The 288,358-nt window shown below is 39.8% G+C and overlaps 3 protein-coding genes and 1 pseudogene across 7 annotated transcripts; all 4 read left to right on the top strand.

The window, feature by feature from the left end:
• Nucleotides 26,623-27,084, top strand: LOC102186227 (annotated as a pseudogene). Its single transcript, XR_001296507.2, has one exon. The product of XR_001296507.2 is annotated as a 40S ribosomal protein S15a pseudogene (transcript).
• KIAA1429 (KIAA1429 ortholog) lies at nucleotides 89,561-150,010 on the top strand. Of its 3 annotated transcripts, XM_005689233.3 has the most exons (24): nucleotides 89,561-89,697; nucleotides 102,666-102,781; nucleotides 106,531-106,617; nucleotides 107,772-107,820; nucleotides 109,284-109,452; nucleotides 115,220-115,342; nucleotides 115,908-116,180; nucleotides 118,117-119,257; nucleotides 122,809-123,300; nucleotides 124,309-124,463; nucleotides 126,527-126,609; nucleotides 128,817-128,910; nucleotides 129,053-129,597; nucleotides 130,123-130,358; nucleotides 130,811-131,063; nucleotides 133,076-133,293; nucleotides 138,905-139,037; nucleotides 142,123-142,275; nucleotides 142,722-142,882; nucleotides 143,770-143,866; nucleotides 144,944-145,110; nucleotides 145,566-145,897; nucleotides 148,631-148,774; nucleotides 149,669-150,010. In XM_005689233.3, exons 1-24 carry the CDS (start codon nucleotides 89,635-89,637, stop codon nucleotides 149,821-149,823), a joined length of 5,439 nt encoding a protein of 1,812 aa, XP_005689290.1. In that variant the 5' UTR covers nucleotides 89,561-89,634; the 3' UTR covers nucleotides 149,824-150,010. The 3 variants fall into 3 exon arrangements, with proteins under 3 accessions (XP_005689290.1, XP_005689291.1, XP_017913721.1); XM_005689234.3 differs by lacking the exon at nucleotides 142,123-142,275; XM_018058232.1 differs by lacking the exons at nucleotides 89,561-89,697; nucleotides 102,666-102,781; nucleotides 106,531-106,617; nucleotides 107,772-107,820 and having other exon boundaries at nucleotides 109,344-109,452; nucleotides 115,991-116,180.
• RAD54B (RAD54 homolog B (S. cerevisiae)) lies at nucleotides 167,927-279,737 on the top strand. 2 transcript variants are annotated; one of them, XM_005689235.3, is made up of 15 exons: nucleotides 167,927-168,042; nucleotides 183,735-183,885; nucleotides 191,240-191,408; nucleotides 232,888-233,082; nucleotides 237,416-237,697; nucleotides 241,702-241,864; nucleotides 244,561-244,786; nucleotides 245,052-245,259; nucleotides 254,472-254,611; nucleotides 256,498-256,788; nucleotides 263,375-263,550; nucleotides 269,832-270,093; nucleotides 271,570-271,636; nucleotides 271,824-272,021; nucleotides 279,303-279,737. In XM_005689235.3, the coding sequence occupies exons 2-15, from the start codon at nucleotides 183,751-183,753 to the stop codon at nucleotides 279,518-279,520; spliced, it is 2,730 nt and encodes a 909-aa protein (XP_005689292.2). In that variant the 5' UTR covers nucleotides 167,927-168,042; nucleotides 183,735-183,750; the 3' UTR covers nucleotides 279,521-279,737. The 2 variants fall into 2 exon arrangements, with proteins under 2 accessions (XP_005689292.2, XP_005689293.2); XM_005689236.3 differs by lacking the exons at nucleotides 167,927-168,042; nucleotides 183,735-183,885; nucleotides 191,240-191,408 and adding an exon at nucleotides 212,476-212,928.
• FSBP (fibrinogen silencer binding protein) lies at nucleotides 212,525-218,841 on the top strand. The gene is made up of 2 exons (XM_005689237.3): nucleotides 212,525-212,928; nucleotides 216,775-218,841. The coding sequence occupies exons 1-2, from the start codon at nucleotides 212,555-212,557 to the stop codon at nucleotides 217,298-217,300; spliced, it is 900 nt and encodes a 299-aa protein (XP_005689294.1). The 5' UTR covers nucleotides 212,525-212,554; the 3' UTR covers nucleotides 217,301-218,841.

Here is a 288,358-nt window from a genome sequence, read left to right as displayed (position 1 = left end):
CTGCAATGCAGGAGACCTGGTTTGATTCCTAGGTCAGGAAGATCCCCTGGAGAAGGAAATGGCACCCTACTCCAGTATTCTTGCCTGGAGAATCCCATGGACAGAGGAGCCTGGCAGGCTACTCCATAGGGTCACAAGAGTCAGATGTGACTTAGCGACTAAACCACCACCAACACCCTTTTATGACCAACAGGCTCCTCTGTCCACGGAATTCTCCAGGCAAGAATACTTGAGTGGGTAGCCATTTCCTTCTTAAAGGGATCTTCCTGACTCAGATCAAACCTGGGTCTCCCACATCACAGGCAGATTCTTTACTGTCTGAGCCACCAGGGAAGCCCCTTTTATGATAAAAACATTCAACAAGCTAAGAACAGAAGGAAACTTCCTCAACTTGATAAAGAGCATCTATGAAAAACCCACAGCTAACCTCACACTTAATGGTGAAAAACAGGATGCTTTCTCCCTAAGATTAGGAACAAGACTGGAATGTCTGCTCTTGCCATTTCTATTCAACACTGTACTGAAAAGTTCTAGCCCAAGTAATTAGAAAAGAAAATAAAAGGCATCCAGATAGGAAAAGAAGAAATAAAACAATTCACAGATGACATGATATTATAATAGAAAATCAAAAGGAATCCACATGCAAAAATATTGAATTTAAAAACTGTCAAGGTTACAGGATATAAGATTAATATACAAAAATCAATTGTAGTGCCTACTTCAGCAGCACATATACTAAAATAATCAATTGTGTTTTTACACAGTAGCTATGAATGGCCCAAAAATGATACTAAAAAGCAATTTTATTCACAGTCTCATCGCCAGGAATAAAATCATTAGAAATGATCTTAACAAAAGCATAAGATGAATACACTGGAAACTACAAAGCATTGTTGGAAGAAACTAAAGAAGACCTAAACAGTAAGTCATCCCATGTTTATAGACTGGAAGACTTAATGTTGTTAAGATGATAGAACTTCTCAAATTGATACATGGATTAAGTCCCAATCAAAATCCCAGTGGCCTTTTTTCTTTTTTTCGCAGAAAATGACAGGCTGATCCTATAATTCATATTAAAGGCTGAAGGAACCAGAATAGTTAAAAGAATTTTGAAAAAGAAGATAGTCTGATACTCTCACTTCCTAATTTCAAAACTTACTACTAAGCTATAGTAACCAAGACAATGTAGTATATGGATAGACATATAGATCAATAGAATACAATTGAGAATCAAAACAGAAGCTCTTAGTTACCATATGATTCTGCAATCCTACTACTTGGGCAGATACCTGGAGAAAAGGATAATTTGAAAGGATACATGCACCCCTATGTTCATGGCAGCACTATTTACAATAGCCAAGACATGGAAGCAACCTAAATGTCCATCTACAGATGAAAGGATAAAGAAGACGTGGTGCAGGGATACAATGGAATGCTACTAAGCCAGGAAAAAGAATCATATCATGCCTTTTGCCATAGCTAATGACCTAGAGATTATCATACTAAGTGAAATAAACCAGAGAGAAAAAGACGAATATATAGTAACACTTATATGTGGAACCTAAAATACGGCACAAATGAACTTTTTATTGATGAAACAGAAACAGAGAACATAGAGAACTCTTATATAGAGAACAGATTTGTGGGTGACGAGGGGGAGGGCTGTGGGGGAGGAAAGGATTGAGAGTTTGGGATTAGCAGATGCAAGTGTTTACAGAATGGATAAACAATAAGATCCAACTATATTCAATTTCCTGTGATAAACCATAATGGAAAAGAATATGAAAAAGAATGTATAAATATGTATAACTAAATCACTTTGCTGAAAAAAGCTGTACAATCGAATTTAACACATTATAAATGAAAAGGAGTACATCAAGGCTGTATATTGTCATCCTGCTTATTTAACTTCTATGCAGAGTACCTCATGAGAAACGCGGGGCTGGAAGAAGCACAAGCTGGAATCAAGATTGCTGGGAGAAATATCATTAACCTCAGATATGCAGATGACACCACCCTTATGGCAGAAAGTGAAGAAGAACTAAAAAGCCTATTGATGAAAGTGAAAGAGGAGAGTGAAAAAGTTGGCTTAAAGCTCAACATTCAGAAAATAAGGATCATGGCATCTGGTCCCATCACTTCATGGCAAATAGATGGTGAAACAGTGTCAGGCTTTATTTTTGGGGGCTCCAAAATCACTGCAGATGGTGACTGCAGCCATGAAATTAAAAGACACTTACTCCTTGGAAGAAAAGTTATGACCAACCTAGATAGTATATTCAAAAGCAGAGACATTACTTTGCCAACAAAGGTCTAGTCAAGGCTATGGTTTTTCCAGTGGTCATGTATGGATGTGAGAGTTGGACTGTGAAGAAAGCTGAGCACTGAAGAATTGATGCTTTTGAACTGTGGTGTTGGAGAAGACTCTTGAGAGTCCCTTGGACTGCAAGGAGATCCAACCAGTCCATTCTAAAGGAGATCAGCTTTGACATCTGCAAGAACTGAAATTGGCTGAAATTGATGATTTGGGGGAATAAAGGCGAAAAGGTGTAAAAGATGGGTCTCATGTTCTAACATAATCAGTTGAAGTGGTGGTGGTAAAAATAAATAAATAAATAAATAAAGGAGATCAGTCCTGGGTGTTCATTGGAAGGACTGATGCTAAAGCTTAAATTCCAATACTTTGACAACCTCATGCGAAGAGTTGACTCATTGGAAAAGACCCTGATGCTGGGAGGGATTGAGGGCAGGAGGAAAAGGGGAAGACAGAGGATGAGATGGCTGGATTGCATCACGGACTCAATGGATGTGAGTCTGAGTGAACTCCAGGAGATGGTGATGGACAGGGAGGCCTGGCATGCTGTGATTCATGGGGTCGCAAAGAGTTGGACATGACTGAGCGACTGAACTGAACTGAACTGAAATGAAATATACGTCAATAAATATTTTTAAAGAGCTGTTAAACTTAGTTAATTGATCTTCTACAAGCGTGTCAAGACCACTTAATAGAGAAAAGATAGTATTTTCAAAATCGTTCTAAGACAATGGGATGGCCATATGCAAAAGAATGAAATTAGACTCTTACATTATGTTGTACCCAACGCTAACTCAAAAATCATAGACCTAACTGTAAGAAACATGGTATATTTCTGCCATGGAATATTATTCAGCTATAAAGAAGAGTGAAGTACTGATACATGCTTGTAAACCTGGGTGAAACTTGAAAACATTACAGTAAGTAAAAGAAGCCAGTCACAAAAGGCCATATAGTGTATATTTCCATTTGCCTGAAATGGCCAGAACAGACAAATCCATAGACACAGAAAGTGGTGGTTTAGTGGTTGCCAGGAACTGGGAGGGAGAGGGGAATCAGGGATTTCTGCTAATAGACATGGAGTTTCTTTTGGGGGTAATGTAATGTTCTAACTTTAGAGTGTGATGTGTACTTCACAACTCTGTGCTATACTGAAAACCACTGGAGTGTACCCTGTGAAAGCAAGAATTTTATGGTGTGTGAATTGTATGTCAATAAAGCTGTTGCATAAGAAGTTCTTATCATATAGCATTAAAACAATGTGTCCATATGTATTTTTTCCTCTACTAGAATTAGACTATGAACTCCCTTCATCCTTACTCATTTTACATAGTCAGTGAACACAATAAATACTTGTTGATCCAGTAAGTAATTCTTTGAAATCTTTGAAAGAAGTGTTAAGACTTGAGCAGGCAGTTGGGAAGAAAGATTATTGGTGTCAGAGCAGAGGTATGAGGAAGGGAGAGCACGAGGTTGGAGCAGGTAGCATTTCCCTAGGCCGGGAGACCCAAGAGAGGTAGCAGTCTAGATATGGGTGGCGAGGGCGGCGCTATTCCATTCTTAATTGTTGTTAAATATTGTTAACTGCTGGTGTTTCACTAATGATATTTTCAGGAAAAAAAAAAATGCTGATTCAACCCCTCTCCTTTATGCCTGTTCCTACCTCCTTAGATTAGTCAAAGGCACAGAGGAGATGGCTTCAATGGGAACAAAACAGAGAAAGGAAATAGATTCATCGTTGTCTGCCACAACGAGCTCTGGAAACACACAACGAGCTCATTCTGGAAATCCTGCCTAAAAAGCCTAAGGACACGACTGATGCGATTTAGCAGCAGCAGGAATTCCCTGGTGGTCCAGTGGTTAGGACTCTGCACTTTCTTTGCTGAGGGTGTGGTTCAATCCCTGGTCGGGAGCAAAGATCACCCAAGCAGAGCAATGTAGCAAAAAACAAACCCCTAAGGGGATCGGTCTGCTTCCTTCACACAGCTACTCTGCCTGCTTTCATGCAGTTTAAAGCCAGGAACCTACTCTCTGTACCTACTTGCCCAGCTTCACTCCTTCTGTCTTTCATTCAGTAAGTATTTATCAAACACTTTTTGCTGAATATCGTGCCGCACTGGATATGTCAGCCAGTTAGTAAACTGCTCTCAATGTATGTCGCAGCGTCCAGTGTTGAGCTGAAGCATTTTCACACCATTATTAGTAGCACCATTTTAGAAAGAGCTTACAAAACTGGGCTCTAGTGAATGTGTGATGCTCTGTCTTGCATTTAAATAAGAGAAGGAACCATGCAGTATTTAGGAGCTTCCCAGCGGCTCATCTGTAGAAGAATCTGCGTGCAAGGCAGGAGATCGCGGGAGACATGCTTCCGATCCCTGGGTGGGGAAGAACCCCTGGAGGAGAAAATGGCAATGCACTCCAGCATTCTTGCCTGGAAAATCAGATGGACAGCGGAGCCTAGTGGGCCTTGGGGTCGCATAGTCAGACACGACTGAGCGACTATGCATGTATGCAGTATTCAAGGATTTCACAGGCAATATTCCATGTGTTTTGTTGTTCAGTTGCTCAGTCGTGTCTGACTGTGACCCCATGAACCCCAGCACGCCAGGCTTCCCTGTCCTTCACCAACTCCCGGAGTTTACCCAAACTCATGTCCATTGAGTCGGTGATGCCATCCAACCATCTCATCCTCTGTCGTCCCCTTTTCCTCCTGCTCTCAATCTTTCCAAGCACTTAAATCTGTTAAAAAGAAAAAGGGTAGGACAAGTATTTATTTTCATTTTGCAGTTGAGACAAGTGAGATTTGGGTAGGTTCACTGATTCCTTCAATTCATACAGGTAGTAAGCAGCAAAGGCAGCTTGGGAACCCAGCTGTTACTTCTAACTGGTTGCTTTTTCTATTACCCTTTCCCCAGTCAGGAAGGTCTGACTTCATAGGGGGCAGCTATCTCTGCCTGTGTAAACAATAAGGCAGCAGAGGTTTGCTCTTTTTAAATTTTTAATAAATCACCACTGTGCTTATTATCAATTTTATAAAGAGGCAGCAAGAAGCCAAGTAATGAACATAGCAGATGGCAGCATTGTGAAAATATGTTTCTGTGAGACTTATAAGCGCACAGTTAATGAGAAGAGAAATCTAATCTGTAGACTGCTAGTCTCTAGCGAAGTGTGTTGTTCCTGACCCAAAGTTCCCTCCTGGAGATCTTTCTCCTTTATCTCAGTCATCTGCCTCTGTGGGAATGGTTTCCAAAATCAATTCAACAAATGCTATGGGCTGACAAAACGCCTGGCGCGCAGGGAACATAACCAAAATGAGGCCCACCCAAGCTTTCAGAGTCCCTGGTTTATATTAGGGAAGTAAATAATTAAAACACAGTGTGAATACATGTATAATGGGCAAGTGATATAATAATATGGACATTTCCTTAAGAAATAAAATTAGGAAACACTTATGTGTAGGAAACAATTACTTATACTTAAGAATAGTTCTGGGGACTTCCCTGGCAGTCCAGTGGTTAAACTTTGCTTCCGCTGCACAGGGTGTGGGTTTGATCCCTGGTCAGAGAACAAAGATCCCACATGCCACACACTGTGGTCAAAAAAAATAAAATAAAATAAAATAATAGTTCTGTATCTGAAATCTTAAACCTTAGACAACCCCCAAGCTTTCCAACTTTCTTAATGAAAATAACATTTTTATTGGTTAGCTACTATGGACATTATGCTAACTGCTTTATCGGGAGTACATTTCATTTAATCCTCATGACCACTCTATGATTATTTTTCACCTTACAGGTGAGAATTTGCCAGATGGCACTAGCGGTAAAGAACCAACCTGCCAATGCAGGAGACATAAGAGACACGGTTCAATCCCTAGGTCGAGAAGATCCCCTGGGGGAGGGCATGGCAACCCACTCCAGTATCCTTGCCTGGAGAATCCCATGGACAGAGGAGCCTGGTGGGCTACAGTCCATAGGGTTGCAAAGAGTCAGACACGACTGAAATGACGTAGCACGCATGCGTAGATGAGGAATATGAGACTCAGAGAGGCTGGATGACTTGTTCAAGATCCCACAGCTGCTATGTGAATCGAGCCAGTTTAGGTTCCCAGTGCATCCTCTTAAATCAAGACTGTACAAGGCCTCTTTTCCTCCCGAGTCCACTCTTCTTTGATCTTCCTGAGGCCTTGGCCTCCTTTTTCTCCTGATTCTCTTGGCCATCTCCCCTCCTTCCTTTACGCTTTATCCTCCAGCCCCTCCCCCAGAGTATGGTCTGGCACCTCGTTTCCTTAGCACGCATTGTTTCCACTGCCTGGATGGGCCAGATCACAAAGCCACCCAGCTCACTTGGAAATCTGCACTTCAGTTCAGTTCAGTTCAGTCGCTCAGTCGTGTCCGACTCTTTTCGACCCCATGAATCCCAGCACGTCAGGCCTCCCTGTCCATCACCATCTCCAGGAGTTCACTCAGACTCAAGTCCATTGAGTCAGTGATGCCATCCAGCCATCTCATCCTCTGTCGCCCCTTCTCCTCCTGTCCCCAATCCCTCCCAGCATCAGAGTCTTTTCCAATGAGTCAACTCTTCCCATGAGGTGGCCAAAGTATTGGAGTTTCAGCTTTAGCATCATTCCTTCCAAAGAAATCCAGGGCTGATCTCCTTCAGAATGGACTGGTTGGATCTCCTTGCAGCCCAAGGGACTCTCAAGAGTCTTCTCCAACACCACAGTTCAAACGCATCAATTCTTCGGCGCTTGGCTTTCTTCACAGTCCAACTGTCACATCCATACATGACTACTGGAAAAACCATAGCCTTGACTAGACGGACCTTAGTCGGCAAAGAGTAATGTCTCTGCTTTTGAATATACTATCTAGGTTGGTCATAACTTTTCTTCCAAGGAGTAAGCGTCTTTTCATTTCATGGCTGCAATCACCATCTGCAGTGATTTTGGAGCCCCCCAAAATAAAGTCAGACACTGTTTCCACTGTTTCTCCATCTATTTCCCATGAAGTGACGGGACCGGATGCCATGATCTTCATTTTCTGAATGTTGAGCTTTAAGCCAACTTTTTCACTCTCCTCTTTCACTTTTATCAAGAAGCTTTTGAGTTCCTCTTCACTTTCTGCCATAAGGGTGATGTCATCTGCATATCTGAGGTTATTGAGATTTCTCCCAGCAATCTTGATTCCAGCTTGTGTTTCTTCCAGTCCAGTGTTTCTCATGAGGTACTCCGCATATAAGTTAAATAAGCAGGGTGACAATATACAGCCTTGACGTACTCCTTTTCCTATTTGGAACCAGTCTGTTGTTCCATGTCCAGTTCTAATTGTTGCTTCCTGACCTGCATACAGATTTCTCAAAAGGCAGGTCAGGTGGTCTGGTATTTCCATCTCTCTCAGAATTTTCCACAGTTTATTGTGATCCACACAGTCAAAGGCTTTGGCATAGCCAATAAAACAGAAATAGATGTTTTTCTGGAATTGTCTTGCCTTTTCCATGATCCAGTGGATGCTGGCAATTTGATCTCTGGTTCCTCTGCCTTTTCTAAAACCAGCTTGAACATCTGGAAGTTCACGGATCACGTATTGCTGAAGCCTGGCTTGGAGAATTTTGAGCATTTCTTTACTAGCATGTGAGATGAGTGCAATTGTGTGGTAGTTTGAGCACTCTTTTGCATTCCCTTTCTTTGGGACTGGAATGAAAACTGACCTTTTCCAGTCTTGTGGCCACTGCTGAGTTTTCCAAATTTCTTGGCATATTGAGTGCAGCACTTTCACAACATCATCTTTCAGGATTTGAAATAGCTCAACTGGAATTCCATCACCTCCACTAGCTTTGTTTGTAATGATGCTTTCTAAGGCCCACTTGAGTTCATATTCCAGGATCTCTGGCTCTAGATGAGTGATCATACCATCATGATTATCCGGGCCGTGAAGATCTCTTTTGTACAGTTCTTCTGTGTATTCTTGCCACCTCTTCTTAATATCTCCTGCTTCTGTTAGGTCCATACCATTTCTGTCCTTTATCGAGCCCATCTTTTCATGAGATATTCCCTTGGTATCTCTAATTTTCTTGAAGAGATCTCTAGTCTTTCCCATTCTGTTGTTTTCCTCTATTTCTTTGCATTGATCACTGAAGAAGGCTTTCTTATCTCTTCTTGCTCTTCTCTGGAACTCTGCATTCAGATACTTATACCTTTCCTTTTCTCCTTTGCTTTTCGCTTTTCTTCTTTTCACAGCTATTTGTAAGGCCTCCCCAGACAGCCATTTTGCTTGTTTGCATTTCTTTTCCATGGGGATGGTCTTGATCTCTGTCTCCTGTACAATGTCACGAACCTCATTCCATAGTTCATCAGGCACTCTATCTATCAGATCTAGGCCCTTAAATCTATTTTTCACTTCCACTGTATAATCATAAGGAATTTGATTTAGGTCATACCTGAATGGTCTAGTGGTTTTCCCTACTTTCTTCAATTTAAGTCTGAATTTGGTAATAAGGAGTTCATGATCTGAGCCACAGTCAGCTCCCAGTCTTGTTTTTGCTGACTGTATAGAGCTTCTCCATCTTTGCTGCAAAGAATATAATCAATCTGATTTCGGTGTTGACCATCTGGTGATGTCCATGTGTAGAGTCTTCTCTTGTGTTGTTGGAAGAGGGTGTTTGCTATGACCAGTGCCTTTTCTTGGCAAAACTCTATTAAATAGTCTTTGTCCTCCTTCATTCTGCATTCCAAGGCCAAATTTGCCTGTTACTCCAGGTGTTTCTTGACTTCCTACTTTTGCATTCCAGTCCCGTATAATGAAAAGGACATCTTTTTTGGGTGTTAATTCTAAAAGTTCTTGTAGGTCTTCATAGAACCGTTCAACTTCAGCTTCTTCAGCGTTACTGGTTGGGGCATAGGCTTGGATTACTGTGATACTGAATGGTTTGCCTTAGAGATGGACAGAGATCATTCTGTTGTTTTTGAGATTGCATCCAAGTACTGCATTTCGGACTCTTTTGTTGACCATGATGGCTACTCCATTTCTTCTGAGGGATTCCTGCCCACAGTAGTAGATATAATGGTCATCTGAGTTAAATTCACCCATTCCAGTCCATTTTAGTTCGCTGATTCCTAGAATGTTGACATTCACTCTTGCCATCTCTTTTTTGACCAGTTCCAATTTCCCTTGATTCATGGACCTGACATTCCAGGTTCCTATGCAATATTGCTCTTTACAGCATCAGGCCTTGCTTCTATCACCAGTTACATACACATTGCTTTTGCTTTGGCTCCATCCCTTCATTCTTTCTAGAGTTATTTCTCCACTGATCTCCAGGAGCATATTGGGCACCTACTGACCTGGGGAGTTCCTCTTTCAGTTTCCTATCATTTTGCCTTTTCAAACTGATGAATTATCTGCTAAAGGTGATAAAAACAAAGTATCTGTTTCACTTACACTCCAGTTCAGCCATACCTTAACATTTTGCCATATTTTATATAAAATTAGGGACTTTAAAAATGAATTTTAACTTTTAAAGAACTATATTGGTTTGCCTATCAATTCTATTTTTTTGCCTTTATATAATTGATGGTTAACAGTATAGTTTGGAAAAAATTTTGAAACTACTAGCTCAGTTGATAAAAAGAAAATTCAAATTAACAAAATCATGGACAAGAAAAAGTGATATATGTTTCAAACTCAAACATATGTTTCAATGGAAGAAATATTATTTTAAGCTAGAAGTTTATAAAGTGTGCTAAAAAAAAAAAGGGTAGTTTTTCCAGTAGTCATGTATGGATGTGAGAGTTGTGCTATAAATAGGGTTGTGTGCTAAAGAATTGATGCTTTCTAATTGTGGTGCTGGAAAAGATTCTTGAGAGCCCCTTGGACTGGAGATCAACCAGTCCATCCTAAAGAAAATAAACCCTGAATATTCATTGGAAGGACTGATGCAGAAGCTAAAGTTCCAATACTTTGGCCACCTGATGCCAAGAGCTGACTCGTTGGAAAAGACCCTGATGCTGGGAAAGATTGAGGGCAGGAGGAGAAGGGGCAGCAGAGGAAGAGATGGCTGGATGGCATCATTGACTCAGTGGACATGAGTTTGAGCAAACTCTGGGACATAGTGGAGGACAGGGAAGCTTGGCATGCAGCAGTTCTTGGGGTTGCAAAGAGACATGATTTAGGAACTGAACAGCACCAACTACAAAAGAAGCAGAAGAGGATAACTGCTTATAATAGTGTAAGGTTAAATGGCAACCCACTCCAGTATCCTTGCCTGGAGAATTGCATGGATGGAAGAGCCTGGTGGGCTATAGTCCATGGGGTCGCAAAGAGTTGGACACGACTGAGCGAGCTCACTTCACTAAACTCAAGGTGGCCAAGGAGAATCCATGCAGATCTACACAGCAGAGAAAGCAGTAGGTACTTATGAAATGCTTAGCAGAAAACAGACAAGCCACCGTTCCATGTACTGTTCCTATGAGTGTAAGTAGTAGAGCTTTTCTGGAGTAACATTTTGAAATACTGAGTTTTTTGGGGGAGGGTGAAGAGGGTGAATATTTGATTAATCTTTAATCAATAATAATTGATTAAATAATAATTGATAATAATACTTTAATTATTTATTAAATGTTTATGAATGTTGCAAGAAGAGAAAGATTATTCATCATAAATATTTTTAATGATAATTCAAAAGATTAAAAAAATTGAAGTACTGTTGGTTTACAATATTATCATATATTGTTTTTAATAATAAAATTTTAGAAATTTGATATGGCATAGAAACAGGACAATTTTTTATGTATACAGGTCAGGAAGCAATAGTTAGAACTGGACATGGAACAACAGACTGGTTCCAAATAGGAAAAGGAGTACATCAAGGCTGTATACTGTCACCCTGCTTATTTAACTTATATGCAGAGTACATCATGAGAAATGCTGGGCTGGAAGAAACACAAGCTGGAATCAAGATTGCTGGGAGAAATATCAATAACCTCAGATATGCAGATGACACTACTCTTATGGCAAAAAGTAAAGAAGAACTAGAGTCTCTTGATAAAAGTGAAAGAGGAGAGTGAAAAAGTTGGCTTAAAGCTCAACATTCAGAAAATGAAGATCATGGCATCTGGTCCCATCACTTCATGGCAAATAGATGGAGAAACAGTGGAAACAGACTTTATTTTTGGGGGGTCCAAAATCATTGCAGATGGTGACTGCAGCCATGAAATTAAAAGACGCTTACTCCTTGGAAGGAATGTTATGACCAACCTAGATAGCATATTGAAAAGCAGAGACATTACTTTACCAACAAAGGTCTGTCTCATCAAGGTTATGGTTTTTCTGGTAGTCATGTATGGATGTGAGAGTTGGACTGTGAAGAAAGCTGAGCGCTGAAGAATTGATGCTTTTGAACTGTGGTGTTGGAGAAGACTCTTGAGAGTCCCTTGGACTGCAAGGAGATCCAACCAGTGTATCCTAAAGGAGATCAGTCCTGGATGCTCATTGGAAGGACTGATGCTGAAGCTGAAACTCCAATACTTTGGCCACCTGACATGAAGAAGTGACTCACTGGAAAAGACCCTGATGCTGGGAGGGATTAGGGGCAGGAGGAGAAGGGGACGACAGAGGATGAGATGGCTGGATGGCATCACCGACTCAATGGACATGAGTCTGGGTGAACTCTGAGAGTTGGTGATGGACAGGGAGGCCTGGCGTGCTGCGATTCATGGGGTCGCAAAGAGCTGGACAAGACTGAGCAACTGAACTGAACTGAACTGAGTGACATAAGGCAAAATTTATTGATAAAGAAGAAGAACACAGGTTACAAAAGGTATATGTGTATAACATAATTTTAAGATTTTCTAAAGATTAGGAGGATGAAGTATGTGAAACTGGTAATAGTGTTTATCTTTAATTTCTAAGATTTGAAAATTTCTCTTTTAGTTAAAATATTTCTGATCAATTTTTTTCTTACAGTGACTAAAAGTGAAGTTGCTCAGTCGCTCTTTGCGACTCCATGGATTGTAGCCCACCAGGCTCCTCTGTCCATGGAATTTTCCAGGCAAGAATACTGGAGTGGGTTGCCATTTCCTTCTCCAGGGGATCTTCCTGACCCAGGGATTGAACCCGGGTCTCCCACATTTGCAGGCGGATGATGCTTTACCATCTGAGTCACCAAGGAAACCCTCAGATGCTTCCCTGATAGCTCAGCTGGTAAAGAATCTGCCTGCAATGCAGGAGACCTGGGCTCAATCCCTGAGTTGGGAAGACCCGCTGGAGAAGGGATAGGCCACCCACTCCAGTATTCTAGCCTGGAGAATTTCATGGACTAGTCCATGGGTCACAAAGCGTTGGACACGACTTTCACTTACAGTTACTAAAATTGGTAAAAATCAATGAAGACTGGGGAAAAAATGGTTCTTTGACTCAAAAGATTCAGAGAAGACTTTTCTAAACTTTTAAAAACTGTACAGGGCTTCCCTGTTGGCTCAGTGTTAAAGACTCCACTCTCCAGTGCAGGAGACACTGGTTTGATCCCTGATTCTGGAAGATCCCACATGCCTCAGAGCAACTACGCCTACGCACCACAGCTACCGAGCCTGAGCTCTAGCGCTGGTGTTCCACCAAAGAGAAACTGCTGCAGTGAGAAGCCAGCGCACCGCAGCTGGACAGTAGCCCCCCTCACTGCAACCGGAGAAAAGTCCAGACAGAGATGGAGAACCAGCACAAACAAAAAAACTAATTAAAAAAGCTGGACTAACTCATATTCCATTACATATGTTACATTACATTATAATTTAAGAAAAGGTGGAGGCTGGGAGGTCATTGGTGGCCTAGTGGTTAGGATTCTAGGAGTTCACTGCCATGACCTGGGTTCAATCCCTGGTTGGGGAACTGAGATCCTGCAAGCCAAAAAGAAAAGATAGCATGTTTTACCTATTTTATGCAATTAATGTGTTATTTTTGTTTTTCCAGCTTTATTGAAGTATGGTTAATACATAAAATTGTATGTATTTAAGGTGTCTTCAAGACAACATGATGTCTTGAAATACAAATGCACCAGGCAGACCTCAAAGATATTGTGGGTTCAATTCCAGATCACCTCAATAAAGTGAATATTGTCATATTTGAGTAGACTTTTATTAGGGCAAACATTTCCACAACTATAAATATCTCATTCAAACAAACAGATAACCCAGTATCTTTGATAAATAGTAATCCAAACTGAGGCAAAAATTAGTAAAATTAATGGTAAATGAAGACACTGAAACATATAAACCAATGAGTCATCAATCATTTTTAATACCAGCACCTAATAACTGTTTTCCAAGTAAGTAATTACTAATGTGAAAGCCATTTTAGAAATAAAAAATTTATTTTTATTTCCCAGTGTAAAAATTATGTTTATATTCTATTGTGGTTTTCATTATGTATGCAACGTATGTCTAAAAAAACAAGATACATACCTTAATTGAAAAATACTTCATTGCTGGGGAATTCCCTGGCAGTCTAGTGGTTAGGACTCAGTGTTTTTACTGCCAAGGGCCCAGGTTTGATCCCTAATCGGGAAACTATGATCCTGCAAACAGCGCAAGAACAAAAAAACCTTTACTGCTAAACATGCTATCATCTAAGCCATCAGTAAGTCATAGAAATAGCATCAAAGATCACCATAACAAAAATAATAATAATGAAAAAGTCTGGGACTTCCCTGCTGGTCCAGTGGTTAAGAATCTGCCTGCCAATGCAGGGGCACTGTCCAAGCCCTGGTCTGGGAAGACCCCACATGCTGCAGGGCAACGAAGCCTGTGCACCACAACTCCTGAGCCCACGCACCGGGAGCCTGTGCTCCGCAGCAAGAGGAGCACCACCGTGAGACGCTCATGCGCAGCTGTAGATAAATAAACAAGAAACAGTTTGAAATGTGGTGATTAACAGAATGTGACGCAGAGACAAGAAGTGAGCAAATGCTGTTGGAAAAATGGTGCCAAAAGACTTGTTTGATGCAGTTTCCACAAACTTTCAGTCTGTAAAATATTAATACACGGTATCTGCCAATTACAATAAAATGAGCAAAGTGTACCTTTAAATTGTGAAATGATACCACAAGCAAATTAACGTAGCGATCACTTCACGTGGTTATCATGTGAGCTTGGGTGTGTGTGGAGGGGGTTGCTGGGGGTGGTAAGACAATTGGAGATCTACTTTCTTAGTAAATTTCAAGTATCGACTACTAACTATAGTCACCATGCTGTAAATTAGGTTTCCAGAACTTACACGTTTTATAACTGAAGGTTTGTACCTTCTGATTCAGTTCAGTTCAGTTCAGTTGCTCAGTCGTGTCTGACTCTTTGCGACCCCATGGACTCCAGCACGCCAGGCCTCCCTGTCCATCACCAGCTCCCGAACCTTGCTCAAACTCATATCCATTGAGTCGGTGATGCCATTCAACCATCTCATCCTCTGTCATCCCCTTCTTCTCCTACCTTTAATCTTTCCCAGCATCAGGGTCTTTTCTAATGAGTTGGCCCCTCACATCATGTGGCCAAAGTATTGGAGTGTCAGCTTCAGCATCAGTCCTTCCAATGAACTCCCAGGACTGATCTCCTTCAGAATGGACTGGTTGGATCTCCTTGCAGTCCAAGGGACTCTCAAGAGTCTTCTCCAGCACCACAGCTCAAAAGCATCAATTCTTCGGCACTCAGCTTTCTCTGTGATCCAACTCTCACTTTCATACATGACTACCAGAAAAGCCATAGCTTTGACTATATGGACCTTTGTTGGCAAAGTAATGTCTCTGCTTTTTAATATGCTGTCTAGGTTTGTCATAGCTTTTCTTTTTTCAAATTAATTCATTTATATTAACTGGAGGATAATTACTTTATAATATTGTGATGGTTTTTGCCATACATCAACGTGAATCAGGGACAGGTGTACATGTGTCCCCCATCCTGAACCTCCCTCCCACCTCCCTCCCCACCCCATCCCTCTGGGTTGTCCCAGAGCACTGGCTTTGGGTGTCCTGCTTCATGCATCGAAGTTGTACTGGCCGTCTGTTTTATATGTGGTAATGTACATGGTTCAATGCTGTTCTCTCAAGTCATCACATCCTCGCCTTCTCCCACTGAGTCCAAAAGTCTGTTCTTTACATCTGTGTCTCCTTTCCTGCCCTGCATGTAGGATTGTCGGTACCATCTCTCAAAATTCCATATGTATGTGTTAATATACAGTATTTATCTTTCTCTTTCTGACTTACTTCACTCTGTATAATAGGCTTTGGGTTCATCCACCTCATTAGAACTGACTCAAATGCATTCCTTTTTATAGCTGAGTAATAATCCTCTGTATATATGTATCACAACTTCCTTATCCATTCATCTGCTGATGGACATCAGGTCACCACCATGTCTTAACTACTGTAAATAGTGTTGCGATGAACATTGAGATATGTATGTCTTTCTCGATTGCAGTTTCCTCAGGGTGACTGCCCAGCAGTGGGATTGCTGGGTCATATGGCAGTTCTATTCCCAGTTTTTTTTTAAGGAATCTCTAACTGTTCTCATCACAGCTTTTCCAAGGAGCAAGCGTCTTTCAATTTCGTGGCTGCAGTCACCATCCACAGTGATTTTGGAGCCCAAGAAAATAAAATCTGTCTGGGTGAGGAGGTTCATTACATCATTACACTTTTTTGTATGTTTTAGCAACTTCATAATATAAAAGTTTAGGTAGTTACAAAGATAGATACATATTTTAAAACTGTTTGATAATACAGTTTGCCCTCTCATTATGAAAAACTTTTCTTGGACTCTCATCTTGATAGAGCCTTTGCTCTTTCCTCTTCAGTCACCCTGCCTCAAAAAAGAAAAGAGTATCTTTCTCCTCTTCCTTTCTTCTGTGTGCTTGCAACGCCGCAATAATCCTCTGGCTTTAGGTGCCCACAGGTTGATGAAACTTACCCGGGGGGAAGATCACCCATGGGAAGCTGCTAAGTCCCACCCCCGTGGCTCTGTCTTTTCTCCTATCTGGCACTTTGTCCTTCACTTGCTGCGTCACTTCCTTTTGCATGGCTTTTCAGAGAGCCATCTCTCCTGGTCTTCCTCCTACCTCTCGGCTTCTTGGTGGCCTTGGCAGATTTCTCTCTCTGAATGTGTATTTCCCACCTCCTTTCTCTCCTGTGTGGCCTTGGCTCCAGCTCCATTCCCAAGTCCCAGGCCCTCAGGGCAGCCCTCTTCTCCCAGTGCTGCTGCCGCTGCTAAGTCGCTTCAGTCGTGTCCGACTCTGCGACCCCATAGACGGCAGCCCACCAGGCTCCCCTGTCCCTGGGAATCTCCAGGCAAGAACACTGGAGTGGGTTGCCATTTCCTTCTCCAGTGCAGGAAAGTGAAAAGTGAAACTGGTCGCTCAGTGCTAATATCCTCAATTCTGTCACCCACCTTACACTATTTAGCTTATTGATGAATTCTTTGCCTCTCTGAAAGGGAAGCCTGTCTCCGAAAGACTCAAAAGACTTGAGAAATAAGGCTGGTGGAGCACTGATTGCAGTATCTATTTTTAAAATGCTTATTTATTTAATTTATTTGGCTGCATCCAGTCTTAGTTGCTTCATGCAGTATCTTTCATTGTGGCACTCAGCCTCTCTAGTTACGGTGCATGGGCTTAATTGCTCTGAGCCACATGGGATCTTAGTTCCCGGACCAGGGATTGAACCCATGTCCCCTGCATTGCAAGGCAGATTCTTATCCACTGGACTATCAGAGAAGTCCCCCCAGTATCTGTTTTGATCAATAACTCTTAACTACTTGATACTTTTACTCAGCTGTTCCAAACACATGAAAACAATTGCATGTCTTCCAAACCAAGTAATCTTTTCTCTACCTGTAAACCCATTCCTCTTTCTAAACTCCCATCTGGGAGTCAGAATCCTGCATCGTGTTAGACTTCTTCCCCATCAGCCTCTATACTCAGTGTATCACAAGGCCGGCAGATTCTTGTTCCTTAAAGTCACACGCCCAGTGCCTCTGCTCCCTGGCTGCCTCTTTTTGCCCCTTTCAAACCCTCTGAGCAGGTCTCACTTGCTCCAGGGTTGCCCTCTTAAATCCATCCTCCACCCTGTCCAGTGACCGCGCTAAAACTCTACTCAGACCGGGTCAGCCCATGTCTAGACCCTAGAGTGCTGTTAAATTAACAAGGAAACTGAACAGGGAGAAGGACCTGGAAAGTGGTAGCTCCATAGCTTCTAACTCAGCTGTCTTTCTCCCCACTGAAATTATTAGTTCTATCCTACAGATCAGCTTCTTTTAAATTGCAGATATTCCAGAGAGGGATAATGTGTTGTTGTGCAGGGTCTGAGAGCGAGAAAGCCGTGGTACTTGACTCCCTGAGTGGGGCCATGCAGGAACAGCTGTGCAGAGTGCAGGCAGTTTTGTCTAGCAAGGTGTAAAGAATTTGTGAGAATGTTTCCTTACCTAATGGGACTATCTGTACTCTTAGGTCTTAAGGCAAAGGTAGCTCTTCTGCTAAGTGTAAGATTAGATGTTGGCTGCCCACTCAGTGGCACAGATCCTAGGCATTTTTTAAATGAAAACTTGAAAATTAATTAGTTTTCAACTGCTCTGGATCTTCGATGATGCGCGCGGGCTTTCTCTAGTTGCGGTGAGTGGGGGCTCCTCCCTAGTTGCAGCCCCCGGCCTTTGCATTGCAGCAGCTTCTCTGGTTGTGGAGCACAGGCTCTGGGTTTGTGGGCTCTGTGACTGTGGGGCACGGGCATAGCTGCCCCACTGCATGTGGGATCTTCCTGGACCTGGGACCGAACCAGAAACCCGTGCTTTGACAGTTGGATTCTTCACCTCTGCACCCCCAGGGGGCCTGCCCAGGCACTTTTAACCACAGCTCCCAACAACTCTGAACAGTCTCCTTCAGCAGGTGAGGAACCCCAGGCTCGGACCCTGTTGCTGCTCTCGGAAGCAAATGGTTTGTGAATCTCTGGAGACTCGACCACAATTCCTGGGTGCAATATTTTAAAACAAGTGCTTTCCCATCTTTCAGTCTCCTCTCCACTTCTTCTAGGCCGGTGGTTCTCAGCGTGTGGTCCCCCAGACCAGCAGCATCACCATCTGCTTAGGATCTTGTTAGAAATACAGATCCTGAGGCTCCATCCTTGGTTGGGGAATGGAACGATGATGCCCGAGAGACTGGGAGAGACAGGAGGCCAAGACTTGTGGTTCTCAGTAAGACTGAAGAAAAGCTGCATTAGGAGGAAAAGGGGGCCTTTCGGGGTCTTGATTAAAAGGATGCAGGGACCTCCTGGTGGTCCAGGGGTGAAGAATCCACCCTGCCACTGTGTGGCCGTCTTTGCATGTGTGGCCTGATTCCCCTTTGCATCCAAGACAAATCCACTCCCAGATCACATTCCTTAGTGATACCATCAGTTGTGAAGGGCAGAGACAGAGGACAGAGCCTTACTTAACAACTAAGCACTTTCTCCTTTTTTTTTTTTAACTTTTGGCCATACAGCTTGTAGGGCAGTTTCCTGACCAGGGATTGAACTCAGGCCATGGCCGTGAAAGCAGCGAATCCTAGCCACTAGACCACCAGGGAACTCCGCCCTTCCTTTCTTTGTTCAGCTCTAGGATTCTCTTTGTCCCTGTCCTACTGCCTGATTGCTACAGTGGGTTGGATAATGTGGAAACAAGTACAAATGTAATGAAAAATAAACCCATATACTGAGCAACAACATCAAAAAAATCACAGATGAAGGTCTTCTCTGGTGGTATAGTGAACAGGAATCCATCTGCTACTTCAGGGGACATGGTCTTGATTCCAGGTCTCAGAAGATTCCGCAACTACAGAAAGTCCATGCGCAGTAACAAAGATCCAGAGCAGCCAAAAATAAATAAATTGTTTAAAAATATTAAGAAAAAAAAAAAAAGAACCTGCCCTGCAATGCAGGGGGGTGTCAGTTTGATCCTTGGTCAGGGAACCAAGATCCCACATGCCACGGGACGACTAAGCCCATGAACCACAACTATAGAGAGCCTGATGCCACAACGAAAGGTCCCGTGCGGTGAAACAAGGATCCCATGTGCTGCAACTAAAATAATGCAGCCAAATAAATAAATAGAATTATTTTTTAAAAAAGAGGATGCTCTCGAGAGTCCAAACTGGCTCTGTCCACCTAGCAGCTTGGGGTCTTGAATAAAGCACCCAACCCTCTCGAAGACTCAGAGACTCCGGTTCCTCATTTGCTTTTGTCTGTTTCGTGGACCTTCCTTGGCTGCTTGGTGCCATGTGGTATCTTATTTCCCTGACCAGGATGGAACCCCTGCCTCCACGGTGGAAGCGCAGAGTCTTAACCACGAGACCATCAGGGAAAGTCCCTCACATTCCTCATTTGTAAAATGAAAAATACTTACAGGATTGTTGTGAGGATTAAATAAGATACACTACCTGTAGTATAAAGTCTGCATAAAATACCTAATCAATAAAACCGCACAAAACAGCGAGTCAATAAAAATGTTATTTTCATTAAGGAAGCTGGAAAGCTTGGAGGTTGTCTAAAAGATTTAAGATTTCAGACATAGAAGCTGGGGATGGGGCCCAATCAACTGTGGTTCAACACGTCCTCCAGGTGATCTTAAAGCATGCTCTGATGTCTTGAGAACCACAGGAAAATCACCTGGTGAGTCTGTAAAACTCCCAACCCCAGACTACATCTTGCACCTATGAAACCAGAATCTCTAGAGGTGGAGCGATCCCAGGCCTCCGTGTTTCCAGAGCTCCCCAGGTGATTCTGATGTGTAGCCAAGCCCGAGAATCACAGTTTAGGCTCAGGCTAATGTAATTTAATAGCCATCATTTATTAAGCATTGACAGTGTGCCAAGCATTGAGCTTCTCATTACATGTACATAGAATTCTCAAAACAACTCTAGGACTTTAGTATCATTATTCCACTTTACAGAAATGAAAGTTGTGGCTTAATAAAGTTTAGCCCACAGGGCACCAAGTTAGCAGAGTCAGGATTCAAATTCAGGGTTTTCTGACTCAAAATCTGGGCCCCAGCTCCCTGCCCACTGTCAGATAACACAGCGTTCTTAGAGCTGTCATTAGTGTATGAGCAAGTATGGTCAGTCGAAGGCTGTGGCATAGTCAATAAAGCAGAAATAGATGTTTTTCTGGAACTCTCTTGCTTTTTCCATGATCCAGCGGATGTTGACAATTTGATCTCTGGTTTCTCTGCCTTTTCTAAAACCAGCTTGAACATCTGGAAGTTCATGGTTCATGTATTGCTAAAGCCTGGCTTAGAGAATTTTGAGCATTACTTTACTAGCATGTGAGATGAGTGCAATTGTGCGGTAGTTTGAGCATTCTTTGGCATTGCCTTTCTTTGGGATTGGAATAAAAACTGACCTTTTCCAGCCCTGTGGCCACTGCTGAGTTTTCCAAATTTGTTGGCATATTGAGTGCAGCACTTTCACAGCATCATCTTTTAGGATTTGAAATAGCTCAACTGGAATTCCATCACCTCCACTAGCTTTGTTGCTTTCTAGGCCCACTTGACTTCATATTCCAGGATGTCTGGCTCTAGATGAGTGATCACACCATCGTGATTATCCAGGTCATGAAGATCTTTTCTGTACAGTTCTTCTGTGTATTCTTGCCACCTTTCTTAATATCTTCTGATATTAAGTGGCTGGCAATATCAGTGGCTGACTTTATTTTTTGGGGCCCCAAAATCACTGCAGATGATTGCAGCCATGAAATTAAAAGATGCTTACTCCTTGGAAGAAAAGTTATGGCCAAACTAGATCGCATATTAAAAAGCAGAGACATTACTTTGCCAACAAAGGTCCGTCTAGTCAAGGCTATGGTTTTCCAGTAGTCATGTATGGATGTTAGAGTTGGACTATAAAGAAAGCTGAGTGCTGAAGAATTGATGCTTTTGAACTGTGGTGTTGGAGAAGACTCTTGAGAGTCCCTTGGACTGCAAGGAGATCCAACCAGTCCATCCTAAAGGAGATCAGTGCTAGGTGTTCATTGGAAGGACTGATGTTGAAGCTGAAATTCCAATACTTTGGCCACCTGATGCAAAGAGCTGACTCATTTGAAAAGACTGATGCTGGAGAAGATTGAAGGTGGGAGGAGAAGGGGATGACAGAGGATGAGTTGGTTGGATGGCATCACCGACTCAATAGACATGAGTTTGAGTAAACTCTGGGAGTTGGTGATGGACAGGGAGGCCTGGCGTGCTGCGGTTCATGGGGTCGCAAAGAGTCAGACACGACTGAGTGACTGAACTGAAGTATGGTCAGCGGCAGGGTGAGACGAGCAACTAGAGCAGTTGATGGTTCTGGAGGGGCTGAAAAGAACCTGAAAAAAAGCAGGCTCTTCCCTGGGGAAGAACTCAGACCTGGGACTCAGACCCAGCGTCAGTGCTGGCTCTGCCCAGGGTCCTAGTTTGTGACTTAACCTCCCCAAGTGTTAGTTTCTTCAGGTGTAAAATGGAGATACTATGACTTTGTGGAACTGCTGTGAAGATTAAATGAGGTAACACCCAAGAGAGCGCCTGGCACAGAGGCACAGCACAGTGAATGTTTGTGTATCCCGCCACAACGACTGATTTCCCCTCCACTTTGCTCCTAAGCTGTGAGAGCCGGGGCTTGAAGGTTACTGTTGCAGTGGGAATCAGCCTCGGGAAGAGCCGTTCCACCTTACTCGGCGTTTTCCACTAGTTGACTCTTTCTGTTTTCTGTTCTTCCCTCGGTCCCTAAGGAGAGCCAGTTCTTCCTTTCCCTGCCATTGTTTGCACCGCCCCACCCAAACTTATGCCTAGATGCATAAAATGAATCACCTCTTTCCTAGCTTGAGAGTCATTCTGCACAAGTCAGATCCCTCCTCCTCTCTCGATTAGTGGTCCAATGCCTACAGGTCTTCCCCGCCTACAGTGGCCCATTAGTGGTCCAAAGCCTACCGGTCTTGCCCGCCATTAAGGCCTAGGTGTAATTACAGCGTTGGCTTGCTCAGCCCTGGGTGCATGGCACATGGTTTGGTCCTAACTTCCTGGCCCATAGGAACACTCTGCCTCTGGGAAAGACTCCACATGAAGTGAACGTCTACCGCCCTATCCTCCACCTACGCCTGTCTTTTCTCAGCATTCCACCACTCCTAGTCAGCAAGGCTTGTTTCTTCAGACTCAGACAAAACTGAAAGGGACTTCAGAGAGGAAGTTTTGAGTGCATGCCTTTGTTTAGTAGGTGAGAAAACTGCTCTAGGGTGAGTGGCCAGTTCATGCTGTGGCCCAGACTAACTCAGATTTTCTTCCCCATGACCAAGCACACTTTTGTCAGGAAGCTGTTTCACGTGGGAACCACTCTGGACTAGAGCTGCAGTCCTGACCTCAGAACAAGAATGGTACCAGGCTTCAGTGACTCTCCTGTGATTTTTTTTTTTGAGGGGGGGAGGTTAATATTTTAAAATTGTGTGTTAATTAAAATGTGACCATAGTAGAAAAATGTAGCAAAAAAAAAAAAAAAAGAGAAAATCAGGAGAAAGAGACAGGCAAGAAGGTGGGGTGGGGAGAGGAGAGAGAAAAGAAGATAAATTCATGTAATGAGGAGAGAAGGAAAAGGGCAAATCAAGTCTGACACATGGAAACGGTGACCAACCTGTTCCAGCCTTTTTGGCCAGAGACCAACCCTCCGCTTCTGCTTGTCACACAAATAATCACTTAGAGAGCATCACTGTTCCCACCAGTTGTGTGTCCCCCCCACCACCCCCTGCCAAGAGCTAGGGCTCCATCCTGTTCTCCCCTTTCTATGCTTAACTCTGTCAACTATATGTTGCTGGGTCCCCAAAGTCAGGGAAAACTCAGGGTGCATGTGTTGGAATAGCTAACTCAGGAAAATTTAAATGTCGTAATGCTGAGTATAAGATCTAACTCCTGGTTTTCCATGTAGGAAACACCTTGAGAGTTAATTTTTTTCTATTAAATTACTATTTTTAATTGAAGCATGGTTGATTTACAAGTTTGTGCTTGTTTCAAGTGTACAGCAGATTTTGCTACACATGTGTATGTATGTATATAGCTATATTCTTTAAAAAATCCTTTTCCATTATAGTTTATTATAAGCTCCTGAATATAGTTCCCCATGCTATACAGTAAATCCTTGTTACTGAGTTTAACTATTTAGGGAAACCATTCCCTTGCCTGATTTAACAATAGTTTCCAGTTGGATATACCCCATCTCTAACTCAGCTGCTCAAAGGGCATTGAGTCAAACTGGGCTGGGGATTCCAAGAGTGAGGCCATATCTCACTTCACTACACTTGGGGAATGTAAAGAACACACAGGCTAGAGAGCCAGCAGCCAGGGAGACACCCTGACTCATTTCATTGTCTTTTACTTGACGTTTTTATTGCGATAATTAGAGATTCATATGTAGTTGTAAGAAATTAAGTAGGGATCTAGTGTGCCCTTTACCTAGTCTCTCCCAGTGGTGATATTTTGCAAAACCAAAGTACAGTATCATAACCAGGAGGCTGACATTGAGATAATCTATTATTCAGATTTCTCCAGTTTTACTTGTACTCAGGGGTGTGTGTGTGTGTGTGTGTGTGTGTGTGTGTGTGTGTGCGTGCGTGTCTGAATTTGGACCTATGCACTTGTATCACACGTGTAGGTTCAAGGAATCCACCATCTCGGTTTAGATACTGAACAGTTCCATCCCCACAAAGATCCCTTGTGTTGCTTTGTTACAAACACACCCTTCTTCTCCTGCCCCACCTCCATAGACCATACCCCAACTCTGGCAACCACTAGAGTGTTGCTAAACTTCCATCATTTCAAACATTTTTTGTAAATGAAATCACAGAGTACCCAACCTTCTGGGGTTGGCTTTTTTCACTCAGCGTCTTTCCCTGGAGAGTCATCCAAACTGTTGGATGTACCAATAGTTTGCTCCCTCTTTTTCAGTCACTTTTGCACTCTGTGATTCTGAACAAGTCACTTGGAAGTTTCTACTTTTCTACCTGAAGGACCCTGGGAACTGTATTAACCCTTTTAAGAAAGTGAAAGTGAAGTCGCTCAGTCATGTCCCACTCTTTGTGACCCCAAGGACTGTAGCTTACAGGCTCCTCCGTCCATGGAATTCTCCAGGCAAGAATACTGGAGTGAGTTGCCATTTCCTTCTCCAGGGGATCTTCCCGGGTCTCCTGCATTGGAGGCAGACGCTTTAACCTCTGAGGTACCAAGGCCCTTTTAAGCCTCTGTTTATTCATCTGCTTTTTTTTTTTTTTAATGGGAGGAAGTTGATAAGAGCATTGTTTCTCCCAGGATTGATATCACATCAAACGAAGTAACAGACATGGGGGTGCACTGAGAAATTGAAGTGATGCTCATAGACGTTGTTAATAAAGGCTTCTTTGAGGGAAGCTCCTAGGTTAAATGTTGTTTTTCCTGCTTCTTCCAGACATATCAAATTACTCCTGTTTGGGGATTTTCTTCCAGTCAACTGAATTCAAGGGGGACAGGAATTTAACTTTCAGGCCTTCCTCCCTTGAGGAAATTGCTTACCTGAGCAGAGAGAGAAAAAAAAAAAGTGGAGGAGAGAGGAGAGAGAAAAGGGGAGAGAGAGGAAACAGGAGAGAGAAAGATTTCAGGGCTCTTTTTAACAATTCTCAAACCCCTTCTGATGGCAATTTGTATAATGCTGTCAAACTGCTAATAAAAACAAGACTATTAAGTACAAAAAAAATTTTCAATGGCAGAAAAAAATACATCTAATTGTATGCAGTATAAAATCAGGAACAGACATATCCATAAAAAAGAGCAGGATGCCCAAGCATGGTTACCTGTTTCTGAGTTTTTCTGTGAATATTCATTTTGTGTTCTGACAAAGTTCATCAAAAGACATGTGACAGCAAACTCTAAAGGTAAAAGAACAACTTCAGCTCAGTTCAGTTCAGTTCAGTCACTCAGTCGTGTCCGACTCTTTGCGACCCCATGAATCGCAGCACGCCAGGCCTCCCTGTCCATCACCAACCCCCGGAGTTCACTCAGACTCACATCCATCGAGTCTGTGATGCCATCCAGCCATCTCATCCTCGGTCGTCCTCTTCTCTTCCTGCCCCCAATCTCTCCCAGCATCAGAGTCTTTTCCAATGAGTCAACTCTTCGCATGAGGTATCCAAAGTACTGGAGCTTCAGCTTTAGCATCATTCCTTCCAAAGAAATCCCAGGGTTGATTTCCTTCAGAATGGACTGGTTGGATCTCCTTGCAGTCCAAGGGACTCTCAAGAGTCTTCTCCAACACCACAGTTCAAAAGCATCAATTCTTCAGCACTCAGCCTTCTTCACAGTCCAACTCTCACATCCATACATGACCACTGGAAAAACCATAGCCTTGACTAGACGGACCTTAGTCGGCAAAGTAATGTCTCTGCTTTTGAATATACTATCTAGGTTGGTCATAACTTTTCTTCCAAGGAGTAAGTGTCTTTTAATTTCATGGCTGCAGTCACCATCTGCAGTGATTTTGGAGCCCCCAAAAATAAAGTCTGACACTATTTCTACTGTTTCCCCATCTATTTCCCATGAAGTGATGGGACCAGATGCCATGATCTTCATTTTCTGAATGTTGAGCTTTACGCCAACTTTTTCACTCTTCACTTTCACTTTCATCAGGAGGCTTTTTAGTTCCTCTTCACTTTCTGCCATAAGGGTGGTGTCATCTGCATATCTGAGGTTATTGATATTTCTCCCAGCAATCTTGATTCCAGCTTGTGTTTCTTCCAGTCCAGCGTTTCTCATGATGTACTCTGCATATAAGTTAAATAAGCAGGGTGACAATACTTAGGGGAGATAAAATTTGAAAGTTCTACTAAAAAGTTTATAGGTTAATAAACTTCTTTTTTCCTTTTTTTCAAACCAAGAGAAACATTCCTGCCTTGCTCACCTTCTGCTCTAATCAGCTAAACCAGAATTACCCAAGGAGCTTTTAAAATAGTTTAGATTCTAGTCTAAATGGAGACTCCCTGCCAATGCAGAGGACGCGGGTTTGATCCCTGGTGCGGGATGATTCCACATGCTGTGGAGCGACTGAACCTGAGCGCCACAACTACTGAACCTGCGTTCTGCAACTACTGAAGCCCATGCACCCAGAGCCTGTGCTCTGCGAAGAGAAAAGTCACCACAGGGAGAAGCCTATGCGAGAGGTCAGTGCACCACAGCTAGAAGAAGCCCCCGCGCAACAAAGACCCAGTGCAAGCAGAAGAATCAGACCAATTTTTTAAAAGCCGATCTAGATTCAATTAGAAAAAACCAACGGCTCTTTCCGCCATCTTTCCGTGCCGCCATAATGGTGCGCATGAATGTCCTGGCTGATGCTCTCAAGAGTATCAATAATGCCGAGAAGAGAGGCAAACGCCAGGTCCTTATTAGGCCGTGCTCCAAAGTCATCGTCAGGTTTCTAACAGTGATGATGAAGCATGGTTACATTGGCGAATTTGAATTCATTGATGATCACAGGGCTGGGAAAATTGTTGTGAACCTCACAGGCAGGCTAAATAAGTGTGGAGTGATCAGCCCCAGATTTGATGTACGACTCAAAGATCTAGAAAAATGGCAGAATAACCTGCTCCCATCCCGTCAGTTTGGTTTCATTGTACTGACAACCTCAGCTGGCATCATGGAACATGAAGAAGCAATTCGAAAACATACAGGAGGGAAAATCCTTGGATTCTTTTTCTAGGGATGTAATACATACAAATAAAATGCCTCAGGGGACAAAAAAGAAAAAAAAAAAAAAAAACCAACGGCTTCCCCGGTAGCTCAGTTGGTAAAGAATCCGCCTACCATGCAGGAGACCCAGGTTCCATCCCTGGGTCAGGAAGATCCCCTGGAGAAGGAAATGGCAACCCACTTCAGTATTCTTGCCTGGAAAATCCCATGGACAGAGGAGCCTTGCTGGCTACAGTCCATGGGGTCGCAAAGAGTCAGACACGACTTAGCGACTGAACCAGCCCCAGGAAAAACCAAGTTCAAAACTAATGAGGATAAAAATAATAATGTATAAATAAATTCCAATTTCCACTCCTAATTCAGTAGATCTGGGAGGGGACCAGGAAATGTATATATTCTTAAGCTCCTTGGATGATTCTGACATTCAGCCAGGATTGGAATCTCTTCTATTTGGGATTTGCCTTCAGCTCCCTCAATAGATTTTTTTCCTGACAGTTCTGGGTGTTCCTCTGTCCTCAAAATTTTTCTTTCTTTTTTTTTTAATCACAACCTGGTTTCCAGTGGGTTTTCAACCTCTTTCCTAGGTTGTAACTACCCTTGCCAAGGTCATCATCACTTTTTTCTAATCCTGCTCAACAGCTTGGCAGCATTGGACCAGGTGCCACTTGGCACACCCTCTTACTTGAAATATGTCCAACTGTTGATTACCACATGTGGGCTGTCCGACTCTCAGGTTCTTCCTTCTCAGCTCCTTTTCAGGCTCCACCTCCCTGTCCTCACTCCGGGGTCCCTTCCTGGAGCTCTGGCTGCATTCCCTTTTCTGACTGGTCTGCACTCTGTTGCTAGGTGATCCCACTTAAGCAGATGGCTTTAAATGCTATCCAAATACTAGCACCTCTACTATCCATATGCTAATGACATTTACTGTTCTGACCCCCGACCTTCCTCCAGAGGTGCCTACTTGACACCTCCATTAGATATCTGTTAAGCATCTCAAACCCAACGTGTCCAGAACAGAACCCTTGATCCCCTCAACCGACACCACCAACTGGTTCTGCCACCTTTCTCCTTTCATTTAACAACACCATCACCCATGCACTTGTTCAAGCTAAATATCTAGCTGTCTTCTGTGCTTCCGCTGGCCTCCATCCAGTTAGAAAACAGTCAAAACTCCTCCAGCCCTTTTCAGCCCTCTGCTTCTTCTCTGGTCCAGCCACCATCATCTCTTGTTGAAACTACTGCACTTGGTCCCTGATTGGTCTTTCGGCCTCCGTTCTGGCCTCCTTAGAGTTGAGGCCTCACTGAGCGCTATTAAAAATGTAAATGAGACCCAACCATTCTTCTGTTTATAACTCTCCAATAGCTTCATTACAAGTAGAATAAAATCCAACCCCTTATTTTGGAGCTAACAAAAGTCTGATCACTTGAACTGCTGCTGCCTCTTGCCTAGAAGGTTCTTCCTACAGATCTTTGCATTGTGAACCCCAGATGGTGATTGCAGCCATGAAGTTAAAAGATCCTTATTCCTTGGAATAAGGAAGGAAAGTTATGACCAACCTAGATAGCATATTCAAAAGCAGAGACATTACTTTGCCAACAAAGGTCCGTCTAGTACTTTGCCAACAAAGGTCCGTCTAGTCAAGGCGATGGTTTTTCCAGTGGTCATATATGGATGTGAGAGTTGGACTATAAAGAAAGCTGAGTGCTGAAGAATTGATGCTTTTGAACTGTGGTGTTGGAGAAGACTCTTGAGAGTCCCTTGGACTGCAAGGAGATCCAACCAGTCCATCCTAAAGGAGATCAGTCCTGGGTGTTCATTGGTAGGACTGACGTTGAAGCTGAAACTTCAATACTTTGGCCACCTGATGCGAAGAGCTGACTCATTTGAAAAGATCCTGATGCCGGGAGGGATTGGGGGCAGGAGGAGAAGGGGATGACAGAGGATGAGATGGTTGGATGGCATTACTGACTCTATGGACACAGGTTTGGGTGGACTCCGGGAGTTGGTGATGGACAGGGAGGCCTGGCGTGCAGCGATTCATGGGGTCGCAAAGAGTCGGACATGACTGAGTGTCTGAACTGAACTGAACACCTAGGTCTTGACTCGGACACTACCCTTGAGACTTTTCTGAGCATCTTAGCTGAAGATTCTCTCAGACTGCCTAGTTGTCCTCTTTCTCCATATCTGATTCATTTTCTCCTTCGCCCTTTTATGGTGTGAAATTTTCATTCACATATTTACTTGTTTATTACTGCTACAGCCCCACTAGAATGCAAGCTCTTAGTTCCACAAAACAGATGCTCAATTAACATTTGCTTAATTAATTACTCACTAATTCCAAGTGTTCCATTTTTTGGGGGGGTGGGTGGCAGCACAGGGCATTGAATTTTAACTGGGATAGAAGCTTTAAGATCAGGAAGAGGCAAGCTAGTGAGATTTCAGTCATCAGTTTACTAACAGAGGAGAATTTCTTCACTGCTGTCCTAAAAAAAATCCTCCCTCGATTTTCACAGAGGCCACCCCTTTTCTCTGCCTGTACTTGTTTCTGGATTCCTTCCAACTCTCCTGGGAGGTTCCCTCTGAAGACTGTTCCTCTCTAGTTGGGACCCCCAGCCCTCAACCCCACTTAATATATGTTTAAGTGTCCAGGCTTAGAGATTCTAGTGTGCAGCAGCTATACCTTGGGTCCCCTTATCAGAGGCACTGCCAGGCTCTGCAGGTGGGTTGGGCCCTTCTCACCCTGCCTCTCAGCAGTGCTCAGCAGCCCGCTGCCACCTCAGCGTTATGCTCCCGGTCCATCCACACCCTCGTATCCACCTACCAGCTCTGCTGAACCCATATTTCCTGTGCGTTTTCTGGCCTCTCCTTTCTCTTGCTTTTACGCTGGCGAGATGCCTAGTTCGTCCTCCAGCCTCTCCATTTCTGGAAACGGTCAGCCATTGCTGCTGCTCTAACTCTGCCCCCTAGTAGCTGAAACTTGCAAACACGCATCTCTGATGGCAGCGACAACACTCGAAATCTCCCTTCCTCGTTGGCTTCTGTTCCTAGAGGGAGCCACGCCCTGGCGACTCTCCCTGGGGCCGGGTTCAGGGGACCTGGCTTTCTCTGTGGGGTGGTGAAGCCAAGGTGTTTCTTTGTTCAGTTCTGCTCTCCCCTCACCGCTTTGAGGGCACGTGGCCTTTTTCCCCTCCATGTTCCTTATTCGTGATACAGAGGGCAGTTACTCCCAGAGCTGGGCTGAGAATTTGGTATCCTTTCAAATAACAGATATTTTGCAAATGTTCAACCTTTATTTAGTGAAGGTGGAGAGAAACTAGTTTTCTATTAATAAGAATGACTCAAACTAAAGAATTCATAATATGCGTGATTTTCCAAACTTCCGGGTGAGAAGAGTTTCTTTGCCCTTCTGAGATCACCACTCTTCTGACTTCTGTTATCATACATTAGATTTGACTGTTGTTGAACTTCATATAAACGGAATCAGACAATGTGTGCTTTATTTTGGGGAGGGGGGAGGGTCTGGCTTCTTTCACGCAGCATGTTTTTGAGATTTATCCATGCAGTAGCATGAAGTTCTCTTTACTGTTGAATGGTATTTCATTGTATGGATATACCACGTTTGTTTACCTCCACCCCACCTCGCTCTTTTTTTTGGCCATGCGACATGGCTAGCAGGATCTCAGTTCCCTTACGGGGATGGAAGCATGGAATTCTAACCACTGGACCACCAGGGAATTCCTCCATTCCCCATTGATGGACATTTAGACTGTTTCCAGATCTCTTCAGGCTATTATGAAGGAAGCTACTCTAAACACTTGTATACAGCTCTTCATGGAAGTATGTTTTAATTTCTTCTGGGGTGTTACTAAGAAGCAGAATTGCTGGGTCATAAGGCATATATGCGGAGAAGGCAATGGCACCCCACTCCAGTACTCTTGCCTGGAAAATCCCATGGACGGAGGAGCCTGGTGGGCTGTAGTCCATGGAGTCGCTAAGAGTCAGACACAACTGAGCGACCTCACTTTCACTTTTCCTTTCATGCATTGGAGAAGGAAATGGCAACCCACTCCAGTGTTCTTGCCTGGAGAATCCCAGGGACGGGGGAGCCTGGTGGGCTGCCGTCTATGGGGTCGCAGAGTCGGACACGACTGAAGCGACTTAGCAGCAGCAGCAGCAGGGCATATATGTAATTTTATTAGAAACTGCCCGTTTTCCAAAGTAGTTGTGTCATGTTAACATGTTGGGAGTCGTATGAAACCATTTAAACTTTAGATAATAAAATAACTTGTTCTCAGTGACTATCCCTACAATATGCTTTGTTCAGTATAAGAATTTTGTCAGTTGTGACTGCTAGACTCCAGGAAACTGTCTTGGAACGTCTTGGAACTGGAGGCTCCTCTTTCAGTTGCATCAAACAAATCATGCATTCAGGTCACAAAATTAACCACCCAAGATTAGTCAAGTAAATTGAAAAAAAAAAAAAGATTCGTCAGTTCTAACAAGGCTTGGCTTTTTGGTTCTCTTGAAAAGTACTGTTTATCTGTTATCAGTTCTGTAAGGATTCAAGTGGAAAAACCAAGTTAACTGATAATATTTCAGATTTACTCTAGTGAATAAATGCGTTTCGTGCTCCGTACAAATCACTGCTTGGAAAATTCAGGGCATATGGGTATCTTTCTGTTATTATTATTACTATTTTAGGAGAAGTAAATGGAACATCTTTACTGCACCATCTAAAACCTAAAATCTTAAGCAAACATAATTTTAAAACATTTTAAAAAGCAAAACATAATATGTATTTTAATAAATTTTAAACAGCAAAACATAATATGTATTTTAATATTTTAAAAAGCAAAAGCAAAACATAATATGTATTTTAATAAATTGTTGTAAGGCAAATGCCCTGTAACTGCCCTCCATGAGAGAAGACACCTGGCCAGTCACTCCAGAAGCCATTCCTATGCGCAAACAGCACACAAGTTCCCCCCGCTCCATAAGGAATGACCACCGCCTTCTGACTTTCATGTTCACTGTTACTTTCTCTTATTTGCAGTTTGATTATCCAACTCTGCATGCCTAAACACTGTAGTGTGTGTGGTAGGGTTTTTTTTTTTTGTAAAATATATGTCTTTTAAGTCTCGATTGGTTCCCTTTTTATCTTTTCCCTCCTGGCAACTTATTTGTTGAAGAAACTGGATCATTTGTCATATAGGTTTCCCAGAGTCACAATTTTGTTGACTGCAACCTTATAACATAGTTTATCATTATGCCCTGTCCTCTGTACTTCCTGCAAATTGATGGTTGAATCTAGAGACTTTATCAGATTCAGGTTTGACTGGCTGATAGTGGGGAGACTGCTTTGCCAATGGTGTTTTCTTCTTCCTCAAGAAGCACTTGGTGTCCAGGTGGCTCTTTCTGTGTTACTAGCAGCCACTGCAGCTCAGTTCATTACGGTTTGCAAAATGATGACATCCCGATTTGAACATTCATTCCATGTGTATCTTTGAAATGCTTCTGTAAGGAGAAATTCTTCATCAGTAATTTGGCTACCTTGTGGTATAGAATTGATGCTTTTGAACTGTGGTGTTGGAGAAGACTCTTGAGAGTCCCTTGGACTGCAAGGAGATCCAACCAGTCATTCCTAAAGGAAATCAGTCCTGAATATTCATTAGAAGGACTGATGCTGAAGCTGAAACTCCAATACTTTGGCCACTTGATGAGAAGAGCCAACTTACTAGGAAAGACTCATGCTAGGAAAGATTGAACACAAAAGGAGAAGGGGACAGCAGAGGATAAGACGGTTGGATGGTATCACCGACTCAATGCATATGAGTTTGAGTGAGCTCCAGGAGATGGTGAAGGACAGAGAAGCCTGGCGTGCTGCAGTCCATGGGGTCGCACAGAGTTGGACACGACTGAGCGACTGAACAACAGCAAATAGTAAGATTCATCTATTTCAGGTGTACAGTCTGATGTGTTTTGACAGATGTGTGTAGCTGTGTAGCTATGGCAACAGTCAAGGTACAGAGCTTGCCAACGCAGACTGGCTGCGAGCAAGGACTATAGGCGGGCGGGGATAATGGGAGGCGTCGCTCACTGCGGCCATCTTTGCAGACTTACTCTACATCAGACTTATGTTGGGGGCCCTCCTCACTCCACGTTCTCTCCCAGGCAATTTCATCCATTTCCATATCTTTAATTACTGGTTTGTGATGACTCCCACATTCATGCATCCTGAACTTTAGACCTGACATGCCGACTTAGCCTGGCGAAGGTGCCTCATCACCGCTGCCCCTGCTCCTCCCGCGCGCTTTATCTAACTTGTTGTTACCAGTTACCCAGGGATTTATCCTTTATCTTAGACCGGCCTACCTCACCCTCAGCTCTCAATTCCCACAGCCCATAGGTTTCAAGTCTGTCAATGTCTCGACTCATTCCTTCCCACTATAATTTTTAGACTTGGAGCCCTTGTCATCTCTCATCTAAATAACCTTTTTTAATTTCTGTAGGCTATTTTTCCTTCTAGGCTAATGCTTCCCTCCTCTCCAACCCAGCCCTTCTGCTCACACTGCACACTTCTTCCTTCTTCTCATTTCTTACCCCAATCTCAATGTTCTTCAGAGTTCTATCTGTAAATATAAATCAGGTCATTTAATTCTACTGTTTACAATTTCTTGAATGTCTTGTCCCTTTTTCTAGGATAAAATGCAAACGTTTTTTGCATCCTCTAAAATATACTTGTAGGGAAATCCCTGTAGTTCCCCCAAGGAAGCCATGATTCTTCCTTCCTGCGTAAGGTTCTCTTTTCTTGGTATGTCCTTCCACACTTCTCTATCCATAAATTCCTTCCTCTCCTTCAAGAGATGGAGGAGGAACTTCCTTTTCTGTGAGGTCAGCCTTGATTTTCCCAGATAGATGTAGGGTGGCTCTCCTATGCTCTCATGGTATCTTTTCTATAACTCAATTATGTTTGTTTATATAATCCTCACCAGAACCCCAACCCCATTCTGAATAACATGCTTCTTCAGAATAAGAACCATCAATATTTAGCTGTACATTGTCACTGCTAATACAGGGACTGGCTGTATCAGTTGAGTCTTCTGCTATTTAATCAGAGGATATTTCCTGAAGGGATATCACTCACAGAATCAATGGGAAGGATGGGGAGCCAGATTTGGAAGTAGGAATGGTCCAGGGCTGTTCTTGAGAAAGAGGAAACAGAAGTGGACAGAAGAGTCTTGTAGCTGGAGCAAACTAGATGAACATCAGCCATTCTCTGTCTCTTTGGCGGCAATATTCAAGAAAGGAATATCCAATTTTTCTAGCTATGCCCATCCCTAGTCACGAAAGCGGGGCCCCCGGTGAAGTACGATGGAACTGGTGAATGGGGAGACCTGGGTTCGATCCCTGGGTTGGGAAGATCTCCTGGAGAAGGAAATGGCAACCCACTCCGGTACTCTTACCGGGAAAATCCTATGGACACAGGAACCTGGTAGGCTACCGTCCATGGGGTCACAAAGAGTCGGACACGACTGAGTGACTTCACTCACTCACTCAAGCTATAGAAACGCATGGTATTGTAAATAGTGGCCTATCTGTTTATATATTTCAATAAATATTTATTGCACTGTGGTGGATCTATGAAAGAATAAAGCCTGGTTCCTGGATAGTTTTTATTCCTATCTTCAGAAAGTTACATGTAGAGTCTATTGGGAGAGACAGATATCTAAATAGCTGATGATGCCAGAAGGCAAAACATACATACACAAACACAGGGCACACAGCTCTTGGGAAATGTTAAAAAAAAGTCACTTCTAAGGACCAAGAATTATGCTTTACTACATTTCTGTCTCTCGTGATGTCTACTACTGTGGTGTACACAAAAGAGACTAATAAACTGTGTTTGATTGTTTCTCTGGTATACAGAAATTGAATGACAGTATAAAAAAGGAACCTCATCAGAGATTAAGACAAAGAAGATGAGTTGTGAATAAATATGTTCTTGAAATGACATATAGTAATAGATGAGAAAATACCTACTTGGTACCTTAAAATTTCAGCCTGAGATTCCTGTCTATGCCTTACATGTCATTTTTAAAAAATCTTAACATTAAAAATAATACTTTTTTAAAAATTAAAATTAAATTTAAAATTAAAAACAAAACAAAAACAATTCCTGTCTATGCCTTACATATCATTCTATGTATAAACAATTTTGTCCCAGTGCAGACTCAGGAGGAAATTTTGTTTACTGAATCACCTAATATTGTGTTCCTGAGCACATGAGGTTTACCCTGAAGGTCTCCAGTGGTGTCTAGTTAGTCCTTCCTAGAAATGAAATTAGTTGGGAAGAGTAGCATAATAGATAAGGATCCATTTAGAATTTTTCTGTTTTTCATTTATCGCTTTTTTTTCCCCTATGGCAAACATTTCAAGAGAATTAAAATATTTTTCAGGAAGAATATTTCTCGCAAGCATTGTTTTTAATTTTAAGATTTCTTTAAAAATATCTCTTTTCAGGTAAGAGATGGAGGAAATGAGTCATTAGGGATACAAGTCAATTATTGCAACCAAAAATACTTATACATGAAAATGTTTTATTGGAGGGTTATAAGCTCATTCTTTAGAGTTAAAATAGAAGGTTTCTCTTAAAATCTAACAATTCTAGCAAAAAAAAGATATAAATAATTTTAGAAATCTTTTAAAATATAAAGTATATTGTTGATCTTCAAAATGCTCTTGTGCGATAGGATGGTGAATGAGACATGCAAGCTTGGTAATTTACCTGACTGCACACACCCAGGCATCTATTTTTGAAAGCTGGTGAAAGGAGTTTCACTGCAGATGCTTGAATAATTTTTTAATTATGTCATGCCCAGGTTAATTTCAGAAAACACTTAAATCAGGGTGGCGATTAACAAAGTAACCCAAAAAGATAAAAATGTAGAAGGGTCATGTCCGGATATGTTTCTTAGCACGCAGTTCAGAAGCTTTGATTCTCGCCCTCTCTTTTCTCCAAGCTGCTAAACTGGCTTTTCTGGAAACAGGTTTGATCCAGATGAGTGGCAGTTGGTGATATTTCTGTTCTCGTAAAATCGCCTTTGAATTTTTGGTCTCTCACTGCCTCCCTTTAATTCTTTGGTCTTTCCTTTTCTTTTGTCTCTTTGTTGTGTGCCTCTGGCTTTGCTTGGTTTGCTGGGCTTCGGCTGCCTCTCCAGTATTCCCCTCAGACCCTCTCCTGTCCCCGATAGTCCTGGGCGGTTTCTGGGGGCAGTCTAGTCCTGTGCCTGTTTTCCGACACACTGAGGATGGAACAGTAAACAAAAAATTTTGCTTTTCAACTGTCCTGGGTCAATCATTAAGTACTGTGACAAATCTTGTTGTTTTTGTTCACTGGCTCAGTCGTGTCTGACTCTTTGCAACCCCACAGACTGCAGCACACCAAGCTTCCCTGTTCTTTTCTATCTCCCAGAGTTTTCTGAAACTCATGTCCATTGAGTCGCTGATGCCATCCAACCATCTCATACTCCGTTGTCCCCTTCTCCTCCCGCCTTCAATCTTTCCCAGCGTCAGGGTCTTTCTCAATGTGTTGGCTCTTCTTATCAGGTAGACAAAGTATTGGAGCTTCAGCCTCAGTCCTTTCAGTGAATATTTAGGGTTGATTTCCTTTAGGATGGACTGGTTTGATCTCCTTGCTGTCCAAGGGACTCTCAAGAGTCCTCCAACACCACAATTCGAAAACATCAATTATTTGACGCTCAGCCTTCTTTATGGTCCAACTCTCACATCTGTACATGGCTACTAGAAAAACCATAGCTTTGACTATATGGACCTTGTTGGCAAAGTGATGTCTCTGCTTTTTAATATGCTCTGTAAGTTTGTCATAGCTTTTCTTCCAAGTAGCAAGCATCTTTTAATTTCATGGCTGCAGTCACCATCTGCAGTGATTTTGGAGCCCAAGAAAAGAAAATCCACCACTGTTTCCACTTTTTCCCCATCCATTTGTCATGAAGTGATGGGATCAGATGCCATGATCTTAGGTTTTTGAATGTTGAGTTTTAAGCCACGTTTTTCATTCTCCTCTTTCATCCTCATTGAGAGGCTCTTTAGTTCCTCTTCACTTTCTGCTATAGGGTGGTTTTTTATCATAGTTTATCATGCATGTCCGAGGTTGTTGGTATTCCTCCTGGCAGTCTTGATTCCAGCTTGTGAGTCATCCAGCCCAGCATTTCACATAATTTACTCTGCATAAAAGTTAAATAAGCAGGGAGTCAATATATACAGCTTTGTCATACTCCTTTCCCAATTTTGAGCCAGTCCATTGTTCCACATCCGGTTCTAACTGTTGCTTTTGGACCTGCTTACAGGTTTCTCAGGAGACAGGTAAGGTCGTCTGGTATTCTCATCTTTTTAAGAATTTTCCAGAGTTTGTTTCAATCCACACAAGTCAAAAGCTTTCGTGTATTCAATGAAGCAGATGTTTTCCTGGAATTCTATTGCTTTTTCTATGATCCAGTAAATGTTGTCAATTTGATCTCTGGTTCCTCTGCCTTTTCTAAATCCAGCTTGCACATCTGAAAGTTCTCAGTTCATGTTGCTGAGGCCTGGCTTGAAGGATTTTGAGCATTACTGTGCTAGCATGTGAAATGAGAGCAACTGACAAATCTTAACAAACTGTAATTGTTTGTTAGTAGTGTGGTTACAAAGAATGCACAGGACATATAAAATGGGGTGACTTTTATACTAAGTAGGATGACTATGATAAAACAAAACAGGGACTTCCCTGGTGGTCCAGAAGCTAAGATTCAATCCCGGGGGCCCGGCTTTGATCCCTGATCAGGGAACTAGGTCCTGCATGCCACAACTAACAGTCTGTATGTCACAACTAAAGATCCTGCATGCTGCAGCTAAGACCTGGAGCAGCCAAATAAATAAATAATAATTTTTTACCAAAGAAGAAAGAAAGTAAAAACTGTTGCCATGGACTGGGGGTAAGGAGATGTGAAGATTTCGTGTTTAATGGGTGTTTGATTTCTGTTTGGGATGATGAAAAAGTTCTGGAAATAGATAGTGGTTTTGATTACTCAGCATTGCCAATGGACTTACCTGATGCCACTGAATTGTATAGTTAAAAAAGATTATAATGGTAAGTTTTATGTTATGTAAAAAACTAGTACTTTTTCCCAATGAGACCCATATTTCGGCTTTCTGACTCAGCTCTGTAGCTGCTCTGACTAGACAGACCTAGAGGAAATTTAATCTGTCTTCCCTAACTTTTGCCTGTAGTGAAATTACTGTCATTAAGTGGAACATTTCTTAGAAAGCACTATTTAATAAGAATTAGAACTTTGGAAAAAGCCCAGAGCCGTGCATTACAACTGGCCATGATAAGGCACCTCTCTAGAGTTATAATGGAGAATATTAATTTGGAAAAAAAAAAAAAAAACTCTTTCATTACTAAAATAACACCTATTTATTACAGAAAATTTTGAAAATAAAGGTGACCAGGGAATAAAAACCGCTTATAATCCCATCTTCTGAAGAGAGATAACTGTAGCATTTACTGTATGTGTATCTTTTTGCTTACTTATATGTCATTTATATTATACATATAGAACTGTTTTAAGTCTCCTTTTTTAAAAAATTTGACAATTAAAAAAATTTTTTTTGGTGGAAATGTTTCAAGTGTTTTATGGCTATTTAATTTAACTTGTTCTATTAAGCTTTTTTACTTTAAAATAAACTTTTATTCAGGAATTACTTTATTTCATTTTAGTTTTAAATTTTAATTAATTTATCTATTTTTGGCCATGCTGGGTCTTCATTTCTTTGAGTGGGCTTTCTTCAGCTGTGGCAAGCAGGGGCCTTGTCTTCGTTAGGGTGCTCAAGCTTCTGATTAGTGGTGAGAAGAACCACCTCTCATTTGTGGTGGCTTCTGTTGGTGTGGAGCAAGGCTCCAGGGTGCTCAGGTTCAGTTGTTGTGGCCTTGACAGGGCTTAGCTGCTCCTTGGCATGTGGAATCTTCCCAGACGAGGGATCGAACCTGTGTCCTCTGCAATGGCAGATGGATTCTTATCCACTGTGTCACCAGGGAAGTCCTGGAGTAATTTTAGATTTACAGAAAAGTTACAAAGTACAGAGAGCTCCTGTATACCCTTCACCCAGCTTCCATGTTCCCTAACCTTGATACATTTGTCAGAAATAATGAATTCACCTTGACATGTTACTAAGTTTCAGACTTAATTTGAATTTCACTGGCTTGTCAGTTAATCTTTCTATTCCAGAATCTGATCTGGGATACCATATTGCCTTTAGAACAAGTGCCATCTATCACATTCAAAACATTGTAGAGGATGCAAGTAAGTTGAAGGCTTGCCTCCAAAGAGTTTTTTGTCAACTGGGAGGGATTGGAGGCAGGAGGAGAAGGGGACGACAGAGGACGAGATGGCTGGATGGCATCACGGACCTCGATGGACGTGAGTCTGAGTGAACTCCGGGAGTTGGTGCTGGACAGGGAGGCCTGGTGTGCTGCGATTCATAGGGTCTCAAAGAGTCAGACACGACTGAGCAACTGAACTGAGCTGAACTGAAGAGGTAATGTGTGTGCAGGTTCAGGCCCATCCGACTCTGCGACTCCATGGGCTGTAGCCCACCAGGATCCTCTGCCCATGGAATTTCTCAGGCAAGAATACTGGAGTGGGTTGCCATTTCCTCCTCCAGAGGATCTTTCTGACCCAGGGCTCGAACCCATGTCTCTTTCGTCCCCTGGGTCTCCTGCATCAGCAGGCACATCCTTTTCCACTAGCACCACCTGGGGAGCCCACTGGAGGTGATACAGGCACACTAGTTCAGGGCAGCTCACAGTAGTTGTATAAGAGGATAGCAAAGGGCTATAATGAGTCCATTTGGGAGGTCAGAAATGTTGAGTGAAAGAAGTGGGCTAGGCTTGGACCAGGCCATGGACGTGGGAGTTGGAAGGTTTGTAGAGACTGTGTCTTTGTGTAGAGCAGGCCATTGTGTCAGCCCCCTGTCATCTTTGCCCAGGTCTGATCACAAATCAAACTCATCTCTACTGCTTTTTAAAAATGCAGATATCTGAGCCCAGTTCCCCCATCTATTGAACCTAAAATTAAGAAGGCAGTGCCAAACCATGTTTTTTAAGAGTTCACGAGTGGGACTTCCGAGGTGGTCCAGCGGCTAAGACTCTGAGCTCTCAATGAAGGGAGCCTGGGTTCAATTTCTGGGGAATAAGATCCCGCATGCTGGAACTAAAGTTTCCACAGACTGCAAGGAACATCACAGATCCCGTGTGCTGCAACTAAGACTCCTCGCAGTCAAATAAATAGATTAAAAAAAAATAAATATTTTTTGAAAAGAGTCCACTAATGATTGGGGCATTAAGAGAGAATCCAGAAGACATGGCGAAAACAATTCATTGATTCACTAAAGTTGAATTGATTCTATCAGTTTTTTGATAAATTTGAGCACATCCCTTTTATTTATTTATTTATTTTTCTTTTTGAGAGTGCTTTATTCAAAAAGATCTAAGTCAGGTGCTTTAAAACATATCAAAATGTTACAGAAATTCACAGTTCCCTACTGAGGACTTGTCATGTTACATTAAGATATCTAAACACATCAGTTTACAAATTCAGAACCAAACATTGAACCAGGTCATGTACCATTGCTTGAAAAGCAAGTTATGATTAAGATAAAAGATACTTCACAAAGCTAAATCAAATGGGGAAACCCTTAAGAAACACTAGCAGTTATATACCAGAAACCAGCAGCTTGGAAAACAGGTCTGCGATCCGCTGAGGAGGCTCCACGGGTAAACTGAGTTTCTCCCTTTACAGCTGGTCCATGTCTAGCGCTCGGCTATAACACAGCGGGAGCTGTAACCTCCCACGACAGGGTTGCTGCTGCTGCTGCTAAGCCGCTTCAGTCGTGTCCGACTGTGGGACCCCAGAGACGGCAGCCCACTAGGCTCCCCTGTCCCTGGGATTCTCCAGGCAAGAACACTGGAGTGGGTTGCCATTTCCTTATCCAAGCACATCCCTTTTAATAAATTCATCAACAGAGATATAAATAGAGGCACTTCGCGATGAAATCGGTTAGCCGATCATTATAAAATGACCTGTCAGCCTTACTTCTACCTGCTGGAATGAGTCCCGCTGCCTGTCAGGGGTCATCGAGGGCAATACTATCTGGAACTTCAGTACTTGAGACTGTATGCCCAAACGCCTCCCCTGTGAAGTGGCGGGGAGCACTCAGAAGACGTTGGACTTGTCATTTTATGATTTAGTGTTGATGTTAGCATGGCTGAGGCATTATTACCTTCTCAGTATCCAGAGTCCCTAATTTTTTTTTTTTCCCAGCCGCTTTTGAGAGCGCTATCTGAAGTATAAAAGATGCACACATCGGTGTGGAAAGCTGAGTTCACGTTGATTCTCTGCCACAGGATCTACTGGGGTACGCGTGCACACCGCAGTGGTTAGGAGTTGGATCCTCAGGACCTTGCTTGCGTTTAGAAAACTCACTTTGTCACATGGGCCCCTTAACCGTTTTGGTGGAGCAGTATGTACACTGATAAGGCTCTCAGGCAGTATATAAATAGATAAGGCTCTCCTTAAACTATATGAGGAAAGCAGGACTGGGCTGCCGTATGCAATCTGGATACATGTTTGCTTTGAAACAAGTCAGAGGCAGATTACAGCTCAAGAAAAACACCATGTAAACTCTGGAGATAAAATAACGCTTCCATAGTTTTGTCTCCCCCTGGTGGCCATATGGAGTCAGAACACCAATTTGAAGAATTCAACTGCCTTCCCTCCCTGTCCTCTGCTCAGTTCAGTTCAGTTCAGTCGCTCAGTCATGACTGAGTCTTTGCGACCTCATGAATCGCAGCACGCCAGGCCTCCCTGTCCATCACCAACTCCCGGAGTTCACTCAGACTCGCGTCCATCGAGTCAGTGATGCCATCCAGCCATCTCATCCTCTGTCGTCCCCTTCTTCTCCTGCCCCCAATCCCTCCCAGCAGTAGAGTCTTTTCCAATGAGTCAACTCTTCCCGTGAGGTGGCCAAAGTACTGGAGTTTCAGCTCTAGCATCATTCCTTCCAAAGTAATCCCAGAGCTGATCTCCTTCAGAATGGACTGGTTGGATCTCCTTGCAGTCCAAGGGACTCTCAAGAGTCTTCTCCAACAGCACAGTTCAAAAGTTGCTTAAAACAGACATTCCTACCAAAGAGTTCTCCATAACCGGAGACAATAGAGCTCCTTAAAGCTTTTGTTTTTGAGTTCAAGAATTCTGTCCTGAAGGTGGGAATAATGTCAGCTACAAGGATACACAGGGACTATTTTGTGATAACTGTAAACAGTACACAAGCTTTAAAAATTGTGGACGGCTATATTGTACATCAGTAATGTACATGATATTGTACACCAACTGTATTTTATTTAAAATTGAAAAAAGGGAATACCTTAATTTGAAAACAGGACAATAACAATAGACAAATTATAGGTTCTAGTGAGTAAAATGTAGTTAACAGTTACAGCATTTAGGGACAATGACTATTAATCAAATATGAAATATAGAGCAAAACAGAAACAGCAGTTCTGAAAGAGAAAAAAAAACTACTACTACATTTTCAAATATTCAGCAGATAGGTAAAACTACCTTCTTTTATTTAGGTAAAGCGCATCTGTTTAGGTGTTAATGTGTGTAACAGATTCATGGGGAGAGAACATAGTTGCTCTTTTTTCTAATATTTATTTATCTGTCTGTGTTGGCTCATGGGATCTCCGTTCATTGTGTCACGTGGGATCTTTTGTTGCAGCACATGGAGGCTAGTTGTGGCACGGTGGCTTAGTTGTTCCATAGCATACGGGAATCTTAGTTCCCTGACCAGGGATCAAACCGGCGACCCCTGCACTGCAAGCCGGATTCTTAACCACTGGACCACCAGGGAAGTCCTTAATTGCTCTTTTAAAATAATAATAATAATAAAAAATCTACTTCTCTAGAATGTTGTATACCCCTGAAGTAACATGCAAGTCCAGTTTTTCCCTCCTACGTAGAAAAATAGACTGTGGAAAAACTCTGACCAAACTTGAGTGTTGCAGTCTGGCAACCTGGACAGGGGACGACTGAGAGCAAAGTTTCCCTTCTAATAGCCTTCCGCACTAGATGGATCTCTTCGAAGGGTGTGGCCTGGGTCATGGCCAAGTTGGAACAGGGGTTGGCCGTAGGTAAATACAGTCCCCGCGGCAAGTCCTTTGTGGGAAAGGGAGCTTTATTCAGAGACTCAGTGGACCTCCAGGAAGCAGTCTGGGGTTGCCACAGCCTTCTCTCTCAGCGCTAGTCAATGCTGGCTCCACGTACGCTCTTAGTCTGGCCTTGGAGCCTGCTCACACAGAGGCCCCTGGCTGGTAACATCTTCCCCACCCCATCACAGCACCGGTTCCCACTTCCTCAAGTCTCAGCTTCAGTGTTGCCTTCTTTTAAAAAAACCAGTTAATTAATTTACTTTTGACTGTGCTAGGTCTTTTTGTCTGCATGCAGGCTTTCTCTAGGCAAGTCGGGTTCCGCTTGAACCGCGGTACTCGGGCTTACATGGTCCGAAGCACGTGGGATCTAAGTTCCTGGACCAGGAATTAAACCCATGCCTGCTACACTGGCGGGTGAATTCTTAACCACTGTATCACAAGGGAAGTTTTCAGTGTTATTTTCTTACCCATGGCTTCCCTGACCATCACACTTCTTCTCTATCAGGACGCTGTTAGTTTCCTTCCTAGCCTCCTTCTCATTTTTAAAAAATTGCATTTATTGGTTTCCTTACTCGGCCAGTATCTCTCTTCCTCCATAGACTCTGACGTCCACTAGCACAGGGTCTGCATCCATTTTCATCAACATTTGTCTAGCACGACACATAGCTCATAGGAAAAATTTTATAAATATACCTTGAATAATTGCATAAATGTAGCATTGACTGAGCTACTTCACTTTCACTTTTCACTTTCATGCATTGGAGAAGGAAATGGCAACCCACTCCAGTGTTCTTGCCTGGAGAATCCCAGGGACGGGGGAGCCTGGTGGGCTGCCATCTATGGGGTCGCACAGAGTCAGACAGGACTGAAGCGACTTAGCAGCAGCAGCATTGGCTAAGAGGGGAATGGGCTTCCTTGGTGGCTCAACGGTACTGAATCTGCCTGCAGTGTGGGAGATGCAGGAGACTTGGGTTACATCCCTGGGTCGGGAATAGCCCCTGAAGGAGGGCATGGCAACCCATTCCAGTATTCTTGCATGGAAAATCTCCTAGACAGAGGAACACGGTGGGCTACGGTCCATGGGGTTGCAGAGAATCGGACATGACTGAAATGACTGAGTCCACACTCATGCAAAGATAGGAATATAGGTTTTATCTTCTGCTGACTTAGCCCTCTTGCTGTGAAGTGCTTGTGTTAGGGACCTGACACCAAGTAAGACACTCAGTAAGAACTGAAAGATTGGCTGAACAGCAGCCTGAAAACAAATTATTTCTGGTATCTTCTGAATCTTGAGATGGAGAAAAATAGTATTTTTCAGGTCAGCAAATGTATTCCTAGATAGCATATTAAAAAGCAGAGGCATTACTTTGCCAACAAAGGTCTGTCTAGTCAAAGCTATGGTTTTTCCAGTAGTCAGGTATGGATGTGAGAGTTGGACTATAAAGAAAGCTGAGCACCAAAGAACTGATGCTTTTGAACTGTGGTGTTGGAGAAGACTCTTCAGAATCCCTTGGACTGTAAGGAGATCCAAACAGTCCATCCTAAAGGAGATCAGTCCTGAATATTCAGAAGGACTGATGCTGAAGCTGAAACTCCAATACTTTGGCCACCTGATGCGAAGAACTGACTCATTAGAAAAGACCCTGATGCTGGGAAAGATTGAAGTTGGGGGGACAAGGGAATGACAGAGGATGAGATGGTTGGATGGCATCAGTGACTCAATGGACATGAGTCTGAGTAAACTCTGGGAGTTGGTGATGGACAGGGAGGCCTGGTGTGCTGCCGTCCATGGGGGTCGCAAAGAGTTGGACACAACTGAGCAACTGAACTGAAATATATACCAGGTGCTGAGATCTGTATAGATTTGCTCCAGTAAGTACACCACGTCTCAATGCCAGCTGTTAATGGGGTCAAAACCTTATTGACTGGGAGTTCCCTGGCGGTCCAGGGGTTAGGACTCAGTGATTTTCCTGCGGTAGCCCCGGGCTCAATCCCTGGCTGGGGAACTAAGATCCACAAACTGCTCAGCAAACCTTATCGATTTTATGACAATTCACAGGTATTCTTCAAAATCAGTCCCTTTTCTGCACCTGCCACCCTGAAGTTTTAGTGGGAATGAGCTAAGTCTCTCCACTTCTTACCAGTTATTGACAATGTCATTGATTCTTCAGGAGATATGTTTGTTTGTTGTTAATTTGGAAACATTTTAAAATAGATAACACACTCATAAATACAAAGATTTAAAAGGTCCAAGAGGCAATACATCACAGCCCTTCCCTCATCACCCAGTTTCTCTCCTCAGAGGATACCAGTGTTTTCAATCCATTGGATATTCTCCCCCCAAATGTCTAATGTTTCAACCTCTATATATTCTTTTTTTCCTTAACTTTTTAGAAGATCAGCTTTGTTGAGACATAATTTACATACAATAAAATGGACCCATGTTTGGTTTGATGAGTTTGACAAATGTAGACATGCATGTAAGTGTCACCCCAATCAAGATGGATAACATCTGCACGGCCTCCAAAAGTGTCCTCACGTCTCCCTCATCTCCAGCTTCTGTCTGATTTCTGTCTCTGTAGGTGCGTTCTGCTTAGTTTAGTTCTTTGCATCAGTGGAATAATACAGTATGCACTCTTTTGTTCTGATTTTTTTCATCTAGCTTATGTTTTTGAGATTCGTCTGTATTGTTTGAAGAGCAGTTTGTACCTTTTTATTGTCAAGGACCTACTCTATTGAGGTGGCTCACGGAATACACTGGAATGCTGCTGCAGAGCCAGGCTCAGGGTAATACCAAGGCGGAGGAAGCATAGCTCAGTTCCTACTATAGGAATGGTCTTTTGGAGTTACTGCTGCTATCACACAGCTACAGGACTCTCGCCACTAGACTGGTGGAGTCCACCTCCGTGGACAACCTCCCTGAGCCCCTGGATTCCTGGCTCTGCAGGAGCTACCTTGAATATCTATCTCTATGTGACCCAGAGACTTTGGGTCATTCCCTCAAGAGTCAGAGCCCAAGCACTTAATCACATGCCCATGCTTTCATGGCCAGGAGACAACAGCAGGGCCCTCTTTAGGTTCCATATTTGGCAGTGAAGCCCTGCTTCTCATTGGTCTTCAGATTGTTTCCAAGTAGGAAGGGTATTTAGAAGCTGGGCAACCAAAACGAATGAATGTCCATTACAGAATCTGTCCATCTTTCCTTCGAAATAGCGATTGTATTATGTTAGATTTATGTGTGTCTGTTTCCCCGCTAAACTGTCAGTTCCTTGCGGACGGTGAACTTGTGTTTCCACTTCTATATTCATACCACCTAGCACTTTGGTTGGCACAAGTCTCTATAAAAGAATATTTATTCAATTTCATAATTGTGGAAAATGGAATATTTTGTTCTTTGTATGCCCTTCATAATTTCTTCCCTAGTGGTTAGTTTAATTAAATCGAGTCAGACCTAAACCTCTGCCACTTTCCTTTTAAGATCCTGTAGGTGTCTATCCCTTGAATAAAACTTTAATATTACTAAAGAAAGAATATTTGTTCAACAGGTCACTTAATGGATATGAACTATACTCTTATCTGACAATATGTTACATTACCTGCTTAGTGGAGTGTTGGATGTAGCCTTTCCTCTAAGCTGAAATATACATATATTTTAAAATATGCATATACTTTTAACCACTTTGACTCATTAGAATTTGCAGCAATTGGGTGAATGCATATGAGTTCCTATATGCATTCAAACAACTTCTCCCAATGATGATAAATGTAATAACTTTTTGAAAACCAGTTTTATTTGTTTACTTCTTTTCGGCTGGGCTGGGTCTTTGTCGCGGTGCGGGCTTTTCTCTAGCTGCGGGGTGAGGGCTCTTCATTGCGGTGGCTCCTCTTGTCGCGGAGCACGGTCTCTAGGACACTCCGGCTTTAGTGGTTGTGACTCCCGGGCTCTCGAGCACAGACTCAGTGGTTGTGGCCCACGGGCTTAGTTGCTCTGCGGCACGTCGGATCTTGCTGGATCAGGGCTCAAACCCATGTCCCCCGCATTGGCAGGTGGATTCTTTACCGCTGAGGCACCAGGGAAGCCCTGGAGTAACTACTTTTAAAAATTTATTTCTTGACCCTGCTGACTCTTTAGTCACTTCTCATGTTGCGAGCTGATGTGAGTGCAGGGAACTCCCGCCGTGAATCAGTGTTTCCTCCACCATTTAGTCCTATCTTCTGATTTCCTCCTTTTTCTTTCTCGATGCTTCTTTCTCTGTTTGCTATTTATGGTTGTTGTCTTTAATCCTTCCCTTTTTTTTCTTCTCTTACTTTAATCTATAAAAATCTTGATTCCAGAGATACTTGGAATCATAATAAAGATATGCATGAGCATGTGTATGTTCACACACAGCTGAGCTGGTCATTGCTTGGGGGTGAAAGGAAAAGTGGTGTCAAAGCACAGGAGTTGGCCTCACGTGTCTCTCTTCTCCCTGGAGTCCCTTTACCAAGTCCACAGCCTCTCCAGTCTGGGCGTTCTAAGGCCCTAAAAGTTCTTCATCTGCTTGCCACGGCTTAAATATCCTCCTTGATTACAGACACATCTTCAGCAACTCCTGCTGGAGCAAGGTGCAGTTCACTACAAAGAGCAGTGTATTGTCTGGTTGAGTGTCATAACAAAGTACCCTAGTTGGGTGTCTTAAGCAACAGAAGTTCATTTCTCACAGAGAACTTACTCTTGAAGTGAGTGCATAGAGCTGAGTCCCTGTGTGACTGGAGACAACTATTTAACTGGGGATTCTCCCAATTCACTGCTAGCTGGAAAGCCCCATTGAGGTACCCCCAGTTTGGTCTTGGTGAGAGCGCTGTTGCTGGCTTGCAGATGGCTGTCTTGGCATGTCATCCCATGGTCCTTTCTCAGCTTGTGAATGCAGAGAGGGAGAATGTGTCTTCCTCTTACTTCCCTTTTTTGGCCATGCCACTTGGGATCTCAGCTTCCCAACCAGGGATTGAACCTGGGCTCTGGCAGTGAAAGCACAGAGTCCTGACCTCTAAACCACCAGGGAATTTCCCATGTCTTCAGTTCAGTTCAGTTCACTCAGTCATGGCCGACTCTTTGTGATCCCATGGACTGCAGCACGCCAGGCCTCCCTGTCCATCACCAACTCCTGGAGTTTACTCAAACTCATGTCCATTGAGTCACTGATGCCATCCAACCATCTCATCCTCTGTCATCCCCTTCTCCTCCTGACTTGAATCTTTCCCAGCATCAGGGTCTTTTCCAATGAGCCAGCTCTTCGCATCAGGTGGCCAAAGTATTGGAGTTTCAGCATCAGTTCTTTCAATGAATATTCAGTACTGATTTCCTTTAGCATGGACTGCTTGGATCTCTTTGGTGTCCAAGAGATTCTGAAGAATCTTCTCCAACACCACAGTTCAAAAGCATCAATTCTTCAGTGCTCAGCTTTCTTTATAGTCCAACTCTCACATCCGTACACGACTACTGGAAAAACTATAGCCTTGACTAGACAGACCTTTGTTGGCAAAGTAATGTCTCTGCTTTTTAATATGCTGTCTAGGTTGGTCATAACTTTCCTTCCAAGGAGCAAGCGTCTTTTAATTTCATGGCTGCAGTCACCATCTGCAATGATTTTGGAGTCCAAAAAAATAACGTCTGTCACTGTTTCCACTGTTTCCTCATCTATTTGCCATGAAGTGATGGGACTGGATGCCATGATCTTAGTCTTCTGAATGTTGAGTTTTAAGCCAACTTTTTCACTCTTCTCTTTCACTTTCATCAAGAGGCTATTTAGTTCTTCACATTCTGCCATAAGGGACTCTAATAAGGCCACCAATCCTATTAAATTGGGACGCCAACCCATATGACCTCATTTAATCTTAATTACCTCCTAAAAGCCCTAGCTCCAGATACAATTACATTGGGAGTTGGGGCTTTAACATATGAATTTAGTGGGGTGAGGGTCACACAGTTCAGGTCATAGCAGGCAGAGTATGAGCTGGATAGTCGTATGCTGTGCACTTCAGAGATTGTTTAACATCACATTCTCTAGCTGTATTTTTGTTTATTTTCCCAATTGTTTTCTTGAATCTTTGGTAAAGACTTTGTCGTGCATAGCAAGCTCAACAACAGAGCAAAGAAGTTGAAATCGTATTGTTAATAATTCTTTGCAATAAGGGGGTGGGGTCCATTGCCTGTGTTTTTAAAACCAAAAATGAAATTTGATTGGAGTTTTGTTATCCCTGCTGCTGCTAAGTCACTTCAGTCATATCTGACTCTGTGCGACCCCATAGATGGCAGCCCACGAAGCTCCTCCGTCCATGGGATTTTCCAGGCAAGAGTACTGGAGTGGGGTGCCATTGCCTTCTCCTTGTTATCCCTATGTGCTAGTAATTTTAAACAGTGTAAGCCATAACATACTCTTCTAAAAAATCTCTTGCTGCTCTAAATTTTAGTCTTGCTGCAGTTAATGTCAGGAGTTTTAACAGCTTCAAACTGACACATTACTATTAGTTATATTTTAATAGACATGGTATTCTACAAGGAAGTGAATTGGGAGAACTCCCAGTGAAATAGTTGGCTTCTGTAAAGCATACACTCAGCTCTGCCAGTTAATTTCAAGAGTAAGTTCATAGGAGTTTCCTGGAGGTTCAGTGGTTGGGACTCGGCGTTTTCCCTGCTGGAACTCTGGTCAGGGAACTAGGACCCCAGGAGCCATGTGATGTGGCCGACAAAACAAAACAAAAACAGAGCAAGTTCCTAAAGGATCAGAATGATCTGAGCTCACTCTGAGCTCAGTTCATGTTTCCAGGCCTTGTGTTATTACATCTTTTTGTGTTTAACCAATATATTTAAAATAAATAATGATAGTACAGTAATTATACAAAGAATTTGAATTACTTCATTTCTGCCATTCCCTGTGACCCCTTGAACTTATTATTTGTGTTTAATATTTAAAACAGTAAAATAGAGTGTAACCAAAGGATCAAAATGAAAACTGATAGGTAGATATAATCTTTGAATAAGCAGTTCTGCTTTTCCCCTTTTTTACTATAACATTAACGTTTTATTTGGCTTCCTTGGTGGCTCAGACAGGAAGGAATATGCCTGCAACTTGGGAGACCCTGGTTCGATCCCTGGGTTGGGAAGATCCCCTGGAGAAGGGAATGACAACCCACTCCAGTATTCCTGCCTGGAGAATTCCATGGACAGAGGAGACTGGTGGGCTACAGTCCGTCAGGTTACCAACAGTCGGATAGGACTGAACAACTAATACACTGGGCTAGAACAAGGACTTTAGAGTTCTGTCCCGTCTTGGCTTCCCAAAGACATCCCTAAGTACCTGATGTGGAACGTGAAGAGAGGCTGGGGATTTAGCAAGTCCTCTGCTGGCGTGGGCTTCCCTGGTGGCTCAGCTGGTAAAGAATCCGCTCGCAATGCGGGAGACCTGGGTTCGATCCCTGGGTTGGAAAGATCCCCTGGAGAAGGGAAAGGCTGCCCACTCCAGTATTCTGGCCTGGAGAATTCCATGGACTATATAGTCCATGGGGTTGCAAAGAGTCGGACACGACTGAGGAACTTTCACCCACTCACTCACTGCTAGCGTGAGGCAGTCCTGGGGACCTTCAGTGCCCGTCATTCCCTGTCCTCAGGAACAGGCGTTATGATTCGAGGTAGACTTCTCTGGTGGCTCAGACGGTAAAGCATCTGCCTACAATGTGGTGACTCAGGTTTGATCCCTGGGTCTGGAGAAGGAAATAGCAACCCACTCTGGTACTCTTGCCTGGAAAATCCCATGGACAGAGGAGCCAGGTGGGCAGAGGCCATGGGGCTGCAAAGAGTTGGACACACAGAGGAGCCTGATGGCTACAGTCCATGGGGCTGCAGAGTCGGACACGACTGAGCCACTTCACTTTCTTTCCTTCTGTGGTGCTGGGTCTTCACTGGTGGCTCAGCTGGTGAAGAGCCTGCCTGCAATGTGGGAGATCAGGGTTCAACCCCTGGGTTGGGAAGATTCCCCTGGAGAAGGAAATGGCAACCCACTCCAGTATTTTTGCCTGGAGAATTCCACGAACAGAGAAGCCTGATGGCTACAGTCCCTGGGGATGGAAAGAGTCGCATGTGACTGAGTGGCACTCTCCACTTTCTGTGGTGCCGCCAGCAGTGGCACAAGGATTAAACTGCTGGTTGTGTCATGGGTGGGTTTGGGGATAAGCCTGGAGGGACCAAACTAACATGACTAACGAAGGAGAAAAGAAATAAGACTGATGGGAGGTGGGGGATAATACGGACTGGTCAGTAGGGATAAAGCGCATGCCTACTTATAGGGACGTAGAAAAGGCACCGTAATCAGTGGATCAAGCCGAAGGCTCACCCTGGGAAGGGAGACAAAACCCCTCCCTCTTGCTTGCCTTCTCTTCACTTCCCTTCTTTGGTCTACACTCTCTTGAGATAGCGCTCCAGTTGCTCAGTTAGTTCCCCAGGAAAGGCTAAATGAAAGTTGTTCAACTGTGTCCAACTCTTTGCGACCGCATGGACTGTAGCCCGCCAGGCTCCTCCATCCATGGAATTCTCCAGGCCAGAATACTGGAGTGGGTTGCCGTGCCTTCTAGGGGATCTTCCCAACCCAGGGATCGAACCCAGGTTTCCTGCACTGCAGGCGGATTCTTTACCATCCGAGCCACCAGGGAAGCCCCTGGTGGGGCAAACCTCTGCCCAAAAGCGGGGTTGGCAAGAATACCGGTGGAGTAGGCATGGAACTGGAGGAAGCTGACGGTGGAGGCGGGACTAGAGCGCCTGCCGCTGGTGCTGTTCTCTACGGCCCCTCCCCAAACCTCATATACACTTTGGATTCCATATATCAAAAAGGTAAGAGGGCAGGGAAATCGACCGAAACCTTCATAAAGCAACTATCACGACTGAACTACCATTAATTAAAGGACAAGGTGTAGAGGGACTAAGTGATAGGGGCTGAGGCCATCTGAAAGTCACAGGGGGAAAATGCTCGTGTGTGGATCAGTGTGAGCACCAGAAACTTGTCCTTCCTCCAACGAGATCCCAGCAGAGCCAGAGGTACAGGCACCCAGTGAAGATTCTCTGGAGGACTCTGGGGTCCACAGTCTTCCTCATTATGGGGGAAAGCTATATAAGAGGCTGAGTGAGGGGAAACTAGGCCTTGGAAGATGTCCAGGGCACCCAGGACACTGCTTCTTCACCTCTTACACCTCTGCCCAGTTCTAACAAGACGACTCCCACCTGGGGCCTGAGATCTTTCCTTCCTGGCTCACCCGCGCTTAGAAACACCCTCCACAAGGCCAACTCATAAATACTGCAGTGTTTTCAAATATGAGAAGCTAAAACCAAATAAAAGCAAAAAGGAAATGTTTCTTTACTGGCTCTGAGCTTTACTTCCCCCCGGGGTCTTCCTCAGTTCCTGGGTTTACCACCTTCTCCATCCCAGAAAGAGGAGGAAAAGGGGATCAGAATTGACCAAAAGGAGAAAGGGAAGGGGCCGGAGACAAAAGATAATTTCTAAAAAAATGAGGAGGAGGAGGAGGAAAGATAAGTAGATCACTGTCTTGTTCCTATCATGCAAAGTAAAGGAAGTTTGTTTTAGACGGTGAGTGCTGGGAGATCTGAACCCCAGGCCCCAGAGTATGGGTTGGAGGCCAGTGGTGACCGCCCCCTGGAGTTGTTGCTGAAGTGGTAGACAGTGTCACGATGGAGTGATCAGGAGGGCCACCCTTGGAGTCAGGGCCTAGGGCACAACTAGCGCGGGGGCTGTGTGCTGAGGGGTGGGGGTGGAGGTTAGTTCCTGGTTCTCAGGCTAGCTCGACACTTGCTTGCTGCTAGGACTCAACGCTTTCCCTGCTGGGGCCTGGGTTCAAACCCTTTTCCTCCCACAAGATTCCAAAAGCCATGTGGTGTGATCAAAAAGAAATAATATGTATGTGCGTGTGTATATATATACACACATATACATATATAGGGATCTTCCCTTGTAGCTCAGTCGGTAAAGAGTCTGCCTGCAACGCAGGAGACCTGGGTTCAATACCTGAGTCAGGAAGATCCACTGCAGAAGGAAATGGCAACCCACTCCAGTATTCTTACCTGGAGAATCCCATGGACAGAGGAGTCTGGCAGGCTACAGTCCATGGGATCACAAGAGTTGGATACAAGTTAGAGACTAAACCACCATCATATGAATATATATATAACTTTCTCAATTTTAAGACTGTTGCAGACTAAATATTTTGTGAACTTTCTGGTCAAAATAGCCTCCTTATCCTAGTGAAGACACAGCCATATCAGAAAAAAAAAAGTAAACTAATAATTTAATTTTTAAAAAGTCATGTTCTCGTTTTATTAGTAAATCAAAAGGAAAAAAAGATTAGGACATGTTAATACATGTTTTGAAAGATGTAGTTTCTTTCATTCAGTTTTGTAATTTGATCAGTCACTAACAATTCCTTAAAATTTATAGTTTCAATCTTTCTTTGGATTTTCTGGGTATTTTAAAATAATCAGTGAATTATTTAAATTCCAGAATTAATTACAATTATTGTGTAGCAGTATGCTTATGACATAAACGATAGTGTGGATCACAATAAACTGTGGAAAATTCTGAAAGAGATGGGAATACCAGACCACCTAACCTGCCTCTTGAGAAATCTGTATGCAGGTCAGGAAGCAACAGTTAGAACTGGACATGGAACAACAGACTGGTTCCAAATAGGACAAGGAGTACGTCAAGGCTGTATATTGTCACCCTGCTTATTTAACTTATATGCAGAGTACATCAAGAGAAACGCTGGACTGGAAGAAACACAAGCTGGAATCAAGATTGCCGGGAGAAATATCAATAACCTCAGATAAGCAGATGACACCACCCTTATGGCAGAAAGTGAAGAGGAACTAAAAAGCCTCTTGATGAAAGTGAAAGAGGAGAGTGAAAAAGTTGGCTTAAAACTCAACATTCAGAAAATGAAGATCATGGCATCCGGTCCCATCACTTCATGGGAAATAGATGGGGAAACAGTGGAAACAGTGTCAGACTTTATTTTGGGGGGCTCCAAAATCACTGCAGATGGTGACTGCAGCCATGAAATGAAAAGACGCTTACTCCTTGGAAGGAAAGTTATGACCAACCTAGATAGCATATTCAAAAGCAGAGACAATACTTTGCCGACTAAGGTCTGTCTAGTCAAGGCTATGGTTTTTCCTGTGGTCATGTATGGATGTGAGAGTTGGACTGTGAAGAAGGCTGAGCGCCGAAGAATTGATGCTTTTGAACTGTGGTGTTGGAGAAGATTCTTGAGAGTCCCTTGGACTGCAAGGAGATCCAACCAGTCCATTCTGAAGGAGATCAACCCTGGGATTTCTTTGGAAGGAATGATGCTAAAGCTGAAGCTCCAGTACTTTGGCCACCTCATGCGGCGAGTTGACTCATTGGAAAAGACTTTGATGCTGGGAGGGATTGGGGGCAGGAGGAGAAGGGGATAACCGAGGATGAAATGGCTGGATGGCATCATGGACTCGATGGCCGTGAGTCTTAGTGAACTCCGGGAGTTGGTGATAGACAGGGAGGCCTGGCGTGCTGTGATTCATGGGGTTGCAAAGAGTCGGACACGACTGAGCGACTGAAATGAACTGAACTGAACTGAACTGAGATGTATATTGAGCCATTGTGTGCTAAGAAAACCTACATTAACCAAATAATTAAAAGTTTAGCATCTGAAACTGTTCACTAACTGATAAATAAGCCAGGATTTTTCGAGTCTTTATATGTGCTCAAAATGTCAAATAAGCGGCAGGTCTTTCCTGTTAAACTTGTGATTCAAGTTATGAAATATTATTAAGAGGTGTTTTGCTTACTGTTATAAAATGTTGCAAGAGTTTGTTTAGTTAAAAGTCCAGAAGTCTGGATGTGTTTATAGTTAAAATGTTATATAAAGTTGTTCTGCTTACAATTATGAAGTATTTTAATGTTGTTATGTTATTAAGTGTGGAAAGTTGGTTGTGTGCAGTTATAATATGGAGAAGGTTGTTTTGCTGACTATATCGTCTTTGGAAATAGTCTACTAAATACTCTAGGTTGTTGTATTAGACAAAAGTTTTTCATTGCAAGTGATAGCAATTCAGTTTGTTAGCCACTGAGCTCCTCCGTGTCATGTGCTTCCAGCTTCTCTGCCTCCTAGGAATGGATAGTCATAGGCAGGGCTGTGGCTCTCCCTGGTTGAGCTGTGAACTTAGCTCTGAAGCAATCGTTGTTGCCATGTGAATGAGTTAATCCAAAGGCATCCCTTAGGGGGTGGGGTTCAATGATTGCACTCCCACCTGGACCATAAGGAGGGGAGAATGGGTGGTTCCCAAAGGCAGGCATATTGGGCAGATAAATCACATTTGTCCACTCAAGTTTCCTTTCAAAATGATTTGTCATCTGTGAACAGCCTTGTGGGGCCTACGTTTGAATTATCCTCATTTGGAAAATGAGAATATTGCGGAACTTATTCATTATTTTTGTGGAATCATAGAAAAGAATAAAGTAGTAATTTGTATTATTATAGATCTTAGGGTTTGCAATGAAACTGAAGAGATTTTCTTACAGAATAACATTATGTTTGGTAGGAACGGTATCTCCAACATTAATTATGCTTGTTATCTTATGTAGAAAGAGTATATCTGGCTTTTTAACAGAAGAAAATCATAGTGAATTTACATAATGCTCTGCTACGTAAAAATTCTTGTCTGGAGTCTGGTAAGTTTTATTAGTTCCTATAAAAAGTTACTTGCAAAGTTTAATTTCATTTAGCAAATGTAAAATTTTAAATTTAATTGTTTTAAGATGATCAATCTCATAACCGACCAATGTTCTTGACCTTCCTGAACAAGTAAAAATTGACTAGAGGCCAGACAAGAAATTCAGGCAAGGCTTTACTGGGGCCCCTGCTGCAGCCAAGGGGAACGAAAACATAAAACAGATTCCCTTGATTGCTTGCTTGCTTGCTTGCTGGCTGAGGAGGGGGTGAGCTTGTACCTTGTATAGAGAGGGTAGGGGTGTGTTCCAGCTTCCCTGGTAGCTCAGCTGGTAAAGTATTTGCCTGCAATGCAGGAGACCTCAGTTCAATTCCTGGATCAGGAAGACCCCCTGGAGAAGGGATCGGCTACCCATTCCAGTATTCCTGGGCTTGCCTGGCGGCTCAGAAGCCACCTGCAATGTGGGAGACCTGGGTTTGAGCTCCGGGTTGGGAAGATCCCCTGGAGGAGGGCCTGGCCACACTCTAGTATTCTTGCTTAGAGAATCCCCATGGACAGAGGAGCCTGGCAGGCTGCAGTCTATGGGCTCGCAAAGAGTCAGACGTGACTGAACAACTAAGCACAGCACAGCACGGGAGTATGTCCAAGAGTCAGGCCAGAGGGGTGGCTTAGGAGGTTTGCCCACCCTTGGCAGTGTGAGCGCAGTGGGCACGCTCAGTGTCCTGCTTTTGGTCCTGCTTAAGGTCCATGTTCCTTAAAATTTCCTGGTTTTGCTCCATCCTCTTCAAAAGTGGCAGTTGAGTTTATTTATTTATTTTTGGTCTCTTTGTATCTTTTGTCCATAATTTACCCCAACTGTGAATGCACACAATTATTTTAGTCCCATACAGTTTCTCTGTATTTTGTGGCTCATGGAGAGGTGTGTCTAGGCACAGCCCTGCAGCAAAGAGTCCCAAGTTCCAGCTGGTCTCAAATCTAGCTCTATTTTATTCAATAAGTAATAGTTGAGGGTCAACTACAGGCCAGGGATGGTGCTGAATGCCAGCAGCACAAAGATGAACAGGGCACAGTCTCTCCCATCAAGGAGCCAATGGTGAGAGGGAAGAAATGTACCCATAATTTTAATACTCTAGGTACAGTGCTAGAAGAATGCCCAGACATAGCGGAGAGCTTAGACTACCCAGCACATTCAGCAAAGTCTTCGTGGAAGTAGTGAGCTGAACCTGGAGGAAAGAACAAAGTTGACAGAAGAAGATGCTGAGAAAGGCAAGCCTGGCAGAGCTTCGGACCCTGAACAACGACTCAGAGGTTTAAATTAATGTGACACATACAGAAAGCCCAAGGGATGGGATCCAGTTAGAACATATAAACATCAAGGTAAAGAGTGATAGGAGACAAAGAGAGAGGAGTGTCTTGATGTTATTGACTATGGTACCAAAGAATTTGGAGTTAATGCAGGTTCGAGTGACCTTTGAGCATTAGGCAAGTACTCTGTGCTGCAGGGTCTGAGGACTTAAAGAGGGGCAAGACTGGAGGGAGGGGTCTTCTAGTCAGAGTACAAACGTGACAGTCCGGTGAAAAGACGACCGGGGACTGAACTGGGTGAGACAAAATACATTTCTTATTCATCTTTGACTCTCTAGTGCCTGGTATAATTCCTGCTACATGGAATGTGTGTGAAAGTTGCCCAGTCGTGTCCGACTCTTTGCGACCCCAAGGACTATGCAGTCCCTGGGATTCTCCAGGCCAGGATACTGGAGTGGGTAGGTGTTCCCTTCTCCCGGGGATCTTCCCAACCCAGGGATCAAATCCAGGTCTCCTGCATTGCAGGTGGTTTCTTTACCAGCTGAGCTACTAGGGAAGCCCCATATGGAATATATGGGGCCCCATAATATTTACTAATAGAGCTAAATTTATTTTTCTTCTTCTGCATTCCCACGAGATCTCTATCTTTTGACTTTAGAACCACATTTCTAGTGACCATCATAATACAAACTGGAGTTCTAAAAGCTAACTCCACAAATTGTTGTTCAGGTGCTAAGTTGTGTCCGACTCTTTGCGACGTCATGGGCTGGAGCCTGCATGAACAGCCTGAGCAGCCTTCTCTGTTCATGAGATTTCCCAGGCAAGAATACTGGAGTGGGTTGCCGTTTCCTTCTCCAGGGGATCTAACCTTCATTTTCTGCATTGGCAGGCTGATTCTTTGCCACTGAGCCACCAGGGAAGCCCAATTCTACAAATACATCATGCAAAATACAGCAAGAATATATATGCTACTGAAGAAAATCTAAAAGGTCTCATAGGTCTTCATAGAACCGTTCAACTTCAGCTTCTCCAATGTTACTGGTTGGGGCATAGGCTTGGATTACCGTGATATTGAATGGTTTGCCTTGGAAACGAATAGAGATCATTCTGTCGTTTTTGAGATTGCATCCAAGTACTGCATTTCGGACTCTCTTGTTGACCATGATGGCTACTCCATTTCTTCTAAGGGACTCCTGCCCACAGTAGTAGATATAACGGCCATCTGAGTTAAATTCACCCATTCCAGTCCATTTTAGTCCGCTGATTCCTAGAATGTCGACGTTCACTCTTGCCGTCTCCTGTTTGACCACTTTCAATTTGCCTTGATTCATGGACCTGACATTCCAGGTTCCTATGCAATATTGCTCTTTACAGCATCGGACCTTTCAGTCACATCCACATCTGGGTATTGTTTTTGCTTTGGCTCCATCCCTTCATTCTTTCTGGAGTTATTTCTCCACTGATCTCCAGTAGCATATTGGACACCTACTGACCCAGGGAGTTCCTCTTTCAGCATCCTATCATTTTGCCTTTTCATTCTGTTCATGGGGTTCTGAAGGCAAGAATACTGAAGTGGCTTGCGATTCCCTTCTCCAGTGGCCCACATTCTGTCAGACCTCTCCACCATGACCTGCCCGTCCTGGGTAGCCCCACACAAAATGGCTTAGTTTCATTGAGTTAGACAAGGCTGTGGTCCGTGTGATCAGATTGGCTAGTTTTCTGTGATTATGGTTTCAGTGTGTCTGCCCTCTGATGCCCTCTCACAACACCTACCATCTTACTTGGGTTTCTCTTACCTTGGACGTGGGGTATCCCTTCACGGCTGCTCCAGCAAAGCGCAGCCACTGCTGTTTACCTTGGACAAGGGGTATCTCCACACAGCTGCCCCTCCTGACCTTGAATGTGGAGTAGCTCCTCTAGGCCCTCCTGAGCCTGCCCAGCCACCACTCCTTGGACGTGGGGTTGCTCCTCTTGGCCGCCTCCCTGACCTCGGGTGTGTGGTAGCTCCTCTCGGCCGCCTCCCTTGACCTTGGACATAGGGTAGCTCCTCTAGGCCACTCTTGTGCCAACGCAGCCTGACATTCTCAGTTGCCGCCCCTGACCTTGGGCGAGGGGTAGCTCCTCTCGGCTGCACTTGTGTGCAGTCCATCGCAGCCAGCACTTGCCCACCTCATGCAAAGAGCTGACTCATTGGAAAAGACCCTGATGCTGGGAGGAATTGGGGGCAGGAGGAGAAGGGGATGACAGAGGATGAGATGGCTGGATGGCATCACCGACCCAATGGACATGAGTTTGAGTAAACTCTGCGAGTTGGTGGTGGACAGGGAGGCCTGGCGTGCTGCGATTCATGGGGTCGCAAAGAGTCGGACACGACTGAGCGACTGAACTGAACTGAACTGAAAGAAAATCTGCTTAACATGACCCTAATTAATTCCTCAACATCATGCTTAACTTTGTTTTCCCTGAACCACAGGGTTGTGGATAAGAATACAGATTTAGAAGGACTGCTTAAATTATCATTGTAATTTTAAAAAAGCCAAATAGCCTATCAACTAAGCAATACTTTGTGCAGAAATAAGTAAATCTGCAGCTTTGTTGCCTATCAGTTCAGTTCAGTTCAGTCGCTCCGTTGTGTCCGACTCTTTGCGACCCCGTGGACTGCAGCACACCAGGCCTCCCTGTCCATCACCAACTCCCAGAGTTTACTCAAACTCATGTCCATTGGGTCGGTGATGCCATCCAACCATTTCATCCTCTGTCATCCCCTTCTCCTCCTGCCCTCAATCTTTCCAGCATCAGGGTCTTTTCAAATGAGTTAGTTCTATGAATCAGGTGGCCAAAGTATTGGAGTCTCAGCTTTAACATCAGTTCTTCCAATGAATATTCAGGACTGGTTTACTTTAGGATGGACTGGTTGGACCTCCTTGCTGTCCATGTTGCCTATAAAAGACCCTATTCCTTGCTGGGCACTTGACTGTTGCAATGCTTTGAAAAGTCTCTGAAACCAGAGGTTAGTCTGGTATTGGGCATTTTATAGAAATATATTACTGAAGACTGAGGTATCAAAATGAGGAGAAATATAGCTAGTGAGTGAGGGCAGGAAAGGAATAAAGAATCGTATGAGGCTCTAAGCAGGTTAGGTTATTAACCACTGAGAATCCAGCACCAGAATGGGTAGCCTTTCCCTTCTCCAGCGGATCTTCCTGACCCAGGAATCAAACTGCAGTCTCCTGCATTGCAGGTGGATTCTTTACCAACTGAGCTATCAGGGAAGCCCTCAGCCCCTACACTGCATATCAAAGGGAATTTCATCTGTGCCCACACTTCTACTTTTTGATAAAGAATCAAAGTTTTTGCATTTTTTTACATTATTCGCTTTCAGACTTTTTTTTTCTCCAGTGCCCTCCAAATCCACGAGATATTTTAGGAGAAAGTTTGCAAATGGTAATGGCATATTTAGCACCTTTTTTTTTTTTTTTTAAAGGAGACATTCCCACAAAATGTTTTACCAAGTCATGGGTAAAATCTCTTCACTTTGTGAAATAGGGATAGGGGTGGAGCAAGGGGAGTTATAAACAGGAAACTTTATGGGAATACGGGAAGGTCTGGGTGTCATTTTCCTGTAAAGCTCTTGTGATTGTAGAGTCTAAAATTGACCCTGTGACAGTGCCCTTAACAGGTTGCCATTCCCAGAGATAACTATTTAATGTTGTTTCATTTCTTTCTAACCACAGTGTCATAAACAAGGTACAAGAGATTAAACATGGCAAATATTGGTAGACAATTTGTAAAATTATGACACTATAATCTCATATTGCTAAAAAAAATTGTAACATGACATTACATCCTCTGGTTGCAAAATCACTTCTGGCTCTGTGATTGTTGAGTTTGTGACTAAGTAGAAAGCAGTTGCAGCCACCAAAGACAGAGCCAAGTCTGAAGACATCGGACTTTTGCAATGACATGGTCTTTTCCAAAATATGTTGTATTGTTCCATGGCTGTTGATAGGTGTTACTCAAAAAGTTTTCTTCAGTTATATAAGCTTGTGAAACAGTTGACTAGGCAAAGTTCATTAGCCTCTATGCTGAAGCATTTCTCAAAGCCTTCGCTATACTAATGCACAATGGGAACCTCTGAAGAGGGGGTTACAGTATTTATTATTTGCCAACTTTGATCTGAGGACTTTTTCTTTGAAGGACTAACATAGCATAACTGAGTGTGGGCTTTAGACCACAAAAATGAGATGGATTTCATAATGAGACTTTAAGATTAGTTTATGTAGTAGACTTTTGTCAGTTGCCTTCCCAGCAACATCCTCATCCTCTGTGTTCAGTCACTCAGTCATGTCCGATCCTCTGTGATCCCATGGACTGCAGCACACCAGGCCTCCCTGTCCATCACCAACTCCTGGAGTTTACTCAAACTCATGTCCATTGAGTCGGGGATGCCATCCAACCATCTCATCCTTTCTGTCCCCCTCTCCTCCTGCTCTCAATCTTTCCTAGCATCAGGGTCTTCTCTAATGAGTCAGTTCTTTGCATCAGGTGGCCAAAATTTGGAGTTTCAGCTTCAGCTACAGTCCTTCCATTGAATACTCAGGGTTGATTTCCTTATGGATTGACTGGTTTGATCTCCTTGCAGTCCAAGGGACTCTCAAGAGTCTTCTCCAACACCACAGTTCAAAAGCATCAATTCTTCCGTACTCAGCTTTCTTTATAGTCCAACTGTCACATCCATACATGACTGCTGGACAAACCATAGTTTTGATTAGACAGACCTTTATTAGCAAAGGGATGTCTCTGCTTTTTAATACACTGTCTAGGTTTGTCATATCTTTTCTTCCAAGGAGCAAAGGTCTTTTAATTTCATGGCTGCAGTCACCTTCTAAAGTGATTTTGGAGCCCCCCAAAATGAAGTCTGTCATTGTTTCCATTGTTTCCCCATCTATTTTCCATGAAGTGATGGGACTGGATGCCATGATCTGAGTTTTAAGTCATATTTTTCACTCTCCTCTTTCACCTTCATCAATAAGTTCTTTAGTTCCTCTTTGGTGTCTGCCATTAGGGTGGTGTCATCTGCATATCTGAGATTATTGCTATTTCTTCTGATGATCTTGATTCCAGCTTATGCTTCATCCAACCTGGCATTTTGCGTGACATACTCTGCATATAAGTTAAATAAGCAAGGTGACAATATACAGCCTTGACCTACTCATTTCCCAATTTGGAACCAGTCCATTGTTCCACATCTGGTTTCAACTGTTGCTTCTTAAACTGCATACAGGTTGCTCAGGAAGCAGGTAAGGCGGTCTGGTACTCCCATCTCTTTCAGAATTTTCCAGTTTTCAGTGATCCACACAGTCAAAGGCTTTAGCATAGTCAATGAAGAAGAAGTAAATTCTTTTCTGGAATTCTCTTGCCTTTTTGATGATCCAATGGATGTTGGCAATTTGATCTCTGCTTTTTGTGTCTTTTCTAAATCCAGCCTGAACATCTGAATGTTCACAGTTCACATACTGTTGATGCCTAGCTTGAAGGACTTTAAGCATGACCTTGCCAGCATGTGAGATAAGCATAACTGATGGTAGTTTGAACATTCTTTGGCATTGCCCTTCTTTGAGATTGGAATGAAACTGACCTCCAGTCCTGTGGCCACTGCTGAGTTTTCCAGATCTGCTGGCAGATTGAGTACAGCATCATTTTTTAGGATTTGAAATAGCTCAGCTGGAATTCCATCACCTCCACTAGTTTTGTTCATGGTAATGCTTCCTAAGGCCCACTTGACTTCGCATTCCAAGATGTCTGGCTCTAGGTGAGTGATCACACCATTGTGACTATCTGGGTCATGAAGATCTTTTTTGTATAGTTATTCTGTGTATTCTTGCCACCTCTTCTTAATATCTTCTGCTGCTTAGGTCCATACCGTTTCTATCCTTTGTTGTGATCATCTTTGCACAAAATATTCCCTCGGTATCTCTAATTTTCTTGAAGAGATCTCTAGTCTTTCCAGTTCTATTGTTTTCTTCTATTTCTTTGCATTGTTTGCTTAAGAAGGCTTTCTTATCTCTCCTTGCTATTCTTTGGAACTCTGCATTCAAATGAGTATATGTTTCCTTTTCTCCTTTGCCTTTTGATTCTCTTCTTTTTTCAGCTATTTGTAAGGCTTCATCAAGACAACCATTTTGCCCTTTTGCATTTCTTTCTCTTGGGGATGGTTTTGATCACTGCCTCTTGTACAATGTTATGAACCTCTGTCCATAGTTCTTCAGGCACTCCATCTACCAGATCTAGTCCCTTGAATCTATTTGTTACTTCCACTGTGTAACCATAAGGGATTTGATTTAGATCATACCTGAATGGTCTAGTGGTTTGCCCTACTTCTTTCAATTTAAGTCTGAATTTTGCAATAAGGAGCTCACAATCTGAGCCACAGTCAACTCTTGGTCTTGTTTTTGCTGACTGTATAGAGCTTCTCCATCTTCGTCTGCAAAGAATATAATCAATTTGATTTTGGTGTTTTGGGCATCACCATCTGGTGATGTCCACCTGTAGGGCCCTTGTGTTGTTGGAAAAGGGTGCTTGCCCTGACCAGTGCGTTCTCTTGCAAAACTCTGTTAACCGTTGCCTGCTTTATTTTGTACACCAAGGCCAAACTTGCCTGTTACTCCAGGTATCTCTTGATTTCCTACTTTTGCATTCCAGTTCCCTATGATGAAAAGGACATCTTTTGGCCTTAGTTCTAGAGGTCTCGTAGGTCTTCATAGGACTGTTCAGCTACATTTTCTTCAGCATTGGTGGTTGGGGCATAGACTTGGATTACTGTGATATTAAATGGTTTGCCTTGGAAACAAAAAACTCATTTTTGAGTTTGTACCCAAGCACTGCATTTCAGACTGTGAGGGCTATTCCATTTCTTCTAAGAGATTCTTGCCCACAGTAGTAGATATAAAGGTCATCTGAATTAAATTTGCTCTTGCCATCTCCTGTTTGACCATTTCCAATTTACCTTGATTCATGGACCTAACATTCCAGGTTCCTATGCAATATTGTCCTTTGCAACATCAGATTTTACTTTCACCACCAGAGACATCCACAGCTGGGAGTTGTTTCTGCTTGGCTCAGCCTCTTCATCCCTTCTGGAGCTATTTCTCCACTCTTCTCCAGTAGCGTATTGCACACCTACCGACCTGGGGCGGGGGTGTAGTTTGTCTTTCAGTATCATATCTTTTTTGCCTTTTCATACTGTTCATGGAGTTCTCAAGGCAAGAATTACATTTTGGGGTCCCAAGGCTCTGGGGAGACTGATCCTGCCCTGAATCCAGGGATGAAACATACGACCTAGGCAAAACCTGGAAATGTTTCCTCCCATAGGCTACAGTGATTGGTTTGGGGGTGGGCAGGTATCAGAACTAGTCCAAACAACATTTTTCCTGAAAATGCTGACGGGAGAACTGTATTGGCTTCTTCCTGCTGGATGTAAGAAGGTAAGCTATCCCAGAAACTTTAGGCTACCATTCTGGAAATGCAAGGAGAGCCAGCTCTTCAAAGAAGGCAGTGTACAAATGAAACTGGTGCTTCCTGCTTCCTGATAGAGTTTGCCTACCACAGTAAGATATGTACTGTCTTATATACTATCAGCATAAGGAATTACCACCCTTTTTAATAAAGCAAATATTGATTTAATCGTAGAAGATTTTACTCCTCTTTTCCCTCCAGTTGAATTTCAGGGTCTTACTTTCCTTTGTGATCTGCAACTGTTTACTGCTGCCACGACAAAGATATTCCCCAAAAGTGTGCTGTTCCCATTTTTATGCTCCTACACAAGTGTAACCAAAACCTCCTGCTCTAATTTCACCAAAATCAGCAATTCTAGAACCCACTGCATACCAGGTCAAAATGGTTCAAAGATATGACAGTTTTTGCTCTTCAAGAAACTCACAGTCTAAGTTTTCCAAATTGTACAAATAACTTTACTTGAAATTGTGGGAAATAAATACAGAAATTTGTAGCACTGTAAACAATCTGTTTTACAGAAATTTCCACATTTAACACAGCTAATCTCTTCCCATTCTGTCTGCTCTTTCAAGACATGCTCACTTTAGCTCCAAGAGTTGGCCCAAAGCAGCCTTGTTACCTCCCCTCCTGGCTTCTCACTTTTATCCCCATGGAAGAAGCCATCCTCATTTAATACCCGGAAGTAGCTTCCTAGGCATCCTGGTTTGATTTATTTCATTATTTTATTTTTTGAGGTAAAATTCAAATCACATAAAACTAATCATTTTAAAGTGAACAATTCAGTGACTTCTAGTTTATTTACAATGTTGTACAACCATAACTTTTTCATCACCCCCAAAATTTTTCATCATCCCCTATCTAGTTCCAAAACATTTTCATCCCCTCTCAAAACACTTTGGACCTGGGAATTCCCTGGCTGTCCAATAGTTAGGAGTCCACTGCAAAGGGGGGCAGGTTTGATCCCTGGTCGGGGAACTAAGATCCCCCAAGCCATGCAATGTGGCCAACCCCCCCCCCCAAAACACTGTACCCATTAAGCAAGCATCCCTCTCTCCCTCTCCCCTCAGTGCTTGACAACCACCAGTCTGCTTCCTAACTCTGTGGATTTACCTACTCTGGATAGTTAATATAAGTGGCATCACGTGTGGTCTTTTCTGTGTGGCTTCTTTCACTTAGCATGTTTTCAAGATTCATTCATATTGTGGCATATAGTAGTACTTCATTCCTTTTTAAGGCTGAGTTATATTCCCTTGCATGTAGGTACTATCTATCTATCTATCTATCTATATATGTATATATATATATATTTTTTTTGGTCACACTGCACAGCTTGTGGGTTATAGTTCCCCAACCAGGGAATGAACCAGGGCCATGGCAGTGAAAGCTCTGAATCCTAACCACTAGACCACCAAGGAACTCCCTATTTGTTTATCAGTACATCAATTGATAGACATTTGGATTGTCTCCACTTTTGAGCTATTTAATAGTGCTGCTGTGATCATGTGTACACAAGTATTTGAGTATCTATTTTTACTTCTTCGGGTATATACCTGGGAGTGGAATTTCTGGATCATACAGTAATTCAGGGCTTAACTTTTGGAGGAACCTCCGAACTGTCTCCCTCAGTAGATGCACCATTTTGCATTACTACCAGCAACCTATAAAGGTTCTAGTTTCTCCACATCCTCACTTCATCGTACACGTGTTTTTTTGATTATAGCCATATTATTAAGTGTGAAGTGGCATTTCATTCTCTTTTTATTTGCATTTCTTAAGAGTCAGTGATGTTGAGTATCTTTTCATGTGCCGGTTGACCATTTGCATATCTTCAAAGAAATGTCTTTGCTCACGTTTTATTTGAACTGTTTTTGTTGTTGTTGTTGAGCTTTAAAAGTTCTTCATTTATTCTGGATAGTAGACCCATATTGGATATATGACTTGCAAATTATTTTCTCCTGTTCTGTAGATTGCCCTTTCACGTTCTTGATGATGTCCTAGGCATTTGACCCTTCATTCATCAAAACCACATTAAGGATTTATCTTGGATTGCCCTCTTTGCTTCAAGCTTCTGACTTAAAGCAGACTTCTTTCTTCATTTTCTAACATCAGAAATGACCTCACCCTTCCTGGGGGACCTGCAAAAGAATGTAGTTTCATCCCTATTGTGTAATACTGCCTTAATATAAGAAAGCACAATAATTACAAGATTCACATAAGAGGGATTGCACATACAGACTGGTTCCAAATAGGACAAGGAGTACGTCAAGGCTGTATATTGCCGCCCTGCTTATTTAACTTCTATGCAGAGTACATCATGAGAAACGCTGGACTGGAAGAAACATAAGCTGGAATCAAGATTGCCGGGAGAAATATCAATAACCTCAGATATGCAGATGACACCATCCTTATGGCAGAAAGTGAAGAGGAACTAAAAAGCCTCTTGATAAAAGTGAAAGTGGAGAGTGAAAAAGTTGGCTTAAAGCTCAACATTCAGAAAACGAAGATCATGGCATCCGGTCCTATCACTTCATGGGAAATAGATGGGGAAACAGTGGAAACAGTGTCAAACTTTATTTTTTTGGGCTCCAAAATCACTGCAGATGGTGACTGCAGCCATGAAATTAAAAGACGCTTACTCCTTGGAAGAAAAGTTATGACCAGCCTAGATAGGTCTGTCTAGTCAAGGCTATGGTTTTTCCAGTGGTCATGTATGGATGTGAGAGTTGGACTGTGAAGAAGGCTGAGTGCCGAAGAATTGATGTGTTTGAACTGTGGTGTTGGAGAAGATTCTTGAGGGTCCCTTGGACTGCAAGGAGGTCCAACCAGTCCATTCTGAAGGAAATCAACCCTGGGATTTCTTTGGAAGGAATGATGGTAAAGCTGAAACTCTAGTGCTTTGGCCACCTCATGTGAAGAGTTGACTCATTGGAAAAGACTCTGATGCTCGGAGGGCTTGGGGGCAGGAGGAGAAGGGGACAACCAAGGATGAGATGGCTGGATGGCATCACTGACTCAATGGACATGAATCTGAGTGAACTCTGGGAGTTGGTGATGGACAGGGAGGCCTGGCGTGCTGCGATTTATGGGGTTGCAAAGAGTCGGACATGACTGAGCGACTGAACTGAACTGAACTGATAACAGAAGTAAAAACGGGGGTTATCTATTTTTTCTTGCAGACCTCCTCAGGGAATAGCCATGGGTGGGCGGGGGATTGTGGGAAACTATTGATCTGGAATCCTAGCATCTTACAGCTAGAAATCTTGAAAACTGTAGTGGGTCAGGAGGTGATATTGTGATAATACAAGTTTCTAATATTTCATGAGGGCTTAGATAAGGAAAGTTCGTCATTGCAGCCCTATCCCTGCCTGGGGAATATGGTGTGCTGGCTGACAGACCACAATGTTACTGTATCTGTTAAGATGTTTCAGTTGCAAATAACAGAAAACCCAACTCGGAAGGACTTAAACAAAAAGGATAATGTAGTATCTTATAAAACAAGAAGTCTGGAAGAATAGAAGTATCAAGGCTCCTTAATTCAGGGACTTAACCATGTCATCAAAGAGCCCAGGCTCTGTCTTTCTGCTCTGCTCCTTTCAGAGTGTTGGGTTGTTCCCTCACGGTTGCAAGATGGTAACTGGAACTCCAGCAGCTCCGGGGATCATTCTACAGAAACAACTGGAGTTAGAAAATAAACTGTTTCATCCCTGGGTCTTCTCTATCTTTTAAAAAATTGTGGCAAAATACATATAACATAAAATTCACCATCTTAACCACTTTTAAGTTCAGTTGCATTGGGACTTCCCTGGTGGCTCAGACAGTAAAGCGTCTGTCTACAATGTGGGAGACCTGGGTTTGATCCCTGGGTCGGGAAGATTCCCTAGAGAAGGAAATGGCACCCTACTCCAGTACTCTTGCCTGGAAAATCCCATGGACGGAGGAGCTTGGTGCAGGCTACTGTCCATGGGGTCGCAAAGAGTCGGGCACGACTGAGCGACTTCACTTTCACTTTCGTTACATACACTTCACTTTCACTTTGCGTTACATATACTCACATTTTGTGCAAACATCATTACCATTCATCTCCAGAACTCTTTTCATCTTGCCAAACTGAAACTCTGTACGCTTTAAATAGTAACTCCTCTTTCCCTTTCCAAATGCTTGTTGGCCATATTGTCTTTGGAGAAATGTCTGTTCAAGTCCTATGGCCATTTATAAAAATATTTTAAAAATTGAGGTATAGTTGCTGTACATTATTACATAAGTTTCAGGGAGGACTTCCCTGGTGGCCCAGTGGTTAAGAATCTGCCTTCCTATTCAGGAGATGTGGGTTTGATCCCTGGTTGGGGAATTGAGATCCCACATGCTGCAGGGCAACTAAGCCCTTAGTGGCTACTGAGCCCACCTGTCACAACTAGAGAAGCCTGCTCACTACAATGAAGAGCCCACTCACTGTAGCAAAGACTCAGCATATCTCTTCAAAGTTAAAAAAAAGTTCAGGTATGCAACATAGTGATTCACAATTCTTACAGGTTATACTCCATATTCGGAGAAGGCAATGGCACCCCACTCCAATACTCTTGCCTGGAAAATCCCATGGATGGAGGAGCCTGGTAGGCTGCTGTCTATGGGGTTGCACAGAGTTGGACACAACCAAGCGACTTCACTTTCACTTTTCACTTTCATACATTGGAGAAGGAAATGGCAACCCACTCCAGTGTTCTTGCCTGGAGAATCCCAGGGATGGGGGAGCCTGGTGGGCTGCCGTCTGTGGGGTCGCACAGAGTCGGACACGACTGAAGTGACTTAGCAGCATACTCCATATTATAGTTATTATCAAATATTGCCTATATTCCCTGGACTGTACAATATGTCCTTGTAGCTTACTTATTTTATACTTAGCACTTTGTACTTCTTTATCCCCTAACCCAATATTGCCCTTCCCCTCTTCCCACTGGTAACCAGGAGTTTATTCTTATATGTGAATCTTTTTTGTTGTTTTTATATTCATTAGTTTGTTTTATTTTTTAGATTCCACATATAAGTAATGTCACACAGTATCTATCTGTCTTTATTTCACTAAGCATAATATCCTCTAAGGCCATTGGTGCTTTTGCAAATGACAAATTTCGTTATTTTCTATGGCTGAGTAGTATTCCATTGTATGTATCTGTATGCATGTGTGTGTGTGTATATATATATCTCATAACCTCATTATCTATTAATCTGTTGATGGACATGTAAATTGCTTCCATATCTTGGCTATTGTAAGTAATGCTGCTATGAACATTGGGGTGCATGCATCTTTTTGAATTAGTATTTTCACTTTTTCAGGTTTATATCCAGGAGGGGGATTGCTGGATCATATGGTAGTTCTATTTTTAGTTTCTTAAGGCACCTCCATGCTGTTTTCCATAGTGACTGTACCAATTTACATTCCCACCAACAGTGTAGAAGGTTCCTTTTTCCCCACATTCTTATTGATGTTTGTTACTTGCGGTCTTTTTTTAAAAGTTATTTTATTTTGAAGGATAGCTTTATTAAGTAATACTGTTTCCTGTCTGCCCTCGTCATGCAGCGTGTGGGATCTTAGTTCCTCACCCAGGCTGGACCCATGCCCCCCTGCAGTGGAAGTGCAGAGGCTTAACCACTGGACCACCCTTGTGGCCTTTTTGATAATAGGTATTCTGACAAGGGTGAGGTGGTACCTTGCTGTGGTTTTGATTTGCATTTCTTTGATAATTAATGATGGTGAGCATATTTTCAAGTGCCTTTTTTTCCCATTTTCAAATTGTAGTTTCAGTGTCTGTTAAATAGTATGTAGCTCCTTTTATATTTTGGATACTAACCCTATTGGATGTAATGATACACAGAAATTTTAAATTTTGATGTAGTTCAGTTATATTTTTGTTCTTTTGTTACTTCTGCACTGGTGTTTTATCCAAGGAATCATTGCCAAATCCAAAATCATAAAGCTTTCCCTCCATATTTTCTTCTAAAAGTTTTATAAATATAGCTAAGAAATCTTTTGGAATCCCACTTAGTCAACTTCTGAGCATGTCTCAGGGTTGATACTTTTGAAATGTGATGTTGGAGAAGACTCTTGAGAGTCCATTGAACTGCAAGGAGATCAAACCAGTCAATCCTAAAGAAAATTAACCCTGAATATTCATTGGACGGAGTGATGCTAAAGCTGAAGCTCCAACACTTTGGCCACCTGATGCGAAGAACTGGCTTATTAGAAAGACCCTGATGCTGGGAAAGATTGAAGGCAGGAGGAGAAGGGGGCAACAGAGGATGAGATGATTAGATGGCATCACTGACTTGATGGACATGAGTTTGAGCAAGTTCCGGGAGCTGGTGATGGACAGGGAAGCCTGGCGTGCTGCAGTCCATGGGGTTGCAAACAGTCGGAAATGACTGAGTGACTGAACTAAACAGCATGTCTCATTGGCCTGAGTGGAACCATATGCTTCTCCCTCAGTCAGTCACTAGCATGAAGAATGTGGCAGCCACAAAAGGAAATTAGGCCAAACAAGATTCATTCTCTTAGGCTAGAACTAATTCCAGCTTTCCTAAAATTCATGGTTTAAGGGGAGTGAGGAGTGTGTATCCTAAACAAATCAGAATTCTCAGCACAAGAAGAAGCAATCATGGGAATTCCTTGGCAGTGCAGTGGCTAGGAAATTTTGTGCTTCCACTGCATGGGCACAAGTTCAGTTCCTGGCGGGGGAACTAATACACCACAAGCCACACAGCTCAGTAAAAAGAAAAGAAGGAACAATCATCTATTTCCACTACAGTCGTCATCTCCCTTACTAGATATATCCCGACAGAGGAAAAGGGCATTTGGAGGTAGCTCATTCACACGGGGCGTTGGAGTTTTCTAAGTTCATTCATCACCTCCCACAACTGTGATTCCAGTGAGTTAACATATATGTTCCAGTTTTGCAATAAAAAATTAAAAACTCAAGATTTACTTATCAGTTTATTTGTGGGTGCGATGTTTTGCGTTTTTATTTATTTACTTGCTTTTGGCTGTGCTGGGTCTTGGTTGCAGCTCACAGGCTTCTCACCACTGTGGGGGCTTCTCTTCGTGCAGAGCCTAGACTGTAAGCGCTTGGGCTTACATAGCTGCAGCTCACAGGGTCTAGGGTCCGGGCTCAGTAGTTGTGGCACACGGTCTAAGGTGTGTCTCAGGATGTGGGGTCCCTGACCAGGGATCGAACCCACGTGTGAGAATGACTTAGACGGCTCTATGCTGATCATTCCTAAGGAAAACAGTTAACAAGAGTTGCTAATCCTACGAGGTCAAAGCTCAGTTCCTGACTGCAGATCAAGGATCTAGACCATGATCATGCTAAGATACTGCACCTCACTGTGACTCTGGCCTCAAACGGCCACACCTGTTTACATTCTCACGTGTTCATGGTTAATATTCTGGCACAGACTCAGAGTACATGGTCTTATCTGGGAATATCAAATAATGGAAAGATTATTCCTTAACTTGGTAAAATAAAAATATAAAGCAATATACAAAATCTCTCACCACCCCCAGGAGCAGGTAGGTAGAAGAAAGAAAGAAATACTTACTGAATACATAATATTTGTTAAGCATCCATCTGGGATTTTAGTAATTCATGGAGAATAGTTGACTAGAATATAATAATAATTTTACAAAATTTTACGTGTATTTTAACACAGTAAAAAAGGAAACAAAATGATAGTCATAGTCAAGTATGACCCTTGGTATGTTGCTTTCTAGTCTTTATGTTAGTTAGCTGCACAGTCGTGTCCGACTCTTTGTGACCCCATGCACTGTAGCCCTCCAGGCTCCTCTGTCCTTGGAATTCTCCAGATAAGAATACTGGAGTGGGTTGCCATTTCCTTCTCCAGGGGATCTTCCCCACCCAGAGATCAAAACCAGGTCCCCTCCATTGCAGACAGATTCTTTACCTAAATTTTATTTCATTTTATATAGTTTGTAATCGTAACACTTCTGCATTTTTCTAAACAAGCAATAAAATTTTCCCATGTAATTCTAAGTTATTCATGAATATCATTTTGATGACTGTAAAATATTTTGTTCTACAATTATAGCATTGTTTACAATTACTATTTTATTAAATATGTATATCATTTCCAATTTTTTTCTGATTATAAATGATGCAATACATGTTTTGTAAATAAAGGTAATTCACTATTTTGTGATTACTTCCTTAAGTTTCCAAAATGAAAAGATTTAGATCAAAGGGCATGAGTATTTTAAGAATATGTGTGTGGATCCAGTATTATCAGTACTAACATATCAATATTCATTTAAATGTAGACTCCTTCCATTAGGTTTTAAAGCATATTGGTACCATATGGAAAAAATAAAAATGTTATGGTATTGAATAAAAATCTTTTAAAATTTAAATAAAAATTGGAATATCATTTTGTAAAACCAATCTGATGCCTGGTACAAATAAGAGTATCTTTACCTTTCAACAAGTTTTTCTGTATTCTTTCTTACAATAACCTTATAAAAGCAACCAGAAAAGTTTTGCTGTTTCAAATCTTTGAAGTGAGGAAACTGTGGTTTAGTTGCTCAGTCCTGTCCTACTCTTTGTGACCCAACGGACTGTAGCCTGCCAGGCTCCTCTGTCCATGGAGTTTTCCAGGCAAGAACACTGGAGTGGGTTGCCATTTCCTTCTCCAGGGGATCTTCCCCACCCAGAGATCAAAACCGGGTCTCCTGCATTGCAGGCAGATTCTTAACCTACTGAACCACCAGGATAAACCTAAGGAAATCCTAAGCACCACATTGTAAATCAACCATGCTCCAATAAAAACTGATTAAAAAGAAACCAACGTAAGGAAATCCTAAAACCACTCAGCAATAGTGGAATTAAAATGGGATAAGACACCAAGCTTGACCAGCCAGTGGCAAGTTCCTGAGGTCCTTGATCTGATAGCGACACAACAATTAGAGTGTACAGTAAGGAACAGAAACAACTGTTATCATCCAGCCGCTTGACATTTAGATGACTGCATAACGCTGACTTGAGTTTGCAGGTTTGCAACTAAGAGATTATCATCACTTCTCTGCCAGAAGGTGGCAGTAGATATTGTAACAGGGCCTTGGAGTCCAAAGTGTAAAACCTTTGCCGAAATCATACATTTTCAACATGACTTTTTAAATGTAAGTAATAACAATAATCCTTATTAAAATAGCTCATTTTGCATCCTCTTTATTTCTATCACTAGTAATGACCAGAATTTTAGAGTGTCAATAATCAGTAAACGTTGCTGCTGCTGCTCCTAAGTCGCTTCAGTCCTGTCCGACTCTGTGTGACCCCATAGACGGCAGCCCACCCAGCCTCCCTCATCCCTGGGATTCTCCAAGCAAGAACACTGGAGTGGGTTGCCATTTCCTTTTCCAATGCATGAAAGTGAAAAGTGAAAGTGAAGTCATGTCCAACTCTTAGTGACCCCAAGGAGTGCAGCCCACCAGGCTCCTCTGTCCATGGGATTTTCCAGGCAAGAGTACTGGAGTGGGGTGCCATTGCCTTCTCCAGTAAACGCTGAATTCCATGCATTTGTGTTAGGCCTTAAACACCGTTATTTTAACAAATTTTTATAACTTCTTTATAATGTCTCTTCTCATTTGTTTTCCTTCCATATCTACTGCCAGCAATCTATATCCAGACTTTTAACCCCCTCATGTGAATTCTTTTAAGAAATTTTCTTAATGACTTTTTACTTCTAATCTTTTATTTCAAATCATTGTAAACACCCCAGGAAGAGTAATCTTCGTGACACATCTTTTGAATAATTTCATCATCTTTTTAAAAAAGGTCACTACTCAACCTCAACTCCTCAGTTCACTACCAGTTTAAAAAACAAATTCCAATATGGAATTCGTGGCAATCTTCCACTGGACCTCAACCAACCTCCCATCTTTAGCTCCTACATTCAAACTCAACTACTCACTAATTATACTCGTCTTTCTGCCTTGACTCAAATTGTTAAACCTACCAAGAACTCCCTCCCCTCCTCTGTGGCCATCTTAATCTTATCCATTCTTTAGAAACTACTTAGTTCAAATTCCGTTTTCATAAAGACTTAACTGACCATCCCAATTTTCATTTACTCCACAACCCATTCAATAAATATACAGAGAAGGTACTAATTGTGTTCAGGTACTATTAGGTAAGGAAATACAACCATGAAGACTGTGTAGCTCCTTCCTTCAAGGGGTTGCTGCTGCTGCTGCTGCTAAGTTGCTTCAGTCGTGTCCGACTCTGTGCAACCCCATAGACGGCAACCGACCAGGCTCCCCTGTCCCTGGGATTCTTCAGGCAAGAGTACTGGAGTGGGTTGCCATTTCCTTCTCCAGTGCATGAAAGTGAAAAGTGAAAGTGGAGTCGCTCAGTTGTGTTCAACTCTTAGCGACCCCATGGACTGCAACCCACCAGGCTCCTCTGTCCATGGGATTCTCCAGGCAAGAGTACTGGAGTGGGTTGCCATTGCCTTCTCCCTTCAAGTGGTTAGCAGTTTCTAAAAGAAGTTGAATTATAATGCAGGAATAAGTGAAGTACCAAAGTGTAGGATCAGAGCATTTAAGAGCCCCTGCCTGTGATGAGTGTGGGAGTCAGAGAGAGTTCCCCAAGTCCTGAAAAATGAATAGGGAGTTAGCTGGCAAAGAAGGGACAAGGGCATTTCAAAGAGAGGAAAGGAGCCTGATTAGAAGCACAAGAAAACTTTTATAATCTGAAGACCAAAATAAAAACAGAACAAAACCACTTAAGCATTCTAAACACTAAAGTAGTTTTAAATGCTCACTCTCCAGTTCTCTACTGAAGCTAGGAAATTAGTTGGCTAAATCTTTTTGTTTTTTGGCTGCACTGTGTCTTACTTTTGGCATGTGAAATCTAGTTTCCTGACCAAGGATCGAACCTGGGCCCCCCCTGAATTAGAAGCTTGGAGTCTTAGCCACTGGACCACGGGGAAAGTCCCCCAAATCTGTATTTTGAAAGATCCCTCGGGTGTCTTTCTGGCAGGTGGATTGGATGAGAGCTCAGGCAGGAAGGCTGAGCCGAGCAGTATAATGGACAAAGGCGGAGGAGCTCAGGTCAGGCCGGGCAGTAAAGAGAGGAGGGGCCATGTGTGAATGTCATCATGGGGGTGAGAGGCTCAGGACTGACTCGGGGGGTATCTGAAGGGCTACCCGGTCTCTGGATTAAGCAAGTGAATGAAGAGTGGTGGAACAAGTGGTTGGTGGTCTAAGAATCTCCATTATATGACACGGTGGGGTGTGGGTACTGAAGATCACAGAGACGTAACTCTCCCAAGATCACAGGGCGAATGAGTGTCGTGGCCCACAGCACAGCTAATTTTCTGTTTGCTGCTGCAGACCCATTTTCTGCCCTTCTCTGCCCTGCTCTGTCACCTGGCTGGCTGCCCGCTTTATTACCTGGACCTTTCTGCCCTCTGGCTTCTAATTGGCTTTGGTCCAAGGGAGAAACAGAGATCAGAGTGTGGGAGAAAAGAGACTGCTGGATGCATGTTCCCTAGCTCTCTCCTGAAGCGAGGGAAAGCTGAAGTTTTTTTTTCAGAAGTTGGGTTCCTCCAGATCAGTATTTCTCAAACTATCAGCGGTGAATGATCTTTTAAAGAAATCACCACCCACAACTGGTCAACAACTGAAAAAAAAAATTACTAAAAAAGAGAAATTAAAAAGCCCCAAAGATATACACAATATAAACCCTGGGTTTTATATTATTTGATTTGACAAATGTAACATTGGTCTGTTACATTGTTATGCGTGTGTGTGTGTGTGTGTGTGTGTGTGCGCGTGAGCTAAATCGCTGTAATCAGATCTGACTCTTTAAGACTCTATGGGCTGTAACCCGCCAACCAGGCTCCTTTGTGGGGATCTCCAGCCAAGAATACTGGAGCGGTTGTCATACCCTCCTCCAGGGATCCAACGTCTCCTGCATTGGTGGGCAGGTTTTTTTTAACCACTAGTGTCACCTGGGAAGCTTCTATTAATATACTTACCTCCTCGGATGGTAACAATATTAATAGTTTGTAGACTGCTCGCCTCAAGTTTATGACTACAGCCCTGAAAAGTCTCTTTCCCTTGCTTCCTTAGCCCTGGGGCTGTAATTACATCTCAGGGCTGCTTGCCCATGAGTGTTTTACCCTTGATTCTGCTTATACCTGTGTAAATAGTTCATTCATTAAAATCCTTTTTTCTTTTTTTGCTTTATGGAGCCATAATACATTCAATAAACTGGATATATTTAAAGTGTGTAATTTATTGAATTTTTTGGCCACTCTATTTACTTATTTTAACTTTTAATTCTGTACTGGAGTGTAGTTGATTAGCAGTGTTGTGATAGTTTCAGGGGTACAGCAAAGTGATTCACTGATAAATTCACATGTATCTATTCTTTTTAAAATTCTTCTCCCATTTAGGTTGTTACATCATATTGAACAGAGTTCCCTGTGCTATACATTAGGTCTTTGTTTAAAAACAAAATGGATAACCATTGGACTGTAGCCCACCAGGCTCCTCTGTCCATGGGATTCTCCAGGCAAGAATACTGGAGTGAGTTGCCACGCCCTTCTCCAGGGGACCTTCCTGACCTAGGGACTGAACCCAGGTCTTCAGTATTGCAGGCAGATTCTCTACCATTTGAGCTACCTGGGAAGCCCATTATTTTATTGTTATTATCTAAACTTTTTATTTTGTATTGGAGTACAGCTGATTAACAAACACTGTTGTGATAGATTCAGGTGAACAGTGAAGGGACTTAGCCATACATACATATGTATCCATTCTCCCGCAAACTTCCCTCCCATCCAGACTGCCACATAACATTGAGCAGAGTTCCAACGGTAGGTCCCTGTTGGTAATCCATTTTAAATATAGCCACTGTATATATGTCCATCCCAACCCTTAACTATCCCTTCTCCCTATCCTTCCCCTCCCCCTACCCCCGGTAACCACAAGTTCCTTCTCTAAGTCTGTGAGTCTGTCTTGTAAGTAAATTCATTTGTATTTCTTTTTAGATTCCGCTTATAAGCGGTATCATATTGTCTGACTTACTTTACTCAGTATGACCATCTCTAGGTCCGTCCATGTTTCTGTACAATTTACTAATTTTTGACAATGTACACTGTGCAGCTATCACCACAATCCATGTAATGATCATATTCATTACCCAAAGGTTTCAAACATTCTTTACCTTTTCAGTTTATTACTAAACATCCATGAACTAATCTTTTGAATGTTCCGTCTCTTTCCAAAACCCTGGCCTCAGGTCTCAAGAACTCGTGTAATATACCATACTCTACAGGTTTATAAAGTCATCTTTCTAATATTCCTTATTTCTACAACTCTATTAGGAATTCATTGAAGGTCATGACCATGTTTTATTTTGCTGCATATGTCCTACCAAATTCAGAAGAACACTTTTAGAGAAGTTATTTAAATTTAGAATTGTTTGATTGCAAGAAACAGAGACCCACTTAAGCTATTTAAATTCAAGGGGATTACAGATTACTACACATGGCTGGTCCTCCCTCAGTGAACCTGCTTCTGGACTCAAAGCAGCTCTAGGACCTCAGCAGAGTGAATCAACTCTCACTCTAGTTTAGTCCTTTGTCATGAACTTGACTCAGTGCCACTCCATGAGTCTGAGCCCTTCTGTCGACTACTAACTGGGAGTTACACTCAAGTCTCTCACCTTTGGAGTCAGGCCACGTAAGTCAGAGGTTGCTGCCAACTGATGACTCCCCACAACCCACCTCATGCCTAGTGACTATCCTTGGCCAAGTCAGCTGGAGCTCGGAGAACAGGTTACAGCCACTGCACAATCCGAGGAAGATTTAGATAGGGGTGGAATCTCTGATGTGGAAACATGAGTGGCTCCAGGGAGAGAAAGAGAGAGAAGGAGAAAGGGAAGAGGGGAGGGAGAGAGGAATCTAAGTAACACTGGCTCATTGATTAACATAAAGTTCTTACATAAAAGCAAGTTTCCAGCCAAGTCAATTCATTCAAACAATCATCTTCAAATTCACCTCACATTGTGCTTATGCCCTCGCTTAATTGCTAAAAGAAACAGCAGCCCATAAGGCTGATGTCCTTTTAATAAATGGACATTTAATAATCATGCCCATTATTTCTGTACTTTTTACAGAAATAATGAAAGATGTTAAGGTTCTAGTTCAGGATGACGACTTACAATCATAGGGTCCTGAACTCAACTCCTCCCACAAACACATCAAATCTAGAGCTTCATATAGAACAAATTCCTCTGAAATAAACCTAAAGTTGTCAAGAGCAAGTTTGGATTAAACTGCAATGGCTGGTGAGTGAAGTGAAAGTCGCTCAGTTGTGTCCGACTCTTTGCAACTCCAAGGACTACACAGACCATGGAATTCTCCAGGCCAGAATGCTGGAGCGGATAGTCTTTCCCTTCTCCAGGGGACCCAACCCAGGAATCCAACCAGGGTCTCCTGCATTGCAGGCAGATTCTTTACCAACTGAGCTGTCGGGGAAGCCCTGATAAGTAGTTAAGTTTGAAGGTTAGAGAAGTTTCTTTTCTACATATACCTCACAGCTTCTAACACGCATAGTAAAGCTATAAGAGGGGACTAGGGCATACAGAATTTCCCAAATTCTTTTTGATCACAGGAATCTTGTTCCATGGAGCTTCTTGAGGAAACATGCTTTGAGAGATTTTGGATTTGCTAAATACAGTAGAGCAATTACAAAAAAGGAAAAAAAAAAAAGTGCCGTATGTAAGGCTTATGGTCTACACAATGCCAGCTCTGTGCAACTGAACCACAGAGTTTTGGCTATTTGCCTGTTTTCAGAATAGACAGGATCCCAGAATGTTATGCCTTCATGGGTCGGAAAAGCATCGGAGAATAGCTGGGGTCACTGAATCTTTCTGAACAACAGGCACAATTGGGTGTGCTTATTTGGAGATAGTTTGTGTAGGTAGCAGTTTGCAATCCATGCTTCTCAAATCTTTAGGTAATCGCCAGAGCACATTTTGAGAAATGAGGTGGAAGTTTCACAGCAAGCCCTCGGCAGTAGGGAATTATCATGATAAAGTCTCGTGGAGAAAGGGCAGCAGCTGTTCCTTTTAATCAGGGTGCCCAGAGAGGGAGGAAAATGAAGGCCTTTTGTGTTTCCACTGGCGGACGGATGTTGTGCAGTTGGCAGTTTGCCAGACTGCCAAACTGGTTGTTCTCCACATCCTTGATCTCTGGAGAGGCTGAAAAGCTTTGACAGTTCACTCCAATTCTCCCCCTGCTCTGTGTACTGATATGCATGTCCAAAACCTTGGAAAAGAGCTCCTCTGTTACCAAACATGCCCTTGTGGGCTGCCTGGCTCTCTCCCACCATCTCTGTCTTTTTGTCACGTCGTCCCTGGCAGGCGTTCAGATTCGCATAAATTGCTTTTTACGTTAGAGGCAATTCCTGTTTTCCTTCAGATGGCTCTTTTCACAGCAGGGTGGTGAAAATCAAAGAAGGAAAGACACTGTGGCGTGTCAAACAAAAATAGCTGTTGTGGGCTATTTACAGGTAGAAACCAGACAAGTTTCTAAATCTGATAACCAAAAGAGATAAAAAATGAAAGAAAAAGAAAAGTACAATCTGAGCATTTGATATATAAAACAGGCATAATATATAATTTTATGTGTGATTTGAAATAGAGAAAAAAAAATCAATTCATTCAATAAACATGTTTGAGTACTCAGGGTATTATCACTACCTTGGAAGACGCTCATAGGCTAAAAGGAGGACACTAACCTATGAAGAAATAAAGGCTAAAGCTGGTTGGGATCTAGAACTTAGTCTGTTGAATATACTCCAAAGTACAGATTAAAAAAAATCAAGTCTGAGGAGTGGGGGAGCTGTGTGGCACATCGTTGTCTCTGCTAAACCCTAAATCCCAATCCTTTCCTCCTCTACCTTCCCCTTGGCAACCACAACTCTTTTCTCTATATCAGGGAGTCTGTTTTTTTTTTTTTTTTGTAGATATATTGATTTGTGTCATATTTTAGATTCCACATATAAGTGATACGGTATTTTTCTTTCTGACTTACTCAGTGTGACAATTCTTAGGTCCAGCCATGTTTTTGCAAATGGCATCATTTCACTCTTTTTTATGGATGAGTGACATTCCATACTGGGCTTCCGTGGTGGCTCAGTGGCAAAGAACCTGCCCGCCAATGTAGGAGACACAGGTTTAATCCATGGATCGGTAAGATCCTCTCATTACTCTTGCCTTGGAAACCCCATGGACAGAGGAGCCTGGCAGGCTACAGTCCATGGGGTTGCAAAAACAGTCAGATACGACTTAGAAACTAAACAATATTCCACCTGTTTGTTGGACATAGCACTGCTATGAACATAGGGGTGCGTGTATCTTTTTGCATCGTATTAGTTTTGTCTGGGTATATGCCCAGGAGTGGGATTCCCGGATCATATGGCAACTTTATTTTTAGTTTTTTGAGGAACCTCCATCCTGTTTTCCACAGTGGCTACACTAATTTACATTCCCACGAACAGTGTAATAGGATTCTCTTTTCTCCATACCCTCTCCAGCATTTGTTACTTGTAGACTTCTTAATCACGGCCATTGTGACTGTTGTGAAGTGGTACCTCATTGTAGTTTTGATTTCTATTCCTTTAAAAGTTAGTGCTGTTGAGCATCTTTTCATTTCTGACTCAGTTCTATTCCATTGGTCTATATGTTTATCCTTATGCCATTACCACATTTATAATTACTCTAGTTTTGCAGTAAGTTTTAAAATAAGGAAGTGAATATCCTCAAAATTGGCTCTTTTTTCCAAAGACTGTTTTGTCTATTTGGTACCCCTTGCAATTCCATATGAATCTGAGGAGCAGATTTTCCACTTCAGGAGAAAAAAGCCTGTTAGACTTTGATAGGGATTGCATTGAATTTCTAGATTGCTTTGGGTAATGTCATCTTAACAATATTAAGTCTTCCAATCCATGAACACGGGATGTTTTTCCAGTTATTTAAGTCTTCTTTAATTTTTTCAGCAATATTCTGTATCTTCCATCGTACAAGCTAGTCACCTCATTGGTAAAATTCATTTGTTAGGTATTTCATTCTTTTAGATGCTATTGTAACTGTACACAGGTTTTTGAAAGTCATATTGAGGAGGTCATATTGAAAGTAGAGGAAAACATGTAAGCAAGGGCACAGAGATGTAAAACACCTTTGGATTAAGGGAGCCATATCTAGATGGGAATTGTTGAATCATCAAAGCCGGACAAGGTGAAAGAGTGAGTGAGGAAAACTGAATTTGGGATCCTTCACACTGTGAGAAGTGATGGATAGCCAATCAGGGATTCTGGGCTCTCCCAGAAGTCTGGCTAATATATCTCACTGTTTTGACCTCCTATATATCTTTCATGCTCTCTCAGTTGTAGCTGATGATCACACCGAGACAGTAAAAATCATAAAAAAGGAACTCTCTTGCTTCCCCATACTAAACTATTACTCCCATCTGTTGTGAACCCATGGACTCCTTTTTGCCCCTGGTTCCCAGGGAGCAGGTATCCTATTAATAACAAAGGTTGCTTTCTACTTGGCTACCAGATACCATCCCTCCCATCCATGCAATACATTGTCCCCTCTCTCTTCACCATCAATGTTTCTCCACTGCTTCATATTATACTCCATCCTAAAAATACTCTTTGATTCCGTTTCCCTCCAACAATTACCTCATTTCTTTGTCCTATGAAACAAAAGTTCTCAAAAGAGTTGTTTATACCATTTTTTTAACACTCCTTAATTCGTATTCATCTTGAAAATTTTTATTTTTTATTAGGAAATAAGTTCTATTTCTTGGTCATCAATTTCCCCTCCCTGGAGGCAAAAATAATTATGTTTCTTGCATAATTATTTCAGAGATAATCTATAAATTCAAATACACACAGTGGTATATTCCTGCAACACAAAGATGGAAACATAAGGTAACAATGGACTTTAATTAATAACAATGTATCAATACTGGCTTATCGATTGTAATCAATGTACAGTCCTGGGAATTCCCTGGTGGTCCAGTGTATCCAGTGTTTAGGACTCAGCACTTTCACTGCTGTGGTGTCCTGGTTAGTGACAGGGGAATCCTTGATTAGTGAGAAGGTGATATATAGAGATAGGAACTCTCCAGGTAAGAATACTGGAGTGGGTAGCCATTCCCTTCTCCAGGGGATCTTTACAACCGAGGGAACGAACCCAGGTCTCCCGCATTGCAGGTGGATTCTTTACCGTCTGAGCCACCAGGGAAGCCCATAGATAGGAACTCTGTACTGCCTACTCAATTTCCCATAAAAGTAAGGCTGTTATAAAAAATAATTTATTATTATTAGGCCATATTGCTTGTGGGATTTTAGTTTTTCAACCAGGGATTGAATCCACATCCTTGTTGTGAAAGTGTGGAGTCCTAACCACTGGACAGCCAGACAATTCGCCAGATATTATTATATTTTTTTATCACATTACTCTTAGGTCAAAAAGAGAATTAAAGTTAAGAAAACCAGACTATGTAAAAAATACCAATAATAAAACCATTATAAGGTATTAATATACTCAGTTCAGTTTAGTCACTCAGTCGTGTCTGACTCTTTGTGACCCCATGGACTGCAGCACACCAGGCTTCCTTGTCCATCACCAACCCCTGGAGCTAACTCAAACTCATATCCATCGAGTTGGTGATGCTGTCCAACCATTTTAACATCTGTCATCCCTTCTCCTGCCTTCAATCTTTCCCAGCATGAGGGTCTTTTTCAATGAGTCAGCTCTTCTCATCAGGTGGCCAAAGTACTGGAGTTTCAGCTTCAGTATCAGTCCTTCCAATGAATATTTGGGACTGATCTCCTTCAGAATGGACTGGTTGGATCTCCTTGCAGTCCAAGGGACTCTCAAGAGTCTTCTCCAACATCACCATTCAAAAGCATCAATTCTTCAGTGCTCAGCTTTCTTTGGTCCAATTCTCACATCCATACATGACTACTGGAAAAGCCATAGCTTTGAGTAGATGGATTTTGTCAGCAAAGTAATTAATATATTAGTGAAAGTGAAGTTGCTCAGTCTTGTCCGACTCTTTGCGACTCCATGGACTGTAGCTTACCAGTCTCCTCAGTCCTTGGAATTTTCCAGGCAAGAATAATGGAGTGGGTAGCCATTTCCTTCTCCAGGGGATCTTCCCAACCCAGGGATTGAACCCGGGTATCCTGCATTGCAGGTAGACGCTTTACCGTCTTAGCCACAGGGAAGCCCAATTAATATATTAGTTGCAGTTAAAGCAGAGCTTAGGAGGGGTTGATGGACATATAAAAGTAATACATATAAATGCAACAATTGACTCTCTGAAAGAAACAAATAGTAAAAGAGATAAACTGTTAGCTAACGGCGGAAACTGGATGGCTGAGGAAGGGAGTGGATAGGAGATTTACTTTAAAAACTTAAAAAAATAATTTCTTGTTAAATATTTCAGACACATCAAAAAACACCAGCCTAAAAAATTAAATATCAAAGCTGATGAAGCTCATCAATTACATCTCTCTGTGGTTCACTGCTATCTTGAAATTTTAGTGTTTATCATTCCAGTGCTTTTCTTTTTAATTTTATAACATATATATGCTCCTAAAAATTTGTTATATGTTTAGAACTATTTAAATGCTGTATACTTTTCTACATGTGAATGGGTATTTGCTTAACCATTTTTTAGATTATCCATGTTAGTACACTCCAAGGAGCAGTGGCTGCCTGGGTGCAGGAGGGCCTAGAGGAGCCATCCCACGTTGAAGGTCAGGAAGGGCGGCGGTGAGGAGACACCCCTCATCCAAGGTAAGGAGCAGCGGCTGTGCTTTGCTGGAGCAGCTGTGAAGAGATACCCCATGCCCAAGGTAAGACAAACCCAAGTAAGATGGTAGGTGTTGCAAGAGGGCATCAGAGGGCAGACACACTGAAACCACACTCACAGAAAACTAGTCAATCTAATCACACTAAGACCACAGCCTTGTCTAGCTCAATGAAACTAACCCATGCCCGTAGGGTAACACAAGACGGGCAGGTCATGGTGGAGAGGTCTAACAGAACGTGGTCCACTGGAGAAGGGAATGGCAAGCCACTTCAGTATTCTTGCCTTGAGAACCCTATGAACAGTATGAAAAGCCAAAATGATAGGAAACTGAAAGAGGAACTCCCCAGGTCAGTAGGTACCCAATATGCTACTGGAGATCAGTGGAGAAATAACTCCAGAAAGAATGAAGGGATGGAGCCAAAGCAAAAACAATACCCAGATGTGGATGTGACTGGTGATAGAAGCAAGGCCCGATGCTGTAAAGAGCAATATTGCATAGGAAACTGGAATGTCAGGTCCATGAATCAAGGCAAATTGGAAGTGGTCAAACAAGAGATGGCAAGAGTGAACGTCGACATTCTAGGAGTCAGCGGACTAAAATGGACTGGAATGGGTGAATTTAACTCAGATGACCATTATATCTACTACTGCAGGCAGGAATCCCTCAGAAGAAATGGAGTAGCCATCATGGTCAACAAAAGAGTCCAAAATGCAGTACTTGGATGCAATCTCAAAAATGACAGAATGATCTCTGTTCGTCTCCAAGGCAAACCATTCAATATCACAGTTATCCAGGTTTATGCCCCAACCATTAATGCTGAAGAAGCTGAATGGTTCTATGAAGACCTACAAGACCTGTTAGAACTAACACCCAAAAAAGATGTCCTTTTCATTATAGGGGACTGGAATGCAAAAGTAGGAAGTCAAGAAACACCTGGAGTAACAGGCAAATTTGGCCTTGGAATGCAGAATGAAGCAGGGTAAAGACTAATAGAATTTTGCCAAGAAAATGCACTGGTCATAGCAAACACCCTCTTCCAACAACACAAGAGAAGACTCTACACATAGACATCACAGATAGTCAACACTGAAATCAGATTGATTATATTCTTTGCAGCCAAAGATGGAGAAGCTCTATACAGTCAACAAAAACAAGACCAGGAGCTGACTGTGGCTCAGATCATGAACTCCTTATTACCAAATTCAGACTCAAATTTAAGAAAGTAGGGAAAACCACTAGACCATTCAGGTATGATCTAAATAAAATCCCTTATGATTATACAGTGGAAGTGAAAAATAGATTTAAGGGCCTAGATCTAATAGATAGAGTGCCTGATGAACTATGGAATGAGGTTCGTGACATTGTACAGGAGACAGGGATCAAGACCATCCCCATGGAAAAGAAATGCAAAAAAGCAAAATGGTTGTCTGGGGAGGCCTTACAAATAGCTGTGAAAAGAAGAGAAGTGAAAAGCAAAGGAGAAAAGGAAAGATATAAGCATCTGAATGCAGAGTTCCAGAGAGTAGCAAGAAGAGATAAGAAAGCCTTCTTCAGTGATCAATGCAAAGAAATAGAGGAAAACAACAGAATGGGAAAGACTAGAGATCTCTTCAAGAAAATTAGAGATACCAAGGGAATATTTCATGCAAAGATGGGCTCGATAAAGGACAGAAATGGTATGGACCTAACAGAAGCAGGAGATATTAAGAAGAGGTGACAAGAATACACGGAAGAACTGTACAAAAAAGATTTTCACGACCCGGATAATCACGATGGTGTGATCACTCATCTAGAGCCAGACATCCTGGAATGTGAAGTCAAGTGGGCCTAAGAAAGCATCACTACGAACAGCTAGTGGAGGTGATGGCATTCCAGTTGAGCTATTTCAAATCCTGAAAGATGATGCTGTGAAAGTGCTGCACTCAATATGCCAACAAATTTGGAAAACTCAGCAGTGGCCACAAGACTGGGAAAGGTCAGTTTTCATTCCAATCCCAAAGAAAGGCAATGCCAAAGAATGCTCAGACTACCGCACAATTGCACTCATCTCACATGCTAGTAAGGTAATGCTCAAAATTCTCCAAGCCAGGCTTCAGCAATACATGAACCGTGAACTTCCTGATGTTCAAGCTGGTTTTAGAAAAGGCAGAGGAACCAGAGATCAAATTGCCAACATCCGCTGGATCATGGAAAAAGCAAGAGAGTTCCAGAAAAACATCTACTTCTGCTTTATTGACTACGCCGAAGCCTTTGACTGTGTGGATCACAATAAACTGTGGAAAATTCTGAGAGAGATGGGAATACCAGACTACCTAACCTGCCTCTTGAGAAATCTGTATGCAGGTCAGGAAGCAACAGTTAGAACTGGACATGGAACAACAGACTGGTTCCAAATAGGAAAAGGAGTACATCAAGGCTGTATATTGTCACCCTGCTTATTTAACTTCTATGCAGAGTACATCATGAGAAACGCTGGACTGGAAGAAACACAAGCTGGAATCAAGATTGCTGGGAGAAATATCAATAACCTCAGATATGCAGATGACACCACCCTATGCAGAAAGTGAAGAGGAACTCAAAAGCCTCTTGATGAAAGTGAAAGAGGAGAGTGAAAAGTTTGGCTTAAGGCTCAACATTCAGAAAACGAAGATCATGGCATCTGGTCCCATCACTTCATGGGAAATAGGTGGGGAAACAGTGGAAAAAGTGTCAGACTTTACTTTTTGGGGCTCCAAAATCACTGTAGATGGTGACTGCAGCCATGAAATTAAAAGATGCTTACTCTTTGGAAGAAAAGTTATGACCAACCTAGATAGCATATTCAAAAGCAGAGACATTACTTTGCCGACTAAGGTCCGTCTAGTCAAGGCTACGGTATTTCCAGTAGTCATGTATGGATATGAATGTTGGACTGTGAACAAGGCTGAGAACCGAAGAACTGATGCTTTTGAACTGTGGTGTTGGAGAAGACTCTTGAGAGTCCCTTGGACTGCAAGGAGATCCAACCAGTCCATTCTGAAGGAGATCAGCCCTGGGATTTCTTTGGAAGGAATGATGCTAAAGCTGAAGCTCTAGTACTTTGGCCACCTCATGTGAAGAGTTGATTCATTGGAAAAGACTCTGATGCTGGGAGGGATTGGGGGCAGGAGGAGAAGGGGACAACCGAGGATGAGATGGCTGGATGGCATCACTGACTCGCTGGCCGTGAGTCTGAGTGAACTCCGGGAGTTGGTGATGGACAGGAGGCCTGGCGTGCTGTGATTCATGGGGTCGCAACGAGTCAGACACGACTGAGTGACTGAACTGAACTGAACTGATGTTAGTACATAGAGCACTGGATATAGCATTAAATACAGCATTCTTTCTGGAGAAGGAAATGGCAAGCCACACCAGTATTGTTGCCTAGAGAATTCTGTGGACAGAGGAGCCTGGTGGGCTGCTGTCCATAGGGTTGCCCAGAGTTGGACACGGCTGAAGTGACTTAGTGTGCATGCATGCATTGGAGAAGGAAATGGCAACCCACTCCAGTATTCTTGCCTGGATAATCCCAGGGACGAGGAGCCTGGTGGGTTGCTGTCTATGGGTTCGCACAGAGTCGGACATGACTGAAGCGACTTAGCAGCAGCCCCATAGCATTCTTTGTGCTTTATATATCCCATGGCATAAATATAACAGAGTTTACTGATTTTTTTTCTTTTTGATTATTTCATATTAATGACAATTAAGTTTACAGTTTTTTAAAAGTAGAAAGTGTTGCCATGAATACTCTTGTATCTGTAGGTATTTCTCTGGGCACATGTGCAAGAAGTTTCCTAAAAGTGGGGTGTGTGGGTATGCATGCTCAGTCTCCGACTCTGCCACGGATGGACTGCAGCCTACCAGGCTCCTCTGTCCATAGAATTTTTCCAGGCAAGAATACTGGAGTGGGTTGCCATTTCCTGTTCCAGAGGATCTTCCTGACCCAGGGGTCTAACCGGAGTCTCTGGCGTTTCCTCTGTTGACAGGTGGATTCTTTACCACTGAGCCACCTGGGAAACTAGAAGTGGGGTGCGTACGAGTGATTTTACTAAATAATTGCTAATTGCTCTATCCAGCACTGGCGCCACTGTAGACTACGAAACAGTTCCAGTCGCTGCAGTGTTCATCAACAGGGAGCCAGGGAGGCTTCCTTTTCACTCTACGTGGTAACCGCTCATGGCATTTCACGTTTCACAATTTTTTGAAATTTATTTTTTAACAAATTCCACAATAAGCCAGTGGATTAGGTATTATGATTGACAACGGACAGTCTTCCAGATGAGAAAACGAAAACAAAAAACCTCTTCGTTTTGAGACAGTTTCATCTTTAAAAAGCAAAATGCTTTAGTTCTCACCCGCGCTGACTGCACCTTGTTCCTGCCAGCGCTGGAAAAGTTACTTGCTGGCGGTTCACCGGGACCGGGTATACTGACTTGGCAGGGCTCCCTAACTTTCCTCCGCCTCTGTTAAGCCCGTTCGGCACTCGGCCACCCCGAGGCCGTCGTGGCTCTGAAACGCGGTGGGACGACGCGGTTTGGACCACCTGAGACCCCGTAGTACTCTCCCCGCCCACTCCTCCCCCCCCAACTCCTCACCCCCCCAACTCCTCACCGCCCCCCGCCCCAATCTCTCGGCGCGCAGAGAACGCTACCCACCGCCCCGAAGAAGGCTGGGCAGGCGACTTCCGGCAGCGCGACGCGTAGCGATAGGTCCAGGCTTCCGGCGCCAGCGCTCTGGTCACAGGAAGTACCGTCGTCTCTCCTTCTCCTCAGCCGCTGTCGCCGAGCTTGGAGAGCTGCCCCGGAAGTCCTCCCCCTTCCCCCGCCCGCGGCAAACATGGCGGTGGACTCGGCGATGGAGCTGCTATTTTTAGACACTTTCAAGCACCCGAGCGCCGAGGTACGTCTTCGCGACGTGATTCCGACCCTGTTTTTCGACTTGGGGACCCTTACAAAAAAAAAAAAAATCGTTAGGCGTGCCTCGACTTTTCCTTGTACCGATTGCCACTTTAATTCATCGCACACTGTCCTCTCAGCCTGGGTGTGGGCGCCGCGTCTGCGGAGGGTGGCGGGAGCTCCCCCACCCCCTCCTCATTTCCCTGAGTTGCTTGAGGCCCCGCGTCGTCTTTGGTTAAGTTGGCTGCTCTGCTTGGCTTTGCTTCCCCTCACCCTGCCACCAGTCCCCCCAGGTCCGCTGTGGGCCTTGAAAAGGATCCTGTCAGGTTTACTGCAAGTGGTGTTTCGAAAGGGGTCTCGGACAGCTTGTGTTTGACAGTAGTGTCGGTAACTCAGCGGGTCACGTTGGTTTTCTGGTTTCCAAATTCATGCTCCTAGGTCCCTTTTCTAACGGGAGTCATGCCACCCAGGTGTGACACTCATTCGGTTGAAGACTGCAGCGTTCTCCAGTTTGCTCTGAAACTTTAATAAGTACTTATCTCTTGGAAAGATTTCACACGTAAGGACAAGAAGTACTCACACAGAACGTCCCTTGCATGAATACTTGTGAAGAGGAGAGATTTGTAGTCAGACTGTAGAGGACAATTGTGTTGTCTTGAGGGGTGAGAGTGGGCTGTTGTAATCGTTCTGTATTAACTTGAGTGCCCTTGAATGTATGACTGGCTCTGCCATATGTAAATTGAATAGTTAACCAAAAGTTCCCGAAAACCGGCCAACAACGAACAGTAATGAAGTCCGTAGAGAAACTCCAGAGCTCACATTTCTCTTTCAATGTAGACGTAATTTAGAGAACTTTTTTACAGAATTGGGGTATAGTTGATTTACATTATTAGTTTCAAAAGTACAACATAGTGCTTTACAATTTTTATAGATTATATTGCATTTAGAGATATTATAAAGTATTGGCTGTATTCCCAGTGCTGTACAATATATCCTTGTGTGCGCTTCGCTGTATCTTACTCTGCGACCCCATGGATTATAGACCGCCAGGCTCCTCTGTCTGTGGGATTTTACCGGCAAGAATACTGGAGTGGATTGCCATTTTCTCCTCCAGGGGATCTTTCCCATTCAGGGATCAAACCTGCGTCGGCTGTGTCTCCTGTATTGGCAGTCGGATTCTTTTCCACTGCGGCCACCTGGGAAGCCCTTATCCTTGTAGCTTATTTATTCTATATGTAGAGTCGTTTGTGGACTTCCCAAGGGGCCTAGTGATAAAGAACCTGCCTGCCAATGCAGAAGACATAAGAGTCGCTTGGAGGAGGGCATGGCAACCCATTCCAGCAGTATTCTTGCCTGCAGAATCCCATGGGCAGAGGAGCCTGGCTGGCCACAGTCCACAGGGTTACAAAGAGTCGAACTCTGCTGAAGCGACTTAGCATGCCCACATGCACAGTCATTTGTACCTTGAGGGAAAGCTTTTATTTCTTCAGATAGAGATGGTAGTGGGTAGCAGATGTACTTTGGAACTTGATAAAATAAAATCTTTGACAACTTTGGTCTTACAGCATATCATGTGCTGTGTGTATGCTAAGTTGCCTCGGTCCTGTCCAACTCTTTGTGACCCTATAGACTGTAGCCTGTCAGGCTTCTCTGTCCATGAGACTCTCCAGGCAAGAATACCAGAGTGGGTTGCCAATGTCTTCGAGGGGATCTTCCTGACCCAGGAGTGGAAACTGTCTTTTATGTCTCCTGCATTGGCAGGTGGGCTCTTTACTACTAGTGCCACCTGGAAAGCCTCTTAGCATATCATGCTAACAGTGAATTGATAGTGGTCTTTCATTTCATGTGGGTCAAATAGCTCTGTTTGTTCAAAGACCATACGTCTCTGAATATGGTTCCAGCTATGCTTTAGAAAACTCACAGTAGAGGCAGTAGTTGGATAAGAACAAACCTATCATGAACATAGAAATAAAGAACAGTTAAAAATGAAAGAAAAGAGTATGATGAATTAGCTTAGTAGTGTTCTAGTTTGGGAAAGTTAGCATCCATTCACTTAAGATATATTTAGAAATGTAGTCTTCATTCATTCTTAAGCAAGCACTGAAGACCATGGAGAGGATAGGACTACCAGAAGGTAATAAATACCTTTTGGCAATGATTGAGGAAGACTTAGTAGAGATCGCATTTGAACTGAGTCTTGAAGGAGGAGTAGGGGTTTTGGGGGGTAGATGTTTGTCCTCAAGGAGTTTATAACTAGCATTGGAGATGAGACCCACAAAATTACGACTCAAGTTAAATAATGATGAGCACCTGAAGAGACAGAATGGAAATGCCTTGAGATTTCTTTCCTTTATTTCCAAAATAGCCATCAGTGTCTGGTATATTAGGACTCCAGCCAATATTTATTTAGATCCCTTTGATGGTACAAATAAAGGCTGTGTGATTTCAGGGGAGGGACAGATCACTTTCCGTTTGAGAGTATCAGGGAAGACTTCATCAAGGCACGTGGCATTTGAACTTGATCTTTGGTGGATTTGTTGGAGAGGATATGTTGCACAGTTGTAGATAGGAAAGAAGGGTATTCTGGAGTAGTCATTCCTTGGGGAAGGTATGCTGAAGTAGCAGTTTGTAGTGGCCCCTGATGGACAGTTTGAAGCCATATCATGGAGTTCCTTAAATGGTCAGCAAAGGGGCATGGGCTTTATTTTGTAAGAAATAATTAGTTTTTGAGCAGGAGAATGTTGTGATTAGTAAAATTAATTAGTCTAATTAATTAGTAAAATTAATTAGTACAATTAGACTTGTACATTAGTGGGCTTCCCAGGTGACTCAGTGGTAAAGAATCCGCCTGCAGTTCAGGTGACTTGGGTTCAATTGGAAAGATCCCCTGGAGAAGGAAATGGCAAACCACTCCAGTATTCTTGCTGGTAAAATCCCATGGACAGAGGAGCTTGGTGGGCTACAGTCTATGAGATCACAAAAGAGTTGGACACAGCTTCATGACTAAGCAACAGCAAGTACTTCAGTACATTGGTACATCAATCATGCCTAAAATGGTTCAGAATAATCAGAGGTGGCAAATCAAGAAGAAAAAGTGAGACATAATGAAAACTTGAGTTAATAGATTGCCAGTAATCATTGTTAGCATTTATTGAATGTTTATTTTGTGCAAGACTACTCCTTTGGTAATACAAATTTAAATACATTTAAAATTTAAATACAGTCCTTTTAAATACAGTATCTCTAATCCACCCATCCTTTTGAAAGATAATTGTCCCCATTTGATAGAAAGGAAACTGAGCATGAGACTTAGCAAAGTTAGGTGACTTTCCTAATGTGGCATAGCTGAATTAAGACATGCCAATGCACATTTCCTGACTCTAAAGCTGTGCAATGCTATGTCCCACTGGGACTAAGAAGGAAGGAATAGGTACATGATCAATTTTGGTTATAGAATTGACAGGATGGGAACTTCCCTGATGGTCCAGTTGTTAAGAATCCACCTTGCAATGCAGGGGATGAGCATTTGATCATTAGTCCAGTAACTAAGATCCCACATGCCTCGGTGCAACTAAGCCTGTGTGCCGAGACTACTGAGCCCGTGTGCTCTGGAGCCCTCATGTCACAGCTGGAGAGGCTATGCACTGCTGTGAGAGATCCTGAGAGCTGCAGCCAGGACTCAACACTGCCAAAATAAATAAATACGTAAATAAATATTAAAAAAAAAAAGAATTGCCAGGATTGCACCTCATCATGTAAGAGTAGCCAAAAATTCTCAATAACTGGAGAATTCTAGTTATAGAGAACTGGTGGAACTAGAGAATTGGTGGGCCTTGTTAGTCACAGAAAGACTTCAACACAGAAGTACTTCTTCCTTAGATAAATGTGGCTGAGTTGTGGAATCTAACTAGTCTGTTCTTCAGTTTCCTGTTACCTCTAGTCATAAACCTGTGATTTCCCACTGTCAACCTGTCTTCCTAGGTATATGTACTCTTCTGGATATTTTAAGTGCCTACTACTTCACTGTAATATTTTTGGCTTTAAAAACACAATTCAGTCAACTTTTATTAAGCACCTGTTAAACGTCTTTCTTTCATTATGCTAAGCACTGTGAAGATGGTGATTGCAGCCATGAAATTAAAAGACGCTTACTCCTTGGAAGGAAAGTTATGACCAACGTAGATAGCATATTAAAAAGCAGAGACATTACTTTGCCAACAAAGGTCCGTCTAGTCAAGGCTACAGTTTTTCCAGTATTCATGTATGGATGTGAGAGTTGGACTGTGAACAAGGCTGAGCGCCGAAGACTTGATGCTTTTGAACTGTGGTGTTGAAGAAGACTCTTGATAGTCCCTTGGACTCCAAGGAGGTCCAACCAGTCCATTCTAAAGGAGATCAGCCCTGGGTGTTCTTTGGAAGGAATGATGCTAAAGCTGAAACTCCAGTGCTTTGGTCACCTCATGCGAAGAGTTGACTCATTGGAAAAGACTCTGATGCTGGGAGGGATGGGGGGCAGGAAGAGAAGGGGGTGACAGAGTGAGATGGCTGGATGGCATCACCGACTCGATGGCTGTGAGTCTGAGTGAACTCCAGGAGTTGGTGATGGACAGGGAGGCCTGGCATGCTGCGATTTATGGGGTCACAAAGAGTCGGACATGACTGAGCAACTGAACTGAAGACTTGGTTCTTGTCTTTTTGAAATACCACTGTAACAGGAAAGTTAAAAGAAGCAATTAGTTCAGTTAGAATTAAAAGAAGCGATTAGTTCATTGCGGCACTATTTACAATAGCCAGGATGTGGAAGCAACCTGGGTGTCCATTGAAGATGAACGGACAAAGAAATTGTGGTACATATAGACAATAGAATATTATTCAGCCATTAAAAGGAATGAATTTGAGTCAGTTGAACTGAGGTGGATGAACTTAGAGCCTGTTAAACAGAGGCTCTGGCCAACATTGTAGGCCAGAAAGAGAAAAACAAGTATATATTTTTAACGCATATATATGGCATCTAGAAAAATGCTAGTGATAAACTTATTTGTAGGGTAGGAATAGAGATGCAGACATAGAGAACAGACTTGGGGACACAGTGGGGGAAGACGAATTGAGAGAGTAGCATTGAATGTATACATTATCATATGTGAAATAGCTTCTCAGTAGCTAGTGGGAAGTTGCTTTGTAACACAGGGACCTCAGCCTGGTGCTCTGTGACAACCTAGAGGGGTAGGATGGGGCCATGTGGTTCAAGAGGGGGAGAATATATGTATACTTATAGCTGATTCACATCGTTGTACGGCAGAAACCAACACAACATTGTATAACAGTTATTCTCCAATTAATAAATTTTAAAAAGTGTGATCTGCTATACAGTGCTTATTGGATGAATAAACATATAATATTTCTTCAAAAACAATTTGAACTTAGTTTGATAAGCACTCATCTAGACTTGATCTGACTTGGTTTTTAAGAGAAGGTTGACATCTGAATAGAGTTGGGAGAGGAATGTGGGAGAGTTCTAAGCAGAGACAGTGGCATGGATGAGGACATACAGATGAGGAATACCAGGGCATTTTGAGGCTGTACGTTTGGAGTGATAATGCTTGTCTATAAGACCAAGGAATTTGGCCTAGTGTGTAGAATTAGAGAAGTGACCACTGAAAAGAAGGGAAATATTAGGTTGGTGCAAATATAATTGTGGTTTTGGACCGTGAATTTTAAATTATTATTAATAATTAGGCCCAAACAAATCTTTATTAATCAAAATAGGAACCATTAAAATCAACACTTTTTTGCCAATGAGAATTAAGTTTTGTTTATTCCTGTAGCATAAAAAAATCCATGCTTTGCAATTCTGTGAACTCTTGGAAAGCATTTTCTGGGTCCTACTGATCGTGGAAGCTTTTTCTTTGCAGAAAATTGAGATGCTTGGTAGTTGGTTGGTGAGAGGTCAGGTGAATATGGCAGATGAGGCAAAACTTTATTCAACTTTTGGTGTTGGTTGTGCAAAGTACAGTCAGGTGTTGTTGTGGAGAATTGGGCCCTTTCTGTTGACCAATGCTGACTGCAGGCATTGGCAGTTTTTCAGTGCAACTCATTGATTTGCTGAGCATACTTCTCAGATGTAATGATTTCGTCAGTATTCAGAAAGCTGTGGTGGATCAGACAGGCAGCAGACCACCAGACAGTGACCTTGACCTTTTTCTGGTACAGAGTTGGCTTTGGGAAGTGCTTTGGAGCATCTCAGTCCAGCCACTGAGCTGGCCATCGCTGGTTATCATATACAATCCACTTTTCATTGCACAACACAATTTGATCAAGAAATGGTTCCTTGTTGTTGCATATAGTGAGAGAAGATGGGACTTCAAAATGACGATTTTTTTGATTTTTGATCAGCTTATGAGGCGTCCACTTAAAGAGCTTTTTCACCTTTCCAGTCTGCTTCAAGTGCTGAACAGCCGTAGAATGATTGATGTTGAGTTCTTTACCAGCTTGTCGTGTAGTTGTAAGAGGATCAGCTTTGATGATGAGTCTCAGTTGTCGTCGTCAGCTTCCAATGGCCAACCACCGTTCTCCTCATCTTCAAGGCTCTGGTCTCCTTCGCACAACTTGTTGAAACATCACTGCACTGTATGTTCATTAGCAGTTCCTGAGCCAAATGTGTTGTTAATGTTACAATTTGTCCCCACTGCTTTATGACCCATTTTGAACTTGTAAGAAAATTGCTTGAATTTGTGTTTTGTCTAACATCATTTCCATAGTCTAAAATAAATACAAAATAAACAGCAAGTAATAAGTCAGCAAAAAGAAAAAGCCAGAAATGCACATTAAAACGATAACATACCCATATTATTAACAATGTATTCCAAAATCAAGCAGCAAATTTCAACAGTGCAAAAACTGCAGTTACTTTTGCACCAACCTAATACATAGATTTGAGAGCTGTTTAGAGGTTTAATCAATAGAACTTGATGTTTAAATGAAGAAATTATTTAGGTGCAAGAGAATGAGAAAAAATGTCACTCATATAGGACAGTTAGTTTTGGACTTGTTGAGCTTTTGGTGCCAGAGGTTCATTCAAATGGAAATGTCCAGCTGGCAGTTGGATGTAGTGGTCTGGAGCTCAGGAGAGAAGTCTTAATGGAGGTACAGATTTTTGGAGTTGACTTCCTAGCAGTGGATGGAAATTTTAGAGAAATGTAAAGGAGAAAGGGAAAGATACAGCCAACTGAATGCAGGGTTCCGGAGAAGAGCAAGGAGAGGTAAGAAAGCCTTAAGTGAACAATGCAAAGAAATAGAGGAAAACAATAGAATGGGAAAAACTAGAGATCTTTTTAAGAAAATTGGAGCTACCAAGGAAACATTTCATGCAAAGATGGGCACAATAAAGGACTGAAATGGAAAAGACCTAACAGAGGCAGAAGAGATTATGAAGAGTTGGCAAGAATACACAGAACTATACAGAGAAGATCTTAATGACCCAGATAACCACAATGATGTCACTCACCTAGAGCCAGACATCCTGGAGTGTGAAGTCAAGTGGGCCTTAGGAAGCATCACTACAAGCAAAGTTAGTGAAGGTGATGGAATTCCAGCTGAGCTATTTCAAATCCTAAAAGATGATGCTGTTAAAGTGCTGCACTCTGCATGCCAGCAGATTTGGAAAATTCAGCAGTGGCCACAGGACTGGAAAAGGTCAGTTTTCATTTCAATCCCAAAGAAAGACAATGCCAAAGGATGTTCAAACTGTTGTCATTTATGCTCATTTCACATGCTAGCAAGGTAATGCTCAAAATCCTTCAAGCTCATCTTTAGTAGTACATGAACCGAGAACTTCAGATGTACAGACTGGATTTAGAAAAGGTGGAGGAACCAGAGATCATGTCACCAACATCCATTGGATCATAGAAAAAGCAAGGGGATTAAAAAAAAAATCTGCTTCATTCACTATGCTGAAGGCTTTGACTGTGTGGATCACAACAAACTATGGAAAATTCTGAAAGATGGGAATACCAGACCACCTTACCTGTCTCCTGAGAAACCTGTCTGCAGGTCAAGAAGCAACAGTTAGAACTGGACATGGAACAACAGACTGGTTCCGAATTGGGAAAGGAGTACATCAAGGCTGTGTATTGTCACCCTGCTTATTTAATTTATGAAAGTGAAATTGCTGGTTACTCAGTTGTGTCCTACTCTCTGTGACCTCATGGACTGTAGTCCGCCAGGCTTCTCTGTCCATTTGATTTCCCAGGCAAGAATACCGGAGTGAGTTGCCATTTCCTTCTCCAGGGCATCTTTCCAACTCAGAGATCAGACCGAGTCTCCTGCATTGCAGGCAGATTATTTACCATCTGAGCCACCAGGGAAGATTATTTAACTTATACATCATTCTAAGTGGTGGACTGGATGAATCCCAAGCTGGTATCATAATTACCAGGAGAAAGATCAACAGCTTCAGATATGTAAATGATACCACTCTAATGGCAGAAAGTGAAGAGGAGCTAAAGAGCCACTTGATGGAGGTGAAAGAGAAGAGTGAAAAAACTGGCTTAAAACTTAAGATTTGAAAAACTAAGATCATGGCAAATAGAGGGGGAAAAACCGGAAACTGACAGATACTCTTCTTTTGGGCTCCAGAGTCACTGAAGATGGTGACTGCAGCCACAAAATTAGAAGACACTTGCTCCTTGGAAGAGAAGCCATGACAAACTTAGCATATTAAATAGCAGAGATATCACTTTGCTTACAGAAGTCCATCTAGTCAAAGCTATGGTTTTTCCAGTAGTCATGTACGGGTATGAGAGTTGGACCATAATATATAAAGTAGGGTAAGGGTTGAAAATTTGGTGGTTTCTAATTGTGGTGCTAGAGAAGACTCTTGAGAGTCTCCTTGCACAGCAAGATCAAACCAGTCGATCTTAAAGGAAATCAACCTTGAATATTCACTGGAGGGACTAATGCTGAAGCTGAAGCTGCAGTACTTTGGCCACGTGATGTGAAGAGCTAAATCACTAGAAAAGACCTCAATGCTGGGAAAGATGGAAGGCAGGAGAAGAAGGGGATGACAGAGGATGAGATGGTTGGATGGTATCACAGACTCAATGGACATGAGGTTGAGCAAACTTCAGGAGACAAGTGAAGGACCCGGAAGCCTGGTCGGACAGGCAGAGTTGGACACAACTTAGTGATTGAACAACAACAAGCTACTCTGCCCTACTTTTCTCCCACATTTTGCCCTCCAGTCTTTGTGAACTATGCCTGTAACTTCTTAAAGCTTCCCGGTTCTTATTTGCATTCCTTTTGTGCATGCTTCTCATTTTGCCTATTAAGCTTTCTCCCTCTGTTCCACTGATTCTTGTTTTCCTTAAAAATTTACTTAGATCAGGTAGTACTTCTTTTGGGAAGCCTTCCCTGACATTCTTCTTTTCCCCTCACAAATGTTTACCTACAATCTCATTTAGGTAAGTACTCCTTCCAATTTGAAGTTTTCTGTATGAGTCTGTATCATAGTAATTTGTCTGTTTGTCTACCACAATAGATTGTACCTTTATGGTAGGTCTTGTCTTTTTATTCTCAGGACCTAGCATACCTTGGGAGAAGGAAATGGCAACCCACTCTAGTGTTCTTGCCTGGAGAGTCCCAGGGATGGGGGAGCCTGGTGGGCTGCCATCTATGGGGTCGCATAGAGTCGGAGACTACTGAAGCGACTTAGCAGCAGCAGCAGCATACCTTGACGGAGAAGGCAATGGCACCCCACTCCAGTACTCTTGCCTGGAAAATCCCATGGGCGGAGAAGCCTGGTGGGCTGTGGTCCATGGGGTCGCAAACAGTCGGACATGACTGAGTGACTTCTCTTTCACTTTTCAGTTTCATGCATTGGAGAAGGAAATGGCAACCCACTCTAGTGTTCTTGCCTGGAGAATCCCAGGGATGGGGGAGCCTGGTGGGCTGCCGTCTATGGGGTCACACAAAGTCGGACACGACTGAAGTGACTTAGCAGCAGCAGCAGCATACCTTGAAACATTATAAACATTTAATAAATGTTTAGAAATAAATATTGAATAAAAGTGATAGCAACTAATATAGAAACTCTTCTACTTACAAGCAAAATAGATTTTGAAAGGCTATAAAACGTTAAGTTCATTTTTTAGGTCCATAGTGACTATACCCTATCTACTACTAATACCCTTCATTAAATAACAGAGGGGCAGGGTGGAGGAGGATAGAATAAATAAAGTTTTGTTCTATGTTCCCTTGGTAAATATTAATGATAATTTTTAATTGTATAAGCAAAGGAGCTTCTCTACAGTAGATTTTTTAAATAAAGGAGTTATTTGCAGGAAGGAAACAGAACCAAAGTTTGAGGCAGAATGCTTATTTCTTTTATAAAAGTCTGCTGTAGTATTTATTGAATACCTACAGTATATTTGTAATAGTTAGGATACAATTTCGGCTGCTACCATCAAGTCAGGATAACGGTGGGTTAGATAAAATAAGACTGTCTCTCTCAATCTGATTGTGAGTATTCTAGGGCTAACGTGACAGCTCTGCATTGTCAGGGACAGGCTTTTCTGTTCTCTTTCTCTCTCATTCTTAGGGTATCTCCTGCATTGTCCAAGACAGCTTACTGTAACGTGTGTTCTAGAAAAGCAGCAGAGTATAGAAGAAGAGGTGGCAGGAGGTTCTGAAGTCAGGACTTTCTCTTTAAGGACACGACCCAGAGTTGCCTACATCATTTCCACTTACATCCCATTGATGGAATCTAGCAATCACATGTTCACACTGGCTTCCCAGAATCTAGGAGACTCAGTTCACTTGTGCCTAACTTTAAGAGAGTTGTATTGGAAAACAGCTAGCAGTCAGCCTCAATTCATGTTCATCTTGTTTCTTGTATATCTTTGCGAGTATAAAGTACATTTGAATAGTTAAATTATGTTAAGATTTCTAGATCTACATATTTGGTTATATTCAATCTCTGAGTTTAAAGTGCAAAATTAGAAAGTCATCCTCTGTCCCATTTTAGGAAAGACTCATTTGACCAGTCTTCTGGTCTGTTGAGAGACACAGTATTCTTTGCAGCTTCAAGAGCACTCAGGACTCAGTCCTTTTAGATGCAGATTATATGAACCATTTTTGTTAAAAATTTCAGTCACCAGGCAGTGATGGTTGGCTGCTTGTTGCAGAGCATATGCTCAAGGGCGTGGGGGCTTCAGTAGTTGCGGCTGGCTAGAGCATGGGGTTGTAGCTGAACTGCTAGGAAAACTTGATATAAAATAATAGTCCAAAAACAATGTGAAAAATTTCTTCTAAAATTATTAATCACAAGAGCTAGTTTGTCTGATCTTGTGTCAAGTGATACAGAGAAATAAATGTACACTAAATTTATGGTATCCCATTTGTTATTATGATAAATTCTTTTTAAAAAATATTTATTTATTGCTTTATTTGGCTGTACCAGGTCTTAGTTGTGGCCCGAGGGATCTTTGATCTTCGTTGCCCCCCGCAGGTTCTTTAGTTGCTGCATGTAGGGTCTAGTTCCCTAGCCAGGGAGTGAACCCAGGCCCCATGCATTGGGAGCTCAGAATCTTAGCCACTGGACCACCGGGGAAGTCCTGAAAAATTCTTAAGTTTGTGGATTTTTTCCTCTTTTTTAGATTTGAGAGTGTTTACGTTATCTAATCAGTACCTGAATGACTTCCTTTGATCTCTTGATATTAGTTAGTATATAAGTTTGGTAAACTAAGCTAATTTAAGAGATTCGCTATCTATCATCTGTAATTCAGAAATTGAAAAAATGGCAGGAAAAATCTGCCCTGAATTCATCAGGCCATATGCTGTGCTTTGAACTGACTTTATGCTTGTTATAATCTTTACTTAGTGTGAACATTTATACGTTTGCTGCAGAAGTATTAATGTTTTGGTTACAAGTTACTGTCACAGAAACTATTGGGCTGTTAAGTAATATGCAGTATTTGTATCATTAGTTTCTAAAAATCTTAAAAGTCAGGATTCTGAACGCCTCTGGCTCCACAGGTTTCCACTAAAGCAGCAGTCCCCAACCTTTTTGGCACCAGGGGCCGGTTTTGTGGGAGACAGCATGACTGTGGGTGGGGGGTCCCGGTCTGGGGACGATTCTCATAAGGAGCGTGCTGCCGCGGTCCCTCATGTGTGTTGGATCCACGCTTCTATGAACATCGAATGCCACCAGTGAGCCGGCGGGAGGCGAGCTTGGGGCAGCGTGAGTGAGGGGGAGCTGCTGTCGCTGCAGGTGACGCTTCGTTTGCTTGACTGCCGCTCACGCCCTGCCGTGTGGCCCCTTCCAGCCTGTGGCCTGGGCTTGGGGACCCCTGCAGTAGGGATTATTGGTCTGTATTGGCCCGGGCAAGACACCCGGGAAGCAGATGCAGAAAATGTTATACAAGGGGAGGGATTTAACTAGGTACATTTTATCATCAGCTGTTTTTTTTTTTTTTAACTTTTGGCTGTGCTGGGTCTTTGTTGCTGCGTTGGACTTTCTGTGGTTGGTGGCCAGTGGGGGCTGTTTCCTAGTTGCAGTGCCTGGGCTTCTCATCATGGTGGCTTCCCATCATGGTGGCTTCCCTTGTTGCAGGGCACGGGCTCTAGGGCGTGTGGCTTCAGTAGTTGTGGCTGGTGGGCTCTAGAGCGTGGGCTTAGTAGAGGTGGTACATGAGCTTAGTTGCTCCGTAGCGTGTGGAATTGTTATCCGGGACCAGGGGTCAAACTATGTCCCCTGCATTGGCAGGCAGATTCTTAACCACTGGACCACTAGGAAAGTCCCTCATTGGCTATTTTTAAAAATGGTTTTTACACCTTTTATAATATAATAGCACTGTTTTAATGATAGTGTTTATTTAAAAATTATTTGTGACATTCTAAATGAAACAAATTGAAGGTGAATACATTTTGACTAGACAAAGTGTTTTGCTTACAGTATATTCTTCTCTTTTCTTAAAGCAAAGTTCTCATATAGATGTGGTTCGTTTTCCATGTGTGGTTTATATAAATGAAGTTCGAGTCATACCCCCGGGAGTAAGAGCCCATAGCAACTTGCCTGACAATAGAGCATATGGGTGAGTCAGTTTTCTTTTTTAAAAGTGTTTTTGACTAAAGATGACCTAGAAACATACTTCCAAATGCAAAAATATTTTGTAAGTTAAACAAACTAACAAAAATAAAACTTTATTCAGTTTTAGTTATGTTGCATTATAATTGACTTTTAAGTTTTCTGTATAATCCATATATTACTATAAACTTGAAAAGAGTAATTATTTGACCTAAGTACTAGATTAAGTTTTTCTTTCTTCATTTCTTTTTTTTTTTAATTGGTAGAAATAGGTTTATATTTTCCAAACTATTGTAGGGTGGCACAGTATAGTAGACAGAGTATTTTTAATGTGCTGTTTTCCTTGAAAATAAATGCATCTGTAATATTGAGAAATATATCTTTTATTATGTTACATTTTTTATATTATAGTGTTAGTTTTCATGCCTTATTGGTGATCATCTTAGCCTGATACATGTGTCTTTTTGTAAATATGTAGCTTCACATTAGCCATTAGTTGTACTGAGCAAGTAGTTACTTGAGCATCATTTCTCTTTTTTAAGGTCTGTGGGAAAGAAACCAAATGTAAGACATTGTTCCTAATGTGGAGTTGTTTTTTTTTAATTATTCTTTTTTTTTTTGGTTTTGCTGTGAGGCTTGCAGGAACTTAGTTCCTTGACCAGGGATTGAACCCAACTCATGGCAGTGAAAGTTCCTTACCCCTGGACTGCCAGGGAACTCCCTAATGTGGAGTTGTTGATAACTTTAACAACTGACACAAAACAGAGGAATTTGATCTTTGTTATAACGTGAATAATCATCATCATCTTTTGATTTTAATTACATGAATTGGAGATAAAAGCTAAATTTTGGTTATAGAAGCATAAATATATGTAATAAATATATCGGTGGGTTCTTAGCTTATAGCCTAGGTATCAATGCCGCATTGTGACATGTTCATGCTTTGATAGCTCAGTTTCTGTTACATGAAAGAGCTAAGCCAACTGTGTAGTAGTGGCTGGTACAGTACAGACTCAAAGTTAAGGGCTCATTTCTTCATAGTTGTGAAAAGTAGTTTGTTGTTTGTAGAGTGGATATAAAATTCTTCAGGTGTTTTCAGGTCATTCAAAGGTAAAACATAAAAACAAAGCAATAAGAATGATTAATGTTTATATGACAGATCATTATAGTTAACTTTTTTGCCACGTGTAAGGGAATAAAAACTCCTGTTTTCTTGTGTTTCTTTCTACTTTTCCTAGAAAGTAGAATGAGAAAGATGGAGTAATGATAGAGTATCCAGCTGACTTCTCTAATTGCACTTCTTTGGGGCAAGAAGGCGCTATTGTTACCTGCTGCTGTGTAACAAACCTCAGCAAATTTAGCAACTTAATCTCCCACTATTTCTGAGGGTCAGGAACTTGGGTGCTGCTTGCTTGGCTCAGGTTCCCTCATGAGGTTATAACCAAGTTATAGGCCTCGGGTTGCAGTCTCAGATTTGACTGAGGCTGGGGAATTTTGGAAGCCCACTCACCTGACTGTTGGCGGGAGACCTTCAGTTGTTTGCCAGGAGATCCTTTCTGTGGGTCGCTGTGTCACAGCATGGGTTCTTCCAGGGTGAGTGATCCAAGATTGAGAGTGAGCGAGCATGCCCAAGAAGGAAGCCACAGTCACTGTGTTTGTAACTTAATATCAAAAATAGCATATGTCACATACTTCCATATAACTGCTTTTACTATATTCCGTTGACTACATATTCTGCGGGTACAGTGTGGGAGGGAACTATACAGGGGGGTGACTGTCAGGAAGCGGGAGTCTTTGGGGTCTATTTTGGAGGCTGGCTGTTAACAGCGGGCAAAATGGATCTCTTGTCATTAGCTGCAGTGGGTAAGAGCATTACATTTCCCCTCTTCTCTTTCTCCTTTTTCTTAGCTGGGAATAAATGACTGTTCATGTTTTAATAATTCCAAACATGAAATTGTTACCAGAAACAGTGTTATACACAATGTGTTATAAACCATAAGATGAAGTACTAATTCAGTAATACAGATGTATTGATTTGGCCAAAATGTTCATTCAGGTTTTTCTACTACATTTTATGGAAAAACCTGGAAGAACTTTTTGGCCGACCCAATAAGATATTGGGAAGCCTGGAATCTCAGGGTTGAAAGTTAATGTTAGAGGTCATATATTTGTGCAGCACACTTTATGATCATACTCTCATTACAAAATTCAGAACTGTGTAAGGTAAAATTAAAATGCTTACAATCCCTCTATTCTGAGAGAAGCTTAGCATTTTGATGTCCTATGTTTTTAAATTTATATGTGAGCATTTGAGGGGGCTTCCCAGGTGATGTGAAGCATTTGTATGTGTGTATGTATATATGTATGTATATGTATATATTTTGGGGGGAGGATAGGTATATCTTATGTGAGATTAGGTTTTAGAGTCAACAATTTTTAAGGTGAAAATCTTGTAAAGTCAGACTACGTGAATTCATTTCAGTGACCAGGACGTGAATCTTTTCTGCCTCCAGAGGAAATAATTTGCATTTCAACCCATTTTCCTCTCCTTTTGGAGGCCAGAGTCTGGTTATAAGCCAAATGGTAGGAGGAGAGAGACTGGAGTTGTTGAGCACGTACGGTTGAATTAGGGTGAGATAAAGTGCATGATGCTGTTCTGACCCAGGCACGCACTGTTCTGTGTATTCCTTTATTTCATTTAACATTATGTCAGGAGTACTTCACTGCATTTAAATTTATTTGAAAATATGATTTCTAATGACTGCATAATCTTAACAAATTACTGTACTGTCATTTATTTGGCTAGTTCCTAAAGTGGGGGCTGTTAGATGGTTTTTAGTTTTCAGATTTTTAGTATAATGAATCTCCTCTTGAAAAAAAAAAACTTTGTATGTCAGTGTTTCCATAGAAACACTTTGTAATGAAAAGTATTTTTAGATTAAATGGTGTGAACATTTTCTCAGTCTCCTGAGTTGTATTGCCATATTGTCTTTCAGAATGGTTGTACCTGTTTGTATTTCTACCAGAAATACATAAGGGAATCTCTTCCATAGTACTTTGGGCATTACACTTTTTACCATTTAGATTTTTTGTGAATAAACAAAGTATGTGTTGTCTAAAAACTGATTTTAGTTAAGGCAAAGGAATTTCAGCCAAGGGTATATAGTAAGATTTCATTCTAATGCAAGTTAAATAGGCTTTAAACTCTACTAGGTAAGTCTATAAAAAAAGATTTATGTAAATTAATGCTATACAAATTGGAGTTTAAGCTTTAAGTCACAGTTTAGGGCTCTGATGTTCAAATTATTATAGTCCTGTATGAATATGGGTTAAGCTGAAATTAAATGTAATTATTATTTACAACTTTAAGTTAACTCCTGATTCTTTTTTGCTAATAAAATAATAATATAAAGAATAAAAAAACTATATATCTTGATTAATTAGCATTTTCTATTAAAATGTGTAAAAAATTTTAAATGTCTGTGTGTTTTAGAATGGTCCAAGCAGCAGGCAAAAGATACTTGATGGCTAAAAACTTCTCAGTAATACTCAAAGTGAATAGTTGACTACTTGAGAATTGGATTGTGAATAAAATGACAGGAAATATTGCAGTTAACTCTGTGTTTTATTTAAATATTGGGAATATTTTATCTTAATTCTAGACTTGCTCTTAAATTTGTACTTACTTTGTTTTTTGTTTTAGTTTAGGAACTGGTTATTGTAAAGGCTGATGTTTCACCTTTGTTTCATTCACAGGGAGACCTCACCGCATACATTTCAGTTAGACTTATTCTTTAACAATGTCAGCAAACCAAGTGCCCCGGTTTTCGATAGGCTGGGAAGGTATGTACTTACTGGGTAATCTCGCCAGACATTCATAAGTTAGTAAGCAAAACCTTTTTATTCTTTCGATAGGTTGGGAAGGTATGTACTTACTAGGTAATCTCTCCAGACACTCAAAAGTTAGTAAGCGAAACCTTTTTATTCTTTTGGTAGAAGAAAAGGCTATATATGATAGTAGACCCAAGAATTTGGTTTAATTTTAACAGTTGACAATATTAAGGAAATGTCACGCTCCTAAGAACAAGTTGTGTTTATTTATAAAATAAAACTTTAAATGTGTGAAATATTAGCCATCTTTTGTTTGATTTTTATTGGTGTATGCATTTCTGATACATATCACATGATTTGGTAATAACCTTCTAATTTGGAAAATATTACTTTTTGATTCTTAAAACCCTCTATAAATGCATTGAGATTTTATCTGTGGTTTTTACGTCACACTGCTTCATAATTTAAAATGCCATAGCCACATTTTTGTAAAATGAGAATTTTATTAATAGCTACCCCTACTTTGAATAATTTAATGCATACTGACTAGGTATAATTAACACTGGTTGTTTTCATATCTGCAGATTAATTAACCATTAAATGGTTTTACTCATTTATAAAATAAAAAATTTTAAAGGCAGCTTAAAAATGGAGATTTTCTTATCCCTGTCAGAAAGTAAATTTTTTAGACTTTGCTTATTCTTTTATTGATTCTCCATTCATTTATTATTAAATTACATTGATAATTTAACCTTTTTTTTTAAATGAAGGGAGCCTAGGTAATCTGATGTAGCTTATTTTTAATATATAGAATGTTTTTTTTAAGTTGGTACCTACCTGATAAAATAGGTGCTTTTTAAAAGCTTTAATCGTGGTATGCATTCTTTTTGAAGACTATAGGGCTATGGACCTCTGATCTGGCTGTGTGGTAGAATTACATGCGGTGCTTTTAAACAAACCTTGACATCTACACTCACCTGAAAGCAACTGAACTAGAATCTGGGGGGTTTGTTTTATACTTGATATCATTTTGTGGGGAGTAAATTAAACCCAAACTTTGTAGTTTATTAAAATAAAAATCTAGTGTTTGATTGAAATATTTGAATCTTCATGAACTGTGATGTTCAGTGTTTGAACCTGTGTATTTGTTTCTCCTCTTTTAACAGCCTGGAATATGATGAGAATACTTCCATTATCTTTAGACCCAACTCAAAGGTAATCGTGGAAGTCAGTTTTCAGCTTGTTACTACTGTTGTTCTCACCTCCATTCAGAGTTTTTGATCCAGATAAACCCAGTGATGCAGAATGTTAGCTTATTTAGTTCTAGTTCTGCAGAATTTCATCATTTCTTGTCTGATTCCTTTGTATTCCAGAAGCTGTTTTCAAATGCTATTATTTACCTATGTAGCTCTTCATTCTAATTTCATACTTGGGTCAGGAAAAAGCCAGCATCTGCTTTTCCTTCTTTTCATTTAGGTGGGTGAATTTTGAAGATGATGGGCAGGTAAATTATTAAACACCATTGTATCTTAATTAAGGTGTCTTTTTAAAAATTCATATTTCATACTTCTTCCTTGCATATCAGAAGTGTGTCTTTTTTCTTGATACGAAATGCCATTCTAAAAGCATCTAAAAGATCTGAATCATGAAAGAGCCAAAGTCTAACTATAATGATGATCTAGTATGGGACTGTTCAGCTTGCTGTTTGTTTTTGGTGAAGGAGTACTTAATATTCTGCACGTTGTTTAGACTAAAAATCATGTTCTCTATCTCTATCTTCTTTCTAGTGATTTTTCTGTTCAGAGTCTTTCAGTCCATGGGTATAATCTTTGAGCCTTACTTCTGGTCCCTTTGCTGGAGTTTGCTAAGATGAGCAAGGAAAATAATAATTTCTTTCTCTAGAAGGGATCCCATTACCACTTATTATTTCATCTTTACTCAACATTACAGAGTGGGAGAAGAACTCCGAAGTCAGGGACTTTGGTTTCGGGGTTCCTGCTGACGCTCTCATTTTCTTATTTGTTGTTAATATTTCTGTTGTTGGTAGATAAGCTCTGAAAAATTTAAAATTATTTTATAAGGAAATATTGAGAGTTAATGGCCTTGATAAAGTCTTTGATCTTTTTAGGATAAAGTGTCTTTGCAAAAATAATTTGTTTAATGCCTCTGGTTACCCTTACTTTTTAAGTGTGGGATGGGTACATAGAATATACCTGATATGCATGTATGAGTTGGACATTTATTAATAAAAAGAATGCCATGTAATTTTATGGGCTTTATAATTCTTGAGACTGGACACAATTTGTACTTTTGTGTATCTTCATGACCCGTGTAACTATTTGGGTTTAATTTATTAATTGGCAGTAACTCCCTTCTAATTTCCTTTTTATTTCTCTTTTCTTGGTTAGGAATCTGGTTATGCTTTTTGAATAGAATTGACCTAAAGTTCAGGACTGAGGAGATATAGTCTTGAGACAGTTTTAGATATGATAACTCTAGAGGGCCATGTAAAAGTTGTGCCTCAGGGTGAATTTCCACCAGTATTGATCTTTGCCTTTTCAGCATGCTTTTAGATAGTAGTTGAACCCACAGAGTAATTTGATACCAGTTTACTTCTGACATATTAAAACATTAATTTGAAAGATATCTCTTCCCCTATCCCCCTCCCACCAAATCAGGTGAATACTGATGGTTTGGTGCTGAGAGGCTGGTACAACTGTCTGACGCTGGCAATATATGGATCAGTGGACAGAGTCATCAGTCATGACAGAGATTCCCCTCCACCTCCACCTCCACCTCCACCACCTCCCCAGCCACAGCCAAGTGTGAAAAGGAATCCAAAGCATGGTGAGAATTTTAAATTTGGTTTTATCATTGAAACTGTCTTTCAGTACAGTGGGAAAGGTAACTCAAAGAACTCTTGTATCTTTTGAACCTTGTTGAAGGCTTGACAAGTTATCTGTCAGTCTTCCATTCTTTCTTAGAAGAGTTTCTTTTTCTGCTGAAGTGGTTGCATTTTATTTTCTTCCTGTACTTTCCAAAAATGCTTTTTTAATCTGAGGTTTTTTGTTTGTTTCTTTAAAATATATAAATGATAATAGAATCCATGGTTATTTGTGATTTACTATGTAAATTATCTCTCAAAGAATTAGAGAATGGGACTTCCTTGGTGGTCCAATGGCTAAGACTGTGTGTGCCCAGTGCAGGGAACCCGGGTTGGATGCCTGGTCAGGGAATTAGATCCCACAAGCCACAACTAAGAGTTCTCATGCTGCAACTAAAGATCCCACATGGCACAATTAAGGCCTGGTGAAGCCAAATAAATAGTATTAAAAAAAAGAGAGGAAGAGGGGCCAGAGCTTCCTCTTTCTGGCATGTGAGGACACATGCCAGAAGGCAGTTGTCTGCACACCAGGAAGAGAGCTCTCATAAAACACGAGCATGCTGGCATCAGATGTCAGACTCCTTGGCCTTCAGAAGTACATGAAATAAATGTTTATTGTTTATTAAAAAAAATAATAGGCAATAAATTTGGTATGTGTTAATGGCATTTCTTTTATCAGATTTCTTTATATGTCTAAATCTTAGCTAAAGGAGATTTTCCCCTTTTGGGAAAATAAAAACTCTAGGGACTTCCCTGGCAGTCCACTGATTAAGACTCTGTACTTTCAGTGTAGGTGGCAAGGGTTCAGTTTCTGATTGGGGAGGTAAGATCCCACATACAATGAAGCGTGGCTCCCAGAAAACGCCCCCACAAACCCACCCACCCGCCTGAAACAAAACAAAGCATAAGCCTTCTGATAAACCTCATTGACTTTCCTTAAATAAAGCAGGCAGTTAGGCTTATGTTTTCCAGGGTCTGGTTTCCTCATTTGGTATTACTCATTGTAAGAAGGAGATTGAACTAGTGGAACTAAGGAGATTTGGGAATACATTTTGAAATTACAGTTGAGGTCATAGGGAAAAATAGTTTGCTTTACAGTTAGCATTTTATGAGCACAAATAAAATGACCATTGTTTTTCTTAATCCTTATATAATACTGTAGTGTGAGGTCTTTGTCTTTGATGATGGACACACACTATAGTTTAATCTTTTTTCTTGGATCTTATCTGCTAAGCACAGTTAATATTTCACTTTCTTTGTAGCCTTCATTCTTCTGTGCTCATTTGTCTTTTTTTCTAGACTGTGAGCTTTTTGTGGGCAGAGAAGTATATTTTACTTGTATTTGTATCTTTGGTCTTTTTTGTAAATTTTATTTATATAAAACAAAAACAGTTTATCCATTTCACCCACCCCCACCCCCACCCCCTACCCTGTGGAAACCACCAACCAGTCTCTGTGTCTATGAGCTTGTTATTGGTGTTCTTTTTAAACTTACTTTTTTTATCTTGCACATTTAAGAGAGATCATATAGTATTTGGCTTTCTCGGTCTGATTTATTTCACAGAGCATAATGCCCTTGAGGTCCATGTTGTTGCAGATGGCAAGATTTCTTTCCTTTTTTATGGCTGAGTAATATTTCATTGTACTAATATGTGTATGGAATAACACATACGCACCTTCCACATTGTCTTCAGTCTGTCATCTGTTGATAGCCGTTTACCTTGTTTCTTGGCTACTGTACATAATGCTGCAGTGGACATGGGAGTGCATATACCTTTTCAAATTACCATTTTTATTTTCTGGGGTAAATACTCAGAAATGGAATTGCTGGATCATTATGTTGGTTCTACTTTTAATTTTTTGAGGAACCTTCATACTGTTTTTCTTTTATTAGCAGCACCAGTTTACCTTCTCACCAGCAGTACACAAAGATTTCCTTTTCTCCACATTTTCACCAACAGTTGTTATTTCTAGTCTTTTGGTAATAGTCACTCCCTGGTGGCCTAGTGGTAAAAGAATCCACCTGCCAAGCAGGAGATGTGGGTTTGATCCCTGGATTGGGAAGATACCCTGGCGAAGAAAATGGCAACCCACTCCAGTATCTGTGCCTAGGAAATCCCATGGACAGAAGAGTCTGGTGGGCTACAGTACATGGGGTAGCAAAGGGTTGGACACAACTTAGAGACTAAAAAAGCAACAAATTCTGACAGGTGTGAAGTGATACCTCATTATGGTTTTGACTTGCATTTCCATGTTAATTAATGATGTTGAGCATCGTTCCATGTACCTTTTGTTTGTTCTAATAGGTTTTTGATGGAGTCTTCAGATATATCCGACTCTTGTGACTCCATGGACTGTAGCCTGCCAGACTCCTCTGTCCATGGGATTCTCCAGGCAAGAATACTAGAGTAGGTTGCCATTTCCTTCTCTAGGGAATCTTCCCGACCCAGGGATCGAACCTGTGTCTCCTACATTGGCAGGTGAATTCTTTACCATGGAGCCACCTGGGAAGTCCAATGGAATCTGTAGGGTTTTCTATATATTATACACGTTTTCCCTGCTCTCTGAAAGTGTGTTCCTGTGAAACCTTTTGTAAGCCAGAATGATATAAAGTGAAGAAACAATTACCTTAGGACACATCTTGCTACTGGATGTACAAAGTCAGTTGGGATAAAGCACAGATGCTCACAGACATAATTCAAAGCTGTGGTGGCTTAATGCTGAGATGCTAAGTGTAGTTGCTGGGGAAGGAGCTTGGTGGTACCACTCTAACTTTTTGGGGGTTATGATCCCTCTGTAACAGCTCACTGCAAAGGTTATTTGGTTAGTGAAAACAGGTGCTAACATAAAGTTTTTGTAAATGTAAAGTGGCATAAAGTGAACTTCTAAAAATCAGGTCACAGAGTTGGAGGCGACTGAACTGCTAAGAGCACACACGTGGTGTGGCACAACCCCTCGGTGCCTGCTTTGTTGGGAGTGTTTATCCTAAATTGATTTCAGTTTTGTCAAATTATTTTACTGTATCTGTTGAGATGATCGTATGACTTTGATCCTTCATTTTGTTAACATACCACGTTGACTAATGGGCAGATGCTAAACCTCCCTTGCATCCCTGGAATAAATCTCACAGGATCATGGTGTATGATCCTTTTAGTGTGCTACAGAATTAGGCTTGCTGATAGTTTATTGAGGATATTTGCATGTATGTTCATCAGGGATATTGACCTGTACCTTTCTCTTTTATTTTTAACTTATTTATTTTAAATTGGAGAATGTAACTTTCTTTTTGGGCTTCTCCGTGATAAAGAATCTGCTTGGGAAGCAGGAAACACGGGTTTTATTGTTGGGTTGGGAAGATCCCCTGGAGAAGGAAATGGTAACCTGCTCCAGTATTCCTTGCCTGGAAAATTACATGGACAGAGAAGACTGGTGGACCACAGTCCATGAGGTCACAAAGAGTCAGACACAACTGAGCGACTGAGCACGCAGACACAAGTTTGTTTTCTTGAGACATCCTTGTCTAGTTTTGGTATTAGAGTCATGCTGGCCTTGCAGATGAGTTTTAGAAAGCTTTGAGAAGAATTGGTATTAATTCTTCTTTAAACATTTGGTAGAATTCATCAGTAAAGCCATATGGTTCTAGACTTTTGTTTTGGGGAGGTTTTTGATTAGTGATTCAGTCTCCTTATAGTAATTGGTCTGTTCAGATATTTTGTTTTATCATGATTCAGTCTTGGTAGATTGTATGTTTCTAGGGCTATATCCATTTCTTCTAGGTTGTCTAATTTGTTGGTGTATAATTGTTTATAGTAGGTTCTTATGATCCTTTGTATTTAAGTGGTATCAGTTGTAATATCTCCTGTTTCATTTTTGATTTTGCTTGAGTTCTCTCTTTTTTCCTCAGTGAGTCTAGCTAAAGGTTTACTAATGTTATCTTTCCTAAGCTTGTAGTTTCATTTATATTTTCTATTGTAGTCTTATCACAGTGTAGTCTACTGACTTGTCAGAGACAAATACCACATGATACCACTTATATCTGGAATGAAAACTTGACACAAAGGAACCTATCTACCAAGCAGAAACACACAGATTCAGAGAGCAGCTCTGTGGTTGCCAAGTGGGGAAGCAGGTGTGGGGAGGAATGGAGTGAGAGTTTAGGGGTAGATACAAACTATTACATATAGAATGGATAAACAATAAGGTTCTGCTGTATAGCACAAGGAATTACATTCAATATGAGATAAACTGTAATGGGAAAGAATATAAAAAAGAATGTGTATAACTGAGTCACTTTGCTGTACAGCAAAATTAACATGGCATTGTTAATCAGCTGTACATCAAATAAAGAGAAGTGGAAAAAAATTTACTGACTTTTAAAGAAAATTTTACTGGAGTATCATTTCTATTTACAGTGTTGTGTTAGTTCCAGATATACAGCAAAGTGAATCAGTTATATGTATTTCCACTCTTTTTTATATTCTTCTCCCATATAGGCTGATACAGAGAACTGAGTAGAGTCCCCTGTGCTGTGATAGGCCCTTACTAGTTACTTGTTTCATATTTACTAGTGTGTATGTGTCAATCCCAGTGTCCCAGTTTATCCCCGCTCCATTCCCTCCAGTAGCCATAAGCCATTTCCTCCAGTAGCCATAAGTTTGTTTTCTACATATGTATCTGTTTCTGTTTTATAAATAAGTTCATTTGTATAATTTTTTTTAGATCCCACACACAAGCAATATCATACGACATTTGTCTTTCTCTCTCTGACTGACTTCACTCTTACTTGCTTTAAAATGGACACCTGAGCTCATATATTGCATTTATATATGTGTGCATGTTTTTAACTTTTTGTTTTGAAATAGTTACAGATTTTTAGAAGGCTGCAAAGAAATGTGTAGGGAAGTCCTGTGCACTCCTCCCATATTCCCCTAGTTAACATCTTTGACAACTCTAGCACAATATCAAGACAATATTGGCATTGTTACAGTCTGCAGAGCTTGTTCACATTCACCAGTTTGTATATGTACTTGTGCATGTGTGTGTGTGTATATATGTGTAGCTGTGTGTAATTTTATGTCATGTATACTTTTGCATACCCATCATTGCAATTAAGATACTTGATTGTACTATCACAGTATTCCCTGGTGTTACCCCTTTCTAGCCACACTCATCCCACCTATACCTATTTTTGGCAATCATTATTCTCTGTCTCTGTAATTGTATTATTTCATAAATGTTACAAAATGGAATCATGAAGTTGGGATCTTTTTAAGATTGGCTTTTTTCATTCACTGTAATTTCTTTGAAATTTATCTACTTTCTCTGTGTATCAGATCATTCTTTATTGTTGCTGAGTAGTAATAAATAGTATGGATGTATTATTTAACTGTTCAGTGATTGAAGGACATTTAGGTAAGTTTCTAGTTTTTGACTTTAGCACATAAAGTTATTTATGAGCATTTGTGTACATCTTCCTGCAAGAAAATAAGTCTTCATTTCTCTGGGATAATTCCTAAGAGTTCCGTACATTATATTTTGGTATATGGGATGTCAGAAATTTTAACTTGCCCAATATAAACTGATTAGCAAAATTTCTGTTAGACATCAGGAACAAAAAAGTTAATAAATTCTGAGGATGAAAACCCAAATGATTAATGGCAATTCTGTCATGTATTTATATTACTAACTTTAATAATTTTAAAGTTCTTTTTCTTTTTCTAATAAAATCAGCTGATGGAGAGAAAGAAGATCAATTTAATGGAAGCCCTCCAAGACCACAGCCAAGGGGACCAAGAACTCCACCAGGACCCCCGCCCCCTGATGATGACGAAGATGATCCCATGCCATTGCCAGGTAGAAATAATAATATTTTTTCCTCTCTTGATTAATGTTAATATAATGGTACTTTTTTATTAGAGGAAAAAAAATAGATGCTGGTAATCAAATCTTGATGAATGTCCCCCACCCCCATTCTGAGCAGTGTTTTCTTGTGTTTTTTTTTTATTGTTATTGGCAAGTGAATTTGTTTAAAAGAGAAATCAGTTAATTCATTTGAAACTGAAGCAACATTGCTTTGAAAATAAAATGTTAATGTACTATAATGATAGTATAGAGAAGCACCAGTAAAAATAACCTGTATGTATTGGAAGAGATAAAAATCTGTAGTTACTTAATAGCTAAAAAAGAGGATTATTGTGTAAAAACATAAAATAGCATACTTTGTTAATTCCCACTCTAGAAAATTGTGCAGTGTTTACTCTTAATATTTTTTAAGAGCAAGTAATTCTACCACTTTTTTTTAAAGTGTTTATGAGCTAAATCATCCAAAATATCATTAAATAGTTACAATATCCAGTCCTTCTGCCTCTTATTATTTAAATAGTTAAAATAATCTGTGCCTTAAATATCAATTTTTCAGTGTCTGGTGACAAGGAAGAAGATGCTCCTCATAGAGAAGATTACTTTGAACCCATTTCTCCTGATCGGAATTCTGTTCCCCAGGAAAGTCAATATTCTGATGAAGGAGAGGTAGAAGAGGAACAGCAAGAAGAAGGAGAAGATGATGAAGATGATGTGGATGTAGAGGAAGAAGAGGATGAGGATGAAGATGATCGCCATACAGTAGATAGTATCCCTGAGGAGGAAGAGGAGGATGAAGAGGAAGAAGGTGAAGAAGATGAAGAAGGTGAAGGTGGGTGAATTAGCTAGGACTTCTTGCTTTTAAGTGCTGGAAACTAGCTTGATGTAGCTTTTAGCAATGCAGAAAAATTTATAGCTGACACAAGTGGCTTTCAGGAAACCCAAGAGTCAGCTGGGCCTTGAGACTTGACTAGACTTGAGGATTTCCATCTTTGCTTTGCTTTGTTTATCTGTTATTTAGTTAGAAAAATGAATTTAGGTGTTTTTTTTTAACTAACTATTATGTCTCTAGTTACCCCACATCTTTAATATCTTCTCTTTAACCAACCAATTTAAACTGCCTGACTGTGTCTCAGATCCGTTTCCAGTTTTCTGGGAGAGAGATTCTGTTTGCCTTGCTGTGGTATCAGCTTCCCCTTGATACCATTGGCTTTTCCCAGGGAAGCAAGGATATGCAGCAAATACATGGTGATTAGGGATTTGGTGATCTGTCTTCAGAGGAGTGGTGTTTTAAGCTGCCTAGAATCCCCAAAGATTTCTGTCACCTCAATATTTTGGCTGAATAATAATATCTAATTATTATTAGACATTCACAAGGAGAAAAAAAATCTTAATTACAGAAGGACAGCCTGATGCAGTCTTTTAGTTAGGTCTTATTTTTCCTTTGAAAGCGAAAAGAGCTATTCAAGCTAACTGACTCTTAATTTGTCGAGTAAATGGAGTGTAATGTTAAAGTATTTATGTAAAATGACAGATCATCTGCTTTGTTCTATAAGATATTAAAGAGGAGAGTCATTCTACATGAGAATGAGAACCATTTCAGTATTTTAGGGGCCCTTTTACAAAATACAAGTAGTTGAGTTATTGAGTGATAACTCTTTTAACTGACCCCATTTCTAGGATACCAATAAATCTAATAAATTTTAGATTTACTGCATTTGGTAGTAGTTAGATTTCAGGCAGGCTTTGTTAATCAGAGGACATTTTTAGAGAGGATAAGAGAATGAGGCTGGTTAATTTGATTTTTACCAAAAGATATCTGGGGGTTAGTCTCAAATCAAGTCTCTGCTGCTGCTGCTAAGTCACTTCAGTTGTGTCCGACTCTATGCGACCCCACAGACGGCAGCCCACCAGGCTCCCCCGTCCTCGGGTTTTAGGCCCTTTCTTTTCAAATATGAGTGTATTGTTGTGGCTAAGTTGTTTAGAGCTTAAGAATGTCCATAGAGGGCTGTTACTGGAGGAGTACCGTGGAAACATTTCCTTTTCTTTCTTAGGCTGTTGTTACTCATCTCTGTTTTACCACAGCCAGGTAACAGTCGTGTTTAAAACTAACAGATTTTCTGTCTCTAGTCTTCTATTACTGAATAGAGGGAAAAGCTGCACGTGTCATGATATGAAAACTCTGTTTTGGCAAAGATGGGTACTTTTATAAACATTTTCCATAAAAACATGATACAGAACTGGGAACTGGGTAACAGGTAAACACAGAGTAGTAGAAGTGAAGGAATATGAAATTCTAGAATGCTTTTCCTGACAATATTTGGTGTGACTTGGTAATTACGGTATTAAGTCTTAGTTAATTTAATAATTTTGGCCCATCAGTTCATTTTTTCCATCTTAAAAATACTCTCTCACAAGGCAAGCTTAATTTCTTCCCTCCTGAGAGGTATTTTTGGTTCTTTTTTATTTTTTTGAGACATTTCTAATTTTAGTTCTATGAGGAAAAGATTTATAGAAGAGTTATTGTAAAGCTGAACAGATATAATAGAAGACTTTGCTTATGAAGTTTCTCTGTAATTGTTCTATTAGGAGTTATAAAATGTTAATAAGTGTTGATAAGATATTGAGGCAGAAGTTAATATTGTTGATAGAATCATTACTTTTCATTTTTTTGCCATGTTACTAAATAATTTATTTTGACTAACCAGATTGTTTTGTACTAAACAACAATGATGTAACAACTAAGTATTATTTAAACTGATTTTCAGGGGATGATGGTTACGAGCAGATTTCCAGTGATGAAGATGGAATTGCTGACTTGGAACGTGAAACATTCAAGTATCCAAACTTCGATGTCGAATACACTGCTGAAGACTTAGCTTCAGTCCCTCCTATGACATATGACCCATATGATAGGGAGCTGGTACCACTCTTACACTTCAGCTGTCCGTACAAGACTACCTTTGAAATCGAAATCAGTAGGATGAAGGATCAAGGTCCAGATAAAGAAAACTCAGGGGCAGTAGAAGCCTCAGTGAAGTTAACTGAACTGTTGGATTTGTATCAAGAAGATAGAGGTGCAAAATGGGTAACAGCTTTAGAAGAAATTCCAAGTTTAATAATAAAAGGACTAAGTTATTTGCAGTTGAAAAACACAAAACAAGATGCCCTTGGCCAGTTGATAGACTGGACCATGCAAGCTTTAAATTTACAAGTAGCCCTTCGCCAACCCATTGCCTTAAATGTCCGACAGCTCAAAGCTGGGACCAAATTAGTGTCCTCACTAGCAGAATGTGGGACCCAAGGAGTCACGGGACTGCTACAAGCAGGAGTGATCAGTGGCTTATTTGAGCTCCTGTTTGCTGATCATGTCTCATCTTCCCTTAAATTAAATGCATTTAAAGCTTTGGACAGTGTCATTAGTATGACAGAAGGAATGGAAGCTTTTTTGAGAAGTAGGCAGAGTGAAAAAAGTGGCTATCAAAAACTTCTGGAGCTCATACTTTTAGATCAGACTGTGAGGGTTGTCACTGCTGGTTCAGCTATTCTTCAGAAATGCCATTTCTATGAAATTTTGTCAGAGATTAAAAGACTTGGTGACCATTTAGCAGAGAAGACTTCTTCTGTTCCTAACCACAGCGAACCTGATCATGATACAGATGCTGGAGTTGAGAGAACAAACCCAGAATATGAAAACGAGGTAGAGGCTTCTATGGATATGGATCTTCTGGAATCCTCAAATATAAGTGAAGGCGAAATAGAAAAGCTGATTAACCTCTTAGAGGAAGTTTTTCATTTAATGGAAACTGCACCTCATACAATGATCCAACCTCCTGTTAAGTCTTTCCCAACAATGGCACGTATTACTGGTCCACCAGAGAGGGATGATCCATACCCTGTTCTCTTTAGGTGAGACATTTTTGGCTTTGGAAAGTATATTTCACCAATTATTAGAGGCAGTTTCATGTGGTTGCCTTTTTTTTTAAGCTGCAAAGCTTTGTTTTACTGTTTTTATTTTATAATTTTATTTATTATTTACTTACATTTTGGCCATGCTGGGTCTTAGTTGCTGTGCGGGCTTTTCTCTAGTTGGGGACGAATGGAGGCTACTCTTCATTGCAGTGTGAGGGCTTTTCATTGCAGTGGATTCTCTTATTGCAGAGCACAAGCTCTAGGGCACATGAACTTCAGTAGTTGCAGTTTGTGGGTTTGGTAGTTGCAGTTCCTGGGCTCAAAAGCACAGGCTTAATAGTTGTGGTACACAGACTTGGTTGCTGTGTGGCATGTGGGATCTTCCTGGACCAGGGATTGAAGTGTCTCCTGCATTGGCAGGTGGATTCGTTACCACTGAGCCACCAAGGAAGCCCCTTGTTTGTTTGTTTGTTTTAAATTTGTCTATAGGTAATGTGTGTCTTGGTAAGGATGCCTTGATATTTCAAGATAGGTCATAGTGAGAAGTGTGTTACTGTATGTGAGCTATATTTTGTTAATACTTAAAAGTAGTAATAGCAACTTAAGTTAAAAATATAAGTAATAACCAACCATAGTGCTTATATTAGCATATCTGTGAGCAAGAATAAAGGAGAAATTACCAGGTTGCTTCTGGGAAGGTGAAGCAAAGAGGATGGCATAGGAAAGAGAGAGCTTTTCTGTGTAAGCCTCTTTGTACCTTATGATTCTAAAACATTGTAAGTGAAGTTGATACTTTACTAAGTTAATTTTACAGTCCTTGTTAAGATATATTAAAGGTTCAGTTGTCACTTGTTTCTCCCTTCTAACCCTCTAGTTATCTATTGATACAGTTTTGCCGTTTTTAGGTACTCACAGATTTTTAAAATTTGCTTTAATTTTTGAGAGTTTCTTTTTTTTGGTATTTTGCCTCTAAATAATTTTTTAACAAATATAAAAGTTGTAGTTTTATTATTTTATTCCTTATTTCAGTGATTTTTTTTGCCTGGCTTTGGAGCATAATGTATTAACAAAAAATCAATACTCTCCATTCTAAAATCTGTACCTATCCATTCTTGTTTTTAGCTGAAACTCATATTTGCCTTAGCTTGAATTCATACAGGAGTTTAAGATGATAATTGCTAGAGCAAGGTCTAGTAGGAGATGAGGCCAAGAGTACAAGTGTAGCAGTTTCGCTTTGAACAAGAGAACGGAAATGCTTGAGTATACAAATACAGTTATCTTTGTAGTATGGAGACAGTAGAGGAGACAGGTGCTTCTCACTGGTCATGTTTTTGGTAAATTAAGACTTAAAGTAATGCCCTGAGGGTGACTGAGTATAAGAAAAGAGATGATGCTCCCAAATAGTTGTTGAGGGGAAACCAGTAATTAATGGCCTATAAAGTATTGTCACTTTTTCTTCTCCCATAATTGGAGATCGTACATTTGGGTGTCAGATTTTAGGAGATAAAGGGTTTTGAATGCTGGGCTAAGGAATTTGGATTTTTTTTTTCTTTTTTTTTTGGCTGTGCTGCTTGGTGCATGGGATTTTAGGTCCCAGATCAGGGGTTGAATCCAGGCCCCTGACAGTGAAAGCACTGAATCCTAACCGCTGGATGGCCAGGGAATTCCTGGGGATTTCGTTTTTAGAATGTGGAAGACCTTGAATATTTTAGAGTAGCAGATCTGATATAATCGAAGTAGTGTTCTAAGATTATATTGTAGTTAGGAGATGTATTGCCATGAAAAAGAAATTGATGTTGTTAGGTAGACAAGCCTGTCTAAAGATTCCAGGGTGTGAGTATTGTGCTGAATGCTGGGCCTAGTATAGTGGCATTTACAGACAATGGGAAGATGACTACTGTGCCAGTATTGAGAGTTTGTGGTGGAGCGTTACTTGGACTTGGCAACTGGACCTGATAAGAGAAAGTAAGAAGGAGCTAAAATGCTTTGAGGTTTCTAACTAGGGTAACTACTGGAACTGTGATTTTATGGACAGAAATTGATAAATTAGGAGGGAGAGTGAACTTTGAAAAGAGAAATAATTACATTTTGGAAGGGTTAGTTTGAAGTGATGGCAAGGCTCTAATGTCCCATGTTGGAGTCTTCAAGGTAACCCCCAGATTGACTAGCTGGACTCATAGGACTCAGTGTTGTAATCTCAATCAGGATTTATTACATCAAAAAGATACAAAACACAATCCCCAAAGGGAAGAGATACATGGGACAAAGCCTGGGAAAATGAGTCATAAGCTTCCAGAGTCCTTTCCTAGTTTAGGCACAAAGGATCCCCTTAAGTCCCCTGACAACAAATTGTGACATGTGTGAAATGTTGCATACTGAGAAAGTTCATTAGAATCTCAGCATCCAAGCTTCCTATTGGGGGATAGCCATGTAGGCACCCAGTATCTTGCATGTCCCAGAATTTCAGACCGCCAGAGAGAAAGCAGGTATTTAGAATGAACCATATTATTTGCATAAACAGTTTATTTGCAGTGAGTATTTATCAGTTGGTGGGTGGAAACTATCCCAAAATCCAAGTCCCTAGAGGCCAGCCGAGGACCAGCCTTTCTAAGAATAAGCATTCTGAGGCCTGCCATGTTAACTATTTTCTGAACATTCTGTAAGGTGATTAAGGATGCTCTTAAGAGCGTAGAAGTGTTTACCTTTGTGGTAAGCATTTACTGCAGGTGTTTTCCTCATGATATAGAAGCCTGAGTTTAAGCAGAAATATGATTGAAAAGGCAATTTTATGCTTTTTGATTTTAACTATGTGACATTCTGGAAAAGGCAAAACTATGGAGACAGTAAAAAGATCAGTGATTGCCAGGAATTAGGAGCTAGTTGGGGGATGCATAGATGGACACAGAGTATTATTAAGACTATGAAAATACTCTGTATCAGTAGCAGTTGCGTATATTAGGGGTTTTAGGTAAATTCATACCTTATCTACTAAAACTGTGTGTACTAAAAAATGGTTCTTGGATGTAATAAAAGAGTACTGTTATATTAAGTACTGAAGATTGATAATTTGACCTTTTTTTCTTCCTAGAAGTACCGGTTCAGATATACTACCTGTAGTAAATCTGAATATACCAAATGCTTTTTATAGTATATGCACTGTATTCTTCCTAGATGCATGAATTCAGATATACTGATATGCTATGAGTTGAGTAGGACCATAGTTAAAAAGGAAGGAGCCATTTCATAAGTGGCCTGGAAAGAAGGCCCAGAATTTAAAGTCAAGGTTGATTCTGGAAAGAGAAAATTTGTCAACAGTTACTAATTAAACATCTTTTGAATGCTAGGAAAAAGCCTTATAGAACTTTCACTTTCATTTGGTCCTGTGGAGAGAAGACTTGCTGTTCACATTATGTTTTTAAATAAAGCGGTATATTGCTGAGGATAAGGATTATTGCTATTAAAATTTTTAGCACTACCTGTCTAATGAAAACTGAGTAAATGAAATGTTTTGCGCTGACTTAACGTATATCTTGTTACTTCTTCTGCAGGTATCTTCACAGTCATCACTTCCTGGAGTTGGTTACTTTGCTCCTGTCAATTCCAGTGACAAGTGCGCATCCTGGTGTGCTGCAAGCCACGAAAGATGTTTTAAAGTTTCTTGCACAGTCACAAAAGGGTCTTCTTTTTTTTATGTCAGAATATGAAGCAACAAATTTGTTGATTCGAGCTCTTTGTCATCTTTATGATCAAGATGAAGAAGACGGTCTCCAGTCCGATGGTGTTATTGATGATGCGTTTGCCTTATGGCTGCAGGACTCAACACAGACATTGCAGTGTATTACAGAACTGTTCAGCCATTTTCAGCATTGTACAGCCAGTGAAGAAACTGACCACTCAGATCTGTTGGGAACGCTGCACAACCTTTACTTGATTACTTTTAATCCTGTGGGAAGATCAGCTGTTGGCCATGTTTTCAGTCTTGAGAAAAATCTCCAAAGTCTTATTACACTAATGGAGTACTATTCCAAAGAAGCCTTAGGGTAATTTTATGCTTACTCCTTAAATTTCCTGTTTTATTGGAAAACTACATCACTAGTGGGGTAGATTCTTGAAAGAATGTGTTGTTTTGAAAATAAAAACTATAATTTTTTGACATAGCCTATAACTTGTAAATCAAGGATTAGAATGATGAACTCTCTAAGATGTGGATATAAAGAAATGAAATAGGAGCTGCTTCAGTTTCCCTACAGAGTTAACAAAGATTGCAGCCGTAGTACTCCTGCTGATTTTTGTGGAGGGGAGTCGTAAGACACAGAAATAATACATACAGCTTAAGAGTCATGAGGACTATCTTGGTGTCTCTGCCCTCACCTGCTAAGCTCTTCATGATGCTCTGACTTTAGAAGTGTTTTGACTGGATGAGGGAGTTTGAAAATGATAGTGGTTTTTGAAGACCTTGCCCTGTTGGGCAGAGGGTTTTAGTCTATGAGAAGAGAAACTCGTTCCTCCTGGTTCATGCTATACAAAGCTGTGGTGTCCTTTGCATCTGAGTCTTGATATGACCCCTTGAGTGACGGATCTCTTGGGAGGACTCTAAAAGGCGAACAAGAGTGCGTCTGTGCCTAGCTGTACCTTTACAGTTCTGTAGTGGAAGTCTGAATAATCACGGTGGTAGGTTGATTCATCACACTTTTTCCTATACATCCAGAGTGAAAAAACATTTTAAAGGAGATTAATGAAGTGTATTTCCTAATCTTTCATTGCTGATAAAGTGTACTTATTCATATTTTATTGTTCTGATCATATTTCTTAAGAGAATTCCACGTTTCATTTTGATGCATGTGCTTTGTTATTAATAAACTTTTAAGTAGTGGTTTCAGGTGAATTGGAGGTTAAACTAAAATGTGATTTCCTGTTTTCAGGAAGTTGGTAATGTTTCATGGTAAAATTCCTTGATCTTCTTAAAACCAAGTGAAAAAAAAAAGTTTAAAAATTGTTCCTAAAAGTTATTTGCATACCAAAACCTTTAAAACCTTATTTTGTTTCAGTGATTCCAAGTCTAAGAAGTCAGTCGCTTATAATTACGCTTGCATACTTATCTTGGTGGTGGTTCAGTCTTCCAGCGACGTCCAGATGTTGGAGCAGCATGCAGCATCTCTCTTGAAGCTTTGTAAAGCAGATGAAAATAATGCTAAATTGCAAGGTATGGCACTTGAACTTATTTTAAGCGTTTATGATACAGGAAGAAAAAAAGCCTTTGACTATCTGTAGTTCATATTTGCCATTTGGGACCAGGGGCTTTATCATGTTTGATAATATACCTAGTAACACCCTGTGTTAACTTTCTGTATAAGTTAAAGCACCTTTTATGGAGGTATTTTATATGGTATTCTTAAAAAGATTTTTTTAGGAAGTTGTTGAAAATACCTTTTTCTGGAAAGTCATGGAAATTTGTGGGTAGCTGAAGTTCCTAATCAAAACAGAATTAAAGATGAACTCGGAAGTTCAGTTTTGTACAGAAGTTTAGAAGTATAGTTTGTAGGTGTGTGTGTTTTCTTTGAATATGTACTTATTTCTGAGTACTACTTAGAAATCTATTTGTGGTTAACACGTGTGCTATTCTCAAGTGAAAAATGATGAAAGAATATTATTTTCTAAGTGTATATTGAATGAAGTTTATAAAGTTTATAATAAGGTTTATAATAAGGTGAACCTTATTGTAGTGGGTAGTCTTGAAAAGTTCAAGGTATTTAATTATAGTTTTTTATTATTTTATTTTTGTTCTTGGTTTTCAAACTAGCCAAATAGAAAATTTAACACAGTAAATGTTATGATAGCATGTGGCGACTTCTCTTTTTTGTCTTTTGTCCATGCTGCACAGTATGTGGGATCTTAGATCTTAGTTCCCTGACCAGGGATGGAACCTGTGTCCTTTGCAGTGGAAGTGAGGAATGTTAACCACTGGACTGCTGGGGAAATCCCAGGCCTCTTTTCCTTTTAATCCTAAAAAGATTAAAGTTTAGGATTAATCCTAAAAAGATTAAAGTGTTACCAGTAAAAGTTGGATACTAAACTCAGCTTTCCATATTGAAAATAGATTTTTTTCCCCCCCTCAAAGTATGTCCTTACAAAAAGAGGGTATGTAGCATCTTCAAAGGTATTATTAATGCTTTAGTACATATTCTGGGTGATGAGTACACTTAAATTTATTATTCCTTTTATCTTTCATTTGAGCAATGTATATTCTATATACATGAAAGAGGTAATTTAAAAGTGTATAGGAAAAATACTCGGATGTAAACTGCTGTAATCCTGAAAAGGAGTGTAGTACCAAGGAGAGATGACTCCTATTTGCAGTTTCCGTCAGTTCTTCTTATAAAGTCTCTAGAAATTATTACGTTAGAACACTTTTAGAAAAACATTTTTGGTGATAGTCAGGTTCTATCCCTGGGCCGGAAAGGTCCCCTGGAGAAGGAAATGGCAACTCACTCCAGTGTTCTTGCCTGGAATACTCCATGTACAGAGGAGCCTTGACGGGCTACAGCCCATGGGGTCACAAAGAGTTAGACATGATTGAGTGACTAACACTTTGACTTCACTTTTACGGCATAGCTTCTAGGCTGTTCAGTTGCAGTAAATGGTGTATTTCATGTATTTCTTCCACAAACAAAGTTTCCTATTACTGTTTTGGGGGTGAGAATGATCACTTTTAATTTTGTAAAGGCAGATTAGGAAATTGACAAAATTTAAAATTTGTGTCATGGGAGAGGGCCCTCAGCAAATGTTCCTCCATGGGTTTGATCCTGTTAGAAATGAATACCTTTGTGTATGCTGTTTTGAGGGTGTGGGAATCAGTGGTAGTATTAGGTGAATAAGCACTATGTAATTTTGTTTATCGGCAGTTAATTTTATAATTGTTTTAATGTTGTAAGTTGATTGCTGTAGAAAAATTCAGTTTAGTTAGATAGTTCTGTTTAATCGTATAAACATTTAAGTTTTCAGAAGCCAAATAACTAAGAGTGATACCTTCTTATTTCTAAACCAGTATAGTATGACATTTACATTTCATTTTAAGGCTTGTTTAAATAATTTAGACACATAATTCCTATATAAAATTCACTCCATTGAAATGAACATGGATTTTGCAATCTGAAAATGTGGCTTTTCTCTGGAAAAGAATACTTTCACTTCCTTTGTTATTAAGGCTTGTTTGTAAGGCTTTTATTTTAAAATATTATGTTGTAAATTACTGTTTTCATTTTTAAGAACTGGGCAAGTGGCTTGAACCTCTGAAAAACCTTAGATTTGAGATTAATTGCATCCCAAACCTAATTGAATATGTTAAACAGGTAAGTAAAATTTAAAAGTATCTTGATTTTATGGAATTGTGTGGTAGTATGTAGTAATGTTGTATTAAATCACTTGTATAGATAATGTAGTTAAGTATACTTGATTGATTTATTAGTCCTGTGGGTATAGATTGGTAGTGGGTATAGATGGATATGTAATTGTGTGTATACATGAACACAGATGCCCACAACGATATTGCTTTCTATTGCCAGATTCTGTCCTGTTTTTTTTCTTCTCAAATAAGAATAATATCACCTACCATTTTGGTGACATTTACAAAAATGTTTTAAAGTTAAATGCTATGATAATGTGATATATAATTGTTTTAGTTAAACTTTCTGAAAAAGAATTTCCCTCAAACTTTTTAGGTGAAAATTGGTAAGAGTTAATTCTAGATAATTGGAATGAGGACTAGTTCTGTTTGTTCATTTGGGATGGTTAAATTACTTCAATCTACAATTGAAGTAATTCATGAGAGTTAAAAAATCATATAGTTCATAATATTATAGTTGAAAATTTCATATACAAATCAGGTAATTCATAATGCAAAAATTTGTTATAATCAAAACATTGTTAGTTGGGGAAGTTTAAAAAGTTTTCTTTGCTCCTTAGTTGATCCAGTATGTATCATAGGATGAAGGACTAAAGGTGCTCTTCTTTTTTTTAAAAGTGCTCTTCTTTTTAAGTGCTTTAAAAAAAAAGTGCTCTCTTTTTTTAAGGTGCTCTTCCTTCTTTTTTTCTTTTAAAATGATGCGTAAGAAGTTTTAAACTAGAGGGGCAGAATGGACCTTAAATTATCTCTTTTTCCTCCATCTCCCCCTAAGAGTACTTTTACCTCCTATAATGCCATCATATTCTTCAGTTCTTTATTTTATGCCTCAAAGACGATCTAGAGTTTTTCAGTATATTGAGTCTTTTATTTAGCAGAGGTACATTAGTGTCCTGTAAATATAGATGGTCAGGTATTTAGGGTGTGCATAGTTAGAAGAATATATTAAGTATCCAGTAAAATACCAGAGGACTTGGATTAAAGTATTTAACCAGTAAAAAGTTAAGTGCTAGAAATTTGAATTGCATGTTGTAATTAAATGTTTTAATTTTTATGTAAATCCTTATCCTGTTAAGTATGGTTATTATAAATAACTCTCTAAGGTGTGCTAAAAAACAGCTGATCTAAGACAGAAACGTCACTCTGTGACTCCCTGCTGCCTTAACTTGTGGGATAACTGAAAGGCAGCAAGGAAGAAGTTAGAGGGAAAGATAACCCAAGGTGGGGAAAGGGAAAGTGAAAGTTGCTCGGTCGTGTTCGACTCTTTGCAACCTCATGGACTGTGCAGTCCATGGAATTCTCCAGGCTGGGATACTGGAGTGGATAGCCTTTCCCTTCTCCAGGGGATCTTCCAAACCCAGGGATCGAATCCAGGTCTCCCGCATTGCAGGCGGATTCTTTACCAGCTGAGCCACAAGGGTGGGAAACATGAGGAAAAGGGTTTTCTTATTTTTAGGTTTCTCCTCTGAGGTTAAAGGCTGAAGTGGTAACATTTTAAAGTGGTATTTCTTCCAAGTTTTTTAAACCATCTATATGCTGCTCTTTGAAAATTACAAAAATAAAGCAGCTTAAGTATAACTGTTTGTTGCCAGGAAAACATAGCCTGGGCAGGTGCTAAGGACGTAGGTAACTGTATTTCTTCTTTCTCTCTTCATGCCCCAAATGGCCATCATAACTAGATTCCTGTGGTATTTGCATTTTTTGAAATGTATGTTATGTAGTATTAAACCACTCCCTGATGCTTCATCAATTTTTAAAGAGGTTTTAGTACCCACAGGGCTCTGTAAAATCAGAATCCTTGCTTCCTTTTTGGAAAAACGGATATAAGAAAGAGTATCCAAAAAGGAGCTATTTTAAATTCTTAACACAGAGAGTTTCATACCTGTCTGTATGTAGCCTTTGTTTTAGTCAGTACTTTTTAATATACTTGTGTCATCAGTTATTCATTTTATAAACATGATGTCACATATGATACAACATATGCCAAAGATTGCATAACCTTTAAAACTTAATTAGCTTTATTCATGTTTTAAGTGCACTAAGGAAGTTTAAAATGATATAAGTACTTAACTTGAAACTCCTATTTTTAACCAATGCCTTCTCTGGGTCTGATAGATAATAAGAAATTAAAGTTTCTGTTCGTTTTTATTTTTGAAGAATACTGATAACTTGATGACCCCAGAAGGAGTTGGCCTTACTACTGCCTTGCGTGTTCTCTGTAATGTGGCCTGTCCCCCACCCCCTGTTGAAGGTAATGTGGCTACTATACTTAAAAACTATTTTTTAAGCCTGGTGTAAATATCATTTATTAAATAAAATATTCAAAAATCTTAACCAGTGATTAATATTTAAGTAATTAGTTTTTTGTTTTTTTCTCCCTTATTTATGTAAAGGTCAACAGAAAGACCTGAAATGGAATATTGCTGTCATTCAGCTTTTTTCTGCTGAAGGAATGGACACCTTTATTCGGGTGCTGCAAAAATTGAACAGTATTCTGACTCAGCCATGGAGGCTCCATGTCAACATGGGGACTACCCTTCACAGAGTGACTACCATTTCAATGGCTCGCTGCACACTCACTCTTCTTAAAACTATGTTAACGGAACTCCTGCGAGGTGGATCCTTTGAGTTTAAGGACATGCGTGTTCCTTCAGCACTTGTGACTTTACACATGCTCCTGTGCTCTATCCCTCTCTCAGGTCGTTTGGATAGTGATGAACAGAAAATTCAGAATGATATCATTGATATCTTACTGACTTTTACTCAAGGAGTTAATGAAAAGCTCACTATCTCAGAAGAGACTCTAGCTAACAATACTTGGTCTTTAATGTTAAAAGAAGTTCTTTCTTCGATATTGAAGGTTCCTGAAGGATTTTTTTCTGGACTCATACTCCTTTCAGAGCTGCTGCCTCTACCATTGCCCATGCAAACAACTCAGGTATCACTTCCATATAACATGCATCTTATAAATGATGGCAATAACACTTTTTAAAAAACCAGTGGTTTTTCTTAAAAAACAAAAACAAAAACAAAACCCCCTCATCTCCTTCCCCTAAGAAAGACATAAAATACCTGGATGAGGGTGAGATAAAAACTGAAGCAAGTTGGTCATTAAGGAAACATGGGAGTAACATTCTAAATAAATTTTTGTTAATGTGAATTTTATTATGCTGTTACATATACTTGTGCTTTTGTTGTTTTTAAATCCTTTTCCCCCACCATTAACTAGGTTGCTTCATCAATGGACTCTGCTCTACTGACTGCTAACCTGAGAACAATAAGATTTTTTATTAGATGCGTTGAATTCAAGCAAATGTTTAATTGTACAACAGAAAATTAAATGTTTTAAGCATGCAGTAAAGATGTTCTTTTCATAATAGTTCTTCCTGAACAGTTTTTGTGATTGTAAATAAATATTAAAAAAAAAAAATCTACGTACACACACATTATACTTTTTTAACAGGTAATTGAGCCACATGATATATCAGTGGCACTCAACACCCGAAAGTTGTGGAGCATGCACCTTCATGTTCAAGCAAAGTTGCTCCAAGAAATAGTTCGCTCTTTCTCTGGCACAACCTGCCAGCCCATTCAACATATGTTACGGCGTATTTGTGTTCAATTGTGTGACCTTGCCTCACCAACTGCACTTCTGATTATGAGAACTGTGTTGGATTTGATTGTAGAAGACTTGCAAAGGTATTTTCATTTTGCACTAAAAATTTTTTTCCTCAAGGTATTTTTGACACAAATACTTTAAAAAAAAATTAACTTAGACTTTGGAAACCAGGCTTTAGAATGCGCAGATAAAATGTGTACATGTAAAATATAACACAGACACATGTATATGTGAATATATAAAGGTAAATTTTGATTAGAAAGCTATTATTTTATGTGCAAGATACGTTGAAGTATTTCAAGTTTTGGGGCGCTGGAAAAGTGAACTGTGAAGTACTCTGATTTAAGAAAATATGTTATTGAAAACCCAAATTTACAAAATTTTATAGTAATTGTAAAATTCCAGAGTTGTCATACCCAAGGAATGAAATTTTTTACATAAGATTTGTATAATATGTGTTGAAAAAGCAAATGACTAAGTAGTGCCTTAAAATCAAGAATTTTGTTTACTAAATGTGTTGATTTTATTTCAGCACTTCAGAAGATAAAGAAAAACAGTATACTAGCCAAACCGCCAGGTTGCTTGCTCTTCTTGATGCTCTGGCTTCACACAAAGCTTGTAAATTAGCTATTTTGCATCTAATTAGTGGAACTATTAAAGGTGATGAAAGATATGCAGAGATATTCCAGGATCTGTTGGTTTTGGTGCGGTCTCCTGGAGACAGTGTTATTCGTCAGCAGTGTGTTGAATATATCACATCCATTTTGCAGTCTCTCTGTGATCAGGTATTTATAGTTATTTTTATAAATTCTTTGTGTGTGTACATATTATTTAAAAACATATCCTGATGTAATTCTTGGCTGCTAACAAAAAGATCTCATCTGTTTCATTATTCATATTATTGTTTGGGGGGATATTTGACCACTGAACCAACAGTAAAATCATTTGGTGCTACATAACTTTCTTTGACCTTATACATCACATGTTTCTCTGAAGAGGTTTTTTCATTTTCTTTATGAGATACTGTCTTTGGATGTTTATTCTGTGTGCCGTTGTATTCTTTGGGGTTGGTTATATCTGGTAGTTTCATTTTCTTTCCAATTATATTCTGTACCAATTCATTCTTGAATATTGTAGTTTTGTGATTGGTTGAATTAATACTATATTTTTTTGTTTGGGCTTTTTTTTTTTTTAATTAAAAAATTTTTTTTTAGCTGTGCGTAAAGGTATGTGGGGATCTTAGTTCTCCAGCCAGGAAAGTGCAGAGTCTTAACCACTGGGAAGCCAGGGAAGTCTTTGCGACTTTGGAAGGCATCACAGGCTACTACAGTTTTAGTGTGTTTCAGGCTACTGTGCTTATAGATGTTGACTAAAAGTAGTAGTACTTCTTCCTGCTGTTCCTATTATTGACTTCCAGTTTGTAGTTCCATGAGTTAATGAGAATTGCTTTAACTTTTAAAGCCCATTGTTGCAGGGATCATTGTAGATTTCTATGCCTGATAGAATTTTAGCTTGTCAAAATGCTCCTACTATCTAATTAATCGAATGTGATTTTTCCAGGCAGAGTATTTTTAATAGGATCCTATATTAGACGATTTGGAGGAGGGCATGGCAGCCCACTCCAGTATTTTTGCCTGGAGAATACTCGTGGTCAGAGGAGCCTGGTGGGCTACAGTCCTTGGGGTTGCAAAGAGTCAGACATGACTGAGTGACTAAGCACACACGTATTAGAAGATTACCTTTTTCTAACTAAAAAAAAAATCCAATTTGGTTACATTTAACACTCAAGTCAAGAAGGAACATTTTTTGTGTGATTTGTTTTCACAAAAAGGAGATCTGGTAGAAAATAGTTTTGGACCTGGTAAAAAAGCTGTTTTAAGTCTTTATACCTCAAAATGTCCAATCAGCTGGTATTTGTTTTATAATTAATATTAAGTTGTATGATCGTGCTGAGTAACAGTTTAGCATCCTAGCTGCCCTGATCACATAAACTTCATTCTTGGCTGGCTTCACCTAGTTGTATTTCCTTTCTATTCAAGCTTTGTTTTATAGTTTTAACCCAAGTTGAATAGTGGTTTCCAGTGTGTTGAAGTGGTTAAAGGCAATAACTCATACCTAAAAATGTTTCTGTAAAGTCTGCTTTACTTTAAAAACAGTAGTGTGGGTTTTTAGTTATTGTTAGGTAAACTTGCTGACATTGAAAAACTTGAATTTAAGATGTATATAAAAACGAGGGGAAAATATTTGAAGATTATGCCTAAATGTTTTTTTGCTCCATCCATTTCTTTTTGTGATGTTTTAAATTCAAGTATGGATATATTTATTAAAATTTATTTCTCTGAATGCTTTCTTTATAAATTTAAAAATATTCAGATGAATAAATAATATAATAATTTAAAATATTTTCATACCCAAAGTACTAACCTAACCATTTGAAGATAGAAACTACACTTAGTATAAACCAGAAGGAAAAATTTTTCAAAGAGATGTTCTTTTAAAGTAAGAATACTATGAGTCAGGATCCGTTGCCAAGTGGTTAGGTGTCAGTCTTACAAAGTAAAAACACTGTGAAGCAGATTCTTGAGGTGCGTGTCTTTGTATTAACCTTTATAGCAGGGCAGAACAACTCCTTTGTATTTAATGTGTTTCAATCTGTGTTTGGGATGGGATAATAACTATAATATTTTGATAACTACTAAGTATTAATTGCTGTGTATTTCAGAAATAAAAGCTCGAAGTGATAGTGACAATCATTTTAAAAAATTGTTTTTTCCCCAACTCCCCTCCTCCCTCACAGGACATTGCACTAATTTTGCCAAACTCTTCTGAAGGTTCTGTTTCTGAACTGGAGCAACTCTCCAATTCTCTACCAAACAAAGAACTGATGGCCTCAATCTGTGACTGTCTCCTGGCTGTGGTAGCTAACTCTGAGAGCAGTTACAGCTGTTTACTGACATGTGTCAGAACAATGATGTTTCTTGCAGAGCATGATTATGGATTATTTCATTTAAAAAGGTAATGCTTTATCTAATTTAATTCTGTTACTTAATTGCTAAGTTGTGACCGACTCTTGCTGCCCCATGGACTGTAGCCCGCCAGGCTCCTCTGTCCATGGGATTTCCTAGGCAAGATTACTGGAATGGGTTGCCATTTCCTTCTCCAGGAGATCTTCCCAACTCAGGGATTGACCCCGCGTCTCCTGCGGTGGTAGGTGGATTCTTAACCACTGAGCCACCAGGAAGTGGTAAAAATTTACTGTTTTCTTGTATTTTAATCCCCCCATATTAATTAATTCATAGATGTTGTAGAAGGTGGAAGGCATGATTTCTTTCATGAAGAGAAATTTTGAATTTGTGGAAAAGATTCATTAGCAATGAAATGTACTAGTAATAAAATCTTTAGGTAATGTAAATTGAGAAGGAAATCTTATCATTCCGGGGTCATTAATTCAGTGCTCGAAGATACTTGTTTGGTTGGCATAGACACCTCTGGTTCTTCAAAGATGATGGTAGTGTGGTATTCTGGACTCTGAAGCTGAAGGTGCTGATTCTGTGTCTTTTATTCTCTAGAGGAGTGGCTGATCTGCAATGGATTTGAAATTATGTAAATCTCATGCTGCTCAGACTCTCAGATGTAATTTCTGCTCCCTGTTGCTAGCCATGCCCTCGTCTTTTTCTTCACTAGGGAGATAGATAGCTACTACATAGTTTCCCTGGGAATTCGTAGAAGTATGTAGGATTATGAGATCGAAAGGATTAAGCAACATGTTATGTGTGCCTCTCATCAGTTCTTATAACATTGGTTGAAAACATATGTTTCAGGTAGAGTGCTTGGTGCTGCTTGCCATCTTTCCCCCGGCTGAGCCTGTCCTGTACTCTGTCTCAGTTAATGGTACCTGCTGAACATCCAGCTTCTCCCCCTGCCACCTCCCAGTCTTTTGCTGAAGTCTTTAAATTTTATTTCTTAAATGTCTTTTTTTCCTATTGCCCAGATATTTACTGTATATCCTTTAAAACTCATATACTATATATCCAATTAAACTTAATTTTTGAAAAAAGCTTTCCTTGGTTCTGGGTTAGGTGCTCTCACAAATACCCTTTGCATACCGTTTCCACAGCATGTTATGTGACGTTGTTGGCTCTGCTAGGTTCATGTAAGTCATTGTAACCTATTTCTTTTTGTTTCTTCAGCTTGGATCTTTCTGCTGAGCTCCATGTAACTTATGTATCTATTTGACGTCTCTACTTAGCCATCTAATGGGCACCCAAGCTGAACCAAAGCAGAGCTCTTGATATTCTTGCCTCAGACACATTTCTGTCTTGCTTAACTTGGTAAATGTTAAACGCAGATTCTTGCTGCTTCTCTTTTCCTTTCTCCCTGCCTCCAGTCTGTCAAGAAGTCCAGCACATTATGTTTTCAGAACATCCTGAATCTGATCGCCTTTCTCCACCTCCACTGTTAGTGTGCCCTCGACTGTATTTGCCTATATGACCCATTGCAAGAGCCTCCAGTCTTCTCTTCTTACTTCTAGCATTGTCCCCATAAAAACTATTTTCTTAGTGCTCAGATTGATCTTTTTAAACTTAAAACAAGGTATGTGTCATTATTATTTTGCTTAAATCCTTCTGTTGGCTTTCCGTTGAACTGCAAATAAAATTCAAACTTGATCTCTAGGGCTCTTATACAGTCCAACTCTTGCTTATCTTTCTGACTTTTCTCATAGCTTTTTTATCCTCTCTTTGGCTCCCTGTCAGGCTCATTCCTATTTCTAGACCTTTCTTTTTTCTTTCCTAAAATGCTTTTTCCCTAGTTTCTTCTAGGACTTATTTTTTTACTTCACTCAGGTATCTGTATCAATATATTTCCTGCCTAAATGCCTGCCTAAAATGCATATCCTGTGTGTCCCCATTCCTTATACCCCTTTATATTTTGACATTATGTCATATAGACTTACTGCTTATTTGGTTGTCTCCCTCAATAGAATATAATCTGCACAAGGACAGGGACTGTCTTTTCTTGACTGTACTCCCTCCAGCACCTAGAAACCTGGTTCATGGTAGGCATTAGGAAGGAATGTTAGAGTCCTTTAGTTCACAGATATTTGTTGAATGCCCTCCTCTGGGCCAGACACTGCTCTAGGTGCTGGAGATTTAATTTAAAAAAAAACAACCCTGTCTTCTTGATACTTTCATTCTATTAGACAGATGATCAGCGTGTAAATAAAATACACAGTGTGTTATAAAACAACATAAAATAGAGCAGAGGAATGGCGAGTGCCAAAGTGGGGGAGAGTTGCCATTAGAAGTCTGAGGAGGTATCAGGGACGTCCTCACTGAGAAGGTGGTCCTTGAGCAAAGAGCTGAGGGAGGTGAGTGAGACATGTTAACGTGCTGGGGGAGAGCGACTGCGTGTGGTATGCCTGGCTTTTCTGAGAAAGGGCCTGCAGACCGTGGTGGGGGCTCTTGAAGTGAGTAAGCACGTTGGAAAATGACAGGGCCCCGGGTCAGAGAGGTAGTGGGTAGGTGAGGGAAGGGCAGGTCATCAGGGGCCTTTAGAGTTACTTATAAGGGCCATTGTGGGCTTCCCTGGTGACTCAGATGGTGAAGAATCCACCTGCAATGCCGGAGATCCAGGTTTGATCCCTGGGACAGGAAGATTCCCTAGAGAAGGAAATGGCTACCCACCCTAGTATTCTTGCCGGGGGAATCGCATGGACAGAGGAACCTGGCAGACTGTGGGATCACAAAGAGTTGGACACATCTGAGCGACTAACATACACACATACACGCAAGAGCCATTATGAGGTTTTGAGCAGAGGTATAGTGTGATCTGGCTTTTTAAATAAATAGATCACTATATCCTCTAGTCCTGAGACAGGCCTCACTCAAAAAAACTTTCTTTGAGATGATTTTAGACTTTCAGAAAAATTACAAAATAATAGTACAGAGCTCAGATACACCCTTCATCCAACTTACCCTTATCCCTGTCCTTATGTTGGTGTCTTGAATAACCATTGAATATTTGTCAAAATTAAGAAACTAAACTTGACATAATACTGTTAACCAAAATACAGAACTTGCTTAGATTTTACCAGTTTCTGTAGTAATGTTCTGAGTACATCATATCAGGAAATATATCTGCCTTACTGATGATGCTAACCTTGGTCACCAAACTGAGATGCTGTCTGCTAGGATTCTGTACAGCAAACTTACTAATTTTCTGTTTTTAAATACTAAACATTTTGAATAATATACTTCAAGACTATATAAATGTCCTATTTCTACTTAAAATTTTCAGCCAGTCATTTTACTGTCCATCAGTGAATCTTGGCACATGTCAGTTATTACCGTGGTGTTTTAATGTGTGTGTGTGTGTGTGTGTGTGCGTGCACGCTCAGTCATATCTGACTCTTTGTAACCCCATGGACTGAAGCCTGCCAGGCTCCTCTGTCCATGGATTTTTCCAGGAAAGAATACTGGAGTGGATTGCTATTTCCTTCTCCAGGAGATCTTCCCGACCCAGGGATCAAGCTGGTGTCTCCTATGTCTCCTCCTTCGGCAGGCGGACTCTTTACCAGCTGAGCCATCAGGGGAAGCCTATGGTGTTTTAATAGTGATTTCCTATTTTTCTTATTCCTTTTTCACTTCATTATCCTCTGTAAGGATGAATTCATCACTTTTCCCCATTTATTTACTTATGTGGGTATTTATATCCATATGGACTTGTGGACATTAAGTTTTTTTGTTGTGTACTAATTGAACAGTATGTCATTATTTATTTTGTTGTTCAACTTACATCACTAATTTTGGTTTTTCTCTTTGACTAGGGCTGGGAAATATATGTGTCCTAACTCATGCATTTACCAAAAAAATCTACGTTTTTTTTTTCCATCTATTTATTGTGTGTATGTGTTTTAAAGGGCTTCCTTGGTGGCTTAGATGGTAAAGCATCTGTCTACAATGCAGGAGACCCGGGTTCAATCCCTGGGTCAGGAAGATCTCCTGGAGAAGGAAATGGCAACCCACTCCAGTACTCTTGCCTGGAAAATCAGTATTTTGATTCTAATACAGTATCAGAGGGTGGATTCTAACTTTCCCCCTTTCTTTGTAACCTCATCCGTGTTTTGTGATATACAGTTCTGTGGATTTTGACCGTCATGTATCTACTATCACATTTCCATGCAAAGCCATCACCCCAGCAGTCGTGTGCCACCCTTTTATAGACAACTTTGCTACAAGTTGATTGACAAAATTCCAGATTTTAGTATTGCTAGTTTCTTTTTTAATTGTAGACATTCTAAAGGGTATGCAGTGGATCCCAGTTTTTGATAAACCATCTAAATAAGGCTCATTCTCTTAAAGTTATAAGTAGAGGCTAGTAATTGGTATAATCTGATTTTTAACCTAAGCTTTTTCCGTTGATTGTACTATCTCTTTGTTTACTCATTCCGTTTGTTGTGCTTTGTCCGTTTCATTATTTTTATAAAGTTCTCATGAGCACAAGTCCTATCTTTCTCCATTTTGTATTGCTTTATCCAAGTCTTGAACTTTTATTTTGATCAACTAAGAACTATGTAAATGCATAATTTTAGCAGGACTATGTATTGTCATGATTTTGGACACATAGCACGATTATTTCTTACCCTGAAACCTTTCTGTATAAGAGGTTGGTAAATTGTGGGCCACAGGCCAAATCCAGCGTTTATTGGAACATAGTCAAAATTTATGTGCTGTCTACAGATGCTTTCCCACTACGTTGGCCATTGAGTAGCTGTGACTGAGACTACTGTTTTGTATAGAGGGCAGATTGAGTTCTGTATAACCCTGTAAAGCCTAAAATATTTATCATTAGGCCTTTTACATAAAAAGTGTACTGATGCTTACTTTATACCTTTGGTTTTTTTCTGTCAGATTACAGTGTCATAAAGATAATCATCCTTTGTAGTTATTACATAAGTTAGGCTTTCGAGCGGAGAAGGCGATGGCAACCCACTCCAGTACTCTTGCCTGGAGAATCCCAGGGATGTTAGAACCTGGTGGGCTGCTGTCTATGGGGTCGCACAGAGTCGGACACGACTGAAGCGACTTAGCAGCAGCAGCAGCAGCAGCAGCAGGCTTTCGAGACAGCTATAACTTCCTTATGTTAGAGAAATCCCCAGGTTATAAAAAAGTGTTCTAAAAGGAACCTGAGAATGTATTTGCTAAGTTTTGTAGCTTTGTTATTTGGGGGAGTTTTTTTCTTTCTGTGGTTTTAAAGTTTGTGTACATGCATGCCAATCATGTCCAGCTCTGTGCGACCACATGGACCGTAGCCCGTCAGGCCTCTCCTCTAGACTCGGGGAGCAGACCTGGGCCTCCTGCATTGCAGGCGGATTCCTTACCACTGAAGCTATGAGGGCAACCCTTTTGAAGTCTATCTTCTTTAAAAGGAGATGTCAACTATAAAAAGAAATGCTTTGTTACATGGTTTGTATGACAGATAAACCAAAGTACTTTTTTACTCTTCTTGAAATGTAACATTTTAATTTACTAAATTTTGTTTGTCAGAACTGAGATAGTTCATTTCTCATGCCAGATTTATATGCTCAAATTTTAAAACATTGCCTCTCTATTTTCTTTATTTACAGTTCTTTAAGGAAAAATAGTAATGCTCTGCATAGTTTACTGAAACGAGTGGTCAGCACATTTAGTAAAGACACAGGTGAACTTGCATCTTCATTTTTGGAATTTATGAGACAAATTCTTAATTCTGATACAATGGTAAGTGTATATATATGTATTTGGTATTTCTCATATTTACAAACTTATACATATGTTAAAAAAATCACGGGTTCAAAAATATCTTGGAATGATGTTATTTGGAACTTGGAACTTAAATACTGTTTTTTTCATATGTCCTCACCCCACTAAAAGTATGGGTTTTTGATTTATAAATAGATTGTTAAGAGTAGAATTTATTAGGTATCATTCTTAATTCTTTCAGCTGTTTGATGTTTTCCTACTGTGTTGTGGCTTCCATGGTTTTTGACAATAAATCACTTGTTAATCTTTTATTAGTTGAATCACCTCTCTTACTGCTTTCAAGATTCTTTGTTTTTAGCTCTTGATCATGTGTTAAGAGTGGATTAAGTTTGTTCTACTTGGAGTTTGTTGAGCGTCTTGAAAGTGTAAATTAATGTTTTTCATCAGATTTGTAAAGTTTCTAGTCACCATTTCTTTAGATGTTTTTTCTGACTCTTTCTTCCTTTTCTGAGACCCTTTATTATACGTGGTTTGGCACTCTTGATAGTATCTCCACAAGCATCTTTTGAGGCTGTGCTCATGGTTCTTCATGTTTTTCTTTCTGTTCCTTAAAATGGATAATCTCAGTTGACTGTGTTCAAGTTCACAGATTCTTTTTTTTTTGCCAGCTCAAATCTGCTCTTGAGCCCCTCTAGTGAATTTTTTGTTTGACTTTTTGTCCTTTCCCACTCCAGAATTTATGTTCAGTTTTTGTATAACTCTTAGCTGTCTATTGATATTTTCTTGCAGAGTGCTGTATCAACTCTCTTTCCAGTTTTTCCTTCCAAGCATTTACTTCTTTGGTACATTCTGAATAGTTCTGTATGAGTTCATAACTTCCTAAAGCAGACAGCAGATCATATTACTCTACTCTCCAATAACTTCTGGTGTCTATAGAATAGATTCCAGACTTTTTAGCATGGCGTTCAGGACTATTCACTGTAGGGCAAAAAGCTACTTTTGCAACCACTTCTCCCTTAGTGGGAGGTGCCACCCATAATCTCCTCTACTTACATGTGTCTCCTTGGCCACGCCTCTGTTAGTTTGCTGTTTTCTGTCTCTGTCTGTCTTTCTCCCTGGTCAAACTGTGATCTATTTATAGTGCCTATTTGAATACAGCCCAATTTGCGAAGCCTGTTAATATTACTTTTCTTTCTGTATACTTCACATCATGTTACTGGATTTCTTTTTATAGATCATTTATATGCCTACTTCGCATTTCCTCTTCTACTACCTGAGTGTTACGTCACTTAGGTCAGAGACCATGTCTTACTGGCTTTTTCCCAGTGTAATTGCATAGTATCTTCTATAGTTTAATAGCTAAAGAGTTTGACAAATGATTATGGAGATTTGAAGTGATATCACATATTTTGACAGAATTTTCATTTTCCTGAAATCACTTTGTAGATTATCATTTTAAAAAATCTCCTTAGAAATTCTTTTACTACTTTTCACAGTAATGTATGTGTATATATATAGAGAGAGCAATCTTCAAATTAAGCTAAATTTGACTCTAGATTTTCTAAGGTTGTTTTTAATAACAAGTAGATAAGAATTTAAAACGTTTTTTATTTTGGTCAATTTCTGTTTATAATAATGAAGAAGCAAGGTAGGAGGGAGAGGTGAAATTTTACATCCTTCCAAATATTTTATCTTTTAATTTTATTCCAAATATTTTAATTCATTCATAGTTTTTCTCTTTCAAAATTTGATTATTTTATTCTGCCTTTCCTGACCTTGAAAAATAATAATCGGTATGTTTCCCTGGTGGCTCAGACGGTAAAGAATCTGCCTGCAATGTGGGAGACCTGGGTTTGATCCCTGGGTCAGGAAGATGTCCTGGAGAAGGGAATGGCTACCCTCTCCACCATTCTTGCCTGCAGAATTCCATGGACAGAGGAGCCTGGTGGGCTGTAGTCCATGGGGTCACAAAAGAGTTGGACATGACTGAGCAGCCAACATTTAACATATAATACTTTTTGATTCAGCTGTACTGAACTTCCCACCCGTTTAAAGTGGTATGAATAAATGAGAAAAGAAGTCAGATAGATGCCTTAATAATTTGTAATCTCATTAATGTACTTCTTTCTGTAAAATATATTTAGTCTGTTAATTCATACATCTAAAAAAAAATAAAGTATAAGGTAGACCATCATCAACATACCCTTTATCACCGCTTCCAAACAGAGCAGGTAAAACCCTTGTAGACATATGGCTTATTGAATTTCTCATTAAAATTGCATGTCCTTTTCCTTAATGTCATGTAAATGACTCCTTAGTCTAGTGTTTACTGAAAGGAGCAAGTGTGTTTCAGGCACTGTATCAGTTTGAGTGGAAATCTGTGGAGAATAATTTTCATTTAGTTTTCACTGAAATGTGTCCAGTTAAAGGAAAAATGGTAAGAGCTACAAACAAATTTTAATGTTACTGTTAACTTAAAAATACTGTCCTGAATTGGAAATGGTGGGACCAATATTTATGTTGAGATGTTTAAAATAGGGCTCTGTTCTAAAGATTTGAAACTACTTAAGTTTTCTTTCATATATGACAATATGGATGGATTTATTGTTATGAACTGAGATTTGCTTTGTGTGGTGAATTTTTTTCACCATTCCCACATTCACTTTATTATGTGGCATATTTTTTAAAGCAGAAAATGATAACTTTATGACATCTGTAGACAGCACATAGTCTTAAATATATGGTTACTGTTTTCTTTAGTTGTTTGCCTTGTCTCCAGAAAAGGAAGTTCAGCTTGTTTTAGCTGTTGTAGCAGGCATTCTTATTGAGTATCAATTAGTATATTCTGTTTCCTGCAAGTGCCAGTGTGTTTGTCATTGGATACTTTTGTTGAGAAATGTGTTTACTTGTTTATTTTGTGAGTTGTAAAGAAAAACTTGTTTCGGCTTTGAGCTGACTAATTCTTAAAACCAGCCGTTTGTACTGATGTAAAAACCAAAACACTGAGGGGAAGATTGCCGCAATCTTAAATATCTGAGAAATTTTGGAAGCATTTTTGCAAATTTCTCTGCTCTCAAATTTAACTTGTGTGTGACATTTACAGGGATGTTGTGGAGACGATAGTGGTCTCATGGAAGTAGAGGGAGCTCATTCAGCACGGACGATGAGTATTAATGCTGCAGAGTTAAAACAGCTTCTACAAAGCAAAGAAGAAAGTCCAGAAAATTTGTTCCTTGAACTAGAGAAGCTTGTTTTGGTAAAAAAAAGAAAAACAAAAAAAACCAGAAACGAAAACAGCTCCTTCCTAAGACATACTTTCTTCTCAATTTGACTAGTACAAGTTTTCCTAGTGACTTTTAAAAATAGTGAACTCTCAGTTGGGTGTTTATACTCTGAGTTAATGATTTGGAGTGAAGTCCTCCATACTATTATGAATTTTAAGGAGTATATGAAGGCAGTACTTTTTGAATGATCTATTGTTTGAATGCAGAGTGCCCCCTGATACCATTACTTAGAAATAAAATGGCAAGTGTTTTTGGTGTTTGTTTTACTTTAATATGTATAAAATTGCTAATTTCTTGATGGTGTTCCAAATTTCTTAGTAATGGAATACCACCTTTTCTACTAAAGAGTCAGTAGATTATGGGCATACATGTTCAAGTTTTACCTGCATTTTCTTATTCTGCTTTTGTTTGTATCTAGGAGCATTCAAAAGATGATGACAGTCTGGATTCTCTGTTGGACAGTGTGGTTGGACTTAAGCAGATGCTAGAGTCATCAGGTGATCCTCTACCTCTTGGTGACCAGGATGTGGAACCAGTACTTTCAGCTCCAGAATCTCTCCAAAATCTGTTTAACAACAGGTGAAACAAGCAGTGTTTTGTGGTTGAGTAATAGTGGGAAACATGCAAATGGCTGGGATCTAGAAGAGGCCAGCAGATTACTTTCTGTAGGGGCTTCCCAGGTGGCTCAGTGGTAGAGAATCTGCCTGCTGGTGCAGGAGATGCTGGAGACAGAGTTTGACCCCTGGGTCAGGAAGATTTCCCTAGAGGAGGAAATGGTAACCCACTCCAGCATTCTTGCCTGGAAAATTCCATGGACAGAGGAGCCTGGCGGGCTCCGGTCCACGGGGTCGCAGAGTCGGGAACAACTGAGCACACGGCACAGCACGCACACGAGGGCTGGTGAGAAAAAATCTAGACTTTGCAGGCCAAGCTCAGTCTCTGTTGCACACAATTCTATAGCTTTTGCTTGTTTCTTTTGATTTTCTTTAAAAAGCTTTAAAAATGTGGAACCCATTCCTAGGTTGCAGGCTGTACAAAAGCAGGTTGGCCGAATACGGTCATAGTTTACTGATCCCTGGTCTAGAGGCTGTGGCTCTTGATCTTTGGAGCACTGTCCTTCTAGAGATAATGAGTGTTTAATGTGAAATTATTCTCTAAATTTAGAAAAATTGCACATTGGTATACTGTTATAAATTTGGCTTTTTGGAAAGAAAGCTAGGTCTCTGTTTTATTTTATTGAAAAGTCAAAATTTGTTACAAAAGGATTAATTTCCAAGTTGCTAGTTTTTAAGGATACTTAATTCTTAAGTAGTTTTTTTGAAGGAGTCTTTTTAAAAGTGCTAATTTTGCTAATATTTTAGAGGGTAATATTTTTAATTCTGTTGTTCACAGGTTTTACTTAAAAGTTAAGCCAAAATACTTGATTTTGGAATTCTGCTTTTTAAGAAATACTTTTTCTATTCTAGAACTGCGTATGTGCTAGCTGATGTCATGGATGATCAATTGAAATCTATGTGGTTCACTCCATTTCAGGCTGAGGAGATTGATACAGATCTGGATTTGGTATAATTTTATTACTAAATATTTAGGGAAAAATTGTTGATTTTTTTGTTTCTTTGCATGTTGTTAGCACTAAAATAGATGACATATTATATGGCTGTCAAAAGTCTGTCTCAGGACTATACTGCACTGTTTTTATGTCAGATGCCCACTTAATGGCATCCAGAACTGTTTTTTTATGCTGATTTTGCCTCTTTCTAATTAATGGTCTGTATATTTGAGAATGAGGGGAAAATCATGTTTTTGCATAAGTACTCTGAAGCACTTTGGTTTCTTATATTTGTAGGATATAGAATAGTATCCGACAAAATTATAATTGATTTCTGAATTTGGGTTTAAGGAGAGGAATAGGTTGTGGTATCTGCTCTTAATTTGGGGAAATGTAAAAAAGACAGTTGCTAAAGGAATATAGTGCGAATGGGAATTGAATTCTTTACCTTGATACTGAACAGGTGAAAGTCTAAATAAAGATTTTAATGGAGTTTTGCGCTTCTCATAGATGTATTAGGGAGGATGATGGCAGCCACAACTTTGGTATTTTAGGTTTAATTAATTTGGATAAAACCTAAGTTAAACATAATTTTCATTCCTCTGAAAGTTGACTTCGGTTGGAACCTCATTAAATTCATAAAACTTGGGGATCTGTGGTACAGAATTCTTTTATAACATAGTGACTGTACAAGGCTTGTGGAGTATGTTATTTCAGATTCTTTTGGAACAGTTCTGGAGATACTCCATTGTTAATTTATATAGAGAAACCCTGAGTTCTTTGTCAGGGAGCACAGATCTCAGACTAATAGCCGTCCTTTGAGTAAGAATGCTACTTCCCACTCCCAACCCCTGAATTAAAAGCAGCTGAATTCCTAAGACTTCTTTTTTAAACTACCAATGATGTTGCTTTTTGAAAAGATGAAGGAAAGAGGCTGACCTGTAATTTCTTATGAGAATCAAATATAGTTAATAGGAAATTGGAATTGCTATATTCAAATGTTATATTAATAGTTACATTTAAAGTATAATGCTGCATGAACAGCTGCATTTAAGGTCATTTTTCATTTTGTTTCGTTTTTATGACTGCAGGTAAAGGTTGACTTAATTGAGCTCTCTGAAAAATGTTGTAGTGACTTTGACTTACACTCAGAATTAGAGCGCTCGTTTCTGTCAGAGCCGTCATCTCCTGGAAGAACCAAGACGACTAAAGGGTTCAAACTTGGGAAGCACAAGCACGAGACCTTTATAACTTCAAGGTAAAATATACTTTGCTGAAGATCTTGATTGGAATCAAGTAAGGTTATTTATTTTAGTGTAATTTAAAGCATGTGACTATTAAAGGAAAAAAGACACTGATGTAATACTTGAGTCATAGGTATCATCTTGAATTTTTTTTAAAGATAATAATTTGGCCAGGACATACCTGGTCCATTTGTTATATTATTATACTTTATGAGAGTTTAGAAGATTTGAAAAAGAGCGAACTGGGTTATTTCTTAAAAATTGTTAGTCATATCAGTAAAATGTTGAGTACAATCCTTAGCTCGTTTTGTTGTGTTTCCCTGGAAGGTGGTAGGGATATTTGCAAATTTAATACAATTAGGATAAGAAATATTTGATAGTGCAGTTTTCAGTATTGCAAAGATTGATTTATGTTTTCGCTGGAAATGTGTAAAAGAGAGGTGTTCATGGAATGTTTTTGTTTTAATAGTGGAAAATCTGAATACATTGAACCTGCCAAGCGAGCTCATGTTGTGCCACCACCAAGAGGAAGGGGCAGGGGAGGATTTGGACAGGGTATTCGACCCCATGATATTTTTCGTCAGAGAAAACAGAACACAAGCAGACCACCATCTATGCATGTGGATGACTTTGTTGCAGCTGAAAGTAAAGAAGTGGTCCCTCAAGACGGAATACCACCACCAAAACGGCCACTCAAAGTGTCGCAGAAGATCTCATCGCGTGGTGGATTTTCAGGCAATCGGGGAGGACGGGGTGCTTTTCACAGTCAGAATAGGTTTTTCACACCACCTGCTTCAAAAGGTAACTACTTTTTTTTTTTAAACTTTGAATTTTTTATTTTGTTTTGCTGTTTAACCATGTTTTGGTAGTTTCAGGTGAATAGCAAAGGGGCTCAGCCATACATACACGTTTCCATCCTCCCCCAAACCCCTCTCCCATCCAGGCTGGCACATAACATTGAGAAGAGTTCCATGTGCTGTATAACAAGTCTTTGTTGGTTATACATTTCAAATAGAGCAGTGTGTCCATGACCTTCCCAGAGTCCCTAACTGTCACTTCCCCTGGCAACCATAAGTTGGTTTTCTGAGTCTCCTGTTTTGTAAGTAAGTTCATTTGTATCATTCCTTGTTAGATTCCCCATATAAGCGCTATCATATGATATTTCTCCTCTGTCTGACTTACCTCACTCAGTATGACACTCTAATTCCATCCATGTTGCTGCAGATGGCATTATCTTGCTCCTTTTAGTGGCGGTAGTATTCCAGTGTGTGTGTGTGTGTGTGTGTGTGTGTGTGTGTGTGTGTGTGCCTTTTAGTGGCAGTAATATTCCAGTGTGTGTGTGTAATATTCCAGTGTCCATGTTGCTGCAGATGGCATTATCTTGCTCCTTTTAGTGGCGGTAGTATTCCAGTGTGTGTGTGTGTGTGTGTGTGTGTGCGCCTTTTAGTGGCAGTAATATTCCAGTGTGTGTGTGTAATATTCCAGTGTCCATGTTGCTGCAGATGGCATTATCTTGCTCCTTTTAGTGGCAGTAGTATTCCAGTGTGTGTGTGTGTGTGTGTGTGTGTGTGTGTGTGTGTGTAATATTCCAGTGTTCATGTTGCTGCAGATGGCATTATCTTGCTCCTTTTAGTGGCGGTAGTATTCGTGTGTGTGTGTGTGTGTGTGTAATATTCCAGTGTCCATGTTGCTGCAGATGGCATTATCTTACTCCTTTTAGTGGCGGTAATATTTCTGTGTGTGTGTGTGTGTGTCCAGTGTGTGTGTGTGTGTGCACACCATGTGTATATGCATGTATGTGTATATATGTATGTATGTGTATGGGCTTCCCAGGTGGCGCTAGTGGTAAAGACCCACCTGCCAATGCAGAAGATACAGGAAACACAGATTCAATCCCTGGGTCAGAAAGATCCCTTGGAGTAGGAAACGGCAACCCACTCCAGTATTCTTGCCTGGAAAATTCCACGGACAGAGAAGCCGGGAGGGCTGTAGTCCATAGGGTTGCAAAGAATCGGACACGACTTAGCACACACACACGTACACGTACGTACTGCGTCTTTATCCAGTCCTCCGTCGATGGCCATTTAGGTGGCTTCCGTGTCTTGACTATCGTAAACAGTGCTGCAGTGAGCATTGGGTGCACGTGTCCTTTCAGGTCATGTTTTTCTCCAGATGTATGCCCAGGAATAGCATTGCAGGGCAGGGTCAATAGCAGCTCTGTTTTCCATTTTTTAAGGAACCTCCATGCTGTTCTCCACAGTGGCTGTACCAGTTTACATTTCCGTCAGCTGTGTAGGGGGTTCCCTTCTCTCCACACCCTCTCCAGCATTTGTTGTTTGTGGATTTTTTGATGACAGCCATTCTGACTGGTATGAGGTGATACCTCACTGTGGTTTTGATTTCCATTTCGCTAGTAACTAGTGATGCTGAACATCTTTCTCCATGCCTGTCAGACATCTGTATGTCCACTTTGGAGAAATGTTTCTCCAGGTATTGTGCCCATTTTTTGAGTGGATTGTTTGTTTTGATGTTCTTAAATGTTATAAGCTGTTTGTAAATTTTGGAGACTAAGCTAAAGGTAACTGCTTAATATATGTTTTCTAATGAGTTCTACCAGTATTAGACTATTGAATAGAAGTGATTCAAATAAAGTATTTTTTTGTTGCTATAGTTAAGCTAACTCTAGACCAATGGTGCCATTTGCAAAGTACTTTATTGGATAGGAAAAAATCTTTTTTTTAAATTAATTTTTTTTTTAATTGAAGGATAATTGCTTTACAGAATTTTGTTGTTCACTGTGAAAAAATCTTTTTTTAAGTTAACTTTTGATTAATTACATAATTACTGTTGAGCTTAAAAGTCTTGCCTAACTCTTTTCCTATTTGCATTGAGAGTTGTGTGTATCCTTTCTAAATAATATCCATACATTATTTTCACAGTTGTCCTTACCAACAGTTCCCTTACAATTGTTCTGTGTAGTTCACCATTGATTCTTTTATCTACGTGCTTCCTAATGTTATATTTAATCTATTTTCAATGTTTCAAGATTTTAGAAGCTGAATTTCTACAATATAAACTTACAGAAATTATATTTTTCTAGTGGATTGATGACAAGTTTTCATGCTTTTGAGTTGAGAGGATGAGAGCCAAAGAGAATAGATATTTACAGTAATAGTAAACACACAGCTGTGTTAGGAACTATTTTAAACACTTGACATATAATACTCTCATCAACCTCATGAAGTAGCTTCTTTTAGTACCCTCAGTTAACAGAAGAGAAAACTTGTCAGTTAGCTGACCAGGACACAGAAAATATAACAGGCAGAACTAGTATTTGAACCCTGGCAGTCTGGTTCCAGAGCCTCTCCTTCTGACTATATATAATGCTGCCACTCTTACCTGTATTTCATGTACAAAATTCCATATTTCCTCTTCCATTGCTTTTGAAAATTTAAGAAAAACATGTCATATTTTCCTTAATCCAGTTGAAGAGTTGTGGTACAAGTACATTTTGATTGTGTTGTTTATGTTTAGGAAACTACAGTCGTCGGGAGGGAACAAGAGGCTCCAGTTGGAGTGCTCAGAATACTCCTCGAGGAACTTACAATGAAAGTCGTGGAGGCCAAAGCAATTTTAACAGGGGTCCTCTTCCACCATTACGACCACTTAGTTCCACAGGTACACATTCTTCCTTCTTGCTATTGCTGAGGAGGAGGGAGGTGAATCATCCTTTCCAGATTGTTGAAAGTCATATATTTTCATTCTGGGAGAGAATATTTTAGAATGTACGCATATAATTCTGAAGTCTAGGTAATTTTATGTCTGTGAGTGAGTGCCCAGTGTACATATTCTGTATAAATTCTCAAAATTTTAGATTCTGAAGTGTGTATAATCTGAGTGGTTTCATGTTGACTAAACTGAGATTTCTTCATGGAGTATACAGTTTGATTCTTGAACAACACAGGTTTGAACTGCAAGGGTTGTCCATTTTTATAGGCAGATTTTTTTTAACAAAAAATACGGTTCATGGTTTGAAATAAGGATGCAGAGGAACCTCTGGATATGAGGGCCAACATAAATTATATTGGATTAACCCTCAAGTTGTTCAAGGGTCAACTGTATTCTTTTCTGTTACAGGATTATCTTATGTATGTAAGTATATAACCTTTTTTCCCCTCTAAAACATTCCTATATCAAGTCTGAAATTCTCTGGTCAGATGTAGCTTTTGGTTTCAAATGTACGTGTTTTTTTTTTGACCACACCATAAGGCACGGGAGATCTTAATTCCCCTACCTGTGCCCTTGCAGTGGAAGCGCCGATTGTTAACCACTGGACTGCCAGGGAAGTCCCAAATATACATTTTTAAAATAATAGCTTTATTTGAGATGTAATTCTTACGTTTAGACAATTTAACTATTTAAAGTGGTCTTCAACACAGTCACAGAACTTGCACTTGAATATTAAAAGGAGCAAGCAGTAGTCTTGGTTTGAGCTTGGTGTTCCAGTTTCGTATTTATATAATGGGAAAGGAAAGGATGTTGCAACTGAAAATCATATTCTTTCTTTTACAGGCTACCGCCCAAGTCCTCGTGAGCGTGCTTCCAGAGGTCGTGGGGGGCTTGGGCCTTCCTGGGCAAGCGCAAATAGTGGCAGTGGAGGGTCGAGAGGAAAGTTTGTTAGTGGAGGCAGTGGTAGAGGTCGCCACGTACGGTCCTTTACACGATAAATATTCTTGGGAACATCCTAAGTGCATATGAACATTTCATGAGGACAGTAAAAAACAAGACATTGGAGGACCAATTTAGGCTTAGCAGTTACCTGGATACATCTGAGAGAATATTTTTATCTGAAGAAAGCAAATTTTGTTTGATACCTAACACAAGATTTCAATAAAAATCGAAACTTTGTATGTATGTTTGTATATATTTTGTCCTTTTCTTAAATGGCTGTTTAGAAAATTTCCTAGGTTAAAAATGAGCAGTGAAATGACAGTTCTGTTTCAGTGTATATCTCGCCTATACCACAGACGTCCTCAGTACTTTCTCAGCTTATGGTGCCCTTTACTGTTTCAGTTGTATTACAGTATACCCGGGCCAAAAGAAATGTCTAATAATTCCATTTATTAAGCTATTAGGTCCAAACAACAAGAATTTATGTTGTGACCACAAGTAATTGTGGTTGCTACACAATTTCTCAAACCTTAGAATCAGCTTAAACACTGCCAGTATTCTGTTCCACTATGTTTTTTGTGCAGTACTTACCTCAGCTGCTGAAAATGCAGTTTTGCAAAGACATACTGTCATGGAAAGGATGCGGTCTAATACTGAAGAGGTCAACTACCGCGAGCTAGCATTTGTGTCGTATCCAACAGCTGTGTTCCATGCAGAAATTAAAATGTCCTATGGCACACCTGTTAATTTCCTAGGGTAACTGAGTGCACGGTTTTGGAAACCTTTTGGCTGTACAGAAAGAAACACGACATTCTCCTTTACGCTAGTCAGAAATACATATGTGCTTTGTGTTTTAGCTTTATATCTACTTATACTATTTTATTCGGAGACGGCAATGGCCCCCCACTCCAGTGCTCTTGCCTGGAAAATGCCATGGAAGGAGGAGCCTGGTGGGCTGCAGTCCGTGGGGTCGCGAAGAGTCGGACATGACTGAGTGACTTCACTTTCACTTTTCACTTTCATGCATTGGAGAAGGAAATGGCAACCCACTCCAGTGTTCTTGCCTGGAGAATCCAGGGGACGGGGGAGCCTGGTAGGCTGCTGTCTATGGGGTCACACAGAGTTGGACACGACTGAAGCGACTTAGCAGCATACTGTTTTATTATGCAGTTTTTTAGAACCTAAAATAAGGCATATCCTAATACTGTTATTTTGGGAATCAGACATCTAATAAAATCTGTACTTTATATATATAGAAATAAAATGTACACTCTGAGAAAATAGTCATATTTTTCCCAAGAGATAACATACTGAGTTTATATAATTTGGCATAAAATATAGAGTTCTCTTAATGAAGGAGTATATGAATCTCATTCCATCCCTTTCTCACACTGTTTTGTCAAAACTATTTGTGAGTGAATAGATAATTTGCTCGCCAGGAAAACCCTGGAGTAAAGCTCAATTCTAAAGATATTTAAATGAAAGATAATGGAAATCTTTTCATAACTAATGGCCTCAAAAACCCAAGATAACCTAAACCCCTTTTAATCCTGAAACTAATAAACTCATCTCTAAATACACATTTTTCACATTAGATAGAAATTGAAGTTTGTCCCTAATGACTGTCACAAATATATGTAAAAATAATTGTTTAAATAGTATTTCTTGGAATTCCTGGTGGTCCAGTGGTTAAGAATCTGCTGGCCAATGTAGGGGACATGAGTTAAGTCCTTGCCCCAGGGCAGCTAAGCTCATATTCCACAACCGCTGAAACCTTTACGCTCTCGAGCCCATGCTCTGCAACAAAGAGGCCCACACAGTGAGAAGCCTGCGCACTGCAGCTAGAGAGGAGCCCTCACTGGCCACAAGTAGAGAAAGCCTGTGTGCATCAGTGAATGCTCAGTGCAGCCAAAATAAGAAAAAGGAGAGGTAGGTGCTGGGTGATGGTTCTTGTCGTATACATTTAGATTTGTGTGTAGGACCTCATACCTTCAAAAATGAACGGCAGTTTTATGAGTACTTTGCTAGAATGGTTTTATGTGTTATTTGTATAATTTTTTTACATAAGAGATTTTAGAAGAAGTTTTAGTGTTTAGAAATTAATGAAAAACTTGAAATACCTTTGAGGATAAGATACTCTATTAGTAACACAAGGAGTTGACAGAATGATTTGTACTTGTTTTGTAAGAAGAAGAAAAAAATGCCCCGAAATGTTGCTCTGCTTTACTTAGAAGCAGTGTTGCTGGTAGCAATCAGGGTGCGTGAAGCAGCACGAGGTCCAGTTTAGTTTTATTGCTTAATGTAAAAAAATGGCGAAAACATCGAGATTCAGAATGTAGGAACAAGAGTGTGTTTTCTAAGTGTCTACTGAGTTCCATGTTCCCTAGTACAGTCTAGGGAATATAAGGACGAATAAAATGCAGTTTCTGCCCCCCAGAAGCTCAGAATCTAGTAGAGAAAACAATCACATAAGCAAGTTTGTGTGTGTCAAGTTTTTGTTCGTGTCTTTAAAAAAGTAAATAGGTGAGTGTATGAACATGAAACAACTTCAGTTCAGTTCAGTTCAGTCCAGTCGCTCACTTGTGTCCGACTCTTTGCGACCCCATGAATCGCAGCACGCCAAGCCTCCCTGTTCATCACCATCTCCCGGAGTTCACTCAGACTCATGTCCATCGAGTCTGTGATGCCATCCAGGCATCTCATCCTTGGTCGTCCCCTTCTCCTCCTGCCCCCAATCCCTCCCAGCATCAGAGGTGGCCAAAGTACTGGAGTTTCAGCTTTAGCATCATTCCTTCCAAAGAAATCCCAGGGTTGATCTTCAGAATGGACTGGTTGGATCTCCTTGCAGTCCAAGGGACTCTCAAGAGTCTTCTCCAGCACCACAGTTCAAAAGCATCAATTCTTTGGTGCTCAGCCTTCTTCACAGTCCAACTCTCACATCCATACATGAGTACTGGAAAAACCATACCCTTGACTAGACGGACCTTAGTTGGCAAAGTAATATCTCTGCTTTTGAATATGTTGTCTAGGTTGGTCATAACTTTCCTTCCAAGGAGTAAGCGTCTTTTAATTTCATGGCTGCAGTCACCATCTGCAGTGATTCTGGAGCCCCCCAAAATAAAGTCTGACACTGTTTCCACTGTTTCCCCATCTATTTCCCATGAAGTGGTGGGACCGGATGCCATGATCTTCGTTTTCTGAATGTTGAGCTTTAAGCCTACTTTTTCGCTCTCCACTTTCACTTTCATCAAGAGGCTTTTTAGCTCCTCTTCACTTTGTGCTGAAAGGGTGGTGTCATCTGCATATCTGAGGTTATTGATATTTCTCCCAGCAATCTTGATTCCAGCTTGTGTTTCTTCCAGTCCAGCGTTTCTCATGATGTACTCTGCATATAAGTTAAATAAGCAGGGTGACAATATACAGCCTTGACGTACTCCTTTTCCTATTTGGAACCAGTCTGTTCCGTGTCCAGTTTTAACTGTTGCTTCCTGACGTGCATACAGATTTCTCAAGAGGCAGGTCAGGTGGTCTGGTATTCCCATCTCTTTCAGAATTTTCCACAGTTGGAGTTCTTGAATAATCCAGCTAATACATTTCAAGCTGGTTTTATTATGGAGTTTTTGAAGTAAGTATATGTTTAAAATAGCCAAAGGAACAAAAGAAAAGACTTGATATTACAGTTATACCTTGTTAGACCATACATAACATCTTTGGAATTGTTTTTGTATAAAGACTAGTTAGGATGGAAAAGTTATATGCATGTGATTTTTATTTTTAAATTAAAAGGACAGATTGGGAAGTAATGAACAAGACCTTACAAACGTTTATCCTGTAAATTCATGAGCTAGAGAAAAGGATGCAAACTCTTACGTATTGGCAGTGGCCTTGAAAGTAACAGAAATGAGAGAAGAGGACCAGGTGAATTAGAGAGAACTGGAGAAGAGTTGGCAGTTGACACTTCGGCCTTGGCACCAGGGAGAAAGCCAGGAGAGTTAGTTGGAGGTGGTGGCCCTGGGGAGGGCCTGCTGTGTTAAACTACTCTTCAGCTTCAGCTGGTTGCTGCCTTGGAAAACTGACAGATCCAAAGATGATGCATCTTCTAAAGAAATTTCTTTAATGTTTTAAATTTTAAAATTAAAAAAATACTATTTGTGTTTAAAAAACACAAAATTTAGCATCTTAACCATTTTTTAGTGTAGAGTTACATGTGTGTGCTCAGTCATGTCTGACTCTTTGCAGCACTATAGACTAGCCTGCCAGGCTCCTCTGTCCATGGAATTTTCCAGGCAAGAATACTGGAGTGGGTTGCCATTTCCTTCTCCAGAGGATCTTCCCAACCCAGGGATGGAACCTGCATCTCTTGTGTCTCCTGCATTGGCAGGCAGATTCTTTACCACTAGCGCCAACAGGGAAGCCCAGGACCTTTTTTTTTCATTTTGCGCATGTGAAACTTCATATCCATTAAACAGCTTTCTCATCCCTTCTTCTAGCCCCTGGCACCCACCATTTTTCTCTTTTGTCTCTGAATTTGACTCTGTAACTTATATAAGTGGCATTTGTCTTTTTTATTTAGCATGATGTCTACAGTGTTCATCCATTGTGTAACACATAACAAAATTTCCTTCTGTATAAGGCTGAACAATATTCCATTGTATGTATATGCCACATTTTGTTTATTCATCTGTCAATAAGACATTAGAATTGCTTCCACTTGGCTATTATGAATAATGCTGCTGCTATGAACGTGGGGATACAAATACCTCCTCAAGGTCTACTTTGAATTCTTGACTATACACAGAAGCAGGACTGCTGGGTCATATAGTAGTTCTTTTTATAATTTTTTTAGAGCTCTCCATACTGGTTTCCATAGTGCCTGTACCATTTTGCATTTCTACCAACATGAAGATTGTCATTTCTCCACATTCCTCGCCAAGACTTTTTAAATTCAAAAGACCCATTTATTACCTACTTTTGCCAACATGGGGACACCCTCCTTGACAAATGCAGGAAATCCTTCCATTCATTGTAACACTTTGTGCTGAAAACATGTGTTCCCAAGTTTCAGCTGTGAGACCCCTGTTCTCAGCCCTAATTCCTGAACCTCATCTACATTGTCCTGTTGGCTGGGGGCAGATAATCCAATTACAGCTCAGGACTAGGTTGGGCGTGCCCACAAAATGCAGCTCCCCGGACCTCTGGGCTGAAGGACTTAGGACAAGGACCCCAGATGGACACCACTGCCTTGGGGTGACTTCCTTCTCACTGTAACCCCCATCCCACACCCCATGCCGGTCCTCTTTGCTGGACTTTCCGTCACCCTCGGGTTCCCTGGAGCCTCCGGACCCCACACAGTTTCTGCTCACACTTCTGTAACACACTCACCCACCGCCTTTGCACTGCTGATTCACACTCACACTACTGCTTTTCAACGCACCAAAGTGTAACACAACATCATAAGCCTAAAGATCCTTCTTGATCAGAGGACACTCCCAAGGCCACGATTTCCCAGGCTCTGCACTGCCCTTGTGGAGAAGGCAATGGCACCCCACTCCAGTACTCTTGCCTGGAAAATCCCATGGAAGGAGCAGCCTGGTGGGCTGCAGTCCATGGGGTCACTGAGAGTTGGACACAACTGAGTGACTTCACTTTCACTTTTCACTTCCATGCATTGGTGAAGGAAATGGCAACCCACTCCAGTGTTCTTGCCTGGAGAATCGCAGGGACGGGGGAGCCTGGTGGGCTGCCGTCTATGGGGTCACACACAGTCGGACACGACTGAAGTGAATTAGCAGCAGCAGCAGCAGTGCTGCCCTTGAGACCGGCCGAGCTTGGCTACTGTGCTCTTGGGCAGGCAAGCTGCCTTCACTCGGGTGCACTCGGCTGGAGGACAGTGCGCCAGGCTCCCCAGCAGGACTCCCATCTCTGCTTGGAGACCTCATGATAGCAGCGGGGTTCTGGAATGTTCTGTCCTGACATGGGTTCTGATGAGCCACACCTGCAGGTCTCTCCCACTGACCAGCCGCCTAGTACAGAGCCGGGTGCACGGATCTTGGTCTGGAGCGTGATGGCCACTCCTCGCCTATGTTCACAGGCTAAGTCACTGTCCTTCACATGGGAACCACTGAAGCCTCGCTGTGTTCTCGAGGCTTCGAGGCCCGAAAACTGCGGCAAGCTCCAGGGGCCGGAGGTGGACTCTAAGGCGGGCTGTACAGGCCTGTGGCCAGAAAGCAAGACTTTCTTTTCATTTAATAATATCCATCTTAATGGATGTGCTGGTGACACTTAAAGAGAAAGCCAAAAATCTAGATTATTGATGCATAATCAGTTTTCAAGTAAGGCAATTCAAATTAAATAATTTAAAACATTATTTGAGCCTAACTAATGTCTTGGGAAATGGATGGGGAAATATTGTCAGACTATTTTTGGGGGCTCCAAAATCACTGCAGATGGTGACTGCAGCCATGAAATTAAAAGACGCTTACTCCTTGGAAGGAAAGTTATGACCAACCTAGATAGCATATTCAAAAGCAGAGACATTACTTTGCCAACAAAGGTCCATCTAGTCAAGGCTATGGTTTTTCCCAGTGGTCATGTGTGGATGTGAGAGTTGGACTGTGAAGAAAGCTGAGCACTGAAGAATTGATGCTTTTGAACTGTGGTGTTGGAGAAGACTCTAGAGTCCCTTGGACTGCAAGGAGATCCAACCAGTCCATTCTGAAGGAGATCAACCCTGGGATTTCTTTAGAAGGACTGATGCTAAAGCTGAAACTCCGATACTTTGGCCACTTCATATGAAGAGTTGACTCATTAGAAAAGACCCTGATTCTAGGAGGGATTGGGGGCAGGAGAAGGGGACGACAGAGGATGAGATGGCTGGACGGCATCACCGACTTGATGGACATGAGTTTGGGTGAACTCCGGGAGTTGGTGATGGACAGGGAGGCCTGGTGTGCTGCAATTTATGGGATTGCAGAGTTGGACACGACTGAGTGACTGAACTGAACTGAACTGAATGTGCAGGACAGGATGCTGTAAAGAAGTACTTTGGAGTTAAATCTCTCTGCTCTGCCTACCTCGTTGGATTTTGGAAGTTAAGGTACACATCTGACGTTTAAAAATATATGTAGAGCAATATTGTTTCAAATGTTCCAACCTCTACTACCTGGAAAAAAAAGTGTATCATATATGACATACTTGATATTTTCTGGAGTCATTGGAATTAGTGCTTGCTTGTGTGTGATTGCAGCCTAAGTCGCTTCAGTTGTGGCTGACTCCTTGGGACCCCGTAGACTGTAGCCCACCAGGCTCCTCTGTCCATGGGGATTCTCCAGGCAAGATCCTGGAGCGGGTTGCCATACCCTCCTCCAGGGGATCTTCCCAGTGCTTGCTTGAGATAATGTATAAGTTAAGGAAATAGACATATTAAGTTATAGCTCCACCAGACAATTTAGATGTGTTTTTTAAAAGGGAAATTTTTAGTTTGGGGACACAATTTTATAATGGTCTTGTTGACATAGATTGTAAGTGAAGATAGTCTACTTTCTGTCTTAAGATTTCCATGATACTTTGGCACATATGGTAAGTAAGTAAGTAAGTCTTAGTCGCTCAGTCGTGCTGGACTCTGCGACCCCATGGACTGCAGCCCACCAGGCTCCTGTATCCATGAGGTTTTCAAGGCAAGGATACTGGAGTGGGTTGCCATTTCCTTCTCCAGGGGATCTTCCCAACCAAGGGATCGAACCTGGGTCTTCTATACTGCAGGCAGATTCTTTACCGACTGAGCTACAAGGGAAGCTACGATAGGCTTGGTGCATGTGGTACTGTTTTTAAATACAGCGTTTATATTTTAAAATATAAAAGGTTATAGGTGGTATGAAGATGTAGGGAACAGTGAGTAGTCTACTTTGGCCAGTGTAGAATGCAGGGGTGGGAGTAGAGGAAATAGGAAGGTGGACTTGGAAATTGGGCCTAAATTATGAAAATTATGGAAGGTCTTACTATTTGCTATGCTAACCCATAGGGAGTAACTAAAGTTTTGTTGTTGTTAATATAAATGGCATTTTAAAATTTGGGACATTTTTATGAGCATCTACTGTCTACTGTTAACATTACTTCATGGGAAATAGACGGGGAAACAGTGGAAACAGTGTCAGACTGTATTTTTGGAGCTCCAAAATCACTGCAGATGGTGACTGCAGCCATGAAATTAAAAGACGCTTACTCCTTGGCAGGAAAGTTATGACCAACCTAGATAACATATTCAAAAGCAGAGACATTACTTTGCCAACAAATGTCCATCTAGTCAAGGCTATGATTTTTCCAGTGGTCATGTATGGATGTGAGAGTTGGACCGTGAAGAAAGCTGAACATGAAGAATTGATGCTTTTGAACTGTGGTGTTGGAAAAGACTCTTGAGAGTCCTTTGGACTGCAAGGAGATCCAACCAATCCATCCTAAAGATCAGTCCTGGGTGTTCATTGGAAGGACTGATGTTAAAGCTGAGACTCCAATACTTTTGCCACATGATGTGAAGAGTTGACTCCTTTGGAAAAGACCCTGATGCTGGGAGGGATTGAGGGCAGGAGGAGAAGGGGACGACAGAGGATAAGATGGCTGGATGGCATCACCGACTCCATGGACATGAATCTGAATCAACTCTGGGGAGTTGGTGATGGACAGGGAGGCCTGGCGTGCTGCAATTCATGGGTTCGCAGAGTTGGACATGACTGAGCGGCTGAACTGAACTGACTGTTAACACCAATCACTATGAAAAGTGTTTTCCATAAAGTAACTTGTAAACATCTGGTTTAGGAAGATTATCCTTCTGGTGCAGAAGCGGCGGTGGATTAGAGAGGAAAGAGTCTGAGGCAAAAAGAGCAGTTAAGCAATTACAGCAAAGATCTAAATCAGTGATCTTCACAGAGTGGCTCTAGACCAACAGCTCAGCATCACCTGAGAATTTATTAGAAATGCATATTCCTAAGCATCACCCCAAACCTAAGAAACTGGAGGTGGGGTGTAGCAATGTGTGCTCTCACAAGCCCTGCAGGTGAAGTTGGATGCACCCCAAAGTTTGTACATCAGTGGTTTTCAAATTTAGGAATTATCTGGGGAGGTCATTAAAAATGCAAGTTCCAGACAGAATGGATAAAGAAGATGTGGATAATATATGTGTATATACATACATAACTCAGCCATTAAAAAGAATGAAATAGTGCCATTTGCAGAAACATGGAGACCCTGTAGAAATTGTCATACTGAGTGAAGTCAGAGAAATACCATATGATATTGCTTATATGTGGAATCAAAAAAATGATATATGTGAACATACAAATGATACTTATTTACAACACAGAAACAGACTCACAGACTGAATTTATGATTAGTAGTAGGGGAGGGTGGAGGGGAAAGATATTTAGGGAGTTTGGGATTGGCATGTACACACACTGCTGTTTTTTAAACATTTATTTTTTAACATGCTCTTTTATTTTTGGCTGCATTGTGTCTTCCTTGCTGCATGTTTGCTTTCTCTACTTGTGGGAAGCAGGGGCTACTCTCTAGTTGTGGTGCACGAGCTTCTCATGATGGTGGCTTCTATATTTAAACTGTATAACCAACAGGGACCTACTGCATAACAGGGAACTCTGCTCAATATTATGTAACAATCTAAATGGGGAAAAGAATTGGAAAAAGTAGATACATGTGTATGTGTAACTGAATCAGTTTACTGTACACCTAAATTAACACAACATTGTTAATCAACTATACTCCAATATATAATAAAAAGCTAAAAAAAGGCACGTTCCAGGGGCCTAAAAATCTATTTTTAAAAACTTCTCAGCGGTTCTCATAATCAGCTGGGTTTGAATCCAATGGCCTAGATGGAAAATAATGTCCTCAGCTAAGACAGTGGTAATGAAAATGGAGGGATCAACTAGAAAAGGTATTTCTCAAACACTGTAATACCTCTAGAATTACATTAGGCCGTGATGGCATAAAATTAGCCAAAGCAATTGCTGATTTGAAAGTACTTTCTAGTGGGAAAGAGAGGGGTAGGTGCTTCAGCATGACTAGGAGTAAATTAGTATGGCCGTAAAGCAGAACTGAATAACAAGAATCAGTGATCAGTGTAAAGAAGTAGAGGAAAACAATAGAATGGGAAAGACTAGAGATCTCTTCAAGAAAATTCAAGATACCAAGGGAACATTGCATGCAAAAATGGTCATAATAAAGGACAGAAATGGTATGGACCTAACAGAAAGAGAAGATACTAAGAAGAGGTGGCAACAATACATAGAACTATACAAAAAACATCTTCATGACCCTGATTACAACAATGGTGCGACCAGTCACGTAGAGCCAGACATCCTGGAATGCGAAGTCAAATGGGCCTGAGGAAGCATCACTATGAACAAAACTAGAGGAGGTGATGGAATTCCAGTTACGCTATTTCAAATCCTAAAAGTTGATGCTGTGAAAGTGCTGTATTCAATATGCCAGCAAATTTGGAAAACTCAGCAGTGGCCACAGGACTGGAAAAGGTCAGTTTTCATTCCAACCCCAAAGAAAGGCAATGCCAAAGAATGCTCAAACTACCGTACAATTGCACTCATCTCACATGCTAGCAAAGTAATGCTCAAGATTCCCCAAGCCAGGCTTCAACAGTATGTGAACCATGAACTTCCAGATGTTCAAGCTGGATTTAGAAAAGGCAGAGGAACCAGAGATCAAATTGCTAACATCTGCTGGATCATTGAAAAAGCAAGAGAGTTCCAGAAAAACATCTATTTCTGCTTTATTGACTATGCCAAAGCCTTTGACTCTGTGGATCACAATAAACTGTGGAAAATTCTGAAAGAGATGGGAATACCAGATCACTTGACCTGCCTCCTGAGAAACCTGTATGCAGGTCAGGAGGCCACAGTTAGACCTGGACATGGAACAACGGACTGCTTTCCAAATCTCCTTTCCAAGACTCCTTTCCAAATGGGGATATTGTCACCTTGCTTATTTAACTTATATGCAGGGTACATCATGCGAAATGTCAGGCTGGATGAAACACAAGCTGGAATCAAGATTGCCAGGAGAAATATCAATAACCTCAGATATGCAGATGACACCACCCTTATGGCAGAAAGTGAAGAGGGACTAAAGAGCCTCTTGATGACAGTGAAAGAGGACAGTGAAAAATTTGGCTTAAAGCTCAACATTCAGAAAACAAAGATCATGGCATCCGGTCCCATCACTTCATGGCAAATAGATGTGGAAACAGTGGAAACAGTGGCTGACTTTATTTTTGGGGGCTCCAAAGTCACTGCAGATGGTGACTGCGGCCATGAAATTAAAAGACGCTTACTCCTTGGAAGGAAAGTTATGACCAACCTAGATAGCATATTCAAAAGCAGAGACATTACTTTGCCAACAAAGATCCGTCTAGTCAGGGCTATGGTTTTTCCAGTGGTCATGTATGGATGTGAGAGTTGGACTATAAAGAAAGCTGAAGAATTGATGCTTTTGAACTGTGATGTTGGGAAGACTCTTGAGAGTCCCTTGGACTGCAAGGAGATCCAACCAGTCCATCCTAAAGGAGATCAGTCCTGGGTGTTCATTGAAAGGACTGATGTTAAAGCTGAAACTCCAATACTTTGGCCACTTAATGCAAAGAACTGACTCATTTGAAAAGACCCTGATGCTGGAAAAGATTGATTGCAGGAGGAGAAGGGGATGACAGAGGATGAGATGGTTGGATGGCATCACTGACTCAATGGACACAAGGTTGCATAAACTCCAGGAGTTGGTGATGGACAGGGAGGCCTGGTGTGCTGCAGTCCATGGGGTCACAAACAGTCAGACACGACTGAGTGACTGAACTGAACTGAACTGAAACATGCGGCTGCCTGCTGCTGCTGCCTAGGTATCCTCAAAAGAGTCAAAGAGGCAGACACTTCTGAGAGACTGAACTGAACTGAACTGAGGTATCCTCAAAGTGTTATTTTGTAATGACCCTATTCTGGCTAGTGTATTTGTCATATATTCTTGTTTTTTTGTTTGTTTGTTTGTTTTTATTTATTTTTTGCCATGCCATGTGCAGGACCTTCATTCCTTGACCAAAGATTGAACCTGGGCTACAGCAGTGAAAGCGCGAAGTCCTAACCACTGGACTGCCAGGGAATTCCCTAAGGGTTTCAAATGGAATAGCATTTGGCAGTATTAATTTTGAAGAAGATAATGTTGAATTGCAAGGTTTTAATTTTAAAGCAAAGGGCGAGACTATAATAACCACATGAAAATTCTTAAGACTTTTTCAAGTTAATAAATCTTAACAAATGATTTGTGTTGACAAACTATATTATTCCTCAGAGTGAAGGTCTCTTTGTTTGCTACAGAGAGGCTTTGGGAGTATTTTGGTAAATGTTTGAAGTAGAGCAGGCCCTAAGGGGCTCTTAAGTCTGTAGCTGCTTTAAGTTTAGGGATGAAGCTTTTTTTTCTGGTAGCCCTGGAATAGTACAGTTGCTATTTACTCTGACTAAACATTTCACCTGGCTCTGCTAGACTAATTTAGGGTCCTCTGGAATCATTGTTTACTTTAAATAAGAAATCAGAAGGAATTCACTTGTAAGCCAAAGTCACCTATAGCAAATATTATCCCAAAACTGCTCCATAAGTATGTGGAATTTTAAAAAGCTGCTTCTCTCCCAAACTCACTTTAATGAAAATACATAAAAAATTGGAAATGTAAAAGGGTAGGCACTAGTCCTGCCTTTCCTGTTCATTAACTTGCTATGTGATATGAACAAATCAAATCATCAGTGGGGCCTCTATTTTCTCCTATACTCAAGTATAAAATGGGATTCATGTGATAAACCATAATGGAAAAGAATATGAAAAAGAATGTATATTTGTCATATAGGTGAGTCACTTTTATGTACAGCAGTAATTAACAGAAGATTGTAATTCAACCATACTTCAGTAAAAAAATAGAAAAGTAAAGTACGATTCAGAATGTGTATACTGGAGAGGATGAATCAGAAGAGATGTTATTATAGATATTTATTGTACAACTGAAGTACAAAGTAGCAGTCCAAAATTGATGAAATGTAGTGACTAAGAGACAAGTAGAATAAACACATCTGAAAACGGAAGGGTATGCCATGAAAAGGAGGTATTCAAATTCTTTCCCCCGCACCTCCATTCCCCCTCGTAGAAACCTTCAGCTGCGATGCTGGTGTTGGCTCGTCAATTAGCCAATATTATGAAAACTCAATAACTAAAGTTATTTAAAAATTAGAAGTTATTTTTTACTTTTACTTTCAGTAGTTCTAAGTTAACTGAACCTGAGGACACAGTATAACGTCCTTAAAAAAAGTATTTAATTGTGATAATATTTTAATATTTAATTAATGATTGAAGAAGGAAAGGAACTAAAATTTACCATTTTTCTGCCCCAAATATCTGTATCCGTAGGATTGCCTGGATGAAGATTTTTTTATTTATTTTTCTGGTTTGGGGGCCACACCTCACAGCTTGTGGTATCTTAGTTCCTTCCCCAGGGACTGAACCCTGGCCGTGGCAGTGAAAACACTGAGTCCTAGCCACTGGATTGCTAGGGAATTCTCCAGGATGACTTTTTTAAAAAACTGTCTTCATTATCTTGTCCACATTCAGAGTCATGGCCTCACTGTTTACTTGTTCGTTAAATTTTTTGTTTTTGGGGTCATGGCTTTAGATAGCACCATTACATGCTGATTCCTCTAAATTTCCAACCTAGACCTCTCCTATGTTGCCCCAGATTTGCACCTTGACATCTCCACCAGTGTCTACTAAGCACTTCAAATCTGGACTATCCAAACTGAACTCATATTCCCTTAATGGTAACGACTTCTCTACTAATTTCATTTTCTCAATAAATGGTGACTCCATCTTCTGTTTCTCAAGCCTAAAACCATAGTCATTTTTATTTACTCCTTTCCTCATACCCTGTACCTCTGATTTGGCCTCTACCTTCAAAACATATCTTGACTGTAACTGTTACCACCTCTGCTGCAGCCACCCAGGGCTAAGCCACCATTGTTTCTTGTCTCAATTATGTAAATAGTCTCCTCTTTTTCTTGAAGTCACTCAGTCGTGTCCGACTCTTTGCGACCCTGTGGACTATAGCCCACCAGGCTCCTCTGTCCATGGGATTCTCCAGGCAAGAATACTGGAGTGGGTTGCCATTTCTTTCTCCAGGGCATCTTCATGACCCAGGGATCGAACCCAGGTCTCCCGCATTGCAGGCAGAGGTTTTAACCTCTGAGCCACCAGGGAAGCCTAAATAGTCTCCCAACTCAGCTCAAAATGCTTCCATTTCAGAATAAAGGCCAGAGTGCTTATAGTGATCCACAAGTTTCTACGTGATTTCTCCCGACCTTGTTATCCCTTTGACTTCATGTACTACTCTCTGAACTCTGAACTCTGCTTCAGCCACCAAATCCTCAGTGCTCCTACTGCCCCTAAGTACATGATTACCAAGGGACCTTTGTTGAGAGAGGCTTTCCCTGGTTTCAACACCCTCCATCTCTGCTTTACTCTTCATACCACTTTTCATGATCTAACAGTATATATTAAATAATTTACTTACTTTTATATTATTAAAAATAATTTACTTATTTATCTATGCTCTTTATTGATTGTCTGTCCATTAGAAAGCAAAGTTCCATAAAGACAGGGATTTTTGTCTGTTTTACCCACTGCTATATCCCCTAGTGGGCTTCCCTTGTGGCTCAGATGGTAAAGAATCTGCCTGCAATATAGGAGACCCAGGTTCAATATCTGGGTTGGGAAGATCCCCTGGAGAAGGGAATGGCAACCCATTCCTGTATTCTTGCCTGGAGAATTCCTTGGACAGAAGAGCCCAGTGAGCTACAGTGCATGGGGTCACAAAGAGCTGGGCATGACTGAGTGACTAACACACATATCCCCCAGCACCTATAGTGACTGGTGCAAAGTCAACCCCATTGGTGGACTTTGTGGCTGAAATGCAGATAATTACAAATCATTTATGTAATAAATTATGTTAGTGCTGAGAAATAGTTGTATTCTTTCTGACTAAAATGACAGGTATCTTTTTAGGCCATTTTAGTCTAATATAATAAAATAAGTGAAGCAAAATATTTTGTGCTGATGATTTTTATTAGAAAGAATAAAAAGTAAGGTTGACTGCTTCCACCTCACAGACAATACCTATAAAACACAAATAAGTTGAAATTTACTGTTTCAAATAAAAGTATTTTATTTGCTATGTTCTAACTAGGACTGTATTTGTTTTGGATTATACTCATCACTCATAGCTTTGCTTTTTGTCCTTATCTTTACCGTAGAAAATGAGACCAAGCTTTTAAACCACGAAAACAGAAATTTGTGCCGTTATATAAGTAATAACATCTTTATTAAAAACACTGATTTTACCAAAATAAGGTCTAAAAATTGTAACAACATATTATATATTAAAAAAAGATAGCTACTCTACTACAATTTGGTAAAATTTAATACTCTAATTCTTCATGTATTTTTAGTTAATGGCTTTTGAAAATCAGGTTAAATGATAAAAACTATTCTATTTACACACCTTTAAGTGTTTGTTCAAACTGGAATATTTTTCTACATACTACACATGGTGTCCTGGTTTGGAGATAGTTTTATGTTAAAGGGGCCAAGACCTATGTATTTCTAACTATTCACTGTATTAAAAAGTGTGTGTGCATGCTAAGGTGCTTCAGTCATGTGTCTTTAGGACGGCAACCCTATGGAGCCTACCAGGCTCCTCTGTCCTTGGGATTCTCTGGGCAAGAATATTCGAGTGGGTTGCCATTCCCTTCTCCAGGGCATCTTCCCAACCCAGGGATCGAACTCAGGCCTCCCACATTGCAGGCAGATTCTTTACCTCCTGGGCCACCACTGGGTACCTAAAAAGAAGGGCTTCCCGGGTGTTGCAGTAGTAAAGAATCTGCCTGCAGGAGACTCAGGAGACCCAGTTAGATCCCTTTGTAGGGAAGACCCCAAGGAGTAGGAAATGCAATCCTACCTGGTGTGTTTGCCAGGAAAATTTCATGGACAGAGGAGCCTGGCAGGCTATAGTCCAGAGGGCTGGACAGGACTGGGCAACTGAGCACTCACGCACCTAAAAGGAACCTATTAACAAAGTTGTTGAAAGTTCAGTTCAGTTGCTGAGTCATGTCTGACTCTTTGCGACCCCATGAACCACAGCACACCAGGCCTCCCTGTCCATCAACCAACTCCCAGAGTTTACCCAAACCCATGTCCATCGAGTTAGTGATGCCATCCAACCATCTCATCCTCTGTCATCCCTTTCTCCTCCTACAATCAATCTTTCTCAGCATCAGAGTCTTTTCCAATGAGTCAACTCTTCGCATCAGATGGCCAAAGTATTGGAGTTTCAGCTTCAACATCAGTCCTTCCAGTGAACACCCAGGACTGATCTCCTTTAGGATGGACTGGTTGGATCTCCTTGCAGTCCAAGGGACTCTCAAGAGTCTTCTCCAACACCACAGTTCAAAAGCATCAATTCTTCAGTGCTTATCTTTCTTTATAGTTCAACTCTCACATCGATACATAACTACTGGAAAAACCATAACCTTGACTAGACGGACCTTTGTTGGCAAAGTAATATCTCTGCTTTTCAATATGCTCTCTAGGTTGCTCATAACTTTCCTTCCAAGGAGTAAGTGTCTTTTAATTTCATGGCTGCAGTCACCATCTGCAGTCATTTTAGAGCCCCCCAAAATAAAGTCAGCCACTGTTTCCTCATCTGTTTCCCATGATGTGATGGGACCAGATGCCATGATCTTAGTTTTCTGAATGTTGAGCTTTAAGCCAACTTTTTCACTCTCCTCTTTCACTTTCATCAAGAATCTTTTTAGTCCCTCTTCACTTTCTGCCATGAGTGGTGTCATCTGTATATCTGAGGTTATTGATATTTCTCCCAGCAATCTTGATTCCAGCTTGTGCTTCTTCCAGCCCAGCATTTCTCATGATGCACCCTGCATATAAGTTAAATAAGCAGGGTGACAATATACAGCCTTGATGTACTCCTTGTCCTGTTTGGAACCAGTCTATTGTTCCGTGTCCAGTACTAACTGTTGCTTCCTGACCTGCATACAGATTTCTCAAGAGGCACATCAGGTGGTCTAGTATTCCCATCTCTTTCAGAATTTTCCACAGTTTATTGTGATCCACACAGTCAAAGGCTTTTGGCATTGTCAATAAAGCAGAAATAGATGTTTTTCTTGAACTCTCTTGCTTTTTTGATGATCCAGTGGATGTTGGTAATTTTGTCCCTGGTTCTTCCGTCTTTTCTAAAACCAGGTTGAACATCTGGAAGTCTACAGTTCAGTATTGCTGAAGCCTGGCTTGGAGAATTTTGGGCATTACTTTACTAGCATGTGTGATGAGTGCAATTTTGCAGTAATTTGAGCATTCTTTGGCATTGCCTTTCTTTGGGATTGGAATGAAAAGTGACCTTTTCCAGTCCTGTGGCCACTGCTGAGTTTTCCAAATTTGCTGACATATTGAGTGCAGCACTTTCACAGCATAATCTTTTAGGATTTGAAATAGCTGAACTGGGATTTCTTCACCTCCACTAGCTTTGTTCCTAGTGATTCTTCCCAAGGCCCACTTGACTTCATATTCCAAGATGCCTGGCTCTAGGTGAGTGATCACACCATTGTGATTATCTTGGTCGTGAAGATCTTATTTCTAAAATAAGGGTAACTTAAGAGCTAAACAGTAAAGAAAAAAATAAATTATGTTTGTATACTATTTTTTGCAGCAAATACTGCTATTCAGACGACCATCAAACTGCACAAACATGTCCATGAAGACGTTCTCTTGATTTAAGAAATATGCCTTATGTGTCCTAGGATGTGGTCTCTAGCCTCAGCATCTACACCATATCGACAGCAAACCTGCGAATTGAACCACAATCCCGAGGCCAAGTTGGAAGTGAGCGCTCGAGGAGACACACAAAGGCGCTTGCGCAGTTATGCTAACACGTCGTCCAATTAGAGACGAGGCGGTCACCTCGTCCAATTAGAGGCGAGGCCAACCCGGAACTGCGGCAGGAAGCTACTGCGCACGCGCCAGGGACTCGTCCGCGATTGGCTGCGCCGAGGCGGGCGCCTTCAGATGCTCCGGCGTTGAGGGTGTCGCTGTCTACTTCGCGTAGTCCTGGTACCCGGGCCGTCGCTCTCCGGATTCTCGCTGGTGCGTCCCTGAAGGTGAGAGGCGTGTGAGGCTGTGACAGGCTGTAGGCTTGTGTGGGACAGAAACGTGAGAGGCTCCAGAGTGAGCCTCCGAAGGAGGCGGGAGGGCAGGAAGGCTGCGGCGTAGCCGCGGCCGCTTCCTGCGGGTCTGGGAGTGCCAATGGGGTCTTAAGTCTGAGGGGCGCTTGGCTGCCGGCTTTGGGGCGCTGGTGCCGGAGGGCGGGCCGTGGGGGCGCGTCTGTGGTGGGGAGGCCGCCAGGAGAGGCGACTCCGCGCTTTGGTGCCTTCGCTCCCGCCCTCCCGCTCACCTCCTGTGGCGCTTGGGTGTCTTTCTTCAGGATTCAGCTATACTCTTTTGCGCGGTATTAATTAGAATTAACTAAGTAATGGAAGATTTTTTTTTTTTTTTTGTTTACCGGGGCCACAAAAATAAAAGGAGCGACTTGAGTCACGAAGGGAAATAACGGTAACGCGTCTGCCTGTAATGGGGGAGACCCATGTTCGATCCCTGGGTTAGGAAGATCCTCTGGAGAAGGAAATGGCAACCCACTCCAGTATTCTTGCCTGGAGAATCCCACGGACAGAGGAGCCTCGTGGGCTACAGTCCATGGGGTCGCAAAGAGTCGGACACGATTGAGCAAGTTCACCTTCTTTCTTCTAATGGAGTTGGAAGGCGGAAAGCAGAAACAGCAGGGGAGGTGTGTTGTTGGTTCTTGCCTGTTTTATTTGCATTCTTGCATCCTAGAGGTTTGATGATTCTCCTCCCACGCCCACCTCAAAGCCAAACAGAATCCCTAGATTCTGGTCAAAATCTCCTTTGTCCAACTTCATCTTTTGCTAGACCCTCTCTCCGGACCTTCCTCAGCTCTAGTCTCATAGAAGGTTATGTGCGAAGCGTCTAATAGTAATTATCATAGATAGTAACATTACAGATAACATTGAGTGTTTACTGTGTCAGACTTTATTCTAAGTACTTTACCTATTTGATTTAACCCCCCCCCCAACCGTCTTATGAATAATCATTATTATGTTGTCCTTGTATAGCTGCTAAGTCCTGTCCGACACCATGGTTTGAAGCCTGTCAGGCTCCTCTGTCCATGAGATTTTTGCCGGGGAAGAATAGTGGAGTGGGTTGACATTTCCTTCTCCAAGGGCTTTTTCCCAACCCAGGGATCGAACTCACATCTCCTGCATTGCAGGCGAATTCTTTACCACTGAGCCACCAGGGAAGCCCAAGGAAGTTATGTAAACCGTTGAAGATCACATGATAGAAATGGTCCATACTTATATTTAGGCATTTGCCTCAAAAACTGTATTCTTAATTGTTGCACAGTGCAGTGGGTTAAATTGCCTGGTAATATAGGCCTTCTGATGTGTCATTAGCCTGGATTTGCCACTTTACTTGGGAGAACAGAAATAAGCAGGTGTTAGAATATAAAAGATGTTAGAGCATCACAGCAGAGCTGCCAAATGGGTGTTATTTTTAGGGCCTGGGAAAGGGCTCCGATAGCACTAATTTAAGAAGTAATAAGGATTCAGAAACGTTTAGGGGGAAGTATACCAAAGTCTTTGACTGTGTAGATCACAATAAACTGGAAAATTCTGGAAGAAATGAGAATACCAGACCACCTGACTTGCCTCTTGAGAAACCTATATGCAGGTCAGGAAGCAACAGTTAGTACTGGACATGGAACAATAGACTGGTTCCAAATAGGACAAGGAGTATGTCAAGGCTGCATGTTGTCACCCTGCTTATTTAACTTCTATGCAGAGTACATCGTGAGAAACGCTGGGCTGGAAGAAACACAAGCTGGAATCAAGATTGCCAGGAGAAATATCAGTCATCTCAGATATGCAGATGACACCATTCTTACGGTAAAAAGTGAAGAGGAACTAAAAAGCCTCTTGATGAAAGTGAAAGTGGAGAGTGAAAAAGTTGGCCTAAAGCTCAACATTCAGAAAACGAAGATCATGGCATCTGGTCCCAACATTTCATGGCACATGGATGTGGAAACAGTGTCAGACTTTATTTTGGGGGGCTCCAAAATCACTGTAGATGGTGATTGCAGCCATGAAATGAAAAGATGCTCACTCCTTGGAAGAAAAGTTATGACCAACCTAGATAGCATATTCAAAAGCAGAGATATTACTTTGCCGACAAAAGTCCATCTAGTCAAGGCTATGGTTTTCCAGTAGTCATGTATGGATGTGAGAGTTGGACTGTAAAGAGAGCTAAGCGCCAAAGAATTGATCCTTTTCAACTGTGGTGTTGGAGAAGACTCTTGAGAGTCCCTTGGGAGATCCAACCAGTCCATTCTAAAGGAGATCAGTCCTGGGTGTTCATTAGAAGGACGAAGCTGAAACTCCAGTACTTTGGCCAATTCATGTGAAGAGTTGACTCATTGGAAAAGACCCTGATGTTGAGAAAGATTGATGGTAGGAGGAAAAGAGCATGACAGAGGATGAGATGGCTGGATGGCATCACTGACTCAATGGACATGAGTTTGGGTAAACTCTGGGAGTTGGTGATGGACAAGGAGGCCTGGTGTGCTGCGATTCATGGGGTTGCAAAGAGTCAGACATGACTGAGCGACTGAACTGACTGAACTGATAACTGGTGTCTAGTACTTCCTCAGTGGCATCGTGGTAAAGAATCCTCCTGTCAGGCAGGAGACCATGAAAACTGTGGATTCAGTCCTTGGATCAGGAAGCTCCTGTGAAGTACGAATGGCACCCCCCTCCACATTTGTGCCTGGAAAAGTCCATGGACAGAGGAGCCCGGGTGGCTACAGTCCATGGGGTCGCAAAGAGTAGGACACGATTGAGCGCACACACATAATGATATCTGTAGTTTGCTCTGAAATGCATCATCAGCAAGTTAGATGGATTGGTGGATGCCTAAGGGCATATATAAATGGCAGAGCTAGAAATCAAGCCATGGCAGGCTGGCTTCAGAGTGTTTTCTTAATCCCCACTTTGCTGGTTTTCCCATACCTGCATACTCAAATTCATTAATATTTTCTTTAGTATGGGATGAGAAGGGTTGAAAAATTAGACATGATAGGATTTAGGTGTTGAAAAGTTTAAGGTTTAAGATAGTGATTCTTAAATGTGAGATTTAGGAGCACCAGTGGCAATGCTTTTGGCTGAGATATTTGGACAGTCTTTAGCAATTGTCAACTGAGTCTTAATAAAGCCACTAGTATGTTTGACTAAACCGTGGTATTGAGGGTGATCAGCGCAGTGAAAGGGGTGAAGAACTGGCCTGCCTTGTTGAAGTGCCTAGCGAGTAAAATGGGTTCCTCAATTATTTTGAAGTTTGAGGGGAGTTCTCTGGGTTGGGACAGTCTTTTCCAAATAGGCTTTAGCTGCAGAAGAGGTGGTAGATTGTTTGTAAGGGGGAAGGCTTCAGTCCATCATGAAAATTTACAGACCATGACAAAAACATGTTTTTATCCATAAGATGAAGGAAGTTGTGTGAAGTCCATTTGCCAGACCTCAAATGGTCCACAAGTCAGTTTAGAATATCTGGGAGAAGTACTCTCAGGTTCCCTGGGTTGTATTTTATACAAGCGGGACAAGTGGGGTAGGCAATTTTTTGTGGCCTTGTTAATATTTCCTCATAAACATTGATTCGTGAATGCTATCATTTTGTCAGTAGACCAAGTGGTATTATGTACAGTGCTTGCAGTAACAGTTCAGTTGCTCAGTCATGTCCCACTCTGTGACCCCATGGACTGCAGCATGCCAGGCCTCCCTGTCCATCACCAACTCCCAGAGTTTACTCAAACTCATGTCCACTGAGTCAGTGATGCTGTCCAGCCATCTCATCCTCTGTCATCCCCTTCTCCTCCCACCTTCAATCTTTCCGAGCATTAGGGTCTTTTCAAATGAGTCAGTTCTTTGCATCAGGTGGCCAAAGTATTGGAGTTTCAGCTTCAGCATCTGTTCTTCCAATGAATATTCAGGACTGATTTCCTTTAGGATGGACTGGTTGGATCTCCTTGCAGTCCAAGGGACTCTCAAGAGTCTTCTCCAACACCACAGTTCAAAAGCATCGATTCTTCTGTATAGTGCTTAGGAGAGAGAATTTTAGAGTCTTTAGTAGACTGGGTAGTTATTTGGTCCAAACCAGAGCTTTCTTGATATTAAAATATCAAGCCATCAATTATTGAATTTCCAATCTTGTTTTTCATTTTCTGAAGCCACTTGTTGGGCTTTTCTAGCCAGTTTTCTAAGTTACCATTTAGAAGAATATCCACTGGGACCATGAAAGAGCTTTGGCTGCTGTTGGTTCCTTTAAGGGCAGTATTTCTTGTGGAAATGTCAGCAGGGTGATTTCCCTTAGCTTTCAGAGAGTCAAGTTTAGCAGAATCTTAATAAAGGCTAACGTGGCAGTAAAAGTAATGCATCCAGTCACTCCTGAACATAGGGACCTTTTAAAATTTCATTTCTGCTGAAGTAAGGAAGCCACATTGCTTCTACAACATTCCAAAATCTTGAGCTGTTCTGAAAGCATATCTACTATCAGTGTAAATATTGACAGTTTTGCCCTTGGCTAAAGTACAAGCCCATGTAAGAGTATATGATTCAGTTTGTTGAGTTGAAGTAGTAAAGGTGCTACCTCAACACTATCAGAAGGAGTTCCAATATTGTCACTCTGCCAGACATCAGTGAACCATAAGATGTCAGTGTTACCCAAAGGAATTTTCTGCAGATCATTCACAAGGAATCAGATGATCCCTGAGCATTAAGCAGTCGTGAGGGACTTGGTTGACAGAGGGGAGAAGAGTAGTGGGAGGGTCAGCTTATTACACTGTAGAAGTGTTATGTAAGGAGTGTTTAACAAAAGGACTTCAAGGCAGCTGACTTGGAAATGTTGAATTTAGGAGGATTTCTGCGTCATGAGTGTTAAAATGAGGATCCCACAACTATTTTCTTGATGGTCTTAACCAAAACGGCAGTGGCAGTAATGGTTGTAATACCCTTTGGGTTGTTGCTGGTCCCCGTGTTTTTGGATGAGTATGCAAGGGCGTTTCCTTCCTTTTCATACACAAAAAGGAAATCTGATAATTAGAATGCCGAAGGGCAGGTGGGTTCATGAAACTTGTTTAAGGCCTCAAAGACTATGTTTTCTGGTTCTTCCCATAAAATTGGTTCCTGTTCTTTAGTAAAACATGGAGGATTGGCCATAAGAGAAATTTAGAATGTTATCAAAATGATAACCGACTAGCCTAAGGAAGACTCATAGTTGACGGTTGTTTTGGGTTTGGGCTTCCCTGGTGGCTTAGCTGGTAAAGAATCCACCGGCAATGCGGGAGACCTGGGTTAGATCCCTGGGTTGGGAAGACCCCCTGGAGAAGGGAATGGCTACCCACACCAGTATTCTGGCCTGGAGAAATCCATGGCATCACAAAGAGTTGGACACGACTGAGTGACTTTCACTTTCACTTTGGGTTTGGGGAAACTTAGTACACAGGGGCTTCCCTGGTGGCTCAGAGGTTAAAGCGTCTGCCTGCAATGCAGGAGGCCTGGGTTCGATCCCTGGGTCGGGAAGATCCCCTGGAGAAGGAAATGGCAACCCATTCCAGTACTCTTGCCTGGAGAATCCCATGGACGGAGGAGCCTGGTGGGCTACAGTCCACGGGGTCGCAAAGAGTCGGACAAGACTGAGCGACTTCACTTTCACTTTAGTACACTATGAAGACTATCTGGATCTGTACACAGCCCTTGTTCTGATACCAGATGCCCTGAATAGTGAACCTTGGTTTGGGCAAACTACAATTTTTCCTTGGTGGTTTTATGTCTTATAAGGCTAAAACCTTTAGCAAGTGGATACTGTCTTCCAAGGAGGCAGCTTGAGAGGGAGAGCAAAATAGCAAGTCATTCACATATTACAACAGAGTAGAACCTGTGGGGAACTTTTTATCATACAGATCAGCCTCTAGGGTTTATGAGAAATAAGGAGGACTCTCAGTAAAACCTTGAGTTTTTACTGTCCAGGTGAGTTTTTTCTTCTTTAGGGCAAAAAGGCATTTTGTAGCTTCAATCAACTGGAATGCTAAAGAATACACTGATAAATCAGTTGCAGTAAATAATTTACTTCCAGTGAGAATGGATTTTAGTAGAGGGTTAGGAACAACAGCCAAGGTGTCAAGAGATAGCAGTGTTGTTTATTGCTTGGAGGTCCTAGGGCAATTCTACCTTTGGCCCTTCGGTTTTCTCACCAGTAAAATGGGAATGTTATAGGAGTATAACTAATACTAGAGACTGTAAAGTCTTGAGCCTTGTAATCTATTTCGGGTTTTATGCCTCGAAGGGCTTCTCTACTTGTAGGGTATTAATTAATTTGGGGGCAGGATTTGAAGGATCTATTAGAATCTTGATGGGAGTGCGTGTGTGCCTGCAGGCTTGCTAAGTTGCTTCAGTCATGCCTGACTCTTTGCGACTCTGTGGACTGCAGCCTGCCAGGCTCCTCTGTCCTGGGGATTCTCCAGGCAAGAATGCTAGAATGGGTTGGCATGCTCTCCTCCAGAGTATCTTCCCGACCAGGGATCGAATTGGCAGGCAGGTTCTTTACCACTAGCGCCACTTGTAAATATCTCCCTTGATGGGAGATGCACTGTGAATTTTGCCAACTTTAGGTATAGATCTTCCCGATAAGAAGTGTGGTAGCTGATTCAGGGACAGATGATCTGTTTTCTGAATCAGCTCTAGTAACATGAGAGATGAGGCAAATACAGGTTGTCGGAGATAATTCCATTCACCTGATTGGTTGCCTTACTGCTATGAAAACTCTAGAATTACCCTTTGGGAGAAAGAAGTTCTGGCAGGAGACTTTTCTAAAGAAGGATCAACCTAATAAGTGGGTTTGGACAGAGAAACTAAGGGGAAAAGGGTGTGTATCTCTCAAGTGGCCTAAACAAAAGGGTATAGATTCAGAGACAGGAATCTATTGAAGTTCATTAGAGTTCCCCACTATTTGAACTATTGTAGTACTCTGAGGCAGAGGCTTCTTTTTGTAGTGGTGTTGAACACTGAGAGTAAGGCTCTGATGTCCTTTAAGACTGGAAGAGACTCATCCTCAATCTGGCGAATGTTTCTGCAGACTTTTAAGAGGAAGAATTGGAAAGAACCCCTGTAGTTTCTTAGAATCCCTTTATTGACAATTGCGAGAATGTTGGTTAGAGGGCTAATTTCACCTGAAAGTGCTTAAATTTGTAACAGTCTCTTTCCAGTGTCCTGACTGTTTGAAATCGTAGCAAAACTAGGAGGGCTTTGGTTTCATTTAGGGTCTGGACTTGAATTTATTTCCTGGGCTTCAATATTAAGGATTTTGGCAGGCTTTCTTTGAGGTGACTCATCTAGAGTGTGAAAGAGCTGGTTTGCTAGATTAGCTAAATCTGGAATAGGCATAGTTTTCCATCCTATCCTGGTCCATTTTATTAGAAGAGAAAGGTCCTGGTTCAGCCCATTAATGAACTTAGAGTTAAAAGCTACCTAGGTGGAATCAACATCTGAAGGAGAAAAACAGAGTTTTTTAAAAAAACAATTTAAAGTTGGAATAGTTATGAACAGATTAATCAGATTTTTTTTGTGCAAGTCTGAATTTTGTTCAAATTAACAGTCTTTGCAGAAGTCTGTGAAAATGCCTGATGAAGTCACCTGGAGATTGCTTGAGCCTGACCATATAAGTTGGTGGACTGGTCTCGGGTTGTAATTCTAGAGACCTTTCAGTATTTTCCCAATTAGCATGTGTGCTTTTTTTTTTTTTTTCCTGCCATGCTTGCATGGCTTATGGAGTTTTAGTTTTCCTGACCAGGGACTGAACCCCAGCCCTGACAGTGAGTGCATCCATTCCTAACCAGCGCACTAGCAGGGAATTCCTCCAAGTCAGCAGTTTTCATACTGTGGGCCTGACTTCGCTGACACACATATGAACTAGCTGATACAAGTTGGAGAAACCAGGTTGATAAGTTAGAATGATTATACTAAACTCCAATACAAACCTGTGAGGATCTTTGTTTACTTCTGGAAAATCTTTGACTATTGCTTGCAGTTTAGCTTTAGTTTAGGGTTTATAAGAAAGCAAGAGTTTATCCTCTGGGTCCTCAGCTTAATTTTAAAAGGCGGGTTCTGATATGTTCAGAGGAAAAGAGGATAGGAGACTTTTAGTGAAAAAGGGAAATTCCACTGGAGAGTTATTATGGGGGAACTGAGGGTGAAGAGGAGGTGTAGGTGGTGTGGAAGGGAAGAGAGATGGTGCAGAGGGTGGTCCTCAGCATGAGGGCTGAGGAAGAGGGGTAGAGGATTTTGAAGCTTTTTTACCTTTCTTTGTTTGCATCAGCTAAGATGTTATTTTGCAAAGAGACAATTTTAGGCTCCTGAGAACATTTGGAAACCTCAGAATAGCAATCAAAATACTCATTTCCTTCAGTTTTGGGAATTTTAGAACTATGGTTGTCCAGTTTGGTTTTAAGAAAAGTTAAGTTTGGGAATTTCACAAGTTCCTCCTAATGGCCATTGACGTTCTAAATTGCTTTTGGGTAGGTTGGTCCATTTAGCTGGAAATGTGCATGCAGAAGGACTGTAGTTTTTAAACATAAAATCGGCCGGAGTCCCTGTAGTGGTAGAGTGCACCCTCAAAATAATCTAGGTAACTGGGATCCCATTTCTCAGCGTTTTTCCCCTGGAGTGAAAGAATAAGTTTCAAAAGCCTAAAAAGCTCAAATACCTTGTAGGTCTAATACCAGCCAGTTCTAAGGGAACAGCCCAGTCATACAAGAGCCAAGCTAAAAGCTGCTCAGCAAAACTCGAGTGAAACAGCCTAAATCTGTGGGAGCGAGCCCAAAGCTTTAATAGTGAAGTTCCACTAGAACAGCCCGTTTCAAAGGGAATCTGGCCAAAGGCTGATACTGGCACATTTCCAGTAAAACAGCCCCTGTTCTAAAAGGACTCAGGCTGGAGGCTAGTGCAGTTACAGTTGAAACAGCCTGTTTTTAGTGTCAGGCCAAAGTGCCAAATGAGTACTCACAGACAGAACTAGGCCTTAAACAGAAAGAATGAGTTCCTGAAACAGATCCTGAATAAAACCTGGAGAGCTTCAAAACCCAAAGAGGATGTAAGCTCAGATCCAGGAGAAAGACTTACTCTTGAGCCCCAGGGTTTAAGAAGAAAAGCATTGGGCACCAATGGACTCGGTGTGGGTCCTGCACCTGTTTGCTGACCAGTCTTGGAGTCATCATGGGTCTTCTCTGGATCCCGGTCTGGGCCACCAAACTGTTGACTTTAAGCAAATAGACTGCCAATTATTTCTCTGGGTAAAATGGGTTTACTTGGGATCAGCAAACAATTGCAGTTTGCAGTTTGCAATCGTGGTGAGCCATGTGCAAAACCTGCACACCCAGGAGAGGAGAACACTTTATGGGTAGGGGGAGGAACTGAGAAGGCTATTGTAGGACTTCCCTGGTAGTATAGTGGATATGAATTCGCCTGCCAGTGCAGGAAACATGGGTTTGATCCCTGGTCCAGGAAGATTGCACATGCTGGGATGCAGCTAAGCCCCTGCAGCAGGACTTCTGGAGCCCACACACTCTAGAGCCTGTGCTCCCCGTCAGTGGAAGCTGTGCCAGTGAGAAGTTCATGCACCACAGCAAAGAGTAGCCCCCGTTCGCTGCAACTAGAGAAAGCCCGTGCATAGCAGGGAGGCCCAGCCAAACCAAAAGTAAATATAAAAGGGCTATGGTAAACAAAGAGTCCATTGGAGGACAGTTTGAAGTCTAGCGACTTTTCTTTCATTTTTTGGGGAGGGGGGCGGCCGACGCCATGTGGCATGTGGGGTTGTAGTTCCCTGACTAGAGTCCACCCTGACGCCTCCCCTCCACACCCCTCCACAGTGGATGCGCGGATTCTTAACCAGTGGATCACCAGGGAAGTCCCAGTAGTGACTTTTCATTGGCTGAGTTTTGACAGTTTTATTGGTTGAGTTTTTGCCAGGCAAGAAGAGGGTTCTTCATGTAACTGTTGGTTGTTGCTATCATCATGTACTGGGAGAGCTTCTCCTTCTGGCCTCTGGTCTGTATGTTAGTTGAGATTTCTGTTGATTTTTATACCATTGCTGATCCCTCAAACTACATCCAGACTGGTTATTTATCAGATACTCATGTATTTCCTCATTTTTACGTTGCTGAAAGTGGGAAATGTCTAACCAGCAGTGATGGCATGTCCCAGCTTAATTGGCTGTAGTTCTTTTTTCCTTTGTAGAAAATTGGAAATACACAGTAAAGAAGTCAGAAGAAAATAAAAATTACTGGTACTTCTGACATCTAGATATAATGTTCATGTTGTGCATGTGTTTTTCTAGTCTTTTTAAACTCTCTATAGATGTGTAATTTTCAGTTAATAACTCAATGGGTACACTTAGATGACTTTTAACAAACTTGTAACCACACTGCGATATGATGGAGCTTACCTTGATCACACACGAAAGTTTCCCATGCCCCTTTGCATTCTAGTCTTTAGCACAAACTCACATACTATTTTTTTGTCTTTTTCTTTTATAACATTGAAATGTTGCTGAACATGTTTGGTAGCCATTTATGAAATTAAAATTTACTGTTTTTAGAGCAGTTTCAGGTTTAGCAAAGTGGAGGGAGATGTTTTAGGTGTATAGCATTAGGTTTAGGTGGAGATTTCCCATGTACCACTGCCTTCCCTTGTTATTAGCATCTCTCACCAGAATGCTACATTTGTTACCGTTGACACACGTAAGCACCCAGAGTCCGTAGTTTACATTAGGATTTATTCGTGGCCTTGTACATTTTGTGCATTTGGACAAACATGTAATGACATGTATCCATCATTAGGGCATTATAAACTACACTTTCTCTGCCTTAAAAAATTTTGTGGTCTGCCTTTTCATCTGGGCCCCTCCCCTAACCCTTGGCAGTGATCTTTTTACTCCATACTTTTGCCTCTGTAGTTTTCTAGGATGTCACATAGTTGGAATCATATAGTATGTAGCCTTTTCAGATTGGCTTCTTTCATTTAGTAATACGCATTTACGGTTCCTCCATGTCTTTTCATGGCTTGGCAGCCCTTTTCTTTTCTTTCTTTCTCTTTTTTCGGTAAGTGTTGAGTAACATTCCGTGGTCTGAATGCACCACAGTTTGTTTATTCATTCACCTGAGTGCTTGGTTGCTTTCAAGTTTTGGCAATAATGAATAAAGGTGCGGTAAAACATTTTTATGCAGGTTTTTTTCAACTCTTTGTTGAAAGGAGTTTATCCTATGATAAAAATATGTTCAATTTTGTAAGAAAGTACCCAAATGTCTTCCAAAGTGGCTGTACCATTTTGCATCCCCACCAGGAATGAATGAAGATTCCTATTGCCCCATGTCCTCACCGGCATTTGGTATCATCTGTTTTGGATTGTCTTCATTTTTGATGACATATGACGTGGAGCATCTTTCCATGTGCTTATTTGCTATTTTATATCTTTTGTGATATATCTTTTAAGATCTTTGGCCCACTTTTTAACTGGATTGTTTTATTGTTGAGTTTTAAGATTTCTTTGTATATTTTGGATAATAGCCCTTTATCAGATGCACCTTTCGCTGGTATTTTCTCCTAGTGTGGCTTGTCTTTTTATTACTTTGACATTGTCTTTGCAAAGCACAAGTTTTAAATTTTAATGAAGTCTAGCTTATCAGTTATCTCTTCCATGGGGTTTTTCCTTGGTGTTGTAGCTAAAAAGTCATCACCATACCCAAGGTCATCTAGATTTTCTTCTGTATTATCTTCTAGGAGTATTTTCGCTTTGTGTTTTACATGTAAGCCTATGATTCATTTTAAGTTAATTATTCTGAAGAGTGTAAAGTCTTGTTTCTAGGTTCATTTTCTTTGCATGTGTGCGTGCATGCTAATTCACTTTAGTTGTGTTTGACTCTTTGCGACCCTATGGACTGTAGCCTGCCACGCTTTTCTGTCCGTGGGATTCTCCAGGCAAGAATACTGGAGTGGATTGCCATGTCCTCCTCCAGAGGGTCTTCCCGATCCAGGGATTGAACCTGCGTCTCTTATGTTTCCTGCATTGGCAGGCGGGTTCTTTGCCACTAGCACCACCTTGTTGTTATTGAGTCGCTCAGTCGTGTCTGACTCTTTGTGATCCCATGGACTGCAGCACGCCAGGCCTCCCTGTCATTCACCATCTCCTAGAGTTTGTTCAAACTCATGTCCACTGAGTTGGTGATGTCATCCAACCATCTCATCCTCTGTGTCTGACTCTTTGCGATCCCATGGACTGCAGCACGCCAGGCCTCCCTGTCATTCACCATCTCCTGGAGTTTGTTCAAACTCATGTCCACTGAGTTGGTGATGTCATCCAACCGTCTCATCCTCTGTGTCTGACTCTTTGTGATCCCATGGACTGCAGCATGCCAGGCCTCCCTGTCATTCACCATCTCCCGGAGTTTGTTCAAACTCATGTCCACTGAGTTGGTGATGTCATCCAACCGTCTCATCCTCTGTCGTCCCCTTCTCTTCCTGCCTTCAGTCTCTCCCAGCATCAGGGTCTTTTCCAGTGAGTCAGCTCTTCTCATCAGGTGGCCAGAGTATTGGAGCTTTAGCATCATTCCTTCCAATAAATATTTGGGGTTGATTTCCTTCAATATTAACTGGTTTGATCTTGCTGTCCATGGGACTCTCAAGAATCTTCTCCAGCATCACAGTTCAAAAACATCAATTTAGCCAACATTTGCTGATTCATAGAGAAAGCAAGGGAATTCCAGAAAAACATCTACCTCTGTTTCACTGACTTCGCTAAAGCCTTTGACTGTGTGGATCGTAAACTGTGGAAAACTTTTAAACAGTTGGGAATACCAGACCATCTTACTTGTCGCCTGAGAAACCTGTATGCAGATCAAGAAGCAACAATTAGAACCTTACATAGAACAGTTGACTGGTTCAAAATTGAAAAAGTGGTATGACAAAGCTGTTTGTTGTCACACTGTTCATTTAACTTACACGCAGAGCACATCTTGTAGAATGCCGGGCTGGATAAGTTACAAGCTGGAATCAAGATTGCCAGGAGAAAATATCAACAGCCTCAGATATGCAAATAATACCACTTTAATGACAAAGTGAAGAACTTACGAGCCTCTTGATGAGGGTGAAAGAGGAGAGGGAAAAAGCTTAAAACTCAGTATTAAAAAAGACTTAAGATTGTGGCATCTGGTCCCATCAGTTCATGGCAAATAGAAGGGAAAAAGGGGGAATCAATGACAGATTTCCTCTTCTTGTACTCTAAAATAACTGCGGATGGTGATTGCAGCCATGAAATTAGAAGACGATTGCTTCTTGGCAGGAAAACTATGACAAATTTAGATAGTGTATTAAAAAGTAAAGGCAACACTTTACTGACGAAAGTCTGTATAGTCAAGGTCTTTCCAGTAGTTGTGTATGGATGTGAGAGCTGGACCATAAAGAAGGCAGAGTGCTGAAGAATTGATGCTTTTGAACTGTGATGGTGGAGAAGACTCTTGAGAGTCCCTCGGACAAGCAAGTAGATCAAATAGGTTAATCTTGGAAATCAACCCTGAATATTCATTGGAAGGACTGATGCTGAAGCTTCAATACTTCCCACCTGATGGAAAGAGCCGATTCATTGAAAAAGACCCTGATGCTGGGAAAGATTGAAGGCAGAAGAGGAGGGCAACAGAGGATGAGATGGTTGGATGGCATCACCGACACAATGCACATGGGTTTGGGTGGACTCCGGGAGTTGGTGATGGACAGGGAGGCCTGGCGTGCTGCGGTTCATGGGGTTGCAAAGAGTTGGACATGAGTGAGCGACTGAACTAAACTGAGCTTGTGGTGGCCTCTCTTGTTACAGAGCATGCACTGTGGGGCGTGCAGGCTTCAGTAGTTGCAGCTTGTGGGCTCTAGAGCGTGGGCTCTGTAATTGTGGCACTCAGGCTTTTAGTTGCTTTCAGTGACATGTGGAATCTTCCCAGACCAGAGATTGAACCCGTGTTCCTTGCACTGGCATGTGATTCTTAACCACTGGACCACCAGGGACGTTCAGTATCTCTCCATTTATTTAGTTCTTTGATTTTGCTCAGCAGAGTTTTTATAGTTTTTCTTTATATAGATCTTGTACATGCTTTGTTAGATTACCCTTAAATATTTCATTTTTGTGGGGTGCTAATGTAAATGGTATTGTGTTTTTAAATTCAAATTCTACTTATTGGTGATATGTTGGAAAATAATTGATTTTTGAGTTTTAATCTTGTATTTTTGCAACTTTGCTAAAATTGCTGTTTTTAGCCATTTTTTATTTGATGTATAAAAGTTTCTCATATCATTAAGCATTCTTTTAAAATGTGATCCCCACCCCCCACACCGCCCCCTGTTCATCGTTGTAGAACTATTTAACAAATAGTGAATGCCTTCTTGTGTTGGTACTGGCAATATACTGATGGTTGGAAGGTAAGACTTCATGCCTGATCCAGGAGTTTACAACTTGGGGGAATTAATAGGCTGTTTCATTACAGTGTGAAAAGTGCTTGGGTAGTAGACACATAGGAAGGATCTCTAATCCAGTCTTTGGGGGAGATGAAGGCGGCTCACAGTTAAGAGCCCTAAAGGATAAATTGAAGTTCATCAAGCAAAGAAAAATGGGTAAAGGCTGTATCGGAGACTCAACACTGTGTAGGGAGTTTGTTCAAAGACCTAGAGGAAAAGAGAGCATGGCTTGTTTGGAAAATTGCAGCACTACATTTTAGTCATGTAGGAAGAGAGTGTATTCTATTTTATCCAGTACCCTGTTGTAGATATTTAAATTTCCCTTCTTCTACTATAAGTAATATTGGCATGAAAACTGTATACATAATTCTTTGAGTATATATTTGCTAATTCTTAGGGTAAATTTCCAAAAGTGTAATTTCTGGGTTATGCAAATTATTTTGGTAGCCATGTACATCCTTGTTGATGCCTTATCTTGTGTACAGTTTTGTGAGATTGCTTTAAATTAGAGTGCTTTCTGCTGTCCATTGCAGAAGCATGATGTATACTTGTAATGTTCTTGTCTTGATGGAAATAACATCGAGCAAAAGTTTGGAAACGTGGTTCTTGTCTCTTGATTTATTTATTTAAAATACCTCACTGCTTTAAAAGGAAATAGGATAGTAAAAATTGAACTCTTAAATGTATTCTTTCAATTGCCAGGATTTTATTCACTCATTCAAAAGTATTTGTTAGTGATTATCATGTATCTGGCTTTGTGGTTGATGCTGCTTACAGAATGGTTAAGAAAACAATGATTGCTACTCGCATACAGTTTATGGATTCGTGGAATAGGAAAAAAGCAACATGCTTTATATATGTATGTGAATAATTATGTTTTCTTTGATTTTGAAACTACTATCTAAATTATGTTTAAGGCTTTATTGTTGTTATCTAATCTATCATTTTATCAAAATTGGTACAATATATGTTCAAGTTTGTACCATATATTTTGAACCTTAATACATTTCAAAAGCCTTTTGTGATGGAAAATAAAATGTTACCAACTGTTGAATTTGTTTTCTAAGGCTTTTTACAGGCTTATTCCCTTATATTTTAAAATATGTCATGATTATAGTGATGATATATATTTGGAGGTAATTCTAATCAGACTTCTGATGAATTGACTTTCGGGTATTTTTCAGGTTAATACTACTAAATATGAGACGATCAGCAGCACCAAGTCAGTTGCAAGGGAATCCCTTCAAAAAACCAAAGTTTATATCACCAGCAAGAAGTCATCCAAGTCCTAATGAAGAGGTTGCAAAACTGAATTCAGATATAAAGTTATTTGAGGTAAAAAAAAAAAATAACGGTAATGGAAGCCTAATGTAGAGAAGCATGTATTTTAAAAAATTGCCATTTAAACAGTTAACAATGTTCACTGCCTATAGGAATTTTCAGTATCTCTGATAAATTCTTCTAAAAACCTTAGACATAATGGCTAACTATATATATTTGAAGGAATGGTATAAAGTAAACTTGGGTTAGGTCTATAAATAAACTTTTGGTAACAGTGAAAAATACCTCCACAAGGGAAGGGGTGGAGATTCTTGTTCAAGAAAAAAAGTTATTCTGGATCAGTGTTCTTTTTAAACGTACCACATAAGTAAATGAAAACTTTGGATAAGGTAATTAAAGAGAAGGAAGTGAAAGTGTGCTCAGTCGTGTCTGACTCTTTGTGACCCCATGGACTGTAGCCTACCAGGCTCCTCTGTCCATGGGATTTTCCAGGCAACAGTACTGGAGTGGTTTGCCATTTCCTTCTCCAGGGAATCTTCCCAACCCAGGGATCGAACCCAGGTCTCCTGTATTGTAGACAGACGCTTTACCGCCTGAGCCACCAGGGAAGTCAGTTAAAGAGAAAACATACATAAATAATGTTTTATATCACTGTTGTGGAAACTTCCTTTCCTTTTTACTTATAAAAAGTAAGTGCTCAAAACAGTCTTAATATATATTCTTTGCTACTAAGATGAAGGATTATTTAAGTCTGGTATAATGGAAGGTTTGTAAAGATTATGTAGAGCATATGTAGAATGGACAGGCCACACTTTGGCTACTCTGCAGTTCTCTGATTTATGTTCTGGAGATTGAAATCTACTAATATTTTTTCTTTTTTTATTATGGCAAAATATATATAGCATAAAATTTGCCATTTTACCATTTTTAAGTGTGCAGGTAAATGGCATTAATTACATTTTCTTTATTGTTCAATAATCACCATTTTCTGTGTACCATTAGGCAATAATTCCCTATTTTCCCTTCCCTGATCATCACTACTGTTTCTGTCTCCATGAATTTGATTACTCTAGGTACCTCATATTTTGGAGAAGGCAATGCCAATCCACTCCAGTAATCTTGCCTGGAAAACCCTGTGGATGGAGGAGCCTGGTAGACTGTAGTCCATGGGCTCACTAAGAGTCAGATACGACTGAGCGCCTTCCCTTTCACATTTCATTTTCATGCATTGGAGAAGGAAATGGCAACCCACTCCAGTGTTTTTGCCTGGAGAATCCCAGGGACGGGGAAGCCTGGTGGGCTGCTGTCTGGGGTCGCACAGAGTCGGACACAACTGAAGCGACTTAGCAGCAGCAGCAGCAGCAGCAGCAGCAGCAGGTACCTCATATTTAAGTGGAATCATAAATATTTGTCCTATTGTGTCTGGCTTATTTCACTTAGCCTATGTTTTCTAGGATCACCCATGTTGTAGCAGGTGTGAACATCAATGCTTTATGTGATTAAGTAATATTCAGTTGTTTCAGTTCAGCTCAGTTGCTCAGTCGTGTCTGACCCTTTGCGACCCCAGGGACTGCAGCATGCCAGGCCTCCCTGTCCATCACCAACTCCTGGAGTTTACTCAAACTCATGTCCATTGAGTCGGTGATGCCATCCAACCATCTCATTCTCTGTCGTCCCCTTCGTCTCCTACCTTCAATCTTTCCGAGCAGCAGGGTCTTTTCAAATGAGTTGGCTCTTTGCATCAGGTGGCCAAAGTATTGGAGTTTCAGCTTCAACATCAGTCCTTCCAATAAAACCCAGGATTGGTCTCCTTTAGGATGTACTGGTTGGATCTCCTTGCAGTCCAAGGGACTCTCAAGAGTCTCCTCCAACACCACAGTTCAAAAGCATCAATTCTTTGGTCCTCAGGTTTCTTTATAGTCCAACTCTCACATCGATACATGACTACTGGAAAAACCATAGCCTTGACTAGACGGACCTCTGTTGGCAAAGTAATGTATCTACTTTTTAATATGCTATCTAGGTTGGTCATGGCTTTTCTTCCAAGGAGCAAGCGTCTTTTAATTTCATGGCTGCAATCACCATCTGCAGTGATTTTGTAGCCCCCCCAAATAAAGTCAGCCACTGTTTCCACTGTTTCCCCATCAATTTCCCATGAAGTGATGGGACCAGATGCCCATCACTTAGTTTTCTGAATGTTGATTCAATTGTATGTATATACATATATATATGTATATATGCACATACATATGTGTATATATACACACATATACATACATGTATGTGTATACATACACTATATTTTGTTCATTCATTCATTGATAGATCCTTGGTTTGTTTCTACTTTTTTCTATTGTGAATAATGCTGATATGAACATTGGCATACACGGTTCTGTTTAGATACCTACTTTTAGTTCTCTTGTATATATATACCCAACAGTGGAGTTGCTAGATGATACAGTAATTCTGTGTTTAGTTTTTAAGGTACTACCAAATTGCTTTCCATAGGTACCGAAACATTTTACATTCCCACCATTGATGTGTGAGGGTTCCAATTTCTCCACATCCTTAGCAACACTGGTTATTTTGTTTTTGTTGCTGTTTTTTTTTTGATTATGGTCATCCTTGTTGTGAAGTGGTATTCCACTGTGGTCTTGATTTGCATTTTCCTAATGACTAGTAATTCTGAGCATTTTTTCATGTGCTTATTGACCATATGCTTATCTTCTATGGAGAAATGTATTTTCACATTCTTTGAGGCTTTTAACTGTTTTGTCGTTGAAAATATCTGCTTATTCTTGACTCTGTTTTTTGGTCTGCGTCTGTTTGTTTTATCCAACACTCGTTTAGAATTCTGGCCACAATGTAAGGAGAAAATTATGTAAGCATAGTTTTTCATTTTTTGATTTCTTTTTATAAAAGCAACTTTGTTTAAATTAAATGGACATACCTGTAATCTACCTACTACAATTCAGTTGTATTTCATATGGTCAGAGTTGTGCAATGATCACCAAAATCAATTTCAGACCATTTTAATCATTCCAGAAAGAGAGAGACTTCACATACCTCAACCCATCCAAATCCCACAGCCCTTTGTAATCACTAATATACTTTCTGTTTTATGTATTTATCTATTATGAACGTTTCATATAAATAGAGTCATACAACATGTGGCCTTTTATGACTCACTGTTTTCAGTTTCATAGTGTTTTTCAAGGCTCGTCCATATTGTGGCATGTATCAGTAATTTATTTCTTTTTATTGCTGAATGTATTAGTTTCCTATTGCTGCTGTAACAGATTACCAGAAATTTAGTGACTAAAACAATGCAAATGTATTATCTTATAGTTCTGTAAGTCAGAAGCTCAACGTGGGTCACATTGGGCTTATCAAGGTGTTGGCAGGGTCGCATTTTTTTCTGGAGATTTTAAGAGTGTTTCCTTTGCCTTTTCTAGTTTCTACAGACCAACTGCAATCCTGGTAGCCCCCTTCTTAATTCTTTGAAAATTGGTAGTGGCAGTTTGATTCCTTTTATTGACATCTTTTTGGTTCTCTGAAACTGAAACTCATTTGGTTAGATTGGGTCGCCCTGGATAACTCAGGACAGTCTCTCTATTTCAAGGTCCTTAACCTTAATTGCATCTACAAAGTCTCTTTTGCCACAGAAGGTAAGATTTCTGCAGGTTCTGGGAATTAGGGTACAGACATCTTTGGGAGGCATTATTCTGCTTACCACACTGAGTAATATTTCATTGCATTAATATACCATATTTTATTCCATCTGTCAGTTGATGGATGTTTGAATTGTTTCTATTTTTAAAATTTAGGTATTATGAATAATGCTGGTGAATATTCATGTGTAAATTGTTGTATAGACATATGTTTTCATTTCTCTTGGGTGCATTCTTAGGATGGAATTGCTGGGTCATATAATAATTCTGTGGTTAACCTTTTAATGCCATGGTGGCTGTACTGTTTCATTCCCGTTATTAATGTGTGAGGTTTCAGTCCTCCACATGTTTATTGACACTTAATATTATCTATTTGATTATAACCGTACTATGGATGAAGTGGTATCTGACTTGGGGTTTTGATTTACTTTTCCTTGGTGGCTAATGTTGAGTGTTTTTGTATGTGCTTATTGGCCATTTGTATATCTTTTTTGGAGAATTGTTTATTCAGATCCTATTTTTTTAAGTTGGATTATTTGCTTTTTATTACAGAGTTGTGAGAGTCTGTATAGGTTCTAAACATAGGTGCCTTATCAGATATATGATTTGCAAATATTTTCACCTTGTTATTGATTACCTTTCACTTTCTTGATGGTTTTGTCTGTAGCACGAATGTTTTAAATTTTGCTGAAGTCCGGTTTATCTGGGTTTTTCTTTTTTGGTGTTGGTGGTACTTGTGATTTTAGTGTTGTATCTGAGAAGGTCATGAAGATTTACCGTGTTTTCTTCTAAGAGTTTTATAGTTTTAATTCTTCCATTTTAGTCTATGACCCATTTTGAAATGGTTTTTATGTATGGTGTGAGGTAGGAATCCAACTGTATCATTTTACATGTGGATATCTAATTGGGTTCCAGGACCATTTTTTGAAAAGACTGTTTTTTCCTCCATTGAATCATTTTGACACCCTTGTCTTTAGGTTTATTTTCTGGTGGAGGTTCTAAGGACTAATTTGAAACCAAAACCACTGGTTTATTCTTTTCCTCTTATAATTATTATCAAGAAACTAAATAGTTTTCTTTAAATACTAATGAAGTAGGCATTTTTGAAACCGTACAGCTATGTTAAGTAAGGCAACATGCAAAACCTAAAAATATTAGGCTTAGCAGTCAACTTTACTGTCTCCTTTGTCTATTCCATCCTTAAATTTTTTTCTTAGATTGAATTAATCCATACCAAGAATGTATTGGTTTGGTGACTTCAGGGGTCTTTTATTTGAGTGGTCTGATAAAAATATGGAACAAATCGAGCATCAAAATAAATATACTGGATAATGGATAATTGTATAATGGATAATAACCCACTGAATAATATAGGAGTCTGAAGCCATAGTAATATAACTAAATAAGTAGTAAACTCTTTCTCAGGGTGAAATGCTAAATCACAAAAATAAAGGTAATGGTGGTATCAGAAAATATTAATGGGTTCCCAAACCCATCAGATTAATGGGTGAATGTTTCATCAGGAAATAGGATACTTGAATAGACTCAAGCATCTCCTTACAACATACTTTAAAGACAAGTAGAAAAATATTAACTTGGTGAGAATACCTGGTAGACACCACTTTAATGAAATGGCTGGCTCTATTAATGGACAGATTGATATATTGTGCCCTTAGTATGGTGAACTATGATATTCCTTCCAAAATATGTAATCTGAAGCTCATTAGGAAACATCAGACAGTCCAAATAGGGGAACATTCTATAAAATAGTTGGCCTGTATTCTTTGAAAGTGTCAGAAATCACAAAAGATGAATAAAGGTGAGGAACTGTTCTAGATTGAAACTAAAGAAACTGTTGACTAAATGTATTGTGTGATCTGGGATTGGATCCTTGCTCAGGGAAAAAAACTGTCAAAAGACATTGTTGGGGTAAGTGACCCCATTTGAATGTGAGCTGTGGATTAGATGATAATATTTTACTACCATTGTTAAATTTTTGATTTTGGTAGTTACTGTGATTATGTAAGAGAGTGTGTTTACTCTTTGCAAACACACTTTGTCATTTTTAGAGGTAAAGGAACACAGTGTCTCCAGCTTACTTTAAATGTACGCACACACACGTGATATACATACATGCACAGGAGAGATAGAGGGAGAGTAAATGGAGCAGAATGTAAACAAATGGTGAATTTGGGTAAAGAATACATGGGACTTCCTTGTATTTCTGGAATGTTTCTATAAGCTTAAAATTATATCAAAATAAAATGTTGCAAAAAATAAAATTTGTGACTCATTAATTTATTTCCATGACTTACTTATCAGATAGGTTTTTGAATGTCTCTGAAATTTGTTAAAATGAATATTTATAGAGCTATGACAGCTGTGTCTGTTAATGTGAGCTGTTATTTAAAAAAAACTTCAAACATACTATTGTAGACAAAAAAATGATCTTCCAAAAACATCCATATCCTGATCCGTGGAAACCCATGAATGTATTAACCTCACATGGCAAAAAGGACTCTTGACTAAGTGATTAATGTTTGAGGACCTTGAGATGGGAGGGAGGGTGGTCATTCTGGCTTATCAAGGTGGGTCCAATATAATCACAAAGGTCCTTAAAAGTAGAAGAGGGAGACAGATGAGAGTTAGAGAAAGAGATGTGATTAAGGAAGCAGGGCAGAGATGCAGAGGCACTGACTGTGAAGTGTAGCAATGCTGGTAGCTTTTAAAAGTTTGGAAAGCCAAGGAAATGTGTTCTGTCTTAGACCCTCTTGAAAGAAATGCAAATGACCTTGATGTCAGCCTGGTAAGAGCCAAGTCAGAGTTCAAACTTAGAGAATTATAAGACAATGCGTTTGTGTTGTTTTAAGCCACTAAGTTTGTTGTAATTTGTTACAGTAGCAACAGAAAATTGATACACATATAAAAATAGATAAAAGAGTATATGAAGAACCCCCATGTACACATCACCCCGCCGTGGCAGTTGTCAGTTTGTGACCCCTCTTGCTTTATTTTTACCTTCCAGCTCCCTCCCCCTTTTTCCCCAACTCATTATTTTGACACAGCTTCCAGGAATCTCTTCTCATTTGTAAATATTTTAGTATTTGACTCTAAAATATAAGGTACTGTTAAAACAATACCACGGCAGTATATCATTAGCCACGTAAAAAATTAACAATATTTAAGTGTTGCTTTTAATATTGAGAAATTTAGCCAGAAAAATAAGCAGTTGACTGAGAAGGGCACATTGTGACTTGTTTAAAACCTCATTTGATCTGTTGCTTAAAATACATTAGGGTCTAAGACAGAACACATTGTAAGCATAGTTTTCATTCTGTGGTATCTTTCAGCTTGTGAAAGTGAAAGTGAAAGTCGCTCAGTCTCCTCCGACTCTTTGCGACCCCATGGACTGTATAGACTGTATAGTCCATGGAATTCTCCAGGCCAGAATACTGGAGTGGGTAGCCTTTCCCTTCTCCAGGGGATCTTCCCAACCCAGGGGTTGAACCCAGGTCTCCTGCATTGCAGGCGGATTCTTTACCAGCTTTCAGCTTTTATAACATAATAAAACTAGTTAAAAAAAATTATAATTTTAGTTTATTTTAAAATATCTATTCCCTATTTAGATATGAGAAACTAGTAGCTCATATTCAGTGTTTTAAATTGGGAATCTATTATGTAAAAATATGGGAAATTAGGTTTAATATCAGCATAAAATACATACTTTGTTTTTTTAGGTTGCTGCAAATAAGAATAATTTTCTCCAGCCACAAAATGATCCCAGAACATGCAATTTTAATTTGCCTACTAAAGAATGTACTAAAGGAATTAATCATGGGGATAGTTACAGGGAAAAATATTGTTTGGAAGCATCTACAAAGACAACATTAAACCTCCATCATACAGGTAAGACTGAACAGGTTATACTTGATGAGTCTTATTACAGTATTATTTAAATTGATTATATACAGTAATGAACATGTTATATTTGAAAATAGTTGATACATTAATAGCTCTGCTAGATCATTGGCAATTCAGAATTTTTTGTGGTCATAATTTATCTTTAATGATTGAATTAGTTACCATGTCATCTAAATCTTGTATTTTGTAATAGGCATATGTCTAAGGTTATTCATCGTAAACTTATTGGTCAAATAATGGTCTTTACTTCTAGTACCAAAATGAATTGTGTTTAAAGGTTTGATTTTTTTTTTAAGATTTAATTTAAAAAAAATGTCTTAAAATGCATTATCAGCATTAAAGTCAGAGAGGTGAACTTTAAATGAGTAAAGTTGTTAATTCATTATAGTACATTGGAGTATCTTCAAATCAGTTAGATTTGAAAGTATATAATTGCAGGAAAAGCAAACATTTAACAAATTCCCCTGCTGCTGAATTGAACTAAAATAATGATTATGGTTTCTGTTGCATTGTAAGAGATTAATATTTCCAAGTAGTTGAAAAAATTATCTGGAGTGTTCATGAGTGTTTATTTGGCCTTTTGAAAGACACACCATTAAGATTACGTTTTTCTAAATTACATTTTATTCAGTTTTTGGTTGGAAAGGGTTTCAGGGAGAGAGCCTCATATACTAGTCATATACAGAATGCAGCTTCTCTCCCTAAAATACCAATGCAAATCAACACTGTGCCTTCAACTAAACCCTTTTGAAGGAACTTTTTTAAAATTGTGGTATTTAATACATTTTACATGTGAATGGGTTCATTTCTCGTTGGGGCAGAGGGTCTTCTGTGTTTTCCCAACTGGCCAGGATCCTTAGTACCATTTATGTGCTCCTCATAACTTCAGATTTGTAACAAATTTGAGAATGAAGTTGAGAAGGACTTTTGGAGCTGGTATCAATTTAGTGAGATCCCTAGAGACAGCTCTGGGCACGGGCATGGACATAGCGGTTTAGCCTCTGCTCTGTTTCACTCATTTACTCTCCTTTTTTATTGCTTTCCTTCAGTTCAGTTCAGTTCAGTCACTCAGTCGTGTCCTTACCTCCCTCCTTTTCTCTTTTCTTCCTTTCATCTTTGTTAGGTGAATATCCTGTTTTCCCAGATTGTATTTCCTCTGCTGTCAGCCTGTGGCAGGTAATGATCCATCTATACCTGTTTCTTTTCTATCACGGTAGCTAATCTCTTCTCCAGAGAATGATATTAGACTCTAGAATATAATATATTTAATGTTACTGATTTGGGGCTGTTTTTGTGTTCTACTGTAGTTTCTCATTCTTTTCCTTACTAAATATGAGAAGGGAATTAAGAGTTAAGATAAATTGAAGAGGGAGTTAATTTACTCAACCCTTAATCCCTTAATCCTTTCTCTGATTTAGTACATTGACTGGACTGGGGAACCTGTGCCAATCTCCTGATACTCTCCTGCCTCTCATTTAGAGAGAGAGGTTAACTGGGGAAAAAAATATTGTGAGAAACATCATGCTTCCTTTGGTGATTGCTGGAGAGGAATGTTGTATATAGAAAAGTATGGAGGTGAAAGACCTATATATTCATCTTTTGACATTCTTTTAATTCTAGGTCTAATTCACCTTGGAGTCAGTTCCAAGCCTGCATGTCCTAGTGAAAATAGACCCTCATTTCCTACTAGCTTTTTATTTTGAAAAATTTCCTACATACAGAGAAGTTGAAAGAATAATCCAATTATCATCAAAAATTCAATAGTTTCTAATATTTTGCCTCATTTGTCTGTATTCCCCACCCCCCTGTATATGCAGTGTTTTTTTTGACTCTGAAAATATGTTGCAGCTTTCATGCCACTTTACTTCTAAATACTTCAGCATGTGTGTCTTTAAATAAATGCTCTCTCCTATATAACCACATTATTACACCAAACAGTTAACAATAATTCATAGTATTTAATATCTAGTTCACCAGGAAAACCATTTTTACTTAAGCTAGTTTATATTTGGGTTCTCTACTAACTGAAAGAGTCCTAATAAGTATATTTTCATTCTGTTGCACTTTACTGGACACTTCAAGTCTCTTCAAGTCTGTTGAGGTCATACTGGATTAGGGTGGACCCTGAATCCAGTGGCTGGTTATGAAGGGAGACAGAGAAATACAGAGAGAAAAAGACTTTCTGACAGTGGAGGCAGAGATCAGTAAGCTGCAAGCCTAGGAGCACCAAGGACTGGTGGCAATCACTAGACGCCAGAAAGAGGCACAGAAGGATTCTCTCCTAGATCTTTCTGAGAAAACATCGCCTGATCTCAGCGAGGCAGCAGTGAGCGGTGGCGTGAAGCAAGATCTTAATTACCTGCCCTGGAATTGAACCTGGGTAGCCTGGATGAAAACCAGGAATCCTACCCACCAAAACAGCAAGGGCTAGAGGCTAGGAGCTGTTTTTCCCTGGATCTTTGCCCCTAGTGAGAAAGGCATTTATCACAAAGGCAAAACAGTGTGAATGCAGGTCCAGAGTTTGTTATTAGAGACACAGCACAACAGCAAGTGGGAGAGCACATAGAGAAACTGTTTAGTTAAGACAAGCAAGGCAGAGATGTACCCCTGGAGCGAGGGTATGGGTGTTCCTGCTAGTGAGGAGCACAGTAGAGAAGCGGTTTAGTCATTTATGTCTGTCTGTTCTTCTGGGTCTTTGTCTTCCTTCGGGCCAATTATCTGGCTTCTTTTTCCACACCTGACCTACCCTGGGACCTTCCCCACCTGGGGACCTTCCTCTGGGGTGGCTTGTACCTCTCAGCCAAGGTGGATCTCGAAGTGAAGGCTTCTGGGAGGAACAAGACTCATTAGAGCCTGGCGTCATCCCCTGACTTTAGACCCACAGGGAGCCTTTCTGGGCGTGTATCATCTATCCCTTGTTCCAAAAGAGGGGGAGCAGAGATCTTAATCCTTTATTCAAACAGAATTTTGCACTTCTTTGTCCTTGCCATGACTGTTACCTTAAGGTATTTACAAGAGACAAACACTGTCTGTTTATCCTGTTTCTGTTGTTACTTCCGTTTTGGAGGGCAAACAGGAAGCTGATTGTAAACACCTCAGCTGGAGCCCACCATCTCCTGTCTCAGGAAATGCAAACAGGAGTCTAGTTGTAAATGTCTAACCTGGGGCCTGGCTATCTTTTCGTCAGGTCCTGCTGACACCTTGATTTTGAACTTCTGGTCTCCAAACAGTGAGACAATAAATTCTGTTGTTTAAGCATTTGTGGTATTAATACTTTGTTGCAGCAGTCCTTGGAAATTGATAAAGAGAGCCCTAGACCTCCTGATTCTCATGGCTGTACTTACAGTCTTTAGAAAAACAACGAAATCTTTGATTCTTCCTTTTAATTACTTTACAATATTGTATTGGTTTTGCCATACATCAACATGAATCCGCCACAGGTATACACATGTTCCTTTTCATTGTGATGAAGTATAAGGTGAGACCATTAATTCTCTCTCAGGCTTTTCAACTATACTCATTATGTTTTATCTATTAATATTTACCTGATTTTCCTTCACTAAACTGGCATAAAAAGGCAGTAACTTTGTCCTTTTTGAATTGTAAGTCAAACAGGATAAATTGAAAAACATTTTATGACTAAATGAAGGGATTTTGAAAAACTTGTAGTTGAGTCTTGGCTAAGCCCTTTGGCTCTCAAGTGCTTTAGAGAAGTCAAGAAGTAGCTGATGGAACATTACAGTTTGCAGGTTTTGGTAACACTTGAGAGTATAGTTTCTGAAAGTGTTTGGAACAAAAGCTGTATTGTAATGGATATGTGATGAATGGAAACGGGCAAATGGAAGCAGTGTGTGAAATAAATAATGTGTGTAAATCAATACAGAAATGTGGTTTCGGAGGGAAGGAGTGGTATCTTGAGGGATAGCAGGGCACCAGAGAGATTTTTTGGTTGTTTTTTTTAAAGGTAGTGTGTTGTAGGTTGAAAGGAAAGCGGTATTGAAGAGGGGAAAATAAAGGATATAAAAAGGAAATGATAAAAAAGGAAATGATCTCTGTTGGTGGGATAAGTGTTTTCCAGATAAGGTTTTAGGTCCTTAGAGATGTTTGGACATGTTTTCAGGGGTTTATAAATTCTCAGAGAAACTTAGAATTTGGTGTTTTCTTTTAAATGATATGAGTAAAAGTATGTATGCATATGTTGGATCTTTTGGATGGCCACCATAAAATTGAGTACTGTTACAGGATTTCATGTCTGCAAATGAGAACAGAGGCAGACAAAATGGGGTATTCTACCAGATGAAGGTTTTGTCTGTTCACATTAAGGATAGTCAAAGAATTGAGTCTTGGGTTTGCAAAGAGTCTGATACGACGCACACACACACACACACACACACACACACACACACACACAGATATGCACATGCTGTATTGGAGAAGAAGATTGTTAGACATGAAAGAACTCGTGCCGTATCTTTTGGTACAATGTTTATATTGTGATTAGCAGTTTAATTTCAGTAAAATAGCACTATCATGTTAATGTGATTTTCAAATTTTATTGGTTTATAATTATAAATGCTTATCTTTGAAATCTTTTTTAAGTACATTTAGAACTACCTCATCTTTTTTTTTTTTTGGCTGCTCTGTTTGTCTTGTGGGATCTCATCATTCTGTGACCAAGGGTTGAACCTTAGCCAGAGCAGTGAGGGTCCAGAATCTTAACCACTGGGCCACCAGGGAACTCTGCTACCTCATTCTTTTTAAAACATAATATTGCATTGTGTGAATTTGCCAGTTGTACTTAACCAGTTCTGTATTAATGGATATTTAGATTGTTTGGTATCTTATTACAAACAAAGCTGCAATGAATATCCACATATTATAATCATATGTGATGATATATTCTTTTTTTAAAAATATAAACTTATCTATTTTAATTGGAGGTTAATTATTTACAGTATTGTATTGGTTTTGACATACATCAACATGAATCTACCACAGGTATACACGTATTCCCCATCCTGAACCCCACCTCCTTCCTCCCTCCCCGTACCATCCCTCTGGGTCGTCTCAGTGCACCAGCCCCAAGCATCCAGTATCATGCATTGAACCTGGACTGGCGATTCGTTTCATATATATTATAAATGTTTCAATGCCATTCTCCCAAATCATCTCACCCTCTCCCTCTCCCTCTTCCATAGAGTCCAAAAGACTGTTCTATACATCTGTGTCTCTTTTGCTGTCTCGCATACAGGGTTATTGTTACCATCTTTCTAAATTCCATATATATGCATTAGTATACTGTATTGGTGTTTTTCTTTCTGGCTTACTTCACTCTGTATAGTAGGCTCCAGTTTCATCCACCTCATTAGAACTGATTCAAATATATTCTTTTTAATGGCTGAGTAATACTCCATTGTGTATATGTACCACAGCTTTCTTATCCATTCATCTGCTGTGATGTATTCTTAGGATATATCTTGGAGTAGGGTCTCAAGGGTGTGTGCATTTATCATTTTGATGAATAATGTTGAGGAATTGCCCTCTGCAGAGGCTAATACAAGTTTGTATTCTCACCATCAATGTATAAACAATGTATGTCATTTACTGTGATGCTAAATCTATATGTAAGTATATACTTGTAGTTTTTGATTTTGACTATCTAATCATTAAAATATTTTCTTGAGCTTTTAAAATGAAACTTCTTAATGTTATATTTTGAGGTTATTTCAAATTTACAGAAAAATTCAAAGAATAGTACAAAGAATTTCCACACGCTTTACCACATTTGTGTGTGTCAGTGTAATTTTTCTGAACCAGATGAGAATAAGCTGCTGACATGGTGCTTCATTACTCTAAAGTCTGCATTATGTAATATTTCCTGAATATAAAAATAAGCTTCTATAAAGTACAAAATTACAACCATCATAATTATGAAATTAACTTTGATATAATACTATCATCTGATCCACAGATCTCACTCAGCTTGAGAGAATGAGTTGTCCCAGTGATACCCTTTATGGCAAAAATAAATTAAAATTAAAAAAAAATTGAAATACAGTTGATTTACAGTCTTGTGTTAATTTCTGCTGTATAGCAGGGTGATTTGGTTTTATATATATGTGTGTGTGTGTGTGTATACACATTCTTTTTCAGATTCTTTTCCATTATAGGTTATTATATAGAATATACCTTGTGCTAGATAGTAGGTCCTCATTGGTTATCTATTTTATATATAGTATTAGAGTATATATTAATCCCAACCTTGTAATTTATCCCCTTTCTTCCTCTTCAGTAACCATAGTTTCTTTTCTACATCTGTGAATTTGTTTCTGTTTTGTATGTAAGTTCATTTGTGTCTTTTTTTTTTTTGATTCCACGTGTAAGTGATACCATATAGTATTTTGTTTGGCTTAGTTCACTTAGCATGATAATCTGTAGGAACTTTAAGAAAATGAATATGTGAACATTTTTTCTGCTAGTCCAAGAATGTTGTATATAGTTGTCATGTCTCTTTAGTCTCCTTTAATCTTGAACAATTTCTTAGTCTTTGCTTGTCTTCTGTGCAGTATTTTATTATTCTTAAAATTATAGGCCAGTCATTTATGTAGTGTTCCTCAGTTTGCATTTGTTTGGTGTTTTCTCATGAGTAGATTTAGGCTATACATTTTTGGCAGAAATATCACAGAAATAATTCTTACTGTATCATTAGGAGGGATATGTTATCAATTTATTGTATTATTAGTGACAGTAAGTTTAATTATTTGAATAGATTGAAGTCTACTGGGTTTCTTCACAGTAACATTATTAATTTTGCCTTTATACTTAAAAAGTATCTATGTGGAGATATTTTGAGACTATGTAGATATCTTGTATTTAATCAAACTTTCACGCAGTAGTTTTAGCTTTGATTCTTGCCTAAATATGATCACTGATTGTTGCCAAATGGTGATTTTCTTATTGCATCTGAATTTATTAGTTAGCATTGTGAGGTTAAGCTAGAACTTTTCCTCCTCTCATTTACTTGTTAATTTTCACAGATTCTTAAATTTTTATTTAATGGGTTGTGATCTGTTATTTATTGTGATGCTCAGATTGCCTTAGATTTGACCAATGGAAACCTCTTTACAAGGGCTCCTGTGTCTTTTTGACAATCCCCATGAATTTTTGAGCACTGTCCGACACAGTAAGATCTTTGCCCCAGTTATTGAAATTAGCCAAGGGTCCTGATTCCTTTTTAATGGAAAATGCTATTTAAAAACCAAGATCTGGGCACTAAGTAAGCTCATTATTACTGCAGTGTTATTCCTTTTAACCCTGCTGTGATCAGGGTTAGGATATGTATTTATTAATACATCTGTATTTTTAATCTCCGTTAAAAGTCATGGTTTCATACCAATACTCCAACTCCAGTTCAGCACCACAGGATTCAGTCTAGTCCTTACTCTTCCACAGCTGCAGCACCTTCTTTGATAGTGAGGTAATTGGTCATCATTAACCTAAATATATTCATTTACTTGTATGGAGGCAGTCTACTAAAAAGGGACCATAATTAGTAGTAAATGTTATAGAAAAAGAGAGTTAGGAATAAGAAAAAATGGTTATTTGAGCAAAATAAAATGAAAATTATGACATGTTAAGGCTTCTTTATATATGCTTTTATTGACAGCACCATCATAAAAAGGATCATTTTTGCAAAATATTTGTGGGTGTCTTAACTCTTCCCAAAGGCCTGACGTCCTTTGATATTCAAATCAATCTCTAAGTACCTATCATGTCAGCTTTTTATGGGTTCATTTTCATGGTATTGTTATGTGGTCTTCAAAGAGACTTGATATTATAGTTAAGCCTTAAAAGATATTTGAATGGGAACTATGGTTTTTTTAAAAAAAATTTGTGACCAGTTAAGTGGTGAATATTTTTTTTTCTCTTTAGTGACTCTTTTTAATATAATTGAAAGGAATCAGGGACACCATGTTCTTTTTTTCACCAAAGAAAAGTTTATTAAGAATTTAGGAGGCTATCTCTTGTCCTTTCAGGCTCTTTTATGAAGATTTGGGTCAAGGAATAAGTAGGTCTCTAAGTTATTTCCCAGTCCAGATTATTCACCAATGTCAGGAGCCCAATCTGCTAAATACGGAAAACATGACAGGTGTATCCCTACATCTTTTAAAAATACTAGTGAAAATAATTCTCCCCAAAATATTTGCCTGTAGTTCTCAGGATAAAGAATGGCTTTTGAGGAAGCCTATATACTGGGACTATTCTTTTGAATTCCTGACTTGGAAATATGTTCAATTTTAACCTGAAATCAGACCAGTAAGAACAATCCTAGTTATTTGAATACTGACCCTCCTATATGCATCCCTCCAAATATCTTGAGCCTTGTTTGAAGTTACTTAAGTATTATCCAGGAACTCTAGGAGACTGAATTACCAAATTCTCTCCTGAATATAGAGAATTGCTTGCTTTTTTCCCAAAGATGGGCACTCCTGGGAAAGGGCCATAAAGAAGGCGAGAGATGATATGGGGTGGGAGGTGGGAGGGGGGTTCATGTTTGGGAACTCATGTACACCCCTGGTGGATTCATGTCAAATTATGGCAAAACCAATACAGTATTGTAAAGTAAAATAAAGTAAAAAAAAATAAAAATAAAAAAAAAAAGTAAATTGGTGGATAATATGAAAAATAAATTTTCATAAAAAAGACAAAAAAAAAAAAAGAAGGCTGAGCGCTGAAGAATTGATGCTTTCAAATTGTGGTGCTGCAGACGACTCTTGAGAATCCCTTGGAGTGCAAGGAGATCAAACCAGTCAATCTTAAAGGAAATCAACCTTGAATATTCATTGAAAGGACTGTTGCTAAACTGAAGCTCTAATACTCTGGCCCCCTGATGCGAAGAGCAGACTCATTGGAAAAGACCCTGATGTTGGAAAAGACTGAAGGCAGAAGGAGGGGGTGGCCGAGGATGAGATGGTTATTTAGCATCACTGACTCAATGGAGATGAATTTGAACGAACTCTGGGATATAGTGGAGGATAGAGGAGCCTGGTGTGCTGCAGTGCATGGGGTTGCAAAGAGTCGGACACAACTGAATAACAACAAAACAACAACAGGTTAATCTGGCAATATGCTTATGCTTTGGGAAAGTTAGTATGGAATAATTGAAAGCATAATGGTGTTCAGCCTCTACTTTTTAGAGAATGAACTGTGTTTACATCTTGCCTCTTACTCGAATCCTCATTTAAAAATAAAGTGTGGACAAGTGGTGATTTAAGCAATGTAAGATAGGCAAACAGGATACACACAATGGAAAGAAGGAGTAAAAAATTTTTATATCAGTTAATATGCTTTCTAAAAATTTGTTTTTTAATTGAAGGATAATTGCTTTACAGAATTTTGTTGTTTTCAATTAAACCTTAGCCTGAATCAGACATAAGTATACATATATCCTCTCCCTTTGTTCAAGTGTTGGTAAAAATATTGGACTGTGAATTTGAATTTCATTAATATTAGCATGTGTAACTGGAAAACACAGGCTTCAGGATTGACTGGTGTAGCAGTTTAGAAGATGTCATTATGAGCCCAGTTTCTTTCTACTCTTTCTGTCCTCCACAAGATTGACTTCATTCTTAGATTGGCTCCCCTCATGTTAAATGATAGATACCAGCGACTCTTGGCACCACGCACTTCCTTTTTGTCATCAGTCTGATGACATATGTATTACCCCTACTCATACTCATTAAATAATGTGTCTTAACTTTGTGCTGATATTGAGTTACTTCCCTGTGTACATTGGGTTTCCTCATCTTAGACCTAGGGTACCACAGTGAAGAAGAAGCCTTAGTAGCTTCTGAAAATTATCAGATTTCCACTCTCTGTCTCTTTCCAGGATGTGGGAGCTATCTCACCCACATTTCCTGGCAGCTACATGTTGGGGGAATATCCATATTAACTGTACTGAAAGATGATTAAGTGAAAAAATGTCTAAAGATGAGTAGCTTTAGCAACATTTTTAGTATACCAAATTTAACAGACAGCTGGACTCCTCCCAACCAGCTTCTGGGGCAGTCTCCTTTAGCTCACAGTTTCTTACCCCAAAGACAAGACTTGGCCAATCTTCCTTAATAGATGGCTGGGAGCTTTTTAAAGAAAATGTGTATAAATTTAGATTGTGTAGAATTTCACACAGCATGGCTGGAGTAATGGTTTGTAATTTGACTCTGTGAGATAGTAGAAAATATCTGTGCTGGTCTCTACCCCCCAGTTCCTGTCACAGAGTTCCTAAAACCCTTGTAATTTCCTCAGTGATAAGAGCAGTGGGAGCATCTTTTTTTCGCTAATGTTTGGCCTTTGACCTCAGTTCCTGACACAGAGTTCCTAAATCCCTTGGAATTTCCTGGTGATAGATAGAAATGTCTTTTGTTTTTATCACTTTTGAGGTGATTCTGGGTGGGCTTCTGGTTGAGAGCTGGTCACCAGAAAGACTAAGCTGTGATTAGAAGCTTGGAATTTTCAGCCTTGTTCCCATTGTCTAGAGAGAGGAGATGGACTGGAAGTGGAGCTGATGGCTGATCATGGCAATATGATGAAGCCACTATAAAAATCCCGAGCATGGGGTACGGGACTTCCCAGGTGGCGCCAGTGGCTAAGAACCCACCTGCCATTGCAGGGGACATTAAAGATGTGGACTCAGTCCCTGGGTCGGGAAGATCCCCCGAGGGAGAGCATGGCCACCCACTGCAGTACTCTTGCCTGGACAATCCCGTGAACAGAGGAACCTGGTGGGCTACAGTCCATGGGGTCACAGAGAGTCGGACACGACTGAAGCAACTTCGCAGACGTGCATGGGGTATGGAGGGCTTTGGGGTTGGTGAACATATGGAGGTGCTGAGAGAGAGGCGGTGCCCAGAGAGGGCATGGACACTCTGAGCTTTTCCCCTATGCCTTGCCTACACATCTCTTCCCTCTGAATGTTCATCTTTTATCATATGCTTTTATAATAAATTCATAAAAGTAAGCAAGCTGTTTTCCTGAGTCCTGTGAGCTGCTCTAGCAAACTAACCAAACCCGAGGAGGGCTCGTGGGAACCCCTGGTTTATAGCCGGTTGGTAAGAGCACGGTTGAAAACCTGGCCTGTGATGGGCATCTGAGGTGGGGTGGGAGCAGTCTTGTGGGGCTGAGCCCCTAAGCTGTCATACGTGATGCTGTCTCCAGGTAGATAGCATCAGAATTGAGCTGAATTGTAGAACATCCAATGGGTGTTGGAGGGGGTGTGAAAGTAAAGGAGAAGCTGAGGAGAACGCCGAGTTTTTCCTTCTTAGATTTCCTTCAGTTCTGTAAGGGTTTTCAAGGTCCCTGTTAACCTGGGTTTTGATTGTCTCTTTTTTTGCCGGGGGGCGGGGGCGGTGGCATGCCACCCGGCTTATGGCGTCTTAGTTCCCTGACCAGGGATTGAACCCTGGGCCGGAGGCAATGAAAGCTACCCACTGAACCACCAGGGAATTCCCAGTTTTGATTGTCGTGAGGCTTAGCATTTCAGGGTGTCATCCCCAAAGCGCAGCGGTGAAGTATGAGATGTAAATGCTATAACTGAGAATGATTCTCAGGGCTTGGATTCACCCTGGCTTTTAACCCCGTGTGAAAGATTTTTTTAAAAGTCTCATCATCCTCACATCCTGTGGTGTGAAACATGCCTTCTCAGAGTCTCCGGACACCGTGTGCCTCCTGGACCGACGGTTCGCTTGCCCTGCCTCTGGAGACCAGCCTGCTGCTTCACCGGGGCCAGCACCTCACAGTGACCACTGCCTCGCGGGCCTGTGAACCACGCTCTGTGAGGGACTGACTCCTGCCGCTTCCGATCTTGGATGAAGCACAGCGCCACAGAGCTTGGGGGTGGCCCTCTGTGCCCCTGTGGAGGCTGGCTGACACAGTCTGCAAGTGTGGTAGAGGTTACTCGTAGTGGTGTGAGCTTGGTCTGTGAGGAATGGGAGACAGGAGGGAACCTGCCAGATAAATTCCTCTTTTCCCTCCATGGACTGCTCCATTTCTTTTTATAGTGTGTCAGGAGGTGTTCCAAGGAGAGTACCAAGTGGATGCATTTGCCAAGTTGACTACTCTTTTTATAGCTTGTTATAAAGTGGTAGCCAGCACTGTAAAAAATAGTATTTATTTATTTTCCACGTGGCATGCAAGATTTTTGTTCCCTGACCAGGGATTGAACCCATGCCTCTTGCAGTGGAAGTGTGGAGTCTTAACCACTGGACCTCCAGAGAAGCCCCTAAGCCAGGACTTTACATGGTTCCTTGCCTCAGTTTGCTTTTTTTCACTTCTGATGCCCTGTGTATGCAATACCCAAGGAAAGCTTTAGCATTCCAGTCATCATTTCAGGCCCTGTTTGCCAGAGAACCTGGGCTAAGACAAAGATTAATAAAATAGAAAATCTATACCTTTTTAAAGAAAAAATCTCCTAAAATGTGGAAATAATCTCAATAGTCATGTACTCTTTTTATCTAACAAGTAGTTCATGGGGAAAAAATCACTGCAACCTCCCACTCGGGGAGGGAGTGACTCCTGCCACGTCTGATGTTGGATAAAACACCACACCTCAGAGCGTGAGGGTGGCACTCTGTGCCCCTTGGAGGCTGGGTGGCACAGTCTGAAAATGCAGTAAGGGTTATTCCTAGTGGGATGAGTTGTTCCTTATTTATTAAATTTAATAGATCTAATTATCTAAATTCTACTTTAGAAATATAGCTTTGTCCAAACGTCCCACATTTTTAATAGCTAAAGAGTTAAAGTATATTAGCAGCTGTATTTATTTTTAAGGGTAATTTTTTGAATGTATAATTTTGAAACATAAACATTGATAGTTTTACATTGACTACCCATACACCAACCACCTAGGTTCCACAATTAAAATTTTATTGTATTTTCTGTATTTCATATCTGTTCATTCATCAGTCTGTCTTACTTTAAGAATTTTAAAAGTTGTAGACATCAGTACATTTTCTTCAAAATACATCATGCATTCATTGAGATTAATGTACCTAAATACTTTCTCCCCATGCAACTATCTAAAATACAATACGTAAAGCTTTGTGTGCATGCTAAGTTGCTTCAGTCGTGTCTGACTCTTTGCGACCCCATGGACTATAGCCCTCTGTCCATGGAATTCTCCAGGCAAGAATACTGGAGTGGGTTGCCATGCCCTCCTCCAGGAAATCTTCCCAACCCAGGGATGGAACCCTCATCTCTTACATCTCCTGCATTGGCAGTTCGGTTCTTTACTGCCAGCATCAGCTAAGCTCAGTTCAGTTCAGTTGCTCAGTCGTGTCCGACTCTTTGCGACCCCATGAATCGCAGCACGCCAGGCCTCCCTGTCCATCACCAACTCCCGGAGTTCACTCAGACTCACGTCCATCGAGTCAGTGATGCCATCCATCCATCTCATTCTCTGTCGTCCCCTTCTCCTCCTGCCCCCAATCCCTCCCAGCATCAGAGTCTTTTCCATGAGTCAATTCTTTGCATGAGGTGTCCAAAGTACTGGGGTTTCAGCTTTAGCATCATTCCTTCCAAAGAAATCCCAGGGCTGATCTCCTTCAGAATGGACTGGTTGGATCTCCTTGCAGTCCAAGGGACTCTCAAGAGTCTTCTCCAACACCACAGTTCAAAAGCATCAGTTCTTCGATGCTCAGCCTTCTTCACAGTCCAACTCTCACATCTATACATGACTACTGGAAAACTAGAACCTTAGTCGGCAAAGTAATGTCTCTGCTTTTGAATATGCTATCCAGGTTGGTCATAACTTTCCTTCCAAGGAGTAAGCGTCTTTTAATTTCATGGCTGCAATCACCATCTGCAGTGATTTTGGAGCCCCGCAAAATAAAGTCTGACACTGTTTCCACTGTTTCCCCATCTATTTCCCATGAAGTGATGGGACCAGATGCCATGATCTTTGTTTTCTGAATGTTGAGCTTTAAGCCAACTTTTTCACTCTCCTCTTTCACTTTCATCAAGAGGCTTTTGAGTTCCTCTTCACTTTCTGCCATAAGGGTGGTGTCATCTGCATATCTGAGGTTATTGATATTTTTCCTGGCAATCTTGATTCCAGCTTGTGTTTCTTCCAGTCCAGCGTTTCTCATGATGTACTCTGCATATAAGTTAAATAAACAGAGTGACAATATACAGCCTTGACTTACTCCTTTTCCAGCATCAGCTAGGGTCTTATAAATTTTACCTGTAAAAAATTGGAATTATTGATGTGAATGGTGTATTTCAAATAAATGTCATACAGTATACATATATCTACCTACAGCTTGATTTTTTTCATTCACTAGTGTCAAAGATAAGCAAAGCCAGACATTAGTTAAAAACAATTAAAACATTTTATCCAATAACTCTTGACAGTAGGGTCAAGAACTGAGCTCCATTCTGATTTGTGCAGATGTGACTGGGCTTTTGAAGGGAGAATGAGGGAGGCAGAGTGCTCAAGTAGAGTCAGGGAAGTGAAAAATGGCAAAAAGCTGGTTGGTGTAAATGAGATGAGGCAGCTGTGTCTGCTAGCTGGCAGTTATCAAAGTTAGGATCCCACCTTCTCACCAAGACTGGAAAGCCTTGGCTCTATTCTTCCTGATAATTACATTTCAAAGGAATGACTTTCAGGTCCTTGGGAAGGACACTCCTGAGTTGTGGGAGATCGAAAGCATGTCAGAGAGACAGAGGAAGGATTCACAATTGTCAGCCTTTTTAGTAAATGTGCTACCAAACAGAGGTCAAGGGCTTATGGTCTTGGGTGTTGGCTAGAACAAACAGTAAATTCTTTTGGTAGTTCTGAGCTTTTGCAGAATGGAACTTGTGGGGAGGCTGGATTGTCCCAGGGACAGGGCCTTTAGGCTGCTAGAGGCCATCCTAGGCGTGGCCAGGTCTCTTAGGGTGGGGGTTTGGATGCAGATATCCCCTGCTGAAAGTACTTTGCAGTTCTCACGGTGTGCTTTGGAGATTTTTGTTTTCATTTTAGAATCCTTTTAGTTGCTGCAGGGTTTACATAGTGTAAATAGATCATGATTTATTTAGGATTTTATTAAAAACAATCCTACAGTGAACATCCTTGTGCATGTGGCCTTATGAATTTATGCAAATATTTCTCAGTTGTCAGATCATAATGTGTTCAAATTACATTTTAATATGGTTTGCTAATTGCTTTCTGAAATGTCTCTGCCATTTAATACAGTTAAATGAAAGGTCCTAAGCTATTCCCCTCACTTTTGGTTTCCTCCCAGTAATAGTTGCTGTCATTAGTTTGGTGTCTGTCCTTCTTGACCAAAGCTCCTCAATAGAACTAGAATATAAATCATATGTAAATATTTAAACATTTTCTAGTAGCCATGTTAAAGAGCATATAAAGAAACGGGTGAAGTTAATGTTGTTAATACATTTTAACCGACTCAATATGTATGTAACTTCAACATGTAATTAATATAAAAGTTATTAACTATTATTATTCATACTGAGTCTTTGACAGCAGATCTCAATGTAGATGCTGAAGTTTTATTTTGCATTCTTGATTAGACTTGATATTTATGAAATAAGTTCTAAACATAATGTAAAAGTTTACTAGCTGAGTTGTTTTTAAAAATTCTGTTTATGTTCACATCTGCATCAACAAAACTATCTCATCTTTTTCAGAAGAATTGATTTGACTTGGAAATAAAAGCATGTAACTTTCAAAAACATGTCTGTCCAAGTTAAGCAGATTTACTAATTCTTGTGTCAGTTCCGTATTGTTAACACTGAATTCATAAGAACATTGTATAAATTTAAAAGCAGCTCTAAATTTCAAAGTCAACAAAGTATTTTTCAAATTTTTCCTGTAGTTTTTTCATGTAATTAAAAAAAACTTAATTATAATTAAAATTTTCTGTCAGTTTATGTTAGAGGGATATATAATGTCAGTTACTGATTAGTATTTTTATGAAAATTTTTATTTTAAACATAGATTATTTTACCTGTCTCACCAGGTCACAAATATGCCTTTCTTTTCTTTGGAGTTTCAAATTTGACTCACTCATATATAGTATGATATTTATGAGAAAACATAAATTACATTGCCATTTTTTGTTTTTATCCTTGATTTTTGAATGTTTATGAAGTGTCCGTTTTGGTTTTTTTTTTTAAACTTTGGTTCAATTAAAAATCTTGGGTTGGTTGGATTATTGGAGTTATTATCTCCCATAATCACAGGCAATAAAAATTATAAATTTTATAGATAGTACAGTAATTTATAAAACTTTTCATGACCCAACCAACGAGCACTGGCAAAAAACCAGAAAAATTAATACATAAATTGTGTTCTTTTTTAAACCAGTTCCAAGAATGTATATTTCCATATGTATTCCAAGTGGTTTTTGAAATTGATTATTTACTATTACATTGCTTTTCGCCTCACTGGGTCTTTGTTGTTGCGCATGGGCTTTCCCCAGGTGCAGCGCTTGGGCTCATCGTGGTGGCTTTTGTAGCAGGGCATGGGCTCCAGAGCGTGGGCTCAGTGGTGGTGTATGGGCATAGTTGCCCCCAGGCATGTGGAATCTTCCCAGACCAGGGATCAAACCCCTGTACCCTACATTAGCAGAAGGATTCTTAACCACTGGACCACAGGGAAGTCTTCCAGATGTTTAACAACATATTCGTGACACTCGTCATAGATTCTGCCCTAGAAAGTTGAGCAAAGTATTTTCATATGTATATGGAACAGTAATAAATGAAATACTAATTTCTTGTTTTAAAATTTCAATAAATCTGGGTTTTTAGACTTAACAGAGCAGCATCTGTTCGAGTAGAACTGTTTTTTGTTCTATGTCTAGCTGAAATTCTTTGACAGATATAGAAGATTAAAACATAGCTGTGATATGAGTTCATGTATCTTTTTGTTCATGACTTGGTAACATTTCTCTGCAACTTTGAAAATCTTTTGAGATAAAATGTGACTCATGTTAATAGGGCAGTATCTCTTTTATCGTAGAACTCACTTAAATCTAAAGGAAACAGTTAGCAATGTAAAAAATATTGAATTAGTTGATGTTCGATATGTTAGGTCTCATATTCTATAGGCATTTGTTGGTTGCTCAATTGAAGGTCTTTAATTTTTAAAATATCTTTTAAAATCTTTTCTCTGTAATTTCTGATAAAATTTCCACAACTGAAATAATATGTATTTTTACCATCTCTTTGTCTAAAAATGGTTTTCTTTTTTTGTGAGTGTGACCAAAATTGCAAGATCAGACCTTGTTACATATTATTTAAAAATATTTCTGGATATTTAATTTTGATTTGAGATGACTAAACTTTCTCAGTTCTTGTTTGTTGACAAGAAATTGCTTGTCAGGTTTATTATGTTTATGTTGACACTGTCTCTTAGTATTGTTTAGTTTACTTTCTTTAAGCTTTTAAAATGTATTGGGCAACTTATTCCTGTTCTGCTTAGTAAATTACATTTGGTATTCAATGTGAAATATGCAATATGCTTTAGTTCTGTCTTTTTTCTGTATTGTTTCAATAAAAGTTTATGCACCTGCATTTAATTCTACATCAGTAGTGCACTTTTTTACGTTAAAAATTTTGCTCATTATTTTTTAGCTAGAAAATTAATTCTAATTAAGACAGAATAAGTAATTCAGATTAATAGTTACAGTTTACACATGGTGTCAATGTAATTTGTGCTGTTTGCATAAAATATTCAGACAAATCAATTAAATGTTATATCAGTGCATAGAAAAAATTCATTCAAGCAGAATCTCTGATTTAAGATTGACTACACTGGTGATGTGATTATGTGTAGTGTCAAGAAAAATTGCACTGACAAGTTAAAACAGGCAAGAAGACTTTACTCAAGACTGTTCCAACAAGGGAGAGAGACTGAACTCAGATGCTACTACAGCAGGGGATTGTAGCTAATGGGCAGGGTAAGGCAGTCAGGTAAAAAATTACTGAGAAAAACTTGGTTAGGTATAAAGGGTGGGAGTGTCAACAGTTTGGTTAGGTTTCAAGGGTAGGGGGATTGCCTGTAAACTGGTTTAGTAGGATTCTTGTTAGTTGAGGAGAAGGCTTAGAGGAGCCTGATTAAAGTTTGGTCAAGGAGGGAGTTCTTGTCAGTAATACTAGAGACAATAAAATCATTTGTGACATTTTAAGTAAAAATATAATCCTATCCAAACAATGAAGTTGTGTTTAGTGGAATAATATGCTGCTTCAGTTAAAAAATTGTGTTTTTATCAATTAAAAACTAGGGCTTCTCTTGTAGTTCAGCTGGTAAAGAATCTGCCTGCAATGCAGGAGGTGCCGGTTGGATTCCTGGGTCAGGAAGATCCCCTGGAGAAGAGATAGGCCACCCACTCCAGTATTCTCGGGCTTCCCTGGTGGCTCAGATGGTGAAGAATCTGCCTGTAATGTGGGAGACCTTGGTTCGATCCCTGAGTTGGGAAGATCCCCTGGAGGAGGGCATGGCAACCCACTCCAGTATTCTTGGCTGGAGAATCCCCGTGGACAGAGGAGCCTGGCAGGCTACAGTCCCTAGAGTCCCAAAGAGTTGGACACGACTGAGCGACTAAGCACAGCACGGCACAATTAAAATTCAGTAAAATAAAAAAATTCAATCTCTTCATCTCATTAACCACATTTAAAATGCTCAATAGATGGACTTCCCTGGTGGTCCAGCGGTTAAGATTGTCCTTCACTGCAGCAGTTCTGGGTTTGATCCTTAGTTGGGGAACCTAGCCCATGTGCCGCAGGGCCAAAAAAAAAAAAATTGCTCAATAGCTGGCTGTGGCTCATGGCTCCTGTAATTAGACAGTGGAGTTCTAGAACTTTTTGGACTGTCATTAGCTGTGTGTTGACCTGCATTCTGAACCTAAATATATGTTTTCTGTACCCACAGAAATATTTAGGTTTGGGTGTTTTTGATAAGCATAGTGGAATTATATTGTATGTATTTTTGTTTCACTTGCTTTTTTTTTACTTACCATTTATTTTGGAGCTTGTTTTGTGTCAATACATAGAAATCTGCCTCTTGCATTTTAATGCTGCCCAGGGTTGACCATAGAATGGATATACTTTAGTGACTTTAACTGTTCCCAACTGATTGCTCTTACATTGCTCCCAGTACTATGCATCTACTAAGAAGGCCTTGTGTGTTTGAGTATTTTTCCAGGTAGATTCTGAGAAGTAAAATTACTGCAATTTTAAAAGTTTTTGCACATGTAAACAATGATTAGATACTCTCAGATTGCCATCACAAAACCGTTTTACACTCCCGTGAACATTTCCTGAATAGTACTCTTTGTCCTGCACCTTCATCTGCTCCTGACATTTTCAGTCATTAAGAATTTTGCGAGTCTTATGAATGAAAATCATTTTTGGTATACATTTCCTTGATAGTGAGATTGAATGATTTTTCATGTTTCCATTAGCATTTCATTTCTTAACACAATATTTGTATTTAAAGATAGTATATATCCTGTGTTCTTGTTTTTCTTCAAGTAACTGATCAGGTGGCTGGAGCAGGTTGGTTTTCAGTTTGCTTCTCTATGGACCAGAATCATTTACATGACTATTTTCCTGCTCAGCAATAAAACTGCTCAAAAACACTGAAAGGCTAGAGACCACTGAAGAATCAGATTACCCTCTAGAGTTTGCCGGAAAACACCTAGCATCCTATAATGCCCCCAGCAATCTTTCACTTTTTTTCCTGACAAATAACATATTTAAAGCTTCTAGCACATTGTCTGGCTCAGAGTGAGAACTTAATAAATTTAATTCTCTTCCATTGAAAGAATGAAAAACAAAGTAATTGAAAATTTATGGCATTTCTGTAGAGCTGCAGTTCTTTGGATAGGGTCTGTGTCTAGATTTCTAGATTTGGGCTTCCCTGACAGTTTAGTATTTACCTTTGTTTTCCTTGGGTCTTTCTCAGCGCTTGGGAACATTATTCTAGGTAGGTGTTCAGTAATTGTTTGATTGAATGTAACTGTGTTGAAGTATGTTCTAATTCATTCTCCTGTCTGGAAAAACATGTATATCAGGAGAAAATAGGCTTGTTTGTTTACTTTGTTATTTATCATGTTTTCAGACAGAGATTGGGAAATATATCCTAAACACACAAATGGATAGCCTTGCAAATGACAAGACTGACTGCTTTCATAGTCCAAACTGTGTGAATATAGCTAAACAGAAATCCTCCTCAGTACTAAGAGCCAATGTGATTTTGTTGTGTGCATTCTCAAGGCGTTATTATGCAGTTCTGTGAATGGTGTTTTCTACACATGGTAAAGCAGGCTAGCTTATTCAAAGTACGTTACAGCTGGAATAATCCATTGCTTTAAAAATAATTTTTATCTGCTTTTTTAGATTTAGTGTTCAAATATTTTTTCGTAAGTAACTGGGGAAAAAAAAATACACGGTGGCTACTGGAGACTGTAAAATGAAGGAGAAGCTTAGCTTTACTGTGGAGTCTGAGCTGGGTGTAACCTAACTAGCTAGAGGATATGCAATTCCTGATTGACAGCAAGACCAGCATTAGGCAGATTTTGTAAGAGAGAGCAGCAGCTCAGAAACCGTGATAAGGGCTCTGTTAGGAATCACTGCACTCACCACTCATATCTTTAGTTTTTTCATTTTTCTGCCTACTGGATTTGTAAACAAACAGCACAAAACAGTTCCTCTTTTGTTTTTATTAAAGTGATACTGCAATGCAGTTTCAGTCTATCAGCTAGGCAAACGTGTCGAAATTTGATATTCTCACTAAATTAGCCAGTTTTTAGCTGTGTTCTATGCTTATCTCTAGACCTTTGTGTATTAAATCCTATCTCGAGCTGTTCTCTTTATAAGCAAGTGTGTTTTGCTTGTGCCTTCCTGTCTTCTTCAGTGAGAAGCTTTATGTAGGTCAGGCTTGGCTTAAGCAGATTTCCTGAACCTGCGTCAGCTTAAGCTGGAGGAATTTTAATAAACCCTCCCCTGTAGGCGTGGGCCTAAATGAGGCTAGCCTAGTTAAGCCTGATCTTTCTCTGTTTGTGAAAAGAGTTGAGCAGAGCTGAAAGCTGCATGGTGGTTTCAGAAACTGCCTACTTAATTTGAAAAGAACAATGGTAGGAAAAGCTAGATCTTCCAATTTTACCTTATCTGAAAAGCTTGATTTGTTAAAGCTGGTGAAGCCATATGTTAAAATTCTGGAAGAACACACTAACAAACATTCAGTGATAGTGGAAAAGAATAGATGTTGGGATATCATAGCAGTTAACTATAATGCGATTGGAGTAGACCGCCCTCCTCGAACAGCGCAGGGCCTACGCACTCTTTACAAAAGGCTCAAAGAATATGCCAAACAGGAGCTATTGCAGCAAAAAGAGACCCAGTCAGATTTTAAAAGCAATATTTCTGAGCCAACCAAGAAAGTTATGGAGATGATTCCCCAGATTTCCAGTTTTTGCCTGGTAAGAGACAGAAACCACATACAAAGGTAAGCTTTATTTTATTTTGTTGTGGAAAATTATGGCGCCTCCTATCTATTGGGCTCTGGCTTAGTTGTGATAGAGATATGCATAGTAAACATCCCCACTACGGGAGCAGTGAATAGATTCTTTGTTTTGCATTCTTCAACAAGAAAAGTGAGGCTATGAGGAATTTTTCTGCTGCATTTGATTTAAGCCACTGTTGATTGTCTTCCCTTCCCCCTTCCCTCCTTCTATAGTTTCTAAAAAGTAAAGGTTAGGGAGGAATAAATGGGATGTAATTTGTGACATTACCTCATAAACTTTTGAAGCTTTAATATTAATTTGTTTAATTAGCTCCTGAGAGGTACCTTTTTCTTATTTCACTTAAGATTACATTTCATTGGATTTTCAGTTTTATATAAAGTTAGCAGTTTCAGGAGAAATGGGACCCTCGCTTTATTATGAATTTTCACTGTCTACAGTTACTGTTAGTTTCACTGTCTAAGTTTTTGTTGCTAAAAACCTAAAATGAACAATTAAGTAAACTTGTTAGTAGCACCATTGCATATGTATATGTTAAGACAGTTTAAATTATTTTTCTAATTTATACTCAAAAGAGACAAGGAAACACAGGAAAAGGTGTTAATGCGTAATTAAGGATTCAGATTATGTAATAAAAGTTTTTGTTGCTTTTATGTGTTAATGGTCTAGTTTCACTTTAAGCTCTCCCATAGTGTTTTGCAAGGGTATCAAAATATGAATTTTAATATGTCAATAAGAGCAACTGGATTAGAAACAGGTTTTCGGTTGAATTTTGTGCTCTACGTAACCACTTGCCCGGAAATCTTAAAAAACTATTATCTTACTGCTAATTCAGATTTTAACTCCCAGCAAAAGATAAAAATGGCAGCTTCATGCTTGTTTTGAATCATTTGGAATAATTTAAGCAAACCGTAAACTCCTTGCTAGTTGAGAAATGTTTCAAACTTAACTTTACAAAGTACTTTTCTGTTGGTGAGAGAGTCTTTATATAAGCAAAATGATTAATTACCTGTGAAATTCCTTTGAAGTTAGGGAAGAAATGGGAAAAACCTTCTTAGTCAAACATATTTGTTATTTTGGTAATTTACTAGGATAGTATTTTTGAGCCCAACTTCTTACAATATACTTCTTATTTCTAGTTAATAGCATAGTGAAAGATAACACCAGTGGGAATCTAAGACATGGATACACACTACATTAATTCATGGGGTCAGTGCTTAAACTGTTCACTGTGATGACAAATGATTAAATCCCAGTATGGTGAATGTCAAAAAAAAAAACCCCTTCACAGTGAGACTGCTTTATACTCATTCAATTTTTTTTACCTCTTTGAGCCATAAAGAACATTGGCTTTGCATTATAGGTATTAAACTACCTTTTGGCTGTAGGCTTTTATAATTTGAAAACTAAAACTAAATGTAGTTTTATTAAGTTGTGTATTTTAAAAATACAGCAATGTAGAAGAGAAATAATACATATATAAGATACAAGTATCTGTTTATATATATATGGTATATGTACACATACATACATACAATATATATACCTACACAATCAGTCTTTTGGGACACCAACATTTCTCTGATAACATGAGTTAATTGATTTACACATTTCTATACCTACTGGATTTACACATTTCTGTGCCAACTGTTGGAACAGTTTTTTCAGTTTTTAAAGGTAAGAGTATCAGAAATATGCCACTTAAACACTCATGTCAGCATATCTGCACGGACACTTTCTCTACACTAGGATTTTCATTTAATTTATTTATATATTTAATATACTTATTTGACATCATCTTGACTCTTAATTATCTCAGAAGTTTATAATTACAGTATCTTAATTATGCTTCTGTATAAATATGCCTGTTAATTTCATCAAACCCTCTATACTTAATAAGGAAAATGCTACTACATATTTTATTTAAGGTATTTAAAGATATGCAACTATTTCATGAGGCTGTTTCTGCAATTCACATTGATTTATGTCTTTATTTTTGCCTCTCTTTAATATCAGATTATATTTTGTGTTTGTATAACCAATTTGATCCTCAGAATTCATATTCATAAATTTTAAAAGTCCTTTTCTGTTTGATCATTTTTAGTGACTTTCTCTAAGTCATTTTTAGACTTTGTTATGCCTTGTTTATGATGTTTTAAACTAAAATAGCATGGAATATAACAGATACAAGGCATATTTTAAATTTACATGGGAGTATATTATCTGTGTTTAATTGTGAGTCTTATAGTCTATTATACATACTAATTTGGAAAAGTAATTATGTAGGTTTTTAAAATTTCATTTGTAGCTGTTTTAACGTTTTCCCACTCTAGGATTTAGAGATGTTAGTAAAAGTAAATCTTACTAATTTGAATTACATTTGTATTCCTTTTTTTGTTTTCAAAAATCATAAAATCACAAAGGCAAGATTATAATTTATATAATCTATTATACAAATAGATTTTTTATAACATATTAAATATCTTATTTCATTTGTACCTCTTAGACAAATATCTGATATTTCTAGCAATTTAATGCTATTGGTGACATATGGAGAGTTTAAATTCTTTTCCTTATGTTCTACTTGAAACTTGTTCCAGCATTTTAATCACCCACGTCGAATACATTCTTACCTGTATTACTTATTTATGATTTATAAAATGTTCTTTCAATAATATTAAGTGTAGCGTTTCCATTAATGTTCCATCTCTTTCACCTCTATAACTTTTATTTTTAAGTTAGGCAGAGACATATTTTTTAAAAAACCTAAGAAACATTGTATTCTTAATTCACAACTTAATGTTATACATGAAATTATTTAAAAACCAACAGAATTTTAAGGAACATTGTGTTTTGTCATAACAAATATTGGTATATCAAAATTTAAATTATGCTAAAACTGTAGTTGCCTCTAATAGGAGTGCATATTTTATGGAAATTTCATGTAAATTTAATAAAATATCAATATATAGAGGCCATTAAAAATTGCATTAAAAACACCATTTCATTTATTCAGTCTTTCAACATATGACGAGTACCTACTAGATTCCAAGTACAGTATGATGCTGGTTACTGATGATTCAGTGGTGGACGTAAACCCTTGCTCTTGTACGCTTCACCTGGCCACTGGTTAAAAGGCTTAAAGAACACCTGAGTCATGTGGTTCTGGATAGATAAGGGGGAAACACCACTGTATTTGAAATTGGAAAGTTAGGAGAACCCCCTGCTAGTGGAGCATACCCCAAATCATACACAGTCTTGATTTTTTGTGTGTGTGACAAATACAGAGATCACTACCTCTCAGAGACTGCCTTGTGCTGTCCACTGGCCTTCCACTGTCTTCCTTCCAGAGTCATGGACCTCAGTGATTTTTAGATTAATCAGTTCAGGAGAGCAGAAATAGGAGGTCTAGGACTACCATGTAGGGATAGTGAGGCCCAGAATGAATTAAATGACTCTTTACAGCATTTAAGAACCTTAGGCTTACAGGGACAATTGATAGCTCTTTGAGAGTGTTAAAAATGCCACTTCTTTTTTATTTACCTCCGTAGCCTTGTTTAGTATTTGTAATTTACTCTTCTTTCAGGAGCCCAATTTTAAAGTTAAGGATAGGGGAGAGCCATATATATATATATATATATATATAATGAATATATATATAAAATCCCAGCCTTAGTCACTTTATTATTCCAAGGATTAAAAAATATTTTTTGTTTCGTAATTTGCTTTTTAGCTTGGTAATTTAATGTATATTAAATATGAAATTATGTTTTAAAATGTTCTTGTCTTCATTTGATTTACATTTTATAATGGTTTTTTGTGTGCTGTAGTGCAAACTTGGATGAGGAAGCGCAGGCTGGTACCAGTTCACTACAGGTAATGTTGGACCGCCATCCAGTTGCTATTACAGTGGAGGTGAAGCAAGAAGAAGACATTAAGCCCCCTCCTCCACTGGTTTTAAATTCTCAACAGAGTGATACTTTAGAGCAAAGAGAAGAACAGGAATTAGTGCCTGTAATGGAAAGATCTTTGTCACCATCACTTTCCTCTGTTGATATGAGAATGACATCGTCTCCATCTTCTATCCCAAGGCGAGATGATTTTTATCGGCATGAGAGTGGAGAAAATTTTAGGTCACAATTAGGGTATGATCCTCAGATTCTACAAATGCTGAAAGAGGAGCATCAGATAATTTTAGAAAATCAAAAAAGTTTTGGATTATATGTTCAGGAGAAGAGGGATGGATTGAAAAGAAGGCAGCAGCTAGAGGAAGAGCTGCTAAGAGCAAAAATTGAAGTTGAGAAGCTGAAAGCAATTCGACTACGGCATGATCTACCTGAATATAATAGTCTCTAAGAGTTTTTTTCAATCTTGCAATTTGATTATTTTAGTTTTGGCCTGATTAGTTTCATTTGGGAATATCCTGAAGCAGGGTACATATTCTTAAAATATATTGTTAATCTCTGTTATGAAAAAGGCTTTTTTGACATGATTTTCTGATTATTTAATTTTCCTTTGAGATATAGTAAAACTGATGGCATGCTTATAAATTTTTTGTCTTCCTGGGCCTTACAAAAGATGTTTTATTTTGATTATTAACATATATAAATGCATATGTATATACATAAATATTCTTTCAAAGTTCTGAATCTTCAACATTTTTAATTGACACTTTGAAAGCTGTATGTAGTTCAAGCTGTTTATTAATGTTAGGTTAATTTAGAAGCAATACTAGCTTAATAGAAGCTTGTCTATATGACACTGATTTTTATGCTTTCATTCTTTGAAGGAATAAATTCTAGAATTTTAGGGACTAAAATATTAGGGACTAGAATTTTAGGGACTAAAATGGAAGGTATTTGGAGAACACTTTTCCCACCTCAATGTAAGGGTAATAAAACTGAGGGCAAGGGAAAACTCAGTGATTTACTTGGTTTACCAAAGCTCTTTATGGCATAGCAAGGACCAGCACTCAGTTTTTTTTTCTCTCTAATTCCCCCCCCCCCCCCCCCCCCCCGTGGTTCCATAGAAGAAAAAATCCGCTAAAGTATCCTCCATGGTAAAAAAAATTAGAAACATTTATTTCATTAAAATTGTCTTTAAAAAATTGTCTTTGGTGGATTGTGAAATCAGGGGGATTGTGTCAGTTACTCCCATCCTCCTTTTTTTTTTTTTTTTTGGTCCTGCAAAATAAGATATACTGTTGGAGCTGTTATATATTGAGGTGGCCAAAAAAGTTTGTTTGGTTAGTGAATACATTGTTCAGTACATGTGTCTTTTATTTTTACTTAAAACCGAACTAAATTTTTGGCCAATCCAATATGTTGACTCTGAGATTTAATATGTTGATTCATTTTGAATGTCTTAGTCTGAAAAAGATTTCTTTCATGGTAAAATCACAGTAAACTTTAATGAACAAAATCAAAATTTTAAACATTATATGTGTGTAACTTAGGATATCTGTAGTCTTATGTTTCTGTAAATATTACTATTTTAGTATTTGTGGAAATAAATAAAACTTTGATTCTTAAAGCACACATACACATTTTGTTAAATCTTTAATATGTCTACTACTTAAGGATTTCTATTTTGGCTAGGGGTTTGTTGAGGAAGGCTATTTTAAGCCAAGCTTTAGAATGGGGTAGGTTGGATTTCAACACTTTTTGGGGAAAAGGCTGTTTATGTCAGAGTGAGCAGCATGAAGAAAGGCATAGAAGAAGAGAAAAAGTGGGTCAGAGTGTATAAGCCCAAATACAGTGCTAAGCCAGGTGATTTTTAAGTGATTTTAAGTGAACACAGCCAGTTAGGGCTGTGATAGTCTGGATGAGGACATATACCTTGACTAATTGGGGTTAGCTACTCTTCAGCTCTAGCAGAATTTTTACATGTAGAAATAAGCAAGAAATCTGCATTTTTATGAGAAATTTTTATTTTTTAAACATTTAAAAATAATTTAAAATGTTTAAAATAATAAATACATAAAACAGTGGGCCTCATTCAGCCATTGGGCTTCTGGCTCATGGCGTTTGGTATAGATAGATCAGTGGTTCACCAAGAGTGCATCAGTATCACTTAAAGAACTTGAGAGAAATGTAAATCCATTCCTTTTGGATCAGCGACTCAAAGGGGAGAGTCCAGCAGTTTGTTTTAATAAGCTCTCTAGAGATTTCTGATGCAAGCTATAAAGCCATTCGAAGAACCACTGAAACAGAGTATTTTGAAACCTAACGTGGTGCATAAATCATTAGAATTTCAAAAATTTTTGTTGAAGAGTGGGTGAAGGTAAACTGAGGGATATCATTTTGGAAGTTGGAAAGTGGTGCTAGATTATGGATTACATTAAAAGCTGTTTTAAGGAATCAAATGTGAATGTATAATGGGAACCTTTGTAAGGCTTTTGACTAGGGGCATATGCCTTAAGCTCTGTCTTAATGTCATAATAGCACCATTTCAGAGTGGGCATTGTAGTGAGGAGATGAAATCCAAAATTTAGGTTATGGCTACAGGAATAGAAAGAAAGTAAATAAAATAGACCCTTACAGTACCGTTTGAGCCTGTTGACTACTTAATTTCATTGGTGTTTTATATCTGCTATTAGAGTTAAATATTATAAAAATGTCTTGAATGTATAATGTATCCTTTTGACAATTTCATCTTCTTTAATCTGCTCTCTGACTTTTCTTTCAGTCTAAAGACTTTAAAATTCTTATTTGAGGTAATGTTTTTACAGTATAATTCTCATAAGTCTTTACAGCAGTAAGCTTTAACTTTTTGAAATTATTGAAAGCAAGTTACCATACAAAATGTAATAATTCATATTATAATCTTAGCATGGTACTACTCAGAATTGTTAATGAATGTTCAATTGGAATGCTAACTTTGTACAGCTAGATCAGAGTTTTCCAAATTGTTCTGTGGAATAGTCATTCTATGAAATGTCTTTATTAGCAAAGTAACATGTTCAAAAAAAGTGCAATATACATTTTTTTGGTGACTAGATTCTAAAATAAGTGTGGAAGGTAAAAACATAGACTATACAAAATTGTCCTTAAACATTTTTTTTGCTGCCGAGAAAACGTAGTCTGCTTCAGTAAGATTTTTCACCAGTTCAAGATTGTTGTTTCGTTGCTGATAATCATGTGACAAATGTGTTAGCGATTAGGGCCGAATAGAATAGAAAACCTTAGTTTTACATATTTTTAAACACCAGTATTCCACTCATTGCAGTGGAGTTCACTGCAGCAGTTTTTCTGAGTCACTGTTGTTTAATTTTAATCTGCAAAAATTAAAGTGAATGTGATTCTGATTCATTTTTATTACTCGCCTCCCCCTCCTCACCCCAGCAACTATAGTTAGCATAGGATAGTTTTTTTTGAGAAATTCTGTGTGAAAAAGACTTGTTTAACTACTGAACTTGTTTTGGACGCTGTTTATTATTATCTTGCAGAGTATCTTAGGGAAATTCTGAGCTAAAGCTTTTTTCTTTTCCTTTCTATATTGAGAATTTTTTGAGTTTTTGGCTACTTACCAACTTACATTCACAGTTTTTGCTGAGGACAAGTTTCACTAAGGGGCATATGTAAGGGCAAATTCTACTAGTGCAAATAGAATAGAACTGAAGCCCCCTGACATCTTATATACTACAGAGAACTGTTTGGGGCCATGAGCTTTACTTATGAAATGTAATGCTGGGAAAACATAGAAAGAGTGATTTTATTTTTTAAATGTAGACTTGGTTCTGTATAAATACATCAAATTTGAAAAATATACTAAGTCATAAGACTATTTTCGTCCAATATATTCGTAATTTAGATAGTGCGTACGTTATTCTTGTCATCTTGTCTTTTCTTACTCATTTTGAACTTAAATGGGTATGTTGTTTTTTTTTAACAACTTATGACTTTATAAAACTAGATATGATTTGTAATAGCACCCTGAAAAAGTTTATGAAGTTCTTTTATTTCTTACAAATACCAGATTTCTTAAAATACTGAAATATATTTCTGTTTTGTGTAATGAGACATCAACTTGGTGTAATTTAATTTTGAAAGATTCATTCTACCTTGTTGCATCACTACTTTCATGAAAATGTTTAAAATATGAATTATTTTTCATGTGCCTTCTTTTAGAATAATGTCAAGTTTTAACTGAGTGTGGTAAATTGTAATTAAAATATACTGTAGATGATAGTGGTTAAATGGTTTGTTAATACATGTTCTTTTAAATACATGGTAATACATTGTATTGACTTGTGTACTCTTGTGTGCCGTAAGTCAAAGAATTCAGTACTACACAGGTAAAATTTTTTGATGAGACATAGTTGAAATAATGACATTTCTTTAGGTGATTGTGCCAGTGGTTGGTGGTGGTTTAGTTGCTAAGTCATGTCCGACTCCTGTGACCCCATGGAGAGAGGAGCCTGGCAGGCTACAGTCAACGGGATTCTCCAGGCAAGAACATTGGAGTGGGTTGCCATTTCCTTCTCCAGGGAATCTTCCCAACCCAGGGATTGAACCTGGGTCTCCTGAATTGTAAAAATTACAATCTTTACCAACTGAGCTACAAGGGAATCCCTTGTGCCAGTGTAGTTGCCAAATGTACCATGTCTAAATTTCATAATATATTTATTTTTTTCAATTGTTAAGATTTACAGATTTTAAAAATCAATTGAACATTTGATAGTGACTTTGATTGTAAATAGTAAAAGTAATTAGATGAAATATGGTTGTAATACTTAACAAAGAGAAACGAGCAAATTCTTAAAATATATAACCTAATTAAACATTAATAGTCATGCCAGATCTTTGTATATGATTTTGAGAAATTGGTCCCATATATTTTATATATCTTCTATAAGTTGTTTTCACTAAAAATAGCAGCTATGATGTGAATTTATATTATTTATCTTTAGTTTTCAGTTCCTTTGTAAATAGTGGAAAGCAAAGTTAATAAATAAATAAATAAATAAAAATATCACCCAAGTTAGCCCACACTTAACTAACATGGATATATCGTTAGACTTATACTATCACATAATTATCCATCTGTATCCATCCATAAATTCTTTTTTTTTCTTTTAAGGAAAGCTTATTTTAAAACAAGTTGCAGAATTAAAATACTTTACCCATAAACACTTCAGCATGAGTATTATGAACTGGAGTTCAATATTTATTTGTGTGTGTATGATTTTTTAAGTAAGATTTACAGACAGTGAAATCTTAAATACACCATTTGATGAGTTTTGACAAATTACTATACCTGTGTAGCTTAAAACCACTTCAAGATTTAAAAGGTTATCACTCTATCACTTCTTCGCCATGATCAAGTGTAAAAAGTTATCACCCTAGAATGTGCTCTCCTGCCCCTTCCTAACCGATCCCCTGGCACCTCAGGCCCCTCAGGCCAGTTATTCTAATTTTTAAAAAAACATAGATAAATTTTTCTTTTTCTAGAACTTAATATTATTGAGGTTAAACAGTATGGACTCTTTGTTTCTGTTCTCTTTCATCCATCTTAATGTTTTTAATATTCATCCATCCTCTTATCAGTAGTTCATTGCTTTTTATGTTGCTGAGTAGTATTCCATTTTATAAATACACCACAGTTTGTTTATCCTTTATCTTTTTTAAAAAAATTACTTTTCTTTATCTAATGAATTTGTTTGGCTGTACCAGGTCTTAGTTAAGGCATATGGGATCTTAGTTCCCTGACCAGGGATCGAACGCAGGCCCCCTGCATTGGGAGCATGTCTTAGCCACTGGATCACCAGGAGAGTCCCCATCCATTATCTTTTGATGGACTTCTGGACTTTTTCCAGATTTTGGTTGTTCTGTATATTTTCGTATGTGTGTCATGAACTTAATGCTGGCTTAGGGAAGATATATGTTTAACTTTTTAAGAAACTGCCAGACCTTTTCTCAAAGTGATTGTACCATTTTACACTTCCATCAACAGTGTATGGATTATTTTTTAAAATAAACTTTGTATGCTTATTGATTGGAATGTCAGAATTGAAATTGATGAATAAAATTTTTATATTTAATTGAATTAAAAGTGCTGGGCAGATAGCTTAGATATCTGGGAATATTGTAGTTTGTTGATTTTTTTTTTTTCTGTTTTAGCACTAATTGCATATATGCTTTGGCATGAAGAATTGAGAAATACGATGAAATGTATAGTTCCTGCCATCCTCAAAATATCGTTCTGAAAATGATCTTTAATGCAAAGAAATATCTTCTAAGTTTATTTTATACATAATGATACTTGCAGTTAGTTGACATTCAGTCTGTTTTGTTAGGTAAAGAAAACTATGGAAGAATTTGTATATTCATGTTTGCATATTTTTTAGTGTAATAAAAACCATATCTTTCAAATCTCACATTTATATTGCAGTTATATGTTAATGCATATTAAAAGTTCTGATAGCTTTTGATAATTTTGAAACTCAAAAAATATGGTTTGTGAGAGTATTTACATTTTTTGTTGAATTTGATGATAGGAGACATTTTAAATTCCATTTACTCCATTAAAAACAATGTATATGTTTAGAATTGTTAAAAGAATATTAAAGGTTTGGGTTTATGGAATGTATAATTAAGCCACGCAATCTTAGAGTTACTATGCTTAGGACTCATCCATTAAGATGATAATATCCACTATTAATATTTAAATGACCATGTCTCTGCCTTCCTCTTTTGTCCAAGCATGGTTTTAAGCATTCTTACCCTGTGAATTACCTTGTGAATCTTGCTGTACACATTTGAGCCTCTGGTTTATGAAGACTATTTTTGGCATTGATTTGGAAAGCACGTTACAGGGTCAAGGGAGAAGTAGGTCAGAACCAAGTTTAGAAATAAAAACGAATAGCATGCGTGCTCAGTTGCTTCAGTCGTGTCTGACTCTTCCCAGTCCTACGGGCTGTGGCCATTCAGACTCCTCTGTCCACGAGATTCTCTAGGAAAGGATATTGGACTGTGTTGCCATGCCTTCCTCCAGGAGATCTTCCCGACCTGGGGATCAAACCCATGTCTCCTTCATCTCCTGCATTGCAGGCGAATTCTTTACCCACTGAGCTACCTGGGAAGCTTGGGAAAAATTATAGGTTAGAGTGGAATTGTTAGTGGTGGTTAGTCTGGAATGTAGCAAATTAGTCATTATTTTATATGTTACAAGTAGTCTAGATAAAGGAAGTTATGCTCTAATAGGTTTAATTCCGAATACCTTCATTCTGCTTTTTTGCAGTCATTCTCCTTTGCCTGCCCTATGTGTTAGTCCTTCTCAGCTGCGTCCGACTCTTTGCAGCCCCATGGACTATAGCCCACCAGGCTCCTCTGTCCATGGGATTTTCCAGGCAAGAATACTGGAGCAGGTAGCCAGTCCTTTCTCCTGCCCTGTGCCTCCATTTAAAATGGGACTAAATGGGAAAGGGACAAGTACAAGACGATGATGATGGTCGTCAACATTTGGAGAGCGCTTACTGCATGGCAAAGACTGTTCTAAGCATTTTACATGTATTAGCTAGTCTAATGTAACAACTCTGTGATGTAGATATTAGTATTGCATTCGTTTGACAATTTATAAGCTGGCACAGGGGTGAGGAACTTGTCCAGGGTCATATTGCTAGTCAGAGCAGACTCAAGCTTCAAGCGCAACCAGTCTGGCTCCAGAGTTCATGCTTTTATTCCTTCTCCTTTCTTTCCTGCAAAAGAAAGGATATATCTAAATCTGGGACTCTTATGTTATTTCAGTTAGTATAAGGAATTCTGAATTCTTAGGATTTAACTACTGTCTTTTGTTCTAGTCAGTTTTTTGTTTTTTTGTTTGTTTGTTTGTTTTGCAGGGGCAGGTTTGGACATAACAGGCAGCTCTTCTGGGAATACAACAGGATATTTGACTCTAAGATATCTTTCCCAGCCATTTTTGTTGAAGACAGGCTTTTTTTCCCTTCTTTAATAGCAATCCTGAGAAATTGCATTTTTCTCTTAACCAAGTGAAAATCAAGAACAAATTTGAAAAATACAGAAAGCTTGTCAGTCTTTCATTCAGTGCAGAGTGACTGATACTAGTAGAAATAGTGTATAAAGAAACTAAAATCGTCTAAACTTGCACACCACAACATTTTTTAGAATTCAAAAACTGATCAAAGCATCCCATCTTTTTCATTAATGCTAAAACCCTCAAAACTATCTGGAAAAATTAAAACAACAAAAATAACACATGACGACTAACTTATCTAAAAACTGGTATCTTTTTGACTAAAAACTAATGGAGTAATACAGTCTTCATAATATTTAAGCAAAATTTGATTTAGCAAAACTATTTGGTAGAAATTATGGTTATGAAAGAATTTATGTTGGCAAAAATTAAAACGCATAAAGAAGTGATAACTCTTTGTTATAACATTTACTTGGAAAATAATCCTGAATGTACAGTGTGTACAACTATGCAGCTGAGTTCAAAGTTAATTTCTAAGGCTACTTTCTCGTGAAAATTTGTGTTGAGGTAATTCTATTTTAATATCTTTATAAACATGAAGTAAAAATGTGCCTAGAATAAAAATGGCAGTTTTGGAAACTACCTGTTGTTACAGGAATATGGTGATGGCCAAGGTCCAAAGAGACACTCCTCTCAACACTCTACAGTTTTGTGGGAAAGGCTGGCATTAAATAATTTGTCACATAATTGCTGAGTTAATGCTGAGATAACACAACTTGATGTAGTTTTGCAGTCAGGGAAATTTAAACTGTATGAAAGGGTGGCTTAGAAATTAGGTAAGCATGTTGAAGGAAGAGAAGTAGAAGGAACTTTGGCTGGAAGTAATATTTTCTTCAAGACCTTGAACACAAGTAGATGATTAGATTTACATTTAAAAACTCATGTGTGTAAGCTCAGTCGCTCAATCTTGTGAGACTCCTCAGTCCATGAAATTTTCCAGGCAAGAATCTTGGAGTTGCCATTTCCCTCTCCAGGGGATCTTCTCAACCCAGGGATTGAACTCGTGTCTCCTGCATTGGCAGGCAGATTCTGTACTACCGCACTACCTTGGAAGCCTACATTTAAAAATCAGTAAATACGGAAAATGGCTTTGGGTGTAGGGGTAGCAAGAGAAGACTATTGATAGAACTGTTGAGAAGACCCTGCAATATTTCCATAGTCCCGAGATGATTATTTGGAAAGAGTAAGGACAATGCAGAAGGCGAATAGTATACAGTTTTGAGAACCATGAAGAGGGTAGAATCAGGTGGATTTTGTGGTTGATTGACTCAGGAATTGAGAAAATGAATGTCCTGAATGATTGGCAGTTTCTTGGCTTCTTTCACTGAAAAATGGAAAAACTGAAAGAGGAGCAATTTTTGAAGAGAAGATAAGTGGACCTGGTGAGTTTGTGACATTCATGAGACATTCATGTAGACCCAACTATATATATGTGCTGTTATATATACAAATTAGAGTTATGATCTGGGCTAGAGAAAAAAATGCAACTTAGTATAGTAATGGTATTGAAGCCATGGGAGCTAATTTAAGGAGATTTGGTACATAGTGAGGGGAGGCAGGCTTAGAACTCAGGGCTGAAGAGCTCCAATAAACAAAGGTTAGACAGGAAGTAAGAACTGGCAGAGATGATTAAGAAATAGCAATCAAGGAAGAGGAAAATTTGAAGTGTGTTAGAAGCTATAAAAATAGAGTTCAGTATTTCAGGAAGAAATGGTCAGCATTATCCAATACTTTGATCAACTTTGGTCAGGACTAAAAAGTAAAGAGCTCCCTTTTTGTGTGTGTGTGTGGTTTCTTATTTCTTTTTTTTTAAATATAAATTTATTTATTTTAATTGGAGGCTAATTGCTTTATAATATTGTAGTGGTTTTGCCGTGCATTGACATGTGTACATGTGTTCCCCATCCTGAACCCCCCTCCCACCTCCCTCCCCATCCCATCCCTCTGGGTCATCCCAGTGCACCAGCCCCAAGCACCCTGCCTCATGCATCAAACCTGGACTTGGTGGCCTTTAACACAGCAACTTTGGGGCAGGCCTGACTGGAATCCAAGTTGGTGAAGTTAAGTTGTGAATTTGAAGAAACCGAGGGAGTAAGTGGTTATTCAGATGATTATAGTGAAAACAGTGGGGACAGGTAACTTTCAGGCAATATAAGTTCCCTTTTTATGGGTGTGTTCTAGTTTATCCTTGAGCATAACACATCACAGAACTTTATTTTTCCATGCTATGGCCTTTTCCTGTGATTTACTGTGGGGAAAGGATTTTAGTAGGGGGAAGTCAAGTGATCTTTTTAAGAGCTCTTTCTTACCCCTAAAATAATGCACTGGTTCTCCTTCCAATCCCATAGTTTCTCATTAAAAATAGAATCAGCCTTTTGACCTGTTATTACAACATAATCATTTATTGAGTTACAGTATAATGTTTAATAGTTTCTAATGAGTGGGCTTATGTCGACCTGGTACATTTTAATCTGTTAAATTCTATGTGTTGCCAAAACAAATGGTTTTCTTTTTTTTTAGGAGGGAGGGAGAGAGAGGAGTGTTTAAATAACCTGAGCCTATTTAAAATTTCGCAGATTATTTGAAAATTTATTATAATAAAAGGTGTAGTGAATTCCTTATAATAAAGAGGATATAAATGGATTTTTGATTCTTCTAGCACATTCGACACTAAGTATTCACCTTTTGCATATTAAAATATAATAGTGTTATATTTTAATTTTTAAATTTTTAGTTTTTTTATTTATGTAATTTTGGTTGTACTGGGTCTGCATTGCTGTGCACAGGCTTTCTCTAGTTGTGGCAAGCAGGGGCTACTCTGTTGCCCTGTGCCGGCTTCTCATTGCGGTGGCTTCTTTTGTTGCAAGTCCAGGCTGTGGGCATGTGAACCTCAGTAGTTGCAGCACGCTGGGTAGAGCTTGAACTCAGTAGTTGTGGCACAGGGGCTTGGTTGCTTCACGGCATGTGGAATCTTCCTGGACCAGGAATCAAACCCTTGTCCCTTTGGCAGGTGGATTCTTATCCACTGCATCACCAAAAAAGTCCTTTACTTTAACTTTGACATAATTTCTTACTAATTCAAGTTCTCTTTATTGCCCGTTTTCTACTTATAGATTTCACTGAAATTTTGTAATAAGAGTTTGAGTTTAGACTGCATTTTGGGCAATCTGTAAGTTGTTGGATGAATGAATGTTGAGGGTTTTCAGATTAGATTGAAAATTCAATTTAAAAAGTTGAGAAACTTAATTTAGGTACATACTTTATAATATGAAATTAGAGAAATCAAGCAAAGAGGAAATGTAACTATATATAAAAAAGGTCTCACCACTAATAATAAAATCCAAATTACCATGTTAAATGCCATTTCTATCAAATTGGTAAAGATGATTGTTCACACAAAAATCTGTACAGAAATGTTCATAGTAGCTTTATTTGTGATAGTGAAGAGCTATTAATGGAAACACCTCAATAAATAATAAGGAACAAAATAATAAAGAACAAAGTTGATATATAGGCATCAACTTGGGGTAAATCTCAAAGACATAATACTGAGTGGGTGAAACCAGCTTGTAAGGTGGTGTACTGTATGATTTCGATTTATTTGAAACATTCTTGAAAAGACAAAACTATATTGGTAGAAAAACATCAGTAACTGAATAGGGTAACTGTGTGACCAAAAAGAATAGCATGAGAAAGTTTTTTTTAAAAATGACTTTATTTTATTTTTGGCTCTGCTGGGGCTTCACTGCTGTGCAGGCTTTCCCCTAGTGGAGAGCGGGGCTCCTCTCGCTGCCGTGAGCCAGCTTCTCTTGCAGGTCTTCTCTGGCTGCAGAGGATAGGCTCTAGGGTACGAGGACTCAGTAGTCGCAGCTCCTAGGCTCTAGAGCACAGTCTCAATAGTTGTGCACAGGCTTAGGTGCTCTGAGGCATGGGGAATCTTCGCAGATGAGGGATCAAACCTGTCTCTTGCGCTGGCAGGCAGATTCTTTACCACTGAGCCGGCAGGGAATTCCCATGAGGGAGTCCTTTGGAGTGATGGAACTCATCCTGACTGGTAGTGGGTAAATCAATTTGTACCTGTGTTAACATTCATAAAACTGTACACCAAGAGAAAGTGTCAATTTTACTGCATGATAATTGTAACAATACAAAATAAATACAGTTAAAAATTGGTAAGATGATATTAAATATAGTAGTGAAGTAGATCCTGTCTTTGTGGGAATATCATTGGTAATACATTATGCAGATATGAAGCATCATTTTACTGTTTAATGATATGAGAAATGTGTTCAAAGTAATATATGAAAAGAGGAGAATAAAAAACTACACCATATTTTCTATATTAGAAGTGTATTTTCCCTCAAAGAAGTGTATAAAATTACTCTCTGTTCAAACACCCTCATTTGTGATAGGAAGGCCAGGAAAGTGGAGCCACCGCCCTTCAGTTCTTTCTGTTCTTGACTGTTGTGTTTGGGATTACAGCAGCTAGAATCCTTTCAAGGGATTAAGTTGTTGGGCCAGGCATTCTGGACACAACTTCTTAGCTGCCCGTCAATCAATTGTTTTCTTAGAAAAAAACCTTGCTGGTTTCAGATAGTCAAAATTCACTTTCTCAATCCATGAATGCCAATGATGCACAAATGAATTATCTGAATTCTAATAGTGAGAGTGGTTTTTCAGACTTTTAGGAGACTGATGTACCTGGCTTGAAGTTGTACACATTTTTTTGTTTGTTTGGTTTTTGGACATGTGTTTTCTCTCTCTAGAAAATATTTTCCAGTGGAATGGCTGATTGTAGTAGGTGTATGTTTAACTTTTTAGGAGTCTGTCTTACTGTTTTCCAAAGTTATTGTAGTATTTTACAGTCCTTCCAGTAGTGTGTGATATTTCTAGGTGCTCTATATTTTTTTTTTTTCAGTTATAATTGACTTTACATTTTGCTAGCACTTAAGATAGTTTTAAAAATTTTAGTCAGGTTGGTGTGTGGTGTTATCTCATGTTTTTAAACAACTTCATTGAGTTATAATTCACATTCCACGTAATTCACTCATATGATGGCGAGGCCTGGAGTGGCAGTTCATGGGGTCGACTGCATGAACTGACACGACTGAGCGACTGAACAACAGCAACGTAATTCACTCATATAAAGTACATAATTCATGATTTTTTAGTAGTATATTTACAGTTATGTGCAGCTATCACCACACTTTTAAGATGTTTTCAGTACTTCAAAAATTAATCCTGTGCTCTTGAACTTTCAACCCCCATACCCCCCGCCCCTAGTCTCACCCTCACCTTCCAGCCCTAAGCAACCATTAAACTGCTTTCTATCTCTATAGACTTTCCTGTTCTGGACACTTCATATAAATGGAATCATGTAATGTGTAGTCTTTTGTGATTGCTTCTCTCACTTAACATAATGTTATTAAGGTTTATATGTGTTGTAGCCTGTATCAGTAGCATTCCTTTAATGGCTGAATAATATCACGAATAATATCACTAATAATAATGTGATGTACCACAATTTGTTTACTCATTTGTTCGTTGAATGGACATTTGTTTCTACCTTTGGGCTGTTATGAATAATACTGCTATAAACATTCATGTGCAAGTTTTTTTGTGTGGACACGTTTTTCTCTGTCTTGAGCATGTACCTAGGAGTGGAATTGCTGGATCATATGGTAACTGTAACTTTTTGAAGAATCGTGAAATTGTTTTTTAAAGTGGCTGGACTATTTTACATTCCCACTAATAGTGAGTGAAGATTCCAGTTTCTTTGCATCTGCACCATACTTGCTTTTATCCATTTGAGACTAATCATCTTAGTAGATGTGAAGTATATCTTGTGTTTTTTATTTGCATTTCCCAAATGGTTAATGATGTTAAACATCTTTTTATGTACTTACTGACTTTTTGTATATATTCTTTCCTGAATTATCTGTTCATGCTTTTTTGCCCATTTTCTATTGATTTGTTTGACTTTGTTTTCCTAATGGCATCCTTTAAAATTTTTGATAAAATTAAACATTTTATTTTTAATGTTTTATACATTTGTATTCTAAGAAACCTTTGCCTACTGCAAGATTACAGATATCTTCTACTACATTTTCTTGTAAAAGTTTGTAGTAAAATTTTACATTTAAGTCTATGATTCATTTTTCTTTAAATTTTGTATACAGGGTGACTTAATGGTTGATGTTCATCTTTTTTCTGTGTTAACTCAGTTAACTCAGCATTTGTTTGAAAATGCTCATACCATTGGATTTATTTTGCCAACTTTGTTGAAAATCAGTTGAAAATCAATTTGTTTTATCAACTTTGTTGAAAAATAGTGGCCATACACAGTGGCCACTATTTTGTTGCGTTGATCATTGTGTCTTTCTTTTAAATACCAAAATATCTTCATTTTTGTTACATGATAGTTAACTTTGAAATGAGATGGAATAAGTCATTAATTCTCAGTCCTGTGTTTTTAGTTTCCCTGTGGATTTCTATGTAGACAGTTTTATCATCTGCACATAGGTACAGTTTTACTTCTCTTCCTTTCTGATCTTTATACTTTTTGTTTTTATTGCCTTATTGCATTGGCTAAGACTTTGCAGGACAACATTGATTAGAAGTGGTGAAAATGGGGATTCTTTTTTTATTCCTAGTCTCAGGGCTTTTTCTTTTCCTATTTAAGTAAGTGGGTGTATTTTAAAAGATAAAGTAATAATTTGGCTTTTGTTTTGTAAATTCTGTTGTTTTGATAGCTTTGGAGGTCAAATGTGTATTTGGTAAAAGATACAGTGAATAGCTCTTCAATAATAGGGGAATGAGATTTTCCTCTCTTCAACTGGAGTAAACTTACCTAGTCATTGAAAAATATAGTATACAAGTTAGGTGAGAAGCAAGAGCTACTGCTCAATATGAGGATGCTCTGTATTTCTCACGGAAGTGCTCATGGTTAACTGCCAAGGGGAAAAGAAAGAATAAGACCGAGTAATAAGGGGAGATTTTGTCTTTAGTGTCAAGTGTGCTTTGAGTTAATAGATAACTTGAGTGTTTCTGCTTCAAAGCACTAAAAGATACCATCATATAGAATATTATATACATACCTCTCAACCTATTCTGCTGTTATCCTTTGTCTTATTATGTTTTGTCTTTTTCAAGGTCTGTACTTTACATCCAATAAAATTTATAGCTCGAAATGATCTGCAATGATTTCTGTTAAATGTATTCACCTATGCAGCTATGGCCCAGAACAAGTTGTTCTTTCCTGCCCCTTTCCAGTCAATTTCCCAACTCCAGAGCCAGCAGCCACTTTCTGGTTTTTGTCACCATAAGTCAGTTTCCCCATTGCTGAAAAAGTTTCTCTGTTAGACCCTTCAGATATGTTTTTGTAAGGTGATACTGGGAATGTTTTTAAGAAAAGTATAGACTTTCATAAGGAACTTTAAATTTCCTGATCATATACTACTGAATTCTCAGAATCAGTGACCCAGCCTGACAGCTAGGTCCCTAAGCTAGGAGACAAGAATATTGATGACATTTTAGTCTGATTGCTGCTTTAATGTTTTACCTTTGTTCTTATTGAAAAAACTACAGGTTTTTCTTTTAGAGAACTCCGTGATCTTGTATTACTTTTCCTTGATATATCTTGTCATGTGATTTTAGGTATTTTTCCATGGATGCTGAAATTTTATCTTTAATTACTAGAGTTTTGAAATCTTACCAGTGATTATTATGTTTTTCTATTTCTACTAAGTTTGTATGATGATAAGAAATTTACATTCTGTTCTTGTGATAATGCTAGAAGCTGATATTTGAATTTCCCAGTTTATAACATATATATGAAAAAATACTTAATACAATCCAATTTACTTGTGCTTTTATTTTACTGAGTGATTTTATTATTTAAATATTAATGTCATCTATAATAATTGATTTTTATTTTGTTTATATTCTAGTTCATTCAGCCCCTAAAGAAATAACAGTGTCTAAGGGACAAGAAGAGAAACCTGATAACCTAGTTAAATATTTCAGTGTTGTTTGGTGTAAAGCATCAAAGAAAAAACACAAAAAGTGGGAAGGTGATGCTGTTCTTATTGTAAAAGGAAAGTCATTTACCTTAAAAGATTTGGAAGGCAAAGACATTGGAAGAGGTATTGTGATATTACCTGATATTTATGATTTGGTCTAAAGTTAATATATGTATCTGACTACAAAATTGAAATGTAATTATGTTTTATGAAGGTGTTCTTTCTTGACTTTCATGTATAAATTATCTGATTAACATAAATTTATCTTGTAATAGCAAGTCTGACAGTCTTATGTATACTCAGTGAGATGAATCTCAACCCATGGTATCATTTTCTTTGAATATAAAATGGTTAGCTAAATATATACAGTTATATTGGCATTTTTCTGAGATTAAGCAGTTTTTCTTTGTGTGTTTTCATCTTTTTTCTTTTTTTCCAGAATGCTGAGTGATTAACATTTAAAAAGATGTGGGTATTAGGAATAGAATGATATCTAACTTCAGTCAGTCAGTCAGTTCAGTTGCTCATTCGTGTCCGACTCTTTGCGACCCCATGAATTGCAGCACGCCGGGCCTCTCTGCCCATCACCCACTCCCAGAGTTCACTCAAACTCATATCCATCGAGTCGGTGATGCCATCCAGCCATCTCATCCTCTGTCGTCCCCTTCTCCTCCTGCCCTCAATCCCTCCTAGCATCAGTCTTTTCCAATGAGTAAACTCTTCGCGTGAGGTGGCCTAAGTATTGGAGTTTCAGCTTTAGCATCATTCTTTCCAAAGAACAGCCAGGACTGATCTCCTTCAGAATGGGCTGGTTGGATCTTGCAGTCCAAGAGACTCTCAAGAGTCTTCTCTAACACCACAGTTCAAAAGCATCAATTCTTCAGCACTCAGCTTTCTTCACAGTCCAACTTTCACGTCCATACATGACCACTGGAAAAACCATAGCCTTGACTAGACGGACCTTTGTTGGCAAAGTAATGTCTCTGCTTTTCAATATGCTATCTAGGTTGGTCATAACTTTTCTTCCAAGGAGTAAGCGTCTTTTAATTTCATGGCTGCAGTCACCATCTGCAGTGATTTTGGAGCCCCCCCAAAATAAAGTCTGACACTGTTTCCACTGTTTCCCCATCTATTTCCCATGAAGTGATGGGACCGGATGCCATGATCTTCGTTTTCTGAGTGTTGAGCTTTAAGCCAACTTTTTCGCTCTCCTCTTTCACTTTCATCAAGAGGCTTTTTAGTTCTCTTTACTTTCTGCCATAAGGGTGGTGTCATCTGCATATCTGAGGTTATTGATATTTCTCCTGGCAATCTTGATCCAGCTTGTGCTTCTTCCAGCCCAGCGTTTCTCATGATGTACTCTGCATATAAGTTAAATAAGCAGGGTGACAATATATACAGCCTTGACGTACTCCTTTTCCTATTTGGAACCAGTGTGTTGTTCCATGTCCAGTTCTAACTGTTGCTTCCTGACCTGCATATAGATTTCTCAAGAGGCAGGGCAGGTGGTCTGTTATTCCCCTCTCTTTCAGAATTTCAATATCTAACTTCGATGATACCTAATAAAAATTGGAAAATAGCAAGGAGGTAATAGACAGAGATAACTTAGATTAATTCATCTAAATTGGAGGTAACTTATTTCCATTATAAAACATTGCCAACATGATTCATTTGCATAAGTTAGCCCACAAAATCAGAGTATGTAAAGTTATCATGGTCTTTTTACATTGTCTCTTAAATTATTCTTTATTTCTGAGTATGGCCCATAATTATAAAGTCTGTTCTACATGTTGAAAATAACATAGTTTGTAGTTTCAATAACTATGCTAGGAGTAAGCATTCAAAGAGGGTTATGGTTTGTAGTTTAGTAGGGACAGGGCAATGTAATTGATAATTAGGAAGCACTAAGATAATTGTTTCAATGAGAATGTTTGCTAAGTACAATAGGAGCATATATAGAAGGACCATGTAAATCAGCTTGTAAGGCTAAGGGAAGGCTTCAAAGGAGTTATTGTTTAAGGTAATATGTGAGGGATGATTAATTTTGTAGGGAATGAGAAAGGGGCATAGCATATGTACAGGTGTAGGCAAGAGTGAATTAAAACTAGTTCAGTGTTTCAGGAATGTGGTATGCGAAGGGCAGTGACAGGCGGCCAAGAGTTGAGGCTGAACGGAATTATCTGCAATAGAATTTTTTATTATGAAAATATTGAACAAATACCATATATCCAATATTATGCTTAGTGTTTAGAGAAATTAAAAAGAAAATTAGCAATACACATTCCTTGTTAGTTAAATATTAGTAGCTCAGTTGTCTGACTCTTTGCAACCCCATGAACTGTAGCCCACCAGGCTTCTCTGTCCATGGAATTCTCCAGGTAAGAATACTAGAATGGGTTGCCATTCTCTCTTTTAGGGGATCTTCCTGACCCCGGGATTGAACTCAGGTCTCTTGCACTGCAGGCAGATTCCTTACCCTCTGAGCCACCAAGGATTGAGGCTAAATTTTTTTGAGAACTTGTTTATACTTAAATTAGTGAAATTATATTCTAAAGCCCCCTAGCTAGGAAAAAATTACCAAAATTACCCTGGAATATCTGTTACCCATAACTATAGTATATATGGTTTTGAGTATGTGTAGTTTGGATTAATAATAAAATGATCTCCCAGTTGCAAGTAGTGGAAAAAAGTAGAATCACCTCTATACAAGTAGAATCACCTCTGGTGCTTTTAAAAAATGCCAGTGCTTAGGCCTTGATCTCTGAGGCTGTGATTATTTGGTCTGGATGATGGGGAGAGGGACTGAACATCCATATATTTTAGGTTTCTGGATGACTCTCATATCCAGTAGGAGTTGAAAATCACTGGTTTAAAAAATTAGTTTATTGGCTTTCAAAGTGAAAGCATCCAAATATAAGACTTGGTTGCTTAATTATAACATTAGTAAATATATCAACCTGGAGTTAATCTTGCAAGTTATCACCTATAATACAAGCAGTTTTTCTTTTAAATAATTTGGATATTCAGCATTTAAATATTATTACTATAAGAATAAACACTCATAAGAAACCTGAAGGCTGGAATGCTGAAATTGCTAGTAGCTTGTGATAATATAGTCAGATTCAGTTGGTTTTTATTCCACATACCCAGCAAAGAACAAGTGTGGGAAACAGAGTTCAAGAGTTTAAAGAAAGTCTTCTGGAGATGTAGAGATGTTTGAGACGGTCATCACTAGGGAACAAAGTGAAACGAGAGATTTTGCAGTTGCAGAGCCTCTTCAAGACGCCTCAAAGTTAAATTTACTCTTATCTCCCATTTTCATGTAACTAATGGTAATTGGATTAATAGGGTTGGATTCAGTATGAAGATAAAACAGTTATCTTCATTAATATGGAGAGGTCAGGACTGCTGTTGAATTGAAACAGCTTGGGAAATGGAGGCCTGGGTCTTTTAGCATTTAGGAACACCAGCCAAATAACTATTTGGCTTCATCTTAGAGCTTTATCATTAGTAATTGAAAAATGTATGTTATGTAGTTCCCAGTTGTCAGAGATTGTGATTATTAGCCCAGTGTTAATAGGGAATTGTAGCAATTTTCCAGCTAATTTAAAAGGGTCATGTAATGTTGTCTAAAATATGATGATCTTTTATTTTTTGTTTTTAGAAACTTTAAAGTTTTTGGTATACACAGTTTTGCCCCTCACAGTGGCACAAAAAGCATGCATTTAATGTTCTAAGCAGAGGAGTATAAAAGTCCCTTACTCTATCTGATTAATGAGTTCATTTTAAGCAGACCATGATAACTTACTCATATTTATATTGCATCAACACCTTACACATGGCAGCACCTAATAAATATCTGTTGAATTAATAATAATTCAAACAAGCGTGGTATTATAAAATATCCTGCTTTTTATTCAAGAGCGAGAACTTGGACTATCAGCAGCGTCTGTGACAAATGTAGTTTTACTATTCTATCGCAGGTGGACGAGTACAGTACTCGTTGAGTTAGAAATTGCTTCTATTGCTAGTTCTTCACATTTCCACTTGTTTCTAAGTGGGAATAGAGCTGCCCTGGCATTTGTCTAGATTGTTCACAAGAAAGCAGGGTCCATACATAGCGTACCAAAACCCTTCTTCGCTTGATTTTCTATAGACAGCAGATGGCAAAACTATGCATACGGTAGACTGTATTCTAAGTAATTAAAGTCTTGGCTCTCTAAACCTTACCTAATTTTTATAACTATATAATTATTTATTCCTTTTGATTTTTGCATGTGTGTATTTTTACTAAAAGGATAAATCATATTTTTGTTCTGGCTAGTGGGTTATTATGTGAGGCGCTTTGCATTCAAAGTAATTTTCACTCTATATAGTTATAAAAAGAGACTCTGGTTTTACTAATTAAGTCATCTTAGAGTGTCAATAAATTAATTTTTTCCTTCTCAATTTGAAGGCACTGTATATAAATTGAAAGAGCTTGAAAAGATTGAAGAGGGTCAAACAATGATGATTGGTGGAAAAGAAATAGAAGTCATGGGTATCATCTCTCCAGATGATTTCAACAGTGGAAGATGTTTTCAGTTTGGAGGAGGATGTTCTGCTGTCTTAAGTTCTTCTCAAGCTGCCAAGAAGTGTTTGTCTAACCCTTTCAAAAGTGTCTGTAAACTCAGTTCAAAGGAAAATAAACAGAACAGTTTCCAAAATTGCAAACCACGCCATGACCCATATGCGCCAAGTAAGATTTAAAAACTTTATTTGAGTTTTCTGTTTTTACTGTCTAAAGATATTTTGGTATGTGAATTTAAAGTTAAATTTTGTTTTGACACTTTCAGGTAGAAGTATGTATCATTTTTCAGATATATAGTCTGACATAAGGGATAATGTTGAAGTTGAATAATAATATATTTTGAGAATTATTTCATAAGTAAATGTTCAACTGCCAGAGTATAGTAACCAAAATACATGTGTTGAAGGAAAATTGTACAAATTATAGATGTATACACACATACATGGGTATGATTTCAACAAAACCTGGTATCTTTTGTAGGGAGAAAAATTAGTAAATTTATAGATTAGAAATATTTTTGAACTTCCATTTTGAAGACTGTATGCTTTGATCACAACTGTTAGTAATTAGTGACTTAATTGAGTATTAAAATATTGAAAGGTGAAAAAATATTGGAAGGTGAGATTTCATGTAAAGAATTCAGATTTTATTCATGAGAATTCAATCCAGTCAAGTTAATTTTCACATTAATGAATTTAATTTAAAAATTGCATCAAAAATGAAACCTAGTCTGTTTATGACTTTTTAAGATTTGATTGCCCAGTCAACAAGTATTTCTTGTGTTCCTTTTATACATTGGGCCCAGAGGTAAAACTGTCATTACAGAGCTTCTCATTTGGTGACGTGACAGACATAGAATTTGAGTTATATTAAGTCTGTGATTCATTTTGCCTAAAATTTTGTGTACAGGGTGAGTTAATGATTGATGTTCATCTTTTTCCATGTGGCAGTAAGTAAGCAGTGGATGTGCTCAGCTGTGTCTGTCTCTTTGTAAGCCCATGGACTGCAGCCTGCCAGGCTCTGCTGTCCATGAAATTGTCGAGGCAAGAATACTGGAGCAGGTTGCCAGTTCCTTCTCCAAGGGATCTTCCCAGCCTAGGGTTCGAATTGTCCTCTCTTGCATCTGCTGCGTTGGCAGGTGGATTCTTTACCACTGTGCCACCTGGGAAGTTCTTTCCATGTGGATGTCCAGATAATTCAGCATTTGTTTGAAAAGACTTATTCCTATTGAATTTGTTTTGTTATGTAGAAGTTGGAGAACAGAGGAAGCTTTTCTCATAATGGTAATAAAAATATTGAAATAATTATAAAAATAACTCTTAGAACAGCTATAAATAGAAGTATTAAGGGCTTCCCAAGTGGTGCTGGTGGTAAAGAATCTACCTGCCAATACAGGAGACATAAGAGATGCAGGTTCAGCCCCTGGGTTGGGAAGATCCCCTGGAGGAGGGCATGGCGACCTACTCCAGTATTCTTGCCCAGAGAATCCTGTGGACAGAGGAACCTGGCGGGCAACAGTCCTTAGCGTCACAAAGAGTCAAATATAACAGAAGGGACTTAGAATGCACGCATGCTTGCAGAAAGTATTAAAATAACTATTTTCCCCTCTTGCCATTGTGGAAACAGAATTTTTGAAATAAAAGGACTTTTTAGATAATTTAGACCAATCCCTTCACTTTGCGTTTGAGGAAACTGAGTACCAGAAGGATGAACTGACTTGCTTAAAGTAGGTATTGGCATAATTTGGATTAAAACCCCCAAATTAAAAATCCCTTGCTTTATTCTAGCTCATTTGAGACTTCATTGAAATTTAGAGAGTGGGAGTTTCTGCTTCTGATTTTTCTCTTTGTGTGACTATTTTGTCTATCACACTGGCTCATAAGCTTCCTTCTGCCCTTTGTGCTTCTTCCTCTTCACCTTCCTGTTAACGTAGTAGAGAGCTGTGGTGAACTGAAAAGAACACTGTGCTTAGTCAAGGACCTGAGTTAGAGCTGGCTTTTGCCACTAAACTACTGATTCTTCGACCAGTTGAGGTAGTCACTTACTTCGCTATGTTTTGCCTCATGTAAAATGTGGGTTTTGATAACTGCCATAGAGACTTAGAGTGCCTGGTATATACTGTGTACAATAAATATTTGATAACTGAGTGAATGAAAAATTTTATTATGATAATTTGTATATATGTGTCCATGAGTATGTATGTGTGTGTGTGGGTGTGTGTGTAAGCAAGCCCTTTTTGTAAGTGGTAAATACTTGATTATCCTCTCTCTTTTTCAATCTTGTTAAAGGTAGTACTAAGTTGTAGACTTAAAACTAAAGCAAGAGAGATTTTGTTAGCATTAAATGATGCTTCATGATCATGAAGGGCATCTAAAGATTTAAACTGATGTCCTGTTGCTGTGGTGCTTTAGGTTTTATTTTTCTTGAAGCTTCGTGCGCTGTTAGATGACTTGTGATTCTATGGTCCTTGCTTGAGCTGTGAATCATCTTTACCTCTATTTTCTTTTAAATTCCCTTTGTCCTTTTTAACAATTTTTAAAGTATCTTTATTTATTTATTCATAGCTTCACTGAGCCTTAGTTGCTGCCTGTGGGTTTTCTCTAGTTGCAGTGAGCAGGGGTTACTTGAGTTGCTGTGCAGGCTTCTTATTGCAGTGGCTTCTCTTGTTCGTTACACTTGGGCCCTAAAACGCAAGGGCTTCAGTAGTTGCAGAGCATTTGCTCGGTTGCTCTGAGGCATGTGAGATCTTCCTGGACCAGGGATCATACCTGTGTCCCCTGCATTGACAGGTGGATTCTTAACTGCTGGACCACCAGGGAGATCCTCTTTTTGTTGTTTTTTTTTTTATTTTAAAGAAAAAAAAAATGGGGCCATTTCTTGGCTGGAAATCCACAAGACATACACTCTTCTTTACTACTGGGATATGGAGGAAACTCAGGGGCTGAGTTTTCCGTTTTCACTCCCTAGTCCCCTACCTGCCAGGAATTCACCTCGAAAATGAAAGTTTCTTTTGGTTGCTCAGAAACCTGGGAAGATCCACAGAAAATCTTCCTCCAGGTAATTACTATCAGTAAACATGACCAGACTCTCATTTCTGTGACTATATATTTCCACACTGAGGGTTATTTATTAAATCCCCTGTGTTTTTTTTTTTTTTTGGTTGCCCCACACAGCTCGTGAGATGTTAGTTCCTGGACCAGGGTTTGAATCCGTGTCCTTAGCAGTGAAAGCACTGAGTCTTAACCACTGGACCACCAGGGGATTTCCCATATTTAGTCTCCTGGAACCTGTTGTTTTTTAATCTACTTTTCTCATCTTTGTTCTCTTTTTTCATATTTTAAAAAATCTATTTTACTTTTTTTAACCGTGATACAGATGTACAAATATATAAAAAAATTTTTTTTGATGAATTTATTATCTGATTTCAGATTTATCAGTTGATACTAGCTTTCTAGTTACATTTGGTTTTGCTTTTTGAGTGATTTTAAATAAATCTTTTAAATTGTATTACGATATTTCTAAAGAATTACATTGTTATTTGATGGTTACTCCATGCTGCTTTGTCAAGATTCATGAATTTTACATTTCATGAATGAAGTAATTAATTTTAAGCAAATAATGGTGGTGAAGTCAATGGAAAATTTGTCATTCTTTCTCAGTTCTTCTGATTAATAGTAATAGACATTGTTAGTAGGCATAGAAATGAAAATAAAGGAAGCCTTTATATTAAATTTGGAAAGCCTTTCCAGAATATTGAGTATTAGTAAAGGCCATCGTGGCAAAATTCCAATTTGTGCTTTCAGTTGGAAATAGTTCTCTTTGCTTTGAATACTGAACTAGTAAGTGTGGTGGCTTAATGAATTATTTATGAAACAATAGTGAATTTTAGTGGTTTCAAAGCACTTTTGCGCATGAAATTTGGAAAGCTCTTTGCCATTCTTTGCATGAATCTTACATCAATAAGGCATGAGATTTTATTTTAAAAATTTTGTACCTTTGCTTAGCATTGATATTACTGAATTTCAAAATTATTGTGTTTTAATTTTTTTTCTTTTTAAATTTCAAAGTTTTTGACTGCAAACAGTTTTATCTTTTGAGTAATTAGAGCAAGATAATGTAATTACTGACAGAGTAGAATACATTTATAATTATACTTTTCCCTTTTTCTTAAGATTCCCTTGTTATGCTCCGACCAGATAAGAATCACCAGTGGCTGTTCAATAAGAACTGTTTTCCTGTTGTGGATGTAGTGATAGATCCTCACCTTGTATATTACCTTCGACCACATCAGAAAGAAGGGATCATATTCCTTTATGAATGTGTGATGGGAATGAGGTAGGAAAATAATTTGTTTGATCTAATCAAAGCCTTGATTTACCTGTAACATAATGGTTTTCTAGGATGAGCCTAATATATAATGAGTCCCAATGAGTGCAGCATATATTTTAGTTGATAGGAATGGCAAATGGTAATGTGTATGTTTTATTCCACAGGTGGGTTCTTTTTTAAAAAAATTATTTTATTTAAAAAAAATTTGGCTATGCCTGGTCGTAGTTGAGGCAGGTAGGATTTTTAATCTTCGTTGCAGCATGCGGGATTTTTTTTTTTTTTTTTTAATGCAGCATGCGGACTAGTTGCAGCATGTGGGATCTAGTTCCCTGACCAGGGATTGAACCCAGGCCCCTTCCATTGGGAGCCCAGAGTCTTAGCCACAGTGGACCACCAGGGAAATCTCCACAGGTAGTTCTTGAAGGATACTGTGGTGATAAACATCTTGCTTGGAACTGGACACACAACTTATGAGGATTTTGCAAAAAAGTTTTCTTCTTATGTCACCTCTGTTTACACACTTACACATATACACATGAGTTCCTCTTCCTCTTTTAAAAATGAGTTTTCTTAACCAATTATAGTCAAAATACAGTTGAAGTAGAAGATACACACATCAATTCAAACCAAAGAGGGTTAAAAGAATCAAAGGTCTCTGCTAACATATTAGTACGTTTCCTTCCAGTCCTTTTTTGTTGTTTTTAACGCATAGGACCTCGATTTTTACATTGGTCATTGCCACTCAGTATGCCTCAGTTACTAGGAAGTGGGGAATGTAAATTCCTCCAAGCTCTAAAGAACCCCTTGAATGATGACAAGGGGAAAATTATCTCCTGGAAGCTTTCTAGATTGTTCTCTCAAATATGCTCTTCTTTTTTGGTGATCTTACCTCAGTTGGCTTGAGAATCATCTTTTATTCTCTCTCACCTTCTCTAGCTAACCACACCTAAACTTTTGAATATTTTGACTTGCCAAATACCATTTTGAACCTAATTGTTTCTGGCACCTTACTATAGCAGTTCTAGTAACTGGTGTCATAAAATTTTATTTTTATCTGGGCTATTGCAACAGCTTCTAACTTGTGTATCTGTTTCTGATGCTCCTCAGATTCTTTCTACTTATTGCTGCCAGTTTGATGTTTCTGGAAACAGTTCTGAACATGGCATTTCCTTGCTTAAAATGACTGCAATTCTCAGAACTTAGAGCAATGTTTCCTAGTCTGTGGTATGCACTCCACTTGGGTGGTGTATAGAATTATTTTAGGTGTACATGGACAAACTTTATTTTTTACTTTTAATCATAGCATATTTAGTTAGTGAATAACTGGAAAGAAATAGCACATAAAACTTCTGGTTTCACAAGTAGATTATGCTTAGAAAGAATTTATTTTCTTTTCAAATAAATCTAAGTAAAAAAGTGAGTTGATTTAGAGAAAAATAATGAATAGTAACACATATAATATCACGTATATGGCAAAGCAGTGTAGTCATTCATGGAAGACTGATGTTGGGGAGACACTGACTTGCAAGATACAGCCTGAGCTTTCAAGGGCAAGTATCCTTATCTTCTGTCTTCTACCAATCTTGCCAGCTTCCTAACCTTGTATTTCTTTGCTTGGAATTCAGTTCAAGCCCCAGCTGTGCTGATGTGTTAATACTGATTAAGGTAGTGAATTCCTGTTTTCCTTTAAAACTCTGCTCAAGGTTCATCTTCTTCAAGGGAAGCCCTTCTGCTCTCTTCACTATACTTGGGTGCTGGATCAGTTTTCTATCTGCCACTCACTATATCTCTTTTAGCTGGCATCTTGCAATGGCAAAATTAAAATAATCTAAAGTAATAATAAGGGCTATAATAATCTAAAATAATAATAGTGGCTATAATTCATGTTTGTAATTTTTTCTCTACATTTTGAAGTGGAAAACAAATAAAATTGGTTTTGGTTGTTATTTCTACTTGTAAGAAACAGAATGGATTAACAAACTATACTTATTTTCCTTGATTCCTTTGGATTTTGTAACTTTTAAAGTGTTTATCTAATACCTGTCAAAGAGCTTTTAAAACTATGAAGTGGTATAAATGCCAGTTACTGGTAGTATTCCTTACAATGTTTAATTTTAAATCATATGAACCAAGTAGGCATGTAGGATTTTTACTAAATTATGTGTATTACATGTATTAGATCAAATAGTGTTTAATTTTTCTTACAGGTCAAGGAGCTATTTTGGTTGAGGACTTCATTTATTGTAAGAAAATACATAAATACAGATCACTAGGTCTTTCTGGTTTATGTTTCATTACATTTTAAAGTGTTTTGATATCTAATACTGAAACTGATAAAAACTGCTCAGCTGTTAGTGATGAGAAGCACAGTTATAGTTAAATTATTTAACTGTAGATATGAAATTGGCATTCATTTCTAGTTTCTAAATATAGAATCATTATAGTAATAGATTTAGATTCAACTATAATTTCAACTTGTTTTAGTAATTTAGTTGACAGTAAATATATAATGAATATAATTGGCACAGATGCAAAATGTCATAAATCAGCTGAATAAAGAGCTAGAAAATATGTTTAGTGGAGGCTACAATTCATCCTAATTACAAAATATCAACTTCTGGTTTTTGACTAATAGGTGATGATGTTAGGGGCATAAAATATTTTCCTTTTGTAGTTGAAGGAAATATAATTATTTCTAACAGGGTGAATGGCAGATGTGGAGCTATTCTTGCCGATGAAATGGGTTTAGGGAAAACACTGCAATGTATTTCGCTTATCTGGACCCTGCAGTGTCAGGGACCCTATGGAGGCAAGCCAGTAGTAAAGAAGACACTTATTGTCACACCTGGAAGCTTGGTGAATAATTGGAGGAAAGAATTCCAAAAATGGCTAGGAATCGAAAGGATCAAGATATTTACTGTTGATCAGGTAAGAGACTTCTGAGCATTTAGATTTGGTCATTTGCTAAATCTCTGGCTTTTCAAATCAGTGCTGCAGCTTTCACTGTCTATCTAGCAGTTTTTCAAGTGTATGTAGTTCTCTTTTTTCTGATAGATGGAATCTTGCCTTACAATTTCATTATAAGTTAATATATTCTAATACCTAGATAATGGTTTTCAGGAGTATGCTGCTTTTATTTAATTTCACATAGTTTTTGCCCATGATTTGTTAAAGGTTACCCTTTTTTTTTTAGGACCACAAAATAGAAGAATTCACCAAATCTCCATTTTATTCTGTTCTTATCATCAGTTATGAAATGTTGCTTCGTTCCCTGGATCAAATTAAGAGTGTAAAATTTGATCTTCTAATTTGTGATGAAGGGCATCGTTTGAAGAACAGTACCATTAAGACAACTACAGCCCTCATTAGCCTCTCCTGTGAGAAAAGAATAATTTTAACTGGTCTGTATTTACTTTGGGTGAGATATGATGGAATTTTGCCTAATGATATGCAGAACTTGTAGTATGATATTTGACATCCAAAGAATTGATGATATTGAGTGGAATTCATACTAATCAACCTGGGTTAGTTGAGTCTCGGTAGGATTCTGAATTATCAAATTCCTGTGTAATGTTTCCCAGATTTTGGATTCTTTGAGGAATAAACACGATGGTATCATGGTAGAGAAAGTAGAAGATGGGGCTAGACTGCTTGAGCTTGGTTTGCAAGTCTGACAGCTGTGCAACTTTGGGCAAGTTATACTTCTCCGTACCTCAATTTTCTTATGTGTGAAATAGATTCCTTATGTTTTGAGGGTCAAATGAGTTAATTCATGTGTAGTTCTTGGAAGACTGCCCTTACATGATAAGTGTTTAATACGAATATCCTTTATTTTTCCATGTTTGTGCTGTATGCATATGGTTTTTTGCTGGCCAAAGCTTCTAGCCCAGGTTGTCTGGAAAAGTGGGATAGACTGTACATAAATGTAAGAATACTTTTCTGCCTTATCCTTTTTAGCTTAAGGCCTAGACTAAAATTAGGCCTGAATAACTCAAAGGAATTATTTTCCCATACCTCATTTTGGTCTTGTGTGGTGCTTTGAACTTACCATTTTGGTAGCAGGAGAAAACAGTTGTCTTTACTAATGTTTACATCCCTTCTGTTTTCTGCTCAAGACTCTTTTTGCTGATCATCTTTTATCTAAAAGGATAAAAAGGATAGAAAGGATGGGCAGGGCATGGTTATTTTTATTGCATTATATCCCACCTCTTTGTGTCCTCCATGTGTCCTTTATGCATGTCAGAGCTCTCCTGTGATGTTAAAAGGAGGGAGAAGGGGTGTGACCAACAGCTTATTCCTCCAATATACATCTTCAGGGTAGCAGTGTGCCGTGGAGCAACAGAGAAACCGCCTTCCTGCTGTGCTCTCACTGAGTTGGGCTATAGAGGGTGCCCACTTTTAAATAATTTATGGCTATTTGACTTCCAGTTTGTGTAGAAGGATTGTATTACCATTACCAAACGTGATTTTTGAGACTATATATGCTTTTTAGAAATGATTTGGGGAACTGTTAAATGACCTTTACATTCTTCATATTTAGTCAAAGTGGATTCTTTATACTTCTTGACTAGCCTTTGATTTTTGAAATCCTTGGGGCCAGAAAAGCAATGGAAAAAAGAGCAAAGCAGAGATTATTTCTTTTTACTGTTCAATGTGGCATCAATATTGCTTACCTAAATAGTAGTAATAGCTATAGTGTTAAAAAGATTGGCATTCAAGGGGGAAAACCAAAATAAAGAGTGAGAAATTCAGATTACTTTTGGGTAATAATAATAGAAGAATAAAAAAAAAAGAGGACTTCCCTGGTGGCACAGTGGATAAGAATTCACCTGCCAATGCAGGGGACACAGGTTTGGTCTCTGGTCTAGGAAGATTCCACATGCTGTGCAGCAACTAAGCCCGAGCACCACACCTGCTGAGCCCAGGCTCTAGAGCCCAAGAGCCACAACTACCAAAGCCTGGCTAGAGCCTGTGCTCCGCAACGAGAGAAGCTCCCTCAGTGAGAAGCTTGCACAGCATGATGAAGGAGTAGCCCATTTACCACAGCTAGAGAAAGCCCACACGTGGCAACCAGACCCAGACCCAGTGCAAAAAAATGGATTCTCTTCTATTTGACAATCAGATAATGTCCTTTAGCAAAAGTGAACAGTTTTACTACTATTCTCAATTATAAGAAAATACCAATTTAACTAGCATTACAAATTAAATTTTATTTTGTTGTTGTTGTTCAGTCACCCAGTCTTGTCCAACTCTTTGTGAGTCGGACAGTTTGATTCAGTGACTCCCATGCTAGTAAGATTATGCTTAAAATCTTGCATGCTAGGTTTCAGCATTATGAGAACCAAGAAATTCCAAATGTCCAAGCTGGGTTTAGAAAAGGAAGAGGAACCAGAGATCAAATTGCCAACATTCGCTGGATCATAGAGAAAACTAGGGAATTCCAGAAGACATCTACCTCTGTTTCATCCACTACACTAAAGCCTTTGATTGTGTGGATCACAACAAACTGGAAAACTCTTAAAGAGATGGGAATACCAGACCATCTTACCTCTCTCCTCAGAAAGCTGTATGTGGGTCAAGAAGCAACAGTTAGAAACCTGTTTGGAACAACTGATTGGTTCAGGATCGAGAAAGGAGTACCACAGGGCTGTCTGCTATCACCCTGTTTGTTTAACCTATATGCTGAGCACATCATGAGAAATGCCAGGCTGGATGAGTTACAAGCTGGAATCAAGAAAGGTGGGAGAAACATCAACAACCTCAGATATGCAGATGATACCACCCTTACGGCAGAAAGTGAAGAGGAGCTAAAAAGCCTCTTGATGAAAGTGAAAGAGGAGAATGAAAAAGTTGGCTTAAAGCTCAACATTCAGAAAACGAAGATCATGGCATCCGGTCCCATCACTTCATGGGAAATAGATGGGGAAACAGTGGAAACAGTGTCAGACTTTATTTTTTTGGGCTCCAAAATCACTGCAGATGGTGATTGCAGCCATGAAATTAAAAGACGCTTATTCCTTGGAAGAAAAGTTATGACCAACCTAGGTAGCATATTCAAAAGCAGAGACGTTACTTTGCCAGCAAGGTCCGTCTAGTCAAGGCTATGGTTTTTCCTGTGGTCATGTATGGATGTGAGAGTTGGACTGTGAAGAAAGCTGAGTGCTGAAGAATTGATGCTTCTGAACTGTGGTGTTGGAGAAGACTCTTGAGAGTCCCTTGGACTGCAAGGAGATCCAACCAGTCCATTCTAAAGGAAATCAGTCCTGAATGTTCATTGGAAGGACTGATGTTGAAGCTGAAACTCCAATACTTTGGCCACCTGATGTGAAGAACTGACTCATTTGAAAAGACCCTGATGCTGGGAAAGATTGAGGGCAGGAGGAGAAGGGGACAACAGACGATAAGATGGTTGGATGGCATCACTGACTCAATGGACATGAGTTTGAGTGAACTCTGGGAGTTGGTGATGGTCAGGGAGGTCTGGCGTGCTGCAGTCCATGGGGTCGCAAAGAGTCAGACACGACTGAGCAACGTCACTTTCACTTTTCACTTTCATGCATTGGAGAAGGAAATGGCAACCCACTCCAGTGTTCTTGCCTGGAGAATCCCAGGAACGGGGGAGCCTGTTGTGCTGCCGTCTATGGGCTGGCACAGAGTCGGACATGGTTGATGTGACTTAGCAGTAGTGTATATATATCCATGCTACTTGCTCCACTCGTCCTGCTCTCTCCTTACCCCACCGTGACCACACGTCCATTCTCTGTATGTTTCTATTCTTTCCCTGAAAATAGGTTCATCAATACCACTTTTCTAGATTTCATATATATGCATTAATATACAATATTTGTTTTCCTCTTTCTGACTTATTTCACTCTCTATAACAGGCTCTACATCCATTCACCTCACTAGAACTGATTCAGATGTGTTCCTTTTTATGGCTGAGTAATATTCCATTGTATCTATGTACCACATTTTTATTCATTCATCTGTCGATGGGCATCTAGGTTGCTTCCATGTCCTGACTATTGTAAATAGTGCTGCAGTGAACATTGGGGTACATGTGTTTTTTAGAATTGTGGTTTTCTCAGGGTATATTCCCAGCAGTGGGATTGTTGGGTCATATGGTAGATTTACTCCTAGTTTCTTTTTTTTTTAGGAATCGTCATATTGTTCCCCATAATTATTGTATCAGTTTACATTCCCACCAACAGCGCAGGAGGGTTCCCTTTTCTCCACATCCTCTTCAGCTTTTTTGTTTGTAGAGTTTTTGATGATGCCCATTCTGACCATTGTATTAAAACCTAGACAGTGTATTATAAAGCAGAGACATCACTTTGCTGACAAAGGTCCGTATAGTCAAAGAGAGTTGGACCATAAAGAAGGCTGAGCACCAAAGAATTGATGCTTTTGATCTGTGATGCTGGAGAAGGCTTTTGAGAGTCCCTTGGACACCAAGGAGATCAAACCAGCCAATCCTAAAGGAAATCAACCCTGAATATTCACTGGAGGAACTGATGCTGAAGCTGAAACTCCAATACATTGGGCCACCTGATGTGAAGGGCCAACTCACTGGAAAAGACCCTGATGCTGGGCAAGACTGAGGGCAGGAGGAAAAGAGGGTGACAGAGGATGAGACGGTTGGATGGGCTCACTGACTCAATAGACATGAGTTTGAGCAAACTCTGGGGGGTAGTGAAGGACGTGGAAGCCTGCTGTGCTGCAGTCCATGGGATTGCAAGAGTCAGACATGACTGAGTGACTGAACAGCAACAATTCTGACCAGTGTGAGGTGATACCTCATTGTAGTTTTGACTTGATTTCTCTAATAGTGATGTTGAGCATCTTTTCATGAGTTTATTAGCCATCTGTATGTCCTCCTTGGAGAAATATCTGTTTAGGTTTTCTGCCCAATTTTTGATTGGGTTGTTTGTTTTTCTGATATTGGGCTATATGAGCTGCTTATATATTTTGGAGATTAATAAATTTAATATTTTCAGTAGAAGATGATTCTGGGACTCCATTCAGAAGGACTGTGCCAATGATGACCAATAAGGTCATTTCCTTTGAGGAATTAGCATTTCCCCCTTTATTTGTGCTTTGTCTTCTTTACCTTGTTTCTGCTTTCTTTCTTTTAAAAAAATTTATTTATTTATTTGGCTGCATTGGGTCTTAGTTGCAGATCTTTGCTGCATCTTGTGGGACCTTTTTTGCTGCTGTTGTTGTGTTGTTGTGGCAAGCAGGCTCTCTGGTTGTTCCGTGGCATGTGGGGTCTTAGTTCCCCAACCAGGGAACGAACTCGGTCCCCTGCCTTGCAAGGTGGATTCTTAACCACTGGACCACCAGAGAGGTCCCTGCTTCTGCTTTCCTGTCCTGGTCGCTGCTGCTCCTGAGCTGCAAATTTAGGTGAAAACTAGCACTAGGTAACCGCTCATATTTAGAAATGCTTATAGTTGGTTTTTATCTGCTCAGAATTGCCTGAATAAATTCTTTTTAATAGTGGCAGGATATCTTACTCCCAAGGTATTTGTGTTTTCTTATGGAATTAACACTTGGTTATGAGTATGTGCAGTGCTGCACACATAACAGGTGCTCAGAAGCTGTCTAAAGAATCCAGTGAAAGGGATTTTGATTTTGTTTCCTGCTCTTATCTGGCCCAGTGCTGTGAAGAATATTCGGTTAATATTTCCTGGAAAGTTTTAATATTAAAATTAAAATTTAATAGAGGTATATTAGACTTCTAGGGCTGCCATAACAAAATACCACGGAGTGGGTGGTAAATTTCTTCAGTGACAACAGAAATGTGTTTTCCTACGGTTCTGGAGCCTGGAAGTCCAGTCTCAGGCTGTCAGCAGGCTTGATTTCTTCTGAGGCCTCTCTCCTCACCTTGAGATGACCATCTGCTCGCTGGGTCCTCTCATGGCCTGTCTGAGTGTGTGTATCCCTGTGTCTGTCTCTTTTCTTGAAAGAATACAAGTCACGTTGGATTAGGGCCTCACCCTTATTAGTTTCTTCAACTTTACCTCCTTAAAAGGCCTGTTGTCAAATATAGCCACATTGGGACTTAGGACTTCAAGATTTTGAGGGGACACAGGTCAATTCGTAACATCTCATTATGTCAAATAGCCTTTCATTAGATATTAGATACCCTTTATTTATAGAATAAAAAAGAAAAATATGAGATTTGAAGCAAAATTCTTATTGAAGAGTAAAAGTTAAAAATATACGCAGACATACAGATACATATATGTACTGCTGTATTATGGGATGCTTAGAAACTAGGAAGGGAAGTCATCCTTGAGTCTCCGTTTCATAATGAGCTGTTAGCGTTTTGTCATGTTTCATTATTCACACACCCACACACCATACACGCACACAACATACATGCCTATTTCTTTATTTTTTGTATATATAGGGTTGGCCAAAAAGTTTGGGTTTTCCCATAAGATCATATGGAAAAACCCCGAATGAACTTTTTGGCCAATCCAGTACATACAAAATCCATCTTTATTCATTGCCACACATAATGCACATCAAAATACACTTAATGTAAACATTTTTCTATTATAGTGCATAATTTTGAAATGTGATGAATATCTGCAAGCACTTACTTTTTTCTATGTAGACTGCTAAAAGTGGAATTATTGGACCTAAAGGAAAAATACACAGAGGAGTATGTATAAAGAGCTCTTATGCCTTTTTATGGAGATCAGAGATACGGATATAGCTGTAGGTTATTGGTAGTGTTCCTGTACTTGGTAGATTTATGTCTCCTTAAAAGTAAACAATGAAATAAAAAGCTTTTATTGCTGGGATAGAGGTAGGGGAAGAGAAGGTTCTCTTAATTTCACTTCCATAGCTCTGAAAATAATTTTAGTAAATGCAGAAACTTGAAAAATCTTTAGTGTTTCCTTTTTCTTGTCATTGGACATTGCTGCTTAACTTTTATTAACGTTATATTATTTAGCTTCTTCTACATGTTCCACGTAGTCTAGAATTAGAAAGGAATACTAAAAGCAGCGAGCTGGGAACTGAGTATTTCTAGACATTTGTGACAGCTTCTCGGAATGATACTGTCCTAGTGTATTGCCTAGCTTATAGCCCCTTCTTTTCTTTTTTAAAGAGTTTATTACTTTTTGCTGCCCAGGGTCTTTGTGGCTGTGAGTGGGCTTTCTCTAGTTGTGGAGAGCAGGGGTCACTCTTCTTTTCCATCCTCAGGCTTCTCATTACGGGGGCTTCTCTAGCTGTGGTAGTTGTGGGACCCAGGCTTAATTGCTCCCCGGTGTGTGGGATCTTCCGGGACCAGGGATCAAACCTGTGTCCTCTGTATTGGTGGGCGGATTCCTATCCACTGTACCACCAGGGAAATCCATCTTTTCTTTTCCCGCTTTACTCTACTTCCGTATTATTTTTTGCCCTAAATCCTTTCCCTACCCCCTTGTGTTCCACCTTTCTTTTTTCCAGTTTTGCTTTTGCCTCTTTTCCTTGTGTATCAGGTTGATTTCAGCTGCAAGTAACAGATATGTGAATTAAATGTGCTTATTCTCCCACACAACTGCAAATCTAGAGTGAAGACAGGTTCCAGGGGTGACCCAGCAGCTCAACAGTGTTGTCAAGGATTCTGGTTCTTTTTGTTCTTTGCTGTGCCATGTTTGGTGTTGACTTCATCCCCATGCTTGTAACAAGTGGCCAGAGCAGTTCCAGACATCACTAGATGTGGTGATGTTTAAAGGAGGACAGGGGCTGGCTCTGCCTTTTTTTCCTGACTTCCTCTTATGTCTCACTGGACAAGATGGATTGCATACTGTTGGCGGACACTGTCGGTGCCCTCCCTAGCTCCCTTTTTCTGAGCTGTTGGACCCACCCCTTAGCTGCTGGGGCTGTTGGTTAAAGAACTCTCCTGCCTTATCTGGAGAATTATCATTGGTTGAATGAGAGCTTCTTCTCTCCCTTACAGCTCGGTCAATGATGGACTTATATAGAGCAGCAAGTGGAAAATGCCAGCTCCTTCACCTTAGGATAATTTCAAAAGCAACTTTATATGGTGCAGTTTTTGCTCTAAGGCTCCCTGTAATTTAACTCAAGCTACATTGTTGGTTTCTTCCCCTGCGTTTTCTGATTCCCTTTCTCCTGAGTCATTTCTTCATAAATTATGTGTAGCTAATCTGTATCTCAGGCTCTACTTCTGAGAACCTAGTCTGAGACAAACTCTTTCTTAACATCAGTCGTTGGCAAAGGGGACAGAACTACCAGGATTAGCTTGGATTAATCATGTGGATGACTGACTGGAAGCCAGTCACAATGAACCGTGTACCTCTTGTTCCCTTCTTGCTTTTCCTGTTCCCCCACTTTTTTATTAATCATTGTCATGGATTCTTTTAAAGGCTTAACAAAATGCATATCAATATAAATGTATTTTCTTAACTGTGATGTGTCTAAAATTTTTTTAAACTAACTAGATGTATTACAAAAATCAGTAAGCATTGGTCCAACCTCGGTCTACTCATTTAATTTCAAAGAAAGTGATTGTGAAACTCTCTAACATTGTAAAAGTTCGTGTCGTCTGTTATTGAAATAAGTGCATTTTAATGTACATCTTACATTATTTATATCTCTGGACAACTTTTTGTAGTCTCTTGTCTGAAACTCATCTGAAATTATGCTGTTTTACTGTGCTGATTTATATATTCATTTGACATTATTATAATTATTGAAACCTGCTAGTGTCTCTTTGAAAATTAGTTAGCCAAAAGTTATTGGGCATGTAATATGTGCAGGGTGTATCAATCCATTGGAGTCTCTGTCACTCTTCAGGATTAGTGAAGATCCCCATTTTATCTGATTTCTTTGTAATGTATTAATATTAGGTACCTTTCATTGTATTTACTAAACATTCGGCACTTCACATCCTTTGTCTTTACTTTTCTTTGTAATATCACTGGGAAATTATTATCTTTCTACTTTTTTACGTGAAAAAACAACCCCCAGTTTAACTTAAAAGAACTTAAGCAACTTTGTCCAGAGTCACATAGTTCTAATAGTAACAGATAACAGCTATGGAACATTATTGTGCTCCAGGCACTGTTCTTAGTTCATGAATTAATTCATTTAATCCTCACAACCCTAGTACTGCTATTTTTATTCCTATTTTATAGCAAATAAAATTGGTATAAGTAACTTTTCAGGGTTACTCAGAGAGTAAGTGATACAGGTGGGATTTGAACCCAAATAGTCAGACTCTCCCTGGAGGAGGGCATGGCAACCCGCTCCAATATTCTTGCCTGGAGAATCCCTATGGACAGAGAAACCTGGTGGGCTACAGTCCATGGGGTCACAAAGAGTCGAACACAACTGAGTGACTAAGCACACAGCACAGTCAGACTCTAGAGCCTGTACTTTGCCAAGATGCTGTACTAAATAAGACTTCAGTTCACAGTTACAACCGGAGTTAAAAATTTATATGATTATTAATTTTTAAAAACTTCGTTTAGCTGCTCTTTCTTAATTTGAGACTTTGCTTATATGTAGTCCTCTTAGGGAAGAGAGTACAAATTTCTTTAAACAACTGATACTGTAAAACACAAACTTGACCTTCTGATCACTTTTGTCTCTTTAGGTACTCCAGTTCAGAATGATCTCCAAGAATTTTTTACATTAATTGATTTTGTAAATCCAGGAATATTAGGCTCTTTGTCAGCTTATAGAAAAATATATGAAGAACCCATTATTATATCAAGACAACCTTCTGCTTCTGAGGTATAGTTTACTTTAATAAGTAGGTTTAAAATGACGAGTTTATCTAGGAAAATCATCCATAACTTGGGTATTATTTTAATTTAGGAAAAAATAAATTAGTAGAGTGAATTTTTTATTTTCTCCACAATCTTTCAACTTCTCTTGCATTTCTTACTTTGTAAAATGACATTATCACTTTAAAAACATTCATTGGTAGGTACTTCACAAAGAATTAAAATGACAGTAAACATATAAAAATGTTTATCTTTACTGATTGTGAAAAATGTAAATAACTGTGAAGTGATTTTTGTACTTTTCTATTGATGTTTTAGTTGGTTAGATTTGCATTGTAATAGGAAATGTACTTAAGAATACTGTCCTCTACTGGTTGAAATAAAAATTGGTATGATTGGAAGATAGTTTGCCAGTATGTATTAAAAAGCTTTAAATTTGAATGTATCTTGTGGCCTAGAAGTATCAGCTTTAGGAATTTATTATAAAGAAATAGTCATAGATTTTTATTAAATGCTTAAAGGTTTAGCTGTAAGGGTAAAAAAAAATTAGATAAAACTAAGGAAAACAAACTAGTTGGAAATAAACATTTCTGAAGATAGGAAAATCTAAGTTAGATGCTACATGTTGTATATTTCATTGCATCTAGGATACTGTTAATTCTAGGATGCACCATTATTTTTTGTACCAGTAGCAAAACATACTATCAGTTTTAATTGTAAGAAGTCATCAATTGTAAAAGCATCCTATTTCAGAGAAGTTAAAGTGAGAAAAAAAGTAAATCTCAGAATTAATACAATCCTGTGATTAGTTAACAGATAGTTACTGAGCATTTTCCATGAACCAGGAACCATATAAAAATAATTATTTCTTATATTTCATAGAAAGGAAAATGTTTATGATATATTATTTAAAAATAAGATCACATTCATTTATTTTCCCAGTTTTACATATGAAATCCCTGAAGTGGGCCAAATACTACGCTCCAGACATGGGGGACTATGATGATAAACCAAACTGGTTTCTAGTTTCCATGATGCTTTATTGTTTGAGATCATGTTTTTTGTAACAAACAGAAATAAAACATCTATTTGCATATTTATGTAAACAAAATGATTTTGAAGATATTTGTAAAAAGTTTTGACAACATTTGCTATTTCTGATTAATGAAAGTTGGCTTTAATTTTCTTATTTTTGCATCACTGTATTTTCTGACCTGTGACACAGTTTTTATGGAATGAAAATTGAAAATAGTTTTAAAATATAAGGGAAATATCCCATGATCTATATAAAAACAAATATGTACTTATACTGTGAAGATTCTAATGTAGAAGATTAGAAGATTCTATGTAGAGAATTTAAACATATATTTCACTCATACTGTATTTTGACTTTAAAGATGTACAATTATATAATGAACAAACAATGTGTAATGATTTTGAAAGAGTCAGCAGTGCCTTGTGCCAGTAATTTCTTAAAGGCTTAGTTTTAGGATCAATAACTTGTCAAAATATTTTCTTCCAAGAATTTGCTTTTTTAGTGCTTTGATAATGATTTTAAGACTATTGTACCATCGTATCTTCACATAAAAGCTTACTTTCAGATAATTCAGTTTGTAGATTATTGATTTCCAGTGGTTCTCAGTGGTGGCAATAGCCAAACAAGCAAGGATTCGAAGACTGTGGCTTCACTTAATTAAATGATTATGCTAAACATTTAAAGAGATGATTGTTGGTTTTTCTGTTCTAAACTGTATTTCAAATAATTTTTGTTTAAAATAAATCTGAAGGGAAGCAATTAGTAAATGTTTGATCATGATAAAATGTTTAATATTTTTTTTAACTACATGTATTATTTTTGTCTAAAACACTTTTAAGTCTACTATTTTTCCATAGGAAGAAAGGGAGTTAGGAGAGCAAAGAGCAGCTGAACTTACTTGCCTCACTGGACTCTTCATCCTTAGAAGAACCCAAGAAGTCATAAATCAATATCTCCCTCCTAAAATAGAGAATGTAGTCTTCTGCCGACCAGGAGCCCTACAGATTGCACTTTATAGAAAACTGTTAAATTCTCAGGCCGTCAGATTCTGTCTTCAAGGATTGTTGGAAAACACTTCTCATCTAATATGTATCGGAGCTCTTAAAAAACTGTGCAATCACCCCTGCCTTTTGTTCAGCTCAATAAAGGTAAGTAGTGTGTGAGACTGTATCAGGAATATGAGCTGAGGGTTCTATGTCATATGAACCCGAGAGGGCAGATGAGACTGATCTCTGAGGTTACATTTGTGTGTTTTCCCAAAGCTGTGCAGCCTCTCTGGTGTGATTCTTCTCTGGAGCTCCTCCATGCTTCTGCTTGTTCTTCAGAGCATGGCCTTATTCATGGAGCTGAACGAAGGGTGAACTGGGCTTCAGGGCCTTCCTTCTGGATTTTGTGTCCCATGCCCCCTACTGCCTCACCTCATGCTTGGTCCTGGTTTCCCTTCCTATTTTATGTTAATAAAGCCAGTCACTTTGTTTGGTTTGACACATACAAAATCCACCATTAAGAAATAATTTATTTTTTCCTCATTGTAGAAGTAATACATGATTATTGTATAAAATTTATGAAAATCACAAAGAAAATAAAAATCATCTACTGGTTAGAATGTAAATTGGTTCAACTGGGAGACAGTTTAGTAATGTGTATCAAAGACCTTAAACTTTTATGTAACTTGTGGCCTGGCAATACCACTTTGAGAAATTTGTTATAAAGAGGTAAAGCTCTTCAGTTACAGAAAATCACATTTGGTATTAATAATAATAATCTTAGTTGATGCTTATTAAACATTTACATGTATCAAACACTAAGTACTTTTCAAATACTATTTTACTTATTCTTCACAGAATTTTATGGAATAAATATTATTACCATCCCCATTTTTTGGTGAGAAAATAGGAGCTTAAAGATACACGTGTAGTGTTTTTCTAGAGAAACTTAATTGTAATGATGCTATGCTTATTATTTAAAAATCTGTTTTTTAAACTAAATAAATTATAGTCATTTCCCCACATTAGATGCCTCTACAAATATGGTTTTTAATGGCCACATAGTTGAGCTGTCCATTTGGATTTGAACATAAGGCAGTTTGGGCTACAGTGAGAACTTTCTGTTTGGGAGTTGAAACTAAGTACAGTCCCTACTCTGATGTTGTTCAGTTCAGTCCTGTCCGACTGTTTGCGACCCCATGAATTGTAGCACGCCAGGCCTCCCGTCCATCAGCATCTCCCAGAGTTCATTCGAACTCAACGTCCACCAAGTCGGTGATGCCATCCAGACATCTCATCCTCTGTTGTCCCCTTTTCCTCCTGCCCCCAATCCCTCCCAGCATCAGAGTCTTTTCCATGAGTCAACTCTTTGCATGAGGTGGCCAAAGTACTGGAGTTTCAGCTTTAGCATCATTCCTTCCAAAGAACACTCAGGACTGATCTCCTTCAGAATGGACTGGTTGGATCTCCTTGCAGTTCAAGGGACTCTCAAGAGTCTTCTCCAATACCACAGTTTAAAAGCATCAATTCTTTGGCACTCCACTTTCTTCGCAGTGCAACTCTCACATCCATACACGACCACTGGAAAAACCATAGCCTTGACTAGACGAACCTTTGTTGGTAAAGTAATGTCTCTGCTTTTGAATATGCTGCCTAGGTTGGTCATAACTTTTCTTCCAAGGAGTAAGCGTCTTTTAATTTCATGGCTGCAATCACCAGCTGCAGTGATTTTGGAGCCCCCCCAAAAATAAAGTCTGACACTGTTTCCACTGTTTCTCCATCTATTTCCCATGAAGTGATGGAGCCAGATGCCATGATCTTTGTTTTCTGAATGTTGAGCTTTAAGCCAACGTTTTCACTCTCCTCTTTCAATGTTGTTACTTAGTCGCTAAGTCGTGTCCAACTCTTTGCAACCGCATTGACTGCAGCATGCCAGGCTTCCCTGTCCTTCACTATTTCCTGAAGTTTGCTCAAATTCATGTCCATTGAGTCAGTGATGCTATTTAACCATCTCATCCTCTGTTGCCCCCATCTCCTCCTGCCCTCAGTCTTTCCCAGCATCAGGGTCTTTTCCATTGAGTCAGCTCTTCACATCAGATGGCCAAAGTATTGGAGCTTCAGCTTCAGCGTCAGTCCTTCCAGTGAATATTCAGGGTTGGTTTTCTTCAGGATTAACTAGTTTGATGTCCTTGCAGTCCAAGGGATTCTGAAGAGTCTTCTCCAGCACCACAATTCAAAAGCATCAATTCTTTGATGCTCAGTCATCTTTATGGTCCAACTCTCACATCCTTACATGACAGCTGGAAAAACCATAGCTTTAACTATATGAACCTTTGTTGGCAAAGTGATGTCTCTGCTTTTTAATACATTCTTTAGGTTTGTCATAGCTATTTTTCCAAGGAGCAAGCGTCTTCTAATTTTCTGGCTGCAGTCACTGTCCGCTATGATTTTGGAGCCCAAGAAAAGAAAATCATCACTGTTTCCACTTTTCCCCCTTCTATTTGTCATAAAGTGATGGGACCGGATGCCATGATCTTAGTTTTTTAAATAGTCTTAGCTTTTTCACCCTCCTCTTTCACCCTCAACAAGAGGCTCTTTAATTCCTCTTTGCTTTCTTCCATGAGAGTGGTATCATCTGCATATCTGAGGTTGTTGATATTTCTCCTGGCAATCTTAATTCCAGCTTGTGATTCATCCAGCCCTGCATTTTGCATGATGTACTCTGCATATCATGCAAAGTACATTGGAAGGACTGATGCTGAAGCTGAAACTCCAATACTTTGGTCATCTGATGTGAACAGCTGACTCATTGGAAAAGTCCCTGATGCTGGAAAAGATTGAGTGCAAAGGAAAAGAGGGCGTCAGAGGATGAGATTGCTGGATGCCATCACCAATGCAATGGACATGAACTTGGGCAAATTTTGGGAAATGGTGAGGGATAGAGAGGCCTGGAGTGCTGCAGTCATGGGGTCACAAAGAGTCAGACACGACTGGGCGACTGAACAACAGCAACAGCTTTGCGTGTAAGTTAAATAAGCAGCGTGACAGTATACAGCCTTGACATACTCCTTTCCCAATTTTGAACCAGTCCTTTCTTCCATGTCTGGTTCTAACTGTTTCTTCTTGACCTGCATACAGGTTTTGCAGGAGACAGGTAAGGTAGTCTGTTTAAGAATTTTCCAGTTTGTTGTGATCCACGCAGTTAACGGCTTTAGCACAGTCAGTGGAGCAGAAGTAGATGTTTTCTCTATGATTCAACAAATGTTGACAGTTTGAGTTCTGGTCTTTCTGCCTTTTCTAAACCCAGCTTGGACCTCTGGAAGTTCTTGGTTCACCTATGGTTGAATCCTAACTTGAAGGATTTTGAGCATGACTTTGTTAGCATGTGAAATGAGCACAATTGTAGGATAGTTTGAACATTCTTTGGCATTGCCTTTCTTTGGGATTGGAATGAAAGCTGACCTTTTCCAGTCTTGTGACCACTTGTGGTCAGCAAATGCTGACATACTGATGGCGGCACTTTAGCATCATCTTTTAGGATTTGAAATAGCTCATCTGGAATTTCATCACCATTACTAGCTTTGTTTGTAATGATGCTTCCTAAGGCCCACTTGACTCCAGGATGTCTGGCTCTAGGTGAGGAACCACACCATTGTGATTTTCTGGGTCATATAAGACCTTTTTTGTATAGTTCTTCTGTATGTTTTTACCACTTCTTTTTAATCTCTTCTGCTTCTGTTAAGTCCTTACCATTTCTGTCCTTTATGTGCCCATCTTTGCATGAAATGGTCCCTTGCTATCTCCAGTTTTTTGAAGAGATCTCTAGTCTTTCCCATTCTGTTGTTTTCCACTATTTGTTCTCCTTGTTCACTTAAGAAGGCTTTGTTATCTCTCCTTGCTATTCTCTAGAATTCTGCATTCAGTTTGGTATGTCTTTCCCTTTCTCCCTTGCCTTTTGCTTCTCTTCTTTCTCAGATATTTGTAAAGTCTCCTTAGACAACCACTTTGCCTTCTTGGATTTCTTTCTCTGGACTACTTATTTAACTAAAAGCAAGTTTAACCATGGCCAAGTTATGTCTGTGAGCCTTAGTTTGTCTTAAGTGGAAGACAGAGATAATAATAACCTCCTGATAATGTTATTAGGGCAATTTGATGAAAGAATATAGAAAGAACCTAGCAGAATGCCTGGTCGTGGAAGTTGTACAGTAACTGTTAATACCCTATTATCCCCAACTCACCCTTAATTTTTCTTCTTTTATTTTTCTTTAAACAGTAAAATAATTTGCAAACAAATGAAAAGAAAACTTGTGGGTGCTATGTTATGCGGAGGTCGTTAATTAGTATTTAGGAGATGTCGTGTTCTGTCACATTTCCCCATGTTTATTCCTACAGTAGATTATATTTACATAGTTTATCATAGGAGAAGTCAGCTTTCTATAACTCTGCAGTCAACAGGATTATAACAATTTATTAAGCAACTTTTAAAGGAACAGATTCTGTACACATTGATAAAAATTAAACTCTTTGGGCATGATGCCCAGCAAAAAAAGAAGCCAGAATTCTTCCTTAAAAGAAAAAACCTATGATGGCCCAGAATATACCGCTTACCTAATAACAGGCAGAGTATATTACAAACTTCAAATAGAATACATAATTTACTGTCCCTCTAACATCATAGCAAGTAAGGATCAATTAAAAAAATGACTGAAATGAGCCTCTCACACATATAAGTAATCTTTAAGCAATGGCTTAATAAATGTTTTCCATCTGAAACTAGATTGTTTTCCCAAGTTCAGTCAAAATGATGGGTTTCTCTTCAGGAAATGTGCATGGATATAACCAATAAAAATATTATAAGTCACAGCTTGTAAGAGTTGTGTATTTCTGTGTATCTTCTTATATATGATGTATGTGTATCTTCTTATAAGGAGAGTATTGGGTTGCACAGAGTCAGAGAAGAGATTGCCCTGTCTAGTTGATTTGGGAAGTCTAACTGGTAAATGCACCTCCGTGAATCAGGCTGTCTCAGCATGAAAGTGTTATCTGTTAATTGATTCTTAATTAGGAGTATGCATTACAGTCTTCAGGGAAGCTCTTAAGAGTACATTTGTCCACTCCAGACACTTGTGAGCCAGTTCAGATTCTCTGAGAGTAGGACCCAGTGGTGAAGATTTTGAAAAAGCTTCCCCAAGTGATTCTGATTATGTGCTCCTGGCTAAGAACTCCTGTGCCTTAGGATCATTCATCTCCCTTGTATTTTGGTTTAATGTTTACCAGACAACTTAGTGCTAATAACTTGGCTTCCCCATGGACCGTTTATAGGACAGAATACATAGACCAATCGGTTTAAACAGGCAGGTCTCATTTATAGGTCAATAAATTTATATAACTTATAGTCTGATTTAGTCTCTTAATTTGGTTAGTATGGCTCATTTCCCTAGAGCTTAAGCATATGCAAGTTTCTGAACATGAAAAGCTGTAGATTAGACCCAGGGTCTGTCATCCTTTGATAACCCTGCCAAGGTGTAGGCATTGGAGTAGGAAACCTAACCCAAAGCAGCCAGCAACCATCTCTCCTCTCATATATATCCCAGTTATGTAACTATCTTAGGGTTCCAAGTATTTTTAATCAAGTGATGTTACGCAAATATTGCTATGTTTTGGGAATAAGCCAAGTTAAAATTAGAACTCTGTGCCAAGCATTTTATGCTATAGGATTCACTGCCCTTAGGATGTTTCTAGTATTATTAATGAAAGATTACAACACACATTAAAGCATTAGGGAATTATAAAAAAATTGTTAATTGTACAACTAAATAAATTCAAAGTTGAAATGTACTGTGTAACCATAAAGTTTTAAGACTCAATGTCCCCAAAAAGGTGTCTGTGAGTAATCAGGTAGAATTTGCATTGGGTCCTCAAGTGTTTATAGGAGTGGGATAATTGGGCAAAATAAAAAAAAGTGATGGAACATTTCCAGGCAGGGGGCATAGGCTGAACAAAGTTTCAAGAACAGTGATAAATCCGGTAAATGTGGGAGAGAGTGAGGAGACTGCCAATCCCAGAAATTTAATCTAAAAAAGTGATGCAGTCATTGACAAACGTAACCTCCAGTTTTGTGTTCACATGTTAGTTTTGGCAGGGGAATTTCGGAGGTGGTGATAATCTTTTTGGAATAATATACAAAAACTTTTTGTAAAAAAAGCCAAAATACTGTAACTAACAGTAAATTTCTCTGTTAACATGTTGGCAGAATTATTCCTTCTTGTAGAAGAAGTGGATAAGATTGAGGCAACTATTGTGTTTGAGTTTGAGTATCACCTGGGAGGTGCTGTGTGAGCCTGCAAATCAGGAGAGAAAAGGAACAGCAGGGAGTGAAGGAGGGAAGAAGAGAGAAAACGAGGCAGCAGTGACGAGGATCCTTAGGGTTTCGGAGAGCATAGATTTCCTAGCACTGTCTGCCCTCTGTTTTCCTCCCATTTATTTCTCGCTGCCCACCTCCCCCTGGATCAGACATGAGCAGTGATACTGCACTTGTGGGGTTCAGGGAGCAGGCATTTTGGAGACATCATTAGAACTGCTCTGTAATCAAACATGGCCAAATTGTGACCTTTAAATATTTACGTAACAATTAGAGTGGGCTTTTCAGGTAGCTATTAAGCTTCAGGTTTTTTACCCATAATTTTAGCAGTTTTTCCTCCCTGTCAAAAAAACATGAACCAGGGTTGACAATCATCCTTTTGAACAGGAAAAAGAAAGCAACTCAACTTGGGATGAGAGTGAAGAAAGAAATCTCTATGAAGGCTTGATCAATGTGTTCCCTGCTGATTACAACCCGACCATGTTTACAGAGGAGGAGTCCGGAAAACTGCAGGTGCTGTCAAAGCTCTTAGCCGTTATCCGCGAACTTCGTCCTGCTGAAAAGTAAGAGGGCAGTTTAATAAACTGCTTCTATGTGCTTATGTAATTTCAGCTTAGACCATGTCCTTACTCCGTCTTCTCACTGCCTCTTTTTGAAAAGAGGAAAACATTAAAAATAAGTTGTTTTCTTCTTTGGGGGCATGGTCAGCTCCTAGTCTTTTGTAAACTTTTTATTACCAATGTGCCTGTAAATTTTTATCTAAGAAAAACTAAATTTAAATACCTATATTTAAAAAACCCTAGAGATATCTTTTGGAGAAGGCAATGGCAACCCACTCCAGTACTCTTGCCTGGAAAATCCCATGGACAGAGGAGCCTGGTGGGCTGCAGTCCATGGGGTCGAGAACAGTTGGTCACGGCTAAGCGACTTCACTTTCACTTTTCACTTTCATGCATTGGAGGATGAAATGGCAACCCACTCCAGTGTTCTTGCCTGGAGAATCCCAGGGACGGGGGAGCCTGGTGGGCTGCTCTCTGTGTGGTCGCACAGAGTCAGACACGACTGAAGTGACTTAGCAGCAGCGGCAGCAGCAGAGATATCTTTTGATATGTATTGCCTAACTTGTTTCTTTCTTTTTATTTTTTTTTAATTTTCTGTTTTAAAATTTGTTGAGTTTTGATTGTGCTGGGTCTTCATTGCTGCACGGGCTTTCTCTAGGTGCAGCGAGCACGGGCTCCTCTCTCGTTGTGGTGCACAGGCGTCTGATTTGCGGTGTTTTCTCTTGTGGAACATGGGCCCTAGGCCGTGCGGGCTTCAGTAGCTGTGCACTTGGGCTCAGTGGTTGCAGCTTCCAGGCTCTGGAGCGAAGGCTCAATAGTTGTGGTGCCCTGGCTTAGTTACTCCACAGGATGTGAGATCTTTCTGCATCAGGGATTGAACCCGTGTCTCCTACCTTGGCAGGTGAACTCTTTACCACTGAGTGACCAGGGAAGCCCCTAAGTCATTTCTTTCTCTCTTTAAGAATCATTCTTTTTCTGTCCTTAAATGTTGATACTCCTGAGGACATTCTCTACAGCCTCCTTCTCACTCTAAACATCTTTCCTGCCTTAATTCTGTTCCCCTAGTTTCAGCTATCAGCCATATAGTGTTGATTCCAAATTGTATCTCTAGTTCAAGCCTCTATTTAATGGTATCTAAATCTGTCTGGATCTCAGCCTTCTCATGTACCAGACCAGCTTCATCATTTTGCCATTGCAAGCCTAAATCTTTTTTCACCGTTCCTTGGCTTGATGAATGGTACCATATGCAAAGAAAAAGCTTTCATCATTCTAGACTCACTTTTCTCCTGCACTTTCCCAATGTCATCAGTCACTACATCCTATTGGTTTTATTTCTTAATCTCAGGAGTCCATTTGCTTTCTGGTACCAAGTTTTTTTTAGCACCTGTTTTGAGTTTTATTTTAAATTTTTTAAAAAATTTATTTTTGAGGTCTGGTTGGATTACACTGTCATGTTAATTACTGCTGTTCAGCACCAAGATTTTTGTTTTGATTCTTGTTATTACAATTGGGTTGTGGCATGCTGCGATTCATGGGGTTGCAAAGAGTCGGACACGACTGAGCAACTGAACTGAACTGAACTGAGTCTCGTATAAACTGTGTTCCTCTGACTTTCAATCCCATTGCATATCAATATGCCCTAAATTGTATATTTTTTAAAATACAAATGTGAACACATCCCTCCTTTTCTTAAAAATCATTCAAAGCTTCCCAGTCGCCTTCCAGAAATTTCTCAACTCTATAGCACATTGGTCAAGACTCTTCATGACATGGGTGATACCTCCTTGTCCAGCCTTATCCCTCTTGACTCCTTCACACTTTCCTGTTGTCCAGTTATACCAGAATCTATTTGCAGAACCTATAATTTGCTCTGCTTCTCACCTCTGTTCTTATGCAGGTTCCTGTCCCTGAAGTACCTCCATTTCTCATGCTTCTGGCCAACTTTCTCTTCATTAAGACTCAGCTCAGATGCTTTCTCCTCTTGGAAGCCCCTGGCCTCATATTGAGTTAGCAGCCCCTCTTCTGTACTCCCCTAGCCTCATGTACTTGCCTCTGATGGAGCTCTTCTCATGTTATACTGTAATCAGTAGTTCTCTTCTATATCAGCACCTATAGTGGAGGGACTGTGTCTTAATTATCCTCGTAGGAGATATTCAAACTTCTTGAATGCAAAACACAGAGGAAAGTTTGCAAAATAGTAATTATATTTAATTGTCAAGGAGTCTGCTTTCACCTCTTTGGAGCATTAACAGTATCATTTGCTTTTATCACAATAATGAAGTGACTAAAATAAGGAAACTTTCTATGAACTCTTTAATACAGTTGGATTAAATGTTTTATTGGATAATATTTTATATACACTACCGTGTTCAGTTCAGTTCAGTTTCTCAGTCATGTCCGACTCTTTGTGACCCCATGAATCACAGCACACCAGGCCTCCTGTCCATCACCAACTCCCGGAGTTCACTCAGACTCGTGTCCATCGAGTCAGTGATGCCATCCAGCCATCTCATCCTCTGTCGTCCCCTTCTCCTCCTGCCCCCAATCCCTCCCAGCATCAGAGTTCTTTTCCAGTGAGTCAACTCTTCGCATGAGGTGGCCAAAGTTTCAGCTTTAGCATCATTCCTTCCAAAGAACAGGACTGATCTCCTTCAGAATGGACTGGTTGGATCTCCTTGCAGTCCAAGGGACTCTCAAGAGTCTTCTTCAACACCACAGTTCAAACGCATCAATTCTTCGGCACTTAGCTTTCTTCACAGTGCAACTCTCACATCCATACATGACTACTGGAAAAACCATAGCCTTGACTAGACTGACCTTTGTTGGCAAAGTAATGTCTCTGCTTTTGAATATGCTATCTAGGTTGGTCATAATTTTCCTTCCAAGGAGTAAGCGTCTTTTAATTTCATGTTGCTGCTGCTGCTAAGTCACTTCAGTCGTGTCCGACTCTGTGCGACCACATAGACGGCAGCCCATCAGGCTCCCCTGTCCCTGAGATTCTCTAGGCAAGAACACTGGAGTGGGTTGCCATTTCCTTCTCCAATACATAAAAGTGAAAAGTGAAAGTGAATTCACTCAGTCGAGTCTGACTCTTCACGACCCCATGGACTGCAGCCTACCAGGCTCCTCTGTCCATGGGATTTCCCAGGCAAGAGTACTGGAGTGGGGTACCATGACCACCCATCTAACTTCTGTCTCCAGGAATCTGATTATTTAGGTACCTGGTATAAGTGAAATCATATGATGTTTTGTCTTTTTATGACTAGCTTATTCTACTTAGCATAATGTCCTCGAAGTTCATCCATGTTCTAACATGTGTCAGAATTTCTTTCCTTTTTAAGGCTGAATAAGAGTCCACTGTATATATATGATATTTTGTTTACCCATTTATCTACTGATGGACAGTTGGGCTGCTTCCACCTTTTGGCTGTTATCAATAATGTTGCTGTGAATATGAGTGTATCAGTGTCTTTCTGAGACCCTCTTTTCGATTCCTTTGGATACATATCCAGAAATAGAATTGTTAGATCATAGGATAATTCTCTTTTTAATTTTTTAAGGAACCTCCATACTCTTTTTTTGCAGTGACCGCACCATTTTACATTCTCATCAAGAGTGCACAGAGGTTCTAGTTTCTTAACAGCCTCACCAGTATTGCTATTTTCTGTTTTGTTTTTGATGTCCTAATGGGTGTAAGATGATATCTCATTGTGGTTTTGATTTGCATTTCCTTAGTAATTAATGGAGGCTTTCCAAATGGCACAGTGGTAAAGAATCTGCCTTGCAGTGCAAGAGATGTAAGAGATGTATGTTTGATCCCTGGGTCGGAAAGATCTCTTGGAGTAGGAAATGACAACCCACTGCAGTATTCTTACCTGCAAAGTTCCATGTACAGAGGAGCCTGGCAGGCTACAGTCAATGGGGTCGTAAAGAGTTGGACACAACTGAGTGACTGAGCGCACACATGCACCCAGACACACACAGTAATTAGTGATGTTGGACATCTTTTAATGTACTTGTTGACTGTTTGTATATTTTCTTTGGAAGATGTCTATTCAAATCCTTTGCCCATTTTTTAATTGGGTTGCTTTTTGTTGTTGTTGTTCTTGAGTTGTAGCCCTTTATGCTTTTTCTCATATGGCCAATTGGGTATAGAGGTCAGGTTTTCCACAGCTGAACTGCCTCTGCACAAACTTCTCCCAGATCTTTAAAATATATAGCTGTAAGTTGCTCACAGTGTTTGACTTCAGGGACAGTATTGCTGTCACTTGACCTACTGCACTGTCATTAACTGCAGCTGGGTAGTGTGTTTCAGGCCCACAGGCTGAACTCTTCAACAGTGCTTTTGTGCATGTTAAGATGAGTTAGAGCTCCTGACTTGTCTGGATGGTGGCTCTTATATGGAATTTCCAAAAAAGATACTTCAAAATTTAAAAAGTTCTCTTCCCTCTTGGTTGTTGCATTCATGCATGGCTTGAAACCTAGTGAGCAGAGTTCATTCTGAATTCCAGCCCCCATACATCTTGGATGGATGCTCTTGCGCTGGGTACACCTTGCACTCTACCTCACATGGCAGCCGTGCCTGCAGATTTCAGCTGCTTTTAGGGGCAGTAAAGTAATCATAAAAATACTGTCCTTGTTTGAAAGGGGTATGTATGTGGCGGGGAAGGGGGAGCTCTTGACCTCTGAAAGGGGATTGTCCAAGACTCCTTACCAAGATAATCACTGCTCCCATTAGTCTACAACTAGTCGTGTAAGAACTTGTTTGGGAAAAATATTCTAAACGAGACTTCCTCCAGTCCAGTAAAGCTGTATCAGAAAAACTATGTTTGGATAATGTTATTCATCCACACAATAGTATTGAAAAGGAAGGGGAAAAAGTGACTGAAATATTAGTGCTGGAGTGTTCTTCCTATGCTACTAATAGTAGTAATAATGTTGTTCCCGTATTAGTACAGGCAGATTCTTGTTATAGGAATGTTGGTAGATTGCAACCAGTGGTCTCAAGTTCTCCCTCCCTCTATCCTTGTTCCTTTGTTGTGTAACTTTGGGTGATATCCCATTCTGACTCTGAGCTCAGCCACCTGACTTGGATTGGCCCATGAGATGCTGGCAAACATGGCAAAACCGGGGGCTTGAAAGGATCTTGTGCAGGGGGGCTTGCCCTCCCTTGGGGTTCCTGGAACCTTTTTGTCTCCATGTGAATACGCCTGGGCTAGCCTGCTAGAGGATGAGAGACGTGAGAAACTCAGACTTAGGTTTTGGCTTGTTGCTATATCTCTGCCTTCTAGAGTCCCCTGGTCTAAGTTTCTTTGATTTACTTTCCACAGAGAATAAGTATTCTTGTTGAGAAAGAGAAGTCAACTAGTTTCATGGGAGTAGGGCCTGGGTTCTACTTACCTTTGTTCTTGTAATAGCTGCAGCCTAAACCCCTTCCTTCTGTGCTGCTGCTGCTGCTGCTGCTGCTGCTGCTGCTGCTGCTAAGTCGTTTCAGTCGTGTCCGACTCTGTGCGACCCCACAGACGGCAGCCCATTGAGCTCCTCCATCCCTGGGATTCTCCAGGCAAGAACACTGGAGTGGGTTGCCATTTCCTTCTCCAATGCATGAAAGTGAAAAGTGAAAGTGAAGTCGCTCAGTCGTGTCCGACTCTTCGTGACCCCATGGGCTGCAGCCTACCAGGCTCCTCTGTCCATGGGAGTTTCCAGGCAAGAGTACTGGAGTGGGATGCCATTGCCTTCTCCTGCCTTTATAAAATGTGACTGTGTGAATGAACTTGTATATCCCTCTTTGGGCACTCAGGTTTCACTCCTAAACACGTCACCATTCTGCTAGTCTCTGTTTTCATATATAAATCTCTCCTTGTTTCATCAAAGATAGACTTTGTGTTTCTGTTTCTTATTCTCTTGCTGTTCTTAGGGTGACTTAAGAAAGGTAATGAAAGCAGAAAGGTGTTTACTCCATTATCTTTATACTGAAAGTCTCTTAGATTTCTTTTTTTTTTTTACCACACCATGTGCCTTGTGGGATCCCAGCTCCCCAACCAGGGATTGAACCCATGCCTTTGTTGGTAAAAGCACAGATTCCTAACCACTGAACTTCCAGGGAATTCCCTCTTAGATATTGACTTTAAAATGGAATTTGAAAGAGAATCTATGTTTTAATTATACAAATTCTATTGGATATTCTATAAATATCAGTGATAATATTACTATTTTTCTCTAATTAAAAAAATCTAATACTGCTTCCCAGTTGTATATGAAGATTCTTTCTTTTTGATTGACAGAGTCGTGTTGGTATCCAACTATACACGAACCCTGGATATTTTACAAGAAGTCTGCAAGCGTCATGGATATGCTTATACAAGACTTGATGGACAGACCCCAATCTCTCAAAGGCAGAAAATTGTTGATGGCTTTAATAGTAAATACTCTTCTGATTTTATTTTTTTGTTAAGTTCAAAAGCTGGTGGTGTGGGGCTTAACCTTATTGGAGGATCTCACTTAATCCTCTATGACATTGATTGGAATCCAGCTACTGATATCCAGGTAGGACTGTTTCTATATTAAACAAACAGTATAAAATGCCGAAGGGGGATACGGTGCCTGTGGGGATATGAGGGTGATGATGAAGTATAAGAACTGCTGCATATTCAGCCCTTATTTTGTATCAGGCATTCCACTAAATGCTTTACATCTGTTCAGTCCTCACAGTAATCCTACAAGTGTGCATGTTGTAAGCTCCGTTTTGCAGATGAAGGTATGGAAGCTTGTTCCAGGTCACATAGCGTGTAAGAGGCAGAGTCAGGATTCATACCCAAGCCTGTATGTCTCCAGGCCCTACTTGACTCTGTAGTTAGCTGGGCCTTCAGGATGCCCATGGCCATCAGGGGAGGACAGCAAGGTGTTGTAGGTACCATGATCGGTGTTTGTGCAGGGTATAGTGAAGATGCAAAATTAGCTTCCTTAGGAAAATATCTCAGAAGCAGCCTTTGGTTTTCTTCAGAGTACAGTCCATCTTCACAGATTTTGAGGTTTCTACCTATAGATGTGCACCTCACCTGGTAGCTGTGTTAGGGGACTGGGAGACAACCTCAGGTTCAGTGATTCACTAGAAGGACTCACAGAATCAAGAAAAACAGTTTTACTCAAGTTAGGCTTTATTACAGTGAAAGGATACACAGTAAAATCAGCACAGGTAAAAGGTACTTAGGGCGGAGTCTAGGAGAGAGCAGGTACAAGCTTCCAGTTTTCCTTTCCCTATGGAATTGTATGGACAACACTTAATTTTCCTAGCATCAGTGAATGACAACACCCATGGAATTTTGTCAACCAGAGAAGTTCACCTGAGCCTTGATGTCTAGACTTTTGTTGGAGGTTGGTCAGGTAGGCACAGATTGGCCTCTGCAAAGGTCAAACTGGCCCAAGTCCACACCTAAATCACATCGTCAGCATAAACAGCTCTATGGCCCAAGACCCCAGGTAACCTAAGATGCTTTTATCAGGTACAGTATTCCAGGGGCTTCCAGAAGTTGGTCGAGGGCCATAATTTTCTTTGGAATGTTCAGGGTTTGAACATCAACTTTTTACTAAATAGTATCACTGATAAATCTTAAAACCTCAGGGATCTGCCTAGAGCCTGAGCTGATTGCAGGTATCCTAGGGTTCCTTAGAAGTGAATCATTAGCCTGTTGGACCGAGAATAAACCCTCCATGCCCATGCTATCCTTGGTTCTTTGCATTCTTACTTCCCATACTTGCTATCCCAGTTTTTTTGATGCAGATAGACCCTCTCACTGTTTCATGGCATCCTGTATTTTACAGTACCATAGTGAGTGTTCATTCATCCCTTTCTTTAACTCAGGAAAAAAAAATTGAAGTGGAGAAGGCTTAGTTATGCCTGGGCTTTGTTTTTTGAAGTTGTAAGTGAAATCTAGAATTCCTAGTCTTAAATTTATGAACACAAGTTGCTTATGTGGAGAAGGTTTCTATTGTACTTTCAGAATTCTCATTTATTTTCTACAGGCAATGTCTAGAGTGTGGAGAGATGGTCAGAAGCACCCTGTACATATTTACAGACTCCTAACCACAGGTAGTAACCCTCCAGTATGAAAAAAGGTGTATTCTCTTTGAGTAAATAAAGGTATTTTGTGTGTTAAACTATGCTTCAGTACCAGGAATATTATTTTGTTAGCTAGTATAATAATAAACATATTTTACCCTACCAAAATGACAGTTGTGAAGATCTGAAGGAAATCTAATGAATGTTTTCTCTTCAGGTACAATAGAGGAAAAGATCTATCAAAGACAGATCAGCAAGCAGGGTCTTTCTGGGGCAGTTGTAGACCTATCCAAGACATCTGATCATATTCAGTTTTCAGTGGAAGAACTTAAAAATTTGTTCACATTGCATGAAAGTTCACATTGTGTTACTCATGACCTGCTTGACTGTGAATGTACAGGAGAACATCATACAGGTTAGTTGTATTTTAATTCTGTTATGATGATGAAGTTAATTGGTCTCTTTAGCAGTTGAAAATATTTAAAAACAGAATGACTAAAATATTGACCACTTGCATATGTTAGTTTCTTTTTTCTTCAGGTCTTAGGGCAGCTGCAACATGGATATTTGAGAAATTTTTTTGCCCCCCCCCCCCCCGCTGCCGCCTTTTGTTTTTAATTGGAGGATAATTGCTTTACAGTGTTGTGTCGGTTTCTGCTGTGCGACAGCATGACTCAGATATAAGTGCACATGTATCCCCTGCCTCCTGAGTCTCCCTGTCACCCAGCCGAGATGCGCGTGCTGCACAGCTGCTTCCCGCGCAGCTGTCTCACACGTGGCGCTGTTGATCCGTCAGGGCTGCTCGTGCAGTCCATACATGCCCCCTCCTCCCCAGCTGGTCCACAGTCTGTTCTCTTCGTCTGCGTCTCTGCTCCTGTCCTGCACATAGGTTCGTCAGTACCGTTTTTCTAGATTACATATGTATGTATTAATATACGACATTTTCCTCTTTTTAACTTAACTTCACCCTGTATAACAAGCTTCAGTTTCATCCACCTCACTGCAGCTGACTCACATTTCTTCCTCTTTATGGCTGAGTAACATGCCATTGTATATATTTGCCGCAGCTTCTTTTAGGTCAGTGGACATCTAGGTGGCTTCCGTGTCCTAGCTCCCGTAAATAGTGCTGCAGTGAACATTGGGGCACATGTGTCTTTTTGAATTATGGTTTTCTCAAGGTTTATGCCCAGTAGTGGGATTGCTGGGTCATATGGTAGTTTTATTCCTAGTTTTTTAAAGGAATAGTGGCTGTATCAATTTGCTTTCCCACCTGCAGTGCAAGAGGACTCCTTTCTCCATATCCTCTCCAGTGTTTATTGTCTGTAGGTTTTTTGATGATAGTCATTCTGGCCAGTGTGAGGTGATATCTCATTGTATTATTGATTTGCCTTTCTTTAATAATCAGTGATGTTGAGTATCTTTTCATGTGTTTGTTGGCTATCTGTATGTCTTCTTTGGAGAAATGTGCATTTAGGTCTTCCACCCATGTTTTTGATTGGATTGTTTTCTGATACTGAGCTGCATGAGCTGCTTGTATATTTTGGAGATTAATCCTTTGTCAGTTGCTTCATTTGCAATTATTTTCTAACATTCCAAGGGTTGTCTTTTCATCTTGTTTATAGTTTCATTTTGCTTTTAATTAGGTCCCATTTGTTTATTTTTGTTTTTATTTCCATTACTCTAGGAGAGAAAATTTTAATTAGAACCCTATTAGTTCTCTCAATTTAGCTTATTTCAGCATCAGTTGTGGGAAAATTTGACTTATTAAGTAAAAATCTTTCAATTCCTGATGATAATGATTTAAGAATGAGAAAAATGTTTTTAATCCTTATTTCTATTTCACACATACACATACACATAAACACTTGACAAGCTAATCCTACTGTTTGTTTTGTGCACAACTTATTCCTAATGAGGTCATACTTTGTGGACAGTACGCATGGGCCACCATGCTTCTTAGTACTTCACACACTGGTTGTGCTGCTTAAATGAGACTGAAAGTGTCAACCCTCCAGAATGAACACCATTCAGGTAGGAACTCGATTTGGAGTAGTACTTGAGCAAGCAATGTCCAGAAGTTGGAAGTCACTTGATAATTGTATTGAGATGAGTTTAAGAAGTGAAACTGTATAGGACTAGCATGAAATAACCTATACTTTATATAGTCAACATTAATCTTCTCTATTTTATGTTTTTTCCATTTTAGTGATTTCTGCTCGATTTCTTTTCTTTTGCCCTGTATTTATCTACTTTTCCCCCTTATTTTCTAAAGTTTAATCCTTAGGTTAATGACTTTCACTCTTCTTTTCTAAAATGGGCATTAAGGCTGTAAATTTTCTACTAAGCTGAATCTCATAATTTTGATATGCCGTCTTAACTATTTTTCAGTTCTAAGTATTTTTTATTTTCCATTATGATTTCTTCTTTGGCTCCTGAGGTATTTAAAAGTCATGTTTAGAATGTACTTTAGTCTTTGTTATTGAATCTGGCTACTGCGCTGTAGTCCCAGTATGGTCTGCCTGATGGTGGTTCTTGGCGACTATAGAGACCTGGTGCGTGGCCTGGTGTGTCCAGTTAGCAAATGTTTCCCTTGTGCATGAAAATCATTCGTATTCCCTTAATTACTTAGTTTAGAGTTCTGCCATGTGAGTCAAAGTTTCTGTTACCAAATTAGTTTTTTCTTATTTTAAAGATTTAAAAATTTACTAATTTAACCAGAAAATCGGTAATGTTTACATATGAAAGCTATTTGAAAGTATAATGTATATGGTGGAAACACTTCCTCCTGTAATACCCTCATCTGTCTAGTTTGTAGTCCTGCTACCCTATAAAAAACCACTGTTACTAGTTTTTTGTGTATCCTTCTAGATGTATTTTTATACATCTGAATAAATGTATAAACATTTTTATGCTCTGAATAAATATTATTGCCCGGTTCCCCTCAGCCCCCCATAAGGGATAGTGTAGTATGTGTATGATTCTGTACCTTCTATACCTTTTTCTCCAAGAAAAAGAAACGCAAAAAAGCAAAATGGTTGTCTGAGGAGGCCTTACAAATAGCTGTGAAGAGAAGGGAAGTGAAACGCAAAGGAGAAAAGGAAAGATATACCCATTTGAATGCAGAGTTCCAAAGAATAGCAAGGAGACATAAGAAAGCTTTCCTCAACGATCAATGCAAAGAAATAGAGGAAAACAACAGAATGGGAAAGACTAGAGATCTCTTCAAGAAAATTAGAGATACCAAGGGAACATTTTATGCAAAGGTGGGCTCAGTAAAGGACAGAAATGGTATGGACCTAACAGAAGCAGAAGATGTTAAGAAGAGGTGGCAAGAATACACAGAAGAACTGTACAAAAAAAGATCTTCATGACCCAGGTAATCACGATGGTGTGATCACTCACCTAGAGCCAGACATCCTGGAATGTGAAGTCAAGTGGGCCTTAGAAAACATCACTATGAACAAAGCTAGTGGAGGGGATGGAATTCCAGTTGAGCTATTTCAAATTCTGAAAGATGATGCTGTGAAAGTGATGCATTCAATATGCCAGCAAATTTGGAAAACTTGGCAGCGGCCACAGGACTGGGAAAGGTCAGTTTTCATTCCAGTCCCAAAGAAAGGCAATGCCAAAGAATGCTCAAACTACTACACAATTGCACTCATCTCACACGCTAGTAAAGTGATCCTTAAAATTCTCCAAGCCAGGCTTTAGCAATATGGGAACCGTGAACTTCCTGATGTTCAAGCTGGTTTTAGAAAAGGCAGAGGAACCAGAGATCAAATTGCCAACATCCGCTGGATCATGGAAAAAGCAAGAGAGTTCCAGAAAAACATCTATTTCTGCTTTATTGACTATGCCAAAGCCTTTGACTGTGTGGATCACAATAAACTGTGGAAAATTCTTCCAGAGATGGGAATACCAGACCACCTGACCTGCCCCTTGAGAAACCTATATGCAGGTCAGGAAGCAACAGTTAGAACTGGACATGGAACAACAGACTGGTTCCAAATAAGAAAAGGAGTATGTCAAGGCTGTATATTGTCACCCTGCTGATTTAACTTTAACTTCTATGCAGAGTACATCATGAGAAACGCTGGACTGGAAGAAACACAAGCTGGAATCAAGATTGCCGGGAGAAATATCAATAACCTCAGATATGCAGATGACACCACCCTTGTGGCAGAAAGTGAAGAAGAATTAAAGAGCCTCTTGATGAAAGTGAAAGAGGAGAGTGAAAAAGTTGGCTTAAAGCTCAACATTTAGAAAACTAAGATCAAGGCATCCAGTCCCATCACTACATGGCAAATAGATGGGGAAACAGTGGAAACAGTGGCTGGCTTTATTTTTCTGGGCTCCAAATCCCTGCAGATGGTGATTGCAGCCATGAAATTAAAAGGCGCTTATTCCTTGGAAGAAAAGTTATGACCAACCTAGACAGCATATTGAAAAGCAGAGACATTACTTTGCTAACAAAGATCCATCTAGTCAAGGCTATGGTTTTTCCAGTGGTCATGTATGGATGTGAGAGTTGGGCTATAAAGAAAGCTGAGCACTGAAGAATTGATGCTTTTGAACTGTGATGTTGGAGAAGACTCTTGAGAGCCCCTTGGACTGCAAGGAGATCCAACCAGTCCATCCTAAAGGAGATCAGTCCTGGCTGTTCATTGGAAGGATTGATGTTGAAGCTGAAACATTTGGCCACCTGACTCGAAGAGCTGACTCATTAGAAAAGACCCTGATGCTGGGAAAGACTGAGGACAGGAGAAGGGGATGACAGAGGATGAGATGGTTGGATGGCATCACCGAATCAATGGACATGGGTTTCGGTGCACCCTGGGAGCTGGTGATGGACAGGGAGGCCTGGCGTGCTGTGGCTTATGGGGTTGCAAAGAGTCAGACGTGACTGAGCGACTGAACTGAACTAAACTCTACCTTTTTGATTTAATAGTATATGTCAAGATCTTTCTGTATCATTACAGAAAGAGTTTCCTCATTCTTATTTTCCCCTCAGTTATATAATCCTCCATTGAATGAATAGACCATAATTTATTCATCTAACCTCACAGCTGTGTAATTAGGTTCTTTTCAGTCAGTATGCATCTTCATTCATACATCTTTTTCCACATGTTCAAATATCTCTGTAAGGTTAATTATCACTGTTGCTCTGTCAGAGAATATGAGCATTTGTAATTTGGTAGGTCCTGCTAAGGTGCCCTCCACTGGAGTGCAGGTTGTATCATTTATACCCCACCAACAGTATACTATTTTCCCCCAGCTTTCCCAATTTAGGATTATCAGATGTTTGAGTTTTTGCCAGTCTGAGAGTAAAAATGGCTTATTTGTCTAGTTTTAATTTAATTTTCTTTCATTATGAGTGAAGTTGAGAATGCTTTTCTATGATTAGGAGCTGTATTTTCTTTATGTGAACCACCTGTTCATAACATTTGCCCATTTTTCTGTTAATAACCTAATTGTTTGTTAGACGTGTTATTGAGAAGTACATTAAAATCTTACAGTATTACAGTGAAGTTTTCTCTTTCTCATTGTTCTGTCAATTTTTGCTTTATATATTTTATATGTTGTTTGTGAAATGTTTTTATTATTTATTTTATTATTATATTTTCATTATGTAGGGATTGCTTTATCCCTAACATCTTTTGCTTTCATTTTGTCCTATGTTAATATATTACACTGACTTTCTCATTGTTAGTATTTATCTGATACATCTTCTCCCATTCTTTTACATTAAATCTTTCTGTATCATTTTAGGTAGCTCTCATTTAAATAGCATGAGCCTGAATTTTCTTTTTTTATCTGGTCTGATGTTTTCTTTCAACTAGAGCATTCAGTCTGTTTACATTAATTATAATTACTGATATATTTTGATTTGTTTCTACTGTCTGTCTTTTCATTTTTTGTTTTTTCCCCCAATAAGGGTCTATTAGTGTTTAAGTCTCTCAGTATTTTATTTTTCAGTATTTTTTCTCTTTCTAAAATTCTGTCTTTGCTGGGTGTACAGTTCTAGTTGATAGGGTTTTTTTTAATGTTTTGGGGTTTTTCTTGGTCAGTACTTTCGAGGTATTTTTCTGCTGTCTCCTAGATTCTCCAAGCAGCCTCAGCTTTTGTATCTTCTGCTCTGTTTGGTTCTTCTATTTTCTAGCTCTTGTTAAACTTCTCACCATTCCTCTCCTGAGTTTGTTGCACATCTTTATGTTTATTATCTTGAACTCTTTATTGGGTTGATTGCTTATCTCTACTTCTTTTAGTACGTCTTCTGAGGTTTTACCTTATTTCTTTGCTTGGAACATATTCTTCTGTCTCCTCATTTTGCCTCTGTGTTTATTTTTGTGTATTAAATAGGTTGGGTTTTCCTGATCTTGGAGAAGTGGCCTCTATTTCCTGTAGTCCTCTGGCTTTCCAATATGCAATTCCCTCTGGTCTTCAAAGCCAGATGTTTTGGGGGCTCATCTTCCCTGTGCGGGACCCCCAGGCTGGAGAGCTTGACATGGGCCACAGGCCCCTTGGTCCTTGGGGAGAATCTCTGCAGTTGTGATTATACTCCAGTTTGTGGGTCACCTACGCAGGGGGTTGGTTCCTGACTGCATCTCTGCCTCTCCTACCCATCTCCTTGTAGTTCCTTCTGTCTTTAATTGTGGAAAATCTCTTCTGTTGGTCTTCAGGTCCCTCTCATAGAAAGTTGCAAGTTGTAACAATTACATAGTAGTACTTTTGGTGTGCCCGTGGGAGAAGGCTAGCTCAGGGTCTTCCTACTTTGCCATTGTGGCCACTCTGTCATCCTTCAGATCTGAATAGCACAGGTCAGCTTCTCCTGTTATACATGCTCATAGCCCTGTCTGTCTGAGCTTCATACCCTTAGCTCTATTCGTAATGTGGCTCCATAGTTCCTTATTTCCAGTTTTGAAATCTAGAAAGCTTGAAAGACAAAAAGTTGTCCCCTGCCCTGTCCCTCATCTTCTTCCCTTGTGGCTCAGCTGGTAAAGAATCTGTCTGCAATGCAGGAGACCTGGGTTTGATCCCTGGGTTGGGAAGATCCCCTGGAGAAGGGAAAGGCTACCCACTCCAGTATTCTGGCCTGGAGAATTCCATGGACTGTATAGTCCATGGGGGCGCAAAGAGTCGGACACAACTGAAGGACTTTCACTCACTTCACTTTCATAAATTTGCAACAGTCTTATTTGGTGGCAGAAACCTTAGCTAAATTTATGTGAATTTATCGATGGTCTTTAATCTCTTGTACAACTGTTCTTGCCATAGCTGATTAATGAATTTGATTATGGAGTGTTATCCTATGTTTTTACAATTATATTCTAAATTTGGAAACCTATCTGGCCCCACAGGCTGTTAGATAAGAAATTGTGGCCCTATAATACATTTATCTCTCTGGATGATTATTTGCTTAATGTGTAGTTCTCTTGTTAGATCATAAGGTATTTGAAGTCAGAGGCCATGTCTATTTTTGTTGACCACTTTGGCCCTCTTTGCTCAAGTTAGCACATAATAAACAATTTATAAATATTTGTAGAAGGAATGAATTAATTGAATTTGCTCATCTTAACACGAACTATGGTAATCAAATGTAATAAATCACACAAACTCATTATATAATTAAAAAAGTATTATATATAATAGAATATTAATTGGCCTAAGGATTTTCTTATTGTTTTACTTATTTCAGGTGATTCATTGGAAAAACTCCCTATGTCTAGAAATTGTCAGCTTGGTCCACATCAACAGAAGTCTGATTCCCTGAAACCTCTCTCTATGTCACAACTGAAGCAATGGAAACATTTTCCTGGAGATCATTTAAATCTTACAGATCCTTTTCTTGAAAGAATAAGAGAAAATGTATCATTCTTTTTTCAAAATATAACCAATCAAACTACTGCTATATAATGAAATATTCCTTTATGACATTACTTTGCTTCCCCCTTTAAAAAGTTAATCTAGTAAGTAAATGTACTTTTGGAAAACAAATAGAATTATCTTAATTATAATAATGTATTTTGTTGCACACTGTATTATAGTTTTGATATGGTAGTCAAAACTGACTTGATTAATGTTTTGTATATGTTCCTAAATATTGAAACATTAAAGACATACTTCTGTCATCCTATAATTGCTTATCAATAATTCCATAATTTGTGCACTTTATTAAGTGCTTTCTAAAGAATTTTTATAAGGAATACTAAAAGGTAAAATGCCCAGTTTCTTGTCTTTGGGAAAGCTAAATCGATTAGGAATTGTAGCCATAGATGTGGGAGACAATTGAAAACTTTGATAAGTTTTAAACTATAGCTCAAAGGAGAAAGAGAATGAGAGATTAGGATTACAGATGCTGAAGATGTGATGCAGGGCAGTTTGGGTGAGAATGGTGTGTAGGTTGTGGCAGGATGGGGAGGAGCATTGGACACTTCAAAGCACTGGTTTCTAATCTGGGACCTCTGACTCCTAGGGGACTGACACGCGGTCTGTAAAGCCATGTCCACCAAGCATTGTGTATACACTGGACCATGGTTCAGCTACCATCATGTCGAAGGTTTCTGAGGTAATTGTTGACATTAATGTACAAAACAAGCTTTACAAGACTGAAGTTGCAAAGAGAAAGGAATTACTCATTTAATCTCCAGTTAGGGCTCCTGTAATCAGCTTTTGATTCCTTTTAGGGAAATTTCTTTTAGACTGAATATGGTCTTAAGATTTTGAGTAAAGACTCAGTTATCATCAAATCTGATTTCTTTAGATCTGTAGTGCCACGCCTGGGTGTTTGTGGGCTTCCTTAGAAGCTCAGATGGTAAAGAATCTGCTTGCAATGCAGGAGACCCCGGTTTGGTTCCTGGGTTGGGAAGATCCCCTGGAGAAGGGATAGGCTACCTATTCCAGTATTCTTGGGCTTCCCTGGTGGCTCAGATGGTAAAGGATCCACCTGCAGTGTGGGAGACCTGGGTTCAATCAGTGTGGTTGGGACGATCCCCTGGAGAAGGGAAAGGCTACCCACTCTAGTATTCTTGCCTGGAGAATCCCCAGGGAAGAGAAGCCTGGCAGGCTACAGTCCATGGGATCGCAAAGATTCGGACACAACTGAGCGACTAACCACGCACGTGTGCACATGCACGCCTGGGCATTTGTATATCTATGATTCGTGAACTGGCATTTTGGGGACCAAGTTTGTCAGAAAGGAAGTAATCAACTAATAAAAAGCAAAAATGGCATTTCTGGACTCTGTGTATAGGCTTCTTATATGAGGCCTAACGTATAAAACTCTGCAAATGTATCTTGTATCACATTATTCTCAGGTATAAAATCTTTTTAAAAAGGTAAGAGACTAGCTGCGTTATTGTCTTATTTTAATTGTAGTGGACACTAGGGTATACTGCCCAGGTTGCCCCCTTTAGGATCTAGCTGGTCATTTATCCAGCTCTTGGGAGTGTCACTGACGACCACTCATAGCCAAGTCTCTCTCCAAGAAGACCCACAGCTGAAAGGAGCTGCCTTATGCAAAGTTCCCTCCCTCCCCTAGGTGACTGGTGCCCACTGATCTGATGATGTAGGGTAGAAAGGCCCAGCCCCTTGCCTCAGTCTGGGACAAGCCCTCAGGGCTCCTCCAGCGCCTGGCCCTCCGTTGCGGCCTGTGTTGTCACTTCACGGCCGTTCAGCTTGTCTCTGTGTCCAGACCCGCTTCCTTGAGTGCCTTACAGATGTCACTCCTAACAAACGCCCTGCTGCAGATCTGCTTGGTCTGTTGTCCAGGTGACCTGACGTAAGACATTACCCACAGAGGCATCACCGAGGAAAAGCACTTGAATAATTAGGATCGATGGCATCCAATTGTCATTAGTTGTTGGCAGAGTAATCCTTGACTGGAATGAGCTGATACATGAAAATATTTTTAAAAGGATAATAAATTTTGCTTCATACCACATTTGAAAAACAGACCACGTCAAAATGAATCACCGCCTGTACATTCACAGTGTTGTACGGCCATCACCACCGTCCGTTTTCAGAGGAGTTCGCAGTGTCTCTGTGCCCAGTACTGGAGGCCTCTATCCAGTCATTCCCCAGCTGACACGTGCAGTGAACTCTTCTCAGGCTTCATCTTGACTTCTGCTCGCATTAGGTATGGGTGAACTGCTTGAAATCTCTGCCTTTCTTAATTTTGATTAAATTCATTTGTCATTCCACAATTATTGAATACCTAGTACATGTTGGACATCGTCTTAGGAATTACATGTACAGCAAAAAATAGACGGTCTCTGCCCTCACTGTGCTTTCATTCCAGTATCATGAGAATGATACGCGTATGTAAGGGAGGTGTCAGGTGGACGTGCCAGGTGGGGCCACTCAGAGGGACCCCCGGCTCTGGGGAGGCAGCCCTGGGAGCCCAGGCCTACCGCTCTAGGCCAGGAGGCCTTGAACTTGGGCCTGCTTGGTCAGGATGCATGTCCGCTCCCAGGAGCCTCCCATCTGGCAGTGTTCTTGGGTCTGCCCGTGAGCCGGTCAGGCTGGTCCCCCAGGGAGCAAGGATTGTGCACCTGCACACGTGTGGCCTTGGAGCCGTGCGCAGAGCTGGCGTGCCTGGGTGTGTGTCTACTTCTGCAGCCCAGAGTGTCCTCAGTAGGAGCCTGCTTTTGTAGATAGTTCTGTGGTTTCAGAGGGCTTCCCAGCTGATGCTAGCAGTAAAGAGCCTGCCTGCCAATGCAGGAGACATAAGAGACGCGGGTTTGATCCCTGGGTCAGTAAGATGCTCTGGAGGAAGAAATGGCAACCCTCTCCAGTATTGCCTGGAGCATCCCATGGACAGAGGAACCTGGCAAGCTGTAGTCCATAGGGTCGCAAAGAGTCGGACACAACTGAAGTGACTTAACAACATAATATTGCACATGGTGATAAGAGCTGTGAAGAAAAAAATACGGGAGATATTAAAGTGAAGATGGAGATTGCTATTTATATGCAGTGGATTTATGCAGAAGCCTGAAAAAAGTCAGGGATTGAGACCCATGGCATTTTCTGGGAAAAAGTGTTCCAGATAAAAGGAACCACAAGTGCAAAGGTCCTGAGACAGGTGAAGGAGTATTGACGCATTTGAGAAACAGCTCGAGGCTGCTGTGGAGAGAGTCAGAAGTGTAGTAAGAGATGAGGTGAAGGAAACGCAGTGGAGGAGGTCAGATGTTACAGGGCATCGAAGACCATCTTGAAGGCTTCAGCTTTACTTGGAGGGAGATGGAAAACGACTGGGAATTGAGCCAAGGAAAGTCACAAGATGTGTCGCTGCGTGATGAGAACAAACTGGTGGAACGTGGGGTGGAAACAATGAGATGAGTTAGGAGGCTCTTGCCATAATCTTGTCAAGAGGCGTTGGTGATTGGACCAAGGGGGAGCAGGGCAGTGTTGGATTGTGGATATTGTTGAACACAGAGCTGAAAAGATATCTGAATGGATTTAATTTAAGGTGTAAGAAAAAAAGAAAAAGTGATTTTGGAATCATTTGGAATGATGCAAGGTTTCTGGCCCGAGCCGAAGGAGCAATGGAGTTGCCAGTTACTGAGATAAAGCTGTGAGAGGAGGTTTGTGGGGGAAAAGCACAAGTTCAGACTTGATTACGTCAAGTTTGATAAGCCTGTTAGGTAGGCAGTGGAGGTGTCAAATAAGCAGTTTGGTATGAGCTGAGTTCAGAAACATTGGTCAAGGCTAGAGAGAAATTCAGGATTTTTCAGCAGGTAGATGGTATTTAATAAAGGCATGAGACTGGAAGATATTACCTCGGTAGTAAATGTTGCTACAGAAGAGATAAAATGAATGTTATAATAATTGCTAACATTAAGTTTTTATTACTGTGTTCTAAATGCTAAGTGCTTTGCATACATTAGCAACCTATGACACAGCGTTAGTGTTGTCTTCAATGAACTGAGTTTTACTGTCTGTTCAGTGATATGTCCGAGGGCAGTTGTGAAACTTACATGAAATATATAGCCAGCCAGGTAAAGAAATATCATCTTTTTTTTGAAGTATAGTTGGTTTATAATGTGTTAGTTTCAGGTATGGGTATACAGCAAAGTGATTCATTTGTATATATATTCTTTTTCAGATTCTTCACCATTACAGACTATTACAAGATATTGAGTATAGTTCCTGTGCTCTACAGTGGGTCCTCGCTCTTACTGTTTTATATATAGTTGTGTGTATCTGTTGAGTCCAGACTCCTAATGTATCCGTCCCGCTCCTTTTCCTCTTTGGTAACCAGATGTTTGCTTTCTGTGTCTGTGGAGAAATATTATCTTGACTACATCAGAATTCCTCTCAGTTTTTACTTGGAAAAACACCCTGTTCAAACTTGGTGAGCCTTCAACAACCTGGGTGTTGGTGGCTATCAAAGTGGAATAGAGGAAGGAAAATTTGGAACTTTGGAGACAATCTGAGCGGGAAAGATGGAGGGGAGAAAAGTGAGAATGTGGAGGGAGGCTGGGACTGGGTCAGATAAGGGACGCGCCCTGTGGTGGGAACCCGGGAGGATGTTTGAATTACAGTTGTTCTTCACTTGACTGTTTGCTGAGTAGTGTGGAAAGTAACCCTCCTCGATCTCTTCCCTACCCTGAAATCTTGCCAGAATTTCAGAAGAGAGGCTGAGTTTGCCAAGAGCCTCCATGTGACCTGGGACCAAGGTCGCCTGCAGGACATAGGAGCCTGGAGGCTGAGAAGACAGCGCTTGGCCATTGGGGATGGAAGAAGGCTTTCAGGCCAGCAGGCCTGGGATTCGCGGGGGATCAGACTCAGTGAACCCAGGGTTTAGGAGTGTCCAGTTCACATCTGGGTGATACATACACAGTGCCTTTCCTGTGGGTGATACTCAATTTCTAAGAATTCTTTTGTCCGTTATCTGCTCCGAGATAACACAGTTTGTAACTGTTATTGTGTAATACCTGGCTCCCTCTTATGCTAGGCTGAGTTCTCTGAGGACGGGGATTTTATCATATTCATCCTAGTATCTCAGTACCTTGTATGGTCCCTGGCACAAGACAGCTACTTGCAAGTGAGAAATGAATGAGATACTTCATCCACCCCCGCTCCCCACCCCCGCCACACACACACTTTAACCGCCATGATTGGGTTCCTTGCTCAGAGATCTCACTTTCAGGGTATTTTTTAAAGCCAGTTGCTGAATGTGGAGCTGTGCTTGGCACTGAAGAAGGCAGAAAGAAAGTGAAAGTCACACAGTTGTGTCCGACTCTTTGCCATCCCATGGACTGTAACCTGTCCGGCTCCTCTGTTCATGGAATTTTCCAGACAAGGGAGTCCTGGAGTGGGTTGCCATTTCCTTCTCCAGAACGCAGAGCCAGTGGTTTTTCTTCCCTTCTGGCAGCACAGAGACTTCCCTTCTTTCCATGATTTCTGGAATCATACCTGCAGAATGAGCTGACAAAAACTGTCAGTGCAAAGGGTACTGTTTGAGTCAAGTATGTGATTCATTTCTAATTGCACAAATGCACCTTTGACATATCTTCATGGGAATATCTTGCTCTAAATGACAGCGTAAATACATTTGAATCACGTTCTCATTAGGACTGAATCACTGATGGATTAAAGTGTGAGCAGCTCGGATCGGTAGAATTCAGCTTCCCAAGAGCTCATCCATCCATTTAGCAGCGTGTATGATAAAGGAAGAAGTCAGATACACCTGCTGTCACTTTGTTCCTGCACATTGCCTTCAAGGCCTGCTTCACATTGTCTGGCAACTTACAAGACTGAAATCCTGTGATTTGCAGCAAATGACATGTATAATCAGTAGATGGCACTATTTCTCTGAGTTGCTTCCAAGTTAGTATGTTGGGCTGTAGAGGGGTTTGTAGACATGCTATTTTTGTTGTTGAAGAAAGGACTCAACAAAGGGATATAATTTTCTCTTACCTTGTGTGACAGAGGGTTTTTTTGGTTTAGAATAGTTTTCCTGAAGCCTCTTCTACAACTGACCTGTGTTCTCTGCTTCAGGCCATTACAGACTAACATCCCTAAGAGCCGTATGTTGTCCACAACATCCGTACCAGTTCAGCATGCAGCTTTTATGATAAAAACAACTGTGGGGAAAAACCCTTATTTACACAGACAGAATGGTTTGTTGGAGTTTGTTACACTTACTTGAAAACCTAAAGTGTTAAATGTAGGTTCAGTTCAGTTCAGTCGCTCAGTCGTGTCCGACTCTTTGCGACCCCATGAATCGCAGCACGCCAGGCCTCCCTGTCCATCACCATCTCCTGGAGTTCACTCAGACTCATGTCCACCGAGCCCGTGATGCCATCCAGCCATCTCATCCTCTGTCGTCCCCTTCTCCTCCTGCCCCCAATCCCTCCCAGCATCAGAGTCTTTTTCCAATGAGTCAACTCTTCGCATGAGGTGGCCAAAGTACTGGAGCTTCAGCTTTAGCATCATTCTTTCCAAGGAAATCCCAGGGCTGATCTCCTTCAGAACGGACTGGTTGGATCTCCTTGCAGTCCAAGGGACTCTCGAGAATCTTCTCCAACACCACAGTTCAAAAGCATCAATTCTTCGGCGCTCAGCCTTCTTCACAGTCCAACTCTCACATCCATACATGACCACAGGAAAAACCATATCTTTATAATTGTTTTTAATTTATAAAAAATGATAAATCTCTGAGTAAGAGATGAAAATCCAATCAGACAAAAACAATTCCTTTATTGCTATTTTTTGAAGAAATGTCAGAAAATATTAAAGACATTTTAAGTAGTTTTATATCCGTATAATGCCAGAGGTAGGGACGTAGCAAGGGGACGGGAGAGAAGCTTGTTGCCACAGTTTCTCCCTCATCTTCACTGTGGTCTTTATCCTTAACTTGATGGGACTATCTGGTCCACATCGATGTTTCTGCTGTCACAGGACAGTGTGGAAATAATGCTTTACCACCAGTGCAGTTGATCTCATTGCACCTCCTGTTCTGCTCAGGTTGCTCAGACTGACAAACACAAGACACGACAGGCTGCTTTGAGGCTTCCTTATACACAGGGTGAGGGCTTCCCAGGTGGCTCAGTGGTAAAGCATCTGCCTGCCAAGCAGGCAATGCAGGTTTGATCCCTGGGTCAGGAAGATCCCCTGGAGAGGAAAAGAGCAACCTGCTCCAGTATTCTTGTGTGGGAAATCCCATGGACAGAGGAGCCTGGTGGACTACGGTCCATCGGGTTGCAGAGTCGGACACGACTTAGCAACTGTACAACAACAATGCTAAACCTAAAGTGTTAAATGTAGGTTCAGTTCAGTTCAGTCACTCAGTCGTGTCCGACTCTTTGCGACCGCAGCACGCCAGGCCTCTCTGTCCATCACCAACTCCCGGAGTTTACTCAGACTCATATCCATTGAGTCACTGATGCCATCCAACCATCTCATCCTCTGTTGTTCCCTTCTCCTCCCAACTTCAATCTTTCCCAGCATCAGGGTCTTTTCAAATGAGTCAGTTCTTTGCATAAAGTGGCCAAAGTATTGGAGTTTCAGCTTCAACATCAGTCCTTCCAATGAAAACCCAGGACTGATCTCCTTTAGAATGGACTGGTTGGATCTCCTTGCAGTCCACGGAATTCTCAAGAGTCTTCTCCAACACCACAGTTCAAAAGCATCAATTCTTCGGCACTTAGCTTTCTTCACAGTCCAACTCTCACATCCATACATGACCACTGGAAAAACCATAACCTTGACTAGACGGATCTTTGTTGGCAAAGTAATGTCTCTGCTTTTAAATATGCTGTCTAGGTTGGTCATAACTTTCCTTCCAAGGAGTAAGCATCTTTTAATTTCATGGCTGCAATCACCATCTGCAGTGATTTTGGAGCCCAGAAAAATAAAGTCAGCCACTGTTTCCACTGTTTCCCCATCTACTTGCCATGAAGTGATGGGACTGGATCTTAGTTTTCTGAATGCTGAGCTTTAAGCCAACTTTTTCAGTCTCCTCTTTCACTTTCATCAAGATGCTCTTTAATTCTTCACTTTCTGCCATAAGGGTGGTGTCATCTGCATATCTGAGGTTATTGATATTTCTCCTGGCAATCTTGATTCCAGCTTGTGCTTCCTCCAGCCCAGTGTTTCTCATGATGTACTCTGCATATAACTTAAATAAGCAGGGTGACAATATACAGCCTTGACGTACTCCTTTTCCTATTTGGAACCAGTCTGTTGTTCCATGTCCAGTTCTAACTGTTGCTTCCTGACTGCATACAGGTTTCTCAAGAGGCAGGTCAGGTGGTCTGGTATTCCCATCTCTTTCAGAATTTTCCACTTATTAATATTGTGTTAAAAAATGTTGCTTAGTGATCACCATTCTCTTACCCTAGAACATTTTAGTCACCCTCTAAAAGATATCTTGTTCCTGTAAGGATTTACTTCCAGAGCTGGGGTAGACTGTTACTATTATGGTCCTTCTGATCTTCTCTAAATCTGGCAAGGGAAGGAGGGTGACTGAACATTTGGGGATCCCAGAGGGGTTGTTCTTCAGGGTGGCTTTGGGAGGAAAGGAGGATTGGAGGTGATGGTGTGCTGAGCAAGGCTTCCATCTGACTGTTCTGGTCTGTTAACTCCCCTCCCAGCTGTCAACAAACAAATTCCAACGCCTTCTAGTGCAGATTTCTTTCTCTGTTTGCTGCCTCGGGTCTCAGCTGCATCATGTGAGATCTTTGGTTGTGATGGGTGGACTCGCTAGTGGTGTTGTGAGGGCTTATTTGCTCTGCAGTAGGTGGGAGC

Source organism: Capra hircus, chromosome 14, assembly GCF_001704415.2.
Source record: "Capra hircus breed San Clemente chromosome 14, ASM170441v1, whole genome shotgun sequence".
Taxonomy (NCBI): Eukaryota; Metazoa; Chordata; class Mammalia; order Artiodactyla; family Bovidae; genus Capra; species Capra hircus.
Note: the sequence above shows the minus strand (reverse complement) of the source record. Positions and strands in the feature narration are given on the sequence as shown.

What these genes read in the sequence shown, in the direction of transcription:
- KIAA1429 (XM_005689233.3), top strand. Translation starts at nt 89,635, where the DNA reads ATGGCGGTGGACTCGGCGATGGAGCTGCTATTTTTAGACACTTTCAAG. An exon ending in TCAAGCACCCGAGCGCCGAG is followed by an intron (nt 89,698 to 102,665) that starts GTACGTCTTCGC and finishes CTTTTCTTAAAG; the next exon opens with CAAAGTTCTCATATAGATGT. An exon ending in GGATTATTTCATTTAAAAAG is followed by an intron (nt 133,294 to 138,904) that starts GTAATGCTTTAT and finishes CTTTATTTACAG; the next exon opens with TTCTTTAAGGAAAAATAGTA.
- RAD54B (XM_005689235.3), top strand. Translation starts at nt 183,751, where the DNA reads ATGAGACGATCAGCAGCACCAAGTCAGTTGCAAGGGAATCCCTTCAAA. An exon ending in AGGCAAAGACATTGGAAGAG is followed by an intron (nt 233,083 to 237,415) that starts GTATTGTGATAT and finishes CTCAATTTGAAG; the next exon opens with GCACTGTATATAAATTGAAA. An exon ending in TTACAGACTCCTAACCACAG is followed by an intron (nt 271,637 to 271,823) that starts GTAGTAACCCTC and finishes TTTTCTCTTCAG; the next exon opens with GTACAATAGAGGAAAAGATC.
- FSBP (XM_005689237.3), top strand. Translation starts at nt 212,555, where the DNA reads ATGGTAGGAAAAGCTAGATCTTCCAATTTTACCTTATCTGAAAAGCTT. An exon ending in GACAGAAACCACATACAAAG is followed by an intron (nt 212,929 to 216,774) that starts GTAAGCTTTATT and finishes TGTGTGCTGTAG; the next exon opens with TGCAAACTTGGATGAGGAAG.